This window comes from Numida meleagris, chromosome 2, assembly GCF_002078875.1.
Source record: "Numida meleagris isolate 19003 breed g44 Domestic line chromosome 2, NumMel1.0, whole genome shotgun sequence".
Lineage (NCBI taxonomy): Eukaryota > Metazoa > Chordata > Aves > Galliformes > Numididae > Numida > Numida meleagris.
The window spans coordinates 81,809,201-82,097,558 of record NC_034410.1 but is presented as its reverse complement, the minus strand read 5'-3'; the positions used below and the strand labels follow the sequence as shown (position 1 = coordinate 82,097,558).

Sequence of the window (288,358 nt, the reverse complement as noted above, 5' to 3'; positions counted from 1 at the left end):
ATGCTGCTTCATCCAGATCCCTCCTGAGGTGCTGAGCACTCCACTGCAGTACGGACACACTCCTTTTGTCTTCAAGAGCTTGTGGGAAGCTTACCTGAGCTAAGTCACTGCAGCTCCTGAAAGGGTAAAAATGACATTCTGGCGAGGATTATCAGTTAAACTCTAAGTGCCTTCTTGCTCATCACTTTGTTGCTTTCAGAGATCAGGTCAAGAGGAATGATCAGGTGTGACGAGGGAATAATCCGTTCACTTCTGCTAAAATATGCCTAACAGAGCGAAAGGGAAATGGGCTATTCTATGGATAGGGAAATAGCCTAGCAAAAGAAGGATGGTTTCAGAAATGCTTTTGCTGAGGGAGCAGAAACTGTATTATTAAAAGAATTATTCTTTTGACCTCTAAATAATTCCAAGTCTATAGAAGGCAGATTTTGTCAATAAATGAGTGTCATTAAGACCGATCCATATAGAAAAATGATTGTAAATCAAAAGGAGGAGGAGGACTGCAGTATCACAGCCCAGCTACAAATTGCTGTTCTGCTCATTTCTGCATTGTTAGCAACCTGCTGATAAATATGAAATGTGCACAAAATGTCTGTAGCTATTTCATCAGCAAATGACTTAGCTTTTGAAAATAGCCAGAGCAGGTGGCATCAACTGGATGAAAAGGCATTTGAGGTTGTGATCCCATCTTCCATAAGGACTCTCATAGAGCACTAACTTATTTTCATTGGGCTTATTTTCTTTGCACCTTACTTCTAGGCGTGCCACAGCAAGCACTTGTTAGGGTGAAGTGGCCCTGATTGTGAGGTATGGTGGTGGGGATTAGCTTTAGATGTTGCATCTGGTTAACTCCAGGGTTTCCAGGGACAATCTAGGTGCTCAGGGGCAGAACTAGAATTTAGTATGGGTGGATAAACCACTAAGCAAGAAAAGGGAAACAGATTAATCCTCTTAGCACACATACTGCTTCTATTTAGTTGTTTCCAGATTTTTTAACAAAGGGGGAGGTGGAAAGTCATCCCATTTAACATGCTCTGGCAGCTCCTCCCATCTTATCTGAGGTCTGTTGAATAATATATCATAGCATGTACTCTCAGCTGAGAAAAGGAAAATAATTTTGCTATGGGAAAGTGGGATCTACAAAGCCATCAGCAGAGAAAGGAAGAGAATTAGGGGATGCTGCCAAAAGCAAGAGGAGGCAAGGCAACAGTGTGCAAATCCCATGGAACAGACAAGAAAAATGGAGGAGACCGCTGGTAATGTGGTCAAATTCAAGAGTCCAGTCAAATCTTAGGGGGCACACTGGGTTGGAGTGGTTACAGTATCTTCCATATCTGACAGAGGGAGAAATGCCTTGCAATGTGTCTGATCCTCTCTGGTTTCCAAACCCATGTAACACACTGCATTTGGTGTCCCCCTCCCAAGGGTCGGTGCTGGGGCCCGTCCTCTTCAGTATCTTTATTAATGACCTGGATGAGGGCATTGAGAGCACTCTCAGAAATTTTGCAGATGACATGAAGCTGGCAGGAAGTGTCAATCTGCCTGGGGGTAGCAAGGCCCTACAGAGAGATATGGACAGGCTGGATCTTTGGGCTGAAGCCAATGGGATGAGGTTCAACAAGACCAAGTGCCAGGTCCTGCACTTTGGCCACAATAACCCCAGGCAATGCTACAGGCTTGGGGCAGAGTGGCTGGAAGACTGTGTAGAGAAAACGGACCTGGGGGTATTGGTCAATGCTCGGCTGAGCATGAGCCAGCAGTGTGCCCAGGTGGCCAAGAAGGCCAACAGCATCCTGGCTTGTATTGGAAATAGTGTTGCCAGTAGGAGTAGGGAAGTCATTGTCCCTCTGTACTCAGCCCTGGTGAGGCCGCGCCTCGAGTACTGTGTCCAGTTTTGGGCCCCTCACTACAAGAAAGACATTGAGGCCCTGGAGCGTGTCCAGAGGAGGGTGACGAAGCTGGTGAGGGGTCTGGAGCACAGGCCTTATGAGGAATGGCTGAGGGAGCTGGGATTGTTCAGTCTGGAGAAGAGGAGGTGCAGGGGAGACCTTATCACTCTCTACAACTACCTGAAGGGAGGTTGTAGTGAGCTGGGGTTGGCCTCTTCTCTCTTGTAACTAGTGACAGGACAAGGGAGAATGACCTCAAGTTGCAGCAGGGGAGATTCAGGCTGTACGTTAAGAAATACTACTTTTCTGAAAGAGTGGTCAGGCACTGGAATAGGCTGCCTAGGGATGTGGTTGAGTCACCAACCCTGGAGGTGTTCAAGGAATGTTTAGATGTTGAGAGACATGGTGTAGTGGGGATATATTGGTAGTAGGTGGATGGTTGGACTGGATGATCTTGTAGGTCTTTTCCAACCTTGGTGATTCTATGATTCTATGATTTGGTTCAACTGAGACAGTGAGCAATGCTGCATGGTGACATCCTGACCTCTGCTCCGTCCCAGTTTTTCTGATGGTCTTTGTGTGGAAGGGGTGGCATGGGCATGCTTGCGTGGGACAGAGTGAAAGGAAACACAATCATGGGCAGGGTGATGGGGGAAGAGGTAGGACTATGTTGGTGGGCAGACAGGAAGAAAAAGAGTGAGGATAAGGACAGAAAGGGACAGGCATGACATGGGCATCTGAGTGGCCCTGATATGGCAGGGCATGGGGGCAGAAAAGGAACTCACATGAAGAACAAATGCACTTTGACTTGCAAAAATCTTGGCCTACAGAAAAATACAACCTTCCCCCATCCTGTCAGCCTGCCAGATAACATTTGTTGAATGATTTGAGACCGGAGCACAACAGAAAGATGAAGATATTATCATCTTCCATTATTAAATCCTGATGGAGGATTTCTTAAATGCAGTCGCTTCAGAGGAATGTGTTATTTTTTCTCTTGACATGTGAGATAGTGAAAAAGTAGGACTTTTTCCTCCGAGTTTAGATTGCAGTTTGTCACTGATTAGAGGAACCAGAACTTCTCTGCAATCGGTGGCTCTGAGCCATCTTCATGATGCTGGTGCAGTAAACACACTCTGACAGTAGGAATTAATGTTATAATCATATCAGGACTGTGAACCATAACTTGTTGATGAAGTTGTGAGAAGTGCACTTACCAGATATAGAATGTATGCAGAGCATTTGATGCATTAAATGTCAGATCCCTACAGCCTACATTCCAGAAATAAAAAAGGATAATTAATTTCCATACATCTTGGCACACTCCATTAGAACAGTGACAGCAGAAGCAAATGCTGTTGCAAGTAGTTGCTGAAAAACTCTATTTGATTTGGAGAAAAGAACAGCAATTCAGGGTCAGTCTGAAAGTTCATCTAGCTCAGCATCTTCTCCCCATAATGGCTACCAATAAAGGTTTAGAGAGAACATATGAAGAATGAGGGATTACAGAGTGATGTTTTTCCTGACCTGGTCCTACTTTTGAGTAATCCATGATTCACAGACTTCATGTATTTTCATCACACGTTTAGGAGCCCTTGTTGCACCTATTTTTTGTCCAACTTTTATTTTTAAGCTGGTTGTATTTTTGTCATCCAGTGTCTCAGATGTGTGAATTTCACGACTCGTGCATGTGCTTGTGACACATTCCTTGTGTCTCTTAAAACTGCCACCTGATGTTGTCCTAGGGTTCCTCGGTCTTCTTGCATTCTGATATACTAGGAAATTGAATATCTTGTACAAACTGTTCATCAAGACTCTAAATTAGATTATTTCCAAGCTGAAAAACTCTACTCCATGTGTCAAGTATTCTCCTCTGAACAGACTTCCAGTACTTCAAGCAAGGAACAGCTAAACTTTAAACCTGTTTCTTCTGAGAAGAGTTTATTGTGGTTGGCAGCCATGCCCACTCACACCAGTGCTTCCCTTCCTGCATCCTCACCTCTGAGATAGTTGTCTTGAGCCTATGTGGCATACTTCCACCTCTTAGGAAAAGTCATTTTGCTTGGGATCTCCTTGCCCTTCAGTCAAATTCTTCTTGTGAAAAGGAGGATAGTCCTCATTTTAGAAACTCCTGTAAGCTCTTTTTGAGTGGAAGCAAAGCCACAGCGGTATTTGATAAATGAGATGCTTGCTCTACTTTCTCTTTTCAGTTTCTAGAGAACAAGGGAAGTTGGTCAACACTGCTTTGCTACTATGACTCGTGGGAGAACTCTTCTTTCACAGAGAGGATGGAGGAACTCCAGCAAAGCACTCCAACTTCAGTAAGACACAATGTGATCTAATCACCTGGAAATGCATATGACTTGGGAAATTTCTGAAGTATTTATGGTGTGTGGGAGAGTACTCAGGGGAAGTCCTGAGACTTGTCTTTATAGTCTTCTCTAGGTGACTGCTTTTGGTCGGTGCTGGAGATAGGGTACAAGACTAAGTGGACTTTTGAGCTGGCCCACTGCAGCTATGTTTGTCTTAAGATATGAACAGTTTTGATGAGTCTTACTGATCAGGTCATGTGCACTGGAGTTGATGCAGCCCTGCTTGGAGTACAGAAGGGCTTTTAGGGATGGAGGGTGAGTACCAAGGCCTTTGGTAAACTGTGTTCTCACAGTAAAACACACATCTACATATTAAATGTTCCTTGCTGAGATGTTCACTGAGGTAATACTTGGCCTCCAGTGGGCCCTAGCCTGCTACAAGCTTCCCTAGAGACTTGAACAGTGTCTTTTGTTGTATTTGTGAGTCATCTGAAGGAGAGGGAGGTCTCTCTGAACTTCAGGGTAATGCTACAAGACTCACTGGTGATCTGCTCCTGAAGCATCTTGTCCCCTCTCTCCTTCCCCTCTTAGCGGAAAAAGTATAAGCTCGAAAAACTGAACTCCCATTATATTGCACAAAAATCTCTCTTTTCTGATGCAGTTTGAAAAAAATCAATTCTTAAAGAAAATGGCAATACCCAAATTATGATTAACTGGAACTTTTCAGAAGGTAGATTTTACCCATTAAGGTCAGGGATGTAGAAACACTCCTTAGTTCTTATAATAAATAACTCTGACACCTTCCTAAGTGTTTCCACCACCACAGCCTGTGTTTTTTTGAAGAAGTGCCCGTGTCTCCAATTCAAGTCATGCTAGGATGTGGTTTTCAGTGCACCTTTTATGGAGACTGTTCTTAGAATTCCAGCTGTTTAGATGTGTCGCTGACCAAATGGCAGCATGAAAAATGTTACTGCATGAGAGTAGTTAAATAAACGTCTCATTTGAATTGAACATCAAAGAAATGAGCAAGAGGAACACCTGTCCTTACACACCAAACACAGCATGCATTGAGAAAAGCTAGAAAGCTTGATTATTATTTCAGGGTCAGCTTTGTCTGTTTGTTCTGCATGGGCTAATTACTGCTAATGAAATTACTAGCTCTCACTGTTATTGCAATTTCTGTGTTCTGTACAAGGGTGGTAGGACGAGGGACAGGGAAGCGGGACCATAGGAGTGAATAATTGCAGTGAAGTTAGACTCACTTTACAAGCATTAGCGTTTCAGTGAGTAATCAAATATCTGAACTGGGTCTTGATCTTTGAAGGCTTTTGAACCTGTGTACATTTCTGTGGGTGAGCAATCTACCTGATGTTGTGTTATGATGTAAATTACCTCTACAGATACTGCTCGTGTGCACATTATAGCTTGAAAAGATGTAACCTTTCAGGAATGTACTAGAGCATCAAACACGTCCTGTCCTGCAGCATGCACCTTGTCTGAGGTTTTCCTTGGGTGGCTGCTGATGGAGGCCTTCCTGGTGGTGTCAAAAACATTCTTTTTTTAGTCACGTCTCCGTGGTACAGACTTGAAAGCCACCAACAGAGTAAAATGGGGACCTTGCTCAAATCTGTCCTGGTAACACAAGATGCTTAGAAATGTTAAATTAATCTGCACAAATATTTCCATTTAATTTATATTTAGGGACCTTATTTGTTTTCAGCAGTTGCAGGAACACTTTGCTTTTCTTGACCTTCAGACTTGGTTTTGAAAGGCTTCATGAATTTACCATTCCAGAATTTTATGCTTAGCTTTGGGTTTGTGCACTCTTTCTTTTTTTTTTTTTTAAGCTTACAGGTAGCTTATTCCTAAACTATAGACACATTTGGGGCATTAGAGAAAATGTCAAATTGCTTGAGACACTGTATGTATTATTTTGAACTCTTTCTCAGACTTGCTGTCAAAGCTATTTCTTGCCTTTGCAGAGGGTAGGCAAAGCTATGCCATTCTTTGTTGCTTCAAAACGAGTGGACCAATATTGGAAATGACATTTTCTTTGCATTCCCTCACATCCCTTTTTATTTATGTATGTGGTCCCATTGGAGTTGCTAAGGTGTCTTTTGTGCCAAGAACTGATTCAACAGAGTAGCATATACAACTTGACTGGCATCAGTAGGGCTATGAATTTGATGCATTGCATTTCTTACCATAAGTGATGGACCAAGAGTTTATTCCAGATGTATGCTTAGTAGGTGGAGCAAATAAATCAGCTGCATCCAGCTGTGGCTGCTCTTGCTCTGGCAGGGAGGGACCGTACTTGCACCCAACACACAGGGCTCAGCACCATGCAGAGCTGGCCACAACATGTTTGCCCTGTGGTTCTCCTTAGTATTTGTCCAAAGCTAGGATTATTATTTGCCCTTTACATCTTTCTCTCTTGCAGAAGTTGCCTTGCAACCTTTTCTGCTCAAGGGGCTGGTGTCAGGGGGAAGCCATACAGGTGGATTTCTTCTTAAATGAGCTATTGCACACACTTACTCTGGTAGCAGCTCATGTCAATACTGGTTGTGAGTGGTGGATTAGAGGGCAAAGGGCATGTAAAGACTCCTTCTCTCTCCACTGCCTTCTCATCAGATGATTGATGGAGGATGAGAGATTGATTGGGAAGCCTGTCCACTGAGTTTTTCTTTTATTCCTTGCTTACCTCTCCCTGCTGCCAGCTGCATTTTCATGCCTTTCTCACTGACAGATCAGGCACAGCCATGACCTGCAGTCTTAGGTTTTCAAAAACATCTGGCAGAAAGATGAACTCTCATAAAGAACAGCTGTGGGACAAACAACCATCTGGAAAGGAGCATTGAGTGAGTGGCCTCAGGATTTTTGGTGCTTTTTGCATTTTTTTCTTCCTCCCATTATGCTTGTGCTGTGGCTTCCTACATCTAAAGTGTCCCAAGTGAGATTCCAGCTGATGTTTATCTAACACCCATATGGAACTGAAAGTCATGAGGCACTGATATGTGACTACTGCTGGACCCTGTGACCAGTTGTTGGCTGGCAGGAGGCTTTGGTTCTCCTTTTCCACTCTGTACAGTATACATTTGCATTTATATTTGCTTTTGGATAACATTTGCTCACATGTTCAACAAAATCATTGCACTGTCATAGGCTGCCCCTCACAAAGCTATTCTCCCTTTTTTTTCCAGAAAAGTGGAGGGCTGGATGGCTTGTGCAAATCTAAGTATCCCCTTAGTGCTGGTTTTTTCCCTGGGGAGCTCGATGTGTCATTGCCAATGCTTTTTATGTTTTGCTTCACATGCGTGATCTATGTGATCAACCTCACCGCTTCACTTCTCTGTTACAAGGATTTTTGCTAATTGACTCATTTATAGTCTAACTAGTCCCAAACCTACATGGAGACATTTTGCCATTAGAATATTTTTTAAAGCACTTTTTCAATTATTAGAGATAGTTAACTTTATTGGAACAGATGTAGAGCTGACATGACTGGGGTTCAAAAGTGTACATTTGGCACCAAGTTGGCCTTCCTTTAATTGCAAGTCAGTATAAATCTAGTAAAGCCGCAGAAGCAAGATGATGTCAAAGACCATTACACTGTGGTGTGCTAGATTGGTGCGTGGAACATTCAGTAAAGACTCATCTCAATTATACAAGTGTAATAGACAGCTTGTATTTTTTTAAATCACTGGGAGGGAAGGCAGAGAAGGCAATTGATTTTATTATTAATTATCCCTATCTTCCTGTCCAAATATCTTGTCCCAGTGATAGGAGATATATGTGCTTGTTTGCTCTGGTTCAAACTTTGCTTTGAAGAGCAAAGCAATGTAGTGGTTAAAAAAGTAAATGAAAGTGAAGAGGGGAGGTAAATATGGAGTAACAAGTGAACTTGTGTCTGTATTTATATGTGTCCCATGACTGCTTTGTATTGCTGTTGCCCTAAAATAAATTGCACAGTGCTTTGCAAAAGTGAGCATAGCTGCCTGGTTGTGTCATTATTTTTCTGGAAATACTATGCCACAGTACTGAGCTTAAATCAGATCAGTTAGATATTTACCACCTTCAAAACCTGCTGAAGGTGAGACGGATGGATACAGGTGAGGGTTGGAGGCCATGGTGGTGTTAGAAATGTAATTAACTTATAGATGTGGCAGACTTATTTCAGAGAATTTTTTATTTCACTGATTTGACAAAGTTGTGTATTTGGCCTTTCGGCACACACTTGTTTCTCAACAAAGCTTGCAAAGTTCAGAGATATGGAAGACTGTATCCTTTTTCCTCATTAAATATGCTATTGTTTATGTAAATAATTACTTTTGTCCATGTGATGTGGAGCTTACTCGAAAATTTTCAGATCTCAATACCTTTAATTCTTATCTTCACAGTCATCTTGCAGGTCTCCATGTTACCATACCTGCCAAAAACAACTTTTTCAAGTGTTTAAATGTAGACCTACTTGAAATTTTGTTTTTAAATTCTTCTGATGATGTTTCATTTTAAAACAACGTGGATGTTCTTCAAGATTGAATCTTCCCCCTGCCCTTTCTTTCTTTATTACCTTCTTCTCAAAACCTGCAGATTTCAACAGAAACAGTCATACTGCACCCCACTTTGAAAGCTCCTGGAGGACATTTATGAGGAAATCAGTGTTTCTTATTCATGAGTCAGATTGCGTTAAAAGATACAGAAGAACATTTCAGAACACTCGGTACTGTGCTTCGGACAACAGGTCTAGTTTGATTGCTGATCAGGCAAGGTGTCCTCAGACTGCTACAAAACCAGAGTCAGGGGAAAATGGTGAGTGAAGAACATTTAATACCTCTAAATTGCTTTCACTACTGTATTGTTAACTTGGCAACAAAATGAGCTTGGAATAGATCCTGGAGATTTTAATTGCTTGAAGCAATCATCTTGGCTATTAAGTCACTAGGGAGGATTCACTTAGGGGAAGCATACAGCAAAGAGGCGATTATAACTGATCGTTGGTAGGTGTGAAATAATTCTTGTCTATAAAACATTTATTACCTTCCTTGAGGTGCTAGTACCAAAGTCATCACCATAAATTCAGCGGACACAGGTAGATCTCTTTAATGTGTTACTCCTTGCTTTAAAGAAGTGTATGGGAGGGCCATCAAACTCACAACACGGTATGTCCTTAAGGATGCGCACTATAAATATTTAGGAAGGATGGAAATGAGTGACTAATTAATGAACTGTTGGGTAATCTATCACTAAGAGAAACAAGATCCAGGTGTTTACAATCATTGGATGATCCGTTTCTGAAAGTATGAGAAACTTTGTCAGTACCTGTGTGGGTAAGATAGGGTCTGATCTCCTGTGTTATGGGGCTGGTACAGCTGTAGAACACATTTAGAGAAAAATTTCACCAAGAGACTTGACAAGATGTTTCAAGGACTGAGTTTGGCAGCAGACAACCTTAGATGTATTGTCTGAGAGATAGGACATAAGGCATAAGAAGAGATAGCTAAAAATGTTTACAGTCAGACTCCTAAGCTTTATCATTTTTAAGTGTCTGCCACTTGGCAAGCTGCTGATCTTGATTTTCTTTTTCTTTTTTGAAGAACATAGAAACTGACCTTTGTTTTCACTTGCTGTAAACTGGAGGTGCTCTGTGAAAGCCGGAGGATCTTGAGCAATTTACAACAGCTGAGGCTCTATGTTGGAAAGCAGACAAGCTCACTGTAACCTGAGGTACCCCATGGGGAAAGAATGAAAACTGTCAGCAATTTTCATCTCTTCCTGCAAGGGATGAGTGCTGGCGACCCGAACTCACAGCTGCTTTGGCTCTTCCACAGCCACCTCACATCCAGTATTCCAGCTTCTTTGTTGTTTTTTTTTTTTTTTTTTTTAATACCCCAGGCATTTTACAAGAACTGTCTCGGAGGACATGACAGTCCCAAAGCAACAGCACAACCAGCTGAGCCCTCTCCTGTGTGGTTTGTCTGAGCCAGTGAGCCAGGCTCACTTCACCTGGCAGTCAGTCTTGCAGTAATGGCAATTTATTTTCAGAAAATAAAGTGCATGTTCCAGGCAGCCATCCTAGTATCCTCAGGAGTTAGCCTCCAATCGAATGTGAATAGTCCCAGCTAGAGGAGCCTTACTTAGAACTAAGTTCCCTGTCTATAGGTATCTTGCCAAACACTGCAACTTTTTGTTGCTTTTTTAGAGCAAGTGTCTTATAAAATGCAATATGTATGAGAAAAGGAGAGAGATGAAAGCAGAACTGTAAAGAAGGAGGAGGTCCTCAAAGTCCCCGTGGTGACGTAGAGGGGAATTTACAAGGTCATGTTGAGCCTGCTTAAAAATGTGCTGATGTAGAGAGGATGGTGGGAATTCTGAGAGCCAACTGGGGATTGAGTCACTTGTCCGTGCCTGCTGCTGCCTCTGCCTGTGACTAATGTTTGCAGCTCACCTTTTTCTTCTTTTTAAGCAGCTGATGCGACCGATGCTGACTCAACTCCAGGGGCTAGAAATGTAAGCCAGATTGAAGCCAGAGGTGATCCTGTTTCGATGCATGGGGTTTTATTTTTCATTGTTTGATTAGGATCACAGACCCATCAAAGGCATTGGAGAAAAAAGGCATATTTTTTGCCCTTCACCAAAGGTCTTTGGGAATTTCCGCTCTACTTAGGGCAGGGGGGAAGCAGGGAAGATGGGTGAATTCATTTCCCTCCCCCTCAGCCTTTCTTTCCCCATCCTTTGAGCCTTTCTGTAGGGAAAAGATAGGGGAAGGTGACTGCGACAGATGAAAGTGGTGTTAGTTATGTCAGCTGCTCTTGGAATTGGAGCTGAGGAATCCGCCTACTGAGAAATACAGCCAGAAAATAATCTGTCCCAAAGAGTTACTGCAGTCTCCGCATAGGGCACCTGAAGAATCTTCTGAAGGGCGTCTTTTTTCTTATTACAGTAATATTTTTCAGGTTCACAAGGTGAGCACTGTATATGGGATGCAGCTGGCTACAGTGATTAATGGCCCTTTCTGCTAAGGGTTCCTCCAAGATCCTTTGGCATTTCATGTATTCAGCAAAGCTTATTTCTACTTAACTGCAGTCTCTCTTGGTGGCTTAGTGTCCGTTTGGACCCTTATGATGTATATCTACATGCCAGTTAATCTCTGTTCTTGTCAAGGGATCTGCTTATGTCTCTCTCAAATACTCTTCCTGCAGTCCTTGCTGCTCTGATTGAGATTCCAGGTGCCAGTTCTGGGGAGGACAGGCTCTGTTCAGGACATCAGCACCAACAGAGATGTCTTTTAAAGAAGAAACTGTTGCTGAAGCTGTGGCGGCAGGAGGGTGTCTTGTGGATGAAGAGGACAATCCTGTATGGTGGGTGATGGAGTCAGCAGGTTGGGCATCAATAGTGGCACCTTCCTGCTGCCACAAAGAGTCTCTGTAGCAAGGTAGTTGTCTAGAGGTAACTGAAACTCTGTTGCCTTCACATCATAGAATGGCTTGGGTTGGAAGAGACCTCAAGGATCATCAAGTTCCAACCCCCCCATATCCACACACCGTTGGCCCTGGTCACAGGTTTTTACTTGTTTGGTGGCACAAGAGATGTGACGAAAAACCAGAGCTACAGATTCCCTTTCCTCCCTGTTGGCAACACTGCTATCCCATCACATGGGCATTATTTGCTGTCCTCTTTCCTTTCTGGCTGTTCCCCATAACAGCACTGCCTGCTCTCTCATGCTGTGTTTCCTCCTTTTCAGGACTCTCCATGGGTTGCTCCAGGCCAAGTTCTCTGTCTTGCTTTACTCCTGGCCATCTCGCTCACCTGCCACAGAGCTTGACTCTGGCTGGTGAGTATCTGTCTCTTCTTATCCTCATAGCATCTTGTGTCTGCTGCATGCAAATCTCTGCTGAAACTTATGTTTCCTAACTTGTTTTTTCTCCCCTTGGATATTACTGTTAGGATGCCTGACATACCGCATCTGTTTCAATGTGCGACGCAATTACCAGTTCAGTGTTTGTGGGTGCTCGCAGTGATCTATGCTAATCCTGTGTAACCACAAAAAGGAGTCTCAAATACAGTCTCTGCAAAAGTGCCTGATTGAGAGAGAACGAATTTTGTGCAAAATTGCCTTTGATTTGATGCTGTTAAGACTAAGAAGGAAACTACTGTCTCCGTTACCTGTCTTGCTTTAGCTTTTGACCCCCTGCATAACCTTGAGGATAACATCTGAACTTCTTGCAGTGCAGCCCACTTTGTTTGGAGGTGGCTGCTATGATACTGTCTGAAAAGTTTAAGCTTGTGATGTTGTTGCCTTTGCTTGATGAAACAGAGTGAACTAACTGTAAACTGTTACGAGATATGAGTTTTGCACATTTTTCTGATCTAGGGTTTTATTTGTAGTATATCTAGTGTTTCTGATGATACCTGGGGTATCTCTTCTGGAACTGGGCTTTGCCGTCGTGTTTGCACTAGTGTGTGTCTGGCACAAACACAGCAAGTACACTCGTGTTTGGTATTTGTGTGGAGAGGGAAGCTGGAGGAAGTTAAAGTCAAGTCAGGTCAGAGGAAACTTACAGAAAAGTGGGGAAGTCCCTCTGTCTCCTTCAAATCCCTCCTTACAGACTCCAGCGTTGCTATATTTGTAACTGGTGATGGCAACAAAGCCGGAGGGATGAGGTGCTTCAGAGCTTTTCATCCCACTTCTCTCATTTCTGTTCAGAAAAGGCTGAGACTGAATCAGGCAGAAAAAAAGATGGATTTGCAAACATTTGGCAGCCTTTGAAACCAGAGTGTGATTTTTCTACCTGCATGCACCTTTTCAGAGGTCATTGCTGTGCGACAGGGAGGTATCGCTCATGCAAACTGGGATGGCAATTTCAGCCCAATGGCTGGAATTCACATAACTGTCAAACTAAACAAGTCTGGAGCACAAGCAACAGTGGTTTCAGAAGGTTAAATCAGGAAGTAAACACCACTACGTGCTTTAGGCTTTAAATTGTGAATCATGAATGTCAAACACTTGAAGGTATCAGCACAGCTATTTATCACAAAACAAACAACTTAACTCACTGAATGCATTTACAGAGGTCTTGTTCTTCTCCCACGCTTGGCTTCCTGGCAGACTCAGAAGTAGTTTTGTAAGGAAGGACTCCTCTGCTACAGAATGGCGGGACATGAAATGGCTGACACTGAATGAAGGTATTATTCCAGAGGTGCTCAGTAATGAACACAAGTATGCTCATCTCAAGACTGCATTTATTTCCACAGCCTTCCTGAGAGCCAAGTGCAGGAAAGCATATTAAGGTGAAAAGGAGCTGGGCTGTGCTGGCACACAGCAGAGAGGCTTCATGTGTGCCTGCTGCTATGCCACAGAACAAGAGTGAGGGGACCAGCAACAGGTCCCTGTGTGCCTGTGCCTGTACAAGCTCCCCAGAATCTCATACCATCAAGCCCCCAGGGCTTCCATGTACAAGGTGTGGCTTACAATGTCAGGTAAGTGTATTCATCCAGAGCATGGCAGCAGCCAGCGTGGGCTGCAGGGAATCTTAGGACATTGAGTGTCACCTGTGGTGACACCAGAGATGGCCATCAGCCCCTGCTCTTCTGCAGCATCCCTCATGTGGTTGTGATTTGAAAGTCAGCCTCAAAGACAAGGCTGGGTGATTAGTGCGTCTTTTAAGCCTGAATGTTGTATCTTAATCAGTCTGATTTACTATCTGATTCAGCACATTAGCTGCAGACTGTGCAGCTTCCCAAGCTCCATGGTGTAATGAATATGCATGCATTCAACAGTTGCAATTAGAAAGCAGCCGCTGCTGAGGAAAGCAGACAATCCAGGGTCTAATTCCAACCTTCAGAGACTAGCTTAAATACAAGTCCCTGAATTTGCCCTTCGAAGGAGTGGCTAATAGGCCCTAACATCTCAAAGACCTGTTTAAGTGGCAATGTTTGGGTCAATTCTAATTTTACCTGAACCAGTTTGCCTATTCCTTTGTGGCCCAGAGAAGGAAATCTAAAGTACAGAGCACGTACAGTACAGTACCTATGCCAGTGTTTGCTTCAGGACTGACTGTTTGGGTAAGCTATCTCCTCTCGCTGAAAGGAGAATTAATTATTAAACTTCAACAAAGTAAAAGGGTTAAGCCTTCCCTCTGGGATTCCCAGTGGATAGATTCAGCATTATGCAATTGTCATGAGGATTTATGAGGCAGAAGCTCCTGGAATAACCAGGAAAAATATGCACAATTAAAATTATATTACTTCTCCTGTCCTTCAGCTTAACCCCTTGGTGGACTGTTAGCTGAAATATTTTTTTCAGAAGCTTTTCAAAAATCCTTACACGAGATTGAAGCTGTGATTTCTATGCTTAAACCCTGGGTTTAAGTTTTGCTGATAGACAACACTGATTCGCAAAGAAACAGCATCACACAATTATTTCATATAAAACATTTATATTTAATATAAATCTGTCAAGCATTCAAAACCACGTGAGAAGTAATTTAGAATGCCTATGGAGTGGTAGAACATTGTGCTTTATTGTATTCAGAAACAGAAAGCAAGAGCCTGACCTGCAGCAAATGAAATCTGAGCTCAACCTTCTCCGAATCTGAAAGAGATAAAGGATACATGCTGTTTTGTACCTTCCTCCCTTCATGTCACTTTCCCTCTCTTGTTCTGATGACACCATCCCCATTCTTTGAAGTCCTGCATGAATTGGGATTGCACATACGGACTTCTTCACTAACATAGCTGTAAATGACTGTCCCTGCATCAAAGTAACGTTTGTATTATTTCATCTTGAAGTCAGCCCAAACCAAACCACCAATATACACAGTGTGAGTAGGTCATGACAGCTCACCAGACTGAAGTGGTGACCAGTTATGGACTATCTGAGGTATACCTTCAGAAACATTCCTTGTCACTGGCTCCCAGCAACATACTCATCTACTTCTCCGGGATATTTCTAAAGTTTATACTGGGGTGATGTGTTTATGACACATTAAGCAAACGTGCATTTTGTATGTAGGATATCTGTAATACAGTGAAGCAAAGCGGCACTTGTGTTTTCCTGAACAGGAGCTAACATTTTGGGCTAAGTCAAAATCTCTTTGCAGAATGTGGAACCCGCTCCTTTAACCTTTCCTTTGGAGAGATGCTAGATGTCCCAGGAGAAGGGAGAACAGCTCATCACAGCATGCTTATGTTTCAAAAGAACAACAACAAACATTCACCTATCCTAGATGTCTTGTCCCACCTGCCTTCAGACTTTCCAAGAAAATTACACATTCTCATAAAATCTGGCCACGGAAAATTCAAGCAGCCTGGTTTGGCTTTTGGAAAGCTAAATAGTGGCAGGGAGACAAGATCAGGTTTATAATGACAGAATGTTTTCTTCTTAACTGTGACGAGATTCACTTCCCTACATAATATTTGCTGACTCTGCAGAGGTTTCTGCAGTCACACTGCTTGCATTTATTTATTTATTTTAATAAAAAGGCAATTGCTCTGTCTATTTAAAAATAAAGCAGAATCGGCTTGTTCATGTTCCACCTCAATTGCTTATCATTTTCCTGATGGACAGACGGAGAGATGGAATCTACCAAAGTGCAGTTTGGAAGTAAGAGCAGGACAAGCACTTTCTGCCCAATCCTAACACTCATTATGATGCCTGACTGCTGTTTCTCTGGGTGTACATAGGGGATGAGGAGCAGTCAGCCGCCTGCTGGGATGCCCATGTGGTGAGGTGTGGATCTGGCCATAACACAAGGCACTCCACCTTATCACAAAGCTGGTGGAAAGCTTTTGAGGTTGTGTCCAATCTCAGAAAAGAGCAGGTAGAGAATTGGCCAGTGGGGGAAAAAGAAAACAACAAACAGGGTCAAAAAAGACTGGAAAGCTAGGTTGTAAGGAATAGAAAAATGAAATGGATGTGTGTATGAAAACTGCACTCTACAATTCTGATTCTGTGCTCCACTAATTACAATACCCAGATCTGTATTCATACCTAATGTTTTTTAGATCTACTTGTGCCAGGCTGTTGGTAGGACAGTAGAAGGAGGAGTTGCTTTTCCATCATTTGAGATGCTTGCTTACTTTTAGCTTAAGGAAAATAAATATGTTTTATGGAACAACATATACAGAATTAATTACCAAAAGGGGAAGAGAGAGATGGATGATGAATACAGTACAAGAAGAGAAGTATTTGGCAGATGCATACGGTTGGTCAGTTTGTGCTCTAAAGTAGTTGCTGAGATGTCAACAAAGGAAGGAAAGGAGGGAACTTGCTTCATGATTGTGCATAAAATATTAAGGCTCCCCTGTAACCTTCTTCTATCCATTTCTTCCAAAATGAAAATCTGAGTGGTTTGCAAAATCCTTTCAAATGAGCCTACTCTAGTTGAAAGACTCAAAAGTGCAGTGTGACAGGCTCTGAATAAGCAGTAGGCACCATACATACCAGTTGCTATTCTTTGTGTATGTGCTGTGCATACATACAGTCAGCAATGAAACATATGGATGGTAAATGAATGAAAAGCAGCCCATGAATTTGCTCTTTGTTTGTTTGTTTTCCCAAACAAGGCAAGTGGTTTTATGCAAAACTTGCACATACTTCATGAGTGCAAGAAATAATAACATGGAGCATTTGAAGGCAGTGTGTGTATTGCCTTGATAATTTTTTTTTTTTAAAGGAGAACAATTATTTTGCTTCTTAAAAAAAAAGAGAGAGAGGGAGAAAACCCAGCAAATAATAAATGCAGTTGTTTTCTTAAACAAGCACAACTGCAAATACAATAAATGGGAGGAGACCTCAAAATGAATCTGTATCAGTATTTTTTGAATGTGAATTCTGATGTTGGGTAGAGGATGTTAGGCAGGGACTGAACTGTGGGTAAGGATGGCAGGGTGTTGGGTTTCTTAAATATAGTTGCAGGCTAGTCCTTTGCTGGAGAGCAGAGCAGCTGACATCCTTGGGAGACAGGATCCTGGGGAAGTAGCAGGAACCTTGGGTAGACATCAGTCTATCTGTATTCTGGCCTTCACAAAGTCCCTTCTATTCCTGGGCATTAATTTCACTTCTAAAATGAGAGGGGTCCTCCTCCCCCTTCCTTTCAATCCTGCACAGCAACTCACAGCACTAACCCTAGAGTCACAGAATCATTAAGGCAGGGAAAGTGCACTATGATCATCTCGTTCAACCATAGACCTGTCACTACCATACCCACTAACCACATCCCTCAGTGCCACATCTACACATTTCTTGAACACCTCCAGGGTTGGTGACTCTACCACCTCCCCAGGCAGCCTGTCCCAGTGCCTCACCACTCTTTCTAAGAAGAAATTTTCCCTAATATCCAACCTGAGCCTCTCCTGGCGCAACTTAAGACTGTCACCTCTAGTCCTATTGCTGTTACCTGGGTGAAGAGGCCGACCCCCACCTCACCACAAGCTCCTTTCAGGTTGTTGTAGAGAGTGATAAGGTCTCCCCTGAACATCCTCTACTCCAGACTAAACAACCCCAGTTCCTTCACCTGCTCCTCCTAAGACTTGTGCTACAGACCCCTAAGAAGGAGTTCTCCTACCATCCTCTGCAGGGATTGATTATTCTTATTTTATGGTAAGTAGCTACTTTTTCCTTCTACAGAGCAACTCCCCTGGGAAAGTCAATCATATCATGCATTTCACCCTTTAGGAAAATAGGATTCCAGAGAGGGTGCATGCCTTGCATGGATTACATGAATCCATGGCAGTGGTAAGTGGTTCCAAGAGCTGCACTCTTGGATGTCTTTCCTCAACACCAGCTTGTGTTATCCATCATTGGTGCCTGGCACACCACAACAGGGGAATTGTTACTGAAGCTTGCACGGCTGGCTGCTCCTGGTGCTTCAGCACACTCCCCCTGCATGCACAGCGACTGATGAATGCACACCTTGTTGAGTGTTATTGCTCTCTTAATGCTCTGCAATTTTTCCCCCAATATCCTAATCGAGAATGATCGTTACTGTTGAACATTCTTTCTCCATTTGCTGCAACCCATGTTTATTTACAGGAGTACATTTTGCATCAGCTGTCGCTCTGTTCTGTCTGAAATTGAAGTTTCAAGCTCACAGAACAATAGAAGATATTAAATTAGCTGTTGTAATTAACTGAATGGCATGAGTGAGGTTTCACATTCCTGACTCCGTCAGACCCTAATGACACAATATGCACACAAGAGCTCCATCTTGGCCCTCCTGCTTGTGCTGGGGACTGGGCGCTGCCTCTGTCCCCATCTTACCCCGAAGACAGCAGTTCCTGCCATGGGTGCCAGGTCCTAGCTGGTGCCAGGCCAGCAGTGCAGAAGGGGAGGTTAATGCCCCATGCCCACACTAACCACATTTTATCACGGTCTTGCACCATCCTTGTTGGACCCTATGAGCAGTTCCAGAAGGGGAGGAGGAGAGAGAAATGCTTTTTTCTTGGAAAAAGAATGAAAGAATTAGATTGCCCAACCTGTGCTGCTTTGGAGAGAAATCCTGGCTGCTGCTGAGGTTGTCTGCTGGCCCTTCCTATTGGATTCAGTCAGACCTCATTCTGGTTTCAGAGGGGATGGGGCAGTTTTCTGCCAGAACTCCCTGCAGCCCCCAGCATGAAGCCATTCAACCACCACAGGTGTCCACCAGCACTACACTCAGTATCCTGAGCCTGCTGTGACTGTCATGTCTTACTTCCCTCCGCAGGCTCCAGCAAACCTGGAAGGGATCACATTGGTGTGGAGCATGGGCTGCACAGGTCAGAGGCAGTGCCCAGCCTCCTGCAATCCCTGGTGTGTGGTGCAGCTCTCTGTCCTTCTGACAGGAGGTGATTTGAGGCAGGCCAGGAGGCAGGAACACTGCTTGTGTTTAGGTGAGGGTAGTCAATAAATCTGAGTTAAAGCTAACACTGTGCTCATGTTATAGACTAGAGAAAATCAGAGGGAAGAGACTGGACTGCAGCTACAAAGGGAAAGTTCATAGGACAGGCAATATATATCTCCAGATCAGGAGCTCCCTTGGGGAAGTAGGCTGCACTTAAGGGCTGAAACCTTGAGGCAAGGCTCAACAGGGGTTTGGGCAGCTTGTTAACAAAGAAAAGCAGAGAGAGCAACCTCTTGCAGCCTTGAAAACCCCAGGTGGATATGTAAACTTATTTTTCTGCTCTTTCTTACATCTGTTTTTGGGCTTCGAAATGCTTGATCGGTATTTAAATCTGTGTAACTCAACTCTTCCTTTATTTTTACCTTAACTTCTGTGGGTTTTTTTGTTGCAAGGCAGTGTCATGGCAACAGACCCACAACTAAGATGTCCATGTCTAAATGTCAAGCAACCCTTACAGAAACAAGTTTCTTGACTCTTCCCACAGCTCTCTAGAGAAACAAATACACACTTCCTAGGGTGTCTGTGGTGCTGGAGAGATTTCCTGACAAAGCTTCACAGTGAAAAAGCTGAGAAATGATAATTCACGTTTTCCAGGAGATGAGTGCTCATTAATGCTCGGTGGTGGCTTCTTGGCATGCCGTGTGGAGGTGGCAAGAGAGCATGAGGTTTAGCATGGGCCCAAAAGGTCAGGAAACTGTTCCATCTGTCTAAATCTTTCACAGAATGGCTCTGTTTTGATAAAATTTTGGGTTGAAGAAATTCTGCTGCATTTATTGTATGGCTATTTTCTATGATTCTGTATTATTGTGTTATATTAGTATTTTGTACCTAAATGTTTTGACATTACCAAAACAAGCAATTATTTTCTTACTGGAGAAAATGATTCGCAAAACAAAGTGTTCTGATGGTGCCAAACCATTTTTTTCCAGGTTTTTCATTGCACAGGAAATCTGAGAATGCAACTTCGTTGAAGAAAAATCACACTTTGTATATTGGAATTCATGACCAGGGCTACTGTAAGACTGTAGTACATGAACCCTCAAAAGATTAACAAGCATTTAAATCAAAGCTGACTGAATAAATTGTAATGAATAATTTATTCAATTAAATTCTCTTCTATTTTCTCTTTAGCAGTTTGTCTACTAATAGATTGTGACTAATTTTGTTACCGTTTGAAATATTCTACAAATAATTCCTGTAAATTATTTGATTAGGAAAAATATCAAATTTGTCAGAACTTGTAATCAACATGTAGAATTTCAAAGGGAATTTTACAGTACCATAGGATGTAGATATTCTTGAACTATTTTTCACAAAAAGGAAAATATTATCCAAACTCCAGAGGTGCTTGAAATAATTTCAGAGTTCTAATATCCACTGGTATTTTTGTACATATCCAAGATTAATATCCAAGAGTCTCAGTCCATAGGTGGATGTTCAAAAACAAGTCACTGGATGCATTTGATATTCAAATCTCCTTTAATTTGTTTGCATTCACAAGATGCATAGCGTCTGTATTTTCTCATTGGATGTTCTCGCTTTTCCAGATGATTTTCACGTGACTCACATTTTTAAGTCTCAGTAGCCAACAACATCTTAAAAGTCAGTGTTTCAAGGGAAATATCTGCCCTAAATTCTTCCACAGGCATTTTTGCTGTGAGTAAAAATGAATAAAGGTCTTCTTTTAATGTATCAGGTCTGGAAAGTTTTCATGTTTCAACTTCACTTACAGTAATTCCCGAATGAAGTAGAAGGTGTTTATTTTGGAAAGCTGCACACCTGAAGGTATTCTTCAGTGGTGCAAGATAAAAAGGAGATTTCCTGTGCTTCCTATGTTCTGCTGTGACTAGTAGGTACAGCAGTACGTATTCCTAAAAGCCAGTTGCAATTTTCCTGTGAGCACTAGAGAGTCTCTCCTTGAAGCTCTGTGATACTGATCCTGTAAGTCCTTAATGTGAAAGCTCATCCTGTCCATGAATAATTTGCTGAATATATTCAGATTTCAACATGTATTCTTTGCAAAGCATAATTGGCACCACAGAGAACTGGCTGGGAACTGAGGAGTCTTTCATTTCAGATGCTAATCAGAGATATTTTGAAAATGCTGCCCCCTGCCTTATAATTTTATGATGTTTTCACTAATAGATGAAAATGCTGTCCCTAAATATAAAGCTTTCTAAGGATTTATCTTCCTTCCTAAGTTCAGTTGCATAAAGCAAGATTGCATTTTAACTGTGTACACAGAATTTTGATTAAATGGCTAATTTAGCATTACTTTAAAGTCTAATTTTAATTGGGGCTTTGCTAGAAGCTAGAATAATTTTTCTTCCTTCTTTCCCCATTAACTCTGATGTGGGTTGAAACGCCTTTGTATATTACCATAGCCTATTCCATAGAGCTAAAATAATTAGCATGAGTGAACACAGATAAGCGCAGTGTCCCTCTTCAACACCAGTCCACTATTCCTGCACCTTGGATACCTCCGTGCGACTTTCCATCCTCCTACACAGCTTAACTCAGCTCCCTGAAACAGAAATGCTTCTCAGCAAAGACATCTCTTGGTTTTTGAACAGAAAATTCACCACAACAGTCATGGGATTGTGTCCGGAGAAGGCTCACCCCTTAGGAAGGATAGGAGATGAGCCTTTGAGGTTGAGGCTGACAAGGCCACAGTGATACCAGGTGTAGCAATCAGAAAGATCAACACAATGGAAAAGGTGTTACAAAAACAGATGAAAGCATCAGCACAATAGCAAGGTGCTACAAAAGAAGGGAAGAAGATCACTCACCCATATCAGAAGATGCTGGGTTCACAAGGAAAAGCTTCCACTAAAGAGAGATCTCCAGAAAGAGACTCTTCCCTAGTGGCAGTCAGTCCTTAAATGAGGTCTAAGAGGGGTGGAGTCAGGCTCCACCCCTTCTGGTCGCACAGGTGAATTGTGTTCACCTGTGCTCCCAGGGCTGACTGGGTCTTTCCTCCAGGTGCTCAATCAGTGGTTCAGGCCATGACTCAGCAGTTCCCATGCACCAGGACATTGCAGAGCATCCTGAGGTCTGTGTATAAGGAGTGAGGAGCTCACTCATGCAATTGCTGCAACATCAACATTTCTTCCTCAGAATGTCAAAATTTCCAAATGAAAGTACAGCCAGGTGACGCTATGCCTGAAATGCAGCTTTGCATCTGGTCTCCAGCAGTTCTGGGAAAGTTCAGGTTTGCATGTAGCATTTTTGGAAGTGGGATAACCGCCTTGGGAAAGGCTCTCTTTTTCCAATATGTTTGATAGAAGACAAATACAACTTTCAATAGTGCTTTCTTAGGCAAAGTCACAGATGCTCGTGCAGGTGCTTCAATTGATTTTGAAGGGTCCAAGGCTTCCCTCCTTCCCTGTTTAATCAGTCTCGACAGGGCTCCGTGCACTCTTGGCACTAATTCAATGAGAAATAACAGTGTGCCTTAGTAAAAAAAGGCTTCAGGATTGTCTTGTCAGTGCTGTGAAGCCAATTTAAGCAGTTTTGACTTAAGAAATGTCCAACTACCTTTTCACATACTAGTAGGATGGTTCAAGAGAAGTTAGTGGTTTCAGAGTGATTAATGAAAACTCACCTCTCACTTGGAGTTTAATTAATTCTTCTGTTAAAGGAATTACGGCTTTTGCTGTTAGCTGAAAGTGGGCCAACCTTCAAATAGCATGATACATACCTTAGAAGGCGAAATATTTCAGAGCCATTTGGTCTCGTACCCTCTCAATATGCTCTGCAGGTATTTGCACTGTTTCGAAAAAGACCTTACTCTGAGCAAAATCTGCTCCTTAACAGCAGTGACTTTGCACTGTATTAATGGCGTAGCCCATAGTAGTGGACATGGACTGTTTCCTGCTCATTTAAAATTACAATTTTTGTGAAGAGTTTAGGATTACTACCAGTAATCCTTTCTAGTTTGGGATTGAAAGGCATTTCTTCAAAGCTTTTCAGTTCCTTTAAATTCTCTGCTTTATTAATGTAACAGGACAAATAAAGGAAAACGGGACATTTTTCTAATACTTTCAAAGCATTTAATAAGAAATGAAAGAGGATTTCTATTGTTCCTACAATTGTGGCTATTGAAGCAAACCATGGTGGTGACAATTATTTGGGTTTTGATAATTTTGTTATTTGAGAGCAGCTTAGAATGCTGTGCATACTGTTACGACTTATTATCACTCAGAAACATAAGGCAGCGAACACCACATGAACAGCAAAGTCTTGTACAGGCAGGGAGGAAACAATGATTTTTATGGGTGAGGAACTCAATTAGGATATTAAAAAATCTGTTTTAGGTATGTTTCTCAGCTATAGGCTTCCTGTTGGTCTGTTGTTTAGGGGCAAACATTCAAACACATTTAGGTATGCAGCTCTCATGACGTTAAAGGGACTTCACTGATTATGTTGGCTTTGTCCTTCCGAGTCTTCTTTCCACCAGGCGATGATACTTCTTTTATATTGCATTTATTGCCATTGCAAGCTTTGGAAATAAAGTCTTCATGTGTGACAGTTCATTAACTAGCAGATTGGAGCCAGGGACCAAATACATGGAGACCAAATACAGGTTATTCTGTACTGCATAGGTACGTGTGTGTGTTCGTATCCTTACGCAAGTGCACACTATCATTTCTCTAGTAACCTTTTCTGTCCCTTCCTAGCTTCGTCAATGTCAAGGTAAAAATGTGTTCCCTTTGTTTCTTGTCTTTTCAAGCAGTTTTCCTGACCTGCAGTTCTTTATTTTTTCAGTTGATTTGAATCTAACCTGTGAGGAAGATGAACCTTTCACCTGCCAAAGAACATCACTCTTGTGAATAAGAATCTATATTAAAAGATGTTTAAATTCCCTGCAGAAACGAGTGTTTTAAAGGTAGTTAGATCTATTGCCTTTCAAATTTGACTTCTCATTTTGCATTATATTGCACTATATACTGTATGAAACATGCAAAGTGTACATCAGAGTGCTATGAATGTGCTTCTGACTATGTATAATCTACTATATTATACAACATAAAATTTGTTTTAAAAAAATAAACAACAAATTCTTTCAAAACAGGATGACAAAACAGAATGACTGAAGCATCATTTGAAAATGTGGAAAGGGTATGTCTGCATATTTTAAGTGTCATTTCCACAGCCTGCTTTTAAAATGAAATTCTACAACCCCACTTGGTTTTGACAGAAGCAAAAGTAGCAGAATTTGGTTCCATAAAACTTTTTCAATGAAATCTATATAAGTTCTTAATTAAACACTGTGTCTCTCCCAGTGTTACAGAAAATCAGGTAACAAAGCAATGGTATCCAATATGTTGCTATAAATGGGTAATTTCCTATTTCATTTATTGTCCTAACAAACATTTCACTTTCTCTTCATTAAATCCATATACATCTTTCTTCTTCATGAAGATAACGTAACAGCAGGCACTGCAGGCCATGCTTAAAGCATTGTCATTCATGAGACCATAAAGCGCTTGATGCAGCTCTATAGGAGCTCACCTAATGAAATCAACAAGGGCTCTGGTTTTGCTTGTGAGCATACACAGAACAAGTTGATCCAGCTGCTGGAACCAAATAGCATTTGTTTTGAAATTCAGAGGAGACGCTGCTGAATTCTTCTGGGATTTCATAGCATGACAAAGGAGTCCAGTAGCTTCCATTACTTTATTTTTTCAAAGCAAAAAAAAAAAAAAAAAAAAGTTTTGGTCTGAGTATTTTGATATATAGAGGAAGGAGAAAGAGGCTCTGGCCTACCTAAAATCTAAGTAGAGTGTGTACTGTGGGAAAATGAGAGAAAATCCAGCTAAAGTTTATTAATCTGAAAAATAGTTAGAATCATTTTTCTTTGTGCACGGATCGTGCTTACGCTCAGTGTATTCACATGTGAGTGGAAAGGAGTTTTCCATCAACACTTTATGCAGCATGCCCAGTTTTCCTGCATTCGTGTGTGACCTTTCCTTACCCTGTAGGTACAATTGGTTTCTCAGTGACGCACATTTTATTAACTTTTTCATGCTGGGATTGTATTGAAGTAAAGCTACTTTTGCCCTCCAGAGTCGCATCAGGTGATGGCCTTTCCAATTGCAATTTATGGAAATGGTCTCCTGCAGACTTCCTGGGGAGGATGGAGATCTCTCACTGGGTGGAGAAACTAACTGTGTCACTTGCAGAGGTGGTCCCTCATGACTCATGAGCAATTTCAGTCTAGTGGGCCCTTTAAAGTTATTTCCATTTTTATAAATCCTTCACTGCTCTCCTCTTGATTGTACATTTCAGTGGCTCTGCATGGCTCTGAGATCCAGGGATTTCTTTTTCTGTCTCAGCCATTTGGCTTCATTGCTTCCCTGTAAAACATCCATCTCTTCTCCTGGGAGTCAGTGAGAACAGTGTAGGGCAACCAGGAATAGCAGCAGGGAAAATTGAGAGAGGATGTAAAAGACAGCATGACCAGAGCAGGCAAGGAGCCAGCATTTTTGTCCAGGCTGGTCAGCGGGCCAACTTCAAGACAAGTGAGAAACGCAGTGGTCTAGCAGCCTACAGCGAAAAGCAACTAAACAGCAGCAACATCATTTTCCTTAACTGGGGATCTGATCAAAAGCCTGCTTAGGTCAGTGGAAAAAGACTTCCGCTGAGATCAGTAGACTTTGGATCTGTCCTCCAAATGTGCTCCACCTCTGATAATTAGAATAACCTTTTCTGCTGCTTGTTCTTGTTATCATTAAATCCCACATTTCTGTTACGGAGGAGGTGGATGTGCATATGAATAACAGGTGGGGTGCTTGCAAGGAAGCAGTCCTCCAGAGTCTAGCCTATAAAACATTTGTTACTGGTAAAGATGTGAGGGGAAAAAACAACCTCAGACTGGTTCTCAATCTCTTGGTGAATTTCCAGAGCAGCATGAGGCAGGAAATCCCCAGGTTAGTGGCTGCAAAACAAGTACTGTTCATTTGAAAATGCCATGGAACAGAAGCCCAGAGCTTGGTTATTGCTGTTTTGGAAGTCAAAATGACTGACAAACTGCTTGCTTTCATCATTGTTCCAACAATGAGTTTCTACAAAAGCCTTTGTTAAGGAAATGGGAATATAGCATCCAAGCCTCTGAGATATTATGAGATGTTGTTGACATTAAGAAAATGATTGCAGAATTGTAATTATTCATTGCTGTTTCTTTGGTCTAAAATTCACCAGGATATATTTTTTTAAAGAGAGACTGCTTGAGATATGGTGTCTACATCTGGTTCTAGGGTTCAGTTGCAGGGCCCAGAGCAGCCCACGTCATCCATCAAAATCCACTGGATGCTGCACAGTGTCCCAGGTGATGCTCACCTGGGGCTGGAGCTGTGCTTCTGCTTCTCACTGTCCAGCACCCAGGAGGTTCTGAAGGCAGTAACAGTGCTTCCAATCAATCAGTAAAACCAAAAGAAAGTGTCAAGAGTGCCTATTAAGAATCTCCATCCTTTACTGGATGTGGTGGGGTTAGGGTTAGGGTTAGGGTTACGTGACCAACTGAGGATAATGAAAAGGATGAGGTTCTCAATGCCTTCTTTACGTCTGTCTTTAAAAGACAGGCCAGTTATCCTTGGGATACTCTACCCCCTGATCTGGAAGTCTCAGATGGGGAGCAGAATAAACCCCCCACAATTCAGGTGGAAACAGTCAGAGACCTGCTACTCCACCTGGACCGCCACAAGTCCATGAGGCTAAATGGGATGCACCCGAAGGTGCTGAGGGTGCTGGTGGAGGTGATTGCCAAGCTGCTTTCCACCATCTGTCAGTGTTCCTGGTCAATCAGAGAGATCCCAGAGGATTGGAGACTTGCCAGTGTGACTCCCATCCACAAGAAGGATTGGAAGGAAGATCCAGGGAACTACAGGCCTGTCAGCCTGACCTCAGTGCCAGGAAAGGTTATGGAACAGATCATCTGAGGGAGATTACACAGCATGTGTGGGACAACCGGGGTATCAGGCCTAGCCAGCATGGGCTCATGAAAGGCAGGTCCTACTTGACCACCCTGATCCCCTTCTATAATCAAGTGACTCACCTGGTGGATGAGGTAAAGGCTGTTGACATAGTCTACCTGGACTTCTGCAAAGCCTTTGACACTGTCTCCCACAGTACTCTCCTGGAGAAGCTGGCAGCCCGTGGCTTGGATGCTCTTTTCTGGGTAAAGAACTGTCTGGATGGCCAGGCCCAGAGAGTGGTGGTGAATGGAATTAAATCCAACTGGTGACCAGTCATGAGTGTGGCCTGTCCTGTTCAGTATCTTTATTGATTACCTGGATGAGGGCACTGAGTACACCCTCAGCCAGTTTGCAGATGACAGCAAGTTGGCAGGAAGTGTCAATCTGGCTGAGGGTTGGAAGGCCCTTCAGAAGGATCTGGGCAGGCTGGATCAATGGGCTGAGGCCAGTGGGATGAAGTTCAACAAGACCAAGTGCTGAATCTTGCACTTAGGCCACAACAACCCCAGGCAATGCTACAGGCTTAGGGCAAAGTGGCTGGAAGACTGTGTAGAGGAAACGGACCTGGAGGTATTTGTAGACACTTGGCTGAACATGAGCCAGCAGTGTGCCCAGGTGGCCAAGAAGGCCAATTTCATCCTGGCTTATATCAGAAATAGTGTTGCCAGCAGGAGCAAGGAAATGATCATCCCTCTGTATTCAGCCCTAGTGAGGCCACACCCTGAGTGCTGTGTTCAGTTCTGGGCCCCTCATTACAAGAAAGACATTGAGGCCCTGGAACATGTTCAGAGAAGGGCAATTAAATTGACGAGGGGTCTGAAGCACAAGTCTCATGAGGAGCGGCTTAGGGAATTGGGATTATTTAGTCTGGAGAAGAGGAGGCTCAGGGGAGACCTTATTGCTCTCTGCAACTAACTGAAGGGAGGTTGTGGCGAGGTGGGGATTGGCCTCTTCTCCCATGTAACTAACGATAGGACTAGAGAGAATGGCCTTGAGTTGTGCCAGGGGAGATTCAGGTTGGACATTAGGAAAAACAACTTCTCAGAAAGAGTGGTCAGGTGCTGGAACGGGCTGCCCAGGGAGGTGGTGGAGTCATGGACCCTAGAGGTGTCCAAGAAACATTTAGATGTTGTACTGATGGACATGGTTTAGTGTGAAATATTGGTGACAGGTGGATAGTTGGACTGGATGATCTTGGAGGTCTTTTCCAACCTTGGTGATTCTGTGATTCTATGATCCAGAGGTTTTATACAGGTGTTGTCAGAAGGCTGAAGGAAACTAGGAGACCTTTTTCTACAAAGTTAGAAATTGGAGAGGACTGATCTGAGAAAATATTATAAAAAAGCATTCAAAAAATATTAAAGAACCTATAATGAACGCAATGCTGCACAACTTTGCCCTGGCCATAGAGAAGTCAGAACCAAATCTGCCTTTCATCTTCCAGCCATACATGTTTTGCACACAACCTACTGCTAACTGCACCATGCTCCGGGTTACAGCTAGGCTTGGAAGAGCTGGAGAAACACAGGAGACTGTCACCACATCCCTGCAGGATCTCCTGCTGAGGAGAGCACTGCAGCAGTCAAGCTTGCAATGGGCAGGCTGGTCAGCTGGTCAGCTTTGAAGGGAGATCTCTGAGTGCAAGGGCAAGCACTGCACCTCTGGAAGGAAAACTGCTGCTTACTTGCAAGTGAATAGGCATTGTCACCTGTCACGTTACTGCGGTGGTTGTAATGAAGAAAGCAATGAGGCTGTGATTTAGGTATGTACTTCTATCTATATTTATTTGTATTTTGCATGGTTTTTCTCTGTGCCCCCTCGCTCATCTAGCCCTGCCTCCTGGTAAAAGTGCTGCTGCTTGGTGTTTCCTGGAGGGAGTAGTCTGTTTCAATTACTGTGGCAGCAACAGCACACCATTGCTGATAAAAAATAGCCATTTTGCTCCTGGCCAGAGGAAAAGGCACCATGGGGAATGTGCCTCCAGTTTGCAGCCAATAGTCCAATTACTTATGCTATTTTTGAAATTTGAAAAGTTCATCCTTTCCTTCTCAGTCTACTCCCCCATCTACCACCTCAAAGAGAAATGTTGTGATCCTGCCCATCCCATACTCACAGATTTGCAGAGGGTAAAATGGGACTTCACAACTTCCCAAATGGGCATGATCACCAAAAATCTAACACTCTTTCACATTTCTCAAAGCAGATGCTAGCAACCATTCACAGAGATGTCTTCAGCACAAGGTCTTGGTTGCTTCATGTGCGTTGATGAGTGAAGCTTTGCCATGGCCTGCAAAGGAGAGAGAGGTCCCCTGTGCCCAGGTAGGAAAAGAAGCAGTGAGGTGGCCTGCCTAGAGCAGAGGCAGCTGGTGACAGAGCTGGAGCCAGACAGCCCCTTTCCTGACCTCCATGCTGACATACTTCTGCTTCCAGACCTTCCTTCTCTCACTGCAGATTAGATGGCTGAGTGCTATGGCTCAGTGCGAATGGAAGTATAAAATTACACAAGCAGATGGCCCTGTTGGTTTGCACAATAGTTTCATCGGCTTAATGATGTATGCTTGGATTCATATTTACCAAGCATCTTGTGTTAGGATTGCCCCGGAGTCACTGGCCATACTCCTCTAGGCACCAGTCTATAATTTGTGAAAACATTGCTTTTGCTTCTATTTTTGAGACGTGTTTCCTATCATTTCCTTCATGGTTATCAGGGCTGGGTAGTTCTACAAGAGCTCATTCAGCATGAGAGGAACCAGCAGTATATGGGGAAAATGACAGTAATGGCAAACTTCAAAAGGTTCAGAGGTTCAGACAGAGGCGTAGGCTTATCTGAACCTCTTTGGTGTGGAAATTGAGATGGAGACTCATGAAAAAAACAACTTGCTTGTAAGACATCTGGCAGATCAGGGTTTCAGCTGGGTTTGAAGTAACTTGGGTGTGACCTTTCCTATGCTGCTTCCACATTTCTCCTTCCTGTCCACTGCGTGTGATAAGTTACAGAATCTCCTGATGATTTCAGTACACGGGAGCAGGCTGCCTACTCCTCTGTCTTTTGTCTTAAGGATTGGAGCTGTGAGCAGCAAAAATCCCAGCCAGCCAAAGTGTTTTTTTTAAGCCTTATGAGAATGTTTTGAGTGTTTTTTTGAGTTTGAAAGAGGGAGTGTACAGAAGGTGAATGATTATTTTACGCAAACAGGCTTATTTGTGAAGGGGCAGCCAGATCGAATGGCAACCTCATAATTTGGAGGTGATGTAAGGGTAAAAATAACATAAAGCTGCACAGGATAAATTCCACCTGACTTACACCCCATGCCACTTTGGAGAAATTGATGGCCTGGCCTGCATGGGTTGTAAAAAAAGTACAGATTTTGGCCTTTTGTTTTTATTCAGGACTACAAATTCTCAATGCTGCGATTGTTGCCCTTGATATGAAAGTCGCATGCTATGATTCAGTGGTTTTAGCTCTCCTCAAAAAGCTCAGTAATCACTGATTGTACATGTGTATAATTATTCTGCTGGAAATCTCAATCCATTTTTTTTGATGAGTGAGTCAATAGTTAGAGGTCTGTCAGGTCTATTCATTATAAAACCCTGTTGTCAGGAGTTTATATCTGGGCTGTAAACATTTGTTCTAATCTAAACAATTGCTTGGAAAGAGTCTGCTAAGGGAGGTAAATTTAAAAAAAAAAGAAAAAAAAGAGAAGAAATCCATGTAGCTGCTTTTAGATACGTGTCTTTTCATGAGAGGGCGGTACGAGGCATCCTGCTCTGCAGGCTCAGGATGAGCACTGAGCTATGATATTTCTCTTCTTTCTGCCAGCAGAGGGAAAAGACAGGCTATCATTCTTTCCTCCTTCTGATATTTCAAACCTATAAAGATACAGAAAATGCTGGGAAAATGCATTTGAGACCCTCTTGCTGTCACAGAGGTTTTGCTGATGAGACCCGCAGTATCATCATGCCTGCAGTGCTTGGCTCTGCCAGCGCTCACCTGTGTGTCCAGGGACTGGGTTTGATCAGAGCCTGGCACTGCTGCCCCAGCTCTGGGGCACACAGCTGGTGATTCTGCCCAGCCTATCCTATACTTATACCTGGTATAGCTGTTATACCAAGAGTGGAAGCTTGGTATAATGGGACAAGGTGTTCAAGCATTTGAGTCCCATCCACCAGAGGGGCATATGGGGGAGGTAAATCTCTAAGCCCTGAGCGCTGCCACCTCCACTTTCTATTACAGCAGAGTAGTCGTGCTGAAAATAACTTTTTCAATTTGATATGAGACGCCTCTGATGTTTCCCTTTCTTCTCTGAAAGCAGGTGTAATAGGAATGAGTCAATCAGGAGGAAATCTCTGGCTTTTCAGTATGCTGTTTCATGCAGGTGTGGTGCTGTGTCCGCTTTGTAACCACAGAAATGATTTGTGTGCATCATTAGACATTGCAGTGTAAAATTATTATGGCTGGAGAAGCATCTTTTCCAAAACTTGATCAGTGCATAAGTGAATCCTTGTAATAACAGTATTCTTAAATGATCCATGGTTCCAAACAGAGCAATGAAGTACATCAACTAATAGTTGTACCCACGAACCCCAGCTGCACTTCCCCACGGGACACTGTGCCACTGAGTGTGCAGGCTAAGAAGGCTGTGTAAATGGAAAGGAGGATAAAGCTGCTTGCTGCAGCGAGGACCTGGACTGAAAGGAAAAAAAATATCTGCTTCTTTTTGTTGGTATTCCTGCTTGCAAAACAGAATCTGAGGACCAAAGAGATTCAGACTCTCCCAGGATATCCTTAAGAGCACTAGAGATTGAATGCATTGAAACCCTCAAAGGTACAGCAAAGAAAAGATAAACTCTCTGTTCTCCCACACCCCCAGCACCACCACCCCCACCCTCTGTTCTTATGATCCTCCAGGATAAACCACTGTATATGGTCACCACATGCAGTACCCACAACGCCTGCCAATTAGCAGAGCACAGCACCCACAAAAAAAGCCCCACAGAACCACACCATCTGGAAGGGAAGGTCTCCAGTTCAGCATCCTGATCCAAGCAATCACTACTGAGCCCAGACCTGGTTCCCCAAGGAGGGATAAAATCCAGACAGGTCTTTGAAACCTACAGGGATGGAGACTGTACAACATTTCTGGGGGATCTGCTCCAAAATCTAACAGTCCTCATGATGCAAAGCTTTTCCTAATAACCTGTCTTAACATCCCCTATTTCTATGCATGACCATTATATTGTTCTGCCACCACACACCCTGGCTTCATTTTCTCAATAACCTCCTCTAGGTACTGATAGATCCCCCAAAGCCTGCTTTCCTCCTCGCAAGGCTGAACAAGCCTTCTTCCCTCAACCTCTACTCACAAGGCAAGTGCTGCTGCCCTAAACGACTCAGTGGCCCCTTGCTCATTCACCGTGTTGATCAATGTTCTCCTTCATTGTGTTGGTCATTGTCTTTATAGATGGGGACACAAAACCAGACATATTATTCTCCATGCAGCCTGACAAGCACCAAGTAAAGAGAAAGGAAAGGACATTATTATTCACCATTCTCAATATAAAGAAGCACTGGAAGGAAATATTTTTAGTCTTTTGTGATAAAACACATAGCCCAGCCCTAAAATCAGAGTGAAGCCCAAAGGAATCCATGAACTATTTTTTTTCAAGTGTTCCTTACAGCAGTGCTAATAAAATATTTCTGCAGGATTCAAAACTATAATAGCTCAGTGAATGCAATTAAGAATTTCTCATCCTTCATTTTGACCCTGCTGGTTTGTTCACCCAACCTGGCTGGGATGGGCATGTGTCACGGGAGCGGATGTTGCTCCAAGCTGTCTGATGGAGTTGGTGCGCTTGCCTCAGAGCTGCCATTTTGGACAGGCACGATGAATGAGAATGGCCTAAGGATTTCCTATGGCTTTGAAGGTGCTCCTGAGTGTTACGTTGCAAACAGAAGCACTGTTTCCCAGTGGGGATGTAGAACACCATGCTGCTGGGCTTTGGAAGTCTGAAGCTCTCCCTGTGTTATTGGCATCTGAGACGGCTTCTTCAAGAATAACACTGTGGCAGAATCAGTAGTGCCTCATGGACCTGTAGAAATATTAAAGCATTAAAATATATGTGTGTTTGAAAAATGCCCCGGACGAAAAGCCAAAGCTGAAAGACTCTGAATTTATTACTCAGGCTTTTGGTGAGATCTTTTTCTTATAATCCTTCAGGCAATGCTTTCCCCATCTCTTGCTCTCCAAATCAGATTTCATTTCCTCAGATTTTAATTTTTTTTTGAGAATAAACTGCCGTGAATCTTTGGAGAGTTCTCACAAATGTGATGGCTGCTGTGTCAGGCATTTAGGTTGAAGAAATGCTGCAGCTGAGATGGTGGAAAATAACCTCCGCTTGCTTTTATTAACTAATGCCTGATTGTTTTTTTCTAAAATCACAGAACTATAACTGGTCACAAGCTTGTGCTTCATCTCAGCAGAGAATAAGTCAAAAAGTGTCAGATGTAAATAGCTATCCCACTGGGATAATACTACCTTAAAAGTGCGGAGAGATTTGAATATATTCTGTGAGATGGCATTTTTGGACTTCTTCCCATTTTCACTCCTTTGTTTTGAATACGGATAGGTTGCATGAGCATCACTTCTGCTCACAAAAGCCTTCTGAATTCAAAATGAAGCATTTCAAAATTAAAAAGACAAGGTCAGGAAGATGGAAAGAGCCAGCAGCCCTCTCTCAGAGACAGTGGCATCACTCGAGAGCCATTGCTGAGGCAGCAGAGCCTCTGCACAAAATGCCCCTCATCACTAAATACCATTTTAAAAACCTCCCAAAATCTGCCATACACGCTACCGTCCTGTCAAACATTTTTGCAGTTGCTCTCCTTGCTGCTGAAACTAGAAAGAAAGCTCAAACAAAGTTGCAACTCTTTTTTGCTATTAAAAAATGCATCACCTTTTTCTTTTAGCCTCTTTGTTCTAAAAATGTGGCTGTTTGATCAAATGCTACTCTTTCAAAAAAAACAGAACCCAAAATTCTCCCTCAGGCTTAGAGCAGTCTTGGGAAATTTTGGCTTAAGACACAATATCTGTAAGAAAATGAAAACAAGCTCTCAGAAACAGAATTTTGCAGCAGCCATAGCTGCACGTTGTTGCTGTGGATTTAATTATTACATGGGAAAAGGCAGTTGGATGTTTAGGAAAGCTGGGGATTGTTAGTGTTGCTGAAAGAGGGAAATGGGGATGGCAGCCATGATAAGGACAGGGCAGCCTGCAGAAGCACAGTGCTCAGCTGCATGTCCAGATGTGGCCATGCAGTGGCAAGCAGGCAAAGAGATGCTTTTGTGTTTTGTGTAGCCTCCCTGGTAAGTCCTTTTCCTAAGGGAAATGCAGGAGCCAGCATGCTCTTTCTCCTCATCATTCAGATGCAGGTCTCGGTCCCAGATTGGCAGACGATTAGCCATCAAAACGATATCTCCTATCTGACTTGACCTGTTTAGGTGCCGGTGATCAGACAGTCTGCTGCTCTGTGCATGTCTGTGAGCACACATCTCTTCTGGGTGGTTACCCACTAATATTCAGAGCTGCACTTGTAGAATAGAGGTTGTTAGCAGGTGTTAAGATTTCAGTCAACTCTGACCTGTGTCTGATTTAAATCAGGGGGTCAGAAATGACAGCTGACTGCCTCTGTGACCTGCCCGGCAGTTATATCAGCATTTAATATATCAGATATTTCCAGATACGTATCTTCCCTCACTTCTGTGTTCTTCTGTGAATATTTCTTCACCTTTATCTACCTATAATTTTCTTCAGTATCCTGGCAAGATTACTTTCTCACTCATTTTCATGGCTGGAGTAAGCATTCTTTAAACAGATGTTAAGCATTAAAAATAGCAAAGACTAATGATGAATAATTGGGATGATCTGAGAGAGACATGACATGAAATGAAAGAAATAATTTAAGTAGAAAAAAATCCATTACCATGCATAACACAAAGTAAAGCAAGAATATAATTGCAGTGGTGTCTGACCTACCTGTTGTAGCATGGCTGGGCTTTGCACACTCCAGGTCATGCTAGGAGTGTCTGTTTGCAGCTACTTCGAGGTCTGTCCCTTGGGCAATCCACCTTGAGCCTTGATATACAAGGGACAAATCTGAGGTGTCTTGTGCCTGACTTAAATCTGTGTTACTCCCCTTTTCTCTAACCTGTGAAGTCTTTCCTTTTTCAGGAAGCAGAGCTCAGTCTCGCTGTCTACCTTTTTTGATTTCCAAAGAATGTATTTGGGCTGTAGTAAAATCATAATTTTTGTTTGAGAGTTGTCTCTGTGCCAGTAATGGAGCTACAGCATCAGAAGAAGTGAGTGTATTTGGCCAGTCCCCAGCCTCCGTTCCACAGTTTTCTCCATGTAGGACACACAATAGATGGCAGGATTGAAGTCTTATCATAACACAGCCAAGCTATATAATGAAACTTTAATGTTGGACTCTCTTCAAATACAGTACCTCAACACCTTAATCATTTTTGCCTTTTGTTCTTTGAATCCTCTCCAATTTTTCTAATTAGGTTGTCTGGCAACTAACACACATTTTCAGTGTGGGCCCCCCCCAGCACTAAGCAGGCAACGAAGTCCATCACCCCACTTCACTATGATCTACTGGCTTCACAGTGGGTTCTTATCTGTCATTTGCAAGTAGTAAACAGTTTGCTGTTCAGTTTTGTCCTTCCTAAATGTCTGACATCTATTCTGGGCCTCTCCTTCTCCTTGGATGACTCCAGTTTGTGTTGTTTTCCCCAGGATGTCCTAGTAGAATGCAGGGTCTGTATTACACTGAATTTCCTTTTATGTCTTGCCTCTAATTCTCCAGATACACGGTTTGCTTTGCTTTTGCCCTTTCTCTTCTGTGCCTCATAGTGCAATTATTACTCAGTGCCAAAACAAAGGGAACCTTCCAAACCTTTTGGTCTTTCTTTCTCATTGCTCTCTTTCTCTTTGAAGATTTGCACAGGGTCATTTATCAGCCTACACTCTGCTGTTGCTCTGCATGTGGGTCCCGATTAAGCAAATAATTTCTGCTTATCGTTGAACTTTGAGATTGCAAACAGGTCTGTCCTTTTACTCATTGGCTGCTCAAAACTAATTTGGAGGGATTTAAGCATGTGCTTAAGTGCTCTGCTGAAAGGAGGCTTCTGTTTCGATTTCATTACTTTTATCCTGTACCTTTTGATTCTAGTCTTATACGTATAAAACATCAATAATTCCCTCCAGAATGGATTCTTTCTTTATCCCATGTCACTTGTTGCTCTTGTTTCCAATGCCCTTTTGCAGTTTTCTAATGGCTCTTTTTGTACTGCTTGGCCCATTATTTCACTGGAGATTGAAGATAAAAGTGCTGGGCAGTAATTGCCAAGATCATTCTTCCTTCTGTGTAAATCAATACTATATTTGCTTTATTCCCAGCCTTTGAGATTTCCACAGTTCTCCATGACTTTCAAAAATAATTGCCAATGGTTCAGTAAATTAACTGGCTAATTCCCTCATCACATTAGGATGAGTGCAACCAGACCAGCTGACTGATCTGTATGGTGGATATTCAAAATTTCCTTTAAGCTCCACTACATTAATGGTTATTTATATAGGATTTTCATTATTTCCCCATTGCCACATTTTTTTCCTTTTTTTTTTTTTCTTGTAAAAACATTGTAGGGATGGTAATTTAGACTTTGAAGAAATACTTATGGGTTTATCTTCCTCTTGCTCATTAATGAAACTGCTTTCTGTTCAGCTTTCCTTTCCTCTACAATACATTTACAAAAGCCATTCTTATTCTCCACTGCTGCTTGGGTTAAGTTAAATTCAGCTAGGTTTCTACCATTCTTGCCCTTTCTCTATTCTTCCGTTTCTCTTCTACTTCCTGCTGCTCATTCTTGATTTGTCTTACCTCTAAATGAAGCAGCTTGCACCACTGTCTCTAACCTATTCCTACAAATAATTAGAAGTGGAGGGCCAGAAGGATCCAGTACATCACCAAGTTCTGTCCCACATCTCCCACACATCGCTGATGTGGTATCCTCTCACGTCTAGAGTTTTTCACTTTTATTTATTGTGAAAAATAATTCATGGTGAAAAAGGAATAGCTGTAATGTTGATATTTAAAACCGACTTTCGAACATATTTTTCTCTTTCCAAAAGAGACACAATGGGGAGGTGCCAAGATAAAGAAAACCCTGTGCTGCCTGTTCCCTTGAGGTCAAGCAGATGCCCTCTCTGGAAGTGGCTGCTGTTTTCTCTTTAATTTGTAACTGTGACCTTGACCGATGTACGATGTTAGAGCCCAGGGCTCTTTTGTTGTTGTCTTTCTCTCTTACCCTCAAAAGGGCACTGACCTACATGATCTAGCAGGACCTTTCCATCTTTAATATCTTTGAAATGGTTTTCCTTTTACAGAAGCTCTCCTTGACACTTTCATTTCTTGGTCATTTCTTTCTGCCAAAGGCTCAGTTTTGTACTTTCCAGCTCTCAGAATGCCCTCACATTAATAAACGATGGCAGTTCACAAGCTGTGCTTCGGTTGCTCTTCTTGTTGTTCTTGAAGTATTTCTGAATAGATAATTGCCGCAAACTCCTTCCAGATTTATCAGCTGCAAGCCGAAGAGGTCTCCTGGCGACTTTTGGTCACTCCAAGGCACTTTTTTCTGTCCCACTCCTAGTGGTACTGCCTCTCAGACCGGCCTGTGCAGCTTATAGAGGTGGTCACTATGTTGCCCTTAGAGTAGTCTAATGTAGTGCGCTGGGCAGATGGCACAACTTGTTTGGAGCCACTGCTGTCCTAAATCTGTGAGTATAAGGAGGAACTTTTTATAAGGGCATGTAGAGACAGGACGAGGAGAAATGGTTTTAAACTGGAACAGGGTAGATTTAGATGAGATGTCAGGAAGAAATTCTTTACTGTGAGGGTGGTGAGACACTGGAACAGGTTGCCCAGCGAGATTGTGAATGCCCCTTCCCTGGAAGCATTCAAGGCCAGGCTGAATGGGGCTGTAAGCAACCTGGTCTAGAGGGAGGTGTCCCTGCCTATAGCAGGGGGGTTGGAAGTGCATGATCCTAAAGGTCCCTTCCAACCCAAACCATTCTATGATTTTATGATAAGGAGGGAATATATTTTATTCTATTTTTTTTATGTTGTTTCATGTTCATATGCCTCTATTTTTCTTATTTTCTTTATGGTGGAGGTTGTTCTCCTTGCTCCCCTGATCATATACTTGGCTGGAAACACAAGTCCTAGGGGGAGGGGAGTGGTGGAAAGAAGATGGGAGAAGGACTGTTATTTTCTTTCTCCTTCTCTTTAAGATCCTTTGATCAGCTGTTCTGCCATACATTTTTATTACCATTTTCCTGTTTTCCCACTGATTACCTCTGATACATTTTTATGAAAACAAACAGGTAAGACTTTAGAAATGCATTATGAAAAATATTAAAAGTATTAAATTATTACTAAATTCATAGTTTCTCTTCTTTTGAGAGTGCCATAAAGAGACCAAATATGATACTCCAGAGGGTGTAGTTGGAAACCAAGTGTTAATCTAAAAGAAAAAAAATGAGAAAGATAAAAAAAAAAACCTTCTATTTTGTGTATTGTCTTCATTCTTTTGGGTAGCTTCTTTCACCATGCTGCTCTAGAAGCCTCATGGTCCCCTCGTCATAATTCTGTTTAATGCATGCTGGGCGTCTTCCCCTGACAGAAGCAGTTCATGTCCCCAGAGAAACCTGCTTATACTCTGAGACATTTCATCTTGCATTGCTCAAATTCCAGTATTACCCAGAACAAGAAGCCTGTCAGTACATTGATAGAGGGGTCCCTGTGACAGTCCCTGGTCATACTGCCCAGCTTTTGCTATTCAGGGCTTTTTTGTGTGAGCAGGGCACCATTCACACACAGTAGGCAGGCATGTGCATGGCCTTGCAAAATAGTGGATGAACTTGGAAATCTTCTTTCTTGTATGACTGAAAATATTTTTTATACATGGAAGAAATTCCCGATGAACCCTAAAAAAATGAAACAACAAAATAAAAATCCAGCATGTTAACACAGTAGGTGGTTTGCCATAGTCAGTGGTAGTATGTTTTGCTTCCAGGCAATTTGCCTATTCTGACTTTGTTCTTTATTCCCCGCTGTCTCATATGCTCAGGAATAGACTCCCGATTAATATTTGCCAAGTTGCTTCATACTCAGCCATCAGCTGTGTTTGAAAAATTACCTGTTTGTTAGGCACTCCCACCTGAAATGAATGAGATGCTGTGAAAGATGACCAAGTGAAGGGAAGGTCCCAAGAAGCTAATGGGGCTCAGAGAACAGGCAAACATGGTCTTTGGGTAAATACTCAGGAGGATGCTTATCAGACTGGGAGGCTTGAATTTACCTCTTTATGAAGTGCTGCTGAAGACAGCCCGCAACATTTCTTTCTAGTTCTTGTGTCCTTGCTGCTGAAGGGATGAAAAGCTGTAATTAAATAAATAATAATTAAAAAAAAAAAAAACCAACCTACAAAGAAAAGAGAACAATATCAATCTCAGAGACATCATCCTCCTGGAGAATAGCTATCAAAGAGAAGGTTAAGGGGTTACTTGAACATGGTCTGTTAATATCTACTTGAGGAGAAGACTGCTGATAGCAGAGGGCTCTTAAATCCAGCAGACAGAATCACTCAGCGGCCCTGTCTGCTGAAACTCCAGCACTGGGGCTGTGAAACTGTGTGACTTCACATTCTAAATAAATACATTGCTGGCAATGAGGAAAGTAAACAAGTTGAACTCCCTACGTGTGTGGTTAGCTCCCTGTTGCTTGCACTCTTACGTCTGGATTAAAGCACTTCTAATAATGCATCCTCTGGCACTGCTGGTTTCACTATATACGTCATGGATGTATTTCCAGGCTGCAATTTACCTTCACCTTGGCTGTGCCATGGGAGCTCAGCGGTCCCCTCAGGCACAGGCAATGTTTGACTGAATCCTGTGTCCTAGTCCCAGCTTGGCCGATTGTTTCACAGTGACGTGGGGGCCACCGGGAGAAACACATTGTCCCAGAGACTGCTTGTGTTTAAATGGAACCTAATGGAGAGAGGCACCCTTCTGTAGGTCACCCTGCAGCCCAGGGTGGGTGACTGACTGCCACAGCAGTGCCAAGCTGGTTGTTGGCTGTTCTCCCTTTATGGATTACCACCTGTTTGGGAGTTCCTGCACAACCAACCTGCAGCTGAGGTGTGATGCATTCACACATCATTTTCTCACTGATAGTGGGTCCTCCTCATCCTTTTTATACAACCTCTGTGTGTAACACACAGACATGTCTTGTATTTCATTTTGTCGCATGGGTGCCTACCTTCCCCATCCTCTTTTTAGCAGTACTCTGCCTGAAACATAAGAACTCCATGCCAAATACAGGTGGCGTTGCCAAGATAAAGGCTAAGGCAAAGTGTATAAAGCTGCAGAAAGGCAGGCAAACTCACTGCAAACTTTTCTCTAATCCTCTCATTTAATGAGAACGTTCCTCTTTATTGTGTCCAAAATTGTTCTCTGTTGTACCACTGTTCAGAAAATAATTTCTAATCCCTTCTGTCTCACAGCAGGTCATACTGCCACATTTGCTTTCAGTCTTGGTCTGATTTCAAAATCTTCTATAATTTGATTCTTTAATCTTTTTAAACAAATAAAAAAAACCCATACAGTCTGAATCTGAAGAAAATGAACTGTCTTCTTTTTAAAGATAGTTTTGAGAGATTTTAAAGTACTTGAACTATGTAGATATATTATAAGTGTAAAGTTCCTTTTGTACTGACTCTATAACCTTGGCAGGAGATTGGAGCTCCTATTATTCTAGGAAATGAGCAATAATAATAATGATAATGACACTTTCGGATGTTGAAAAGAGATTTGGTGAGAAAGCTTTGGTCCAATGTGAGATAATCTTAAGTCTAGTATGGCTGTGAATCACAAGCTATACAAAAATCCGATTTTGAGATGACGTGCCATTTTAAAACAACCTTCTCAGCATAACAAGTCAGGGTATTTAGACCTTTCTAAATACCAGCTACTGAACATAGAATTTTATCCAAGAATTTGGACACATCAGAAGAGTAATGAACAAGAATGCTGTCAAGAGCCCACTACCTGCTGGCATGCGATTCAAGGTGCTAGTTTCACCAGCTGTTACGGATGCAGCATCACATACATGAATTTTAATATTTTTTTAATCTCCCCAAATTGCTTGGACTAGAGCTGGGATCATCCCTAAACAACCAAAACATGTACAGCTCAGCAGAGAACTGTCTTGCAAGCTGTGTATTTTTGTTTAAAAACCACAACCTCTTCTAGCTTGGGACTGCCAAGGATCCCAATGACTGAGAAGTGCCAGTTATGCTGTTTCTTGGCCTAGGAGTTTCAGATATGCCCAACAGAGACCTCTTTGTCTCAAAAACTCCCTGTTTCTAAGGAATATGCCCCAGCTAACTTTAGCACAAGAAAAGCGCACATCTGGAAAGGCAAACTATGCTGTAGTGATGTCACAGGTCTGATTTAGGCCAGCAAAAAGAAACACTTGCTGAGTTTGGATGCTCCCACCTTGTTTGCAGTCTAATCCCCATTCTGATGACAATTAGGAATTTGGACAAGCAAGGGTCACTGCGTGGCACGAGAAGTTGAACCACCACACCAACCACACACAGCGCTGAGGGAAACAGCCAACCAGCGCCACTTCAATTTACCTCTGTATTTCTCTCTTCCTTTCCTCTTCAGAACAACTACATTCTCCCTCCGGAGCAGGCGTAAGCACATCTCTCTCTTCTATTGCTTGGAATCCGCAAGGGGCTGCTGCTATCACCAGCAGTGCCACTGCACATGGCTTGGGCAGTGCTGGGAATCCAGGCATGGGGACGCCCTCCCCGTGCATAGCCAAGACAGTGAGTGTTGCACAGTGTAGATTAAGGGATAATACATACAGTCAGCCAAAATCAGTGTATATCAAATGCTTTCCTAGTCTTAATAGCTTTTGCTTTTTTTTTTTTTTTTTTAAAGACTCCTGCAGGACTCAGGCTTTGCTAACTCACATTTATAAGTAAACCCTCATCTTATTTAGAGGAACACATTCTGAGGAAGCCCTCAGATGCACGCTGCAGGGATTCTCTACAAGCTGCCAATACAAAGCTGCAGGTGATGAAAAGATTGTAGCTAAATTTTCTATAAAAATGAAATGAAAGGCAAATATTTAAGTTCCAGAATTTTATATGTAAGATACAGTGCTAATCTGAAAACTGTTTCCTCTTCCATGCCACCCTGGCTTCTGCATTTATAATTTCTCCATAATTCCTGGATTTAATTTGTTCAGTTTGCAAGAAGAAAAAAAAAAAGAGGTTTCCCTCTCCCTGCATGACTGCATCAGGTTTGTTTAAATATTTATGCAAATAATGATGAATTATTCACTTCTCTCTTTTTTTTTTTTTTTTTGTGAGTTATGCACAGAACTATTATTACAAATTTGTTTCTAGTCTCTTGCCATCTCTAATCTCTCCTTGCTGGGAAGCCTGATGGAGTCTCCCAACCAGTTTTCATCAGACTTCATTGATTTGCTTCTGTCCGTGCTGTGACTGGTCCTCTGAGCTTCAGCGTCTGGTCTCAGATTGATAAATGAACAGTGTCTGGTTTTGGTTGAGATAAGTCCCAATGCTACAATGAATGATATTTCCCATACACAAATATTCTGGCTCCTGCACAAGTGCAGGTTTTGCAGAGACAAACCCAAACCTCTCTTAATGTCCTTATTGCACTCAGCTGAAAGCTGTTATGGAAGAGAGTGGAATGTGCAAAAAGGTGGGAAAGAAGAAGACTGCTTTGGCACCAAGTGTAAGCTTCTGAGAGGACTTCTGCTCTCCCACATTGTTCCAGTCCTTCTCATTTGACCTCTCTGTAATGAAAACTTGATCTTGGCCATAGTCTTGGCTTGAAGGCTGCGGTTCACTCCTAGAGCTACCAGTTTGGTTCTGTGGTTAACTGAGATAGTTCATAAGCTGGTTTCAGCTTTTCTGTGCATGTATCTTTCTCTGGGATGGAGAAGCATCCAGATTTCAGATGCCCCAGTGACAACATGACCACTACAACTCTACTGGCCGTCCTTGCTGTGATGCTTCTCCACGTATGTGAGTTGGCTGCTGAAAACATCAGCTTTATCATTACCACTTCTTGATCCCATCCAAACCTTCCAAGCTCTTGGAGACTCTGGCAAATGTTTCTCTGCATATGGGTGAATGCTGAGCTCCCCGTACCCATCCCTGAAGTTCTCTGGTGCCAAGGAGTGCATGCTCCCACGTCAGGCAGGTGTGTGCCGTGGGTCTGACATGAAGGTCCCGTGCCTGGCTGAAGAGCAGCACGAGGTGTGCACACTCACTGCAGCTGCAGGCTGCTGACAGGTGCTGGTGCATTTGTGGTGCAACTGAGAACAACCTGTAGTTAGCAAAGTCTTTTCAAGCCTGCGAATTTGCTCAGTAACCAAGTTTGATCCCTGCCAGCAAAGACAAAATCCACCCAGCATTAGCGTGGCATACAATTAATGCCTCTGAAGTCCCTAATAATACCAGAACATATTCATAAACTCATCCTCAGTGATTTTTGTGTGCGCATCTCAATGTATCTAACTCATCCTCCTGTAGTCCTCTCTTAGGCAGACTTCTCCCCTGCAACTGGGGAATGTATCTTGCAGAGGGCCACAACCCCCTTTACAGTGGAGCAGCTACAATGGGCAGTGAAGGTATCCAGAAGGGAAAATAACATTTGTAAAGGTGCATATTCCAATCCCTGATTCCATGGTCTAGTCTGAAGGTTGTATTATCTATTCTTCCTGAGTGGCAGCTGTTTGTAAGCCTTGAGGGAAAAGTAATGAATATCACTTTCTCTTTCACATGGAAGAAGATCTTATTCACTTGAATTGAGTTTTATGCTGTTCTTTTTACATGCCCTAAAGCACCAAACATTATTTTGGCACTGCAGAAATGTTCTGCCCGTTGTCTTTGTATCAGTCAGCCCTGCCTAACTTGGCATGTGTGTTCAACATTTCAATAATATTTTGTACTTAAATGATAATTTAGAACATCAGAATCCCATACAGAACATGGCCCAGCTTCATCCCCTGTAAAAGTGATTGACTACTCCAGGTGATCCCCTGGCTACTCTTCATTATATTCCTGCGAGAGACATAATATTCCTATGGAGCGGATCAGAAAAGATTTAATGTATAAAACTTCAATATGTTTTTGTTTCATGCATTCAAGCTGACCCCAATTTTTCATTGTTTCAAAGCTATTTCATGAGTTCTTTCCATTTTTCTCAAAAAAAAAAAAGACTGAGATGAGAAATAAAACATCACTGCTTTATTCACTGTCATGCACTTATTCGGGTAAAACTTGCAGTGAAAACAGTCTTCCAGAGAATGGCATAGTCCAGAAAGAAACCAGAACAAAAAGTTTTGGATCTACATTCTGAAGGTGTCCGCTTTGATGACTATCCTTACCGTTCAAATACATTTGGTTTGTTCTGGTTCCCAGTCCTGTCACCAGCTGAGAGAACTCGGAATCGGAGTTGTCAGCAAGCCCTGGGCCACCCAGCAGATCAATAAATGAGCTAAGATGAGAATATAGTTCTTACCTCCCGGGCTGCAGTTGGACATGACTGCGTCTTCTGTGTTATCAGAAAAGCCCATTAAGAGCAACCCATTTATCCCAAGAAAAACAGATTTAATTTCTTTTTTTGCTTTTCTTTTTTTAAAGTTTTAGTTCTCTGTTACCAAACATTGATGTAAAAGCGGACATTTATCTTCCTTGGACAGCACACATTCAGATACTTGCAGTCCTCTGAACTTTTCCTCTAACACTGGAAGTGATAGCACTACGAATTGAAGCCTGCTATACACTTTTTATAGGCAAATAATAGCACAGATTTACCTGCTGAAAACAGATATGATGTTAATGGAAGAGAGGGTATGACCTAAGGGGAACTTCAGGTCTTTTAATGCTAAAAGCCTGCAGTGTGTAGATTTCTAATTTACAAGCTCCACTTACCATCTACTTGTTGTCAGGAGCCTGAGGCTTGCAAGTGGGTAAAAATGGATAAAGCAGTTAAAGAGATGCTGAGGTATTACGAGATGTGGAGTTCTGAGTCCAAATACTTAGCGCAAATGCCCCAGTAGCTGGTCATGAAGATGCAGGCTTCAGGTCACTGCCAATACATTTTGGGGGGGGCACCTGCATCTATTGGAGTGTATCACAGAATCATGGAATCATTTAGGTTGGAAAGGACCACTAAGATCATCTAATCCAACTATCAACCCACCCCCACCATGCCCACTAACCACGTCGCTCAGTGCCACATTTACATGTTTTTTGAACACACCTAGTGATAGTGACTCCACCACCTCCCTGGGCAGCCTGTGTCAGTGCCTCATCACTCTCTCTGAGAAGAAATTTATCCTAATATCCAACCTGAACCTCTCCTGGCGCAACTTGAGTCCATTCCCTCTTATCCTGTCACTGTTACCTGGGAGAGGAGACCAGCCCCCACCTCACCACAAGCTCCTTTCAGGTTGTTGTAGAGAGCAATAAGGCCTCCCCTGAGCCTCCTCTTCTCCAGACTAAACAATCCCATTTCCCTCAGCTGCTCCCTTTAAGACTTGTGCTCCAGACGCCTCGCAGCTTAATTGCTCTTCTCTGGACACAGTACAGGGCCTTGATATCTTTCTTGTTGTGAGGGTCTCAGAACAGAACACAGTATTTGAGATGCAGCCTCACCAGTGCAGTGCAGTGTTTATGGGAAACAGAGAATGGAAGCCTTAAGCTTAGCTGCATGGCAAGTGAAATGGGTAGCAGTCAGCAAGCCATTATTAACAAGAGGTGTGAAAGGAAAAGAGAGATCATAGTAAGTATTTAAATTAACAAGAAATATTTGGCTCCTATTATGAAGGACACATCCTAAAACAGGCATGTCAAAGCAACAGGGAAGGCAATTTGAAGAGAGGGAAGCACTTAAAATAATGGGATTGCTTCATGGTGAATGATGAGGTCAGGGTTATGAAGAAGTCCAAACTGGGTCAGAGCTCCTCATTTCAAACTAATGAACCCCTTGATGACAGCAGCTGGACTTTCTTGACAAAGGGGTTGTGCTGTTTGCAGCAAAGTGGTGATGTCAGTGTCAGTAGAGGCACCGAGAGGTTAAAGACGGTAATTTAATTCATTTGGGCGAGCATCTGCCACCTTTCTTGTGAGGAGGTCTGCACAAATTCCTCTTCTGGGTTCAAGTTCATCACTTTATCTTCAAAATATCAAGGCCAAACAGAGTTCAGTTTTCCATGCTTGCGTAGAAGCTCACCTTTAATTCACCAGAAACATCTTGTTTCATGGCTCATAAATATTAAACTAATATAAATGTAACCTCTTTGCTCTCACAGATTATAATGAGTGAGTGAATTTAGGAACTCAAATTTCTCAGCTGCAGCCTCTTTCTCTGTTGTTAGCAATCTCTGCTAGAGGCTGAAAGAAAGCACAAGCACTTGTGCTCATCTCTCACTCTGGTGGTTTCCACCTCTCCTCCCCTGGCTCCCCAGTTCAGCAACAATGAATGTCCCAGCCTGACTTGTGAGCTTTAAAAACAATAATAAAAACCCATCCCCAAAATCTGTGCCCCATATAGTGCAAGGACAGCACTGGTTTCTGTGGCACTGTGGCTTCAGAGCAGCCAACACCAGCTCTGCCTCGACCTTCCTCAGTAGGAAGGTGTTGCTATTCAGCAATACACTTCTTGGTGTATTGCTGAAAAGCAGCACAGCCTACAACTCACTGGTAACAGAAATGCCCAAGTGATTTTTGTGCTGCAACGTCTGAGATGAAAAGTTTGGCTTAGGAAAAAAAAAAAACAGAAGTCATAATTCTATTTGCCTCACCTACTTAGTGTGTGCTTATCTGGAACAGCTTGTGAAATTCTGTGGAAACATAACATTTTTAGTGGATATGGACCAAGACTCTCCATGAGCTCACGAAAAGCAAACTTTAATTCACAGCCTTGATATCACAGGAGAGCTACACTTCAAGTGGTCTGATGTAGAGTTTTCTGACATTTATATGGCAAAATGCAGCTCAGTTCCAGTACTTATAGGGAAAGAAAGAGGTAAATAGAAAAAGAAAACCTTTCAGGTAAGCTTTGTTGCTGTTGATCAGCATTTAAAAGTCACCGTCATTTCTCCTACAGGTATCTGAGAGAACTCCCTGGATTCCCCTTTGGTGCAAACAAAGATATACACAGTTGGCTTTGAAACTCAAAGAATTGATTTTTTTCCAGATACTGAATGCCATTAGCTACTCCAATTTCTGTTTGCTCAAATATAGTACAGTATCTAAAGAACAGTAGATGGACCTGCTTGTGCCTGAAACCAAACATGCCACCCTATCTATTCAAACTAGAAAGCCTATACTAACTCCAAGGCACTTCTTACTTTTCCTGTGTTCTTACTCATGGCGTATCCAAAGAAGGGCTGGTGAAGGGTATGGATCACAATACTTAGATGAGGAGCAGCTGAGGGAACTGGGATTGTTTAGTCTGGAGAAGAGGAGGCTCAGGGGAGACCGTATTGCTCTCTACAATGACCTGAAAGGAGCTTGTGGTGAGGTGGAGGTTGGCGTCTTCTCCCAGGTAACAGCAATAGGATGAGAGGGAATGGCCTTACATTGTGCCAGGTGAGGTTCAGGTTGGGTATTAGGAAAAAAATTTTCTCCAAGAAGGTACTGAGGTATTGGAACAGGCTGCTCAGGGAGGTGGTGGAGTCACTGTCCCTGGAAGTTTTCAAGAAAAGGGTAGATGTGGCTCTGAGGGACATGATTTAGTGGGCCTGGTGATGATGGGTTGGTTAATAGTTGGACTAGATGATCTTAGTGGTCTTTCCAACCTTTATGATTCTATGATTCTGTATTCTGCTTTGCCTCTCATGCTGAAGCCCTACCTCAGCCTCATCTGGTATTGATAGAGATGGGACCTGGAGCCTGCTACCTGCTTCAGGTTTCCAAAGCGGTGCTCACCTCATAATGTAGTGACAACTGAATAGATGAGCAGGGTGATGGAAAGTGAAATTAACAACTAAAAGAAAAAAAAAAGAGTAAAAGGCCTTCCTGTAAATCTGTAGTGGTAAAAAGGCCTGACAAAGGCTGATGATATCCTTCACTGCAGATGATGCCTAGGATGTTGCTGCTCTCATGGTGATGATGACAGGTGTACCAAACCAGAAAGTAACAAGAGGAGAGTTCAGTCTGTCAGCTGAGCCACTGAACCTCAGTGGTTGGCAGAGATTTTGCATTACAGTTATGACTCATATAGAATATGTCCAGTGAAACTTGTTATCTCCTCTCAGAGAAGGTAAGTGGGGTTGAGTATCTCTCCTGAGTGGGTTGTCCTGATGAGGGTAGCACGGAAATGGGCTCAAAGGGAAAAGCTGGTGTCCTAGAGAGCACATAGGTGGGTATTTTGCTACATGAGTCACCAGCGATTTGATCTTTACGTAGGGGGTAATCTTCAGTTTTATGCGGAGTACCTACGCTATCAAAAGCAGATTAGAGCCTCTCCCTGTGCTCCCTTGACAAGCCTTTCAGTCTGCTTGGATGAGCATGGCATTAGGAGGCTGACGCTGCTGGAGGGTCTGTTTTTCTGATGAGGCAGGAGATGAAGTCCTGACTACCTGTTGTTATTCAAGAGCTGATAGCACTTTCTGTGCAGGGAAAGCCAATGACTCTTGCCCTGTGTGAATGCATTATATTCCACTTCAGTTTCCATGGCATTTTGCTGTTCTTGGCCCAAATAATTGTTTAGTCCTTGTGAGTGCCACAGAACTGAAAAGGAAAGTGTTTCAGCCCATACATAATATTGTGGCAGGACTGGTGATGAAACTTAACTTAGAGCTGATTTTACAGAGTACTTTTGTCTGTGAAAAGTCACAGAGGCTGTTGTTTGTATTCAAAGCCTCTCAGTGTGCTGAGAAAAGCTTCATCAGGCCAGACCCAAAAAGGCACCAGTTTGCCTAAAAGTCAGTGGCCTCAGCACACAATGTTCAGATGAGAAATCTGGGACCTGGAGGCCTGCGTTTGGCACCTGTGTGCGAGAGAAGTCCCGTGCTCCTCTGCCTTTGCTTGGCCTACACTGACCAGAAGGGTAGCTGAACGTAGGGGTGGGCCTCGGGGAGCAGGGATGCACCTCTGTCCCTTGGGAGTGGTGGTGTTCCTATGGGCCAGGAGCCACTTCTCTGGCTTTTCCTCCGAACAAAATGAACATCTGGAGAAATCAAAACTCTGAAGTTAGCTGTCTGAGTGCCTACTGGCTGAATAAGGATTCTTCTAATGATGGTTTTGGATCTGGTGAGAGCTCATGCTTACCAAGACCTACAAGATTATTTTTATAACAGCAAGAAATTTTCTGGTATCTTTGGGACTGTTCAGCCTGGAGGAGACTTGGGGAATTTAATCAATGTCTATAAGTATCTGAAGGGAGGAAGCACAGCGGACATAGCCAGGCTTTTTGTGGCGATGCTGAATGCCAGGACAAGAGGTGATATGCACAAACTGGAATGCAGGAGGTTCTGTCTGAACATCAGGCAGCACTCCTAACCTATGTGGGTGACAGAGCACTGGCACAGGCTACTCGGAGCCTGTGGAGTCTTCTTCTTGGAGATCTTCAGAAGCCACTTAGACATGGGCCTGTACACCCCGCTCTGGGTGTTCCTGCTGGAGCACAGCTGGGACCAGATGGACCCAGAGGGCTCTACCAGCCTCAGCCATGCTGTGAGTCTCTAGTTCTGCGATTCTGTCTTTTAAAACATTCACCTCTTCTTTGTCATAAAAAGTGATATTTGATGGAAGTGATATCCCAAATGCTCCTTTCAATCAAAGTAGCACGCATTTCTGTTTAACGAAGCTTGTGACTCAAGGTTCTATAAAATATGCTTAGATTCTGCAATAATAGATCCATTAATAGAGGAATTAGCTTACTGTGTACACAGGAGAAAAGCTTCACTTTGGGACAACTGATAGAGGTTCTGGGAGACAATTGGATAGAATTTTGCTCTGAAATGAGACAGCTGCTTGTAGAGCAATTTTTAGTGGAAAATACATCCCCAAATGTGTTGTTTTATCATTATTTTCCTATTATTCACACTGAAAAAATATCATCATAAAAATATTGCTTGTTCCAGTATGTTACTCGGTTACTAAGGTTACTAGATGAGATCTGTTTGGAATGATTTACAGCTCCTAAATACACTTTTCTCCCTCAACAAGCTGACTGAGAAGAAGAATCTGCCCTAATAAATTAACCATGGTAAATGTGGACTGACCTACAAATTAGGAAATGCAAGGTTAAATACAAACATCGATCAAAAGCAATAGCTATAAATAGATAATGAACTGAAGAAACAATGCCTGCAAAGCAAAAGGCTCCTGGAGCATTCACATTTGCTGGCAAATGCTACTTAAGTACCCTGCTCACCAAAAGAGGAGGATACCGCTTGCATGCACTCAGAGGAAATGTTTCTGTGTGGCAGGAAGCCTTGCCACTTTTACCTAGAGTAAGTCAAGAAGAAACAACTTCCTCCATGAAACTTTGCAGGGAAGTTAGGCACAGATCGTCCAGAGCCAGTGCTGTGATCTGACACATTGTCACTGCCCGCCCACAGATGAGAAATTGCTGCTTCGGCTATGCATTTTCTGTTACTAGGGACCGTGACTGTTCTGCAGTGTGATGGAAAGGGTGCTGTGTCCAGAAAGAACACACACTGTTTCGGGAAAAACAGGCAGTCAAATCTGAGCTTCCTCCCGCTCCATGAGGAAGAGATCCTTTTAACCAGTAACTATGTTTTGTACAGTTCTTCATTATTTTGGCTTTATGTTGTTGGGTAAGTCAGAAGCTCTATTTTACAAAGGGGCATCATCTTAGCCTTCAGCTTGCAGGTGAAATGGAAGTTGCTAAAAATGGGTGCAGACATTTTCACTGAAAAAAATTATACGGGCAAACAAGCAGATCTTTGTGTACCATCACAAGTCTGTTGCCTGCAGAGCAATCACACTAAAGCATAGTGAGTAAGTATCCAGCCTCACAGGAATGGAACCTTCCAGACACAGGTTTTGCTTTTGCAAGGTTGGCATCTCTGTTTTGAAAGGCAGGCCCTAAAGCTCTCAAATCGCCTGAAGTGTGATCCTTTCTTCAGAGCCTTGTAATATGCCATCAAAGGTTTTGAGAACACCCTACTTCACTTAAAGCATGATCCCCACTGGAGGTCTCTGAGCCTGCATGGTTGTAAATAATGGATAGAGAGGGCCCCTTAGAGATGCAGGACAAGCGCTAGGGAAATGAGGAGCCTAGGAAAATTTATCTATTAATTAAAATCTTGTTTTCAAGTAGCTGCCTCTGGCAACAGGGAATATCGTATACAGGACTGGAAGGGATTTAGGAGCAGGTTTAGAACTGGAATGGTGCTACTTGGATGAAAGCACTGTCTTTTATAACGACAAAGGAAGAAAAACAAGAAGGCTGTGGTTTAATTAGCCCACCAGTGTAATAACCCAGATGGGAATGCTACTTTTTTCCTTAAGCCTCTCTCCTCTTTGGAGGACTGTGTCAACCTTCGCTCTTCCAGTGCGCTGAGGATACAGGATCAGAGAGGCCGAGGTTGGAAGGGGCCCCAGGAGACCATCCAAGTACAACTCCCCACTCAAAGCAGCATCCACTAGAGCAGATATCACAGGAGCAGGACTGTGAGCAGGTTGATCAAGACTGTGTCCAACTGGGTTTTGAGTATCCCCATGGAAGAAGACTCCAGAAACTCTCTTGGCGACTTGTCCCAGTGTTTGATCAGTCTCACAGTAAAGATGTTGTTGTTGTGTCTTTTTTCTTATGCTTAAATGGAATTTTCTTCATTTCAGTTTGTGCTCATTGCCTCTTGTCCTGTCACCAGGCAACACTAAGAGCCTGACTCCATCTTTATCTTCCCATTGGATATTTATAAGATCACTCTGAGCCTTGTCTTCTCCATGCTGAATAGTCCCACCTCTCTCTGCTTCCCCTCATATGTAAAATATTCTGAGCCCTTCACTAGTTTTCTGGCCATTAACTGGACCCACTCCGGTTTATCTAAGTCTCTCTGTACAGGGGAGCCCAGTATCCACAATCATTTTATCAGTGCTGAGCACAGGGGAAAGATTATTTCCCTTCCCCTACTGCCAGCACTCAGCTTCACACAAAAACTAGGATGCTGTTGGCCTTCTTTGCCAAGGGGTGCCTCCCTTGGTTCTGGTTAGCTTGATGTCCACCAGAACTCCAGAGTATTTCTCTGTAGAGTTGCTTTCCAGTCTGTTGGGCCACACCCATACTCATACAAAGGGGTTGCTCTTTTTCAGTACAAGATTTTGCATTTCTCCTTGTTGAACTTTGTGAGATCCCCACTGGCCCATTTCTCCAACCTATCAACATAATTCTGAATAGCAGGACATCTATCTGGTGCTACTACTTGGACTTCAGTGTACATTCAATGTCTTTAGGTGCGAATTTGATAAGGTTGTCCTCACTTCCAGGACATTAATGTAGAAGTTAAATAGTATTGGCCCAGTAGTGTTGAGACCTGGGGTACACCACTAGCTACTGGTATCCACCTGGACTTCATGCTGCTGATCACAGTCTGTTGAGAAAATCAGCCTATTTTCAGTCCATGTATTTGATCTGTGCCTTGTCAATGCATCAATGAGAATGCTATGGGAGACAATGATAAAAGTTTTACTAAAGACAAGGTGACCATCCCGTGCTCTCTTCTCAAATCACTGCATCATAGAAGGTGATCAAGTTAGATAAGCATGATTTCCTCTTCGTAAATCATTTCTGACAACTTCTGATCACCTTCTTGTCTTTCATGTCTTTGGATTTGATTCACAGAAATATTTGCTCCATCATCTTCCCAGAGATTTTAAGCAAGGCTGACTAGCCCATATTTTTGTAGATCATCCTTGTTTTTCTTGAAGATAGAAGTGATGTTTATCATTTTCCAGTCTACAGGAACCCCTCCTGGACATGATGACCTATCAAAGACAGTTAAGGGTGGCCTCACAATGACAACAGGTGTGTAAATTGTTAAGTCCCAAGGACTTATTGTATATTTACTTCATTTATGTAAGTCCTTGCTAACCAGGTCCTCCTCCACCAAGGGTGAGTCTTCTTTGCTCCAGACTTTCCTACTGGTCTCAGAGGCCTGGGAAGACAAATGTAAAGGCCAGTGTGAAGAAGACATTGAGTACCTTGACCTTTCTCATCTATTTTCTATTCTTCCTTGTCTGTTTCTATCCTGGATGGACCCTGGACTTTTTGTTGGGGATAACCTCATCCCCAGCCTTATCTCCTGGATAAACTTTGGGTCTGCATAACGGGTAGATTGTAACTATTTTTGTCCCTAGTCCTGCGCCTGGTCCTCTTTCCTGATTCAGCGCCCTAACCTGTCTCATGGTTACTAAATGATTAGAAAAATGCCAGTTTCACCTACTTACTCTGCTAGGAGACAGAAACACTGCACCCCATGGGGCTGAGTGTACTGCTCGTGTTAGGTTTCAGCTTGTTCTCCCTTGAGGCACGGTCCTATTCTCAATGCTCTCTAGCACAGTCAACCAACCCTCTGGTTTCCTCCATACAGCTTCAGCCCTTTTCCTCCCTTTGTGAGGTTTCAGAAGAGATCTCTAACCATACATGTGTATATTTTGGGGAGATCATTCTTTCATCCTTGTACATAGGTAAGCATAGTATAAAAATGCACACTAATTCATGGAAGACTTTAGGTCTCACATGGGCTTCTCCCAGACGCTACTTTAAGTTCCTGGCAGCTGAATCCATTTCTGAAATTTCTGGCTTTTCCCTAGAGTTTTGCCACAAGACATTGCTGTTAGTTAATTCTCTTGCTCCTCCACCATCCTCCCTCGTTGAGGTCTTAGAGACTTAATTTCCTTGCTGTTATCAACTAAATACACATCTGCTTTCTGATTCACTTAAGATGATTACTAAATCAAGCTGGCGCTGCACATGACTTTCTAATTGGTACAATCTGACTTGTCACCTTGGAGAGATCTTAGCCATGTCCTAAATCCTGGTGGCTAAGTCAGCATCTTAATAATGTCCCAAATCAATTCTATGCAGGTGCACTATAATCATTTTATGAGGTAGCTTCTTGGCTCCAAAAAGGTGTAGGGAAGGTGTGAGTATGTTTCAGAACATATAGGTCTTTTAACACCAAGAGCCGTCTTGTCATTGGAATATTATCCTATGGCCCCCTAGGGATCTGTCTGTCTATCTGCCCCTTCCCAGCTACTAAAACATCTTCTTTCTTTTCACTCCATCCTAGCCAATTGATCAACCTTCCTTGGGAAATTAGCTGCCAAGTTGTGCACTGGATGCCCCACATTGTGCTTGCTTACCTGGGCGTGGCTGTCTTTGCTCATTCTCATTGTCTTGAAGGGGGATTTGGAAAATCACTGAGCCTCCTGTTCCACATTGCCTCTTTATACAAGGAGATAGTGGCACCTCTAAGAGGTTTTTTCTCTCCTTGATTTGTCACGGTTGTGGGTGACAGTCCTTAAAAAAAAAAGGGTTTCCCTTTTATTAAGGGAACACAGTGAGCTCTCTCCCTTGCAGGCTGCCATAGCGGAGTTCACCTTTGAGACAATGCTGTGCCCTGTGAGGAGAGGCTGATGCCCAGACCAGGCACATGAAACGTTATGCCCGTGTGGCATTGTCCATCCTGACTCACCACCTCAGCGTGGAGCATTTTATCACTTTTGTGCACGGGGTGGGGAGGAGAGGAAGGATAGGTGAAGATTTTCTGACTATCCTTTTCTCTTCCCTATTGCAAATCCTGTGGCACAAATCTCCATTTAAACGTCTCCTTACTAAATTCCACCCAGAAACTGAGGCACTGCCTGCCACAGCCTGCAGGTCAAGTTGTTCTCTATCAGAACAGCTTTTCTTGAGATGCAGCTGCAAGGAGCACAAAGAAACAACCACATGCTCTGAGACAGAGAAACCCTAGTCTCAACTGCCTTAAGCACTGTGAAATGTTCCGCCTCTTCTGCTTCTGCCCCAGAGCAGTGGTTCTGCTGCAGCAAGCTGAAGAAGACATGTAATAAACATGCACACACATACACACACAGAGCTGAGATGAGAAATGGCTGCTGGGATGTGCTCTCTGCTGAGCTGCTGCTGAGGTAAAGCTGGGGGAAGCTGTGAGAGCTACGAGCAAGCAGTGCTTTCAGATCACGCAGTTTAGGGCCTGATTTGGTGCCATCTCACAGAGGCTTTGCTTTCTCCTAATGGGAGATGTTTTGAAGGCGCTCAATCCCTCTCTTCACCAGTCCCACTCACTTTATAAATTCCTGACAGGCATCTTTTGTTCTGAAGATTTTTGTCCTCAGATCACTTCTTCTTCACCCACATGCCCTTTGGTTTTAAACTGCATTAACCAGCAGCGTTACTTGCCTGTATATTAGTCAGCTGTTATGTGTTTTAAGTAAGGAACAGCACAGTTGAGTTCACACATTTGTTAAGTGATTTATGAAATTATAGAAAGATTTGTTCAGATAAGCTTAATGGATTTTATTAGCACAGCACTAATAATTTAGGGCTTTGACAGAGAGAAAAGAGTGAGCTCCTTCAGGCATCTTCAGCCTAATTTCTCATGGATCATAGGAGAGAGTTCAGCAACCCATACACTCTGCTCGGACCTCACCTTGAAGAAGAGATTGACAGCATGGTAGGAAATCCACGCCCAGATTTCAGTGTGGCTATGCTAGTATTGGCTTTACCCTCAACCCAGGTCTAGGTAATGGGTCAATCAAGAAATACCTATTTATTTCCATCTCTACATTTTCATTAACTATCTGCAACATTTTAGTTGGAAGTTCGATGGATTTATAACTTAAAATGTGTTTTTAATGCAGAGTTTACATTTTCTGATCAGCAACCAAAAGGGAAGGCCATGTCCGTCTGAGAATGACATTGTTCATCACAACATCAGGACAAGGTCAGCATGGCAAAAGTGCGTGCTTCGCTGTCAAAGCAAGGGACACTGGGTCCCCTTCCTTATCCAGTTCCTTTCTCTTCTCTTATCATGATACAAGCACTGTTGTAACATCTGCTCCTCTAAAAATGTTTCAAAAAGAGGAGATGTGGAGATATCCACCACTCATATCAGAGTGAGCTGCAGTTTTCTCACCATTATAGGTGGGATTGCAAACAAAAACTCTGCAATGCTTTAGGTTTAACAAACACAATTGCATGGTGATGTTTAAAGAACAAATGTTCTGGGGCTACCAGATTTAGTTTCCGGTCAGACATGATGAACACAACAAGAAAGCTCTGTATTAAAGGAAAATCCTCTTAGCTGAATGATCAGACAGTAACTCACCTTGTATAGTCTATAAAAGTAGGTTTACATACAGGGAAAAACTCTACAAAGTGTAAACAAGATCAAAATGCAACCTCATTACTGGTTACCCTTGGCAAGAGCTGAGCAGTGCAGAGCTCTTCGGGAGACTTTCTGAGGATAAAAAAATACGCAGCCAAAAGACCATCTCCTAGGCTCGTAGCACACTGCTGCCTGTCATTGAAGAGATAAATTCTTCCTCAGGATGGCTGCTTTTGCCAAAGGGAGCACAGCGCTGCTGTCTGAGATATGTAGTTTCAGAAATGCAGGTTCCTGCTTCTTGGATCAAGCTGTAGTTGGATTTTTGTCCCATCACTTGGGTTCTTGTGTCTAGCGGCTGGATTATGGGGGCAAATCAGGTGCCAGAGGAGAGTTGAATTTGGTTTAAAGCTGTAATTAATTTTGTAGGACTTAATATGACAGTATCTTCCGTCTGTGAGCAGTGACGTTGAGTTGCAGCAAGGATAAAAATATACCATGTTTAGTAAAGTATAAAGCTATGGATTAATTTTCAAGCACATTATGAACAGACGGAAGCCTATATCAAAGAGAAAAGATATAGCTTGTGTCTGAATGCCTATGTCCTGCTGAAGTCCCTCAGACTCTGAGAAGTAGAGCCAAGTAGGCAAATCGGCACCAATCATTTAGTTGTTTGGTGTCCTGCCTGCAAGTAATGTGATGGCTTTTTTGCCAGTGTGCCTACAGGGCCTGGTAGGAGCTATGTTCTTGTTATGTGGTAAAATACCAAGGCATGGGGATGGGACAGAGCACCTCTGAATAATGGGAAGCACTGCATGTGCATTTCAGTTGAATGATTTTGAGGAGAAAGGGAGGATGATGGGAAAAGGCAAAAAATAAAAATAAAAAAGGCTGGAAGTGGCATATATGCAAATTCTAGCTTGTTATTCTCAAATTACTTTATCATGAGCAACAAGCAAAAAAAGGAAATTGCTTTGCCAACTTTGCCTAAGCTTTGGGCAACTGGGCTTTGTAAGAGTAATGTACAGCTGAGAAGGGACAATTCATGCTGTGGGTTGCTGTTTTTACAGCTGCTCTTCCAGTCATGAGCCAAGAATTGGGGATTGCGTGTCCTTTACTTATATATTGCCAACATTGGGTCTGTTCTGCTGTTGGCTTCGCTGCCTGTTTGAGTTAATCAAAGCTGAAACAGAAGAAGGTGTAGAGTTTCTCTGCAGATCTGCTCTCAGATCTGAGTTTCCTCACCAGTGAAATGGGGATCGTTCACAGCCTTGAAGCAGGGCTGATACCAACGAGAGTCATATTTCTGCCCCAGCCTTCAGCTCCTCAAGCTCTGTGGACCAGGCCCTGAAAGCAGAGGGAGCCTATTGCAGAACTGGCAGACTGATACTGCTGCAGTATGTACCATCCACTGGAAAGGGTGTTCACAGTACTGCCACAACTCTCCTCAGGATGTTCAGTAAAGTAGAAATACTCAGTGTAAAATAAAATAAATAGTAGCAGTGGTTGTCAGTCACCTACTGGGTGGAGAATTGCTTGTGATGGAGTTCAATCCCTGCAACTTTGTTTTTAAAAAGCTAGAAATAGTTTTCCTTAACTCCAGGTGTTTTTGTTGTTGTTGTTTTTTCTGCTGTATCCTGGGCTGCATGTGACCAGTAGGCTGACGCAGGTGATTCTTCCCCTCTACTCTGCTTTTATGGGACCCCATCTAGAGTATTACATTCAGCTCCAGGCCCCAAATATAAGAAGGACATGGACTCGTTGGAGTGAGTTCAAAGGAGGTCACAAGGATGATCAGAGGACTGGAGCACTTCTCCTATGAAGAAAGGCTGAGGGAGGTGGGCTTGTTTGATCTGGAGAAATTATAGCAGCCTCCAGAACCTAAAGAAGCCTACAGTAAAGTTGGAGAGGGACTCTTTACAAAAGCATAGGACAATGGGTGATGGGTTTAAACTAAAAAAGGTGACATTTAGATTAGATATAGAAAGAAATTTTTTACTCAGGGGGTGGTGAGGTACTGGTGCAGGCTGCCCAGAGAAGCTCTGGATGCTCCATCCCTGGAGGTGTTCAAGGCCAGGTTGGATGGGGCCCTGGGCAGCTGGAGGTGGTTGGGGGCAGCCCTGCCCATGGCATGGGTTAGAACTAAATCATCTCTAAGGTCCCTCCCAATACAAGCCATTTTATGATTCTATTATTCTATGAATGATGTAATGCAATCCATGGGTTGCCATGATAGCTTTGACATGAAAAATTCATGGCTGCCTTTCTCAAGAGAGATGACAATCTATATATTTATCACTGTAAAGATACTGATATATGAATTGTTTTATTTTAGATTTGTGATACTTCAGGCACTTCACATGAAAACAGAAGAGAACCAGTGTAGGAGGGAAGCTATTCAGCATCAAGATTTGGATGCTTTTCTGGAATGACATACTTGACTTCAGTGGCATCAACAACAGCTAAAATTCAGGTATGTGCAGCTTAATTATTTTCCCTGAGGGTTTGGATTTAGAGGCATTCTTATGGCTTTATGAAAGACAGTAGAGGGAAAAAAAGAGGGGTTGTTGAGCCATCTTGTGCAAAAAAATGTACTAACAATTCAAATTGGTTTACACATTTGTTTCTTACCAGATTCTCTTTTCTTTTCAACTCAAAAGATGTAGTCATTAAACATCACTTTGCAACACTTCATTTCCATTTCCTTGCTTGAAACTTTTTCTGTTTTTAACTACTATGTGCCTTTTTCACTGCTTTGCCACTTCTTTGCATCCCTTCTTTTCTGTGGATTTTGTCTCTACTTCATAAGAAGAGAACTGGAATATCTATAAAATTGCAAATTCAGCACTGACAGACACAGATCCTCCACTTTATTTGGGTTCTTCTGTAATTTGTTACCTATTTCCCCCAAGTATATCTGGATGAGGATAACAGCTGTAAGCATGTAATGCATGGCAGCCTCTTTCTCCTCCAACCCTGTCCTCATACCTGTGACATTGCTTATGGTCCAACCTTGCTCCCCTCATACTGTTTCAATTTTATCTGCTCCCTTTCACTGCTGTCTCTTGCTCTCTGTGGCAGCTGAGCTGGATATTCTCTGCTGTCACGCAAAATCGCAGGGCCCAGCACTGGTGACACCATCCTCCTCTGACCATGAGCTTTGCCTGTTTTCAAGGTGCCCAGTTCCCTTCTTGCTCTGGTCTTCCTGAAATAGCATTAAAGCCATATCCCCTCCCCCTGCTGTTGCTGCATGATGCATTCCTTCTTTGAAAGAGAATTCTGAACTCAAAACTCCTGTACGTCTTTCAGCTCAGTGGTGCCAAAACTCAGCCAGCAACTGGAGGCAGGGAGCACCTCAAAGGGGCTGAAAATTGAGTTCTTTTTTTCTTTCATAGAGTCATAGAATCATAGGGGTTAGAAAGGACCTCTGGAGATCATCAAGTCCAACCCCCTGCTAAAGCAGGTTCCCTACAGCAGGTTGTGCCGGAAAGCGTCCAGGCAGATCTTGAGTATCTCCAGGGAAGGAGACTCTGTAACCTCCCTGAGCAGCCTGTTCCAGGGTTCTGTCACTCTCTTATAATCTGTTGCCTTATAATCTTTCCTCTGCTGAGAAGTATCTTTGTATTTTTTATTTTGCCTGTAAATAACGGCATAAATACATTTTTTCTCTGTGGCCTTTAGTGCCTAGCAGAGAGGCTCAGGCTTCTCAAAGGCATCTTGATATGTGTTAGCAGAGTTGTGTTTGGCTCTGGTGCACTGTGGTTTTTCAGAAAAGGTGTAAAATATAGCCTTAGTGTAACATCCCATGAAATCTTTCTACCCAGAACAGAGTTGAATTTCTTCCTTTCACTAGGATGAACCTCATAACCCCTCCTAGTAAGAGGGTTGTGAAGTCAATGTGGAGTGGGAACAAAATAGCAGTGGTGCTTTATTTTACTCAGAGAACTCTGCCAGCTCTGCCAGTGCTGGACCTACCCCCAGACTGCCTCATTCCGACTTGAAAGTTGCCACCTACCACATTGCTCTTGGGAGCATGCTCCTGGACCTCATCTTTCTGCTCCCCATGTCCTTCGTCTCTTTAACAGGAGAGTCACATCCTGTCCAGCACCTTCTCTTTGCATCATGTCTTACTTCTATTCTCCTAGCGTATCTTCAGATCTTCCCACGCTCTCCTCCTCCTCTGTGCTATTTACCCACATCTTTGGATACTCATGCGTCCAATGCTGCATCCTTCCTTTATATGTTTTAATTAGGATGTCCGGCACAGCTTTAGTTCCTTTAATTTAATCATCCTTTATCTTGCTTTTCATTTCTCTTTCTCAGAACCTCATTTCTTGCTGTATTAAGTTCATTTCTCTTGTTGGTTCTTCAGCTGTTAAGAAAATGAGGTATAATGAGCATCTATCAAGATCCATTTTCCATTTACCCATGAAACTGTTATGATCATTTTTGATTAAAATACAGATGGGCCTGAATGGAGTCAAGGAATAATTAAAATTAAAGAAAACTCACCTCAGGAGTTGTTTAAAAATTCATACGACTCCAAAATTGTATTTCTGTAACTTTACCCTATGTCTACATTCTATGTTCTTCTATCATCCACAAATCTCTTTTGTATTAGGAATTCACAGACCATTGGTCTTACATTACCTGTACTGCTGGGACGAAGCTGAAATATCTAAGTCTTAATTTACCTCCCTTGAACTGAAAGATTAGCCATCCACAAGCAGTCAATTGTGCTTGTTATAGTGATCGCTAAAGCAGCCGCATCCTCATCTTGCCTGCTCAGTTTCAGAATGGGAAATGATTGCATCAGCATCATTTCTGCTGCATATTCTCACTTTTGTCTCTCCCTCTCTTTTTTTCATCTAATTTCTGCTTATTTTGAACTGAAAACGAAGAATCATAGATTGTCTATAAAATACAGTTACTAAACAAGAGGTACAACCCTTACAGAAACAGCCACTTGGCGGAACACAGAGTTTCTCCTCTCCATTAGAGTAACCAAACCAAAGAGACTCATTTTAGCTCCACGACTGGTAGGTTGAAATCATCCTCCATTTGCCCATTTTTCTTCTGATTATTCTGCCCACGCCAGACACAGCAGCAATCATCCAGTACATCCCAGGCAGACACCAGACCATCAGGTTTCAAGGATGACATTCACATCACACTTAGTGACAGCTGAAGCTGTTTTCTTGCAGCCATGCATCTGGGAAGCAGAGGAGCAGGAAGGGATCCAGGTGTTTCAAACTGCAGAGATTTCTTTATGTGTCAGAGGTAAGAATGTAGTGCATTTGCTGACTGCTGATGTTAATGCCAGCATGGATCCTCTTTGGAAATTCCTTATTAAATTGCCTTTCAAAGGTGTAATGAGGAGCTGGATGCTGCTTCTGAAAAAGGGCAAGGTTTCTTTTTCTCTTGTGGCATCCATATAACACCATTGGAAATTACTCTAAAATATGAACAAAAAAGAGCTAGACATGCTTAACACCTTCTTCCTTCTCTTACTCTCAATTTTCACACACAAAAAAGTATCTATTTTCCCTATTTAAACTGCAGCTGCAAATACATATCGGATATTCGAACAAAAGAAATCCATGATTCTAGCATTTCCATTTCCCAGTGCACGTCTGGCTGTCAAAGCTGCGAAGCATGAACTGTGGTTGAACCTTCCAGACTTTGCTTCTGACTTTCCTCATAGAGATTGCCAACATTCTTTGCTTGAAGTCCTATGCTGCAGGGATTCTGATCCATTACCTGCCCCAGATGGAACACTCATTTTCTCTCTTACATAGCATTATGTAGAATAGCTCTTCAAAAGACATTCTTTAATATTTTTCCCTACATTATACTTAACTGTTAAGTGATTGTTCCCCAAATATTCGCTGAGCTGACAAGAACACTGGATAACAGGACCATGTCCCCATGCTGCTGAACCCTTGGGACAGGGCACTTTGGCTGTGTCTGTGGAGCTCTGTACGTTATCTCTGTCATCTTGCTGCAGTGAGGTTCATCTGGCTGATGGTATGTGTGAGAAGGCTGTGGATGCACTTGACAGGCAATCCCAGAGCTGGTATGTTTGGATGTTCCCATAGCAAAGAAAGAACTTGGCTACTGTAGGCTATGAAGAAATCTTTATTGGGAAAGGTGCTATCCTGGGTAGAGGAGCAAGTCTTCGGAGCTGTTAAAGCTATAGGACCGAAGGTCCAAGATCTGCTTTGATGCCAATGGCACAAACTTGTCCAGTCCTTGCATGAAGCGTGACAACTCCTGCAGTTCATGAAGCACTAGATGGGCTGTTTGCATGGATGGAGAACAGCAAGGTGTTCCGAAGGTTGCTGCAGGAGTCATTCTGCCCTTCAGCTGCTTTGGCACATGTGCAGGATGAGAGCAGGCAGCCTGGGTTTGCCTGCATCGAATATTACTACATGGTATAGGCAGCTCATAACATCTTGTTGGTGCACCGGCAGGCAGCCCTGTTCCCTGCCCTGCATGAAGGAGAGCACTGTCACCACCAACTGACAGAGAGCTGATGCTGCAGTGTCCTTCTGCACCTGTACCTTCTGGCAGTGTGGGACAGGGCAGGGCAGGAATGGTAACAGCATTGCTGATGGGATATATTGGTGTGGAATGCAATTTTTCTACGCTCATCAGGCACAGCTTAGGACTTAAGGCCTTCATTGTTAAGGAAGAAAGGAAGGAGAAGAGAAGGCTTTGGGGAGACCTACCTGTGGCCTTCCAGTAAGGAGCTTGTAAGCAGGATGGAGACCTACATTTTACATGGTCTGATAGTGAAAGAACAAGGGGGAATAGCTTTAAACTAAAACAGGGGAGATTTGGGTGAGATATTCAGAAGAAATTTTATACTCAAAGGGCGGTGAGGCACTGAAATGGGCTGCCCAGAGAAGCTGTGGATGCCTCATCCCTGAAGGTGTTCAGGGCCTGGTTGGATGGGGCCCTGGGCAACCCAGCAGAGGGGCTGGGGCTCAATGAGATTTAAGGTCCCTTCCAACCCAAGCCATTCTATGGTTCTATGAAAAGACTGCAGTGACAAACCCAAACTAGCATCATCACTTTGCAGGTACAGGCAAAACCAGCTATACCACTGTGCTAGCATTCAGCTAAGCAGGGTCCTTTCAGAATGATTGTGGTGTGACTGAGCAGCAAGTTCAGCATTTAAAATGAAAATCAACACTTTCCAGAAGCAAGGTAGTTCATTAAACATTTTGTTGCATGAGCCAGCATCGCTTTTCTGAAAAAAGGTGTCAGGATATTCAGCCAAATGAGCAATTCAGTTGGCTTAACTTTCCTGACCGCTTTCTAATTTGGTTTTAATGAAGATATAATTAAGAGGTAATGTCAGTAGAGCAGAACATTGTTACAGGATAATGGTCTTCTGCTGACGCATAAATGATAAATGCAGTAAATACAGAAGGAAAGATGGACTGTTTATTTTCAAAGCAGGAGGCATTGATCCTGGGATGCTCTTTTGCGTAGATACCTCTATTCCCATTTTGTCAGGAGAATGAGAGGCAGCACATCCAAGGGTTTGGGCCCACTCCCGCTTTGTAGGAGGCAGAGGAAGGCTCTTGGCGTGGCTCTGCTGTGACAGGAACGCAGTGCCGCTAATGGCGGCTCAGGGGTTCCATTCACAATCGCTCGCTTTAACCTGATTGTCCAGCAGCACTCGTGCTGCCATAGCAAATGTGGCAATTGAGCGCCTCGGTGTATCAGTGCTACGGCATAACTTAGCCACCACAGCACTGCTTATGAAAGCGAACCTCCTTTCAGAAATCATCCTTTTTACTTTTTGACTCGCCAGAGCTTACCTTGTTCATATTTTCTGGTGAACTTCCAGCACTGCGATAGCAGTAATCAGGATTTTATGTTCCAGCAAATATTGTTCACCTCCACTGCAATTCAGGCTGAAAAAATATTTCCATTCTAAACTTCACTTTCCATTTTTAAGTTTTACAAAACTTATCTGGGGAGAAATTCTCTTCCCAGGCTCTTAAGCCAAGTAATAACTTTAACTGTTTTTTGCATTATGAAGGATGACAAGATATAGTATCTCCTAAAGCTAAGACTGTTTTTTCAAGCAGAAAAGTGCCTGAAATAACTGCAAATGAGACTTTTGCTAAAATACGGAGAAATCCGAGAAGTTAAAACTTCCTGTGAAATTAGTACTTACTGAAGAGAACTGTCTTTGTTCTGTCTCAAATACTTTGGGATTTGAATTTGCAAACTAATGACAATTTAAAGCCCACAGTGTAAGTCTTAAATCTTCCAGGATGCCCAAGGAATAATAGTACCTCTTTCTCATGTAGTGATCTTCATCAATGACTCGCAAAGCATTTTATGCTGATCAGCATGAGGGCTAGCCAGACATGGCTTCATTAAAAAAAAATCCAGGCTTTTACCTTTCTGTTCTGGAGTGGAAGCAAATCCAGCCTTTCAAAAATGCTAATAAAACCCAAGAGACTGTTAGCACACCGTATGTTAAACTGATCCAAGCTGAGGGGGATTTGCCTTCAAGCCCAGAGCAGGTCTGTTTAAATGTGCGCTAACTACTGCGCTGCATGCAGTCTTTTTGATCTTGCCTGGGAGATGCACACACTGACTGGGACAAGGTGAGTCATTGCCTGTGACATGAGAGCTGCACTTCTGAACGTCCCTTTTGGGTCACGTAGGTTTGGGCACAGTCAGTCATCTTCTGCAAGAGGCTGTACTGCCTCTCTATCTGTGCCAGTGACACTGCAGAGTGTAGATGCTCTTTCACCTCTGTTCTCCTTCGTGAACTGCGATGTTTACCAGCGGCCTCTCTTTTTGTGTGGAGCACCAAGCTGTTCTCCACTTACACCTCCACAGCTGAGGTGGAGCACCCTCTGATGAAAAGGGACATCTCCTTCCAGACCGGAGAAATGTGCCCACCACACAGAAGTTGCTGTGACAGGTGCATTGATAAGAAAGCCACAATTTTGTCAAATTACCGTCTTACAGTGAGAGGAAATTGTTTTACCAGCCAGCCCATAAGTCAGCATTTTAGCAACATCTTACGAAAGCCAAGATACCGTAAGCTCAAGCGATGTGCCTGTTGTTAGAAACCACTGGCTGAGCTTGGCGTGGGACACAAGTGCTCAGTCTCTCAGCACATTGACTATGGAGAGAAATTGCAATATTAAAAGTGGTGATTGTTTTCAGAGATAATTCTGTGGATTGGAAAACTCCATGAACTCCATGGAGTCAGGGGGCTGCATTTACATCATGGGCACTTGGTCAGAACTTGGCTTATGGCATATGGTGCAGTTTTGCACCTCCATTCCCCTTGGATTCCTTCTCATTTAGCTGTTAATATGATCAAAGGAAGCTGGAAAAGCACATGCAGGAGCTGTGTTTCTGTGAAGTTGTTCTTACACAGCCAAAAGAAATGATAGAAATCATGTGGGATCCAGAGTAACAGCACCGCTTCATCCTGAACTGGCTCCTGCTGAGGCACAGTGCTCCCCCAAACTGAACCACTCCTTCAACAGGTCAATTTTAAAGTTCCTGGGCACGGCAGGAAGCTTGTCATCCAACTGGAAGCAGATGGTGGTGTCCACCTTTTTCCTTCCAAAAAAAAATCTCTGCAGCTTATCAATGGTGTCAGAGGCTGAATTAAATAACATAGGACTTTCCTGTGCTTTCTGGAGCGAGAGCACCGTGCTCTCAGGTTGAAGAAGCCTCGGTAAGTTTGCAGATTGCACCAACCTGAGAGGAAGCGTCGATCTGCCTGAAGGTAGGAAGGCCCTTCAGAGGGATCTGGACAGTCTGGATCAATGGGCTGAGGCCAATTGTATATAATTTAACAAGACCGAGTTGCAGGTCCTGCACTTTGGTCACAACAACCCCACGCATCACTGCAGGCTTGGGGCAGAATGGCTGGCAAGCTGTGCAGAGGAAAAGGATCTGGAGGTGTTAGTTGACAGCCGGCTGAACATGAGCCAGCAGTGTGCCCAGGTGGCTAAGAAGGCCAATGGCATCCTGGCTTGTATCAGAAGTAGAGCTGCCAGCAGGAGCAGGGAAATGATCATCCCTCTGTACTCTGTAGATCCTGCCTGACAACCTTATTTTCTTCTATGGCATGGGACCTGCTTAGTGGATGAAGGTAAGGCTGTCGATGTGGTCTACCTGGACTTCAGTAGAGCATTTGACACTGTCCCCCACAACATCCTCATGGAGAAGCTGGCTGCCCATGGTTTGGATGGGCACACGCTCTGCTGAGTGAAACATTGGCTGGATGGCCAGGCCCAAAGAGTTGTGGTCAGTGGAGTTAAATCCAGTTGGTGGCCAGTCACGAGCGGTGTCCCCCAGGGACTGGTACTGGGGCCATTCCTATTCAACATCTTTATCAATGATCTTGATGAGGGAATTGAGTGCACCCTCAGTAAGTTTGCAGACAACACCAAGTTGGGAGGGAGTGTTGATCTGCCAGAGGGTAGAAAGGCTCTACAGAGGGACCTGGATAGACTGGATCAATGGGCCAAGGTAAGCCGTATGAGTTTCAATAGGGCCAAGTGTTGGGTCCTGCATTTTGGTCACAACAACCCCAGGCAACTGTACAGGCTTGGGGAGGAGTGTCTGGAAAGCTGCCTGATGGAAAGGGACCTTGGTGTGCTGATGGACAGTCAGCTGAATATGAGCCAGCAGTGTGCCCAGGTGGCCAAGAAGGCCAGTGGCATCCTGGCTTGTATCAGGAATGGTGTGGTGAGCAGGACTAGGGAAGTCATCCTGCCCCTGTACTCGGCATTGGTGAGGCCCCACCTCAAGTACTGTGTTCAGTTTTGGGTGCCTCAGTACAGAAAGGACATGGAGGTGCTGGAGCAGGTCCAAAGAAGGGCAACAAGGCTTGTGAAGGGCTTGGAGAACATGCCCTACGAGGAGCGACTAAAGGAACTGTGGCTGTTTAGTCTGGGGAAGAGGAGGCTGAGGGGAGACCTTATTGCTCTCCTTAAATACCTGAAAGGTGATTGCAGTGAGAGCGGGGTTGGTCTCTTCTCACTGGTGACAGGTGGCAGGACAAGGGGAAATGGCCTCAAGCTGCGCCAGGGGAGATTTAGGTTGGATATCAGGAAAAACTTACAGAAAGGGTTGTTAAGCACTGGAATAGGCTCCCCAGGGAGGTGGTTGAGTCATCATCCCTGAATGTGTTTAAAAAGTGTTTGGATGTGGTGCTCAGGGACATGATTTAGTGGTGGGTTGTTAGAGTTAGGGTAGTATAGTTGGGTTGCGGTTGGACTTGATGGTCTTTAAGGTCTTTTCCAACCTGAGCAATTCTTTGATTCTATGAATCTATGATTCTGTGATTCTGTGATTCTATGATTCTATGACACGTGTACTCTTGCTCTGTTGGGCACTCACTGTTGTCTGTAGGACAGGAGGAGGGCAGTGGATCCAGAGGTTCAGCAACTCTGAGAAGTGTGGAAATGGTTGGAGGGGCCACCTGGGCCATTCTCAGCCTCTTGGCAAACTCGGAGGCTCTGGCAGGGACAAGAGTAGCCCTGCAGTGCTGACTACATCGTGAGGAGCAAGGGACATGCTCCCCTGCTTCGCCTCTGAATACTGTGCCTGCAGGATGTGCTCTGGGCTTCAGTGCATCACCAAAGGGCTGCCACCCAGATAGATTTATGGGGCTGTCTGCTGCAAAATAAAGCTGGGGAGGGAAGAAGAGTAAGGAGTAATACAGTTCCCTTTAAATGAATAGGAACCTCTCCAGAATTCCCCTCACCCTGTGGGAGCATTTTACTTTCCATTGAGCAGTGCCATAAATTTCACCTATTGGTAGAAGTAAAGATGTTTTATGGCTACCTGGACTGCACTATGATTGACTTACCGTCCCACAAATCACTCCTTTGCTCTCCTCCCGCTGGCATCCTAACCATGAGACAACCAGAGTGGGAGGGGACCGCTGTCACAAGCCCCAGATGAATGAGGAGAAAGCCATCCCATGCTCTTCCTCTTCTTGGCTGTGAGAAGGCAAAAGGAAGCTGGGGCTGTGCTTTGCCTCTAAGCTCTGCTCCCACTCAAGAGAATGCTGAAGGGGCAGTTCCCCAGAGAGAGGGACATGGGGAGACGGAGCCAGCAGGAGCTGTGTCACGGAGGGCCTGCTCATGACAAGGTGTCATGCTGCAGTGTTTCCAGAGCCAGAGATGGAACGTCTGTAACAAATCATGCACACCAATGGCTCTGTTGGAGTATTGTTGTCGTCCTTTATTACATTAAAGGGGAACATCTTTATCTCATGGTGATTTGGATGGGGTGTGACATTGCCTGGTGTAAAAGGGACCTGTAATATTGAGGAGACAGCCATGAAATAATGTGTTACGCACTGAATTGAACAGCAGGCTCATTTACACTGCTTTAATTTGGAAATACGAACATTCAGAAATTCTTCACTCGCATTTCCTTATTTGGGAAACATGTAAATTACGCTTATGATAATCTAGTATTTAACTGGTACAAGCATTACAAATTCCAGAAGCAAATGTTTCAAAATAGGCAGGAGCTGTGCCAGCTTCTTTGAAAATGCACATGGCAATAACCCACCTCTGCAGCATCTTCAGCTCCTGGGCCCACTCCTGTGAATGCTTGTAGAGCAGATGGGATGCAGGGGTGAGGCTTGTAGGGCTACACCTCTTGTCCCATTCACCGTGTAGTCTTACTGAGAGTGGCAGATGGATTTCATTAATAAACTGGACATATCGTCTCTTTTATTGTGCGCAGCCTTTGAGATCCCAGAACTGTAGATGAAAATGACAGCAAAGGACCTTTGTGTTAGCCATGCTCATGCTGAGAAGCCTCTTCTGCAGTAATCCCACTGGCACTTTTTCCAGTCTCACCCCAGAAACCTTCTATCGACACTGCCTTGTGTTCAGCTGCTCACCAGACAGCTTACTCCGTTGCCCGTGTAACAGCCCTCAGTATTAAGTCATTTCTCTTGTATCTAAATGGAGTTGTTCCATTTTTAATTTGAGACCCTTTTACCATTGCTGCTGCAGGGAAAGTCCATTCACGTGGCATGCAGACAGGAGGGCTGGTGCTGCTCCCTCCTGCTGAATGAATTACTTTCTGTGGCACCGTCACACGCGATGCCCGCAGCTCTCTTTGTCATTTCTGCTACCCGTCTTTTAGTTCACTGCCACTTTCCTGTGTCTTTTTAAAAAGGTGAGGCTGAAAAATTCATACCCCACTCTGATTCCAGTCTTACCCAGGCTGAGTGATGCCGCACATACCCCTCACTTTGCTGCACGGCAGATCCCTTTTTACGCTGCGCGCCCTGGAACACCAATTGCCTGTTTTGCAATGTGAGCTCTTATGTACTTCATTATCCGCTTCAACCCCAAGGTCTTTTTCTATATTAATGTCTCCTAAATATCTGTGTTGATTGCTGTTATTTCTCCCTAGGTGCATTACTGTCCCATTCATCAATATTAAATAAATTTCACTTTGTTGATATCTTCCCATGACTCAGAAACTGCCAGATAATTCCTCAATGGGGATTTACTATCCCTTTCCACCTATTCATTTTATATTTTATTGCTTTCAGTACAAGCAAGGTTAAACAGAGCATTGCCTCACATAGATCAGATGTTCAGAATACAGTGGGGAATAGAAATATATTTGGATAAATAACTGAAAGTTGAAAGTATGGTATTTTTAGAAAAGCAAGGAAAATACACTCATTTCCTGAGAAATATAAAACTTGTGTTCAAAATGTGCCCCTTACCAAAACTTGAATGATCAGGGAGAAGGAAAAGAAACAAAAACCATTACCTTCTTTAAAAAAAGTCCGAAATCTTTGACAAAGCTCAACTTTCACATAAGCATTTTTATTTGAGCCATATAACTTTGGGGAGCAAAAGTATGCTGGGCATTTCAGTTAGAGGCAGTGGGAAGGCAATACCTGCCCATTTTCTGTCCATTTCACAGAAGGAACAGTGCAGAAGTGGTTGCTCTGATTAACAACTCATCCTTTTTCAGGAGAGCTCTGAAACATGTGCCTGAAGTTAATCATGTGCCACGGTTCAGTGGGCTTCCATGTGTTTTTGCTGTGCAGAACAAGGGCTGAAGGAAGCATATGCTGCAGAGTCTGGGTGAACAGCAATCCCTTGAGCAAAATTTTCAGCCTATGGAATTTAGGCACCTGGGTACCTGGCTGCACTTGCTGAAAGCATGGCAAAGGTATGGGGAAGAGGTGGAAACCGAATCTGGAATGCCAGCTGTAACTCTCATCTCATAGAAATCAAAGGGAATCGTGCAGCTGACTTCACTTGACCTCGTGTTCCAGCGCCTGGCTTCTAACTGCAAGATCCTGCTGTCAATTTTACTAAAATGAAACACGCCACACACACAAAACAAAAACAAACAACACACAAACCCATGTATGATTAAACAAGAATATTAGCATACCCATTTCTTGGCATTGTCAATAGCCTTTGATATATTAATATGTAATTGCCTACAGAAACTCACGCAGATCAAAGAGAACGGATGAATTGTGGGGGATAAATTCTCTATTATGAGCAGAAAGGCACAATTGCAGAGAGGTCTAGTTAATGGAAGAAAGATCTTGTTGCTCTGAAACCCAAGGCACTGGGATGGGCTCCGAGGAGTCCACTATAAGGCCACGCTCACCTTACAAATCATCTGTGATGCACTGTGCACTGAAACGCTGTCAACCCCCTGTCAAAACAAACACCCCCAAGTGCATCAAGGTGCAGAAACACCGGGTATATGCTGTCTGTCAGGGGCTGCTGGTGTTCCGAAATGGCACCCAAATAAAATAATCCTGACATTTTTTGTGGAGAGCCAAAAATAACGTTGTTTGATGTTCCCTGTGGATGGCTGGCTCCCAGGTACCAATTACCAGCTCATGGCTAACACTTTGAAGTTTCACTAACCTTCTTAGTCAGTCTGCCTTGTGCCTGTGCTGCTTGTTCCCACTGGGTTTGTGAAGCATTGGCTTAGGTTATCCCTGAGGCAAAGATGGCTTCAGGAGGAGAGCCCAAACAGGACTCCTTGTTTACATGATATTTCTCTGACAGATTCATTTTCAGTAATTGCATCTGCACAGTCAAGTTAAGGCTCTTCAACAGACTGTAGTGGAAGCTGACGTCTTTGAAAGTAAATATCCAGCAGTCAAGACTTTAACATTTTACAGAAGGGACTAGTAATTCACTTCGCTGTGTCTCAAAAAGAAGTCTTTTCTCTACATTTCTACTCAATGTTCTCTTGGGAAGTCACCAGACCTGCTAAATTTGTGGTTCTCATTTAATTCCGTGACATGTTCTTATTTTTTAAAGCTTTATATTCATCTGTTGAGATACAAGAGGCTTTTGGCCTCAAGCCTTCCTTTCCAGAGACGCAGTGTGAGCCTCCATTCCTGGTTAACTTAAAGGGAATGCCTCCCACTTTGTTGAGAGCAGCTCAGAGACTGTTTCTGAACCCACCTGTGCTTTTCCATGCCAAACCATGCTGCCTGTGGATGCAAACCTTTTCCCAACTCTGCCAGTGGAGGACACAGTGCTCAGACCCAAAGCCCATGCCATGAAGTGGCAGTTTCCTATGAGGGATGTGGACCTGTTGGAGCATGTCCAGAGGAGGGCCACAAAAATTATCCAAGGGATGGATGTTCCTACAAGGACAGGCTGAGAAAGCTGGGGCTGTTCAGCCTGGAGAAGACTCTGGGGAGAGCTGATAACCAGCCAGCAGTTAGTTACAGCATGGGTAAATATCCTGCTAGAAAGGAGGGGAACCAACCCAGGAACCCATCCCCTCTGGTCACAAGGAGAGGAGGATCTGTGCTAACAACAAGCCCCCAGAACATCTGGCAGCTGCTTAGGGGGGAGGCATGACGGTGAGGGGTGCATAGGCAGCAGGTAGCACTCTGTCAAGGGTTGGCCCCATGCCACAACACGGTGTTGACACATTCTGTGGGCTGTCACCTGGCTGTTGGTCAAGAATGACATCTCTCCAGGTTTGGGAACTGCTCCTCCATTTGTCTTTGGGTCTTACAGCAGGGGCTCCCATTGGTCAGAACATCAAGCTGCAGGGTCAGGGAGGGAACAGCCCTAGCAGAGGTGACCCAGCCAAGCAGATGGCGGCCATCCATTGCTCTGGTTGAAATCCAAGTGCACCCCTTGGTGGGGGGATACATATGCTTGTGGAAAGGCATGCACAAGTAGTGATTGCTTCTCATGGCATTACCTCAGAAATGTTACTGAAATCATTACAAATTATGTCTGCTGTATAATCTTTTTTTCTTTACCTAGTCTATAATTACAGCACCACCAAAAAAAAAAAAAAGGTATATTGGATTTGTCTATCATGATCTATATTTAGGGCTTGGCAGGATTCAATTTTAATCTCAACTTCAATGATAACGTTTTATTACCTGTGTTCTTTATTTATAGTTACACACTGCTTATTTATATTGATGTAAATATTTTTCGACCTGCATCCTGGAAAGTGCTATCATCATTGCCTGAAAGAAAAGCAGCCTTCCTCTTCTGAGCAGCTAATGTGCTTTCAGAGAGATGGGGTCTACAAATTCATCAACCATCACGGGATTTTGTCCTTAATATAGATACAAGAGAAATGACACATCCATTACAAAACCCTTCCTGACAGAGCCTGTCCATGGTCTGTTTTCCTGGAGTATTGCACAAGGTAACAGCATGAATCACAAGTAACATTCAACAGTGTGAAGTTTGGAGAAGCTAGGAAAATGTTCTTTTTTTTTGGAAGGTGGAGGGGGGGAAGACAGAGGGGAGAAGATACTGTGCTATTAAAAACAGAGTTGAGCTGCGAAAAAAAAAAGAAAAAGAAACAAAAAAGTTGTTTTTAGTATTTTGTGCATTTAGATAACCCAAGAAGATCCCATATGGCATATGAGCAAGTGTTAACAGAAAGATCATTAATCAAGTAATACGCCTACTGGAAACAAAACCCACAGCAGCTTAGAGAAAACAGACAAAAAGTCAGCCTGTGGTTGTATAAATAAGCGAATGTCAGAGCTGGAGCATTATTTCAGAGAGGAAGCAGCACGAGATTGTGGACAGCCAGGGTTTGGGCATTTCATCATCCACATCTCCAGTGCCCCATTACCAGTGGGCTGTCACCTAACCAGTGGAAAAGGCTGCCTGAATTCAGTCTATTTGCTGGAGGAAGAGAGCATGGAAATGCCCAACAGGAGGAAGCCTCCATATTTATCCAGCAGAATTAAACCACAAGCCTACATTGTGATCTGTGTGGTCACAGAGATCGCTGACTCCTCTCAAGATGAGGGATTTACCTGCATGGGAAAGTGGTGGAACACTGGGCAGGTCTTCTCCATACCCCTTCCTCCCCAGGGCCCCTTCACCACGTTCTGCCCACGCGTGTGAATGTCCAAAATGATGTTGCTGGGAGCTCCTGTTCCTACTTAGTAGTGCTGAAAACTGAGAAATACCATGCTGAAACTTTCATACACGAGAGGTTTAGATGTGTTTGGAGGTTTGTTTTCGTTTTGCTTTAGGGCTTAATTTTGAAAGAATGTATAATAACATAAAATAATTGGTCCCAACTTGCAGGCAACACAGGGATTATTGGTTCAGAAATGCAAAGCGGTGAAATGGGAGACGACTGCTTCCATGTCAATGCAGATATTTTTTTGCTAAATCATTTTTATGGAGCAAATCAGAAAAGCCGCGGCTGTAACTGTTTTCTGTTGCCACCCTAATGATCCTAAGTGCTCTGAGGAAATTGCCACTAAGCATTTTATCCTAAATATTTGTGTAGTGGGCCTTAAGAATTATTGATAGTAAGAAAATAACAGATACTAATGAGCGTTTTTCCACAAGTAAGCTTATCACCAGAGAATTTATAAGTCCTACATGCACTAAATTTGAAAAGTACAATTTTAATTCCATCCTGGAGAGTACTTAAATCTTTAAGAATATTACCAACTTACTAAGTAGGGAATCTAACGCACAATTATCAGCAATGAAACGTCCTTTACCTCCCCACACAAAACCAACCTCATCCATCAATCTCAAAGTTTTTGTTCAATACTCCATTGCCAGGAACTGTTTTCAAATTCAGATGAGGGGAAAAAACAACAACAACCATACTAAATAAATGATTCAGTACTTTACTTCATAAATAAGAAAGACATTCGATCAGTGTAGGGTCCTTGATTTGTGCCAGAAATGCAGCTGTACAGCAGTACAAGAGGGCAGAGTGCATCGGGACCTGTCTGGCAGGGTGTTGTGTTCCTCCACGTGCACTGAATAGTCAGATATCAGGGTAGAGGAGATTATTATGACAGGAAAGGTTTGACTGGGGTGGCTTTTTGATCAAGTTCCCTGCTAGGACAGGTGCAAAATAAGAGCTTCATTTGGTCTGCCAAATAAATAACAGTGGCTCTTTTCAGAGTGGCGAATGCGGTTGAATAGGTGCAGATGTGTGTGAAGGTCCAGGGCAACAAACTGTGGCTTTCCTCTCAGCTCAGTACATACTCAGTAGTGTTTTGACATCATTTCACCCTTGGTGATGCAACATTGGCAGCGATCCTCAGGGGAGCATCTGGTAACCCTGGTAGGTAAATGAGTAGCAGCTGGGAAAAAATGGAGTTCGTGCAGGGACAAAGACATTGAAGGGTTTTCTGAGCTATTGATTTTCACACGTGTTCAAAGGAGCACAACAGGGGAAAAGATTTTGGGTCAGCTCAGGTTACCCAGAAATTTCAGTAATATGCCATCCAGCCCAGCTGCTAGATTGACTGAACCTGGTTAACACCGCTTAGTAACCTGCACTAAAAGTCTGCGAAGCCAATTATTACATGTTTGAAGAAAACAGCTCCAAACCCTCATTAAAGGGATTTTTATCTAAACTGGCCGCATGAAGCATTTAATGTGAATGCTGTCGTGTGTATATCAAGCTGCATAGCAAGAAGAATCCAGCAGTGGCTGTCAGTTGGGACAGCAATGCCCCAGCTGTGTGGCCCTTTCTGCAGGTGGGTGTCATGTGCCAGTGGGGTGCTGGGGTTGCTGTCAGCCAGCTTTCCTCCCTGATGCCTGTGGATCAAAGATCCTCTCACAATATTTAATGCAGAGATGGCAGCACAAGTTGGGAGCTGATAGCCCTTTTCACACCAGTCTCCAAGAAACATTTGCATCCAGGGCCAGTTCAGAACCTGGCTCTGTCTCTCCTTGAGTAACTCTATCTGCTGCTCACTCAGCTCTGATCATCAGGATCTGATAGCTTCAGGAAAGATGAATGCATTAATGGTTTGTTTGGTTTTTTTTTTTTTTTTTTTTTTTTTTGTGTCCTGTTGTTCATGAATCATTGTTCTTGTCCCACAATAACTGTAATCATTAATTTTCTGGACCTTTGGCTGATTGTCTTAGCAGCAGAGAAAACAGGCAGTAGGAGAGGGAGGTGCAAAATCAGATCCATCTAGGAAGTAGAAGTAAACTCTTGCCTCTTTCTATCCGAATTGGTTCCTCTGGGTCAGAGCCCATATGCATGCACACATGCATGCTCTGCTTCCTCTGCTCTATGGAGCCTGGGGTAGCGTGTCTGGTTTTAAATTGGCTAAAGTAGATGAAGGATGGCAGAAGGTTATTTTTAATCTGCTAATGTGTTATGGGAGAATGTTGCTGCAATGGAGCATAGAAGATGGGGAAAAGCGGGGGGAAAATGTAAAATAAGTTTGTTTGAACTAAAAGAACGGAGTGTGAGAATTTCAAAACTCCAGGTACAAGATTGACACAGCAGTGAAAAAGAATCCTGTAAATTTTGTTTTTTCCTTTATTTATTCCCTGAGAGGATATTTCCCTACGTAGATCACTGGAGTCTTGGCTTGACTGGATCTGTGGTAAAGACATAAGGGAGATTCTCATTACTGGACTTTTCTGGAGAGATCTTGGCTGGTTACACTGCTCAAGACAACGAGAAGTGTCACCACTGGTATTCTCAGGAGCTATGGATTTTGCTCCACAGTGTCAGCTTGGCTGGCCCTGAGAGGTTGTGTGATCTGAGCAGATGGAAATTAGAGGCCATTCCCAAAGTACCAGTTTCTGTTTCTCATGCCTACTATGTCTTTTTTTTCCCTTTTTCATCACTTAAGCTAAGAGCGTCCTTAGCAATTCCAGACAGGTCCAGCTGTGGTTAATTTGTCATGAAGAAAATAATATCAAACAGTGCAGCACTGGGTAAACAAACAACAAGGTGCAAAGCCTGCCCCTAATTGACTGATGAAAAGAAAATTAGGGCTGCCTCGAGAAACAATTTCTGTAGCAATGGAGATAGAGAGGAGGCTGTGCTGCAAAGCACAGATGACCCACCACGGCTCTCTGGCATTTGAATCGCAGGGCCCACCAATGTGGGGCACAGCATGGGCTGGGGTCAAGCCCAGCACTGTGCTGTGGGATGGAGGTGAGCTTCCTTCTTCCCCAAAGATATGCTATAATTTGTAGCATTTTCTACAAATGAGCCTTGCATGGCTTTTCTTTTAGTTACGAAACAAGATCACACGTCAGGCTAAGAATTGATTGCTGTAACTTCAGACTGGTCAATTTTTTCTAGATATATTTCCATAGCAAAATCATACAGGAGACTTCCAAGAAAGAGTTTCTGCCCTGCAGAAAAGCTTCTGTGGGTGCTGTGGGTAATACGGGCGTGGCAGCAATTACTAAGACCACGTTTTTTCCTTTTTGATGTTTAAAGCTGCTAGTTTCAAAAGTGACTAATGATATAGGGTGTGTTTAAAATTTTATATGATTGATTAGAGATGCCTTAAGGAAAGCTTGTTTTTGTCAAAAGAAGCCCACTACAGGAGTCTTGGGGTGGGAGACTACAGACTCCCAAGCTGCTAGCTGCTTTTGACAACCTCGTTCATGTACGTGAGTGTATGGCAGATCTCTTTCGTCTGCTTGTTAGGACGGCCACAAAAAGCAAAATCAAATTCCTGGCAGCTAAATCATGAACAAATGTTACTCTTAATTTGGTGTAGCACAAAATTAACAGTTTACAGATTTTAATAGCCCTTAGAGGGAAAAAAAAAAAAGAAGAAGAAAACAACCCAAGGAGGAAGAACATACACACACACAAAAACCCAGCAAAAGCAAAAAAAGCCTCAAACCCCTCACTCTGGGCTTGAAGCTTGAAAAAAGCCATCCATTTTCATAGCTATCATTTGGACACACGTTCCCTAAGCTGCACAGCCACCATGGCTTAATTATTGCTCCATGATGGCCCAGTGCTGACAGGAATTCAGCAGTCAGATAGGAGCCCCTTCTCTCGCAGCACACGGGACTGTGGCTGCCTTCATTTCAGTGTTTTAGACTGATAGCTCTTTTGAAAGGCAAAGCACGCATCCCTGCTTTTGGCAAAGTTTTGATCACCAGCTATGAACAAGTCTGACTCAGACTAAAGGCAGGACTGACAAGATTTCCTTCACACTGCCTGTCTCACTCACCTTTTTCAACAGACATTCCTGAAGCAAGTGGAAAGACCAGTCCCTAAGCAGCCTGTATCATAATGAGTGGCCTCTTCATCATTTTCACTGGTTTATTTTACCATCAGTCTGGAGAACTGGAATATAGAAGTTGCCTTAAGGGTAAGAGAAATACAGTCGTGACGTGTAAGACACCAATTGACCCAAAGATGAATTTGTCTCAAGGCAACATGGCATATTTTTATATGCCTGAACTTTTGGAAATAAATTTTACAGCACTACTTTTGGAGAGGACAAAAGTTAGGAGGCTCTGTGGAGAGTACATATTTCAGGAATTTGGAAGTTAAAGAGGCATTGTATCAGAGACATGACAGGGGACAAAATAAACTGGAAGGAAAAGCAGTGCATGGAAAACATGAGGCTGAGCATAAGCTGGTCACTCTGCTGCTTGGCAATAATAATATTCTTTCTTTTCTTTCTTTCATTCTGGGGAAGTCTGGAGCATTCTATTGAAAACTACTGAAGCGTTGCTATGTTTGGAGCATTTTCTGATACTCAGCTTTCTACTGTAGAAATTAAAATTTGCCAGGGAGGGAAAACATCCTCTGTTGTTGCTGTTGTTGACAGGTTTTGGTAGGAAATCTCTCTTTCCCTACTTTCACTGGGGAATGAAAAGCTTGCACTTCACATAGAACTAGAGCAAAAGACAAACAAGGAGAATGACAAAATCAGACAAGTCAAAGTATCCTGATTTGTTTGTTTTCTACTCTTTGGTGCTTCTTCTTAGCCTCTTGTCATTTATTTCAATACTTGTCAGGGCTCTTCTTTCAGGCTATCAGCTTTTCGCCCAGGGATTGCTGTTGAGTTTTCACAAAGGTTATCATGATGTGGGCTTGATTGGCAGAAGGTTAAGGGTTACAGCACATGCCAGTCACTGCAGTCAGACAACCAGAAGGCAAGGTCATGTGGGCAACTCTTTGCTGTGGCAAACGGCAGGGGAGCCGAAGCAGGAAGGATCACATATTCAGTGTAAAAGCAGAGCCCATGATGGGAGACACAGGTACACAACCAGCTTGAAAATCCTCGTGGTTACCACTCCTACTACCTCACTGCAGTTGGAGACTTCTTGAAGGTCCTGGCAAGTGTTGTTGCTGAAAGCTGTGTGCCATCTTACAGTGGTACGTGCCACCAGCCTAGACAAGACTAGATAACTGCAAGATAAACCTGGCCTGTCCTCCGCAGCTTAACCTCAAAGGCATGCTTTATGGCCTGACTAGGTCTGGATTAGCAAAGCCTGTTGCCCAGGCACACGTACTCATGCAGAAGGCAGTGCGCTCAGATGGAGGCAGTGTTGTTTCTAGAGAAAATAGCTGGGCTCAGTCCGATAAGGACAGATCTGATGTGACAGTGTCAGAGAGGCAGGGACTGACACCACCAGGGTGACATTTTAAATATACTCTTAGATGGTTTATTTGCAAAGAATGAGCATAACAGTGCTCCCAGAGATGAAGAACTCCACCTGCTCCAGAGATGTAGCTATAGCAACCTCCACAAGATTACATTGCTAATCTGCAGGTGTTGAAGAGGCATAGATAGATGTTGTTGAGTAATTTGGCTCCAAATAGATACTTTGATCTGCATAACAGCCTGCATTTATATTCCAAATATGGATCATTTCCAGGTCTACAGTTCTATCTTATAAAAGCAACACTCCTGTTCTTTACTTTTTAAAACTTGCCTGTGCTATCTAATAAGCCTGACAGCTGCATTACTTTTGGGTGGGATAGGAGTGGGAGAAAAGGGAAACCATTTCATTGCCAAAAATTCCCAAAATATTTCTTGTATGTTTTATCCATGTGACTCCTCAATGGCAACAAAACCAAACAGAAGAGAATAGGTGTTCCAATTTCCTATACTCGTAGTGCACTTGATGAATCAATTGCAGAGACAGCAGAGACTGTCTATTCCACCACATGCTGGTGACAGTCTCCAGGCATGTACCAAATCAGATCGTGCTTCATTAGCAGCCACAACACTGTTAAAGACATCAAGCTAACGTCTGCCTTGCTTTATTCTCCATGAGACGTCATTGAACTTGGTGGGGATGCCTGGGATGGAAGTCAAGGCAGAATATGGCTCATCATCAAACAGCACTAAAGGACTTTTGATAAGCAAAATCTGCAATGTACTGATTCAATGAAAGGAAGGAATTCAATAGCTCCAAGAGAAAAAATGACCCTTCATTGTATTCCTGTTAATCTGCTGGAGCACTCCTTTAGGAGGGGAGTTCAGTCACACACTCATCTTTTCATGAAAGCTGGTTAAGGACATTTTACGTAGCCTCTAAAACCTGTATTGCTTGCCCCTTTCCTTCTCTTCTCTTTATCCTCTATTTCTTTGCCAGCTGAACATCCCACAGCCTCATTGCTCCCCTCGCTTCCTGAAACAACCTATCCTGCCTTGTTTCCTGCCGCTGCTTCATTTATATCTTTGCAAGCTGCTTCATAATCACATAATTTATTTACCTGAATGATTTTTCTGTATTAAAGAACTGCAAGTCAAAAGTCAGAAGCTTGCCTTTTGCACAAACTGCATGCATGTGACAGTGCAGTTGTCCATGGAAGTCACCTGCTGCCTTTCCCATGGGACCCTACCCTGTCTCTCTTCTCGGGATGCAGCCCTTCCTGCAGCCTTACCTTATCACTGAAATCAGAAGTTCCTCCTTCTGCCCCCCAGTTTTGAACAGATTGCTCCTGGTTACTCCCTATCAACTATGCTTCCCAGTCTGAATTCGCAATCCCCTTGTCAGTAAGGTTGCGTTAATTACAATCTTATCTTTAAATGCTTTATTAATTAGATCTTCCACCAATTTCTCCGTTACTTTACCCGAGATTGGTACCAAGTAAACTGGACTGTATTTACCTGAGTGATTTCATTTGTCTTGGAATTTTTACACAATGTTGTCAATGACCTTTGCAGATTTCCACACTGTTTTGTGATCTATTAAAAATGTACATAAGGAAGCTAAAAATATCCTATCTCAACTCTTCCATGACTCTTGGGGGCCGCTTTTTTGGATCTTATGATTTCAAAAATGTTTAACCTTGGTACAAGTTGTTCAATCTCTTTCTTAATTATTAATATGTCCAAAAATACATTATTCTAAAGAGAGTACAGAAATAATTGTTGAACTATTTTGCCTCTTTCTTCATTGTTACTAATGACTCGCTGTCTCCAGTTAGTAATGAGTCTGTGACACTGATAGTTTTTTCTGCTATTACTAATAAGCTTTCAAGAGCCACTTCTTCCAAAACATAGCCAGATCAGCCATGGATTTTATTCTGATATCTTTAGTATCCTTTATCAATTTTCTACACTTCATAAGCTCTTATTTATATGGATCTTTATTACCTCTTTCTTTTTCCCATATGTTGCATATTGCTTTTTAATTTGTTATTCCTGCCTTCATTCTTCCACTGAAAGAGAATAGGCTTTTCACCAATATCGTTCAGCTCCTTCACTGTGAAGTAATGTCTTTTTGGCCATTTGATATGCGCTCCTTCCTCATATTTTTTTTTTCCCCCTCATTTACATTTCTAGGTTTGCTTCTGCCATTATGTTTCTCTTCTCTTTGTAACGTTCTCCAGTTTGGAAGATCAATGCTTTTAACTACCAAGTGTGTATGGTGTTTTAAGTCACATTTCTTGTCAGGCAATGACAACTGTCCCAAGGCAGCCTATGCTTTCTGTACCAGCAGTTTTCCTTGCTATACAGTCACTGCCTGAGGAGGACATCTGTCTGCACCTGGGCTGGGGCAGCAAAATATCTGAGGAACACATTTGGACTCAGTAGGCCATTTATATCAGATTTCTTCCCGTCAGTGAATATTTTCAACTCCTCCTGCTTTCTGCCATAAAATGGCCTGGGTTGAAAAGGACCTCAAAGATCATCGAGTTTCAACTCCCCTGCTGAGTGCAGGTTCGCCAACCACTAGACCAGGCTGCCCAGAGATCCCCCCATGATCTTGCTATCATGTTGGTCCTATGGAAAGCAAGGACTCTTGGCAGCCTGTGTCACACTGGTTCTTGGCACTATTGCACTCTGAGGTTGGAGAAGGTCTCTGGTCAAGGGAACCCCTGGTCCACCTTACCCCATGGGACCCTAGGGGTAAGAGGCTGGCTCAGAGGGCAGGACAATCAGAACCACAATGAACACTCAGTCCTTTGCCACAGCTGCAAAACCTACCTTTCCTCCCAAATTGCTTTTGAGCTGTATTGCCTGCAGACATGCAAAAGTGCTTTTCGTGAAGCCAAATAGCATCTTGGTTATCTAGTTGAGTGGGTGATATCACATATTGCTGAAGGAAAATCTTAACTTTCTCTCTGTATGTGCATGCCAGCCCATAACAGAAATAGTTCTAGCTAGAAAAATATTACTCTAGGAATCAAAATCAGCAATTTTTCACGTTTGGGTATGTTGTTTTTCACCTTGCTTAGCACTTCAAGTGCAAGGTCATATGGCAAATCATTATACCAGCAATGTTTATCCCCCTTTGAAGAACTCCATCAAGAATTGATTTGAAAAAGATCTGGGCAGTGCGTATTTCTTTTTCTTGACAACAACTCCATTATTCAAAATCTATTTATGCAAAATCATTTACTGTGAGAAATCTTCATTTTAATTGCAGACAGCAACAATTTTGAGGAAAAAGCCAATATTCTTAAAGGAGGAACAACCTTTTAAAATGATAATATTAGCACCCCCACTCCTATGAATTTGTATCAGGGAAATATTGTGTAGAAAGGGCCTCTGGAGACACCCAGGCAAAGCTCTCTCTTGAAGGTGGAACAGCATCAATACTGGCTCAGGCCACGCTGTGCACTCACTCACACACAGACTTCTGTCTATCTTTCTGGATGCATGCACACATAGAACACATTACAACTTCTATTAGCCTTCACTATTTTTAGCTGTTTTTAAAACCTTATGCAGGTGCTGTATCTTAAAAATACAGCCTTTAACACCAGCTGTTTTCACTCAGCTAAGTGTTTTATCTAGAAGATTAGATTACAAACCCTGGGGAAGAAAGCGACTTAAATACATTGTACAGCAGGTAAAGTGCTTTGGGCTCTGCATTGTGTCATTAGGACCAATATGAGAAAGCAGCAAGACTTATCTTAATCTTGCTGATCGTCTCAATTAACACAGTCCCCACAGTGTCCTCCTTAATATCTAATCCCCATGGTTTCTTGTTCTATGTATTTTGCGCTGATAATGTTCTTTATCAGATCGTTGCTGAGGGTACAAAAGTACGTATTAAGCGAGTGAGGATGTGGCAGTTACTGAGAGGAGTCACGTGCCTAATTAACATGGAAATTAGGCGATGGACTATTAAGTCTTTCATGCAAAGGAAAGCAATGTACTAGATACAGACTCTAAAAATAAAATAAAAAAAGAAAATAAATAAATAAAGGAAAAAGGAAAAAGCACACAGGGAAGGAGTCTAATTATAAACAGAATTCAAAAGCAATGCCATTCAAAACAACCTGTCTACTCCTGGCAAACACTTTCATCATACAGAAATAACTTTCCATACACAGCAACATAAGTAAGTAATGAAGAAGAGGGGGGCTGTCTTCCCACAGCTCACGCATCCAAGAAGTAGTGAAATTATCTCTATATTCATGGGACTTATCCAGGAGGGCAGTCTTAGTTCCCAAGTGCCTTTCTCAGTCACATGAGGAAAAGTAAAGACAAAGATTCAGGTCCAAGGATTCTGACGAAATGATGATCTTTATCTTTCCAGCCAATTCCACAAATTCTGCCTAGAATAAAGACTGCTGCAGTTGAAAAATAAAATAAAATTACCAAGGGAGAGAGTATCAGAGAGTTTGGGATGTTGACAGCCTTCAAATACTGATGAGCTCTGCCAGCAGAAGTAATCTCCCATCCATAATTTCTTACTGTTCTCTGATGTGCCATCTGAAGTTCTGGGTGCCCTTTGACAGGTGTCCCAGAGCCAGGCTGCTACTGTCAGCAAATGCAGCTGTCACAGACGAGAGCAGTGGCTGGCCACGCTGCCTCCTCAGTGCACACGCTGCCACCAATCTTCATCTCGAGGATCTCATCCCTGTAGGTATGGATTTTCTCTTAAGTCTCATGATGAGAGCTGACAACTTGGTGACTGCTTCGGTTTAGGGGTTTTCCTTCTCTCTTTCATTGCTGTTTCCACCACCCCAGCCTACCTCCAACATGCAACGCGTGGGATTGTGTTTTGGAGAAGAAGAGTGGAGAGTGAAATGCTCATTTTGAATGCATTTTAATTAAAGATTCACATGAGTCCTTAAATGTTTTGTCTGGATCCGTTTTTCAAACCAGTTGAGCTCTTGCACTTCACTGGTAACTGCAGTGAGGCAGAACAGCTGAGGCTTTGATAGTGAATGGCTGCCACAAAGAGTTTTTCCTCTCCTATATCCTCTACCAAAATATTAAGTGATGTACACTTGTTTCTGAGCTGGGAAACCCACTCTGCCTTTTATATTACCTTTCCTGACTGAATTCCTGACTATATGTTACAGTAACATGCCAGAACAGTACAGGAAGGAAATATTCATGGAGGAGGAATGTCCTTTATGAGTGAAGATGCAAATGTACGTAGCAATATCCCATCCTTACTGCTTACTATGCAAAGGAAGCTTCATTTGCATTGCTGTGGTTTAAATGTAGATGGTCAAAGATAAGTCATTGTCTGATGTCCGTAAATATTGATGAGCACTTTGGGATCCTGTATAGAACCATCTGTTTCTTTTCTGTCATCATCTGAGAGCTGTGTGTTAGCAGAGATGTCAGTGGAGTTACTTGGAGGGAAACACATACCTTTGCTTAGCAAGTGATAGCAAAAGGAAAGAAGGAAGTTAGGGAAGAGAATTTCAAGCTGAATAATGAATCAAGCTGGATTAATGGCTGGTGAATCTTCACTAGAGATCTGACTTATGGGCGGCCTCCCATCCTCGTGCTCCCTGAGCTCAAAGGATGCTTTGCAGCAGCTGCATCTCCATGCAGTGCCTGCCTGCTGGTGCCCATGCTGGTGCTCACTCCAGCCACGGAGTCCCCTGGTGGAGCAGGGTGGGCAGCAGCTACCTAGGCTGGTGAGCTGCTCCTCTCCTGCAGGCCACGTGGCAGAGAATGCACCAGCAAAAATGATGGGGAAGGGTAGATTGGTGGCCACCTCCTGCCTCCAGCGAACGTCAGCAAGTCTAATGAATTGTGTTCATTTCATATATTGTGAAAAGATCTTGTCACTTCTCTCCATTTTTATTTTTTCCCCCTAATGGGAGTTTCAACACTCCTATTTTAGATGCCTCAGTGAAGTGCCTGAAGTCACAAGGAAGGGAGCTAGAACATCAGTCTGCATCTGTTGTCTCCTGCAGAGAGTTGTCATCAGACATCTTGTCTACAGTAGTTAGTAAGGGACAGTACCACCCAAAATGCAGCCTCAGAACAAGGAGTGAGGAGAAGGTGTCCCAGACTGCACTATGACAAGGTCACCTCCTTGAGACCCAGTTTCTCCAACTCTAAAATGAGAAAAACATTTATTGCTCCAATTTATTTTCTCTTTTAAAGTATTCCATAAGTGCTATGGTTTATTATTCTAATGTGACTGTAAAATCACGATGTCTTTATTGCAAAATGATCTTTAAAACATGAAGCATTAGGATGGTGACTGAAATCATTAGTATCAAATTGTTCTGCTTTTGCCCTGTCACACTGATACTTCAAAGCAAAATTGTCTCGTGGGCGTTTATAAGATTTCGTAAGGATAACTTGTCTTTTCAAACCTTCTTCAGGGGAGGGGGGAAGAAGCCCCCAGACATTTTCTTAATGAATAAGGACTAGAGAGTTCTGCCTATTTAATTCTGAGGCTCTCTTTTAATATTTAAATTCTGAACCTGCTAACAATCAGCTTGATGAAAACGAGCCTCTGGTTGTTTGGAAGTGGTGCAGGCAGATGTCCTCGCTCCTCAGCCCCACCCGAGGCTGTTGCACTCACTGAGATGCTGTGAGATGGAGACTGTGGGGTCCCATCGCTCCCACCGCCTACAGAAGCAGAGCAGAGGTCTCCCTATCTATCCTATCTTCTCTGATTTACAGACTATAACCTACCAGGTTAACAAGGGTTGGAGTTCTCCTCCTCCACCCTCTTTCAGATTGGGCTCCATCTCAAAATCACGTTTCCTCTTCTGGCAGAAAGTCCAGGTGAAACTTCAGCAGATGCAGTGAGTGCACTTTGCTATGAGGAGGCACAGCATGAGCAACTTTCCTCCATCAACAGCTCCATAGGGTAAGCCTTGTCACTCTCCTTCAACTTGTCATCCATGGATCTTCCCTTCCCTCTTGTACACGTTTTGCAGTTTGTGCATGTGCTTATGGTTGCCTGGTTTTGACCCAACGTATGTGCAAGGAGGAAAGCTTTCTGTTCCTGCTCTCTACATCCTGGTTTCTGGAAGGTGTCTTTTTACTATACTGTGGTATGTAGGTCTGGGAGACACAAGAACATTTGTGAATTTGTGTATATAATGTCACAAGTGAAGGCTGACAAATGAAAAACTAATACTGTTTCTCTTTTACTCTGATTGAGTATAACTACTAGCTAGTTTTATGGCAAACCAGTTCATTAGCATTTAAATCGATTCTTAAATATTTTCCTTGAAATTTGGAGCAATATAAGCCTTAAATCCAGGACTGGTAATGTTGTGATTTTTATGTCTAATTTTAGATTTAATTTTTGGTCTGATAAATTGCGATTATATAGCCATGCAATTTCAGAGAGCTGCTTCTAAATGCACGAATTTGTGTTTAGCCTTTAATGAGTAAAATAATAAAATAAAAAGGAAGAAGGCATTACCTTATGTCCATATGCAAAATGACAGCGAACCCTGAAATTCTTGGACTTAAAACCCTCACGTACACCAGTTACACAGCTTACAAATTAAAAGCCTAGACAGAAGATGTAACTGTGTACAGGCCATAAAATATCAATAGAAAAATGACCAAGATAAACTTGTAAATTGAATGCCATAGGCTTCAGCCTGCAAATACCTATGTTGTTCCAAACTTTACAAGTGCAAGGGGTCGGATGACCTCCATCCAGTCTCTGCCCACATCTAATGACATTCAGTGGTCACAGCAATCTCTCTCTGACAGCACCTGCTCTACCAGTGCCTCTGGCTGGAGACGAGCGGTGGTGGGAACTTGCAGGGAATGAGTCACACTCATGCAGTTACAGTGTATGAACATTAAAAAATGCACCTTGTCTATCTCCGCTGTATACTTTGAGCCGTTATTTTCTCTGCTAAATTTGACCACCTACCCCTCAGAACGTAAAAGAAAAAAGTTTCATACTGCTACAAAAACGCAAAACTCACCATAAGGCAGATTTATTTGGCTTTTAAGTGACATGCTTGAATGGAGCATGTTTTCACTGCATTTATATTATTCTGTTAGTTAATCTCACCCCATGGATTGTAAAATCCTCACGAGTTTTGTGGTTGCAAGAGTTGGAGATTTTTTTCATCTGCGATTTCTACAGCTGAGTAATCTGGTGCCTCTTCAATCACAACTAGAACTGGAAATCCTTCAGAGACTGACATGTTAACAAATGGACACTAGCAATATTGTATTGCTCATCTGCCTGATGTTGTATTTTAATTAGATTGAGGAAGATAAAAAGGCTGCTTCTTCAGGTATAAGTTACTACAAGACCCTTGGGGGATAAAAAGAAACTGTTTAAGGGAAGGGACTGCTTATGCTATTAGTCACAGAAGGCTGACTTCTTTCAGGCCTGCCCTGTTGACAGATATTGCTAATGCTGTAAAAGAATCACCCCTTCACTCTGGAGAGTGCACTGTTTTAGATGATGGAGTTCCACAACATTGACAATTGCACATCTTCTGTATTGCGTTACAGATGAAAGAAAAGTTGCTTGAGAACATCCTCGTTGAGTATTAGTCTGCAAAGACATTGGTCTTTGGTGTGAGAAAGGCTATCTCTAGGTCTGCATGTTTCCTATCTCTTTTAACAAGTACTGCTGCAGGAAATATAGAGATAGAGAAAAATTACTGTCACTGAATTTTATTTTATTAAACTAAATTTTCAATATGAAGAGTGTGACTGCAATTTCTTTTTAGCAATAAAAGCTTGACTATGAACCTAATGTCACCAGTTCAGTAGAGCAATTTCACTAAGTGCTAAATTCACTTCTTTGCCAGGAATATATTTCTGTTCATCAAAACATTAGGCTACTTACACTGTTTTTGTACTGTATCAAACGGGACACTGAGCAGCCTAGGGATTCACATTTGCTCTTCCACATTTCTTTTACAAGGCTCATTGTATTTGTAAAAATCACATTTCAAAAAACTCAGAAAGTTATGTGAAGAGACGAGGTTAAATCAAAAGCTTACAAGTAAATCCTTTTGATGCCATTTGAATTCAAGGTTACATCCAGATGTCCCAGATCATTCAAATCTAATCCATTTGTCTGAACGTTTGAAAAAGATCTGATCCCAGTGGGACTGTGAACTTTGCATCTTCTACCTACCTACGTTATTTATTATGAAAGATCTTCATGAACCGAGCCCAAACCTTGGTACAGTCAACAAGAACTGCAACAGCGACTTCAGTTAGACTTTGGACCAAATCTTGTCACACACTACAAAAAAAAAAAAAAAGCACCAAAATTATTGAATAAATGATGGGATGTTCCGGCTCCAGAGAGTACAAAGTGGCTTCTATTTTATGCTCACACTTCTATCTTTCCTCTTAAAACGTCTTTTGAGAATATTTTCCTTATTCTCATTGTCTATCTCTTCAGTGACTGAAAGACCAGTGAAACTTGATTGGGCTTCAGGTTTTGTGAACTGCGTGGAATGTCTTATTTTTTCATTTTTTTTTTTTTAAAGGGTGCCATCTGAATAAGGTTAAAAAGAACCCTGCAAAGGCAAAGCTGTGCTTACACTAACACCATAATTCTGGGTGATGCTGACTGGTGTGGGGGCCAAAAGGATTGCTCCTTCCTTGGTTTTAACCAGATGGGATTAGGCTCTTTAAATATCTTTGTCAAATGGTTCTCAGATATGAGCAACTGATTTCTTTCTGTGCTAATGTTTCCCTTGTCCAGAAATGTCTGACACTGCTTGAGAGATGCTTACTTTGCTGACAGCCCCAGGCAGAGAGCTGGGAAACAATTAAATGGGTCAAAGGAAAACTTGCCAAAGTGCCTTGCACATCTCAATCTGAGAGATTGAGATCCCTCACTGAATGTGAGGGAAAGCAGATCCCTCACTGAATGTAGCCAGAGGATTAGACTGTGAAAGGACTGTTACTACCTACCTAGATGATCTTGCTCAGTGACTTATCTCAGTGACTATATCCTTTTTTATCTTATACAGCTGGTGTCCCAAATGCATAAACCTTTTCTCCTGATAGCACATTAGATATGCACTTGAGGTACAACATCAGTAATGACTTTCCTCCAATATAATTATATTTTAATTATGGATTTAAGACCAAATTCTTTTGTGGTCTATCCCAACTTACACTCTTTGAAACCTTAATAATTTTAATTAAGTAGGAGTTGGTGTAAAATTTCTAGCTGTTGAATTTTGCATTAAAAAATTTAAATCCCTTTAAACGTGGATTTAATTTTCGCAAGCACTTCAATTAGTAGCGTGCTCTCTCATTTAGTCTTTCAGAGCAATAACACGGACTTTATGGAACATCGAGTCCTTTCCAACAGACGATATTAGGACAGAGCCCACCTTTAAAAGCTTCCCATTTGCCGTCAGTAAGTGAGGAATGTGTGCTGCAGGCCCTCACAGAACTTCCCTCTCATTAACATCAGTGCCATTAGTGCTCCATTAGGGATGGCTGAATTTGCTTTTAAGCGGTTTAACCCAAATGTTTCTGCACTGAGTTCTGAACAGAGGGGACTCAGGCTGGTGGGGGTCTGGCAGCTGGTTCCATGTCTCCATGTGAGCATGGCTTCGCAGAGGGAAGAAGTGAATCAGTATGGGCCGTGATAGGCAGTGCAAAAAAGTGGGATTAAGACTTGTTACTGTCTAAACAAGGAACTGACTGCACAAGGAGGGCAAAAAGTGATCTGTAAGAGAGAGTATTTTCAAAACAGTGCTTGGAACAATTGAACCATTGAGAAAGTTACTGGAAGATTGACCTAGACAGAATAAGACTGTAAAGGGACACAGTAATTGTGCTCCAAACCAAGAAGAAAAATAGGGGGTAATAGAGACTTATGCTTCAGACGTAAGATCTCTGACAAAATGTGCATCTTAGGAGATATTACAGAGCCCCTAATTAAAAACGGTGCTGCTTGTGGGACTCCAGCTTGCAAGTGAAATTGTTGAGAGAAACAGATCCAGCCCTGGAGAAATCAGGCAGTGCCATGAGGAAGCCCCTGCTGAGCGCTCGCTGGAAGCTCAACATCTGGCACGGGGACCTGTGCATCCCCAGCAAGGAGCAAGCCCTACCTGGCCCTGGCACCACGCTCGGCAGGCCCTATCTTGAGCAATGCATTTGGCAGGCCTCCTCTTGGGCAGCAGTCCTCAGGCCATGTTTTGAGCAGTGTGCTCTAAAGGCCATAAAGCACCACTCCAGTGCCTGCCTGCAAAGACTTTATGGCCCAGGAGGGGGGCTCCAGCGGTAGCTGTAAGTTGCTGCACATGATGAGCACTGCAGGAGACACCTGTCCTCTCTTCCACCATTTTTCTTTAACAGACAGCTAGTGTTTGCAGCACAGACCTGCCGTTGTTTATCCAACACAGGCTGAACATGAGACAGACAGGCTTGCCAGAGCAAAGCCGTGGAGCATATCCTTAGGCCAAGCTAAAGTGCCCGTAGCAAACTGTCAGACCAGAAAAAAGAAAAAAAAGAGGTTGGCAATGTAGCAACCCAGATCCGCTTGGTTTGCTCTTACCAACAGGACAGTGCCGCAGGCACAGCAGCTCGCTGCCTCAGCTGCACAGGGATGGGCAGAGCTGCAATAGGAGCAGCTTTCTAACTTTTTAGGGAGCCAGGGGTGCAATGGGAAGGAAAATGCAGCTTTGATCTGGGACAGAACAGTGAGAAAACACGGTAGGAGCTTGAGAAATGAATCAAAGGTCTGTCTGACAGACACCCCTGGGAGAAGAGTGCTGGATTGGAGGGAGACAGAAGACAGATTACAGACATGTTAGACTTGATACACTGCATGAAATAGTACGTGCAAACAGTTTAAAAGGCAAAAGCTTTGGCAGCATGACTTGAAGTTTAGGGCAAGTTTGTGATTACCAGCTGTGCACAAAGATGCATGGCACAAAGATGAAGGCCAGATTACGTATGTGTCTGCCTGACCCTTCTAAAACCTCTCAGTTTTCAGTCCAAATGCGGAGAGCACATGATGATCCCAAGCCCCACAAGGTCAGAGCAGCCTCTCATCAGAACCTGTACCAGTCTCGCAGGAATCCTCTGCACCAGTATCACCAGGATGGTCATTTATAAGGTGTCACAGACAGGCACAGAAAGTCTGAAAATCATTTAGAGGTTGAAAAGTCCAAGAACAACCCTGGAGATATCTGTTATAAAAGGTATCCTTTACCCTTATCACCTGGGGCATTGGCCAGATGGTACCAGCCTTGTGTGAAGGAGCCTGAGCAGCTTATGCCACCTCCAACTCCCAGAGGAGAATGGGGCAAAAAGATTCAACTGTGAAGGTCCTGAGCACAGGAGCCTCTTCCATATGAGACATTTTAGCTGAGATAATATAGCAATTACTTATAATACCAGCTCACCACAACCTTGAAAAATCCATACTTTCCCTCATGAGAGGTTAGTCAGCTGCAGCCCAAGCAGGAGATAACAGCATGGAAAAAAAAATTAATGATAAACCAGCAGAAAACAACAGAGTGGCTGAGGAGCCGATGGAGAACTGTAGGTCAAAACAGCACAGGGTGACCCAGAGGCTGTATTTTGATAAAGCTTGTTTCATGTCAGTGCTTGTTGTTTGGGTAACTGAGATGCAAGGCAAGGTAGCCCCAGGGAGCTCTGGCACAAGGCGACTGGAGCTGCCTCTTCAGGACTGCAGAGGTCCATGTTCCACACGTATTGGCTGACGCTGCTTAAAGCTGGCCTCTGTGGAAGTGTGCCTACAGTTGCCTGCAGAGTTTCTGAAAACTACTTTTCTCAGTAGAGCTTGTTTCATTTCCACAGGAAACAGGGTACCTTTCGGTTATTGCTCAGCATCTGGTGCACAGCATAGCAGGTGCTCCTGACAGCCTGGAGGGGAGAGAGGCGGTAAGGAGCTGCACTGGGCACAGAGCTGAGCTCACCTTATTGTTTTGCCAAGTTTCATCAGACTGGCAAATTTTAAAAGGTGATACTTGCCTTTAAATGCAACATGTAACTCATTTTATTGCAGTCTATCCATCTAACATGATGTGCTTACAGGGACAAGGGATTGCCATTTCACTAAACTGAGAATTAGCAAGGAAATTTGTTTTTCTATCAGAAAGAGTGGCCGGAGGTATTCCAAGGTATTGTGCAGTTTTGTAGAAGTTTGAAGCTGTATATTTCTCACCTGCTTGAATGATGCTTATGATATATTCTTGCATAACTGAAAATGAACAGAGAGAGACAGAGAGAGAGAGCTATTTGGAAGCAGTTTTCTCATATGTGCAAGTCACTTGAGCTTGGCGGGCAGAATTCACCATTTTGAGCCATTTAGGCACTTTGGAAAATGTGTTCTGGTTATTAAGCTTGGGCAGCCATGAGCCTGGTCAATACTCTGTGCTGCAGCCGCCTCCAGGGTGGCCTCAAGTGCCCACCTCCTTCCAGCTGCGCATGCAGGCATGGCGAGGTACAAAGGGCTGGTGGCTATGCCCAAAGGCTGGTGCTGCAAGGAGGAGCGTGTGGGGAGCCAAGTATGAGCAGTATTTCTCCTCTCCTCTGTGCGTCCATTTGTGGCCCATGCGAGCCCCAGGTTGGGCTGGCTTACTGTGTATTTGGCAGATCTCAGTGGATGTCCTCTCCCAAACTCTCCCAGTCAATCAATGCTTTCTGAGCAGCCAGCCACGATGAGGAGGCAGGGAATCAATGCGCACTTTGGACCTGCTCGCCATGGGTCCCTCTGCTAACAACCCCAAGCAAGGTACAGGGCTCTGATCTGCTGAGTTCAGCACCTGTCAGCAGGGCCCTGTGCCAGAGAGATTTCCAAATAATATTTGTTCTTTGTCTCTTAAAGACACAGGGTGCAGCCAAGGCTTCTGTCCTGTTATGGCATCTTTTTCTGGGCATACAATGTGTTTAGCAAACAGATGCTAAAGTAAATGCTAAGAGAAAAACTTAAAATCAACATCCACAGAAGAAACCAGGAAGGCAAATAAATACAAAAAGTACATTTCTGAGGTTTTGTTTCATATGAACACATTCATAAATGTTAGTAATTTATAGAAGTTGTGATGTGACTTAATCCTTCTGCAACGTTATCTTAGTGTCCCTTTTCACAAAATAAAATCATCAGTGGAGGGAGAATGGTATAAAAGAACTAAGACTCATAATGTGAAGAAGGTCAGTATTATTGGCATTTTCCTTTTCATATTTTAATTTGACAGAATTAGATAAACACATTTCCTAAAAGAATGAACCCAGATTGAATTCATTTGAGTTACTGAGTGAAAGAATGAATTATTTTCTTAATTTCCCTCAGGAAAGAAAGGTTTTCTCATTACTCGTATGTGCCATCAAACTCAAATGGTATGAAGAAGTACTGAGTCACTTAGCAATGAAACTATTGTGGAGTAAGTGGGAGGCGATCATTAAAAGCCCTCACCTGAGCAGAGAAGGAGAAAATTCCTTCATGATACACATAGGTGATGTGTTGGGAACAATCTACCGGCAGGTGTGCATCTTCTTTGCAGATGGTCCCCAGGAGAAGTCTGCACATCATTTTCCAGCGTAGCTGTAGGCTTTTGTCTTTATTTTCATAGAAACATGAAAAAAGTGTATATTCATTGATTTTCAAGCAAGAATTAAACATTATAAGAACATTGCACATCAGACTTACCATAGACATATAAGTTCTTTCCTCATCCTCATGTTTGCTAGCTGAATTCTATTTTCTGAACAAAAATAATAATTATTATATCCAGCCTTGATTTAAAGGCATCAGGTGTTAGAAGGCCATTAGGCAGGATCTGCCTCTTGGTGTGAATCATCTCATGGCTTTCATCATGTGCTGCATTGGTCCCTGGGCATCTGCAGACTACCTCTAATATGGTAATGAAATGTGATTGAGGAAATAAGTTTTTGGTCTCTACATTGCAAGTGACCTGTGTAAAATGTCCTTGACAGCTACTGAAAGAAACTGAAGGATCTATAAATTTTAAAAAATCACTTACCTAGTATTTAAGGGTGTCAGCACTAGACCCATCAGAGAAAGATACAAGCAGCTCCATAATCTGTAATTATAAAGTAATGTGTCAGAAAGGGATATCATTCCTATTGCAGCCTTTTACAAAGCCTGTTAATGCCCTGAATCACAAGTTTATTTCATTTTTTTTAAAAACAACTTTTATTCCATCTTGTAACTCAAGGTGGCTTTATTGAGTAACAGCATTGGATGACTGGCCAGTTTTCTATGCCACAGCAAGTATCCGACCGCTTTCTTCAGTGTTATCTTTCAATAAACTACTCATTCCAGCTCAGAGACCTGTATAATCTGAAAACACTACCCTAAATAGTTTTGCCACAGATGTTTGAATATGGTGGCTTTCATGGAAAAAAAAAAAGTACAAAAATAAAAGGCAGAATGGCAAGAATAGCAAGTAAATATTTGTGGAAAGTAAATAAAAACTGGCCAGTTCTCAGTCTGAAATCCCAGCCTTACCTGGATAATCAAAGATGGGATGTGTTGTGGTTAAAGCTGCATCCTCAGGAGTGAGGGAGACTTGGTGGGACTGGTGTTGGATGCCTGTGGAGATCTCAGCAGTTTTCCCTACTTTGTCTGAAATCTGACCTGTCTTGCTTTTGAGCCTTGCACCACCATCTTTTCACTGTCAGACACTTGAGGCCCCGTCCTTCTCACACCCTTAGTTCTGATGATTTTAATGAGTATGTGGATGAGGGAGGCAGACAAGCCTGGATCTAAGTTTGGGGAAAAGAAAAAAAAATAGAAGCGAAACAGATTTTGAAGTAGGCAGTACTTTTCCTATGATGAAGATTCACAACTGTTCCAAACTAAAAAGGCATATTTTAATGATTAGTTGCAGTCAATCTTAACAGTGCTTTAGGCCTGGTAACATACCAAACACAATATCCTCTTCTCCACGGAAGAGTAAAGTATGGAGCTTCTGAGTGGAAGAGCAGAAGTGTTACAAAAGTGATATTTGCAATAGTTCTTCCACAACAGCCATTCACACAACGTAATGTTTCTCCCAACACAGAAATCTGCCTTTAATAAGTGGAAGAAACATACCGTGTGTGAGAGAAGTCATATCTGCAATCTACTTGTAAATCAGAAGTTCGTTAGGGAAGCATGCAAAGAAGCTTTTGGAAGGTAATTTTGCTACAAACTAGTTTTCACAGGAATGAAGTAAAGCTTTCAAAAGCATGATTGCTCTAAGTAATTCAAATTATCTACTCTACCTGATACTAAGTCTTCCCATTGAGACTACAAAGCACTTAAATTTTTTACCCACGTTGTTCAGAAATCCCTGAGGAAGGTTTCAATCCATTTGCAAGTGCTGCTGTGAAAGAGAAAGAAAAGACTCAAGAAGTTTTCTAAACTATCTCCAGCACAGCTAGAGTTAAATGCTTTTTATAGGATTGCCACTATATCATAAAGGTCTTTGTTCAGAAATTTACTACTGAGTCACACAAAAAATCTGCTCTGGACTGAAACTTGGTCTACAAGAGTTTAGCCAAGAAACAATATTTCCTGGCACTTTGTCCCTTTCCTTTTTCTAGCACTGAAATTGAAAAAGAAGCTAAGTGCTCTATCGTTTCCAAATGCGAATGTGCTCCTATTACTCAGAAAATGACTTTAATTTTAAAATGAAATGGTGCGGGCTTACAACCTTGAATGTTGATCATGTTTTAAATGCCAGACATGCAGCACAGTGCTCGCTGATAGTCAGCAAGAGCTGTTCCACGGTTTCTTGAAGACATGCAAGCTTCCCGGGCCACCTCCATTTTTTGTAGTGGTCCCAAGTCTAGCTCTTACTTGTGCATACCTCCCATTGAGGTATTTTGAAGTAAGAGTCATTGGAGAAAGGCATTTCTCACTGGTGCTGGGACTGCTGTTTCTATCCTTGTCCTGTAGCAAGCGAGACCCACGTTTTGCAGGTAGAGCCACTTGCTCTGTGGTGACACAAAACCACTCAGACATTTTAACCTTCTGGCACCCTAGTAGCAGCACCCAGCAGTGTGGCTGTGGTTTTGCCAACCCGACTTGCCAAGACAAGCCCCACCAGATGCTATTAGCTACAGGATGTTACTACAGGACAGGGTTATAGGTTGGGACGGATGAAAGCTGGCTGTGTCCTCTCTAGCTGCATCTTGCCTTCCTGAAAGTATAGCAAAATCAAGATTTGCTACACAAATTATCAACGTTGGACCAGCAGATAATGTGGCATAAATAAAGGTCTCCTAGTGCTCTTCCTTTGGAGAAGATGGCACTCCTCAAGGATACGATAGGATATTGCTAACCAGCTTCTCTGGGGCTGGCTCAAATTCTAGCACGGCCTCGAGGCAGATATGGAGCTTCAGAAAAAGTTTGGGCGTGGTTAATAATGGGTAGCAGTGAGAGTGCTGCTAAAGAGAGTGTTGAAATTGAGGGAACCACAGAACTAAAGGGTCAAATACCCTCAGATATGGCATCCATTTCCTCTTGCAGAAGTAGGGTTGTATTCAGAGAGCAAGCAAAACACATAGTTTTTTTTTCCCACCATTGCCTCTTGCATTTACTCCAGCACACTATATTTCGTATGGTTCCTCCTGTGGCAGAGCTACTCTCTAAGAACTGTCAAGAGGCTTAGAAGAAACGAGCCTCTTGGGAGCTGAAGGCAGCTTTTTTTAGACCCACATTTTGTTGTTATACCAAGTTTGGCCTCAGCCATACTGTATAACAAGAATTCCAGTGTCTGCAGCTGTTTGCACATTTCAGGTCCAGCTTTCTTTGGTTTCACTGCATTTAACAGCATCACTGCCCCTTCACAGATACGCTCCTGTTGACCCAAAACTTTGCAATAGCTCAGATGAGTGAGTGAGAGTGGTCACAAAGATGGTGTGCAGTATACGTGGATGAGGACAAGAAACATTATGTAGCTGTCGGCACAGAGAAAGGGGGGCTGGTCTTGGAGCAGCAGTGTTCAGGATGGGAGGCAGGAAGATCAATTTTATTTCTTTGATGTCCAGTATCTTCCTAGTAATGGTTTAAATGCTATTTCTAGCTCCTGCAATGATACTCGTTACCACGAGACCACTTTCTGAGGATTTTCTCTCTGGGTAAGCTCCAATTTTTTTTAGCTATACCTTAAATTGCAACATAGAGAAACGTGCCAACTCATACTATCCAGAGGAGAGTTCTGTATGGTATTGTGAAATTTTGCTTTTCCATCACAGCAACTTTTGTATTACGGAATTGCTTAAAGAAACATAAGAAAGAAAGAGAAGAACTCACCCACTCTTTAAGTACAGCACCCTGAGTTGTGCTGTTTGTTCATCTCTTCAGAGAGAGTTTGGGAGACAGACCTTTGAATCTGCCCCCTCAGAAATGCTGACAACTCAGAACATTGTAGATTCTCCATTATTATTTGAAAATATCAGCTTGCATGCTCCAGGACTGCTTAAGAAATCCTGAATTGATAGTTCTCCCCCACATTTTGCAACTGTCATATTTTAATGTGAATTTTAGTCTGCTGAGTGGAACAATGCTTGCGTTCACTGCTGCATAGAACAATCTTTTTCCTCTTAAATTCCAGGAACAGCTTCTTTCTGCTGCTCTAGCTGTTTCACATAATAAATAAGCTTTGCAACAGATGAGTTTGGCTCATCATGCAGATTTGTGTTCTTAGTGGGAAAAAAGAGCAGTTTTTTTCCCTGTCTGTCAGTGCTGTTATCCCAGTCAAGACTGACACAATTATTTATTTAGGAGAAAAGCACAAATTAACCTGCGTAAGAAATCCGTCCACTGCTCCTGAGCGCAAACATTGGGATGTTATTCTGGTGTAGTACAGTCACTGTGCAGAGAAGTACCCACATGAGTCCAGCACGGGGTTGGCCGTGGCATAGGCCTACATGAGGGCTGGGGCCGCACTCTTCATCCTCTGCTGCAGTGACAGAGGGAGGTGATAGCATGTCCAGAGCAGAGGAGACACATCCTGTTATTGTGCCTTTTGGTGACAGTCAGTTCAGGTCTGTGAATCATTTTGTGCAGGTTAGAGTAAGCCAGGAACTGGTCTAAATAAGACCAGCAGGACAAATCAGCTATAGTGTGGCTGTGGGGTTTCAAAATTGGCCTTTAAGCTTCTCCTTCATGAGAATAAATGAGCGTGTAGGAATGCACCCAGGCACCCATGCACACTACGCATGTGCACACTTCCCTTAGGCTTTGGTGAAGATTTGGATTTTGGCTGTGAGCTTGGTAGGGGACAAAAGGGTGGAAGTTCTTACAACTGAGATGATAACCATGCAGCTGAAAGAGCTGTTTGGAGTAGTGCTCCCAGAAAATAATAGTTCCTTTCATATAGCTGCAAGCAACACTCCAAGCACCAAGGAGCTTATTTTTTAAGTTTGGGCCTAAGGTGAGGTAGGGGGAACACTAGGACACTACAGCCCGTGGACGGCTGGCAGACAACAGGCAGGCATTCATTTAAAGAACAAACCTACTGACCTCTGAAAGGTTTGCAGCACAGAGCCTTAGCAATCTCATCCTTTTCTCCAGAGCAGGCGAGGAACATGGTGACAGTACGATTCTAGTGCTTTTAGGAATAAAGAAACAGCACAGCACCTAAGATTACAAGTTTCTATGAAATCATATTTCCTAATGACACAATAATAAACACAAACCTGTCTTGAAATTTATGAAATTTATGAAATAACTAGACTCTCTTTATTGGGCTGAAGGGCTGCAGTTCCTCCAGCATAACCCCATGCCTCAGCTACAGGGTAGCATATGGAAACCTCCATACTGTGGCAGCACCCCTTTGCAGTGATGTCTCTGTATTGTACTCTAAAGAAAAGTCCCCAGCCATTAGCATTCCCTCACATGGCTATTTGTTTCATATATTCATAGGAATGTAATGCCCCTTGAATCCTTTTCAACAGGGATTATTTTGGTGGCTTCAAGGATCTTCCCAAGTTCCCATGCAGACTCTGGTGAGCACAGTTCAGCACATCCCAGCTCTTTTGTGGAAAGAAAGGGACGACCTTGTGGTTAGACTCTGGCATTTAGATTTTTTAGGCATCAGACACTTCCCTACCCTCTAGACCCTCGGTTCCCCAGCCTGCAGCTCTGGGTTTCCCTGCTGTCCTGGTAGTGTGCAGAAAGTACAATCCAATTACTTCTTCCATGTGGAGAAGTCGCAGAGAGTCAGCAGTGATAGATAGATCCCTGCAGGGCAGAAAGACTTGGCTTCTGCAAAATAATGAAGCCTGTAGCAAAAAAAAAAAAAAAAAAAGCTTGAAAAAACACAGCTTCACAGCTGAAGAGCCCACAGCCCTGAGTGAGCTCAAGTTGAAAGTTCATGTTGTTTTGAATCATTGCTTCGGGCTTTCTTCAAATTCAAACAGATCTCAGTTTACACATTGGTCATATGTTTAATTTTGGGTTAGCAGCTGCAATCAAGTCAAAAGTTTTTACTGTATGGGAGGTTTTCTGAGTGAAAGCTGATGCTGTGAGTGGGGAGAGAGATCTTTCTTCAATTCCATAGACCTGAAATAATCAGTGCCCTGATGTGAGCTTCACTTTGTTCTGATGCACTGTAGGCCAAAACATATTTCCTAGTCTTGGACTACTGTTCTAGACATTCTTCACAGACATGTGAGCATGGACATTTCTGTAGCAAGTTCTGGCATTATCAATCACAGCATCCCCTGAGCAAGTGATCTGATTTTCAAAGTGATGAAATGCAAGCCACTGGTGCTCTTTCACCTCTGAACATCAGACAGTGTGCTCTCAGCCTCCTCTGGATGGAGGCATTGGTTATTAGCCACTGTGCCGAAAATTGTCCCCTCTTCTTTTTTATGTTATATAGAAGGATGCAAAATCCTGAACGCTGTCATCCTTTTCAACAGCATGCAGTGAATATCCACTTACCACTGCTATGCCATAATAACATCGCTTATAAACACAGGTATTGGCTCTCTTTGATATCCTTCCATTCATTGGTATGTATTTCTTTGCCTGCTGCAGAAATTAGCATATATGTGGGTCTTCTTAATAGAAAAAGTGTCACTGTGATACATATACAACTGTAGATCTTGAAAAACAGTTCAAGAACCCATTCAACTGGTGTAATTTGGAAGAAGCCATGCACACAGTGAGAGCTGGATGGAGAACAGTGTTGCCCATGACCCAGGTGAGTGACTAGCTTGTCAAGCCCTGGGCAGGATGACGGCAGCCTGTCTTCGATGGAGGGGCAGCTGCATCTGCACTTAGTTTCAGAGAAACCAGTGGGTGACAGAACTGGACCTCATGACTTCTCCTAGGCACCTCTTTCCAGGTGACCAGACATAAGTAATGTCTAGGGTTGATTTTTTTTTCTGAAGAAGCTGATGAATACACTGAAATATGCACAGAGATTTTTGTCAGACTGGCAAGAGTCAGCGTAAACCATGGAGAGGAGCTTCTGTGGGCTGCAGAACATGTGCATATGGGTTTCAGACGCCCATGTCCTCTTCTGATAGCCTGATGCCTAACAACGAGTGAGTTTATGAGCCTTTCCACCCATGAGACATAAGCATCTGTTTCCATCAAAAATGGAAGCAGTCAGTTGCTTCCACCCCTACCAGAAGCCATTGACAATAGGTCAGCAGGATCAAACTCTGGTGTGGGCTGTGTGGAGGGAACATCCTGTCGCAGGCATCCTCACCAAGACAAGCAGGATTGCATAAACCTCATTTATTTAGGAATTCAGGCTCAAAAATATTCAATTTTTGTCCTCTTCATAGTATACATTTCATTCAGCTCTGCTTCAATCACCACTTGCCAGCCTTCATCCTCTTGCAGGGCTGGAGAAGTCATAAATACGGCAGCTCTCTTTGAGCGTTAGTGCTGGATGCTGTCCATGACTGCTGAGCTGCAATATGCAAGCCAGTGATACCACGAAGGGAGAGTTTATACTCCTTCCCTTTTGCATATTTTCAGTCTGTAAATCCACAGAGCAGAAAAAATTTAGAGGGGAGTTAGTGGTCATGGGGAAAGTAATCCGCATATAAAGCAGCGGCAGATACCTCTTTCAGCCCAGGACTCATTTTGTTGGGTAGTTTCACACCAGGCTGAATGACACCTTCCACCACTGGTGGTTTTTTCTTGTGCTTGAGTTAAGGGAAGGGAGGGTCACTGACACTGCTTATGCATTATTCATTTAGCAATGGCTCCAGGGAACAACTTAATGTCATGAGTTTTTCACTTACACGAATTGCAATAGACTCTTTTCTTCTTCAAGCCTGCCTGCGCCAGGGAAATTTTGTAAGTCATTTTACCATTGGCATAGCTTAAACTGTTTGGGGACGGCAGCAAAGACCTGGTTATAGACAGCTTGAGGTGAGTGATCTGTTTTTACTGTTGTGGTTTCAGACTGTGGGCATCTGACTATATCTACTAAAAATTGAATTATTAAAATCAGGTAATCCAGAAATATTTTGGATTTGTTGAGATACACAGTATCTATCTCCCACAAACTGAAAATGTTTGCATTCCACACAGTGCTCATTTCCTCTTGAGAATACAGGCTTTCACTCAGAGACTTAAATTCTTCTTGCTTTGTTTTCCTTGCCTTCTTTACATTGGACATTTTTAATCAATATATCACAGCCAAGCCCAGATGACATTTTCCGTGGAGACTTTACTGACAGAATCAAAATTACATGAAGTATTGCATTTTTAAGGCAGTGATATGTGTGCAGTCAAAAAGAGGTACATTCTGCTCTGGCTGGGTAAAATGCTTCCATTTAAATCCCATCACTTGTAAGGCTCTGTGCAACAAACATACTTGTGCACTGATAAAACTGAGGAGTTGGAAAGCAACAATGACATTTTCTCGAACTAAGAAGAAAGACGTGATTAAAACCACAGCTGAAAACATGGAGCAGAAAACCTAGGTTGATGCCCAAGAGACAGCGATGGTAGATCCTTTGCTGAATGAAGGAAGGAGTGGAGGAGTGTTACATGGGAGGGAACATCCATGTCTGCACTCAAGATCTGCCCGTCCGGAGAGGTTTCTGGGTGTAGTGGATTAAAACAGATACAATAGGCAGATTTGCCAGATTTCACACGGAGCTAGATGTACATGCTTCCTTTAGTCAGCATTCAAAAAGAGTTGAAGGAATGTGGCAGTCCAGGTCCCTACCATATCTGTGCTTGCTTACTTCCATTCTGTGAACATTGTTCTCACTCCTTGCAACAGTGAAGAACAAGAAACCATATGCCAGCTCTCTTCTTAGTCACCCAGAGGCTTTTTTAGAATTAAATAAAAGCAAGGTCCAAAAGCATTTGCAGTTTTCCTGTTGCAACTCAGACTCATGCTCACTAGACTTAACCAGATTCACCACATTTTTGAGGAGCTGTTACCTAAAACAAGTCTAACCAGGATCCTGCTTCTGCACCATAGCAGGCACATCAGATCCCAGCTGACCCTATGCTAAATTTTGTCTCATTAGGGTGCAGAGGACTCTGCAGAATGTCCAGGGCTAACTCTGCCAGCCTGGTGACCCCAGGACAAACAAACCACGCCAAGAACTGGGGAAGGTCCTCTGCACCTTGAAGGGACTGCCCCAGTGGTGGTGACCCAGGTAACCATCCATTTCTGCCAGTCAACTTGTTAGCAGTGACTCTGTCCAGGACTGTGGATTGTTATTGGGATGGGTTTGGGGAGGGACTGTCACAGGACTAGGTAGCGCTGGACCCTAACGCACATCACTGAGAGCACATGGAACCTTTTCATCACATCAGAATTAGCTTTTGTGTAAACAGTTCTGTACTTGAAGAGACCAGAGGGTGTTAACGTACTTCCTTCTCTTGCTCCCAAGAAGATACAAACCTCACGAAAAATCTGGGATAAGATGTTTTTGGCTTTATAACCAGTAAAACCTGTGCTGAGTGATGAGACAGCAAACCCCTTGTGTGTTCTGGGAAATGACTGCATGAGGTCCTTGATGCTAAACTATCCAGATTGCCCTCTGTCTAACCAACTCTCATCTTTGCAGCTACTGGATATTTCATGAAGCTCCGGTCTTTATACATTAACTTTAGTTTATTCTTTTTGCATGTGACGCTGTGTGATGGAGAACTACCCTTACTAGTTTTCCCGATACATTTTTGGTGGCTGTCCATGTTGCTGTATGTCCCATGGTGTGGCTACGTGGATCCATCCAGAACTGGGATTGAAACACCACCCCCGCCGTGTCTTCCTATGCCCTCTTATGCCCTTCCTCAGTTGTACCGGGAGCTGGGGGCTGAAGGGAATACAGTGACCATGGTGGTGGTCAGCAGATACCTCTGATCCTTGTACAACCTTTGTTCCTGTTCAGATCTGAGTAAGTTCAGCTCTCCTCATGCAGTCAGTCAGCCTGGAAGCAGCATGGTGTGGATCACGACCTGTGTCACAAAACTTCACTCATTCTCCTCAAGCCCAAGCAGTGTAGGGCTTCTTTAATTTTTTTTATATCAGAAGCCTGCAGCCCGATGATTCATCAGCACAAAGTTTGAGGACTCCAAGCCTCCAGCATTGTTTTCTCTTTTAAAGTTACACTGACTGATCATGGTATCCATGTGGTGAGCTAAAGAGGAAATTTCTAGAAAGATGGTGTGCTGGAGCTGGAACAGTCTTCTCCAGTCTCACAGTGAGTAAGGAAGCATATGTCTGGTGGGTCGTCCAGCTTTAATATGGTCAGGTGTCCCCTTGGAGACCACGAGTATCCCACAGATTACATGCCATGCAGTAGATATCCCTGCAGAAGGATACGAGTACAAGAGCCTTTTGAGGCTTTACTGGCAGATGTTGTGAGCATTTTCCTGTCCTGGCAACAGAGAAATGTTCAGTGTAACCAAAGATCAGCCCTTTACATCCGGGCTGGGCTGTACTGCATCATAGCTACACCATCCTCTGGCTTGGAGTGTCCTACAGGATGGTACAACTTGGTGTTTCCCTTACACTGTCCTGTGAGAAAAGGGCTGCAGGTAACTGCTCTGCCCCAGGCAGGAATCTGTTGAGGTAAAGCAGGGAGTGGCAGCAGCATACCAATGTTGGCAAAAAAAAAATCCACGAAAACAAAAAACAAAAACACACACACACAAAAACCCAAAAGCCAGGCATGTCTTAGCCAAATAGAGGATAGATCTCAGAGGTCCTTAAGCAGAAACCTGAAGCACACAGTGCTCATACATATGAAAACAGCTATGGACCACCAAAGAGCAAAGAGTAAGTTTTCTTTCCTGCAAATGCAAAGTTAATACTTCCTATCCTATTTATTAGCCATGCTTAATTTACTTTGTCTTCCACTTGGCTGTGAAAGCACTGCCGTAAGACCACAGACTACACTTAAATATCTGTACTTAATTTCATTCTTCCCCTTCCAATGAAAGTTTCAGTGGAGATAAATTTCTGATGGATAGGTTGTATGGGCATTGACTATCTGTATTTGTTATAATTTATTGCTGGATATTGTCTTAATGGCATACGTGCTAACCAAGGAAAGCTAATGTACAGACTCGGCTTTATTTAGTAGCTTGAACTTGAGTTTCACTGAGTGGTTTGTAGACAAAATGTTACATTGCGAGGTTTTTTCCCCTCTCCCTATAATATTTTACTTTGATTAAAGCTGTACTGAGGTAAAATTGCACATCTCACACAAAAAGCAATTTACCTCTGCTCTTATTGAAGTTAACCATACTTATTTGTCCTAGCATAATGCATTTTTCCAGCTGCATTCTAACTGCAGTGCTATATTATATGAGTCGAGTTAGATTTAATCAGATTTAGTTTATGTTGTGAATTTTAAGACGTTCGTTCAATTAGTTGGAATAAAAGTAGAACATTTGGAAGAAAGATTAAAGTTGGAAAATGCCGGTGTTGAGCTGAGCATTCGGTGCTCCTTCTGCACCTTTCTCACCCCAAGGCGTATCTCAGGCTTGAAAAGGCTCCCTGCTTTTGAATTTTTCCTCTTTATGTTTCTCCAGTTGCTGATGATATTCACAAGATGGGGATAGCTAGTGCCATTTTATCAGGTTGTCGCACCCAGGTGGACGCAAGACCTCATGTACTTTTTCTGGGCACTGATGGAAAATAATGGGATTACATTCGAGTTTGGGCTTCCTAGTTATAATTACTCCAGTCTTATCGGCACCCCTTGATTGCTTTCCCTGGTTGCTTTCCTACTACTCTCCTCGTTGCCACCTGGTGGCAAAGTTGTCACTGCCACCTGTCTCACTAAGCAGTTTGAAGCAAAGCAAACTTGTGCCGGCATTTTGGACTAGGGTGTGCAGCACAGAGACACTAAAAAGGTCTGAGGGACACCAGGAAGGTTGGTCAGCCCCTAACGTGTAATTTCACTCACAAGTCTCTGCTCCCACCTGGAGGGAGAGCAGCTGAAGGAAAGGGTTAAAGCAGAGCACATGCTTTACCTTCAGTCTGCTCATATAACCAGCCTGTGAGGAGACTACACTGAGGGACTCAGCAGGATCCAAAGTCTTTTAAATATTACTATGACTAATAAAGATATGCTTACCCATATTATCATGGCTGGTTATAAAACATATGAAATCCCAGTTTTTACAACAACTCCCACCATGCTGGTACCGTAGATTTCTTAAGGTTGGAGAGAGACATCCCTGCTGCTGCTATTTACTATTTCTTCAGCTGTCACTGAGACTGTACTTATTCCTCCAAAGTGGCTTTGCAGAGATGCTGCTGCCCAGAGAGGACAGCAGGCTGGACAGGCTGCATAAATGTCCCCTCAGGACCACGGTAAGTCCCCAGATCTTGGTACTGAAAAGCCTTTAGGCACATAGCTCCCTCTCCTCACATTCAGTTTCTCTCTCTCTCGGTGTTTTAACAACCATGGAAGTCTTGTTTTCCCCAAGATAATATATCCAGAGTTGTCTCTAAAGGACATCTGTTTCTTTCCAATACTTTTCATTCTCCTGTCCCCTTTTCTATTGCTCTTCTCTGAAATAGCTTATTTGCACACCAGCCGAGAGTTTTGAGGGTATGGGGATGTTTTTAATGTGTTGTCTCCTGTGCTGAATGTAGCATCTGTTATTATAAGCATATTACCTTTATTAAGAAAAAATGTAATGCCTGTTGTTACTATGTGTTATGGCTGTAATTTTTGTCATCAGAGAATTCTTGATTAACTTTGCTTGGGTTCACCAGCCTGAGTGATTTGAAAAGGCCATTGTAAAATAGAAGAGAGAAATAAAAATGTCTTGGTGCAGCCAGACTCCACTCTCTCAACTGAAAAATGTGGTGTTTTTACATTTTGAGACAGTTTCTCCGACAGCCAGACAAGGTGACATTAAACAAATCACGTTAATTACAACACAATTTATGTAGAGAGATTTTACCGGCCTCCTAATACTTGGCAGGAGCTGCCAATTACAAATATTTTAAAAAGGCACATTTTCAGCATTAACTTTTTGTTAGGACAATGGAAAGTTTGAGCCCATTGAGCTCCATATTTGTGCCACAGAAAGCAGAAGGTAATGCTGATGTCCCTAAAGGTCCATACAAGACCCTGTCATTCTGTTCTGGAGACACGTTACTTGTTTGATGGTGTATTTTACAACAGAGGGGAAGATAACACTCCTTTTAGCTACATTCTCTCATTAACAGAATGAGAATTGAAAACCTACCTACAAAATTTGCCAGCAGCATCCTGAAATTTGTTTCCCAAAGGTTGTAAAGTGCTTTAAGCTTCAGTCTCAGAGACACGTAGGGCTTTGCCTGCTGCTCCCTTATCTTAAGGGCATGGTAATTTAAGACGCTATTTTCCCCTGCTCATCCACTCTGCTGAAGATCACCTCCACCTTCGCAGAAATGACAGAACAGAATGGGGCACTCACTCCTCACCCACATTCGTGCTTAGCATAGCTTAACTGCCGTGGTTTACAAGAAGCCCCTTGGACCTGGGATGTGTTCAAATGCATGATGTGGGTCTGTGTCCCTTGGAAATGCCTGTAAGCTTGGGAACACCCCTGCAGAATTTGAGGACCTTTGTCCTGGGCTTCTTGCATTTTGCTCCAAAGTAGATCTGCAAACAGCTCTGCATCTGTGTTTCAGGAGCCAAGTGTTGCCCACTGGAAATGAAGATCTCTATGAGTCCTGGATGCTCATGGAAATGGCCCAGAAGGCAAGCTGCATTTTTGAGAGGGTCACAAGTACTTTAAATGGTTGATTTAGGTTCAGGTAGAGATAAGAAGGCCTTACTGGTCTTCAGTGACCCTTTTTGCACACAAAAAAGAAATGTAAACTCCTCTTCTGTATAATAGCCCAATTAAGTCCTGCAGCACCCGTGTGTCCACTGGTACAGCTGTTGCTTTGGGCTTAGAGTGATTTGCAAAAGCTGCACAGGAGAGGTTTGGGAGGCAGTGGTAGGGGAGATTTAGCATACCACAAGGGGTAAATTTCCTATGGAGAACCAAGCCTCTGGGTCTCACCAGCCATAGAAACTCCTGGAATCCTGGAAGAAGGCCAGCATCTTGCCTCAGTGACATCCCAGCATTCAACCTGAGTGCCAGCAGGGCTCTCCTACACTGGCGGCATACAGAGTTCCTTCTGCTTTATAGCTGTACCTGATCGTATACGTGCTTGTTGTTTACTTGTGCACATTTTCATGCTCAGCTCACAGTTAGCCCAGTGCCACAAGCTGACACTGCCCATGGTTACATGAAATTCCAATAGGAATGGCAACACAGTACAGGGGAGAAAAACAGGCCGTAAGAGTTATTTCAAGCAGATGCTGGTGATAGCTGCTGGTAGCAAAAGTAAGTCATCAAAAGCAAATACATATATATATCTTTAGAGAAATAAACAACATCTGCACCTGACGAGGGTTTGGTAATTTCTCAGCAGTTCTATAAGCAGGATAAGAACTTTATGGACAGAAGGTTCTGCATAAAGCAGTTGTTGTTTACACCTGAAACTGGTGTACAAATAAAGCTGTCACTCTTTGCTGCCAATCCTCCTTCACTCTGAGCCAAAAGAGCCCGTAGAGCTGTACAACAGCATTCCCTGCAATTGTTCCACCCAGGTGTAGCTTTTTATACTCATTTGTCAGCAGTTGTCCAGGTCAACTCCCACACTGAGCCACATATAATCCAACAAAGAAATATGTTAAGAAAAGCAAGGAGGGGATTATCCAGAAAGAGGAACTTTGGCTTTGTCCTAACTCGCCTTGGGTGAAGCTCCTTTTCTGCTTTGAATTGCCTTCCAAGGGAGTTCGGCTTTTTCCATTGACTTCAGCCATGGTAGCTGCAAGTTGGCTCTTGCTCTGGTAGAACCACCTGACTGTGGCTGTCGTCTCCAGTCACATTATTTCATCTTTCTCATTAAGCTGCACTCAAGTAGAAAATTTCTCCACCAGGAGAATGGGATGAGAAAGTGACATGCCAATGGAGGGGACATGATGAGGGGACCAAGGGATGAAAGCCTTGCAGATGTTGATGCTGGTGGGGAGCTCAGGGGGCTGGAAGGAGAGGGGGTGAGAAGGGGGGAAAACGTGAGAGAGGCCAGACAGATGGAGGCTGGAATGACTCAAGGAGGAAGGAGATGAAAAGAAGAAAGGAAAGCGATGGTTGTAGGAAGTATCATTATGCTGTGCTGCATAACTGTAATGCATTGTTGTCATCGCTACTCCTCAAAAATCACATTCTAGATCTCAGAAAATCTCAATCTTAGCTTAAATACCTGGAGACTGCTTAAAGACAATAACTTCGACCCCTTTTCTTTTTGCTTCTCATTATAAAATTAGGATTCTGGTCATGTCTTCAGGCTTTTTAAATAGAAATTAACATTTGAGAAAACAATTCTCAGCAAACTGTATGACTCAGAGAACTAGGGCTTTAGGGAAAAATCACACATCACAAACCTCACCAAAAAAATGGAAAGCACTAGAAAGTGAGGATTGGGCTTTCTCTGGAGATGCCCCTTGAGGTTCCTGGTAGCCTGTCTTCCACAGAGAGCTTTGATTTTGCAGAAGAGAACAACAGTGGGAAAGACAGAAGACATATTTCCTCTTGGATATTTTTTGTGATTTCACAGGATGTTGTGATGTAATTCTTGATAGAAATGGGACTGGATGGTTTCCTCTTCTGAAGCATGTGTGGACATTTCCTATGCAGGTACCCAGAGCTGTCTATATATTTGAGAGAGGAGGGAAGGTACAATTCCAGTACATGCTAAGGTGGCTTAAAGAGACAGATCCTCAAATCAGCTCAGGTTTTGCTTAATCCAAAGATTAACTTGATCTTCAGAGCCTGGACATGGACATGGCAGCCAACTGAAGGGCCACTGGGGTTCTCGGGGCCAGGAGGTGTGGTACGGGAGCTGCACCACTTGCAGGGAGCCGGGTCAGTGGCAGCAGGGTAGTGGCAGATCTCTGACACTCCAGAAACACTGCTGCTACCATCTTGTGGTCCATGGACTCCAAACATGGGATGAAGAGGAGGAAGGAGGACAGGGCACAGGAGCAGAGGTGGAGGGCTGTCCTTGTGCCCTATGGGCAGCCTTCTTCTGTGGCAAGCCAAATGGCATGGAGGGGCCATTCTGGGAAAAGGGCCCTCAGCCCCTCCAACCATATTCCTCCTTCCACAAAGGGCATCTTTCAGGTCACCCAACACCACTCCCACCACCACAGTGGCCATCACAGAAGCTTCCTAATATCACAATGACCACCACTGCCCCACTCTTTGTTCTGGGCCTATAAACCCCCCCTGCGTCCAGCCTACCACTTGCAAAGCTTCCAGGCCTCTGACGATTGCCAGCCATGGTTGAAAGAAAGAGGACCTGGAGTGCCTGTTGCCCATCTTTACATGGGAAAAGAGAGAATAGGTTCTCAGAATCAAAGAGGCGGAGAAGTTCCACAAAGAAGAAGTGGAGGAGGAAGAGTGCCTGTGGCTTTCATGCAACATCTTGCAGGCTTGCCTGGAGGATGACCATCTCCTTTCCCTGCCCCTTGGGGAGATGTGGCATTCCTTCTGCATGGATTCCCAAGGAATTAAGGAAAGGTGGACTTGGCTTCTTTTCAGCTGCTGCATCGAGATGACAACAAGCCTCCTTCAGAGAGCCACTCTAGCCTCTGGGTCCTAGAGTCAAGCATATCTCAGCCTGAAGATGAGAAGTCTACCCAACAGGTGCTGGAAGACAAACACAGATCCTCCACTGCAGCACAAAAAGAACAGCAACAGATCAATCCATGAAGGCTGATGGTTGGACTAGGTGATCTTAATGGTCTTCTCCAACCTCAACAGTTCTATGATTCTATGATTCTAAGAGAGAGTTGCTCCTTTGGAGAAGCAGAAGACTTCAGGTCTGCCAGGAAGAAATGCTGGAGTACAGCATTAAGGTCCATTCAAGATGCTTAATTAGGAGTTCTTCCCAAGACTGGGCAATAAATAGCAATAATAATAATAATAATTTTAAAATAATTTTAATAAAAATAAATTTTAAAAAAAGCAGTAAAAACATTTTCCTGTCTTATTTGGCACTTTTGTGACTACGTATGGGCTCCTGTATCCACTTCTGGTCTCCCCAGTACAAGAAAGATACTGATGTACGTAGTGTGGGCCCTGCCCAGGGTGCTTAAGACAGTGGTATGAAAGGGTGGGCTGAGGGAACTCCTGTGGTCAGCATTAAGGAGAGAAGGCTCAGGGGTGGGTCTAATTCCTGACGACAGCCGCCTACTGAGAGAGTGTAGAGAAGATGAAGCCTGAGTCTTCTCAGAGTTGTTTCTTGGCATGTCAGCCCTCCCTTCCCATTAACCACTGTGAATGATATTTCCCAAATCCTCTCTGCAGCCCCACAAGCCATCTGTAGAACACCACAACATAGCATTTTCCCTCTGGTGGGCTTTATTTATGTAGCACTCAGAAAATTCTGAGAAACAGCCAAAGCCTCCAAATGCTGCCTGTAAAGGTTTTCAGATGAAAAATAATAGTTTATGTCTATAGAAATATGGTCTGTATCCAAAGTCAGAAACATTCATCTTCCCAGTTAAACACCAAGCTGTAGCTGGCCCCAGACTTCATGACTGCAAATGAAAACCCCATACCTCTCTGTCCCTCCAGACAGTGTCAAAGTTAATTTGGTCATTTACAGAAAATCCTAATAAAACCAACCTCACCTTAATCTTTCATTCAAGGAGACATTTGATAGTTTTGAAAGTTTGTGTCATCTCTGAAAATCACCTGTGGCTTCCTTTTAAAGTCTTCTATCATCACACCTATAACAAATCTCTCTTAGGAACTTCTGCTTCAAAATAGAGTAGAATAGGGGGTGGCTGTGTCAAATAAATCCACAGAATAAAACCAGCAGTGTAGCTTGGAAATACTACAGCAGTCCACCATAAAATCATATCTTCTCTAGTGTAGAATGCATTAAATAATAATTTTAATGTTTTTTTTTTCACTACCAGTAAGAAAAAGCAATTTGTCTAGATACCTCACTTGCCTAAACTAATCTCCTGTGTATGTAGTGTCATCTGTGTCACAGCAAATATTTCTGCAACAGATGAGGGTGGTAGAGGGGAAAGAGTGAGAGAAGAATAGGTTTTTCCAAGGATCCTTCCTCCTAATGAAAGTGATCACAAAAACAAGAAAGGGGTTCATTTTATTTCATTCCTTAAATGTTTTCTTTCCTTTGAAATAAATATTGTAACTAGGTTAAATATGAACTAGACAAAGTAATATTTAAATTCCTAAACATATGTTTAAAACAATTAGTCCTGTGCCAGAGTTGGCTACATGGCTTTCCTGTAAATGTAAAGCTTTCCTTTTCCATTTTATATCTCATGTTTCTTTGTTTGTTTGTTTTACTAGTACATTTTCCAAGATGAGATTGATCACTCAAATTCACAGATAGCTTTACAGATCTTCAAGTAACTCTCCAATAAGGCCTCCTAATTCCCTGGGAGTCTGTTATTCTCAGGAGATAAAACAGCAGTTTTTATTAACTATGTTCTATTAATGTTTAGACTACTGGTTAATCTAGAGTTTTAGATAGCTAGAACTCCACTGCCTGTAAAGCAGCTCCTGATCACACCAGGTGCCGCTGTCTATAGAATCATAGAACCATAGAATCATTAAGGTTGGCAAAGACCTCCAAGATCATCAAGTCCAACCATCAACCTCTCCTCACCATGCCCACTAAACATGCCATAGAACCATACAATCGTCAAGGCTGGAAAAGACTTCCAAGAACACCAAGTCAACCCACCAACCCAAACACAAGATCCCAGCACAGAACCAACCCAACCCCACAGCACCGGGTGCAGCCCCTGTCCCCAGCCCCCTGCATGGCCACAGTGGAGAACAGATCCAGAACTGTGCTGATTCCTCTCACCTCTTTATTCCAGGAAGAAAGAGGAAAATCCTACAAGAGGCACTTTTTTATGATGAAAAATTCCCCTTCAGACAAAGATAATGGAGACTTAGTGGGACCTGAGAAGAGCTCTTGGATTTGTGTTTGAGGCAGAGCCTTTGAGAAGCACTCCCATGGCCTGGGCCTCAACTCCTTGGGCACCACCTCCTGCTGAGCCAGTCCACCAGGTGACACTCGTAGTTTTCTGGTTTCTCCCACCCAGGCTGCTATCCAACATATCTTGAGAGCTTTTTTTTTTTTCTCCTGACTGAGCTTCACCTGTACATCCATGGGAGATTCATCCATGCTTCTGTGCAGCTTGCCGCTGTTGCCAGCTTTAGTTCCCCATTCTGCGGCAACTTTTGCTGGACTGTGGACACGTGGATGGCAAGAGAAGCAAGTCAGTAAGTCCTTTCTCTTTTCAGCTTTTTCCCAATGAAAGAAATATTAGCATGTCTGATATTAGCATGTCAGATTGCCAGACACCACACCACAGCGTTCTCCCACACATTAGTCCTTTTCTTCCTTTTTCATGTCCAGAGGTAAGGAGGTGGGTGACAGCTTTTCAGTGAGGGGGATTTATGCTGAGCACTGCTCTTGCAGCCTCTCTTGTCTTTTACACTTGAACAGGAAGGGACCCAGAAGCAAGGCACTCAAGCCAACAGATTATTCACAAAGCCCCTGGCAAATTAGTCATACAAAAAAAATAATAAAAAAAAATTAAAAGGATTGCAGTCTGTCAAGAGGGAAAGAGGAGTTTAAAAGGATATTCCTTTATAGTTATAAATGGCTACAATTCAATCACGAAGAAAGAGAATTACAGGATAATGTGCAAAGGGTCGATTTGATAAAAGGAGGGAAAAAGACACCTGAGTTTCCTTCAACTCTATAGGGAGGAAGTTGTGTTCACTGTGCTTGCTATACATGCATGTGGCTGGATAATTGCTAGGTTAGGAACTGAAACAGCAGCATGTGGGCATGATCCGATGGAGAAAGTGGATAGATGGGAAAAAAAACTCGGCCTTGGGCAAAGCGTTGCTGCATATAGAGTAGTTCAGCTATTCATTTTTGAAATTTACACTTTGTAGAGCATAAATAAGCAGGGAGGATCATCTGGCTTCACCAGCAATGTACGTGCCCTCTGATGGACTGCTGTGCATAGCTCCATCTAATACAGCCCCAAAAAGGAGATTAGAGCCCTACAGGAATTGTGTGCTCTTGCATCGCATTTTTTAGAAAGTAGCACAATTAATCTGAGGGTTAATTTGAGTAAAGCTCACCTCCTTATCAGACTCTCCTAGCCTTTCACGTCACACCAGCTACTGCAGAGCCAGTCCCTAGGCCTCACAATGTCCTTCTCAGCCAGGTAAATATTTACTGATTGCATTTTGCAGCTGGCTGCGACAAAGGAAGAATAGTTAAGCTCAAAGATTTGAAAATCTGCCCTTGCAGGGGTTGTGTAGAGACACAAAGGGATATCTGGGACTTTGGAAAGAAACCCATAGCAAACGTGGCACCTCGAGGGCTAGATGAACGAGAAAAGATGAAGGGGATGCACAGCTGCCAAACCCACTGGTCTATGTCTGCTAATCCCCAAACAGTGTGCAGTGTGCTTGGCTGGAAGCAGGGGTGTGTTCATGTATGTGTGCTGGAGACTGGAGAAACTCGATTCACATGACAGAGAAGGAATTTTTCCTGCTGTCCTGCGGTCATGTGTATCGCAGCAGAAGAAACCTGAAGGAACTGGTCAAGGTCACAAGGAGAGACAAAAAACAATCTGAAAGATGTTTTCAAGACACTCTGACTTGATTCAGTGTCTCCGTTGCAGTTTTCCTGCCTGATTTTGCGCACCCAAGTTATAATTCCCTATCCTCAAGTTTTCTTTTCTTATAAAAGCGCAAAATGGATGTCATGTTTATTGCCAGAAGAAGCACAATGCCATAATTCAGGTTATGAAAACAACTTGCTGAATGCTGATGTGTATTACTGAATGAAACGTGAACCTGAAAAGCTTCACTTGCTTGTTAAACTTGCTTGTCTTGTTTACAATGTCATTTCTATTATAAGTGTTTTTAGAAACAGATGCTTCCAAGAATGAGACCAGCCTGATGGTCTTGTGAAATTGCCATGCAAATTTACCAGGCAAGTTCAGAATCATAGAATCATAGAATGGCCTGGGTTGAAAAGGACCTCAAAGATCATCGAGTTTCAACCCCCCAGCTGAGTGCAGGGTCACTAACCACTAGACCAGGCTGCCCAGAGCTACATCCAGCCTGGCCTTGAATGCCTTCAGGGATGGGGCATCCACAACATCCTTGAGCAATCTGTTCCAGTGCATCACCACCCTCTGAGTGAAAAAATTCCTCCTAATATCTAACCTAAATCTCCCCTGTCTCAGTTTAAAACCATTCCCCCTTGTCCTATCACATCCACCCTTGTGAACAATCGTTCCCCCTCCTGTTTATATGCTCCCTTCAAGTATTGGAAGACCACAATGAGGTCTCCCCGGAGCCTTCTCCAAGCTAAACAAGCCCAATTCCCTCAAGCTTTCTTCATAGGAGAGGTGCTCCAGCCCTCTGATAATCTTAGTGGCCCTCCTCTGGAGCTCTGCATCTTTCTTTTACTGGGGGCCCCAGGCCTGGACACAGTAAAGTAAGTAAGTTCAACATTTGTTGCCTCACCTATCCGCATTAATAAGAAGAATATCTATGTTCTTTATTTGAAAGAAGGGGCGGGGAAAAAAAAGGGAGAAAAAGGAGAGAAGAGAGATGAAAATAGGAGAACATACATAGAATTGGAGCTGCAGTTAGTGGCAGAGCTCTGCTACTGAAGAACTTTACATACTTCAGCAGCACATTGTCCTGTCAGTGTTAGCACTCCACAAGCTCTATAGCAGCCTTGAAAACAAGTTCCTTCACGATACTTAATTGCTCCATAGTCTGAAGTTTCAAAGAGAAATTCATCTCCAAATAAGCATATTTTATCTTGTCTTGTTCTTGGAATTTTCAAAAATATACCACATACCACCCCAGGCTCAACCAGTCATATTCACCATTTCTGGTCTTATCTCAGTGTCCTCATCATTTTTAAAACCTATTTTCATGAATCAAAGTGGTCACTTTGGAGATAGTTGTTTTTTCTTTTCCGCAAAACTTGCTGTTTTGAAGATAGCAGCCTCAGTAGTTGATCAGAGAGCTTCTCTAGGTTACCACTCCTCTACTAGAAGAGAGTGCATGTTTTAAGAACATATTTTGGTCACCTTTAAGTTCATGTCCTTCTCATTTAAAACAAGCACATTTTTTTTTTCTTTTTATTTAATGAAATGCAGCCTTAACCACCCAAAACTTCTCAAGAGGAACAGATAATACACATCAACGCTGAAGATCAGCTGCTGATAACTCCATGGAACTGAGTGTGTATCTGCTGCTTTACCTGGATGGATCTTGGGAACACATGGATTTACGACTTTAAGGAGGCTCCCAAGTCTGTCATTTTTGAAGGACTTCATAATTTAAACATCTTTTGATTTCCTGTGCTCAAATTACACCACATGTTCTATGAGCAGCCTAACACAGCTAGCACAGCTCTGCACAGTGTGCTATTCTTCTGATGATTATAAAATGTGTCTTCTAAAAATGGAAGGATCCCTTTTATTGGCCAACCACCAGCAGCAAGAGATAACGCTGTGAATAATGGATATGATAAATGTATAAATATATTTTTCCCTCCTTGATCCCTTTATTATATTTTCTGGTGTAAAAGCAATAGCCTGTTCTCCACTAGGTTCCTGATTTTTAGTAGATTTACAGTTCCCTTGAGGTTCAGGAGGTTGAATCCGCAATGAAGAGCTGCATGAGTTTGTGCAGAACTCTCCATATTCACTGGAAGCCTCAGGAGGAGCACCTGGGGTGGCATGCCTCCAAGCTGGAGTTGGGGAATAGAGGCTGAGACAGTCTGGTAAAGCAAAGCAAAGCAGAGGGCTAGAGTTGAAGACTCTGTGTTGGAGGAAGCAAAAGTGGAAATTTTTGCCAAGTAGTGTCTGGGAACTTACCTGTGGGTCTGGCAAGCCACGGTTTGAGACAGTTAATAGCTTGGAAAATTTAGTCCATTATAAGAGCTACCCATACTTGTAAGAGCCCGTAGGTTAGCCTAAAAGTCAGGCTGAGTAATTTATACACAGACTAGGACTGGGAGTAACATTGAGGTGGGAGCAACAGAACAGAATTGGGAAAAAAAAGTAAGGCACCAAAAGAAAAAAAACTTTGAGCTCTCTGGTGGCAGAGATAGTGGGTACTATTAGCAGTTGGTAGGGTTAATGATGGAGCTGCTCAATATGCGTAGAAAAGGCAGAAGATAAAGAGAAGCAGCATTAAGAACAAATCAAGGGGCAGGAAGAATTTACTGCTGTCTCTGCTAAGAGTCCATGGATTGAAAACATGGGAAGAGATGGTGAAAATGCTAAAAGAGGCCAAACAAACAATTTTCACTAGAACCAGCAGAGTGTTTTTAAAACATGTCCTTTTATAATCTACTGTTTGCATTACCATAAGACAGCATTGCATTATTCGGGCATGCAAACAATTGTTGAGTTCCCAACTTCTGCCACTGGAAAAAAGCAATGACCTGGGGGAAAGAATTTCTGTAGTAAATACCTCAGCATGAATAATAAGATGAAGTTATTTAAGTGACAGCTCCTTGAAAAATTAGCCTAACTTCCTAATAACTGTACTACACAGCTTAAAGAAATCTAATTTTATCTCAGCCTCCCACACAGTAAATCTCCCTATCGCATTCTTTCCTTGCTTCATTGCTATTTCTTTGCTTAATAATCAGTTACTTAAAAGATTGGGGATAATGTTAATAATGGGCAAATTAGATACACAGGAAAAAAATGTTTTCTGTTCTTTCAGAGGTACCCAGCATGACAGTCATTAAACTAGAGCCCGGGCTTGAAGAGGGAGCACACAGACTCGGGCAGCCTGGAGTGGATCAGGGAAAGGACTCCAGCTAAGGTAGTATCAAGCAGACAATGATAGTCAGTGTGGCAATGGTAAAATACATAGCAACAGGAGCTCCTCTCCCCTTCAGCATTTTTCTCCCATAAACTAATTAAGTTATAATATTACGAGCACTTCCTTTCAGCCTAGGAGTGCCTTTTAGCATGGCTACGGGCAGGCTGGGCAAAGACGGGTTATTGCTCAGATGAAAAAAACTACAGTTTGCCTCATCCTCCTTTATTATTTTGTTTCCAGCTCTACACAAAGCCACTCACATGCCCAGTGGCTCAATCTCACTTCCAATTAAGTCAGTGATAAAACTCACATTGACTTAAATGGGAGCAGGTTTGCATCCCAAAGGCTAATATGCAAGGCTTTTAACAGTAAGACTAATAATAGGGAAGCTAGAAGGAGATAGAAAATGTCTTTTTCTCTTTTCTTAGGAACAGTAATTCAAAGCGAATAGAGTAGGCATGTTTGGATTGAAATTATTTTCAGGGAGTAAAAATACATAGCTAGTCTATTTATACCGCAGTGATTCAGCTCTTTTAATATGTGTGGATGGATCTGAGGCATAGAAGGAGTCAGCACAAAGCACAAGTTACTGACTACCCCTTTAAATTGTTTGCAGGCAATTTCTTAGCCCTGACTGTAGTTGGCCCTTACTATATAAGCTGGCCTGTGAAGCCGTGTACACATGGCTGGGTGTTAAAATGCTCTGCCCTATTACCTTGGTTATAATGGAGCTCACCATTGAATTAAGAGCAAGAGAGCCAGCATGCACCTGGCACTTCTTCAGCGTTGGCCTCCTGCAGTGGACAAAGCCCATACAAGGCCAAGGAAGGAAGAGATTTTATTATTTTTTTTTTTACATAATAGACAGAACCAAGCAAAAGAGAGAGATTAGAACAGCAGTGGCCTCATCGCTGACATTCCGGTAGAGACAGAGTTTAAATTCCCCCCAGACCTTCTGGAGGTAGCTCTTTTCACTAAGCTCAGCCTCCCCAGCATCTGTGCAGCTCCTGCTCCTCGCAGATGGCAGAAGAGCTCCATGGAGAGCAGGGCTTTGGGTGTGGCTGCTGGCAGCTGATCCAATTCCTCCTCTTTCCTCTCTCGCCTCTCACTCCAGCAGAAGAGGTGAGCAGGCCACGGTGGGTGACAGAGCTGTGCTCTGTGGTACGCAGGGAGGACAGGGGGAGGAATGTGCTCCTGCTGATCCTTTGCTTATTACCTAGCTGGGCTGCCATGAGCCGATGCACGGCAGAAAAGGGGTGCAATGAGAGCAGGGATGCAGCTGGAGGGCTGGGTGGGAATCCTGCAGCTTCCTGCCTGGCACAAACCCAGGCAGCACGAAGGGACTCGTGTCCGGGAGGCTGACACCGTGGAAAGTTGGGAGCCTCCTGCCAGCTGGATTGGATGTTTCTGCAGGATGCCATAAGAGTCATCGCTGTAACTACGTGCCACGAGTGAGAACAGGGAAGCCTGCCCTGTCACAGTGTTGAAAGCGATATCCATCTGTTCTGAGTACTGCTCGTTCATCATCTGATGGATTGCACACCACCTCTACTTGTGCCTTTCCTTCTCCTTGCTCCTTCCCTGCTAGTACAGCAGAAGCAGATGCGTTTGTCTTTTACAGTGTTTGTAATCAAGCTCCAACTGAACATGCTGAATCTCAGTGCTGGCTGAACAACCCAGTGTGAAATACCATGCTGCCCATGCCGGAGGGAGAGGGAGCCCAGGTACACTGAGCCAGTTTTATGAATGAATTCAAATTCAGCGTGCAGGTTTGCAACAATTTTGAAAAATGAAGTGGCTCATGTGGCAAAGTTAGGGGACAAAGCTTCACGATCCATTGCTAAAAGGAAGCCTAACAGGAGGCTCAGCAGAAGTTAATGGGGTTGCTCAGGATGAACATGAGGGTAACAGGTCTCCATAGCACCAACTCCCAAACGTGTAGTTCTTCCCCTTCAGTCTGTAATTTGGAGAGTACACCCATGCACACAGGCAGTGCTCTTCTCTCCTTTTCTGCACCACCCTCCTTTCCTAGTTTTCTTGAATTTCATGGCTTCAAAATTCAAAATAATCCCATCACTTTCTCTAATTACAGCAAAGAATGTGGTTTCAAGTTCCTTCATCAGATGTGGAGGACCAGTGGCATATGAAACAATCATAAAGACCATACCAAAAGAGCACCTTGGTAGATGCACAAACTGCAAAGCCTCCTGGAGAAGGTGGCCATGTATGTAGATCTGCGGGCTGTGAATTTGGGACTCCCCTACCCCCTGCCCATCTCTGCACTGCAGTATGTCCTGAGCACTGCTGCCCACTCCTATGCGCTGAATGCCCGAATTCCAGCATGTCTTCCTCCCACTCCAGCCATGTTGCATGACCCACAGTATCCCTTTGGCATTTTACATCCAGTTCTTCTCTGGCACTGAGATGGCAAGGGAAAGATGCACCACTGGCATCACAGAGGAAATCCTTCTCCCTGCTGCTGCTCCCTTTTTCTACAGGGAGAACATCATGGGATGGTACTGCTCACCCAAGGGCCCTGACAGGCACCTATGATCATAGTTCCCCTCTGGCTTGGCTCACTTTGCAGAATCCTCCTTCTTCTAGATACTGGAAGATCACCCAGGGCTCTTAGTGAATGTTTCCCCTGCATTGTGACAACTGAAAGGGGTTCTTCATTAAAGGATAAAATTAATCTGTGCTGAATATATAGAATGCAGCCTGAAGCCTGCCTCAATCTCCATTGACTGCATTGTTCTCACAGCTGAGAGAAATAAAATTTATTTTAGTCAGTATAGTGAACAAACACCACCTGTGATCCTCTCAGGAAGCTGACCTGAGCTAAGAGGTGACATTTTTACTGCTCCTTTCTGACTGTAACCAAGCCTAATGGTGCATGGATTATTATGCTTCCAGCAAATCCATCTTTTCCAGTTGAAAATGAGGTTTTAGTCAATTAAATTCTCAGTGAAAATAAAGACATGTACAACATACATACAGTAATTCAATTTAAAATCACACTGAAAGGAAGGAGCTTTTAAGAATGGTGCTGTGAATGAAAGATAAGGATATTTTTTTGTGGTATGAATAAATTGCCACTCTTATTAGCACGCTCTACGAAGTGATCACAGGACGAATCTGCCTGCAAATATGGCCAACTTCTTTGCTTTCCAAGTGACTCACTGGCTGGAGGAACAAATCCACTGACACTGCTTTATGGATCACCAGGGTAAGTCAGTTCTTCACACTGTCAGTTTGGAACTCTGACAATCAATAAGTTCACTATTTGAAGAATGACAGAGAAACTCTTTCAGTGAACTGTGTGTGACTTGCAAAGCGTAAGTAGAGCTTAAATGAGGACGAGGATACTTCTTTATTATATCTCTTTTTCAAGGTTAATGCAACTCCTGGGAAGTCCAGAGCCCGTAAAAATGAAGGCTTTTTTCCACACGTCACAATTCAGATCTCCTCCAGCAAAGTTAAACAGTATGTGCCTAGCAGATATTGCCTTCCCACTTTGTCCTTCAAGATGTGCTGTGCCTGATTTTCCTCACATGACGTAACAGCGTTAAAAATACAGCCACGATTGATGCATCAGAGCTTGCATTCTGCTCTGTGCTCTCTTCTGGGACTGTCTTATGGTCCAAGCCTTAATTGAGTTCAACAACTTAAGGTTCTGGCATGCTTGGGATAAGCTTTTAGATTTATTGCTCCACATGGTGTGTTCTCCTCTGTCACCATCTGGGAGCATGAGAGGGAATCAGAGCCTCTGCAGGGAGAGCTATGAGGATTGTGTCAACTTCTGCTGAGCCGTGCAAGAAGCCAGACCAGGTGGGAATCCTATGATCTGATTCAGGATACAATGATAGTGTGTATCCCATGTGGACAGGCAGGAAAGAGAAAAGAGCCTTTTAAAGGAATGCCATAGGTCCTTGATGACTAAGCTTCAGTTTGTTGTTTGAGGTGAATCTTGTGAAGCAGGTAACTTATAGGCTGTAAGACTAATGCTGTCATGACCACTACTGTCAAAGGCACCTGATGTCCCTAGATTGCCTTGAAAATCCCCATGTTGCTGTGTGCATTGATGGAGTGGAGTAAGGGCTTTGACTTGCAGAGGCAGAAAAAGTTACTACCATTTTCATGCTTCATCTATGGTTTCCATAGCACATTTGGCAACATCTCAAGCCTTCCTTGGCCCTATACCTATTATCAGTTACGTTAGGTTACAGTGCTGTATTTTAATTGCTGTGTTTTCTGAGACAGAGGGAGCTGAATCTAAATATATCTTAAGCGCCAGCAGTGATATTTAGCACAGCTACCGTAATTAAGTATTCAGCCATTGCCAACAAATAAACTTCTCACTTGAGCAAATGAGTCCTCTGAAAAACACCTGAATGTTTGACAAAATTCCATTTTCTGTTATTTTAATATCCTTAGGAGGCCTAGGCTTTCTTGATTGGCAGGGTCTGCACCTAAACTGTCAAGAAATTACCCATTTTCGATCACAGCTCTTTTACTTTTAAGAATGCAGACACTGACAGCTCTAACAAAGATGCTCAGCTAGGAACCTGTTTTTCCTTTAAGAGAAATGAAATACTGCTGGGTTAAAACCACTAATTATAGTTTATAATAACAATACTTCCTGGAAAAAAAAATTATACTTAACTGCTGTTTTTTTGTTCCTTTAAACTAGGGGTTTGACTACAGTCTGATGGCTAACTGCTTGCAAAAGTCTCCTCCACTAGTACAATTTAGCTGGTAGATACCAGAGGAAAAAAAATCCCCTTTCCCATAGTATCAACATATTTTTCTGACAGACAGTTTGCTTTGTGTTTCTAGTGCAAAGCATCATGTATGCAATAGGAAGGAAAGATTCTGAATACAGAACACTGAACTCCCCCACCTCCAAACTACATCCTTCGATTTGGGTAGTTTAGAAACTCTTGGAATTTTTGCTACCCCATACGGGATACTTTAAAAATGGGAAAATAATGGGTGAAATGCTTAGGCTGGAGTAAGCTGGTGTAGCTCTATGAAACCAGTGGAACTGCAGAGATTTGTAGCCAGACTTCTATCCAAGAGCTTTCTCTTGAAACTTTCTCTGCTCAAAGGCCACCGAGACTGGGAAGTTTTTCTCGCTCCCTTCTCCCTCAGAAAACATCTGACCCTGACTTGTATTTGGGAGTGCTGAAAGGCTGAGCTTCTCTAGTGAGAGTTTTCAAATATCAGTTTTTATGTTCCTGGGATTGAAAGAGATGTGGAGGTTAGGGAGGGGTGACTAATGGGCTTTTCAACCCAGTGGGCAGTGGATAGCACTGGAGCATCTGTGTCCCATGGATTATTTTGTAGATACTTTCCACTGACTGGCACCAAAGATCAGGAGGAGACGCAGAATGTAGTAAATGGCATTGAAACCTAAGTCAGCAGCACTGCATCAGAAGGACGCTTGCTAAATGAAAGTTCTCTCTCTCACTTAAATGATAGCTACACAGACTGTGCAGGAAACAGAGCCTGATCACAGAAGTGAAGGTGAGAATATTTATTTACCTTTCATATAACTTTTTTTTTTAATTTTATTTTGCTCATGGGAAATAGCAATCTATATCTGACTACCAAAACACAATCTTTATCAGGTAGGAGAGTCTTCAAAAACATTCACTCTTGTGATGAGATCCAAGGATCAGCTTCTGCTGGTTTTAATTCTTTGAGAAGAGACTTGTTTTGTGTGTATTGCCAATGAAATGCACGAATACAGAATGGGGCAGCACCTGAAAGTTCATAGACAGTTTGGAAACATAATCTAAACTTTTCAGACCTCATCCCAAAAACTCAACCATGGTTGTTGCCACATGGTGAGACATACATTTTCAGTTTCTACAAGATGTAGAAAATTGGAGGATTAGAACTAGGGCATTTTTAATCACCCATTTTAACAACCCAAAGTCACCTTATAGGCATTTCAGCAGCATACACATTTTTTTTAATGCAGATATTTAAGCTTATGTACTGGTTTATCCAGTCTAATGAAGGAAAAAGGAAGATTTCAGTTGTGTATACTTTAATAATTGATTAGATGGAACAGACTGGCATGCACTGTATTGAGCAAAAGGCAAAGTTAAGCGAAACCAAGGGGTTTGTGCTGCAGCATCTCCTCAAGCTGAGGCTTACCCTGAAGTCAGATCCCGAAGAAGGAAAAATTTGTCCCAGTGAGAAACAAAAAATGTCAGTGTTAATCATAGGCATGTCCTCTGCTCAAAGTACTTGAGGCTGCTTAATTCTATTCCTCCTGAAAGTTCATGCTCACAACTGCTGAAAAACAGGAACAAAAGTGCTGAGTCTCAAACGGACAGATCATTAAATACTTGCAAAGCATCTAGAGTTTAATTCAATGACTCTAGTCAAATTTGCAGAAAGGAAAAGAAAGACCAATGCCAGTGGCATTGTAAGCACAGTAACTTTTACTACCTGATTTAGATCTCTCAATCTGCATGCAAGAGCTGGCAGAAATCTGACATCTCCTCTGGATTTGGGAGCTCCACCAGCTAACGCCATGGATCACATTCCTGAGTCTGCTTCTCTCAGATGTTCAGAGAAGTCCCGCACCCACTTCTCACTCCTTCTTTACACCTCTTTCATGACGGTTTCTTCTACTTGTCTCAGACTCGGTTGAAAAGATGTGCCCCTCTGGCTGCAACACAAGACACGAGGGTTCAGAAAAGCTCCCATGTCCTGTGTTGTAGCCGGAGGTCTCACAATAGTTTAGAGCAAACCCTCTGGAGTGCAGGCTCCTTTTGCAGGCAGAGCTCTTTTCCTGCACTTTTGAATTCAACCTACGTGTCATCTGTGAAACAGAAGCAAAGAAGAATGGAAATCAGGTCCTTGTGGACAGCAAGCAGATAACACTGTGTGCAACTGCTACCGTCAACACTGCAAATGGAAAAACCACCCAAGTAGCTGCCAGCCTGGGGCAGAAAGGTCAAGTTCAGGCCTAGAGTTAAAAGCTGCCATTTAGCTGACCTCCATTAAGCCAAATGAGCACCATGACAAACACCGCTGCCTTCCCAGCACGATCTCCACAACTGAAAAACTGAGAGCGCTTCTTTGGCAACTTTGCCAGCACCTCTTCTTTCAATGATGAAGCTAAGCAAATAATTAGCTACTAATCATGTATAAACAAATTCTGTCTTTTGTTTCTTGTTTGCAAATTGCCCTTACACGGATCACAACATTTCCAAATTTGTTATGCAGAGTTGTATATGAATGCCTTTATAATTAATAATTCCAGGTTTGCAGATCACTTGCAAGGCGTTGTGAATATTTGCAAACCACACTGCATTTCTTAATTATATAAGCCATGTAAAATTTATTCCTGATGAGGTTACTTGTCTAATTAACTAACTGACACTGTGGATATGCAGCTCAAGAAATTACTTTTGGTAAGCATTCAAACTTTTGAATTTTAAATGGGCATTGGAGAGAATAGCTTCTGCTAATAAAGCTCCATGCCAAATATCCACAGAAAACAATTGCCTGAATTGTTTCAAAAACCTGAAATTTGCTTATGAATCCAAGAGAATATTCACAGGAAAGCATGTTTTTTTTTTGTACCGCTTGCTCAAGTCAAGTCATAAATTAATGCTAACGAAAATATTCAGAGCTGTTGTTGAATTTCTTATGAGAACAGTATTTACTTGTGTGTCTTCTTTTCCTTGTGGACTTACAATTCATTCCCAGCTGAAATGCTGTGAGAGGCAGAGCTTGAAAAGACTTTTTTTATAAATGTCAACCCAGTACAGTACATTGCTGTGCATTACAATAAAGATCAGCAATTTGGAGCCAGGTATACAAGACAAGATTATTGCTATCTCTGTTCAAAATATCTTTGGCAGATTTATTGCTTTTTTGTCCCCAACTCTACATATCACTTTTATGCTGTCGCTACTTTGTTTGGTACTTTTGCTTCTCCAAACAAACTAGAAGAAGAAGCAAGAGAGGAAATGAAGTGTACTTAGCTGCTATTTTTATGAAGGTGACCGACAGAATGCCTGTTCAGGCACTCTGATGATAAGTACTCACATTAATAGAATTTAGTAAATTACATAAGCTGTTTGCTCTAAAATGTTGAACTTCTGTTCAAAAGATTTTTAATTTTTTTTTAACATTCCTATCTACTTCAAATAAAACTCTCAGCTATCAGCTTTGTTCATTTACAGACTTATCTTGCATGGCATAAAGTACAGTTCAACCAGTCACAGCTCAGATTAGGCAAATGATAAAGCTATGAATTAAAAGATCTTTCCAGATGAGGGCATCAAAAGGAATGTCGTCAGTATTCTTGACAATAACAAGGCTCTTAAGGCTGTCTAATGACTAATGCAACAACAACAGTTTTCAGCCATTAGAATGCAACTTGAAGAACACCTCCCCCCCCTCAGCTTTTTTTTTCTTGGTGTATTCTAAGAGTTTTACAATTAATGATATAATTTATCTAAAAATTAATTATTTCCAACCACCTGCCTTTCTTATCTCAGCTGCATAGAAGAACAAAAAATATCATTTTTACATTCAGCGTGAAAAAAAAATCATGCCAAGCTCCATCTGTCTAACCAATTCCCTGAGCTGTGCCTATATAGGCACTAAAATGAAATCAAAACATGGAGTACTAGAAACTTGGGACCCAGAATTAATCTGCTTTTTACAGAAAAATTATGTTCAGATGAAGCTAAAAGATTCACTCCATCCCTATTACAGCAAGGAAATTCAAGGTTAGAGCTGAAATTGCATCCTTAAAGATTTGCTGATGCCCTGTGGAAAAAGCATGAAAATCGTTCGGGTTAGAAAAGATTCTGCTTAATTAGTCTATATTTCCTTCTTTTGTGTCTCCTCATTTTTGCTCACTGAAGGCATTTCCAAGAGAAGTTACTCTGAGTTCATAAGCCTCTCTGGAACAATTGTCTGCAATGTGAGACATCTGAAATACAGAGCAGGATGCACAGCAATGCAACCTGTTCTATAGAAAGCATCCTTTCACTTGTTTTATACTACCAACGGGGTAAGTCAATTTATTGATAAATGGGAAACCTGCTCGTTCTTCAGGATTCATTTCTCTGGTTTGACAGGACAATCATCTTTCACATCATGGCTATAAACTCTGAGTCTTGATGAATACTGATGGGATGGAGAGCGAGGGGTAAGTTTGCAAATCGCCTCTCGCATGTTATTTCACTCCCTCTACCCAGAGAAGAATGGAAGGCTGGTGTGGCTTTCTGCCATGAACGATCACTGAACTTTGGCCTCTCCCCTGAGCTGGTCCACGTACTCTTCACAGTGAGCCATTCAAGAACAATCAGTTGAGATACCATTAGCCAGAATGTTGTTACCACTGTGGTTTGCTTAAGGAGCAATAACAGATTTAACTGTTCAAATGGCTACAGGAGTATCTAACTGATCCTTGCCCTGGGGTGAGAGCTGGTGTTCCAGATCCTGCAAACAAATAAAAATCACTTATAGGAGGAGGTCTAAGAGTAACTCTGCCTTCCACCACCAAACCTACCCTTAAAATTTAGTGGAGTGCCTGGACCCAAGATGGGAAAGGGTTTATCTTCCAGTTCCAGAAACACATCACAGTGATGTGGAAGCCACCAAATGTGAATGTGCACTTCAGCCAGAGTGATTTGTCTTCATCTTGAAGCCATTAAATGTAAACTAGCACTTCTCTTTGGATCTGTATACTGCCTTCTCTGCCCATTACTATTATTTGTTAAGGGAGACATTTTTTGCCACTCTTGAAATCAATTTTCTTTCCCAGCCCCAATCTTCGCTGCATTTTTTTTTGGATTTGTGACAAATGCCCTTTTGTTCTTCTAATTAAATTTCACATCTGTTCCACACTAGTTCATCTTACTCTTGGGAGAGGACAGTCTCACCAGGGCACATTAAAAATTTCAGTCATTTTGCAGAAAAATAAATGTGAGTACACACTACAATTTACCTAACCACTGTGAATTAATTTGGTGTTTAAGGTGACACTGTACTAATTACATATTAGCACATTAATGGAGCTGCAGGCTCTAATCATTTCCCTTTGAATGAACAGTGCAAACTTCCAGCAAAGTCCTCAAGACCTGTTTTGAAATGCAAGAAAGCAATAATCAATTCTCTTGTTCCTTCTACTTCAATATAAAGTGAAGAACTGTCTAGCTTTATTTTTAAGAACATAAATCTCTATTATTAGCAAAACATTTTTGACCAGCATGAACACAAGTTCTTGTTGGACTCAATAGGTGTGCATCACCTCAGGTGCAATTCGGCCTTTGGTAACCTTAGCTCTCCATGAGCCCAATCATTTTCTAATTTGTATTGACTGTGGGATTTCCCTCATTCCAGGCACCAAAGCCTTTATAACCATGTAATCTGGGATACGCCGTGCAGAACACGTGGCAACTCTGCTTTCACAGAATCAGAGAACCATGGAATATCCCAAGTTGGAAGGGATCCATAAGGATTGTTGAATACAGCTCCTGGCTCCACACAGGACCGCTCAAAAATCAGACCATATGACTGAAACCATCATCCAGATGCTCCTTGAACTCTGGCAAGCTTAGTGCCATGACCACTTCCCTGGGGAGCTTGTTCCAGTGCCTGACCGCTCTCTGGTGAAGAACCTTTTCTTGATATCTAGCTTGGCTTTGACATAGTTATGCACAACCACTTATCAATGGTGACTCTTAAACTTTAACTAGCATAATTTGAGAGAATGAAAGGAAAGGAATTTACTTTTAAACATGAAGAGCTTTGTAGGGTATTTTCTGAATTAAAGACTGCGATTTAAAACAATCCTGTAAATTGAAAATCTATATCTGATGTGACTGAAGGGGGTACTTCTAGGCCTAACTGTCTTAAATATAGATTTTAAATCAATATGAGTAGTTTTGGATCATTGCTGTTCAAGGATTTTGTGCCACTGCTGTTAAAGCATTATTAATTCATGTTCTTATCTTTCTCATTTCATAAAGTGTAAGGCTTCTTTTTTTTTTTTTTTGGTGCTAGTCTATTAATGTAGGAACTATAATCCATCTTCTTCTATTTTGCCCTGGTATTGTCTCCCCAGATCAAAGTTACATTATAACACAGAGAGAATTTCATAAATTATTTTGAACGATTTTACAGAAAAAAAAAGGGAAAAAAATGCAGGTTAAACTCAGAGGCACATCATATACCACACAATTTACCAAGAAGCAGTCAAGATTGTTTGAGATAATCTGCTAAAACTCTACAATAAAAAGTTTGTTTAATTTCTAAAGATGGCAGATGTCATAAAAAAAAGAGGCTGATGCAAAAATAAAGCCTCCAGAGTCTGGCAGTTCTGTTCTGGTGTCAATAAAAGATAATGTAACCTGTCAAATTTGCAAGCGTGTTTTATCCAACCATCGCATTTTACCTTCACCACTCAAGCATTACCTTCGAGGAAACATCCGCATCTGCCTGATTATCCTAAAGTAATTCTGATGAAGAGAGCAGGTTGCAAATTAAAAGCGTCTTTTTCTTCCCAGTTTTCTCTCCCTCCCCGCCACCTCATTTTTCAATCCTTCATTTTCTGCAGTTCAGCTAATTTTTTCTTGAAAGGTTAAGGAGCTAGCAATTATTTCAATGGCTCTTGCAGCTTTAGGGTAAGTGTCTCATCTGACCTTTATTTTAAGCATCTTCTCTTCAGGTTCATACTCAATGTATCTTGCTGAACACTGAGGTTACTTCAGAGTTGTGGTCCAACAGTAAGTTGGGAGAAACTATGTCTTGCTCCTACTGCAGAATATAAGTCTGGTATGGAAACACCCTGTCCCTGTCATGGATGGGCTGCTATGCTTCACACACTATTAAGCTGGTGGCTAAAGGCTACTGTTATTTTCTATGCTGATTTAGATGTATTCTCCTCTTGTAAATAATTTTTTTTTTCTGTATCCATTGTGAATTTCCAAGCATTCTAATTTTGTCTTCTATGAAGTTAGCCTTCACATTTTTTACCATTGGTTCATGCATCGTGACTTTGCAAATTCTTTCAGGTTGTTTGACTATATTCACTGTACATGCTGAGTTCTGGAACCAGACCCAGAAAAAGCCTACAGTCTCAACAAATCAAATGTTTATTTTGGGCCTTCTACTGACAGCCATCATCACTGAACTGAGAATGTTTGCATCATGTCCTTATGATATCTCTTATTGTTGTTATGCTTGATGGATTCAATCATCCTGGCCACTATGTATCTGGAGAATCTGTCCAAATTCTGCATCATCCTACAAAGTAAGTCTGAATGTCTAAAGATCAGTTGCTTACTCTTCATGTGCACAGCAAATATGCACAAAATGCATTAATCAAACAAAATCATAGCTATTGCAGGAGCACAGAAGGGTGGAATGATGGTTTTTGTGCTATTTTTTTGCTAGCAACATTAAGTAACAGATCTGACCCAGTCCAAGAAGGCCTTCCTTGTGCCATGAGGAAGCTGCAGTATGTTGCTCTTCTGCTTGGATAGCTCATCTCCACAGACAGAACCAAACCTGAGACAGGCATGAACTCCTATGTCAAAGAAATGAAGGGTAAGCTGGCACTGCACTTCAGCAGCCAGGAATTCCCTCCATGCTGCTATGAGTGCCTCAGGACCAGTACCAAATATGGGAGCAGAGCCACTGGCACAAGCTGTGCCTGGCCAGGCCATGCTCTCTCCTCAAGGCCTCACTCCTGGCTGTGAAGCCACGCATATGGGCCTGCTGCCACAGGGTTCACCCGCCCACTAACATAACCGTTGTTTGTGTGGGGTGAGGGCACATAGGGAAGCTGTCACTGTTATGGCAGGCTGCAATTTTGGAGACATTTCTTAAACAGACATGATTTGAGCTTTCTTGCTACAGAAATACACTCATGTACCACCACCTGCTTGCTGCTTGTAGACACTTAACACCTTCCTAACACTGCTTTTAGGCACTAGCTTTCAAAACACAGTTAGGCAGGTGCTGTTAGAACTGACCTAATTAATTAAATGAAATAACACTGAGGGAACACTTGCAGATATACCTGTGGACTGACATAAAAATCTCATCTAGTTATACTCTTTGCTGATTCCGTGACCCTCAGACAAATGTCTCCAAGGGCTGAAGATGTGGTTCTGCATATCGCTTCCTTGAGATCTGGGCAGCAACTGTGGACACATTATGTCTGCAGGTGTTGCTCCTTACTAGCTTCTGTTCTGTTATATACAAAGGGTGGGGCAGAATCCACAAAGAAAATAAGACTATAAAGCCAGAACTGAATGGGTATCTGCTAACGTGTGTTAGCATTCCTCTGCGTGTTTTGAGCTGGTGGTCAGAAGGCAACAGGAGACAGTGTTAGGCACAGCATGCCTGGTGGGCTGCACTGCAGTACAAATCAAGCCTCGGAGGTGCTGTCAGCTATACACAGCTCCTCCCAGCCAGTCTTGGGACCAGGAAAACAAATAAAGCCTGTAGACTCAACCTCCCCAGAAACTGATTCCCAAATCCACTGGTAAGCTCCCATCAGTGATGCCTGTGGTTTGTAATTGAAACATGGTGAATAATGGAGCCAGTGATGGATTTATAGATGCTCTGAATTTGCTGCTCTGTAGGTGGTTTTGTCCACTACTACTTCCTCCCAGTACTACGCACTAACTATTACTTCCAGAATTAAATATTTCTTATGAAAAAATTGTTCCCACTGCACAACTGACAGAAATTTGAAATGATATAATAATAATGTACAGTCCATTTGCTGTCTAATGTATGTGTGGGATTGAATAGCTTTTTTTTGCGATATATTCCTTTCTTGCTAAATTACTCTAACTTTAAACTGAATTAAAGCAGTTAGTTGCCACTACACCGTTGAACTTTGATAGCTGGATTCATTCCAAAACTTGAGACCACAGTCTCTTTTCTTCAAAAAATTCACAAAGAAGGAAGAAAGACGGAGGAAGAAAAAAAAATTACTCCATTCTCTAAGCTCTGTTTTGTTCACCAGCCTGGAAAGTGTGATTAGGAGTGTGAAATGAATATCAGCCGGAAACGTCCTGCCAAGGAGGGGGGTCTGCTGTGTACATGTTCCCAGTCTCTTCTTCCAGTGAAGTAGCACAGCTACATCCCAGGCTGTGGCTGTGTGTTTGCCTGTGTACTGACTGATATATTTAAGAACAACACCCCTGCTGATAATTTTTGCTTACATAATGACGTGCTAGCAACATTATGGCAAACCAGATGTGTCCGGTACCTGTCTGCTCAGCACACGTATCCCTTCTAATTGCATTTCCTTAGTAGTGAAGGACAAAGGAAGATACAGTGTGATGAAACTGGCTGCCAGAGAACCATCCTTTTCTATCCTCCATGTATTTGATTGTTTTATAATTCAGGGAAATTTTTATGCAAAGTCCTTCTGACTCCAAAAGAGCACAAATATGCCCCTTCCAGTTTGGAAGAATGTAAAAGACTGTACTACCATCCTGTCCATCCAAACAACCTTCTATTACCCAGCCCTCTCCAAGAACAAAAGCGTTAACATACAGAAGGAATTACATATAGGGGTTCATTTTTGTTTGTGTGTTTGTTTGTTTGAAGTTCAGACTACTGAAGTGCAGTATTGGAACACCTCATATATGTCAATATAATTCAATATATTTTTTCAATATAATTCAATGATTCTTCAATATAATCCAATATAATTCAATAATTCTTCAATACAATTCTTGCAGATAGCTGCAAAAGAAGTCATGCAGAAATAGTAAGTAACTAGTCCAAGGTCACACAGTCCATGGCTACGATGTCTGGTAAGGACAGCCTCAAAGCTTAAATATTCTCAAAACTAAACATATCTACTCTTCAGGGTGCAAGCTTGAAAGTATGTTCACATACATCTGGGAAATGCCCTCCAGAACATCTGCCCTAGCTAGGCCAGCACATTAGTGTGTGGTTTTCACAGCTTGCTTATGCCCATCGTCCAATGCCTGCCTCTGAGGCAGCTGTGTAAAAGGAGGTGAGAAGGAGGCAAAGGACATCACCCTTGTACGCACTCTGGAAACAATCCTTTCAAAGCAATGTAGATAGATTAAAGACGCCCAACTGGATTTCTTGAATTTTGTTTAATGCTTTTCACATTTTCCTAGGGCTACAGGTGCTTTGGGTGAAAACCTCAAATTCTGGGCAACATTAAGGGCACCGTGTTTTCAATACTGGGAATGAAATGAACAGATAATAAAACAGAAGGTTCCTACAAATAGCAATGTGGGAATGAAGATGGGAAAAAGGAAATGAAAAACAAAGAAATTGAGACTATGCATTCCTTACAGGAATCATTGGCAATATAGTCTTCATTTGCTACAGATGTCGCTAGTTCATCTGCATTGTTGTTAGTAAAGAGCAACAGCAACAGAAAAATCTTTTGGTTGGACTTTGGACACAGGTTAATTAAAAAAGCTTAGATTAATCAGCGTCATGCATTTATACAGACTGGCTATGCCATCTGCATGAAATGTCTCTGAGTAAATCTAGACTAGAGTTGGTCCCATTTTAATTCAAGTGAATTGGAAATTAATTTAAAGACTGCACATGCTGATTAAAGCAGTCTGAAATGCTTGGTTCAGCGTAGGCTGAGCTTTAGATCGAAGGCTGTATGGAGAAAGCACTAACAGCTGAGTTGGATGAGGAACAGCAGAGAAGTTTCTGGTGGGGTGTGACACAAGCTTGAAGCACTGTACGTTTTCTACCTTCAGTCAGATGACAGGACAGAGCTGGTTAAGTTTCACAACTGTCCATGCATGAGAGAAAGGAAGGGAGAGTAACTGCCACTTTTCTGTGAGATGTTCACAGGAGTCTGAGCTGTCTGTGTGTGAAACGTAGCACGTGACAACCAGTGTTGCCTGTAGATTGCGGGTACAGCAGGGGAATACAGTGCTGAAGGCTGGCCCTCGTCAGGGAGCTGGTGATGAGTCATAAATCTTTGGTGCAGCAGGGTTAAGATTCACCAGGCACCAATGTCCAGTCAGCTTCAACAAGAGAATATGTGCTTAAATAACCTTTGAGGATTTGGGTATAAAATGGCATTACTGCAGTCATTTGCCATTCCACCTGGGGAAGTCTTCATATTCAGCCTGGAAAATACTGCTTTATAGAGGTGGGAGAAGTTAGAAGTCCAGGAATTTTGTAAAGCAATGTATTTGTATAAACAACAACAAAAATTACAATAAAGAGAACAGTAGCATTTGGCAAATGAGGACTTGTAGTCCTCCTTAAGAGACTGCAGTCAGGTAAAATTAGATCTTGTAGCTGTTCTAGTATTCAGACAGAAAGATTACCTTTGTAGTTCCACATAAAAGAATGCAGATAAAGGCAACACTAACTATTGAATAAAAAACTTATCTGGGTTTCAAATGTTCAAAAATTCTTCCTCCTGTAAATACTGTTTTTCTAGCTGAAACCTCAGTGAAAAAGAAAAGCAATCTCCATTTCTCAAAATTATGCTCATTTACAAAGCACATACAGAAACATGCTCTACAACAAATCTCCTTGTCTTGTTAGAAGCAGGGAGTTATCGAAAACCATAATAACAGCATTTATAAGAGAAAGATCAATATGGCATCTGGTGCCTCAAAAAGGCAGAAAATGATTCTATTAAATTTCTACTGGTAGAAAATGCACTGGACAAAATACCTAAAACCTGTAGTAGTATCTCTCATACTGTGCCATTGAATAAATCACAAGGAAACCATCACAATTCTTTGTAAAGGATGCACTGGGGCCTGCTTCACCCTCTTCTGGTTGAAAAGACCATTGTTTAAGATAACACTGTGGTTCAAGATGTCATTGACCTTCTCCAGCTCACATCTTAACAGAGCACTTCAGTTATCAAAGACTTGGGGTAAAACTTGAGTTGTTTTTTTGGCCCAGGTGCCACTGTTTTAAAATTGTGTTTGTATCTACTTTAGTTGTGTTACAGGGAAAGCAGAAAAAAAGAGTCACAGAGTGCTAGACACGCTGATTTTGATTCCCATTTTAAATACATAAAAGCATAATGTAAGAGTGATCACAGTGGGTTAGACCAAAGGTCTGCCCACTTGAGTAGAGCAAGAAGGCCTTTGTCTCATCCTGCTTTTATAGAATTGACATTGAGAGATACCTGAACACAGTTTTTACTCCTGTAAATTTTGACAATCTTTTGTTCTAGTGTCAAAAGATAATAAAATTTTAAAAAAAAGCAAAACAACAACAACAGCAACAACAAAACAGAAAGCATGGCCAAAAGTGGATGCTTATGGAGCAGTAAAAACAGGACAACCATAAGTCAAAATTCTTGCTTTTTTGCTTCTCTATCTGCCTTTAATGATTTTATCCCAGGATCTTACTTATTTGAATATGGTTTTTATGTATTTAGTAATGCCCAGTGGATTTATTTATTTTTATGAGCTTCAGTCAGTCCTTTGAAATTTTTTGCATCTATCATGCCTTTTGGCAAGGGGTTTTACAAGTCCACTTCCTCTTGTGAGAAGAACAGAATGAGACAGCTCTAGCCAGTGAGAAGTAACAGTAGTCCACTGGCTATCAATATTGTCCTGTGTACAACTAGTAACTAGTAAGAACTACAGAAGAAAATAATTTTGAAGCGTAATGGTGAAGTAGGCGTTGATGGGTATTTACAAAACGCAGACCCTCAGCATGAGATATATCAGAGGAGAAAGCTTGGAGTGTCTGCTTACAAACTTTTATGTCTGTTAAAGAGAGCCTGTAGTCTGGACCAAACTATTGGGTTGCCATCAAAGAGGTGGCACCGATGACTGCCTCAGACCTTCCAAGGAATGAGTTACTGTGAGACCGTAGCACTAAAGAAAGGCTCGGGAAGGGGAATACAGAGACAAGTTAGATTTCAAATAGAAGAAAATACAGAGAGATACTGCTAGACTAGAAAGAAGGCTAGAAAGTTGTACATTTGTTCCTTACGCTTTATATATGTGATTAACCAACCTGTTCCTTAATTTCTGCAACATTTGGAATGACTGTGCATTCGGAGAGGAGGCTAAACAAAGCAGCAGCTCCCTTTCCCCCCCCTTGAAGACTGTGTAAAGGCACATTTTGCTGCAAAACCTCTGACCCTTTTAGCAGCCAAACAGAAATCCATCTATCTGAGGCACCTGTAAGTGGCCTTATCTTAGAGGAACTCTTGCTACATGAAGCCGAGGTAAGAGACTAGAATTTTACATACACCTCAGATGAAACACAGCAACTGGTATGTGGTTTTGGAAATTTATACATTGGTGGTAATTAATACCAGTCATTAACTTGGGAGCCCCGAGGTCTTTATGTTGTCTAAAGGCCCCCAGTGCACACTAATAAAGCCACACTTTTACACAGGGAACTGAACAGTTATGGGTAAAAGCAGTAGGATAGATGTGACAACCAGCAATTTTAACTTATCACCTTGTAGCTTTATTTTTGAAGGCTTTTACTTCCCACTGATTGCAGGCTTCCAATTCTGTGTCGTCGTGAAATAAATTACAAAATTTATCTTCTTTTTTATTGGCATGGTGCTTCATAGACAAAGTGCCTAAAAAGCTTTTTTTTTTTTTTTTTTTTTTTTACCAGGATGAGTTAAGTATTGCTGCCATGGTGATTATAAGAAGGAATCACTACCCAACAGCAGTCTAGAAAACTGGACATAGATTCACAAAACTCTCAGTAGCCAGAGTATTTGATTTGAGGCTTTTCTAACAGGAAGCTTTTACTGTGTGTATGGAGGGCATGGGAGTGGAAGGCCAGAACAGAGAGGTCATTTTGAAAAGCAGATCTTTAACCCTTTTCCTGAAAGCTAAAGGGCTGTCTGATGTAATAATTTACCTGAAGGAGATCTGAAGGAGATTACTCCTGGTAGGGAGGTGAGCCTTCTCCTCTCAGCAGGAGCATGAAGGAGAAGAGATTGTCATCCCGGAGGTGTATGTAAGGGTAGTACTACTGTGCTGATCATTTAAAGTCTGTCTGCTTTGACCACGAATTTCCCTATTTAGCAGTAAGGTACCCTTAGCTCTTGCACAGACCTAGTACTAGTGGATTTTATTAACATTCACAACCATATTTAGATCCTGTTTGATTTATCTCCTAAGTAGGTACTCAAGACCAAGAGATCTAGTTTGCTGACAGTGCACATGCTTAATCATAACTCTCCTATGGATGCAAAGATAAAACTTACATAAGCCACTGTGAAGTTAGCAAAAATGATTTCAATATTCAATTAATTATCTCCCATGTATCACCCACAACAAAAGGACATTGATGCTGTGGGATAATTAGAGAACTAAAAGCACAAAGGCATAAAAAATGTCTTGCACAAAACCCGCAACTTATATAGAGCAGATGGCTTGAGAAGGAAGCCCAGGGACTGGCAGCTAAACTGACCTCTTACAGAGTGTTGGGTCCTGAAGATGTAGGCGGTCACTTTACACTGCTCTGCTCCCTGCCAGGCAAGGCATTCAAGAATTGCCACATTTTAGTTAGTGACATTAATTTAAACTGTTTTACAATGATCCATGTGCTATAATTTATAATATATTATTTATAATACTTTAATCACCTAAAGTTCAGCACATATTAATTAATGCCTATTTTAATTAGATGTACATCAGACAGAAAGAGAAGATAAAACTGTGCAGTGTTATTAGTGCTACACTCCAGCACCGTAATTAAATCCAGAATACAGAGTGTAATACACTTAAGGACTTAAAGCAGTGGAAGGTTGGTCATCACCATGGCAGCCTCCCACTCCTATACCTTCTTTTTTCCCTAACATCGTTCCTTTTTCCTCCCTGTGTCTTCTCGTGAATGACAGTTTCCATAAGGGAGAATGGGAAAGATCTCTGCTCCTCAGGAGCCAAACTCAGCTTTACTCTTGCAGTAATAGTGTTGTCTTCAGCAGAGTTATTCTACACTCTATTGTACCTGAAAGAATAAATTATTATTCTAAGGAGAAATGCTTTTGTGAAGATATCTTCGCATGCAATTCTTTTTTCTCTTTCTGGCCAAGGTGGATCTGTCTGCAGGCCTAGGAATGCCTATTTTGCTGCCTTCAAGCACTGTTTCAGAACCCTCAAAGATGCTTAATTTGAAATTTCAAAGCTGCTGGTCTCAGGAAGGAAAATAAATCGATTTCACATATTTATTTTCTAACTCTTAACAATAGATTAGCAACGAGAAAGCTGGCTTCCAGTGGAAGCCAGCATGCAAAAGTCACACAGCCGGTCTATGGAAAAGCGCAGCAACAGCACTTAGAAGTTCCAGTTTCCAATGCTTCTTGTCTGCTGAATGACCATGTTAGAAAACTCCAATCCTCGCCATTCAAGCATCTTCTTATGCACATTTCATACAAGGAAAAAACAAACAAAACGCAACAGACTGAAGTGCTGATCCTAAGGCTCTGGAAGTCATAAGCACTTTTCCTATTGACTTCATGGTGTTTAGGGTAGGTCCTTAGGAGCCTAACTGTGATATTAAAAAAAAAATGCCTAACTAGTAGAAGTACTACCATATAGCATTAGTTTTCAGCATTTTTTATTGCAGCTCCTTACAGTTTACTTACAACAGAGTTGATTTTCTAAGCAAAGTTCTACAGATGTCTTAGGAGCAGCGGTTAGCCTCTCAGAGAGCTATGGGCTGCCCACTGAAATCCTCTGTGAAAGGAAAGAAAGGAACATTTCTATTAAAAATAAAAATAATAATTAAAAAAAAAAGCTTGCCTGTATCTAAACACAGGCATGTTCTCTGTTATGTTTTTTCTTTCTTACTCCATGCTAATTACCAAGTTCTTTTAGCTGTAAACTGCAATACATTTTCCTCAGTTTCACTTTCCATGCCCAGTTCCATAAAATTTCTCCAAATAAATAATGAAGTTGAAGAGTTAAGCTTGCAGAAATTGCTATTACTTTATCAATGCCTGAGCCAACAAAAGCATTTTTAATGCACCTGCAGAAAAGGGAAGGAATTGAATAGCTTTTAAGAAATGTGCTACATTTTAATGTGTCCTGGTGACATGTAGCAGCATATCTGAATGGAGTGGAGGCAGAAGAATGGGTGGAGAGGGCTCTGCTGATGACACTATCCAAGCTCAGAGCACTCAGCATTACCAGGAAATTTTGTACATTCATGCTTCTTTGTAATGAATGCACTGATAGTAGAATAAACAATGATGTCGTGCTCCTGAAAGACTTGGAAGCCAATACAATTTGCCTAAACTCCTAAAATCTTAATTCAGCAATTTCTAAAAAACAAACAAATGTAAGATGTTAATGTTTTGGTTTCTTCTACCCTTAAATGTAATATTTTACTTTATTTTTACTTATTTGCATTTTGTATTATTTTGATTTACTGAATTATGCTTTATTATACACTTTGTTTTGTAATTCTACCTCATTATGTGATATATTTAGGCTTTTATTAATTATTATTAAGGCTGATACGTTTTGTAAAGTCAGCTTCACATTTAGTAGACTATGAAGTTTCCTTCCATTACTCAGCATCAAGTGTCTGTAGAAACATCAAGGTATGCCTAAATGAGACTAAGGCAGCAAGTGAGTTTAGACTGTTGTAACCTTCCTTGAAGTTTCAAAGGAGCTCATTAACACTGCTCTGCAAAGGATCTATAGTTTTATAATGGGGCTATTACATGGTACTATTATGATACTTTCTTCCCAAAATCTCAATGCCTTGCAACTAATTGACTTTTTATACCCTGTTATTCTCACTGGTAGTTTTAAAAGTTGCCTCTTCACAATTCATAATTTTCCATTCAAAGCTATAAAGTTTCATGAGGCAATCCTTATATTTTGTATATTTATTAGAAGGATCAGGAAGAAAAGGGGAAAACAAAAGGCCAAAGTGTCATTACTCTTGTTCATATATGTGAATAATGTTTTACTCCGTAACTATCTCATTGAGCTTGTAGCAGAAGGTACAGGTGTTAGCTTGTCACAGTTTAGACTCATACGGATATAACCAGTGTATTCATGAACTCTTGGGGCTGTGAAGAGACTTGCTGAAAACAGCAAAATGAACAAAAATTCAAGAAAACTGTTTAAAAGGAAAAAGGTACATTAGCATTTCAGTAGCTGAACCCTAGCTGAGGACTCAACCTGAGACAAAAGCTTCCCTCAGAACCTCCTGAATTTGGACAGATGCTAAACTGGACTGGGTCCTGGGGACATCTTTCAGTAGAGTTTCCACGTTACTGGGTATGATTGCTACAGCCAAAACTCAGTGAAATCTTCATTTTTTCCTCAACTTTGCTTTCTAATTAATGCATTTCCATGTTTGAATTCTGAAAGCCAGTGAAGATTTTAAAGAGAAAACAGAAAATGAACAGGTTCAGTCCCTCTGCAGAACACTTGCAGAAATTAATGGGTGCCTAACTATAAACATTGAAGTCAAAGTAGTGCAGGAGAATGGGCATAGAGACTGACACTGCAGATTGACTTTCCACTGAAAGCCGACTGTAATTTTAGAAACACACACAATTAAGAAGTCCCTAATTTCTCTCCTCTTTTTAACCCTCAAGGAACTAATTTTTTTAGCCATGAACCCAAATGCTGTGAGGTACCTTAACTTCAATACAATATGCATCAGCTGTTCTTAGAGCCCTATCTTTTAAAATACAGTAATCCACTCTTAAATATTTTATCATTTAATACACTCCATACTTGTATGAATGCTAAGCTGCAAAATGCTGGGCTTGCCTCTCCACGTTTGTGCCTTCGGGTGGCAGAGGCAGAAGTGGAAACCAGATGGAACAAGGCAGATGGGTATTCTGCTGCTGCAAAGAAGTCCCTGGAGCTGTAAAGGTAGCATAGTCCAGCTTCTGAAATTTGTACCTCAGGCAAAATGATTAACTAGAATAATCGCAAAATCAGCAAAAACAAAACAAAACAATAACAACAACAACAAAACCAACCAAAACCAAAAACAAAACCCACCCAAACTTCCAGCTCTAACATGAGAAAAATAGCTTCCTGCAATAAAATGAGAAAGTGATAGAAAGATAGAGACAACTAGCAGTTTGATTTTTGCAATATCTTGTGGTAATGAGCAGTGATCACAATTACAATGGAGAGGGATTCATTCCTGAAAACTGGTCTGCTTCTTCAAATATAGCTGATGATCTAATAAAAGATAATCTCTCCCCTAAAACCTTGCCTCTCTTTTTAATCCATTCTGAATTGGAGAACTACTGCCATTTCGTTTTTCATTCAGAGATTTTAAATAGCTTCACAAAGAAGTTTACAGATGTCCCTGCAATTCTTGATGTAAAAAGTATAATGGCCTACATCCTCAGAAAGCTACACATTCCTTGATACTTTGATGCTTCAGCATCCCTATCCTGAATTGGATACCGATGTGTTATTAGATATTGCATGCGGACAGTTAGGTGCCTCAGAATGTGACATATGGAAGGGCAGCTTGCTGAGGCTGACGAAGTGGTGGTGCTGGAGACAGAGGTGACTTTTTCTCACCCTATTCCCTAGGACAGCTACTATTCTGAGCTGCAGCTGCCATTTCTCTTGCAATTCATAGTTATGAAGCTCTCCTGAAGATGGACACTTAAGCCGTTCCTTTCTCACAAAATACAGACAAGATCCTCTCCAACATACTTGGAGCTCTCACTTGAGATCTAGACTTCCAATCCTTCCAAAGTCTGAAAGTATTTGACATCATGTCCTCCACTCCTTTGTGCAATTCATTCATTCATACTCTTCCTTTCTCTCTCCATCTCTCTTTAATCCAATGAGTGTATAATCACTTTGTAGAAATTGGAACTAAGGGAATGAAAGCCCAAACTTTCTGACCCATTACCTCTCCTCAAAACTTACTCTGTAACTTAGTCTTTAAGCTGCTTCTTGCGCGAGGTAGAAAATGCAAGCAAGTTCATATCTACACATATCTACTGAGACAGAGGTGGGATTTGAAACAGGATCTCCCTACTGGACAAATGCCACTAGATCAAACAGAGAGCGTCAACACCATGCTCAAAGAATGTTTTTTATGTTGTATCCTGCAGATGAGGCATTCATTTCTAAGTTTGAAATCCTAACACACCTGAAGTGCAAGACATGCTGGGCTTGTAGAGAACCAAGACTTAAAGTATACATTGATGTCCTTAAAATTAGAAACTTAAACTACATCTGATGTTCATTTTAGAGACAAGTTGTTCTGCACCTACATGATTGTGAAGACATACTTCTTCACACCTACAACATATCCAAGTACCTTCAGCTTCAGAATCTAGAACACAGAGCAGCTGGCTTTAACAGAAGAGAAATCTAGGATACATTCATTTGGGCTTTGTAAATTAACAGCTAAACTGTTCAATAAGATCCTGGATGCTGCAGGTATGTGGAGAACCTGGTGATGGCATGAAGGTGTGCTAGGAGATAGCAAATGAGGGACTACAGATATGCCTAATTGGAGTCAAACTTTCCAAGTTCTCTCAGCTGAAATTAATTTTTTGATATGGCAGCTTCACGTGCATATGTTACCTGTGCAGCTGAGCACAATTTGGGTATGAATTCGTCTGAATTCCCATTCAATATCAAGCACAAACCCTGTGGACACCATAAATTTTACTATGAATTTTGCACAAATCTCTCTATATAAGTAATTATAGAAAGAAGCTTTTAACATCCCATGCTACACTGCTACTGAAATCTCATGGGTGTATGAGGTGGACACATTTTAAGACCTTTTAACTAATTACTGTGCCATTGCTACCTGTCGTAGTTTCTACATTTGCTGACCCCATACTATACTTACATACCTCTGTTCACATGATTTCAGATTGAATATGACTTTCCTCTCATACCCATTTTCATCTAACTCTGATCTGTCCCTTTTTTGAAATTCTGAGCTGGTTTTCATAAAAATCTTATCTACAATCAAAGTTCTTATTCTCTTTAATGCTCTGGGATATGGCCTTATCTCATGCTATTATTAAAAATGGAAAGCTCTTTTATACAGGTATATTTTTGACCTCTGCTCTTCCCTATTTAGAACAAAATCTGCAGCACTGTGTCCAAGAATAGAAGTGGCATTGCTCAACTCCCAGTTCTATACTTTAACCACTAGATGATGCTTCCTGTGAGTATATAAAATTTCATTTAAATGCAAAACTCACTATGTTTGTTTCCGCTTATGATATGTTTAAATATTATTTTTTACGTCCTGCCTGTCCTTGACTTCCTTTGTCCTCCTTGGTCTTAGCAGATTTTCATTGTCCAGTACAACAGTAAAAGAAGGTTTATGTTGCTACTCATCACTTAGCTTGTACGAGAAAGGTTCCCATCAAACAGCTGGGGATAGTTATTATACCACTGTCATCCCTATTCAAACAAATGGCTTGCATGACTCTGTGTGAACAAAACTTTTTATAATGCAGATATTATAGGAAAGAAGCAGAAACCTTCTGAGGATATTATCACCAGTCAGGTATTTATATTACCCAGGGGTTTAACATTTTCAATATGCAATTACATGTCCAAAAATCATTTTTTTTGCAGCCACAAGTATAAACCAGGATGCATTCCACTTAACCCAAGGGCATTATATTTGTATAAAAAAATGTAAAGCCAGAGACAATCCCAGTCAATTGCCATTAAAGCGACATTAAAACAAACAGTGTGGTTCTGTAGGTAAAGTTAGCAGGCAAAGAGATAAAGATATGTTGGTATATTATAGTCTGCCACGAACTTAAGACTACCAAGAAATTAAGAAATAAGTAGGAGCAAATAAAATAATAAAGAAAAGAAGCTGCATTGCACATCAGTCTAATGCAAAAGCTTTTAGTACTAAAACTATGACTTATTTGTGACTGTATGTCATGAAATCATTTTCTGAGGGCAGGAGGAGGATAAAATAAACATGCTATTTTGTACAAAAGCTTGGATTCTATTTAAAAAACCTTGTCACCAGAAATGAGGAGGAGTGTCTGAGTAAAAGCAACCATAAAAATAGCCATTATCTTCTGAAAAAAAAAAATAAATTGAGACATGGGGCACAATATATTTGACCAGCAGTATGATCATATGTTCATGTCATTTTGATCAAGAATAAAAAGAACAGACTACTAAGCTCCAAATTTGCATAGCATTTTAGTGCACAGCTTTCCACTGCATTGGTAAAAAGATACACTGAGTTAAGAACTGGCTGCATTTAGAGATAGTCAAAAAGAAAATTTGTGTTCTGCAGAAAATCCTGACCCTTCAGAATTTGATTACGCCCCATATCAGAAAGAATTCCACTACTTCAGAATTTCCTATTAAACATATGTCTTGAAGAAAATAGATTCAGGAATCTAAAACAAAAGCATTTTGATAATGATTAGTCAGTTTATTTTTATATGATTGAATGGTTTTAGTTTGATGTAGTAAGAAGCTTTATATGAATTGTATCTAAATGCTACTGAAACCACTTCAGATTACATTTCACGTCAACATAGCAATATAGTTATCATTAATATGTAATGTAAAAGTCAGGGTAAAATATAAAGCTGGCATTACTAAACCAGATGACTTTTACTAAACTGAAATAATTATTTCAGACAGTTCTCCATGGCTACGTGCACCACATCTGTTATAAAATCTTAAAATATGGACTACCCCTCATTCGCTGGAAAGACAACAAATAAACAAATAAACCCAAAACAATTTCCTTCCCCTTCTGCAAAACTGTTCCACTGAAAAAGATGATCAGTTTGGCCTCACTGACGTGAGTGGGAGTTTTAGCACTGACAACAATGGAGTCAGGATTTTACCAACAGGCTTCAGAAGGACTACTTGTGTACCTGAATACATACAAACACAACGTCTCTATTGATCTGGAACCTTAACAACAAAACTTCAAGGAAAATGAGAGTACAGAGCAAGACTCTCAAACATAGTGCACAGACACTCAAACAAGCAAAAGCAACTTCCAGCCAAATTCATTTTCCTTGAATTTACATCATTTGAAACAACAGTAAAAATAGATTATTTCAGAATCCGTATGACCAGTCCACCAATTTTAAAGTATCTTCAACAACAGGGAGAAGTGACACATTATTTTTACCATACATTTAAAAAAATCATCACAGTTATTGCAAGTGGTGCATACCTAAAATCCGCATGATTATAAATAACATATTGATTTCTGACACTAAGGAGAGATTGTTCTCAACAGTTAATATAATAAAACTAAGCTATCTGGTCACATTAACAAAAGGGAGTCCACCAAACGTGGGCAGATATGCCTTAGGCACCATCTATTACGTGCACATCTGCCCGCAGGGCAGAACGCTATCATCTAGTGTTATCAAGGAGCTAAATGTATTTCTCAGGAAACAGGTACAAACACTCCCAACAAATCATGGTGCTAAATATGTTTCTCTGTCAGCAAGGCATTGCCTTTTACTTAGGTTATGCCCAGGAGATAACTTTTTTTTTATTTTATGAGTAGGAGAAAAAAAAAAAGTAGGTTCTCCTCTTCCTTCCTGCCTAATCCCTTCAGCATGTGCTTTACTACAGATTCAAAAAGCTGTGTGGTGTACCTATTTGTCATGAAACAGGCAGAGATTCATTGCCCACATATGGGCTTCTTCGCCCATCTACGTTGCCCACCACTTTTCTGATGGTACTTTGGAGGCTAAAATTCTTTTGGATGTCCCCTGGTCTGGATATAAGCATGCAGCTAAAGATCCTTACAGCATCTTGGGCCAGTGTAGTTTGAAGTGACATCCCCACTGCAGCATATCATAAAAGAGTAAGAATCATCCCTATCTACTTCCAAAACAACAGCCACAGCAACGTAAAAGCATCTTACCTTTAAACAATACAGAAACATATTTAAGAAAAAGTAGGATATAACATTTCAAGTACAAATCATTCAACAGAAATGACTTCAAAATGGCACTGAAATTTTCAGAACAATCACTTAGAAGCTACTTCATTTCCCTTAAGTGAGGATTTATTTTTGGTACATAGACTTGGTAATTTTGCTATCAGTAGGTGGAACGTACTCTCTAATTTCAACTTTATGCAGACGTTAGCCAGATCTTTGCAACTACATTTATCCAAACGGATCACTGTCTTTCATATTGCAGCATAACCTTGCTTAGTCAAAATAAATTTACAAAGGGAGTGGAATACTCTTGGGATTGCTAATGCAACAGGGAGAGGTTTTTTTATCTTGATGTCATTATTTAAAATCAACTTAAATTTGTTACTTTAGGTAACCTGGGATGCCAAATGGAACTGGAGCACTACTTCCTAGGTACAGAAATACAGTAGGAGACAAAGCCGCATCACAAACCAGACTATCCAAGCAGCCAGGGCATATGAGAAAAGCACTGTCAGCCCTTTTATGTCTGGTCCATGAGATGCTCACCCATGTTCAGAGTGCAAATATATAGTAAAGATGGAAAATGATCATGGACATCCCAAGTACCGGTTTCTCCACTCATCCACTGAAATGTTATTCTAAGGAACAAATGCCCATGTTGATAGATATGTTGTACTGTTATGACAATAATGCAACTTCACTGAAGATCTCTGATCTCCATTTAGTATTGGTGAATATTGTTAGTGGATTTGCTGCATTTTTAACTGTACAAAGATTAAAAACCTAGTTCTATGAACACAGATTTTAGCATATGTTCATTAATTATGTGTATGTCATCAAAAGCAAATACGGCATTTAACAGTGATGAGAGTTAATGGCCTGATACGATATGCTAAAGTTTCACTTGAAGAGTGGACAACAATCCATAGTCAGCAGAACCATACACGTAAAATTAGAGTAACTGCAAGGGCAATTCCAGACCAGTTAAGGTTCCATAAACATGCATCACCTGTTGGCTCCTGTTGATTTTTACTGAGACAGAATAGACAGCATGAAAGAGTTAAGTACATCATTCTGTACCTCATTTTCTTTTTCCTTTATTTTTCTCTTTTTTTTTTTCTTTTTTTTTTTTAAAGAAAAGAAAGGAGTCTCCCTGGAGGTCTCCCAAGGTCTGAATCTGTCTCTGCATTTGATCACTTTTGGTGTCTTTCCTTCTTCTTTGCAGCAATTTTGCCTGAGCACTCCTGGGACTGGAGTTGCATTACAAATTCATCAATGATTTGCTGCTTACTCTACATTATCCCGCAAGTGCTGAGGCAAACAGTTCTTTGCCAGGATCAAATGATGTTCTATATTCGCCTGCAGTTTAAAATCTTGTTAATGTTGACACTTCTGATGAAAACTCTGCAGTGAAGCCAGAAGGAGTGAAACCTGCAGGCTTTGGTGACTGCCACATAAATGCGTACCCAGGACATAAAGCTTTTTCCATGCCCTCTACATGGCCACAGGGGCATCATCAACTTAGGCAACAGTTTTCCCAGAAACAATGTGAAACAGAACACTGAATGCACACCTAATGTCTGTGGGTGATGTTCCTGATAGAGGATAGGGCAACTGTTTGCTACCCAATACTGCTAATTCAGTGTGCTTGAGAAAGAACTTTGTTCTAAAGTCAATTAACTTTAATTGAAAGCCTCCAAATTACTTCATTGAACTTTGGATCAAGCTCAATAAGAACTAATTAGGTCTCTACTCCAAAGCCTAGTTGTTGGAATTATCAACGGATTTTTGTTTGTTTGCTTTTGATATTGGATGAGGGGCTCTTTTTTTGAATGATTGAAAGTGACTGACATTGATTTGAAAGTTACAAATACAGAGGCAACTATTAAAAAAATTAATTTCAGGTAATAAGACAAGTAGAAAAATCTTACTCTGCAAACGTGGTCCACTTCATAGGGATGAGAAAAATACAAGCTACAGATTCTGATAACTGTAATTTAATTCTGTGCTATTTACTATAATCCAGAGATTTACCAAGCCTTACAAATGTTTAACATGCCTGTGCTAAGATTCTAGTTCTGCCAGCAAAATCTGGGACTGGAGTTGGACCTTCCAGAACTCACCTCATTCTTACTTTCTAAAAATCCTGACACAGAAAAACTCCTGACACAGAAAATCACACATCTTAAATACTTACCATAATGGAGGAGATACTTGAAGAAAGTTGGTGATACAAGTTCCTTATGTAGGAGTGATATCACAGCAAACGGCTGAGCAGCTTTGGCACTTTCTGAAATTTATTTATTCTGGCAGCAGATCACCACCTGCAAGTCAGATTAAGAAGTGTTCAAGATCTGTCAATCCCAAATTATATCGAAGTGAATTATATGTCACTTTTTCCTGATTATTTTCCTCCTATTTTTTCTTCCTTATAAATTGTTCCAAGTAGACAATGATTTTTTTTCTTTGGACCTTCTCCATTACCCAGAATAAACTGCCAAATCATTTCTACATATAATTCTTGGCCACTAGATTATTATTATTTTTTAAATGATGTCTTCCCAGAAATTGCAGGAAATACTTAAAGTTCAAAGTATAATAAATGTAATAGACTCAATTCGTATTTATAGCGTACAAGAAAGAAAATAGATATGTCATTCTTCTCTGTGAATTGGTAGGACAAAAAAATGGTTTAGCTTGGGCCATAGTCTTAAAAAATACCTAAAATCTGTCTTTGGACACTAGGGTCCAATTCTCTCTGATGCAAATAAAATATCATGTCACATTTTGACAGAACTTGGTCTGCATCCTTGCTCTTGAGCTCTGACAAGCTAGTTATAAGGGAAAGGGATAGCCCGTCTTTGTGGTATAACAGGGAGGGGAATGAGAGGAAAGACATGGTTCACACACTCACTTGGTGCATGCAAAGGAAGAGAGCAAAAAGCTCTTCCTGTGGACAGAAACAGTTACCCCCTTTCTCCCTGACAGGAACTAATGACCCTGAAATACAGGGGGAGAAGGGAGGATCGTATTGCTCCCCTCTTCTCTACCTCCTGCTCCCTGTGCCCACCAAAAGAATAAGCAGTTCTCATGTTTGAGCTTGGGTGAATTCTAGCATCATGGTTTCCCATGGGTTGTGTCTATCTGTCTCTTCGAAAGAAGCCATGTGAGCTGAACTGCTGCTCCATACCCACTCCAAGTCACAGGTCACCATCTTAAAGCAGATGAAACATAAAGGTATGATGGAATGCATTTGGTCACCTCCGTGGCTTAAGCCCTAGCTTCCAGCAAAGGACTTAGATAGAATCGTGATGGGTGTAGGGCACACTCATCCTTTACTCTCTGTGTGGATATGAACAACTGTCAAAGCGATTTGGTCTGAAGCATCGGTGTACAGTGCTGGCTTGTAGTTAACAGCCTCTTGCAGGGCTGTGAGTTAACTGCAGAGCTGTGGTGTACCCTTCGCAAATGTAAGTTTAAGAAGCAGTGACACTGTTGAGCTAAACCCAGTGAAAATGTGGCCTATCTGAAAATCAGCCTCTTAATGTCTTGCAGTTACACTGAGGAAGAGTTATTCAGATTTCCAACTACTATAAGATTATATAGAAGAGTGCAGGTTAATAAAAATAAAAATAGAAGAGCTTACATGCATTAAGTACCTATGCCAGCCCACGCTTAAAGGTTCGGTTATGACATATAAGTACCTTTGCAACATGTGTTAAAAATAACAACAACAGAACTGGCATTAATTTATGGCCAGTCAATCAGAATGATCCATAATGTGGAAGTTTTTAACAAGCTGCTGTCCAACAGTTTTGACATGTTTTAAAACAAGCCATCCTATCAGCCCTGGAGAGGCTTAGACTTCTTCTAAGCTTAATGACTCTCCAAAGAGGAGGAGGCATAAAGATTTAGCAGTTCGGCAGACATGACTGCACAGACCTTTGCAGCCAGACTGGAAATGACAAGCAATTTTTTAATGGAGAAGCTTTATTTTTATATTATTGTATGCCGATGAAGTGAAGTCAGAGCATTGATTAAGCAATCTAAACTGAGAATATTCCATCCAAATTGGAGAGCTTTCAGACGCACTTCTGGTTTCAAGGCTTTGAAATACAACTACTTCGTGTTGTTTGATGCTTGAAGAGACCTATCCTAGAGCCACAGACAGTAATTGATGTCAAGCTGACACTGTAGTTCACAGACGGATTTCAGTTGCACAGGCCATGCCACATATACAACTCGTGTGTAAAAAATGCTTTGTCTCAAATGCTACCAACTGAGAGAAAGGATTAATAAAGCCATCAACAAAAAACTTCTCTGTATTGCTTAAACATACCAACAGCTCCAGTGCGGTTTGAGCACAGCATTGCCCCCCCTCGTCCTACCCGATGAAGTCACTTCTATACAAACCTCAGACTAAGCCTTTCACACACATCGCTAGGTTTATGCACAGATAAAATTCTAAGCTAATTTAACTAAAGTCACCGTATTTATTCAAAAGCAAATGAGATCTATGTGTCTAGAAATAATTAAAAATATTTCTGATTTTTTTTTCCTTAGCAGAGAATTTTCCAGGGGAGCTCTGAATACAAACTTCTGGCCCTCACAGATATTAAAGTTTGAGTGATTCATATTCTCATTCCCTCGTGTAGCTACATTATTAGACTGTATTTTCCTCAGTTCATAAGAGATGAGGTTAAGTCCATAGCCATAAAGCTGAGATAGTGGCAGGTCACAGGAGATTAAGTACAGATAGGAGAACAGGCCCCCGAATAGAACAGGAGCCAGGAGCATCTCAATTGTGCTACTCAGTAGGTATTATGGAGCATTTTGGAATTCAAAAGAATGTGATTTCATGGTTGAATATTTGGGTTTAGAAGGTGTTTTTGTTTCTTATTAAAATAAATCTGTGAAAAGAACATCTTTCACCACAAATCCTCTAATGCACCAACAGAAAACTGCCGCAATGAAAAATTTTCACCTTAATCAGGTCACTTTGTTTGGAGGGACTGCTGAGTAAATACCTATGCCATGTTATTTGTACCGCAGCTCCTTCTCCCCAGCTAAGAAAAATCAACATAGGCATAAGCTGAAAATATGCATTATTTGTAAGAAGTAAACATGGAGGAAAATTATATGGTTCTTCAACTAATGATCTGCACATTTCACATTTTCGAAAATTAAACCAGTTTTCTTTCTCTGGAATTTTAGTCAATATCCATCACCCTAACAGGCTATAAACAGAGGGCGTGTACCTGATGTGGTTGAATTGTTTTCCTGAAAAGCTCTGTGCATGAGTACGTCTCACTGTACAGGCACTGTGAGTGAGACTGCACCTCAAATGCCGTGTTGAGTCTGGGCCCCTCACTGCAAGGAGTGCATACAGAGAAGAATAACAAGCTGGTGAAGGGACTAGAAAATAATAATGAGTGGCTGAGGGAAGTGAGCTTGTTTAGTTAGGAGAAGAGAAGGCTGAGGGGGGGCCTCATTGCTCACTACAACCTAAAAGGAGGTTGCAGTGAGAAGGGTGTTGGTCTCTTTTTCTCAGGTGACAAGCGATAGGAGACAAGCTAACAGCCACAAACTGTGCCACGGGAGGTTTAGATTGGACGTTAGGAAGAATTTCCACACAGAGAGGGTAGTCAAGCATTGGAATAGGCTGCTCAGGGAGGTGGTGGAGTCCCCACTCCAGAAGGGATGTGTGGATGCAGCACTAGGGACAGGTTTTATTGATGGGACTCAGTATGTCAGGCTGATGGTTGAACTTGGTGATCTTGAGAGTCTTTTCCAATTTAGACAATCCTTTGACTTCCGGTGGTAAAATTATTATCATTTTTTTCCTGTGGAGATGAATTACTGAGAACAAAATCTGTGGTGTGAGTAGCTACAACAGAGCCAGTATCTGAAAATTATGTAGGTATTTGTAACCTAAATCTTGACAAAATTTTCTTTGAAATCCTCTAAATACAACACTTATGTGAGCACTTCTATGAGACTTGTTTTTTTATGGTAAATACAATATGTAAATCTTTTTACAGAGTTCCTGGTAGTTTTGCTGCCAGAGAGGTAAGTAATTAATAGCATCGTTAATACACAAGATGACACTCTTCAAAACAAAATTCTATTTCCTTTTCTTTTCTGTGACCCAGGATCCTGCTTTCCTGAGAAGCTGACAATGTGGTAAGCATTGAATCACATACAGATTCTTCACTAATCTTTCTTGATCCTTACTGACACACATAGGAGTGACATTCCAGATAAATTTTCTTGGTCAAACTTACATTCACTGAGATGCTGAGGAAGAAGAAGGATACATTTATACAAGGAAGAGATTTAGAGGCTTTTATTATTATTATTATGACAGCAAAAAATGACACTATTGCAAACAGCTGTGCCCATCACACTTTTGATTTTTTTTTCATTAACTCATGACTTTTAAATGTGAAAGTTTTAAATTTCATAATTTATATGTAGTGGAAAAAGTTTATGAATAGAAACCACAGGAGAGTCATAATTCAGGTCACAGTTGTGAAGCTCACCAGCTAATCTGAAAATGTAAATGTACCGAAACTTCTTAATATCTTCTCAAAATTGTGTGTAATATTACTTATGATCCCATGCTCAATCTAGTAAAAGGAAGCTTTTTATGCAGCAAAAAATATTTTCAGCATTGTCATCTACTTCCTTGTTTGCTTTATACCTGTTGCTCAAAATTTGTAAATTAACAGCCAAATCAGGTTTTTACCCATCTGCTGTCTTTTCCCAGTAACTGATTAATAGCTAATATATGCTCCTCTACAAGAGTGGCTAAATAATGCAATGCATCATCGATAGAGAACGTACCATGCTTTCTCCTTCTACCAACTACTTTGTCACACAGTGACAGATTATTAAAGTAAGTGAAACAGTAGGAAAATAAATGAAATGTTGTCTCTTTTCATTCCCAGAACTATGCTGAAATTTCCTACTCCTGTTAATGGTTATAGTGGACGAAACTGGGAAAAAAACTTCCTGCAATTAAGAGATCGAGAAGGCAAGGAGACAGAGTTCAGCTGCTGGTCATGCCCTAGATGGGTGACTCTAGCTCATTTCCCACATTTTACAGTGACTGCAAAAAATGTTTGCTCTCTTTGGTCCTGAATGTGTTTTAACCATTTCAACTGCAAGATTTTTGGGGCAGAGTCTGCTGCTGATTATGTTTTTCCAGTGTTCGTGAAACTCAGCAATGACATATCTTGAGACTTAACAAAACTCCAAGTAAGAAATTAACCTTATTAATGCCTATATCTAAAGGGAGAATTCAATGAAGACAGTCAGGCTCTTTTCAGTGGTGCCCAGCGCCAGTTCAAGAGGTCATGGGCACAAACTGGAATGCAGGAGACCACCCACTGACATCTGTGCTGTGTGGGTGACAGAGCACTGGCACAAGCTGCCCAGAAGCTGTGGAGTCTCCTCCTTGGAGATCTTCAAAAGCCGTCTGGACGTGAGCCTGGGCACCCTGCTCTGGGTGTTCCCGCTGGAGCAGGGGTTGGCCCAGATGAACTCCAGAGGACTCTTCTCACCCCATCCATGCTGTGATTTTGTGACCTTTCTCCATATAACAGTTTAGTTGTGTTAAAGACCATTTTGCTGAGCACTCAGTGCAGTACTTGTACATTTGGCAATCACCAGAATGCTAAAAGAAAATCTAATAATATAGATATAAAACCCAAGTCAAGTGGCTAAAAGGCTATTAGAGGAATACTAGACACTTGGAAAACTGCCTGCATCCTTCGGCGGAACTGTTTCCAATCAGTCTCACCTTCCAAAATATTCTGCTCTTTTGATACTGCATGTGCACCTCGTAGACAGCTTTTGCAGTTCAGCTAAAAAAGTCATCACTGTGAGAAAATACTGCACCTGGTCAAGGCACTTGAAGGAATGTAGACCTTTTTTTCTCACACAAATAACCTTCACAGTTTTAATTATGACATTAGTAGGATTATTTATGTAAGAGAGAATCAAGGTTGGCATATGAACTTAAGAACTGCACTCACATTGTAAAAGGGCAATAAAAGGGACGTTTAAGATTTCTCATTATGTCTATACTGTAGTAGAGAAAAGAGACAGTAAACTGAACAAGTAGCTTTTACAAAGTGGCAGCTAGCAGCTAGCAGGACCTTACGCGAAAAGATCCCACACATAACCTCCTTGAATAACTGTGTCAAAAAGAAGGTACTGGAAATAAGCAGAGTCCGCACAGAATGCCAAAGGTACTGTCCACAAGCTAAAAACATCTGAGATGTCAGGAAGTACGAAGATAAAGTTTGAACTGCCAAGAACCGAGCTGAGTTAGATCTTGCAAAGGATATGAAAACAAATATTAAAGGGCTCTCAGTAAGATAAATAAAAAAGACAAGGAAAAATGCTGTGCTACCATGGAGGAAAGACGGAGCAGATGCTAAACACTAGATAAGGAAAGGCTCTGAATAAGAATTTTGCCGTAGTTTTCAATAGAAAGGATTAAATTGAATTTAAAGACAAAAATAAGGTGAATAGATGTGGGTATGCAAACAGAAATCACCACAGCTAGCATGGAAACATAAATCAAAAAGTAAAATGCATCAAGCTTGCAGTCTGGTTAATCATTGTCTATGAGTTCTAAACAATACTGACACAGGTAGTGCTGATCCTGTGGCACATATTTTTAATAGCACCATCATGTTAGTAGTGAAACTGAAAAACAGTAAATACAGTTTCTTTACATTAAAAGAGAAATTGTAAGAAAAATAAGAGAAGGCAGCAGATGGAACACGACAAGTTTATTCCATTTGAACTCAGTAGTATGAAAGGCCTTAAAACACATTTTCACAGAATCATGGAATGGCTTGGCTTGGAAGGAACCTTAACAATCATGCAGTTCCAACTCCTCTGCTGTGGGCAGGGTTGCCATCCACTAGATTTGACACAGCTAGATACTATTAAGGGAGGTGAAAACTAAGGAAGAGACCTACTTGATGATTGTAAAACAGCTAAAAGAGAAGAAATAACATGTAAGTGCCATTAAAAAAGGGATACATCAAATAAAATAAATGGGGGTCTGGCAGTGAAGGTCTTCAGGATTCATCTGTGGCTTCTCTGCTGTCCTTTCACAGCTCTCGATCTTTGAGATCCAGATGCTCTTGTACGTGGGTACTCTTGTACTCTCAGTGCAGAGGAGTAGTGAAACTACACAAGTAAAACAGCTTGAAGATGAGAGCCATAGAAATGGGGTAATCAGCAGAGCCATGTGCAGAAAGTTCAATTGCAAGTGAGGAGATGACCAGGTAGAGACAAATGAAGATAATTAAATGGGTAACATGATGCTTCAGTGACAAAAGCAAGTGGGACTTGTAGGCATGAAGAGGGAGACTTCCAGGAGAACCTAGGATTTGGATGATGTCCAAAGTGTGGTCATACCACACCTGGAATCCTATAGACATTCAAGAAAGATGATTTCAGATGGGGAACAATGCAGAAGAGAGCTTCTAAAATGAGTGAGCGAATGGAGATCCTCCATCCAAAGATACTAACAGAACCAAGTTTCTTACTCTATAGTTGTTCAGCAATAGAAGAGCAAAGGAAATAATTACTGCCCAGAAATGCTTTGAGGAGGAGAAATACAGGTGAAAAAGTGCAATTTAATACAGAGAGTAGTGACAGCATGAGAAAAAAAAATACCAGTATACAATCCAAAAATTCGTTAAGGTTGTAAAGAAGGGGCCTAGCAACATGGCTATGAGTTTCTCCAACAGTCTTCAAGCTTGAAGAGCTAGGGCAAAACTACAGCCTTCAATGTGGAGCTTGATCTATTGTTGGAAGTATCACATGCTATGACAATGTCACTATTTATAACTGTCTAGATATATTGTTTGCATCCACGAGTCATGGAACATCCCTTAGCCCTTCCAAGGATAATGTCATGGCAATATGTTTTCTGCCTTGACATGCTGCTGGTGTCATTTTGACATATCTAACAACATTTACTATATTCCATTTTCACGTACTGTCTTCATTAAAAAATCCATGTAAAACTAATTACACAGATAAAGGCTTTTGCAATAATGCAGGCTAGTTGTAAGTGAAATGAATAAATAGAAAAATGCTGGGCCCAAGACTACTTGAGTAGCTAGAGCTCACACCAATTTAATCAACAGGAGTTTTAATTAAGAACAATTAAGCCTTTCGTGAAATAATCCAGGGCAAATTGTGGAATTGTTTTAAAATTGTTATTAGATGCTTTAACAGTTTGTCAGATGGCATTTCAGTGCTCTTAAGCTGAGAAAATTCAAAGAAGTAGTATGTTGCCATACTCCTAGCTATTGTGGAGAAATGCAGCCCTCCTGAAGTCAGGGAATATCTGGTACTTGGTAAGAACAGAGAGAATCTAGCTGAAAAAATTCCTGTTTGTCGATGATGATTTTGCTATATTATTCACTTTGTCATGGCACAGTCAATCAACAGAGGAAGCACAGTGGAAATAACAAAGCCTTTTCTCTGTTTGCTGATAACAATTTTAGCACATTTAAGGAGAAATCTGAAGAACCACAGTAATTTCAGCACCTCAGAAAATGTGTTGAGGACAGAGAAAAGGACAGAGAGGACATAACTGCTTGCAAAATATAGAACAAAGCCTAGCAAAACGTATCTAAAAAGGGGATGGGAACACTTAACCCTTAAAAAGTTGGTTTTTTTTTAACAAAGTGTTTAAAAGAATCCTCCTAGGATATAGTACCTATTTATACCCATTAAATGTATACCTATTTTAACACAGATTAGCAGATTTATACTAAGGATGAATCTAATCAGCGTTCTGTATCCAAAACAATAGGTTCAAGTGATTAGGCAGGGCAACAGCATTTTACTAAATAGAATTCCTTTGTATCCATCCTCACATTACCAGGGACACAGCTAACTCCTAATTAGTGCATCTCCAACTTTAACCTTTTGTCTTGACTGCAATCTCTTAGATTAGTGGTTATATTCTGCCTCCTGAAAACTTCTTCTTTCAGAAATTGACTATTTCCATGGTAACAGCTGCCACTTTCATTCCACAAGCATCAAGAAAATGTGATTTCATTCATATCACTGGGCTAGGCGAGGTGTGGAACTCTGGCTTTTGACAATGCCCTTTTCAGACATCACTGTTTATTCCAGAGGAAGAGGAAACAGGTGAAAGCATGGTTTAGGATGCAGTTGTTGGCTGATCTGTGAAGCAAGATTGGCAACAGTCTGAAAGAGAGCTGTAAGGGTGACCCACCTGCAATGCTGCAAGTTTTGGGACAAGCACATTCAACAGCAGCCACCAGACTTACATCAGTGTTCTCTGGCTTGTTTGGTTGTTGCATTTTGTTGTTGTTTGTTTTTTGTTCTTCCTTTCCTTTTTTCTTGTTTCTTTGGTGCCTCCACAAACAGTAGCAAGACATCAGCTTAATATCCCCACAAGAATAGTTGAGAAACACTTAATGTAAATCAGGGCTCCTTGTTCAAAGAACATTGAACTTAAGCCAAAAAGAACATCAGTTCATTGCTGAGAAGCTGACACAGCTTTAATGATCAGTACCTTCATTTGCAACACTCACACAAGCCTATAACCAAAGCCTTGATCTCAACTGAAGTCAATTCCCAAAGTAGCATCAACTTCATTGGGACCAGCAAACATTCACAACAAAGGTACTTTGTCTTCTGCCAGTTCTGTGGGTTGGTTTTTTGTTTTTTTTTTTTCCTGGAAGTCTATCAAATTGGACGCCTTTTCCAGAAAACCCATCTGCTCCATATGAACTCACTCAGACATATTTACATTCATTGAAACTGAAGATTTCCAAGTCAACCTGTCAGGATGAGGATGGATGAAGTGAGATTCACAACTATTTTTCTAGCAATCCACAAAAATAATGGAGTTTTCTCTTAACCACAAGTGTAAGATGATGTCAGAAATAGAGCTGCAGTTTTCCAAAGCTTGTATTGCATGCTCTAATTCTTAAATTGGTCCTTAAAATATATTTTTATTTTTAACTGAATTTTTTTCGCACTTATGTAGAGGACTGGCAGACAGAAAAGAAACTGGAAAATTAAATGCAACTTCAGCAGTTCTTTCTTAATTCTTTATTAATTCTTAATTATTTCTTAATTCTTTATAGACTCTTTCAGCTCTACACCAGGTTACTGTTTTCCTTTCTTTATCTGTATTTAATTGCAAGTGTATCAATGCCTGTTGTTTACAAGCTATTTGGAAAACTTGAACTCAGTTTGATTTGGGCCTACTGTCTTAATCTGAAACTGCTGTTAGAGGATAGAAAGGTGAATAACAAATCTTTGAACTTGTGCAATCTATATAAACACTTTCTCTGTTCATCACATTGGATAGTTGTATCTGAGCGTTTACTGTGTTTTTCCATCTTCAGATTTTGTCACCATCATATAGTATCAAAGTAACATCAATGGTAAAAATATAGCTTCTCTCTCTGTAGTTAAAAAGGAAAATGCCACTAGTTAGAAATGAATAGCAGGCTGTAAACACATGATGAACACTAAGCTGGCATATTTATATGAATGTCACAGAACCTAGATGTCCTTCTGGTTCAAAACTTAATCCTGTATCTGGATCATAGCCCATTAAGGACCAAATCAAAACTCCTAGCTTCAGGCTTGGGGAAGACTGGATTTGAGTATAGCTCAGCATTCTCAGCTCTGGTTTATTTTCACTTCAGCCCACAAAATAATGGTGATTAACAGAGAACTGTATACCTAGGAAAGATTGCAAAGGCCTGCCAAGTTCCAGATAATAGCCCATGGAAAATATGAGTGCACAGATCTGCTGGCAGGAAGAGACACCTTTATCCGGGCTCAACTTGCAGGTGTTCCTAAAGTGGTTCTCAAAAATGGAACACTTTTGGAAAGGGGAGGATGGAGGAATTGATTGAACTGTACCTGTGAGCATCACTGAATACTCCTCAGATTTGATGCAAAGAAACACCAAAGAAACTACATCAGAATAACGGAAAAGATGTGGGTGGCAGGAAAGAGGGCCTGCATGGCTGGCAATATCACAGCAAGAAAAGTCTTTTAAAGGAAAACTTCTGCTCTGTAGACATTTGTCATCACAATAGCAGTGGTCTGCTGATTCTGATACCACAGCTCAGTTTTGCAATCATACTACAAACACCAGAATTGTTAAGGTGTTATTACTTTGATGCCCTCCAGTATTAACGGGCAACCTCTTTGGTGCCTTCCTGTGTAGTCTGGCCCAATTTTCTACTAGGAGAGGGGAGTGATTCTACCTGCAGGCTCCTAGAGCCTGCAGAAACACAGGCGGCAAGCAATGCTTGTTCTCTGCTTTCCTCTAGGGCTGTTTTTTCTGCACCTGTACAGTTTATAAGGATTGGTGGATCCGTAGAAAGCTGAAGTGTTGTTCCAAGGTGGAAAATTTTAATGCCACAAAAGGATCGAGAAGATACTTCCAACTTCTTCCAAATGAAATCCTTAAGAGGGAAATCCTCGCTGCAGTGACATGACCTTGGACCTTCTAGGAAGAAGGCTAGGGAGGAGACTGCTGACCTGACCCACAAGCCTCACAAACTTCACCATTTGCTCAGAAATGTTAATAGGATTGACATTACTGTAGGTTTTTGGTGTTGGTATCACTAGGATGGTTGACTCAAATGGCGAACCACTTATGTCTCCAACCGTAGGCAAGTAGTGCATCACAGGCTTTTCCTACCTCATGCCAGGCAGACAAACAGAACCAACATCTCTGCCTTACTGTCTGAGTTTTGAGCTTTTCTGTGTGCTTTTGCTAGATATTAATGGAACTCGGCCCACACCAATTGGTGAGCTAATTGCTGACAGAGCAGATGGTAAGATAGGCCTGAACAAAATATTTGGCACTTTTTAATCATGTAAGGGAAATATAGGAGAGAAAGGATGTTTTTCCCATTTCCTGAGAGCTGCAACAAAAATTAAAGCTAGCTTTTATGATCGGTGGAGTCTGAGGAACAATCTCCCAGCTCCAGTTGATGCATCTAGCTCTGGTTCCCTCCTCTGTCACTCAGCCCGTGTGCTGGGCATGTCACGTGCTGGAAGCTCACACACTGCCAGTTCAATCTGCTCCACGCACTAGCATTCAGAGAAAAGCACTGTGAAGCAAATGAGCAAAATACCAGAAGCAGGAGAAAACTCGTACAGTAATCATGATAAAGATGTAAATTTGTTTTTATATTTTATGCAGTTATCTCGGAGGGATGCTAATACATAACGTCCTCAGTAGAAACCTATTGCTCAGTACTAACTTTCCGGTGGTGGCCACCATAAATATTCAAACAGAGCTATAAATAGCATGGCTCTATAAAAAGCAACAGCAGCAACAGAGGTCTGTGTAAGGATTAGACCTGAAAACGTGACACTACAGAAGAGATGCTTCATAGGAGCATTTCAGGCAGAAGGCTTTGTATTTGGAGCAGGAAGAAGAGTTGGCCAGTTGGCATTCCAACAGTTATTTTACTTAGTTGCTGGCCAGGACTTTCAAAGTAGCACTTTATAGCTCTTGTTTCACATAGGTCTCACTAGCTAACTCTTGGGGTTTAATAGACCAAAGATGCTTTTGGATCTTCTTTTAAGGCTCTTTCTCTGATTTGAATACTGATGACAATGGAACAAACATCACAATAGCTACACAGAAGGGCCAGTGCACAAAAGTACTATACTTGACATACGGAAGAAGTCTGAAGCCTTTCAGACTACTTACATTTTCATGGGAAAGCTGTGAATATCAACAGCAGAAAGAAAAGCATAAAATGGGAGCAAGAAGCCTATATCCTAAAATGTTAATCTGTATTGTTAGAGAGGAAAGTAAACTGCAGTGTTTGCTATGCTGAGGATTTTCAGAAGCTGTGTTTATTTTGGGTTTCCTTTCAAAAATAATGTTTTAATGAATATGCCGCATGCTGGGTCTGTGGCACTGGTGTTGTGTCCCTCTCCATGGTACCTGGGCACTCAAGCAAATGATTAACCAGCAGAGCAAACGGAACAGCAGCAGAGAGCCACCAGGCACTGTGACAAGTGGGCCTGTGAGTATATCTCTATCTGGACCTTTACTCCTTTAGGCTTTCCACTGCCTTTTCTTTTACCTATTCTCTCATGATAAGCAGCTTTATTCTTCCAAACAGTTCTAAGGGATACAGAGCTATCAGACTAGCTTAGGAGGAAGAGTGGGACCAATAGAGCAGATATTTTCATCAGGAAAACATTGATTATGCTACTGCATACGCAGTAAGGAAAAAATAATATTCATTTGCACAAACTAAGCATGTTATGAATTGTCAAAATCTGTTATTCCTGCCATGCCATCAGGGAGGTCACTTTAAAGTGACTTTTCAAAAGAGGGAAAACAGATCTTTTCTTCACACAGGGCAAAAATGTCCTTTCAGGAGTCTGATGCAGACTGTATGTGAATACTGCTCTTAGCCTTATCTAATAATAATGAAAAGAACACATGAAAACATATGGCTATGAGCCTTCTGAAAAAGAACTGAGATTGTCTCAGGCCCTCCCCATGCTCCAAGTAAGTGCTAAGTTAATGGGAACTCTGATGGCAGTTTTGATTAACACGTGTGCATAGTGAGCACAGTAAAGATGAGGGCATTGCATGCAGGCCAACTTTAGAAAGGTGAGCTCCCTTCCATGCTTGAGAACTGTACGGCTGCAGTACAAGCCTCTCTGAAAACATTTTCTGTCAGCGGTCAGGACACTAATACTGCAGAGACTGACTGAATCACTACCATGTGGAGTTTTTCCTCTTTAGATGCTTCAGGCTCACAAAGTAGTTACATCCTCCTCACTTTAGTTTTTCCTTTAAGAGAGGAATAAGTTTTGGTGGCGGTGCCACATTAATAGCAAAGACCCATGTGCTGTCTTTCCAATGCAGATAAAATATGCTGTGTTACCACTGAGCCTCAGCAGCAGCTTTGAAAAGGAAATAAGGAGCACTGCATCACCCACTCGCATTTGACTGTGAAACTCCGGTTTAAATTTCGCTCTAAGCATCAGTTTGGTACTTGCTGTTACCTCCCTTGTTTCTAAATTATATCCACCTTTGTCATCTCTAAAGATCCAGGTTTTCTGCATATTTACCACCTTTATGATTGGAGCTAATGGAAGATAGGTTTGTTTAGATTTTGTAAATGGCTTTGAAGATCTCGTCTCAGCTAGGATGATGAATCAAGGATGTCAGCTGGGCAAACAGTTTAAATTTGAATGAATTCAGCCAAAACTGATTACTCTAAAACTGCCAGGAATCTTTCAAGTTCAGATTGCTTCACATACTTTAGCAGTAAATATTCCATCCCTTCTTGCCACCTGACTCTCCAAGAATATAACTGGAAGAATCAGCACTGATGGCAGCTTCTCAGACATAAGACCAACTTTGAACACTATAAATAGGTGTGAGAAGCCACTTTTCTATTGCAGCAGGAAGTGCAGCCTTCTACCTGTTTATCCCTCAGCTGACTAAATTTCTGCGTAAAAACATTCTGTTAATCAGCCTGAACATGATAGTTTTCTGACAAAACGTACAAACACCAAGACCAACAACTGCAAATACATATTCTGTGGCACAGCTATCTATTCAAAGTACCTGGTTTTTGTTATCTCTTGTTCATTTTTAAATAAATAAAATATTACTCAGGAAAAAAAGACCACAAAATACCTTTTTTTTTTCCTCTCCCAGATAACGTGAAGTCAGAAAGAGTCAGAAATTACAGCATGAGTGTTGAAAATTACAGGTTAAGGATGGAAACATCTAGAGGCCGTCTGATCCAGCCTCTTGCTCAAACTTGTGCCACCTTAGAACAGGTGACTCAGAATAAAAAGGAAACAAATCTGAAGTGAAAAGAAATGTAAAAATGAAGACGTCCCCTATTCCCATCCTGCACCAGAAGGAAAAGATAAGAAAGGAAGACCTTTTTTCCTGAAACAGATAGCTCTTCTGTGTTGTTTATCAGTAAATACAGCCAATTTGGAAAACGTCTACAGCCACCCCCTTTGGTTGACCTAGTTCCCTATGTGACTCAAAGCAGGTAGCATTTAGCACAGCATGTGGCAAACTCCAGCTCAGTTGCCAGCACTGCTCTGCCACACTGCAGGCCAGGAATGCTGCACGACCTGCTCCAGTGAGAGAGGAAATGCCCCATATCGCTTGTGAGCAGTCCTGTCCAGATTAATTAAGGAAGGGAGCCAACAGCTGCTGGAGAGGGTGCCATCGATCTCTTGGCCAGGAAAGCGGGGTCTCTAGGGCAGAGGCTGGACTGCACAGCAAGGAAGAACAGGGTGGTGGAATCTTACGGGATCTGAGTGAAACCCAGATGACTCATCAGAAAATGAAGTGTTCCTATTTTGGCAAAAGGCTGAAGTAGCAGCCCTGGGTCGTTCTGCAGCACTGCAGTAAATGACCCTGAGAGTTTGGGACAAACTCTTGTGCACAGCGATGTTCCTAACAGTAGGGACCATTTCACATCTCATTAGGCAAACAGGTTAACATGACAATTAACACATTAATTAGCAGCACCTTTACTTGCAAGTGGAACTTCTGCTTGAAATGTCAACATTTTTAGACAACAATTTTGTAAATGAAGATTAAGAAATAATTTCTTATGCCTCAAGGTAACAAGAACTCACATCCAAAACTGGCACAGGCACATCTTTTACTACATCATGGAAGACACTGCATCCAGACCATGGCCTGTCCCATGACTTCCATACAGCAAGGCTCCTTGCACATCTGCAGCCTGCCATTCAAGGCCTGGCCCTTACTGTGGGCAACGTGCCACTTCATAAGTTGACCAGAAAGAGGCCTAACACATACCACAAAGTCACACAAAAAAGCACTAGCTCTCATTTCTCAGTCCCAGCCACTGATCCATGTGGCTCCCCACTACAAGAATCCCTTTGGTCACACCTGTTATGAAACAACCCAAGAGAAAACTCTACAGCAAACACCACCAAGCAATTGTGTTAATTATGCCAAAAATAGGTATCAGCTGTAAGAGAATGTTTGTTGTCCCAGAGCTTCCCATTTTAGATCAGGAACTAATCACTCCCACCACAGACTGCTTTAAAGAGGAGTTGGTACACAAGTATGGATTTCCTCAAACTGCAGTTATCCCTCTCCCTGGGGTTTTTGTTCAAGACTGTTGCTAATTTCTATTATCTTTTCAGAGAACATATATGCAGGTTTACAAGAAAATCTGGAGCACTGGAAACAGAATGAAAAAAGGAAAAAATGGAGACTGGAGTTGGAACTTGTAGGTTTCAAGACAGAGGGGATTATGATATTCATTGAGTCCCTTCCCTGTCAGATGGATGTTGCCAACCCACAGAAAATAGTGACAAGTTCTATATATGTTATCTTTCGCTTCCCTCAGGCACATGCTCTAAGGAAGCTGTGTTCTAAACAATGAATAAACAAACAATCAACATGTTAATCTTTTACACATTTTGACACACAAAACACAGACAAATCACCATGTCATTTCCTTACCTATCATGCCACTTACAAAATAAATTCCAGTTCAGAAAGAAGATAAGATAGTATTTTCCTTAATTAGCTTTTTGAAGCTGGTCGTATGTTTTTAGAATATGATTTACCTCTTTTATTTATCATCCTGCCTTATTTCAGATGGGTACTGTCTGGCTGACCTCTAGATACCCTTGCACTTGCTCTGTGATATCCCCAGAATGTCAATGCTCCAGTTCTTCATCTTTCATTTCTCAGGTGCTTCTTATTGGTCACTTCTGGTACCAGTGGCAGCAGAAGTGGAAGTTTATCCTCTGATAATCTGCACTGCTTTAATGGCTCCTAGCATCCTGAGGATATTTTCCAAGTGTTATGGTGACACCAGCTGAGATCTTGGCAACAGAAAAGTAATTCATATGCTTAATTCTTAACTTAGTCGTTTGGCTGGTTTTTTTTTTCCTGCTTCCCAAACCTTCCATTAGCCTGCTTATTTTTGTAGCTTAACTCTTTTTGCTACTGCTATAGTATTTGCTACCACTTCTCAGTATCCCTCTGACAATAAAGCCTTTGGAAAATCTGAGACCATTCTCACCATTCATCCAAAATCTCTTAATAAATTTCTCTAAATCTCCAAGTCACGTTTTTTCCAAAAGCTTATTAAAAATCCCCTCTAAAAGGAACAATAGTCTTGTATTCTCTATATATTTTCCTGCAAGCTAGAGTCTAGGAAGTATAGTCCACAAACATTGTAAAATGATAACCATGTTTCAAACAGTGCTAATATAAAATGTTGTACACAGAACAAGTCACCAGTTTAAGCAAAATAACATATGCCCAAAAGTGCTCATCCCTGAAGCATCACTACCTGCTTTTTTCCAAGATAAAATGAGTCTTGCACCAGCGTGCCAGAAAAAGCAAAATTCTCACATAATTTCAACCGCTCCATTTGCTCATGACTTTACGCAGCTGACTGAACACCTATGGTCTCACTCAAAGAGAAGCTGTTAGTTTGCTCACCTCAGTCACTTGCAGGATCTTTGAAATGTCTCCTCTTCTGTTGCAGCCAAAGAGTGCCTTCCTGCATTTCCCATTCCCGGCTCTGCTGACCGTGCAGTCATCAGTAAGTTCTGGCCAAGTTATCCTATGTAACTCTGAGGAAAAAAGGAGAGACTCCAAGATGCTGCAGCAGCTCTTCCTTCCTCCCTTTAAAATGTTTTCCCGATGCTCTGTCACAGTCAGGTCTCCAGTAGTAAACTGAACAACCTATCCTCCCGGCTCTTCTTTTCTTCTTTTTCTTTTTTTTTTTTCCTTTCTTTCTTTCTTTCTTTCTTTCTTTTTTTTTTTTTTGTAAACACATAATCACTGCTTCAAATCCTTTAGGTACCACGAACCGTATTTCTCTATTGCCCTCTACTGACTGCCAGCTACCACCACCTTCCGGGACGAGCGGCGAGCAACAGATAGACGGCACGCTTTTCTCACCGCCTCCCTCCGATCAATAATGATGCACGACGTCCCAGAGCCAACACAAATCATTCTGTTTTTTCCTCTGTAACAGAACACCGGGCAAGATTTACAGCTTGACGGTCAGCCGTGCTAACTACAGAACACCAAACAACAGCAGGAAGCAGTTAGCAGCGTAGGTGAGGAACGCCGTTTCTATCTCATGAGGCATGCACTAGGGCAAGCAACACGGGCTGGCACTGCGAGATGCTGTTTCCTCTGCTTTTACGACAAAGATCATCTATAACGCAGAGAGAACTAGAGTGAGAAGGGGAATGGCTGAACCCAGTTGGAGGAGCAGAAGAATAAAATTTATTTGTGTTTCAGAGAGACTGGAAAAGACTAAGGGGAAGCAAAAAGGAGGGGTAAGAGGAGGGCAAGACCAGGTGCAGGAAAAGACATACAAATTAACCCCTTGTGTTGCATCAGTCTGTGCTGAACTATTGTAGCACAGTGCTTGTTAGCCAAGGCAGGGCGGCACCTTAATCAAGTGATGACATTATTTTTGCTTACCCGAGTTCCAAAAAGACCTTTTTTTTTTTTTTCTTTTTCAGTTTCCCCCCATTACTAATAACGGGGTGTATTTTTTTTATTTTTTTTTTTGCCCAGGATATGTTGGCTGATGAAGGTTGGATTTTACACAGGTGTAACGAGGCTTTCCTGCTCTGTGGCTCAGGAAAGCCAGGATGCCAAACTGTCATTGACTCTGTGACAAAAAAACATGTAATCATAGAATGTCTTGGGTTGGAAGGGACCCTAAGGATCACCAAGTTCCAACCCCCCTGCCACAAGCAGGGCCACCAACCTCCAGATCTGGTAATAGACCAGGTTGCCCAGGGCCCCATTCCAACCTGAACACCTCCAGGGACAAAGCATCCACAGCCTCTCTGGGCAGCCTGTGCCAGCACCTCACCACTCTCTCTGTGTAGAGCTTCCCTCTGACTTCCAATCCAAACCTTATCTCCTTGAGCTTAAAACCATTCCCCCTTGTCCTATCACCATCTACCCGAGTAAAAAGTTGATTCCCCTCCTTTTTATAATACCCTTTTAAATACTGGAGGGGTGCAAATGAGGTCTCTTCTCAGCCTTCTCTTCTCCATGCTGAACAAGTAGTGGAAGTAATGTGGAAAAGTCCATTCCAAAATTTATATTAAATCAAAAATAAAGCCAGCAGGGGCTCTAATTGTCATCATTATGAACGTTTCATCACCAACTCCAGAGTTACTGACTGTACTGTAAAGCTCTCCTTTCAAAGAAAGCACAGAGAATTCTTTTTTCTCTCCTCTTCTGAAGCCCTCAGCTACTCTGTGTTAGAAAATAAGAAATAATTATATTTATTCAAATTCCTCGAACCCTGCTCAGATGAACGCTTCTCCTAAGTGAGCACCATTACCAATAGATCAAAGAAAAAGGATGTCTGGCAAATGAACAGGGCCGAGGGAATTAATAAAACACACATCAAACGTGGAGAAGCCGAAGCGTTTTAATGGGTGCACGTTTACAGAGAGGAGCGTGCAAGCAGGCAGCTCAGCAGCGTGGGACACAGCTGAGGTAGAAGTTTCCACAGTTTCTACAGATAAACCCTGAAACGCAAACGGCCCGCGATACGAGGGCTGCACCCCAGTCCAGGCCTTGCAGCCGGCCCCTTCCCAGCGGCCGCCGGCGGCACGCAGCCCGCCGCACCGGGCCCGGAACCACGGAGCTGCAGCCGCGGTACCCGCCAGGCTCGCCGGAGCGCTGCACACCGCGCCGCCGGAGCTGCCTAGCACCGGCTTCCGGCAGCTGGGCGGCATGGGGCCACGCTTCTTGGAGGCGGCCGCGAGGGAGCTGGCGGGCATCTGCCCGGGCCAGGCGCGGTTCCTGCTGTGAGCGGCAGGGGCGGGGGAGCGTGAGGGGAAGCGGATCGGGTGGGGCCGGCCTAACAGTGTGTGTTTCCCCACAGGTGGACGCTGAGCAGCTGCCGAGGCGAGTGAGGGGCTCGGGGCAGACGGTGATGTGCGGACAGCCGGACAGCACAAGCGTAGCTTTGAGGATGGGGACTGATTTACCCCTTTTCTCCGTATTCCCGTTTCTTCTGCTCTGTCCCCACAGCACATTCAGGGCCTGTGTTAGGAATGATGTGCTTGCTAGGCAGCAGAATCCAGGTGTTTTGTTGGGGGGTGAGGAATGCTGCCTGGGTGCGGTTCTGGCAGCAGGAAATACTGAGGCAGGTGCAGCCACACACCCTTCAGATTTAACATTCTGGGTGGTTTTTTTTTGTCAGTTTTCTTGCCAATCTGAGCTACTATCACCTTCTTGCACTTGAGGCTGTAGGACAAAAGGGACAGACTCTTTAGCACGGTTTGTTGTGATAGGACAAGGGGAAATGGTTTCAAACTAAAAGAAGAGACGTTTAGATTGAATATAAACAGTTATTTACAGTAAGGACAGCGAAGCACTGTAACAGGCTGCCCAGAGAGGTGGTGGGTGCCCCATCCTTGGAGACACTCAAGGTCAGGCTGCACGGGGCTCTGAGCAGTCTGACCTGCTATAGGTGTCCCTGTTCATTGCTGGGGAGTTGGACTAGATGGCCTTTAAAGTTATCTTCCACCTCACATGATTCCATGAAAGAGGCAAAATGCTTCACAGTGCTTTGGTGTCACTGATCAGGGAAAAAAAAAAAAAGGGCTTTCAGGAGCTCCATGTGGTGTTGTGAGCTTCTGTCATTAAACACTTTTAGGAAAGGATTGCATTTTTTGAGTTAAATATACTATTATTTCTTGTGTGAACTGGTGCAATGCACAGACTTAGCATGAATTCATAGAATCATAGAATGGTTTAGGTTGGAAAGGACCTTTAAGATCATTTAGTTCCAACCCCCCTGCTATAGGCAGGGACACCTCCCTCTAGACCAGGTTGCTCACAGCCTCATCCAGCCTGGCCTTGAATATTTCCAAGGAGGGGGCATCCACAACCTCGCTGGGCAACCTGTTCCAGTGTCTCACCACACTCACAGTAAAGAATTTCTTCCTAATATCTGTTGTAAATCTACCCTCTTCCAGTTTAAAGCCATTTCCCCTCACCCTATCACTACCTGCCCTTATAAAAAGTCCCTCCCCAGCTTTCCTGTAGGCCCCCTTCAGGTACTAGAAGGCTGCTGTAAGTACCTCCAGAGACTTTTCTTCTCCAGGCTGAAAAGCCCCAGCTCTCTCAGCCTGTCCTTGTAGGGGAGGTTGTGGTTTAGAACTTTGTTAAAACTTACTCATGCTCAGCATGTCCTCATGTTCCAGCTGAAACATACAGTAAAAACACAACAATTTAGGTACTGTTAAAATGAAAGTGTACCCTTTTTAGTGTTTGCCTACAGAACATAATTACTTCATTTTAAGTTTTACTCTTTTAACTTTGTTTATCTGTAGATGAAGAATTCAGAAAAGAGAGGATATGTCCTTACTGCTTCCAGTTCTTGGTTCCTGACAGCTACCGGGTGCGGCTCAAGCCAAAGATGAAAGTGACCCCACAGATAGAGAAAATTCTTAAACGAGAGGCAAAGAACTACAAACTCAATATGAAACAGATAAAGCTTTTGAAAAAGTACAGGGACTCCAAAAGCGTTCTGGTAAGGGTATTTACTTCAAACTGCCATATATTGGAGATTTCCTTGAAACCTTTTAGTTGCATAAAAAAAAGAAGATATGAGAAATTTTCTCTTAGAAGTGGAGCTCACATGTATTTCTTTTTTCACAAGCATGTAATTTTTTTTTTTCCTTTTGGAATAACTTCTGTTCACATTCACAATCAAAATGTTTGAAATCTACTCTCTACAATAGATCAAGAGCAAAATGATAAAAGTGGAAATCTTTTATTTTCTTCTCTCCCCCATCCTCCTCCCCTTTCATCAAAGAATCTATGCAAACAGCTCTGTATTTCTTGTGATCTCGTTCTCTTTGCACCAGTCTGGGTAAACTGTGCAGATGTCTTGAGATCTTGCTGAAAATTCAATCATTTCTTCCTGCCAGGAAGCTCCAGCATTTTAACTATCAGCTACTGTATCATTTGCATAACTTTGCGAAAGTGACTGATTTTTGACTGTTGGTGTTGTATTTTTTTTCTATTTATATGGTAAAACTGGGACCATACAACTCCAGTAGATGCAGAGCCTTAATTTAGCAGTGCAGATGCTAAGAATCCATTAGAATTCTTACAAATCTATTCCTAGGAGTCCCACAAAACTTACCTGAGAAGAAGAACGTGCCATTGACTGAAGCAAGGCTGGTTTTGCCAGTATGATTAAGCTTGACATTTATTGCCTTTGTTTCAGCTCTGAAGAAGGGCTTGAGTGACAGATGGTCAGGTTTTTCTCAGTTTTACCAGTCATCTAAAAGTGTCTTTACTCAGTGTACAAGCTTGGCTTCATTTATCTCATTTATGTAGCAATCGTGGCTACAAAAGATCATTGTTAACTTTTGAACAAAAAGAATTTTTTAATTTGGCTGGGTGTTAAAATCTGTAAGAGGTCTTTCAAAACTAAACCACATGGGGAATTTAATTAATGTTGCTTGTGGAGCTTCAGTTCTTTTTCCTAAAATGACTGAAGATTATGGTGTAATGCTTTGAAGAACAGTAACGTACATTTAATGTTGCACTACTATGTAAATAATTTCTGCGAATGGATGTCTTAATAAACAAGGCAGCGCGCTACTGTGGCACATTTGGTATTTTCTCTGAAGAGAGCCTGCAGGCTTAGGGAGTAACATTTGTTAAACCAAAAATTATTAAAGAATCAATAACACAAACTGAGGAAGTACCATAGATGTCACCACATCTCACGGCTAAAAGGGCACTTCAGATAGGCACCCTTAGTATTACTCTTTCCAAATTTTACATCATAGTTGACCAGCAAAAAGAGCAAGATAAAGGTTATCTGAGCAGCCAAATGCTTTGCTTTATTTCTTTGCTGCAGGATCACAAATGTTTAGTGTGCAGAACTGTCTCTTTAGACAGCTGATGAACAGTATGCTAAGAAATTACTGTGGGATCTTAGATTTATTCTGTAGCTGGACAGATTCTTAGGATGTGTTGTGCATTCAGATGAGTAGTTTAAGATTCAGTTTTAAATAAGGACAGTTTAAAGTCTGGATAATATTCTAATCTTGGGAGGTAATTACGATTTGCTGCACTTGTGTTCTGCTCAGTTCTGTTTGCATTTGTGCTGTGGATTATGATTTAAGTATTTCTGGTATTAAGTATTTAAAATACTGTCAGAAACTGACAGCTTGCAAAATTAGCAGTGTAGATCCCAGTAGTCTTATACCTGAGCCTTGAGAAAATGAGAATTCAAGTATAACTGAGAATTAATCCAAGCAACAATATCACAGGCTGTGCCCGTGATACCTTTCTGGAGTTAACTGTATATGCTCTTCAGGGAGTGAAAAGTGGCTGTGCAGCTATGGTAGTCCGCTGATTCCTGCACTGTTAGGCATTCACCTCCACTTATATTCCATAGAGCACTAAATGATCGTGTGATGCTGTGTTATTGTTTTTTCCCCTCTGAATTTCAGGAGAGCTAAAAGTACATCAGACCCGAGCTGTATTAGTTGATTGATTAACTCTCTTTTTCAGTTTGTTAGTCTGACAATATAGACATACCCAAAACACTTACCTAAAAACACTTCACTTGGACATTTTTACATTGAATTGTTTCTAAGCGTTCTGAATTGAGCTAAGTTTATGCACATTTAAATGAACACCGATTTGAAATAGATGATTTTAAAATCATGTAGGTTTTCTGGTGACGCTCTTCTGATTTTTTTTTATTTTTAAACCAGAAACGTCTTGTGTTTTTCAGTCAGTGTAACTGTGTGCCTCAAAAACTTGCCTGAATGTATTACTCCCAAGTCCCTTAATAAGAGGGGTTGCCATGGTAGTAAGTAATATTAGGAATGTGTGGCAGTCTCTGAGACTCTCTGATGTTATCTGTTCTGCTGCACCTCTGCAGCACGCTGTGCTTCTGGAGGGTCCTTGCAGACTAGAAGTAAACACACAGAAGATAGATAAAACTTCCTATGTATTGTAGTAAGTATTTTTGCATTGTTAGGAAGCCTCTTCTTGCTGTTCCTAGTTATAGATGGCTATTTTTGAGAGTTTGGTAATTTAAATATTTTATCTCTAGACTCTGGAGATTGTGTAATTGAACTTCAGTGGAGGTAGAACATGCCAGTAAGTTTTGATCAATTTATATATCACATTTTTCAGCAAAATGTGAATACCACGAATATATATTTAAGATAGCACCTGAACTGGATGTATGGCATTTCATTTTTTTCTGTTGTTGTTTTTGACAGGATTGCTTTCTGTGTCAGTGCACTATATTACATTCAGTTAAGGGTCTCCTGAGGGATTGGAGTCATTTCTAGATAAATCCATGGGATGTCTTTGGCTTAGGAAGTCAGAATGAAAACATTAAGTGTAAATACTGTCTTTTAAAAATCTCTGTATTTCAATTAAGCAAGTATGTTCTGATAATTGAAGAACAGTTGGAATAATTCTTACAATGGCTTTGAAAAATAAAAGGGAAAAGACTGTTAGAGTGGTTGATACTTTCTTTATTCTGTCCATAGCTTGTTACTTGTACCTCATGCAACAAAACAACAAGACATTACGGTAAAAGCAGGGATTTTCTGGCTACCAAGACCCACAATTCGGGCACTCCCACTATTAAATCTAGCCTGAAGACACCAGATGTAAAAATCCAGTCTGCAAACAAAGTGACACCTGCAAGCTGCAGTAGGTTGGGATCCAAAGGGAACACTCCCTCATCACTTCCCAGGTACCTGTTTCTCTCTATTTTAACTGGCTCTTGACCGAATAGAATGGAATACATCTTGCTGGGAAGGGAATTCATGTACTGATTGAATGTCTGTCACTTAAACTTTTAGTTGGTAACTAGATGTCTGTTAAGGAGATCCACTCTGACTGTACAGTTCTTAAAGGTTCTAATGAAAAGTGACCACGTGCAAAGAATGCACGGTGATGTTTTTGTCATTAATGTGAAAGGTCCAGCTTAAAATTTGCTTAACAAAATTATACTTCCAACTGCTCACCTTCATATGAAAACACACTATTTACATTCAAAAGTTTAACTTAACGTTACGTTTATCCACTTTCACAGCTACTTAATATAAATCGTGATTTCTCACCTTTTAAGATATTTGTGTCTTTGTTTTTTCAGAACACGCGTATCTGGACAGGCGACAACCAGTTCCATTTCCAAGACTCCCCGAAGCTCCAAATTTCACTTTACTAAGCTAAAACGGATGCTTAACCTAGAAGAAAAAGAGAAAAGCCAGAAGGTGGATTTGAAAACCTTCCTGACTTTACTTTAGTTAGTCATTATCTCAGAGTAATAATGATTACAGCAATAAGTACCGTTCCAATTTTAATAAACGACTGGTGATTTTCTTATGAATGTTCTCTGTGATTTGGACTGTTACCCCTGGGGGGTAACACAGAGCCTGCTAAAACTGCACAGTGCTGCAGCTTGCTCTTGGTACCTACTCCCAGCTCCACACTAAACTGTTACTGCTGTGAGAGTAGCATGCTCATAAGAATGCAGGATGTTTCCTTTCTAACTGCTCTAGTGCTACCAAAATGGGTCGCTTTTGTCTCTTCTAAAAAGAGCTAAGGAGAGACTGTCTTTCAGTTTTGTCAGGCAGCAGGCTTCACAATTACTTGCTTCCTGAACTTTGGTCTGGAAAACTAGGTTTGCCCTGCACAGCAGTCAGCTCCTTGTACTGAACATTATGATGCGAGTAGAAGATTGTCAAGGTTAAAGCGGTCTCCACTGTTTAATTTTACGTGTTCAGTTCTGTATAGAGGGGAGAAAGGACAATAGAATGTCACTATTCAGGAGTGATTTTATGGCCTTATAGCTGTGCTTATGGCTTCCCCTCTGAAAAAAAAAGGCTCAACTAGTTAAGAACATTTCAGTTCTTGGTTTTAAAGATCTGTGGATTTTTTAAATAATTTTCAATAATTGTTTCCTTTAAGTATTTAGGATTCAGGGCATGCTATTTAAGAAACAGGACCAGCAAGTATATTTGCAGACTTAAAAGCAGTTCCTGGCAGGGGAGAATAGCGCGTTGCAAACTCTACTGACAGTCTCAAAGATCACCATGTAACCTTTTTTGTGTTTCCTACGCTCTTACACAGTAGTTTTGAAACGTTCACTCCAGTGGGTTTCTTACTTGTAGGATTAAAGTAACTCAATTCTTGGATCAAAATATGGACTAGTTAGCACCTTTTGCAGCGAAGTGCTTTGCATTAATCCATCCATTGCTGCTATGTTTACAATCCGGTCCTGTGTAAAAACACTTCCATCTTGTTGATGGAGAATTTGTATTACAAAAAAAAAAGTGTTTGTAAGACAGATCTTACAAATAAATTTTTAAGTTGTGCACGTTACTTAATCTACTGTTCTGCTTATGCAAAAACGTGTGGGTATCTATTTATCTGCTCTACTATATGATGCTGGTTTAGGTCAAATGAGGAATATGTCCTTGAAGTGTATCTGCTAAATGTCCCTCCTTACTGTGCATTTTATGCAACATTGAATGGTCCTAGAGTACATAAACCACTATTTTTTTAGATACTACAACAGATTATGAATAAAAACAAGGAAGGCGTGCTCGGATGTTACAGCTAATGTGGTCCTACTAGTAATGGTGATCTGTCCACAGCACCATTTGAATTAGACTGAATTACACCGCCCCAAAAAAGCGTAAGGCGGATGCTAGGCACCGAGCTTTGGGTATTTTTCACAGCAGATGTATTTTTGTATGGTCTGTTCTGCTTACGAAGACACAAAATTGCTTCTGACAGGTTCTTAGGGATACGAGATAAAGCATTTACAGGTAGGCCAACAGTCATATACACAAAGAACAGAACTCACCCAACTGATGGAGCTCTAGCCATGCAGCGTTCCTTCTCAGGAAGCAGTCTAGGCCCTTATATGTGCCCAGGGTGGCTCCACCCCTTCTAGTCTGTACGTGGTGTATATACAAATACATTACCCATATAACACATTCACTGCGTATATATGCATATGTACAAACATATCCATCTGGTGCACGTATCAGTATATTACATTCCTGTACTTGATGAAACACGGAAGGTTAATTGTTGTCTGCAACAGACTATTACTGAGCCTCCCCGTTAAATGCCTGCCATGCAGTGTTACTCATTTATGTGTGCACAGCTAGAAGAACTTCCCTATCGAGAGGAAATGACACTGATTTCAGTGAGGCTTTTTTTTTGAGTGCTTTACCAAGACTTTGTAAAGCAAAACCAAAAAGATTCAGAATTTGGCATACACCTTTGCATACAGTTATTTAATTACAGATTGGAGCTAGTTATTTCCAAGCTCATACGATCCTATTTGTGCAATTATATTGCCTTAGCTTTGATACTAGAAGAGTGATAATACCATTTATTGAAAATGTTACAAAATGTGGCTTGATATAACCACAATTAAAGCTTATTTATTTTGAAACACCATTTTTGAGTCATTTTCCCATTCTTATACATTGGGAATCTCAAACTGCCATAGCACAAGCAGTACCTCACACCCAGTTCCCACTTCAAAGAGACACAAACTTTGACCAAGCTAGATGGTCTATCAGCAATATTTCTTTTTAAAATAATTACCGTTTTAGAAATATGATCCCAGACTTCTTAATGTATTGCTTCTCCTCACTGAAAAGTGTCAGCTTTTGTAGAAAATAAAAATACAGAAAGTAATGAACTTCAAAATTAAAAAATACTAGTTATTTCCTCAGCATCGCTATGTGGCTTTGGTTTCCTCTTAAGTATAGGCAGCAGCTTGCATTAAGACCACTACAGAAAATGAGTTTGAATAAGCAAGAAATAAATAGTGATGTCAAAGATATTTTACAACAATGTTTTATTCTATTAAATATGAAAGAGCATACATACAGGTGTTATTTTGAGGACATAAATTACACAAGGATTACACAATCTGTCAGAAGAGCACAATAATGAAACATCTTTACATTTCAAACTTTTCTGGTTAGCTTTTAACAAATGTGTCTATTTCTGTTGCAGACAAGTAACAAGAGTGCTATTGAACTTCTGCAAATTCCCACAAAAACATCATGCTTAGTAGGATACTTTAAATGTTGTAAAAATGAAATTAGAATTAGATTTCTAAATAACACGATGGAAGAGATTTTCTACTTAATCAAGGTAAATGACACACTGAAATAGGAGCTGAGACAAAATCAGTCATTCGTTAAAAAAAAAAAAAAACAGTTCCACTTCAGACGTTATATTTGAATCTGCTTTCTTTACTTGCAGGAACAGTCGCTGTGATTATATGCATGAGCAATGAGCAGAACTGGCCCTAAATATTTATAAATGTAGCAGCCAAATTTTAGACGTGCTGGTTTCCTATTTCACCAATCTTTCCAAAGGAAAAAAAACCATGAATCTATTTGCTCACGTTTCAGAAGGTTGAAATAGAGCTCCTCTGCAGAGGGCCAATCAAGCCTATGCGTGATCTCCATGTTCATCTGTGCAGGGGACTACTGCATCCTGGACGTGTAATTGGGGCAATCACTAAATTACCAGCCTGAGATGCCACCGGCTAGGGAGAGAATATTAGTCTGCTAAAATCCTAAAACATTATCTTTTAAAACTTCAGGAAAACAGGAATGTCTATTTATTATAATGAAAGATCTCTGTTTGACATTCAGAAGCCTACTCACATAAAATACATAATAAGCATGAAATTTGGCTTGTGTTCATAGAGATTAGCTGAGGTGCTTCAATGTATTACCACAAACATTAACTGAGTGAGACAGACAAGCTAATGTTACCGCAATATATACTTTAATTTTCAAAAGGAGCAATGAAACACGGTTTCTAAGAATCATAATTTTTATAATTAAGGGTTTCACATTTACTTCTAAAACCAGAGAAGCGGGGTAATGTTCTTGGTAGTTTTCAAAACATTTTGCAAAAATACAGCTTGAACCTGCAAACACTAGAATATACAAGCAGTCCCAGTGACCTCCAAGGTAAGCATTCTCATATGGCAAAGAGCTGCAGGATTGTCTTTGCTTTTTTTTTTTTTTCAAAGAATGCTCAATAAAAGTGCAATATAGTGAAGCAAATAGTCTGACTATTAGGATTTATTATTAAATGAAAAATGTCCAGATATTTCATATTTGTGCCTTTTGTAGGGTGGGCATTCTGGTGCGGGTAGAGTCATACCACATTAGAAGAGATGGGCAGGGTACACCCACATATTTTCACGGTGTGGCAACACCCCCAAAGCAGTCCCATTGTAGAATCCCATCTACAGGTCAAAAACATCGCGCCGCTCAGTTTCACGCTGTGATTTCCATTTTGACAAGCACTGACACTTGTTTTGCTTCTCATTCCTACTCAGGCATTTTCTTCCCCTTTTAGCTTCTAGGCACTCACTTTCCCCACCCAGCCTCTTTTCTTCCTGAGATGTCAGAAGTATACACAATAAGCTTTGGAACCTGAGAATTTGGAGGTATCTTCTGATACTACAGGGCTGCATTTGTATCATACCATGTTATCTCCTACTATGCTATTGCAGTTACAATATAAATCTTCTAACTAGTTGATACACAATGCCTTTCCCGTAGAAATAAAACAGAAAACAAACAAGCAAAAACCACTACATACCATTCAGCCACCAATATAAGACACCTGCTGTAACAGTGATGTTTACCTTTGGTAAGCCCTCTTTTTCAAACAAATTTTGAGGGTTAATTTCCAAAAATCCAACTACAAAATACTCCTTGAAGTGAACAATTAACGCAGTAAAATAAAGAAAAAATATGTACATAAAATAACACTCTCAAAATTAAAACATATATACAACAAGAAAAAAGAGATTTTTCCTAATTCTTTTATCAGTTCCGCATTATCTTTAGATAAGCAACATTATTACAAAGATAACGTTATGAACAGGAAAAGCAAACCTAGTGAAGTAAGTGTTGTATCTTTTTAAATTCTCTTGAGAAATCAAGGAAATTCAGCATTCTACTTCATTATTATATTTTAATTAAGGTAGCAAAAGATAGTTTAAGTTTAATAAATTCCCTGTGGTTTTGAGTATCCATGACTTAGATCCTTCAACGGACTCTAGCAAGCCATGGCACTGCACTTGTAATCACCTCTGGGTACAAATTAAGATTTCCACGGATGGGATTCAACAGTGGACTCACTATTTATCCTTCCTGTTCTACGATTTGTTTTATAGTTCTTAACGGGTTGTATTATTTTAATACTTGTAACAAATTCAATGCTATTCTTTAGCAAAGCTGAACTTGAACCACAGCTGTAACACACATACACAGATTTCTAAAATTTACAAGCTCGTTTTTAACATACTACAACAGAAATACTACAAATACATAAATATTATCTGCACGTTCATTTTCTCAGCATAAATGTAACCTGAAAAGATGGCAATAACTGTTACTTAATTTCATATATTAGATCTAAACAAAAGAAACACTCTTCTGGATTAACGATAGTTAACTTACAAATTTTGGGCAGCCAGGTGCTATTTTTAGCATTCCTTCCTGTCAGCAGCTACAATTTTTGATGTCATTAATATTCTACATTGCGTGCTCTGGAATGCTTGGTCAACAGCTCGTTTTTTTTTCTTTATTTTCCTATTTACCTGAGGTCTAATTCATGTCTTAGGTGGGGTGTTTATGTGCAGGTGTAAATATTTTAAAAAGAAATGTTATTCTACACATAGAACATTCTAGGGATTGGCCCTGTGAAAGTCAAACACAAGTGACAAAACACTCTCCAGCTTAATTCCAGGACTATTCTCAATCACTGCAGTTTTTGAAAAGGAAAAAATAGATTATTTTTTTAAAGTTTGCTTTCATGTAAAAAGGAACGAAAAGCCTGTGAACTCTGAACTCCGCTGATGCAAACAAGCATATCTATGAACAAAATGCTGTCAATGAACGCTCAGATGATCCATCAAAGTCAAAGCACTTGCAGACTAGGTTTTTAAGGTCATCTAAATGCCAAAGGATACAGGTAGGCATTTTTTGAATCACTCCTCAACAACTGTCTAATTCCAGTTGACTGAAAAACCTAAGTTTCCTGTCAATTCCCTACATGCCTGTCTAAATCTTTGGGTTTTTGAGTGAAATTAAAAGCTGGTGCATCGTATGGAAACAAGGAATTTTCACAAGCTTGAATACCTGTAGATGAGTATCACATTTGTGGCAAGCAAAGGGTTGTCTGGTTGTGTTTGTTGTTTTAAAAAAAACACTAGGCAATAATTTTCCATAGTTCAACTTATACACTGGCCTGAACCATCTCCTCCCTTCCTCATGAGAAAAGACCATCGAGATGTAGAAATGTTTGCTGGAGAGGTGGAGATAGGAGGCTGGAAGCCTATGCTGACCCCTGGGGTTTCTGAGTGGAAGAGGGTGGCTTGGCTCAGAGCTTCCATACAGCTTACAACTTGGCTGTGCCATGCTACGGCATGCATAAATGGTATATAGCATTGTCAGATTTAGTAATGGGCATTTAATGATTGGGATAGTTCACAGAATGACCTTCCAATTTAATTAAAGCTGTAAAATGGCTTCACATTTCTGGAATTAACCTTTTTAGACTGAGACAGGTGTTCCAGAAAGGGATTAGAGTATAAATGAATGGTTCCTCAATTTAGAAACTAAGCAGCTATAAAAAGAAAAGTTCCAATTTTGAAACCTAATTAAAATGGTCAATTGTATAGTTTTTTATGCTGACTTTTAAATCATACTAACATATTGCAACATTTTGAGTCATTTAAAGATCTACTCAGTGTAACATGATTAATGTTTTCCAATACAAAATTGGTTACTAACATTTACATCAAAATAAACCACCTGACTTAATTTTAAGATTGGATAGTTTAAATATAATGGATAGGAAGATTACTTTCAACTTTGCATTAAACTGCATTAACCTTGCAAACATAAGCTTGTGGTTTCCACGTTTCACTCCCTCACTAGCAACTGAAATGTTTCAAGTTAGAAGTATGCTTTGATTATATGTTGATGTACATTAAATATAGGGTACATAGGAAAAAATCTTAGCATGTTTTTTTTTTTTCTTTTTTTTTTTTTTACAGGGCACCCAACCAAAATCTGTACAAAAGATAAGATAGTTACCCATTCTGTAATATAATAGATGCAGATGCCACTTTCTATAAATGTACCCTTATGTCCACTTGCCAATAAAATAGTAAACAAATCAGCTTTTTAAATCATTTTTTTAAATAAATTATTAGAGTATTTTTACTGACACTCTCCAACAATATACAAAAATAATACTACAAGAGTACCAATCAGTCTGACCTACCCCTCATTTCACAGAAAAGTAGAGGTTACGGAAGGGTATTCTTGCAATCAGTCATCACTGTAGATGTCTCCTGCAAACGGTAGGTGTACGTGGCTGCCCGTGACATTGGGAAGTCGAGAGAGGTCAGGCAGGTTCTGGATGCGTGTCCTGAGTTCTTTCCGTACTTGGGACACTCTGGCTAGCTTGCGTTTGTATTCCTGAAATGTAAAAGAATTCATCAAGAGATTCATTTACAAATACCATCCCTTGTCTTCACTGCATTTGGCATTTTCCAAATTAAAGTATTCCTTAAGCAAGTTAGATGACTGAATATCCTTAAATAGGAGAGAACTCAAAAAACCGGATTATTTTGGATGTAGAGGCATCAGCTCTGACATATTCTCAGCATCTGACTTCGGGAGGGTAACTATGAGGTTTTTTTGCTTTGAATTCTAAGTACATAAACATTAAACAAGGAAAACAACCCTAATTAACACAATTACACACTTTGCCATGCAACTAGTAGAATGTGATTATTCCTAGAAACTCCGTTAAGGATAGCTGAAACACACACATATTCCACTATCGCTCACAGAGTATGGGAGGATAAACTCACTGACGTCAAAGAAGTTACTTTCAGTTTGTAATGACAAAAAAACAAAGCCACCAAATACTGTTTGACCATGATCAGCCCCACCAAGCTGACCAGTCATAAATATTTGGTATTAACGTTCATAATAAACATCATATTGTTCCATCGATTTTATGAATCTAACCTTGATTTTTCAGAAACTTTATGAACTGGGGATTGAGGACTTCACATTGTATTGAAACACAGATCAAACCACTTGTAATTCATACATTTAACGATTTGGAGGCACTTTTTACACGAAAACATTATTCGAGAAAAAGTGTTTAACACTGTAAAGCAGTGCACTTTAATATAGTCAGTGCTTACCTATACTAGACATAATGGAGAAGAATAGCAGCGTGTATAAAATGAAGGCAGTTATTCTAAAATGTAGGAAGATCAGATTACACCTTATAGGATCATTTACACTCAAAAGACCTGGAAACACTTTTCACTGGAGACACTAAGCATTAGCAGGCAAAGCATGAAAATATACTGTATTTCATAACATACGAAATGCAGGTGCTTTCTAATCTGCTTGCAAATTTTGCTGCAGTTAGGGAATAGCTGGAAATAACAGGAAACAGTTAATCTACAACTTGGATAATCAGCCCCTGTATAAGATACCATTATTATAACCACTTTAAAGAATTGGTTGAAAAATTCTGTACCATTTCATAAACATGCGACACATTAAATACTGGAAATTTGCAGCAAGCAGAAAAACACTGAGCAAATGTCTACAGAAGGCCATAGACATGCTATTTACAAGGCCAAAACACAAATTTAAACACTTGTCTACACTGTTAATAGACTGAAGTAAAAAGAAAGGACAATAAAAAGACCTTTTGGTAGTGTAGGATCCCATACAGAAGTACAAATGTTACATAATTGAGCATGCTCAAAATTATTGGACAAGCTCCAATACACATAAATAGAAAGTTTGCTGTTGTAAGTGGCAGTGTGGCCCTCTTCCCAAAGGCAGTAATAGACCCACAAAAAATCTTAAATTCTTAATGAGAATGTAATGCATTTCTTAAAATAAGTAAATGAATTAATTAAAACTCCACATAGAAAGAACATAGTGCCCCTGAACTAGGACAAACTCCTTGATGTCACCAAGGTTTAAAATTTAACTATAACATACAGATCAGTTCTATGAGTTAATAAAGATAATGAAAATAAAGACGCACAGCCTACAGAACTTTAAGCATTCAGTTACTGTATACAAGGCAAAGCAGCATTCTTTGGTGCTTTCATGGTGCAGATGATAAAAAATAACTTATAACCGCAAGTCTGTTGTTCCTAGGAAAACAATTACTCATTCTCATTTATCCAAAACATTCTCTCTGGTATAAGTGATTTCAGAAAGTGGCTGTGGAAATAAAGGACTGTATCCTGACACTGTGTCCTTACAGTCATACCCAAAGGCAATGAATATTTTCCTGGGCTCAGCTGAGAAAGACACCCTGCAGTACAGAGAAGATGAGTGGAACTCTGTGCAGAATCAAAATGCTCAGTAAGCTTAAAATTAGTAAAAAAAACCCAAATAATAATAATAAATTAACTATAAAATCATTCCAGCACTTAATTCCTGTGAGTGCTGTCTGATTCAGCTGAATCTTGACTGAGTACACTCTGTCCGCACAGAACTGTGAAGCAGCAAACTAGCACCCCTTCTTAAGTTCAAAGCATGATGCTTGGCAAATATGCACCAATCAAACTTAGCAGCTATATTCTCTCAAGACTTTACTATAAAACCTGAAACGTGCCTTAAATTAGATTACCGGTTGCTTGACTCCATTAAACTTGCCTTTTGCCAATAATAAATCATTTCCATAGTAACACCACATTTCTGACATCCAGCATTTTCCATATAAATTTCACCTAAGACTTATCGCCTAGTGAATATCAGCTCCATCAATATTCCTGACAGCAGGTTCCCTTCTCAATCTCATCAATTCAGTCCTCCTGTGTACTAACCCAGTCTTCTTCCCTGGCTAACACCTTTAGCAATATACACACACACACAGGGAGCCAAAACACATTTGTCGTGCCTTCCTAGAAATAGAGACCACCAAGAAACTTTGGTCAACGTCACAGCATTACTACAACAGTAGAGAATATAAGAAAATAAGTAGGGCTTTAGATTTCACTATATTACTAATGCACTAAAAGCTAGTAAATGCAATTTTAATACAATTCTGGTCATGCAAACTATATGTCAGTTCTGTGACTACAGATTACACTTATCTGACAATTCCCCCCTGAGGTAGAAATACTATTCACCTCCTCCATGGCACATTTTTTCCTTTCCCTTCCGAACCCATTCTAGAAATCACTGAGTTTTCATGAGTTGAGAGCAGGTTCAATGGAGGGCTAATTTTAAAAGCATGACCTAGTAGTTTTGAGATATTTTTAAAGAGGCTGCTTTGCAGTTAAACTCTGGATAAAATCATTAATCTGTTCCAAAAGAGTTTGCTTATATACTTTGAAGGTTGCTGATACAGTCGTGGTATTACCTAGGTAATCCTGGACAGTGGGAAAGCAAGCATCAAGTACTCAACGTAAGTACTAGTTGCATGTACAAGCTTTATGTTTGTATCACAATATTACACATGTGTATATAAATCCATTTTCCTAAAAATATGTGCTGAGAGCTTATCTTGGCAATTGAAGCAGAAGACCAGGAATGAGAGTACATACGGTTTTTCTGATATTGTTCCACTGGAAATGCGGAATGCTATACAACAGAACAATTTACCCATACTGCTGATACTCCTAGCTACAGAAATCCTTGCGGAGAACGTCATTTTCATTTTCATTATGTTGATTTTAACATATACTTCAAATTACCTCTATGTGAATGAGGCAAGATTCAAGCTATTTACTTCAAGCAGTCAAGGACAGGCAGAAGCAGAATGTTTTCTTCTGCCACAGTGTGCATAATTTCCACTGCTGGCTGTCTATGGACAATTTTATTCCTAGGATATATGGGCAACTTGATGTATAGAATTAAATTCTCTTTAATTTCTTCAGTGGCCTAAGCTAAGACTACTTTCAAGCAATAATTTTTGGTACTTCCAGTCATAAAATAGATTAATGAGATAATGAGAACAGCTTGTTTTGCTAATTAGAATCCCATGGATTCCTACAGTCTCCATTACTTGTCAGTGTTGAATATGGATATTTTGTGAATCTAATGCTAAGAATATATGGATCCCACATCTATACCAACAGCATTTCTCTAATGAGAAAAATAAGCAGGCAAAAAAGTCAAGTAATTTTGGATTGATCAGATACTACTAACATTATGAAAAATAAAAATGTGGGAAGGCCAAATAGGCTGTACATGGCATAGCATAGTTTCCTTTCCAACTGAAATAGGTTGAAACAGATCTTAATATAGGGTTTCTGCAATTATCTTAGAGATGTGGTACAGCTAAAACCACTTGGAACGTAATGGCTATGCTTTCCCTTCTCAACATTAAAATGACCTTGATCTCCTTTCTGATCACTATTGCTACAGCATGCATCAAAATACTGTGTGGCATCAAATGTATAAAAGGAGAAAAGAAAAAAAAAATCCACCATGCCTGATTCCAAAGAAGGAATAAAAGATTCAAAGAAAACACAAATATTTAATCTGCACTCCTGTCAGCCACAGGAAAAAACAAACAAGCAAAAAGAACCCAACAGGTAAGGTGGTAATCAACACTCATAACAAAGGGCAAAAACAAGGCTAAAAAGGCTAAAAAGAGTTATCAAATGTTTTGGGCAAGAATATAAAGATGCATCTGTGGTGGTAGGTACACTGGTTTCAAACTGAGACCTCCAACTTTCTAGGCCGGCTCCAAACTCCCAAGCTCAGGTACAGACATAGGTGCTGCATCGTGGAACAATGGCTGCTCACAGGCTGTGCATCGCTAACAGCCTGCAAAGGTTCAGATAAAGGCAAGTATAATACCCTGATATCTCAGTGTTAAGGTTCAGACACACAGTAGTTATTCATAGGTTAGCCTACATCCAGTCGTGGCTTTTTTGTGCAAGAAAGCCCAACTAGACTTAGAGGTGCCAGGTAAGCCTTGCTATCACTCCAGAAAATGTAAGAGCAGAGCTAAATTCTGTGCTATCCTTAAAAACATGGCATGGCTCACATCATTCACCAGTATGACTAAAAGCTCAGCTTATTTGTTAAGGATGAACAAAATACTAAAATAACATCATTTAAAACACTGAACAGAGCCTGGATAAATCTGCACGCATCACACACAAGCAAAAGATTAAAAAATCACATAGGAAAAGACTGTTCTGGATAATCTTCCATTACTGTTACCATTACCATTTTTGGCTGCTAAAACGGATTTCTGGAAGTAAAGCTTCCACTTGCCAGTTTGCCATCCACATCAGTTTGCCATCAGGCCTTACCACATTTGGTGCAAAATAAACAGCACTGAAACAATGAGCAGCAGTGACTGCTTTGGTTATCTCATGTCATTCTATGCATTGTCTCATGTATGCTATCCAAATTCTGCTCTGTATAGACTTACTAATATTCTTATAGGTTTTCTAAAGGCATACTTCACCCTAACAAAACACTATTTGTTCTTCAGGAAACGGCTTTGAACTGGTAATGAGAGATTAAAATCAAATGCATCCTCTAATTTTGAATATCTAAGGTTTTTTAGTAACTAAAATTGCCAAGAACTTAACACTTCAAAGTAAATTTTAAAAGTTAACTTAAAGTATTATGGACTCCTCAGCTTGGTTGCAAATGAAGCAACAAGAAACAATGAACTCAGAAGTCTGAAACACTCAAACTAAATTAGTGACCATGTTGGGGGCCTGATTAAGCAACTTTCGATGACAAATCACTGCAGATCTTCAAACTGCACATTTTACCAAGACATCTCCCATCTGAAGGATAAATACCAGAAACACTAAGGCCTTCACAGCAGTCACTAACTGTTCTTCCCATTCCTCCAAAATGCAACTTATTTGTTCACCTCCTTCCAGCCAAATCTTGGGTCTCAGACCTCTCTTACTCCAATTTTTACTCCTAGACTCTATCCCCATTCCCCAGGTACTCTTCCCAGAACAAATCTTTGTCCAACAAGGCTGTTCAATGCCTCTCTGACCCAATGCCTGCATTTTTCTCCAACATGTGAATTCTTCCCTCTCCAGTCCTGGTCTGCACTTACCACTTGGTCTGTAGGCTTGGCTGCTTCTGGTTCCAGTTCCATGTATTTCTCCACAACCCTTTATTCAACCTGTCCCTGTTCTCTATCTATATAATACCTACATCAGATGTCTCTGTCATGATGCTTTGTTTTCTTAGTCAGTTACTTCCTCTCTTCTCAGCGATCTGATCTCTTTTTCTTCCATGGCCATGCTTTGTACCCTATTCCATTCTTTACTGTAACATCTAGTCCTGCTTCCTTCTTAATCTCTGTGGTCTCTGGTGCCAAATTCTAGAGGTACTTGTCCAAGTTCTCTGCTCAAACCCATCAGCTTCGCCTCCCTGTTACTTAGACTCACAGGAATCACTGACAATCCACCCAAGGAAGAAGTTCTCTGTTCTCACATCACGTGCTTGGCCTGTGGCCAGCCCAGAGACCAGTTCTCACTGATAAACATACAGTCACTGATAAACAGACTAAAAGAATTTTTTTCTAAAGGCTTGTAATTTCATTAAATTCATGTTGATTTTAATTAGGATAATAAAATGCGTGCCCCTGACAAAAAGAATAGTTTCCCCATTCCATTATACTTTGAGAAAGAACATTAATAACATCATCTCAAAGTAAAGGTCATTTTTTGAAGGTTGTTTCATTACAAACTCATCTTAAGCTTTGTTCTCAAAAACTGAGTTGGCAAAAAGTTTGTAAGAGTTTGGCAAAGTTGAAGAAAAACAAAGGGACTTGTAGGCTTACTTACAAACATTATTACCAGTCTGCTTGGTTTATATTTACATTCACTCAATCATAAAAGGTCCATAGTGATAAAATAAATAACCATTTAGAGACACTGATTAGAGAATCTGTTACAGGATAATGAATTAATTGAAAACATTTGAGAATGACAGATGTTCCTCAGGATGCCTGCTTGAAGTTAAATTTGGTCTTGTGTGTTATCATCCAATACGGGATTTTTTTCCTGGTTAAAAATAAAGCCATTATAATAAACTTGAAGGTACACACTTCCAAGAGATGTTTAAACTACACTGAATTCTTAAGCTTAAGATCTTGTCTAATAGAATGGAGTTCTGAAGAACTTTTGACGACAAGGAATCAGGCACTTCAGTACAATTCAGTGCAACTGAGCTCAAATATTCAAGCTGATACTCTATAAAGACACACAAGAGATAAAACAGAACAGTTCTAAAAATAATAAAAAATGAAGCCTCAGGCTTCAAGATAACTTCGTAGTTTCACCTATTCACAAATGCTCTGAAAGAAATTAAAATTATAGTATATCAGGGTTCAACTTCAAAGGAACCCATGCATGAAATATTTTTACGGTCTACTGGAAAAAAACATGTCCTTAGCAATGTATTTAATGTATTTAGAAACAGCTGCGTGAAGTCTTCAGGCTCAAATATTTACTGTACACAGTGGCTGAATTGTAAAAATTGTGTATCACACACATTCCTCATTTCATGTAGCCATCATGTGCAGGTCATTACAAAGATTTCAACTTCAGATTCCACACATGCACCTCATCTTTCCAAAGCCAGTCCTGTCAGTATCCAACTGCAAATACATGGGCTTTGACATTTGGTCTTTAACAGAGACAAATGGTCATCTGAGAGTATGCAGATAAGTGTTTTGGAGATGAAAAGTGAATCTGAGACAGAAAGTAGCACTTCAGGTCAGTAGGTAGGGATTTTATCTATAGCTGGCCAAGACACAAATGTTTCAGGCCTAACTTTTCTGTTTTCAAAAGCATATATACAAAGTAGAAGTAATGAGATCTAGTTTTATTACAGCATGGCAAAGTAGTAGTAGCAGCCCGACCTGAACAGCAGAAAGCTTAAAGCAAGTCAACGTAAACAGCTTTTCCAACTGCTGCATAAAGCCATTCACCTGTGAACTAGGCAAAAAGAAAAAGAGGGACGAAAAATATTTGAATCAGAAGTGTTCTACTGACTTGAGATGTGGAATTCACTACATTTCAAGTGGAAAGTACAGGTGGAAGACCTCAACATTATGCTACAATTGAGCCAAATACTATTTACCCACCAGTGGAGATCTAGGTAAACTGGTCTAAAGACATTTGGAAAAACATCAAACCACTTATTAACAACTTCAAACCACATATTTTCATCTCCATCTTATTTTCTCATTTTATAAGCTAATCTTTTTCAACCTGACGAGCATGTGTCTATTTCTTAGTGATTTGAAAGAGTGGTTCTCAAACTAAGCCAAGACATACCAGGGGATCACTCAATGGGAGTACACCAGTAAATCTGATCAGCTAGACAGTTTCATATTATACTTGTCAATTCATTGCACAATTTCATTAAGTAGGTCGATATATCCATTTTATAGATATGGATTCTAAGGAAGATTTAGTTGCAGATGAAAGATGAGTATTCCCAAGTCCAATTTACTTTAATGGTAGTAGAAAGTGCTCAGCATCACTTGAGAAATGAAGCTGTAGTTTACATGACTAATAACAATAACTGCCTGTGTAAGACAAACTGCATGGTAATTTTGTCTCTATTTTTATAAGTGTGAAATAGATGCTTCAAATCCAGTGCTCAGTGATGGGTATGAGAGCATGAGAAAGGTAGTTCCAGATTGAAATGGAGTACTACACACCAACAGTAGGTATCCTGACGTTTATATGTTATGTATTGTATAAGAAAGCTGTGCATAAGGGAAGAGATGTCAACTGAGAGCACAGAGCAGTTACAAGAAAAACTCAAAATTTAAACCTCCTATGAAAAAAAAAAAAGAAAATAATCAGGCAGCAAATTTAGCATGTCCATCCTCTCTCTCTTTTTTTTTTTTTTTTGCATTATTTGCCAAATTCTGAATTAGTCAAATAACTATATTTTTATTTTATAATAAAGAGGCTGTAGAAAGAGATTGCCATGGTAGAAATCATAAACAGTCAGAGAAGAAAAAGTATTATCAGAAAGCAGGACAAAGAATAAGCAAACAACATCAAATTGAACAAGGAAAAATATTTACTCTGTTTTCTTTCCCATTATGAACTATTTTCCTCCCCAAAGCCAACAGCCAGAGATAACACCACTAATGCACATCTTTCTGTGATCTACCAATGGAAGTAAACATGTATTGAAGGTTAGCAATCATTTCTACCTCTGCTGTCTTAGTTTGTTAAAACATCTTTCATCCACTCCAACCACCTGTACTTCACTAAAAAGGTCTTTAAAATGATTGCCCTTGTTCATGTAAAAGCTCTAAGATACCTATGGGTTTTGTTTTATAGGTCTGGATTTTTATCCAGGGATAGACAAAGTAACATTTGACAATCAGATCATTAGGAGAAAATAGTTAATTAATTAAGTACTTTATTACTAAGAAACTTGCAAATAAAACTCGAGTAAATCAACAGAGTTTTACAGAGGAAAAATGTAAATATTCGAAAAGATACTTTAGTTCTTTCCATTTACATCCCATTTTTAATAAATGTGTAATTTTGGAATGGAGGGAAACAGGGAAGAATTATTACAAAGTTTCAAATTTCTAACCTTCCTGACAGATTCCAATAATTGCGATTTCTGATTATTCAGTAGGTAGTAATAAAATATCTGAACTCTCAAAACTTTTTTTTATCAGCTCCTTTCCTGTATATCCTTTTGATTTTCATGCTGTTGAAAAAACTGAGTTATAAAAAGTAGTATAGAATAGTAAATAACTTAAATTCTTTGACTTGCCAAGTATTTCTTGCATATCAGTATGCAAGTCATCTAGTATTCCACCCTAGATTTTTTTTTTGCTTGACAGACAATCCAAATTTCTCTCTTATTCATAGAAAATCCAGTCTCACAAACCTGATACTATTTTCATTTGTATTAAATGTTCCAGAAAATCTTTGGCTCTACTTCCATTTCTACATACTAAAATAAAAACTAAAAATTCTCTAAACTGTGTTTTTCCTTACAATAGCTTAGGAAAGTAGGCAAGTATGTGGGTTTTATCAGATTTGAAATTCAGACTACAAAACAAATAATTACATTTGTCTCATTTCTCTGGCAAGCTGCTTCAAATTCCCAGAGGATAAAATAAGAACTGAAACAGCAATGTAGGCCGTACTCTTGCTGCAGAAAGGGCATACCACTCCGGCAAATTGAGTAGAAGACAAACTGAATATATGTGTTGTAGGACAATTTCAGATTCTGTTAAATACTTGTTCATTTCTTCTCTACTTACACTGTAACTAATTAAGACTGATCTGTCCCTAAGAACACGTCCAGATATCCCACGACTATTAACTTAGAAAGAAAAATAAATAAAATAAAAATAATAAACTAAGCCTCACATTTAATGAGTGGGAAACTGTCAGTGGATGATTACTGATGATGAAGAGAACAAAACTAGCAGGTCTGAGCCTGTGGCTACGTTTCAGACAAGAGCTAAAAGGGCTGGCTTCTGTGCCACATGCTGCCCTGGGAGGCTCTAGGGCACAGCAAAACCAGCCTGCCAGAACATGTTCTATCATTTGTGGTCTGCTGGACACGATTAGTTGTGGCACAAAGAAAGTGCTTATGAAGAACAGTATGTATGTGTTCTGGGTATATTTTTCAGCCTGCTCTGAGGTACAGTGCTTGAGTATCAAGCACGGGTATGCCACTTTGCTTTCACTCTGCAATGTAATTGTCATGCAAAGAGCCCTGTGTAGGTGGAGACATACACAATAACAAACAGCTCTAAATCCAAGGTACATTCATGGTAAATGATTTAATCATGATCTACAATAAAATACGAAGTCTTGCACTTAAGCAAGAGATGCAGATTTAAAGAATGACTGTAGAATTCACTATGTATTAAAGAGCAATTCTGGGAGATCTCACCTTGTAAAGCAAAAGGTGATTTCTCTACTGGCACCCCGTGAAGCCACCTGAGAGTGGAAAACTAAGTGAGACAGGCACAGTGAGCTGAGGGGGCTGAGCAGGCCTGGTGAGGCTTGAAGTCACTATGGGGAGCTTGGTTCTGTCCCTGGCACTGCAACAGCACAGTGAGTCCAGCGCGGCCTGAGGGCGCACAGCTGCTGCTGGCACTGAGAGGGCACACTGCCCATCCCTCACAGCTAGAAAGAACCAGCTACAGCTACACAAACATACTTCTGCCACTGTTAAGGGAAAGCAACTTGCTGTTTTTGCAAAAAAGATTCAAGACAACAGGGCTAAAATCAAACCAAACAAAAATACCCTTCCCAATAGTCCTTAATACATATGTTGAAAACTGCAACAGTGCAGAGCTTATTTCTGCTAGATACCAGCATACTGGAAGAAAAAGTGTTGCTGAAACAACATGTGCCATGAAAAAGGAGGCAGTGTACTTTAGTAACAGCTTGAGAGAAATCATTTTTGATGTTGAATATTTTGCAGACAGTGCAGAAATGTCTCATATGGAAACAGTTTTAATGCAAGTTCAGACCTCACAGATCTGTCAAGCACAGTATTGTTCTCACTCATAGCACAATTACGTTTTTTAGAAATTAAGAAAGAGGTACATATTTAAATGCTGAGCCTTTACCAGGTACATCAAATGAAGCTAATGCGGTGTCCGTGCGTTTTATAACTGAAGATAGCTAAAACCTATATCGTATATCTCTGTCTTTATTATGCTTTTTAAGACCAGCTACTGTAAATTTCTGGTATTTTTTAATTATTATCTAAACCAATTGTTAGTTTTTCAGACACAAGAAGATGATGAATCACAGAGAAGACTCACAGGTAACTTCAAAACTGAAGTTCAAGTCATCAGGATTGTTTTACAGCTCACATATGGCAATACCCACGCAAGCCTCAGAATTATTGCTTACTGTTGAACAGAAGCATAAAGTTAAAAGCTACAGCTACTGTTGTGCACTACGCTCTCTGAGCACGTTGCATGAAAAGAACATTAATTTTCACCGACTACAGTGGCTGTTTTCCAGCATAGCTTCAAGGATTTGGGATTAGGATATCTGCCAAGTTATACACGTGTAAGCAGAGAGCACAGAGGACAGGAATGAAATAAATGAGATGCTCCTAGTCAGCACAGTGACAGTAAGCTTCTTTATCTTGAAACTTAAGATTTGAAAAATAATTATTTTGTTTTGCACATCAAAACAATAATTTTCAACTACCTGGCTTGAAAGCAGTTGCATAAGACTTTGGAGTCCAAATCTACAAGCACTGATTAGCCTGATAATAGAGGATTCCTGCAAGACTCAAGAATTAGAATTAGGTAAAACAAATCTAATGGTCTGTGGGCTTGTGAATAAAGGTAGATCTGTGCTCCACAAAATTATCTTTGATGTTTCTCTTAGCATAAGGCAGAAGACATTAATCATCCAGGAGGAAAAAAAAACAATATTATCAAGGCTCTTTGTTTGCAGAGATGCTGAGAACAGAGGGTATAAAATGGCTGTAGAAGAAGCAGCCTGTTGTGTTTTCAGTAGCAGGGGGATGACCTCATACTGTAGCAACAGAATTCACTGCCAGTCCATATCAATTGTAGAAGAGTCAGGAAACAAAAACAAAAAAAAAAGGCATAGAGAGTTAAAGATTACTTTCTGGAAGGTAGCCTGGCCCCACTAAACTTTTTCCTGCCATCTGTGTTCTAAGATAGCACTATAGCACAGTAAGAAGTGCAGAAAACAAGGAAATACAAGTTCTTAAATATAACATGTCTGAAAAAGAAGTGGACATGCACTGGATGGAACTGCAGTAGCTTCTCAGATGGTGGAGCAAGGCCAGTTTGTACAGGTTCCCCAAGAACAACCCAGTATGCACAGTGACTGTACTTTATGCTTTGGGTTTGTACCCACAACAGTGTTCGTGCTTTATTCCTCTGTCTTTCAGCGTAGGGGTAAAAAGGCTTTGAAATAACATGGCTTAGTAAACACCTAGTTTCTTCCACAGATAAGAACATTTTAAACAGGAACTTGCCACTCCTGCATCTTCATATAGTGCAATAGCTGTGTTGTGGTTGAGAGAGCAAATTAATAAGCACACACAAACAGAATTCAGTTATCTCCATAGGAGCTGGACCTAGTATCTTCCTATACTAAATGATGGGTTTCTCTACTGGAAACTGCACTTGTTTCACTACTTGGCCTGAAAGAGCAAGCACAAGAAAGATCTGGCTTTCAAGATGGCACACTAAGGTGTTTTTGCTAAATACTGTATGTAATACTAATGACAGTAGCAGTTTCTATATCAAAACCAAAGGGTGCTTAAATATATTCCTCTAAATACAAATAAAATAAAGCCACCCCCTCTGCCATTAACAATAGAAAGCTTACCCAGGACAGAAAGTAGAAAATGGGGGAAAAGGGAGAGGTGATTTCCTGGCACAAATACATCATCCATTCCTTACATTGGTTATTATGGAATCATAAACAAATGAAAAATTGTAAAGATGTGGCCAGAAGCTTCCCATCAACTATGTGCTTAAATAATTTTTTTTTTTCTGGTATCAAACAATTAATAGAATCTGGCAGGCCAAGCACTCACGAATGATGTTGACATAATGTCACAGCTTGCTTTACTATTAAATATACTGATGTTAGAGATGACCATCACTTTCTGACCACGGATCATTATGGCTGATGGATGTTAATTATCTCCATCTGAAAACAGGCTACTTTAAATGGGAGATTATATGATGTTTCTAAAACTTAAACCAGATTTCACCTTGATCCTATGATCCCTTAGGCAACAAACAGCATCGGATTCAGCTTCACTGTTGAGTCCTGTTATGTAGGAAAGCAACCAAAGCCAAGATGGGAAGGGTGAAGGAAGAGGAGATGCTCAGCATTTTCTTATTGACCCCAGTATGAGGAGAAAGCAAAGTAATGAGAGGAGAAAACAAATAACATAACGGGACAAATTACAAATAGTGAATTAGGATGTGATGTAGGGAACAACTGAATTTCTAACTTTTGTCCTTGCAAAATAATGTGTAAAACTAAGGGAAGTTCTACCATCTGCTATGTCTTCTGCTTTCACCTGTCTTCATAATCTGAAGGGCTTATACCCTTATCCAATTTAGGATAGCTCAAAGGCTCAATTTAAAGGAGTTAGTAGTAGCTCAACACTCAACATACAATTCAAGAACTCATTTATAGGCAGAACTCTTGAACAAAAATTAACCTTTTTTCCTGTCTTGTAAGTATCTGGGCCAGAATAAAATGAATTTTATCCGAAAGCTACTGATTAAAGAGAAAGAAAGGATGAAAAAAAATGTAATTAGGAATGGAGAAGGGTATCAAGAGTCTAACATCTGAAGAACTAGAGTAAAGGAAACATCTACTTGCACCACAACAGACAGATGTAAATCTTGCTTCTCCAACCTTCTTCATGAACCGTTGCTGTTTTTGACATACTGTTAATGTGTCGTTTTCAGAAGTTACTCCAAAAATCTTTTCATGGTGAACTGAAAACTCAAATGCGTACTAGTGGTTTCCAGTTCTGTCTTTGAAAATTTGACATTCTCTCTTACACAATGTAACAACTAACAAAGCAGCCATTACATGTTTCCCGCAGCCAAACACTGCACGCAGCAGAGCTTTAAAACCATTGCACGTGATGGCTGCAAAACTTCAAAACTGTTTCCTCACTTACAAAGCTGCAGGCTGTAGCAAACAAACTCTGCTGTGCAGAGAGAACCAATCGTTTTTGCACCAAGAAACTATTCTGTATTTCTAGCAACAGATAATGTTGCTAACATTATGTATTCAGACTCCTTATTTTGCTTGTAACAAAAATGTAAAATGTATGGCTCCTGTTCTTCAATACATTTTCTGCTTAAGAAGCCAATTACCTTCCTCCTCTGTCCAAGCATCTCAAAAATAACATTCTAATAGTCCTAAAAAGCATTTTTGTGTTTACTTTGGTTTGAGTTTCTGTAGTTTTTGGGGGGAGTGAAAAGGGGTTGGTGGTGTAATAGTGCAAAGAACATGGCATTAAAATTTCCTTATTAATACTTAGATAGTAAAGTGTTTCAGATATTCTCAGCTAAGTATGTAGCAACCCATTTCAAATACTGAAACTCTTCTACATTGGGAAAAAGGAATGACAGCAGATTTTTCTTCATTTTCCTGACAGACCAGTGTACTTGGTAACAACGAAACATTTTTTTAATAGTAGTTTGAATTCATAATTTCCAATAATCCATAATTACCAAAAACACTGAGAACATGCCATGAGGTCAATTTCACAGATGACAAAAATAAATTAGAAAGGTGCTTTTGCAAAAACAACATTTCATCTAATAGTGAAACCAGCTAGCAAAGATAAAGCAGCTAGCAAAGTTGAGCAGAGAAGCTCAAAACAGACTAACAATTTCAGAAGTGTTTTTTTTCACCTCTATTATCACATGCAAATATTTCCACCCTCAAAAGCACTGTTTATTAAAAATGAGACATCACAGGGGTAGAAAGATGTTTAGTGAACGATTATCCTCCCAACCCCATACCAGTTACCTTAGCCTTCCATCTCACTGTAACTCCCAGACAGTGTGCCCCTTCCAACTCTTCCTTCCCCACCCTAATACTCCTTATGTCTTCTACATCCCACAATTGATTGTTCTGGCAAAAAGCAGTGGAGCCTATGGGTGGTTCCAAGCTACGCACAATGACTGGATGGCAGATAGAGGGAGAAACACTACTAGAATAGTTTTCATATCCACTTACAAAAATAAATCCACCAAACCTAAGGAAAGAAGTTATTTTTAAAGATTGGTTCCCAGACCAATAAAAGATGAACTGATGGACTGACAGCATGACTGCTTTAGTCTCATCTCCTGAGAAGTCAGATAAAAACAATACTTACAAGCCTAGTGTAATTGCAACGTGCTCCCTTTTTCCACTAATCACTGCCAGCACCAGCTGGGATGCATTAGAAAAATATTTTGTCCTCTCTACTCAACTTAATGCACTTTTTTTTTTTTTTATCTTGGAGATGCATTTTCATACTACCTACAAGAATGAAACTCCAAGACACCATACAGACTTATATTATTACCATTTACAGAATTTATATGTCATCGTAAGTTGTTTCCCTGCATTCCACTTCTCATTTCCACCATTTTCAGTCTACAGCTTTCCAGATTTTGACAGTGGAAAAACTTTAACAATTCCAAAGCAGACTAATTCAGTATTCTTTTGTCAGAACTGAAAAACATAAGCTGTTTTAGCCTGAATGCAGATCTCATGGGTTTTTTGTTCTTTATTTTGGTCTGGAATTAAAATTTAAGGAAAGCGAAAGGATCACTTCACATCCTTACCAAGTGACAAAGAGCACTCCTATGACAGAACTTCCCACCTCCCCTTCCATAGCTGTCAGGCGGAAACAATAACCTCAGGCAGGCACAACAAATGCAAATTACATTGTTTCCTCATTGCTGCTGAAACTGATCTTTTAACTTTTCCTTACATAGCACAAAGTGTATGGATTCAGCATCCAGAAACAGCCAACAGTGAGTGCTGGAGTTTTTAAACTGTCCTTGACCACGTTTTATAATTTGTATCCTCAAAGTTGTTCTCCTCTCCCCCGTATGGTACACCCTCCTTTCAAACAGGGAAATCTAGGTATGAAGAAGAAAATTCACCTTCTAATCCAATGAAGGTGCCAGGAAGAACGTATATTTATAAACACCATAAAATCTCAGCTTCCAACTACAATTAAAGGAACTATGAACACTGCTGCAAGGTAGCTGCATCATTAAAAGCCCTGAAGCTCTCTTTGTCCTTTCTCCACACTCAGCGTTTTGATTCAGAGTACGCATATTGTGTGCATTTCATTAAGGAGGTAAGCCTTCCAAAACTGACTTTCCAAGGGAAAAAAGGTTATCATTCTTGGAGACTGATTTTCATAATCAAGCCACTCAAACTCCAGTTGCTACTGACAAGCTGAAATGGAAGATTCTTCAAAATGTGATTTCACCTGCATGATTTAACAGGATAGATCCAGATTTTAAGGATTTGACTTCTTTCAACAACAGTTCAGCCAAGAGAACCATCGTCTTCCTTAACGGTTTTCACCTTCTCTCAGCTGGCATTCTTGGCTTACTGCTCCATGAATCAATCCACTTCATGAGTACTACTCTTTGAATTCTCCTTAAGAACCAGAACTGATTTTATTACATGCGTATTTTGTTTAAGTAAAATGTCACAGGTGAAATACACTTAGACATCAGTATAAATGTGATGGTTTTGATCTGTAAAATTCAGTTTATTTGAACCCTAAACAGTATTTATGCCCTCTCCATTTAGCTTCTGCTGAAAAGATAGAGAAGTTACCAACTACACAATCTGTTACTTACACAGTTAGCATAGGTTTCTTAAAAGCACAGTGGAGAGCTACTGGTCTAACAAGACAATCTCACTACCACGATGCAGTTACACTATCTGAACTACCTGTTGGCTAATATCTGTCTAGTTATGGGTAGCTGCTTTTAAAAAACTGCAAATACAGTCTTGGTCATCGTTAATGGAAAAGCTGAAGGTGTTGTCCTTCAGACAATCAGTAACTATCAGAAAAGAGTACACACACCATCAGAGATTGCAATCATAGAACGGTTTGCATTGGAAGGGACCTTAAAGATCATCTGGTTGCAACTCCTTGCCATAAGCAGGGACACTTCCCACTAGATGAGGTTTCTCAAAGCCTCAAGCACAGCTTCTTCAGGCAGGACTTACGAAATGGTCACAAACTAGAAGTACCATTACATATGGTCATGAATTTGAAGTAGGGAAACAATTGTTTTGATGCCTGCTTAAGAACTGCTCAGCTATGAACTCAATTTGTCATCAGAATTATTAAAACTAAAAATGGTCCCTACCTGAGTCATGAGTTTTTTGTTGTTTTTTTTGTTTGTTTGTTTAGTTTTTAATGAGATTTGCAGATCACTGATGAACTGATCTACAATTTCAATTCAAGTTCTGGGTTTTGGAAAACTCATGGGAACTGCAGTCCTTACACACCGCAACATTTAGAAGTATTCCAGAACAAGAATATATCTTTTAAAAAGTCTAGCATGTTTTTTGTCATAAAGACAACACTTACTTATACTTTCAAATTAATTTGTCCTAATCAACATTTCTTCCAGTAAGGACTAAACTGACAATGAAATAGTAAATTATTTCATGTTATTAGACATATTTAATTATGAGCTTTGAAGATGTTCACTGCCACACACAATTAGGGAAGACAATGGATTATTTTCTTATGTGTTTGTGAAGACAGACGTAAGTATTAGCACTATAAACAAGATCCAGAGCAGATGCAAATTTTCTTTAAAATGCTAATATACACCTAGCTGTTGTCCACTAGTAGACTGCACACATTCAAATTCCTCAGAAAACTATTAGCCCCATCCAGAAACATAAGTGCTATCAAGTTCTCCATTAGATTTTATGCAAAACATTTTTTGTACCTGAAGACATACTGTTTTTGAGAGGAAACATCAGAAGTTTGCACCTGAGATTTAATGAAATCTGCTCTGTGTTTTTTCAACAAAGCTGACAAAAGGTATGCTGATGTTCTAACCATTTATCTTCTTCTGTCAGATCTAGCAGTATTTCTCATCAGCCTTTACAAACAACCAGACTGTTATCAGAAGTGCAGTGAAATATAGATATAGGTGATACCAAAGAGTAACTTGAGTACAGTGCTCCTTTTTAACGGAATATAGAAGGTTGTTAGGACAAAGGTTTATTATAAAGTTTCTAGATCTTAATGATAGCAGAACAAAGTTCCAAGCAGAACTTGTGATTATCAGCCTAATGACACAGGCTTTATTTAGGACGCAATTTAGAGGGAACACTTAAGAGCACAGTATTTGAGCGGAAGCTACCGCCAGCTACACAATGACTTATCCTCTCATTAAATGGAAGTACCAAAAGACATTAGCTAAAGAAACACATATAAGCAAGCTGGATAGAAATCTATGTTGTCATCTCAAATTGTGGATTAGTTTTCTCAAAGCTTCCCTTCCTTTTTCCTCTCCATCCAAAGTTCCTTTCTTGAAGCAAGTTTGTAAATACTTTCTTTGCAGCTGACAAATCAAGTGAGAAAGGACACTGTGTAATTACATTTAGCAAAGAGTTCCCCCTCCCCCTCTAACACAGCAAGCTGTCATTCTGACATACTCTAATGCTTCTATTAACTTACAGTTGTTTCAACAATTCCAAAAGCAAATTCCAGCTGGGATGGGAAGGAGTGGGGGAAGAATACAAGCCAGTTTTATAGTTTTGTTGACTGTGTATTCAAAATAAAGAAAAACCCGTTCTTAAAATTTAACAGTTCTACTGATAAAACATCGGGGAAAGAAAAACAAACTCAGTTAAACAGCAACAAAATTAAAACTTCTAGTTAAGACTACATCTTTACTAGAAAAAAAACGACATTGTCAGCACCAACAGAAACAGGTGCTACAGTTTCAATGCTTCTTAAATCCAGATTCTTTTCTTTCAGCAAAGTGCCTCGTCAATGCAAAGAACATCTGCTGAAGAAACCAGCCAAAAGTCACTGACCATTTTCCAGCTGTCCTTCAAAAATTCAAGACGTAGTTCTAGATAAAGCATATTGCACTGATTATTCCATTATCACTTTCCAATTCTCTCAGACGTCTGTTTGCATAAAAAAGGAACCCATTACATACCTGTAAAACTTGTTCTTCTGAAGATGACATAAATAAATTCATTTTGGTTTTGGCTTGCAACAGCCAGGAACATTGTCTAAAGGACTCGTTAACAGCAGCAAGTCCTACCTAGATACAACCATTATCTTTCCTCTGTAGGTTTATAGAGAAGAATTCAAAAGATACCACAGATCATAAGTACCTGTGTACTTGTACTTTATTTTTCTTTATTTAAAGAGTTCAGGGTGAGCTGCAGAGTGAAGTTTAAAAAAAAATCACCCTTCACAAATAGGAAATTGGTTAAATAAAAGTTTTTTGAATACAGAAGTTGTAACATTTTTATCATTTAAGGTGCTTTGGTTTTGGAATAACATGACAAGCAATGCTTTAAACCATGATGAATTGCAGTAAAAGGTTATCCTTATTTTACAGGAATGAGCAAAGTACAATCTAAAACTTGCCCAATCTGTTTGAAAAGCCAGGATTTTTACTCAAATCACTGGTAAATTAACTGAGAAAGTGGAAGTCTTCAAATATCTATGCTGTGCTGAGAATAAAGAACTCTGAAGTGTAACACTCCTTCAAATACAAATTGGGAAATTATGCACCATGCATCTCAGACTCCAGTTGCTAGTCACTATAAAATATTGATACCCACTGGTCAAGCACAGAGCAGTTGTAGGCTTGTTATAAGAAATGATACCAATAAATACTATTCCCATAAAATGGGTAGAGCAACTAAAAAAAACCAGTGACAACTTCACTTTGTTGTGTTTGAGCTGCTGATCTCTACTCCTACTCCAGTCCAGCAAATTACTTCTACAAAACTTCACTTTTTCAACTTTATCCTGTCACTTTTTGCTACAGATATAAAATGCTCACGGAAACATACAAACAACTACACTCAAAAAAGTAGATTAGAAATTTCTAAACATGTCTAGCTAGCCTACTTTTCCACAGATAAGAAAGGTGTCTATCTTCTTTTTAAACCATTCCCTTGAAATACTTCAAGTAAACTTCGGGTACTGCAGTGATTGCTACACTCTTTCCAATCATCTTCTGGTACATAATACAAGCCAATAAGCTCACTGAATGTTATTTTTTCTGAACATTGGTGGCTATATTCAGTAAAGGATTTGCATTGTTCAACTCCACTTTAAGATGACCAGAACTTCAAGACACTCATATTACATGAAGCGTCTCAAAATGTCAAAGTAAACGTATAAGGGCTTTGAACTGGTCTACACAAGTCTCTAAACACAGTGGTCTGTTTCTGAATCCAACTTCATTTTCTACAGCCTATAAGGAGATGTAGAATAAAGTGAATCCATTTGTTAAGAGATCCTTGGTCTACAATCGTCTGATGGATCACAGCTACAAACATTCCTCAAAAAATGAAACAAATTATAGTGAAGATTACTTGATGTTGGCCTACAAAATAAAGAAAATTCTGATGAAGCCTCTCCTTCCTTTTTTTTTTTTTTTTTTTTTTTTTTTGCTACAAAGGTGTCCAAAGTCCCATCCTCCTCAACTCAGAAATACCTTGCCTGACCTGAAAGCATTCACAAGCCAGATTAAATTCCTTAAGCTTTAGCTCTGGATAGAAATGAATATGATTCAAAATGTCAAAACAGACCACACAGAGAGCAGGGTCTAGTTATCACTTCTTACGCAGAAACTTATGTTTCCAAGGAAGTATCAGAAGACCTTAAATACTCAAAACAGTCCTGCTTAGTATGGATGAACCCTCTTGATAAATTCCTAATATTTCCCAACTAACAGCTCTGTAATCATTGCACTATTACTAAAAGTTACAGCACAGCTCGGTTCTAATTCAAGATTAACTTGAGTTACTGCAGTTCCGCCACAGTTAAGGATTTGCAAATCACCTACAATGCTGCAGAGAAAATTCCACCCTAAAACTAAAAGCAGTGTAGAACTCACGCTACAAATCGGTCTTCCTCAATTTCAACCAAAGGACAGCAGAACACTTCATTTGCTCTGCTGCAAGGTTTATGAATTAAACCCAATTATTTCAAGTGGATTTGAAAAGTACGTGACTGAACATGCCATTCTAAGTTCATTTAGCACAGAAAGAAACAAGCTAACATACAAAAGGTACAAGGACAAATTAAAAAAAAAAAAATGAAAGCACAGTACCCTGTGATGCCCCTAATGTTAACTAAGGCCATAGTGGAAGAAATCAGTAGACCAGTCTCGCACTAAGGAAAAAAATTGAAAACCAAAGGTCTGTTATAATACACCACTACTATCCTTAAATTCTTAGCTTTATGTTTTTTGCTGCATTTGAAACCATTAACCTGGAAATGAACAGAGCAAAAAATCCTTTGACTCCAAAGCTACATTTTCCCCATAAAATTCAACAAAATTAAACTTTCTGAGAAGTTATATTGAGCTATAAAGCTCAATCGTGAAACAGAAGTGCACTGAACACGTTATATGCTAAGTAACCACAATTATAACCAACATGTGAGTGTAAGGATGTGAATATTGTTTGTGTAGCTGTATAAAATAAGAAATGTAAGAAAAAAATCAGACATCTTAATTAAATGTAATCTGCCAAAACACAGAAAGCCTCCCAGCAGAGCACTTCCTCCATAAAAATTTGGATTTTGTGAGAAGAATATTTCCACATTTAAGGTATAAATAGTTACAAAAAAACCTGGGTTATCCAGCATATGCTAGGTATAGCAATGTTATGTTTTTAACCAATAAAAGATGAGGGTGTTGTCTTGAATTTTTTTTTTTTTTTTTAGAAAAGTGTTACCTTCTGCCCATGCTTGCTAGTAAGCCATAAGAGATTTTGCACTATCAAAGACCTTATTTGAAATTTAATAAGAGCCTACCTACTCTGTAATCAATGAGACTGTAGAAAAGGCAAAAGCAAAGCAACAGTAAATCAAGTACTCCTCTCGTCATCCTTGTATTTCTAAGACCATGTTATTTCCAAAATGTATATAGGACAGTCTTTGTCACATGGAAATGAGGACACCTAGGTATTAGGTTTGGTGTAGCTCATTCTCTGTTCCTGCTCAACATAAACAGCCCCTTCCCAGGCTTCAGCAAGACCAATGGACTAACCAACACTTCTGTTCAAATGCTAGGGAATGGGGACAGGGGCAGTACAGGGGCTCAACGAGGAGGCAGAAAGGGAGGAGTGAAACAAACAAGTAGAAAATAGGAAATATTAGTCCTCAAAGCTCTGATAAAAAAGTTCTTACAAAATCTTTCTGCAAGAATTTCCATTTTTCAGTTAAGGAAGAATTACACCTGTCTATAAATCCTACACAAATTTCCAGATAAAACTACAGTACCCAGAACCTTCTTTACACTTCTTTAAAATGTACAAAAGTGAGGGAGAAAAAGCTCTTCAGAAGAATCCTTCATTAGAGGGAGTTTCCAGAAGGGGCATAAGACCAACTGTAAAATACTTCTTTTCTGCTATATACAAAATAATTTCCAACAATAAAATCAAAGTTATTTACTGTGCTTGTGAAGCATAAGTTCTATATCCATCACTTATTTCTAATGTTCAACTAGGTCTAGTAAGTATGGTGTAATTTAAAAAGCTGAAGTCTGAAAGGCTAGTTTTCACAGCACTTTGCTTTGGGTAATGGCAACTTCAACACAAGTGACACTCAGATTTCTGCATTTGGAACTTTAAATGATTTAACTAAAATAACTTCCAAATTTTAGGAACAACCATGTGAAAGCTTTAGTCTTCAAGAAAACAGAACGTCACTGATAAATACTTATCCATCTCAGGCATAAATTCAGTATTGTTTGTGATCAGGTATAAATTCAGTAATGTTTGTGAGAAGATAGATGACAATAGCAGAGGTTTAGTATGAGCAGTAAGCAGAATTCCTCCCCTTAAGTTTTCAAAAACAACAGACAATACAAGATTTTGATTCTTAAATTTATTTTTAGCAGGATGTGTATACTAAGGGATGGTGACATCATTAGAAGATAGGTCCATGGCCACCACCTGCAACAGAAGCTAGACAGATATTAAAGAAAATGACTTAAGAGTTAAAAAACAATACTACTTACCCACAGTAGAGTTACGAAATTCACCTATTAAGTAGTATGGTTAACTTTTGATGCAGACATGACAGTCCATGTATTTATCTGTTGTCAGAATTTCCTGTACTCATGCAAAGACTGTTTACTACAAGTTACTTACCTGTAAATTTGCTTCAGAAGGTTAAAAAAATACACCTGCCAATTTAGGTCTAAGAAGTCCCTGTTTAAAGTTTACAGACAGTAAGAGTTCTCTGGAAATTCTAACCCTAATACTGTTAAACCAGGTCAACAGCAGGTGACATTTCTAGAAATCAAAAAGAATACAACCACTTGTTTCTTAACACAGCTGGGTGTTGGGCAGAGCAGTTGGGTAGGATCTCAAAAATACTGACAGCTGGGTAATACTAATTCAGAAAGAAATTAAGTCTTGATATGCTTCTACCCAGAAAGCACGTTATACTCAAAAGACTGTCAATAGTCAGAAGTCTAACAAAGGAACTGTCCTTGTCTAGAACAGATGAATTTCACCAGAAATTAAGCCTGGAAGTCAAAGTCTAGAAACACACAGTTCAGGAAATACGTTCTCAAACAAATAGATGACAAGCTCTTTTTCCAGTGCTATTTCACTTGACAAGCCAAGAAACAAGGCTGAATATGAGGTACGCTGTTCCCAAAGACTGTAAAAATACAGTCCTTGCATGATAAAATGAATGCATCTAGTTGCAGGCAATTGGTAATTACACCAGAAAACATCCGCTCCATAAAAGAACGTAAAAAGAGAAATTCAGTCCACTGACACTATCATGAAGACATGCTGAACTTGCATTTCAAAGCTTTAGAACGTTTATCAGCCTGCTGTTCCCAAACTAAAAGGCACTACTGGTATTGAGTATAAAAGAAGTCATTTCACTTACCTTAACACAAGGTTAGAAGTTTGATTTTTAAGGTTTACTGTGTTTTTCCTATCTCTTGCTTCATAGCTTTTTTATTAGCACCTTGAGTTAACACTACTTTTTCTCACAGTTTTTTTTTTTTTAAATAGTTTATACCATACTGATGAGCCTAAAAACATTCTTAGAGTATAACTCAACATCCTAGCACTTCATTTAAAAAAAAAAAAAAAAGAAAGAAAAAAAGACTACTGCCTCCTCCTTTGTAAAGGAAGGCCACTGAAACTAGTCCAAAACTGGAAGCGTGCTGTATTAGAATAAGATTCTTTAACTATTTAAGTAATTCAGCCAAGCAACTCAGTTTAAGGACCACGACAGCCTAGGTAGTAACTATGAACTACGGCTACTTTTCTTAAAGCTATGAACTCATTGACCTAGCAATATTGGGAAATGAAACCGTTTTATAATTGCTAAAAACTGCCATATGTTCCAAGTGTCACTCCATTTGTAATTCTTGATCAATCAAGCATTGGTTTCCACAGAAGTATAAACTTGTCTGAAGGACTAGAGTCACTATCTTTTGAGCACTTCACTAAACCAGTAGCCTATACCTAAATAGGTGTAATTGCAGGTAACAATCTACAAAAAGAAGACAGTTGATCCCAATGTACTACAGTGGGACTGTGTCCTCCAAACACATTACATACACATACGGAAGACAGGGCAGGTGATGAAAAGCTTAAGGTTTCCTGTTCTTTCAGGTTCCGTTGACCAGTTGGATTATTTGCTACTGCGATCAACACTACCATGCATACCATCTATCTCGCATGAAGTTGGTTGATATTCTTCCCCCAGGTAAGGATAAATACAGTGAAGTTGGCAGGAAAAACCTTCATCAATTGCTTTTCTGTGAGGCACAAGAGCAAAGGTCAGGAAACAACAGTACTCTAGGAAAGACAACTTCAGATGCATCATGAACAGCATTTTCCTGAACCAAGATGCTACAAAACTTGAGTTCAAGTTAAGACATTACAAAACAGTAAAGAAACCAGAGTGAAGAAAATCTTTTATGACAGGCCTGTTAGACATGAAACCTGAAAAGCAATTAATTTGCGCACCACATAAGGACTACATGCATATGCTAGTTACAGGTCACTGCAACTGTACAGATATTTCCCCTTGCAAAATGATGCAGTTTCAATTTTATTGCCATAATATCCAAGTCAGGGCTTGAACCTACATCTCAAATTTGAGATAACGGATTAGGGAAGCAACAGACAAAATTATGACCTATTCTTCAAGAAAGGTGTAAAATTCACCAGGAGTCTTGGCAGTTATTATGCAGTAGGTAAGGAAAACAGATGACTGACAATAGTAAACACTGGAATAACTTAGTAGATCATCCATTCACATTGATCCGTTCAATCTCTACCCCTCTTTTATTAATTATTTGTCCTATCCTACTGTCCCTACTGCTGAAAATGCTGCCAGCCAACTGTAATCAACGCTGCAAAACCTAAGTGTTTTACTAATGTACCCTTGAGTCAGGTTAAAAAGTTATATTGAAACCAGTAATTAAATTCTTATTCTGTAAGCAACTTCACAAACATACGATTATCAGAAAGATCAATCCTTTTCACAAAAAGGAAATTACTAAGTCATATAATACATAGTCAACATCTACAACAATGAATGAAAAGAACAAGAAAAATCTTACTCTGTGAAGAATTACATTTGTACCACTAAGGATAAGACTTTTTATCTGTAGAAGTGAAACAGAACCCTTACTTGTCATGCAGGCTGAACATGCTAAAAAACAAAGACAAACACTGAAATGATCACAATTATACTATTACCTATTGTTCAGCTGATTTAATAGAGTAGGAATGTGAGAACCAAAGAAATCTTGTTAATAATGTGCTGGAGACAAAGATCTAGCTGGTATTTACCTTAGAAGAGAAAAGCTGTTTAGGCAACCTAAAAACATTTGCAAGATCAAACCTTATCAAAGAATGGACTAAAACAAAACAATACGCACTTCCAGCTTATGTTCCTTCTCTGCAAGAAATTCTTTTTGACATCGTAGAAAGTCTGACAACATTCGAGTTAGCTGTTTCCTATCATCTATTTCAGCTGCCAACCTGCCATTGTAATCCGCCAGCAACATACATGCATCGTCTACCATTTTGGAAAGTTGCTCTCCAGACTCCTTATCTAAAAGCAAGCAGAGAGAAACAGGTAAAGCATGACTTCATTCTATGTTGTTGAGTTTGCATAAGAGCATTTCAGTTAATGGACCCCCAACCCTCACCTGTTATCCTGTCTAACAGGGACACATCTTGGACCTCTATAGGCAAAGAAGCTATCCTCTGATGAACTGCTGCATCCCCAGAAGCAGCATTTTCTAGTTCTTGTAATGCTCTAATGAGATCCATGGTCTGAAAAAGCATGCAAGATTGAAGACTAGTTTAAATAAAGAAATCCTAGTATAAAGCAGTATTTCACAACAAGGTTATGGAATTAATTTCATGGTGTTTTTATAAGCATTTATCATATTAGCATTATATCAACACTCTATTCCCTCTCAGACAAAAAGAAAAATCAGATGAATGCTGCAGAGTTCCTTAGTTTTATAGGTCACCTTCCTAAAACAGATTTTTCATTGAAGTTCTTGACATAGGACTACTTACATTTTATTTTTGACAGTAATTATTTTACAGTACCTTTCATTTTACTACACATTTTTGAAACTATTTTCGTGTACTTTTGCTTCACTATTCCAGACTAGATCAGTGCACTTCTTTTGGAAGTTAAGACTGATGTTCAAAGACGTTTAGACATTTCTGTTACGTAGAAACACACTAAATGACGATTATTTCCTTGCTATAACAAAAGCCTTTTGAAATGGGACAGTACCACAAAAAAAATCCAAAAAAATTGTAAAAGTCAGAGCAAGGCAAAATAGAAATTTACGCAAGCATCATGACTGCAACACTGAAAAATATTTTATTGATAAATGCTAGGAATCTTACTCAAACTACATGTGTTATTTGTTACCACCCTGGAAATCAAATGAGAATCTAAAGCGTTATCAAAACTAATGCAAAAATCCTAACATGGGCGAAGTAGGATATATAGTTGGTATATGTTTTGTTTTAGTGTCCTTCTGACTGAAGTTAAAGCACGTTCAATGTCTTAGCTTCAACTTATATCCTGAAGTACTTCAAGGAGGAGTTTCACAAGGCCTGAAGTTAAACAACACAAACTCTATGGATTACACATGTAATTACACAACCTTTGTGGATTACAGCTCACAAAGGGGAAGATGACAGGCTAATTTTTTCATTACTTTTCAGAAACTTCAATGTTAGAAAGTGTTGCAGAACCAATAGTTCCTTTATACTCCTAAAAAAAATAATATCAATGTAAACGTTAAGCTACCTTTTCCACAGAAGAACGAAGATTTCCAGCAAGAGGTATCATCAGGAAACAAACTGATGTAGCTGGTAAGATTCACCTTGCCTTAATATAAGAAGGTTGTGTGGACAGGTAAAAAGCACAGCAGTTTCTCCTTACAAAGCTAATACGGGTCATAAAATAGAACTGAGCACAGTCTGGGGAAATCTCACATCCTATTGGGACACAGTTCAGCTACTCACACTAAAGAAAGGGGCATGGTCATCCCTGCCCATAAAAGTAACTCTTTAAAAAGAAAAGCAGAGGCCATCCAAAAATAAGAGTACCTAAAAATTATTTATAAAAACCACGTGTAAAATCAGAATTTTATAAACATTGTTTTACCTGTGGAGGGTCAGTGGGAGAACTTCGAGGTGAACAGTTATTTTCATCAACTTTTATCTGTTCATACGTACGCTTCTTCACCTTTCTGTCCCCATCTAAATGAAAACAAACTGAAATTTGATTCCTCCGACTCCTCAAACAAGACGATGAATTTTCATACGCAAACAAAATACTTACACAAAGCTTGCCTAAGTTGTTCTAATACATCATTTTCATAAACAGACCTTTCTTCCCAGATAGAGAGCACTCGGCCAAGGTGCTTTTTACAACTTTCATCAGATTCACTGTAACAGGAAAAAAAAAAAATGAACACGAGGTGAAAATGCATCACAATCACATTACAGTATGATTATCTTTCACAGAAGGATCTTGGCATACCTTATCTGAGAAGTTCAATAACCTCAGAAAATATCAGAGCCTCGTTTTACAGAAAAGACCAATTCAGAATGCTTCAGCAAGTGCATCAACAGCAACAAAAACTGAGTGCCCCATCCCGTTTCTATTTGTTTGCTCAATCCATAGTATGTCTGTATTCCTATTATGCAAAGGCTGCAAATTTTTTTTGCATTGTTTTAACAGCTCTAAAGCACTATATGGAAAGAATTCTGTATCAGAATTCTAGCATCATTCTAAGATAACAAGAAGGATAGCCTGCTGGAAAGAAATCATGAACACCAGTAATGAGACATACCAGATTGCTGAAGCATTTAAATGCAGACTGCAAGTCTTAAATTAAGGCACTTCTAACAGTTTTCTGAGGGAAAAATGATTGAACGCAGATGAGTTTACTACATAACTTTATCTAACAGCATTAAGACTACTCAAGATCAAAAGAACGCTGGAAATAATAACAAGACTTCCAGTACAGAACTAGCAGATAAGGAAAGGCACTGCATGCAACAGTGTACTGTACCTTGACACATGCTTAAAAGCCTCCACTATTACCGGAGCAAAGTCTTTTGTAAATTCTGGTCCTTTCCTTTTGCTGTTCTGTATGACATCATTGGCCAAGTACAGGAATGTCAGCTTCCTATTTGGTTTTGCTAATGAAAAAAAGAAGCATAAATAAAACAGAATGTTAGAAATACGTAATTAGAAATACCAGTTTATCCAGAACATCTGTTTTTCTATTTCTATACTAATCATAAAAGCCAAATTAAACAGCATTCTTCCTGTTCTCATTACCACGATATTTCACTTCAATTTTGCATTTAAAAACGCACCGAGATCTTGGTCATACACTGATTTTTCTCTCTTCTGCTGCAACTGTTCGCTCAGATTCTTCCTCCTTTGTGACACAAGTTTCCTCTACATCTATCTCCTGAAGTAACCATATACAAATGTGATATCCCAAAGTGTTCTTCAGGCTTCCAGGTGTTTTCCTGAGACTGATGTATATGCATTATTTGGAAGCCTTCAAGGATTTCTTCCAAGAACTTTGGCTCACCTTCAAGCCAACATGAATTTCTTACTCCCATTGAAGCCCTCTGACAAGGAGCTGTACAGGTCCACTATCATTCACCTGAACAACACCTTCTTGGTTTGAATTTCTCTCAGCCATTTATGACAATTCCTCATTCTCATGTTAGAGCAAACCAAATAGTCAATTTTTAATCACGTTCTCCATGCTACTTTGATACTCCGCTCGTCGCCTAATCACTAAAACATTTATGTGCATGCAGCTGTAACTTCACAAAAACATTTTGAAAAATTGCTTTCTGACTGCTATAGCTCTCTTTCCAAGCATCTCAAGCATTTCACCCAATCTCATCAATCTGCAACAGCTTCCACCTCACGTATTTTCCATTTTTACTCAGTTATTTTAATTTACCATCACACCTCATCTAATTTTCATGAGTTTATGGATTTCCTTAGAGCTGCAACTCTTATTTCAATTCTTCTAATCTTGTGTTACTAACAGAAAAATCTTTAATATCTGTAACTACCATAAACCTCAGTATGCACACTCTCTTTAAAAGGAAGCTTCTCTTGAAGAAAGATTTAATAGTTTCTGCCCTCTCAAGCACAGTTGAGAAAAACAACCTAGGAATTTTTATAATTATTCTTTTGAACTTGCGTTCAGTTCCCAGGATGATTTTACTTTGTTAGTTTCCATTCCAATCTCTCAAGAAAACAGGAGAACCACCTATTTTACACACATACACAAAATCAACGCTGAGATAATTCCACTCTAAGGTAATTTTTCTGAATACAAGTTTGGCACTACAGCAAGACTCCTGTTAGGGATTTCTGCTTGGAATATTGAACGTTTCCTATACTCTTGGACAGACATATCCAACAAGTTAATGGAAATTTGGATAAAGAGAAAAAAACTGTATTAAAAGTACAAACACACCAATCTGGAAATATAGTAACACATCTTCTACCCGTTTCAGGTAAAGCACAGTTCTAACATGTAGAAAGATAAGAATTATTCAAAAAAGGAGTCTTAGAAAACACAGTTTTTCCTCACAGTTGCACCAAAATAAACTGCTTCTTAGCAGAGCTGACTCCACTCCCCTCAGTTTCTCAAAGGAACTAAGAATTAGGACTACAATTCTAATGAAGCACACAGCTCGCCATATACTACAAGCTCTGAACTGCAGGAAGGTTAGGTCCTTGTCTGTCCCTTTCATAGAAAAATTACATTTCAGTCCTTAGTGATGCAACTTATTTGGGACAGATCTCGCTTTTCTTGCCTCCAGCAAGTAACCAAATCATCTGAGTCATGAAAGAAAGACTGGAGATGTACGCAGTGCTTTGAAATCAGGTGGCTGCAATCCTCACAAAGACCATGCTTCGTCTATTCTCTACAATAAACAGACCAAGGCACAGTGCTTACAAAAAGCATGCTAAAACTCCAAGTCACTTTCAAGCTTGTTTCCTCTAGTATTACTTTTTCAGTCTCCTCCTGCTGCTTAACTGTAACAAAGATATATCAAGTAAACCAAGATCCTTAAAACACTGCTACGTCAGCTCTGGCTTCGGTTAGAAACCCAGCCTTTATGAATTCCGCCTTTATGTTCATAAAAAGTATTGCAAAGTAAAATGTAATTCCTCCTGTTGTGAGAATGCTATGCGCAAAATTCAAAGCTTAAAATTTGCGCCTATCTCTAGAAGCATTCCTTTTTACTTCACAAATCTTCAGGAGTTACATACTGACCTACTACCGCTCTGCCTTACCCACAAATATGCAATGCAATCTTTAGCAAATGGGGTTGACAACTCTCAGCTGAGAAAAACAAGGTGTTCTATTGCTACCGTGACAGCAAATTAACTACTGATGCCTGAAATACAAAATTAAATCCCAGACCAGACCTACTCTGAAAAATTCTGTTTAAAGCATCTCTCTTCAGCTGCAGTGATGATAACTTTCCACCCTGGGATTTGACACACCAAGATGGATCACAGAGCAGCTGGCATATTTAAACAAAAAGAAGTGTCCTCAGTGCCAGGCAAGGCTAGAAGAAAAAAACAGTTAGAAGGAAATAGAAGAAAACTGTGTATGATCTCAGGCTAAAGGAGGATCTGTTTGGTATATAATGCTAGAGTACAGTGTTAGAAGTAACTAGCCCATAGAGTCACTGGTATACTAACAACACAGGCTGCAAACATTAAATTATTAAGGATCCATACTGGACTGATTCCAATTTTCAGAAACTCTGAGCAGTGTTCACATAACTCTTCTACTCCTCTCAGATTTAACACCTACCCTCTTCCACAATCAGCAAAGCAGCTCACAGAAGCACCAGATTCTGACATCTTTTAACAGGTTTGTAGTGCTGGCTGGTCTAAGGGCCATATTAAGCAGATTTCTCTTACAGCATTCCTAATGACACTTACAAGGGTCAACACCCAGCAACAGAAATCAAGCCCATTTCAAAAATATACCTTACATTTAAATTGTACCAAATACTCTATGGATACAGTATTTCATTTGCAACTAGGATAATAAGGCAGCCACCATTGACAGACATAGCATCTTCATTACCAAGTCTTAGCTCTGGGTGATCTACGCCTCTTAGGAATGTGTACTTTTTAACCCAGTCCTCCTGGTTCTCTTCCGTCCAACACAGATGCTCTGACATTACATGCTTGAACCCACAGTACTTGGAGAACTGTAATGCCCAAGAGCCACCACTTCAGAGCAAGAAACTCTAGTACTCTGGGAAGGACTTTACCTGGTAAGTCAGTTATTTTCACTAAGGTTAACTCTAGCAATTAAAGCCAGCATAATTACACTTACTTATTCGCCTTCTCCAGGTTTACCTTCTGGCACTGGAAATCAAGCTCCCATGAAGATTACCAGAAACAGACCCACTTGTTTCAAGCTGTTTTACCCCTCCTTCCCTACAACTGAGAGATACTTCACAGACTCACGGAATGGCTAAGATTGGCAGGGCTCTCCGGGTCCATCTGCTCCAACCTCTGCTCCAGCAGGACCATCCAGAGCAGGATGCCCAAGCTCATGTCCAGGCTGCTTCTGAAAATCTCCAAGGAGGAGAATCCACAGCCTCTCTGGGGAACCTGTGCAAGTGCTATGGCACCCACGCAGCACAGAAGTGCCTCCTGCTCAGAGGGAACCTTCTGTGTTTCAGTTTGTGCCCACTGTCTCTTGTCCTGGTGCTGGGCACCACTTAGAAGAGCCTGGCTCCATCTTTCCTGCACCATCTCCTTCAGGCATTTTAGATACTGATGAGACTCCCCCTGAGGCTCCTCTCCTCCATGCTGAACAGTCTCAACTCCCTCACCCTTTGCATTCCACTCCCCTCATCATCTTGATGGCACTTGGCTGGACTCCTTCCTGTACATCTGTGAGTATTTGCCATCCCAGACATATTAAAAGAAACTCCAAAAAAGCATGCAGGCAACACGAAGTTTCACTTAAAACGCAATACAAGTTAATGGACTATTGACCCATCTGAAAATGTTAATGGTTTTGCAATGTCAACTGACCTCAACTGAAAATAATATTTAACAAGAGGTTCTGAGAAAAAGAGCAACAGTTAAAACCCCACATCAATTAACAGCTCTAACCACATTTTTTACTGAAGTCCTCTAATATGGTTTTAAATAAGAATTTCATTCAATTTCTTTTGAATTATGTTAGTCTACAGATAGACAGTAGAGTATAACAACGTCAGCACTTCTCCCCAAATCCTCAGGTCATTTCCTGTGTCACAACATGCTTTATATCTTTGCATGAGAAGTTGAATGACATCTTTCTACATACCTGACAAGCATTCAAGCTTTTTGTACCAGCTTATCTTTTTAAGTTAAACAGCATTGAAATGCGAGTGCAAGCTCACTGAGAACTAACCTGAGTATTTATGCAAGCTGACTAAGGACAGCACTTCCTGGTGACATGACTGAAAGTACATCTGCAAAAAGTAACTCGAAAGGCCACCACCATAAAAGAACATTTAAAGATAAGACAACCCATAAAAGTGCTGTTATACAACCAGCACATAACAAATTGAAAATTCATTAACCTTTTCTACTGTGAAGAAGTTAAAGCAAGTGTTCAAGATTGCCTACTTATCTATATCTCCTGTTGAATTTGATCAAGGTTTGAGAACCATTGTGCTTCCTTTTCAAAGCGGGTTATTACCTACACAATGCACGTCCAAGGTTTGATGGTCCAGGTATCTTGGTGTTGGGCTTGGAGGCTAATAGTGAAAGGAAACAGCCTACAGCCATTGCTGGCAAAGAGGCCACCAGCATCTAATTACCACAGGGATGCAGGGTCACAAAACAAATAAACCATTCCAACACAGTTACTCTGCAGAAACTTCCTGCAGCACTTTGCGTATCTTGAATTGCCTGAATACAAGAACCAAACTAATTCCCTCACTGCCTGGCCTGGGACAATGCCAAACTGGATATGAATCAACAACAGTTTTAGGACAGGGAAGTTTACTTTTTTTTTTTTTTAAATCACTGATATTAGATATTCAGTACCAGAATTATGAAAGCCAGGCAGGTGCAGGTAAGATACAATGATACAAGTGGGACAGTTGTGAATATAAACATTTGTACACATTACATTCTTATGTGCTAATAGTAGATATTCAGCCAGTCAGGTTGGATTATACAACCAAATACGAGAAAGCCTCCTACACTGTCAATCTATTGCACACGAATGCACATCATATTATAAAGCACATATGTAGCAAATACAGTTTTCTAACGTAGCAACATGCATTCACCTTGAATATCTGCTTCTAGTCAACCTCTGATCCCTTTTGTAAAGAAGAGAAGCTTTGTTTGGACCCCCACAAGCATCCCATCTTAAATCTCTTACTAGCCTCCTCAATGACACCTACTAACCAGTAAAATCAGCCATCATGTTTTCTTTTAAGCGAAAGAAAAAAGAAATCTGTTTACTTTCTTAAGGCTGCTACATTAACTGATGACACAATGCCACCATTAAGTAAAACATCTTTACAGCCATCAGAAGTGAAAGATTCCCTCTCCTGGAAGAAGAACTACACTACCTACTATAGAAAATAACAGCTCTAAAATCAGGAACCTGTTTACTGAAGTTTACTTCACATCTGCAAGGCAGTGTATTCTCACCACCTTCAGCTGTGCTCCTGCTCCAACGCAGCTGACTGAGCATCAGAGGAACCCAGATATAGCACAACTTTCAAACATACTGTCAATGCTGTTAGGTCTTCTCAATCTGCATACCACGATCTTCTATCTTAGAATTTCCTGGAGCATTGAGCAACCGCCACAACAGCTTCAAGGTTCAGGAAAATATACTGCATCAATGCCAACAGTTAGAATCAGTGAGGGCCCAAACACAAGCGTATGTCACAGCAGCGGCTGCAGACAAATACAAAACCAAAAAATTAGAAATAAGCAAAAATACTTGCTTCTTATACCACTGAATGACTTCCTAGCACACACACAAAGAAGCTTGAGCGTAACTAACTCGAACAGCAGGTAAAACGGTGGTCAAATGCTAAAAATATAACCCCATGTACTAGCGTAAGAGTACTTACAGCTGCAGCTGTCACAAAGAAGATATACAATGGTTCTGCGAACCTGGATAAGTTTTGCAGTGAAGACAAAGACCAGGTTGTGAAAGAGGTGACAGCCAAAACAAGAAATGAAGTGTTAATGTGGAGTTTCAGCATCTGTTTCCGATACTGATTTATCTATGAGATGCCATGTCAGGCTCTGGGAAAACATATCTGAACGTGAAATGAAAGATAATACATGACAAATCTATTAAGAAATCACTAGGATGTAAATATCAAGTGACAAAAGTGGGCTTGGAAAAGCAAAAGTAAAATGAGTTTACACTAAAGAAGGTATTAAATGCAACTGACTGGAGCATTAAATAAGAAGCACCATATTTACTTCCTCAGAAGTCAAACCTCTAGCAATTTCCACTACGAGCATAAGAGACAACATACTGAACAAGTGCTTACCACTCCCATGAAAGCTGACACTAGATTATGGAAATGAAGCTTCCATTAAAAAAAAAAAAACAACACACAACCAAACAAACACTGACAAAACAGCATCTACAGGTGCCAAGAATCCTGAAATCTGGAAAGAACAGATGGATGCAAGAAAACATACCTGATTTGCAAATACAAAAAAAAGTCTTCATCTCCCTCTCAGAAGAGCCTCATAAAAACGTTCCTAGGTTTTTTTACACCAGCCAAGCAGTAGTTGCAGGTTTAAACAACAGTAGTATATGTGCAGTGCCACTATCCAGTTAAACAACACCCACTAAGACAATCCCTTTAAGGACACATAACATGAAGAGGTTTAACAGGCCCATTACTTGCATTTCAGGATTGGTTGATGTATTCACGTTATGTTTAATTAACTAGTCCTACGTAATTGATAAGCAAGCTCATGACTTAACTAAATTCAAGTGTCAAGACAGTGGCCTTTCAATATCGAAAGGGGAGCTACAGGAAAGAAGGGGACAGACACTTCAGCAGGGTCTGTCGTGACAGAACAAGGGGAAATGGCTTCAAGCTTAAAGAGGGGAGAATTAGGTTGGACATACAGAAAAAGTCTTTTACAGTGAGGGTGGTGAGGCATTGGAACAGGTTGTCCAGGGACTGGTATCCACCACACTTCTGGAGACTTTCAAGGTTAGCCTGGATCAGACCCTGGGCAAACTGATCTAGCTGTGGTGTTCCTGTTCACTGCAGAGGAGTAGGACGAGGGCCTTTAGAGGTCCCTTCCAACTCTAAGGATTCTGTGATTTCATGAAATGGTCCTGTTTCAGCTATATTTCATGTAATGAACATTTACCTCAGTGCAAACTCTTCCAAAGTCTTCACAATCGAATTCATATGCCAAAGGTATCCGTGAAATGATGAGATACTATGGCAACATTATCACTAAAGTTAACTCACACAAGTTACAATGAAAGAACCATGAAGCTGCCATACCCCAAGTACAGGGAAAAAAAAGTAATCTACAATAGAAATCCAAACTGCAGAACAGCTTTTGACACCAGTAAGATGTGCCACAAATGCAGTACTGAAAGAGTATCCTCCTCATCAATATGTTTATTTTATAAATCAACAATGAAATTCAAAATAATGCAGACTCATGATCAGAGTAATCCAGTGCTAACACAGCTGAAAGCCTAAAGTTGCGATACTGTCCTCAGTACTGTTTCTGCAGGCACTAGCTTTACATTAGGGAATTTAGAAATAAATAAATTACTGTTTTTGTTAGATCATGAGCACAGGAAAGCCACACGGTGCATGAAACCGCCAATAAAAATTAAATAAATGAAGTTTAACCACTAGCACAGAAAACAAGCTGTTCTGTTGTCACTGAAGACCTCTGCTTACCTGCCAAAACAGGAAAAACCTTTGTTATAATAGTCATAATTTAAGTTAAACACATTTGCTGCATAGTCATTATTTTATTCGTCAATGAACTAAAGAATCTACCCTCCATTAACCATAGAAATAGACAGTTAATACACTGCTTAACTGGAAAAACAAAAAAAACACTACACACACAAAAATATACATGTCCAACCCACTAGTCTTACGTTTTTGTTGCCCCCTTTTTGTTATCTTTTATTTTTTATATTTCCTATTAAAAGAACTTTTGTTACTTACATACACTAACTATATCATATATTTTATATGCAGCCCAATTCTCTTCAGACAATATATTCTAGGCAAGCAAGAAGGTTGGGCACTCCTGTGCTAAAATGCTCAGTACCCAGAGTGACATCTGAGTGGTTTTGCACAGAGGAAGAATCAGGAATACTTAATATCTCAGGCTGGGCAGCAGCTCTGCCACAGCTCCCTTCTAACTGACACAGCTACTACATAGATCTTTCATTAGCATATATTAGACGTCAGTCATTAAACAGTTTGCCCCTCCCTACATTCAGGCCTTGGAAAGAGAACATTTATTTTATCTGTAATTTGAAGAATTCTTGCAGAAGTTACTAGGAGTCTCTGACAATCCAGAGTTACCAACACTTTTGCAAAACACAGACAGCCAATACTAGAATACGTTACACGAGCTTTTTTTATTATTGTTAAGAATGACCCTATGAATTATACTTTACAGGATTTTAAAGAAGATCTTCACATAAAAGTTAGGGTAGCACTAGGAAGAAGCGTATGCGTAGTCCTTCAGTAATCAGTTGCATCAACTGTCTCAACGTAACACCGGAATTTAGTAACACACATCCAACATTCTGTGACTCCTCCAAGCTATGCCAAAGATGCGCAAGTTCAGGCCATTCTCCAAGTTTCCATCTAAGTGCAAGAATTTACCAGGAGAATTGCTCTAACCTCAAGTACAAAAAACTTCTATAGGAAGGTGTAAAGAACCGAAGATCTGTGAAGACACCCTAGCACGGGGCCTGAAGACTACCAAGTATCCAAGTAAACAGAAGGAAACCACAATTTTATGTTGCCCAACATCTGTGTTGCCTAAGTTACATGCACATTAGGAATGCTGCCTCTTCGCCTCCACTGCAACATGATTATAAAGGCAACAACTATTTTGAAAGCGTAAGAATTAGAACCAAATGTTTAGGAACAAAAGAATTATGAACCTAGAACTTATTTTAACGAATATCTTAAAGTAGTTCAAGCAATCTCGTGTGAAACAAGGGAACTTTTAACCAAAATGAAAGCATCCAGAAAAAATTAAGTACCACATGGTATTCTGTTCAACACAGTCAACTACGCAATGTTGTAGCATAATCTTTTGCTAGCCCAAAAGGAGACAGACTTCAAGGAAAGTCTGGAGAAGGAAGCAATGACTTAAGAAAGGTGATACAACTGAAGGAAATAAAATTCAGAAAAAGCCAAGGTCCAATTTTCCTTTCCAGGACAATACAGGCTAGCAATAGTCACAGACAATTCCAGTCATTCCTGTGTTCATGTTCCCCAAACAGAGCCCGATTTACTCTGTTAGGACAGAAATCATATTTCTACAACTTGAAGAGTGGGCAAGTCAGGAGCATTAAACTTACTCATGGCATCATTGCCAGCACTCAGCATCGAGATGTTTTAGCTATGCCAGCTTCACATGAGATGGTAGAGGAACACATGAAAGAAACACTTTACATACAGCTTAATAGCACAGAAGATGACCAGGACCCTGAAAGGAGCCTTCTCCTGCCAGAGCTAGGTTACGACGTGCTTTTCACATACCCTGGAAGGCTGGCTTCCAAAGAGATCATCAAGAAATTGTGCTCTGAAGCAGCAAAAGCTGGATGACATGTCAACAAATGGAAGATAAAGACAATTATACGTAGGTCGCTCCAAAAGTAATGCCTCTTATTTATTTCTATGGAAACTACAACAGATACATAGAACACAGTAGCAGTAAGTGATGGAGAAAATTCTCAGCTACAAAACACTGTTTTTCAACAGTCATTACCATTAGCTATGCATTTTTGCCAGCAATGAAGAAGAGTCTGTGCGTCACGCTTGTAAAAATCTGCACCAGTGGAGGTGACCCACTGCTAGGGGGTTTCACAGCTGCTATGATGGTATCATTGTTAGGAAAATTTTCTATATGCAGCCCACTTTTCATTAGCCCAAACAGATGCAAGACAGAAGGCACCAAATGATATAGTGGGTGTGACAGGACAGTCCAGCCAAGACTGGCAACATGTTCCCCAGTCTTCAAAATGGCTGCAAGAGAAAGGTCCTCTTCTGCTCCTGCTGGACTCTGGAAGTTGGTGCCTTCTGCTTAGATAGCATCACAACATAGCAGCCAGTTTACAGTTTGTCCAGGTTCCTGGATATCCAGAAGGACCACACCTTTCCTATCCCAAAAGATGGTGCAAATCACTTTACCTGCTATGAGCCTCATCTTGAACTTTTTCTTTGATGGGGAATTCATGTGTCACCATGGATTGCCATTTTGACTCCAGCTTATAGAGGTGACACCACGTCACATCACTGGTAATGATGCGATCTACGAAACTGAGCATTCATGGGACCCACCAGGCACAAACTTCACAATACACCAGCACTGCCACCTCCAACACACTGATGCCGATATTCAGCTTCGTTCACAGTTCTCTGCTTGTAATCTTCAGATTCACATGGATGAGCTGATCAAGATGCTCTTCATTTCATGGCGTGACAGCTGTATATGGCTGTGCAGAACATGGCTTATCTTCCACATCACCGTTGCCACTGCTGAAACGTTCCACCATCTGCCTCTCTGTGCTCACATCCACTGGTTGGTCTCCATCAACATTCAGCAAGCGCCAATGAATGTCAGTAGGTGCAATTTTGTCCACATGGAGGAGTTCAACGATGCACTTCTGCTTCATGTGCACTTCCATGTCAGATGCTATTTTGTCAGACAGTCCCTCTGCTGCCATCTGTCACACAGCAACAAAATGTAATGGAATACTGGTGGGAAGGTTCAATCTTTACTGCCATACCACCAACATCCACCTCTGATGTTGTGGACCAACATCATAAAATAGGAGGCATTATTTTCAGAGCAGCCCTCATGGCAGCTATGCTTCTCCAGAGCTCCTGACCTACATTTTCAAAACAGAATTGGAAGCCAGACATTGAAAGCTGAGAAAAGAACTCACAGAAATGATTTGCTTTATAAAGATCATTATCTTTGCCTCTTAATGACATCTCTAAGCATTTAGCCATGTTTTGAGCATTTCATTTCTCCAATCACACAAATAGTATAACAGGAAAATTATACTAATATTGACGTTGAGAGCATTTTATAAGCTAGTATTGTGCATACTATCAAGACAAGCAACGAGACCTCTAGCTGAATGTCAATTAGTTTAAGGCATCTTTCTGATACCTTTCAGAGCACCAGACATTGAAATTGTTTGTCTAGGCCCCCTGGGAGATGTGAGATGTTTCAGATGGAAATGGAAGATCCATTCATTTGTGCTCAGAACACGAAGAAAATACTTCCAAAGAGCCATACGCTGAAAATGTTTCTTTCTCCTGTAAGATGAAATATGCCAATATGTATTCCTTTTCAGGAATTCATTTGTAACATTGAAATAATTCAATTTATGGATTAAGATATCCAGTAACATGACAATCCTTCTAGAGACAAAAAAATTAACACAGGCGTAAAAATTAAAAAAAAAAAAAATTTCATCAAAAAAACCTATTTTAAATAAAATTATAGTAGCCATTTGAAAACCTACAGAACGGATAGGAATCTATTTCCATACTATATTCCAAAGTTAAGTATTGCTTCATACTCAAGGTATTATTTTAAGGGTAGTTCAGTTAGTTTGCTATGAAGTTACGTGCTCTAACTGAGAAGTAACGATGATCCAGCCACACACTCTTTGTATTCTAATACACATCCATTCTGCAGGTCAATTGGCCCTCTTAGATGCTCAAAAGTAACGCACTGGTTTCTCTTCCATGAGTTCCATAGTGACTTTGCTTTATTTTTCCTCTTCACTTGAAAACCTATTCACCTACTTTTCCCTTTAAAGATCCACACACTAATGGGATCCAAAGGGAGCTACTGGAAGACATTTTCTAGAGCAAGGCAAACTCCATGCAAGTGATTTACTTATATTTAAATGAGTCAAGATCAAGTTATTTTCTAGGAGGGTCAAATAAAGCCTCCCATGCCATTTCTTCCTTTCCATCCCTGAAAGAACTGAAAGCTCTTAACTGTTAAAAGGAAAGCTACATAAGTAACTAAGTGTACACACTGGATATCAAGTATGTATTACAGCTAAATAAACACCTATATAAAGTTAACAATGGTATTATCCACCTGGCAAAAACAGCAAAAGTATCCTTTAGGACAAATTAAATTGCTACTCCCATCCTCAGCTGTCCGACATGAATAGTTGCTGGCATAAGCAGACAAAGAGATAGTAGTTAACAACGTAATTATTGATGAAAGACTACCTGAGACCTGGCATCTTCGAAGAACCTTAACTATTAGTATTTAAATCCCTTGCATACCACCTTCTTTCCCTTTCCTCACTGCCTCCACTCGCTCTGTAAGAGGAGGAAGCCAACCATCGGCCTCCTAAGAAACACCTCGTCGAGGGAGGGAGGAGGAAAGGGAGGGGAGAAAAAAGAGAGGGGCAGCACCTCCCAGCCCACAGCCACCGCACACTGACACCCAGGGGCTCACACCTGCCCCTGCAGCTCCGCTCTCCCCAGGCACCCGAGCCCGCCCTTTCTCTCCCCCTGCCTCCATCCTGTGCTCCAGGGCCCACGCAGCCCGACCCCCCTTCCCCGGGCAGCCGCGCCCCGAGGCCGGCCTGCTCCTTCCACAGCCGCCTCCCCGGGGAAGGCCCCACCCCGCAGCGGAGCCTCACCTTTCCGCAGCTCCCGCTCCCACACGCTGACGATGAGCGCCGAGTGCTTGCGGTGGTGGATGAGCCACAGGCTCAGGGTCTGCACGCTCTGCTGCGAGTTGCTGAGCTCCGACAGCTTCCGCTCCAGCGCCGCCTCCGAGAACGCCGACATTCCGAGCCCCGCTCGGCCCTGACACCCCCACCAGCGCGGCTGCGGCGCGGCGCGGCGCGGCCCGGCCCCGCTCAGTCCCCGCCTCTCCGCCCTAGCGGGGGAGGAGCTGACGGAGCCCCGTCCCTTCCCGCCTCGCCGGCCGCCACTTCCGCACGGTCCGAGGGCCCGGCGCTGCAAAATGGCGGCGGACGAACCTCCCGGAGAGCCGCTCGGCCCCGCCCCCCTTCTCCTTCTTCCCTCACTTCCGGCAGAGGCCCTAGAGGCAGCTGGGGGGCTGGGCGCTGGGTGGCTGGGCGGCTCGGCGGCTCTTGCCTCTCTGAGGGTGGCGGTGGCGGTGGCGGTGGATTCTGGGTTCGCGCTGCTTCAGTGTGTGACCATCGTTCCACCCGAGCGCTCGCTCCCGGCGGCGGAGCTGGGTTTCTTGTGTGGCTGAGTGCTGGAGAGGTCCTCTGACAAGGCCTGAGGGCTGTGACATGTGGGAAGCAAAGAAGAAAAATCAGAGTTAGGGGTCTTCTTTTGGTTCTGGGAAATAACATAAAAAACTGCCACAAATAAGACCCGAGGCAACAGAAACTCAATCCAAACCAAATCCGTTGGACTTGATGATCTTGAAGGTCCTTTCCAACCTGAGCAATTCTATGATTCAATGCAGGTGTACCGGCTTCTTTCACTTTGCAGGTTAAGAAGCTCCCTGTGATGCAGGGCGCATAGCACTACATGTTTGCAATACAGCCTTCACAAATCAGTCTGGCCTCATATTTAAAAAGTTTCATTTTTTTTTTTCTCTATGTGTGCGCGTGTTGTTTTGTTTTTATAAATCTTTGGCATTAGCTATCTTCTGATGGAATTCCACTATCTAAATCCAGCTGGGGACCAGTCACTGGTGGTGTTCCACAGGCGGGTTGGTATCAGGGCCAGTCCTGTTTGATATCTGTATTGTTGGCATGGAGAAGGGGATTGAGTGCACCTGCAGACAGTTTGTGGGAGGACGCCAGGTTGGGAAGAAGCATTGATTTGCCTGATGGGACAAAGGCCCTACAGGGGGATCTGGACAGGCTGGATCAATGGGCTGAGTCCAAATGTATGAGTTTTAACAAGACCAAGTGCTGAGTTCTGCACTTTGGCCACGATGACCCTATGCATTGCAACAGGCTTGGGGCAGAGCAGTTGGAAAACTGCATGGGAGAAAAGGATCTGGGGTGTTAGGTGGCAGCTGGCTGAACATGAGCCAGCAGTGTGCGCAGGTGGCCAAGAAAGTCAATGGCATCCTGGCTTGTATCAGAAGTAGTGCAACCAGCAGGAGCAGGGTGGTAATCATCCCTCTGTACTTGGCACTGGTGAGGCCGCACCTTGAGTACTGTGTGCAGTTTTGGGCCCCTCACTACATGAAAGACACTGAGGCCCTAGAGCATGTCCAGAGAAGGGCAACAAAGCTGTGAAGGGTCTGGAGCACAAGTCTTATGGGGAGCTGCTGAAGGAACTGGGATTGTTCAGTCTGGAGATGAGAAGAGATGAGAAGGCTCAGGGGAGATGTTGCCACTCTCTACAATGACCTGATAGGAGATTGTGGTGAGGTGGGAATTAGCCTTTCCTCCCAGGTAACAGTGACAAGACAGGCGGTAATGGCCTGAAGTTACACCAGGGGAGGTTCAGGTTGGATATTAGGAAAAATTTCTTCTCAGAAAGAGCGGTAATCCACTTAAACTCATACATGCCTAACATGCATATACATTACTATTGAGACATCCACTCTTTAAACAGGATGTTCCTTTCTCACATCCAGTTTGTCATCACTAAACAGCAGAAAGCTAGTTACGAAAAAAAAAAAAACACCCTATATTTTAAAACTTAACAAAATTTTCTCCCTATTTCATGTCTGACATTCAGACAAGATGGCCCAGAGGATTATTTTCGGGTAATTTTCCTGATACTGGTTCTTGGGGAGATATTTACAGATTTACCTGTGGCATGGATGACATTTGAGGATCTAGAAGGGATTTTAAAGAAGTGCACTTGAGAGAGAAAGTTAAGTGATGATCTTTAGAGATCTCCAAGTAGCCTCATATTCTCTCAATTCACTGCATTTTGATCACCAATTGAAGAAACTGTAATACATTGCTATTTTTGCTATGTACAGCAGAGGACACTCTGGTCAAGTAGAACTGGCCAGTGAAGTAAAATTAATATCAGAGCTAACAGAGATGCATGCATTAGAAAAATGAAATATGAATGGTAATTTAGTACCTACAATTCAAATATGGCTTTTGAGAGGCATGTATTCTGACATTAATGGGGAAACTTTTGGATGACTATGGAACAAGAAGCATTTCTCTCACCTACAAGACTAATTTAAAAAGTACTTGGCAACTAACTTTAAAATTTAGAAGTTAAAGCAGAAAAGATAAGGAAAAACAAACAGGAATGAATCCCCTGAGATAGGTATTTATTCTGTGAATGAATATATTTAAATGCTAAGGGAGTGATTTATAATCTGTGCATGATATAATTTATACTATAAAGCAAAACTGAGATTTTAGTTTCCCCATAAATCTTTATAGCACATATTAAATTTGTAATCATAAATGCTTGCATCAGTAATCTAATTTTAAAAGCTATGCTTATCCAGTCAGTGCATGGAAATTTACCATGAGTCTTACACAAAGTGAAGTAAATCTCAGTCAGGCAGTATTCACAATGGAGTGTTGGTTTGCTGTGGAGTTGTGAAAATCTCTGCTTTAATTTAGAAACAATGCATGAATTATTCACTTGCCTTTAGAAAGTTGTCCCATGTCTACAGGGGCAGACATGCAAATAGATGTTTTCTCTCACCCATTCCTGTGTTCAAACTGTAAAACCACCTTTCCTCTGTTCCTATGAATAAAATTATGCTGAGCTTCCCTTTTGTCTGATGGCTATGGATTGGTGGTAATCAGCTGTGTTCTCCTGCTCCTAATGGGGCGAGCTCAATGCAAGTTTAAGATGATGGCTGTGGAGAAATTACTTAGTTGATGTTTCTGTAGAACAAGGAACCCAAAATCTCTAGATGTTCAAAAGCTGCAGTTACATTTCAGACTGAAGCTACCTAGAGGCTCTACAGCATACTCACAATACATGTGCTATTTTTATTTATAAATAAATCTTATTCATACTAAGATACAGATACTTTATTATAAATATTTATTCATAATAACATAACTATTGTTAATAGTAGTTTTATTTATAGATAAATAAAGTAGATTTTATGTTTCTCCTTTTCCCTCATCCAAGGACATCCCCATAAAACCTTTCTTAAGAGGGGAATTTTACCCCAGTAGCAATTGAAAGTTTTGAGTTCTGTTACTTTGAGAGAGTCACAGGAAGTGTTTAAGCACTAGGAGGGCTGATGGTGCATTGTGGAAAAAAAATAAAAAGGATCAAAAAAGTGCCAGTCCACATCACTGCATCTTGGTTTCTGTTTGTTTGTTTGTTTTTCAAATACCTGAGCATTGCTGTCATCCAGTCAGTTCAAAGAAAAGAGTTTTGCCAAGATGCTGGGACACAGTGTCTTGACTCTGCTACAGTACTCTCCCAAAAGCAATTATTCCCAGGCACAAGCCTGTATTTATTATTGTAATTTATTATTGTCATCTGCCCAAACCTCCTTAGTTTATCGTCAGAGCACTGAACCCTGTTCCTTGGATTTGCCCTTCAGGAAGTTTGCTCTTAGCTCCCAGTGCTCTTGGAGCCATGATCAAAATGAAACTGCCCCAAGATTTGAGCATGATTTTTTATCACCAAGTATTTTTAAAGGTAGAAAACTAAAAGATAAGGTAATATGTGTCAAAGTATTTTTCTCTGAAACTGACAAGAAAAGGAAAAATTAGATTGCAGCATGAAGATGGGCAAGCCAGACGAGGCTGAAGGACTGGGCAAAGAATGCAGTTTGCATTGGTTGAAAGAGTAGTGCCCAGGGCAACAAAATGGTCATAACTCAGTTGCCTGCAGTACTTCTACCACTGACACAAAAATAGCCTGCCCTTGAGTGTGTTGAGGTACTGCTGAAGAAGCAGAGGGCCCCTCACAAAAGCAGCAGGCACCACTTCTTCCATTGTTTCAGCAGTGGGAGTTAACAGATTTGTTTCTGCAGGCTCTCTGTCTCTGCTGTCTTTTCACTTCCTCCCTTCTTTCCCATGGCAGAGAGGGCCTGGCACCCCTCGTGCACTCAGTTTGCACATATTACTCAGCATAGTACTTTGCCTACACCTGGGGCTAGGCTACTCTGTTTGCCTTTGTTCATAGGTTGTCTTTTGAATTTTATAATCTGCGTGCACATCCTTTTCTCGAGATTTTCTTTAGTGCTATTTAGCTGATCCAAATCAGTTTATGCTAGATAAATAAATAAATAATCGTCTTCTTTTAGAAGGTGTAGCTGAAGTCATTGAGCCCCAGTTAAGACTGGAGGCTTCAATGAGATTGCTCTATAGAGCAGCACTGTACCTCCGCAGTCCAGAAATATATGCTATATAAAAAAAAATGTAGACACCACCTGACTACTTTGGTGTTCACAGAGCCGAAGTATCTCATTTCATGGTTTGATGATATGAACATGTCTTAGTTTCAGAGTCAATTTTAACTTTGATTGCTTCCTTGAGGGCACTCAGGTATTCCCCCCAGAGAGCTCTCACCTTTATAAGCCATTTTATCTTGAAGTCCAGAGATGTAGCTGGATGATTTATTTAGCTTTGGGAATATTCTGTGCTTCACTGGAATTATTTAGGAACTCTTATTTGACTTCATTACATAGAGCAGTAAAACAGTCTATGTATATAGTGGTTTACCAGACGTAGTTCATCAGCCATGTACAAATTTAAGATGGTACAGACACTCATTCAACACTTTCCTCTTCTGCCTGGTGACTCCTTATTATAAACATAAACTGAAACCTGATGTTGCTTCAGAACAGAATATATCTTGCCCTGTATGAGGCTTTTTGTCATTTTTATCTTTGTTTTGTAGCTTTTTCTTTTTTCTCAAATTGTCCCATCCTGGAGATGTGATAGTGATAAGGGAGGAATGGGCTTTCTCTAATCTTGTTTCCTGCCTGAGAATTTGTGTCAGCCAGCACCCCAGTTGCTGCTACCTGGATCTCAAAAATATATCACAGACTTACCAGTTCTTTTTTATTGTGAACATTCAGAACATCCAGGGTCTCTAATATATCTCAGTATAACACTTTCTGAAGTTTCACACTTTAAATACTTTTCTGGCTGTTACAGTATGCTTGTGCACCTCACATCCCAAATCTGTGGAAACAATCCTGGTTGCATATCCCAGTAAGGACAGACAAAGGAACACAAAGTGAAGACTCTGAAACATAGCTGTAAAGTGATTCCTGACTGAGTGATGGTAATTCATCTGAGTAATTCCTTCAGAAACATCAAACACATTTGTTAACTGTATAACAAGAAGGCAAATCCCTGACAGAAATTGGAAAAAAAAAAAAAGAGGGGGGGAGAGAATCAACTTGAAGTCCTGCAGGCAGAGAACAAAAGAAAGCTTAAATAGAAGGAAGAAGCCCATTCAAGTCAGCTACAGGAGCTGCTTACTGGAGCCAAAAACCTTGGGGTGAATAATGAGTTCCTGCCACAAAGCACTTCACCTTTTAATGTAATTTATGAAAGGCAGCAGTTATTTGTTGCTGAGGAGATTAACAACAACCACTTACGGAGATATGTATATATGGTCCAGCAAGGGATTCCCATTTTTCATACAGCAAGATAGATCGTACTATCAAAAAATTTATCCCTAGCATTTCTGTGATTTCTTTAGCCCTCTGTGGTGGAGATGTAAAGACATCTGCAGAAAACCTTCCCTGTTTCCTGTGTCAGGCATTCAGGCAGAACAGCTATGTACATCCAGCGTCTTCATCATTACACTTCTAACTGAAGTCATACTATGAAAACATACACTGTGATTAATATATGGGTGCAATCAAGTCCCGGTTTTCCTTAGTAAAGGGAGTGCTGTAGCTCAGCAAGGAAGCACTCCAGGGTATGTATTAACTCAGGTGTGCAGAAAGGCATGAAACATTAGGCTGAGTAATTTTAAACATCTGAGCAATATATTAATGGATCATTAATATGTGCCCTAGAGTGTATATAGCTCTTAGTCACAGCAATAAAGCACATTCCTAACAATAAATAATGCTGTCTTTGCAAACAAAAGGAAAATTCTGTGATGTATTGAGATGTTAGGTGTAGAACGTTCTTTGAAATTTTGGAAAATGCAAATTTAAGTTTTATTTTAAATAAAAGGAAATTGGCTGGTTCACGTTTGTGATCTAGCAGAGGACACACTGCCCTGAGATCATTCAACTGTAGGGAGTAGACACTGCATTTTTTTTCAGTTATTCTGTATGCTCAGCTCATGGTTTTTGGAGCTGGTGGCTGCCAGCATACTGTAGCCAGAGCGTTGAGAGAAGAGCTTGTTCACCTTTACTTGGCACTCATCAAACAACATCTAGAATAATGCATTCAGTTTTGATCTCCCCTAGTTCAGGAAAAAATGCTTGTAAACGCAAGCAAGTCCAGCAGAAGGCTACCATGATGGCTGGAGCACAGAACCCAAAAGGAGAGACTGAGGGAACTAGACTATTTTTTAACTTGGATAAGGCTTTGGGGGAACCTAATGGCAACTTTCCAATAGTTACAAGGAGATTACTGAGAAAATGGACCAAGGCTTTTCATGGATATGCATGATGAGAGGCTGTCAGACAATCGTCATAAGCTGAAATGGAAGATTCCAACTAGAAGTGCATAGAAAAGCGTTTTTCTTTTTTTCCCCTCACCACAGTCAAGTCAGTAGATCTGGTTGCCCAGTAAGGTTATGTGGTTTCTGTTCTTGCAGATTTTCAAGACTCAGATGGATAAAGCCCGGACCAGACTGGTCTGACCTCATAAAGTGACTCTGCTTTGAGCAGGAGGACTGTGGAGTAGTACTCTGGGCTTTGTCTACATACTATGCTATTCACATATGCTGAGTGATGTACAGCTTGATTTGTACTTTCACAAACTCAAGTGAAAATAAACACTGCAGAGTTTAGGTTGCTTGTCTTAGTTCATTTGTATCAAATTAGCATGAGAGGTTGTCCAGCTATGCAGCATTACTCTCATGTCATTTAAGCATCTCAAATTAACTTGTGTGTCAGTGTGGTCCTTCAGTATTCACTGTAAATGAGAACCTGTTTATCCTAGATGATCAGTGACCACACAGAGCCAATTCCACAAAATACAGCTTGCTGAGAAGGTCAGTGATACTTTGAACAATAGGCTCTGGATCCACCTGCCAACAAGCTGCGTCTTCTGTAATAGGTAAAGGTGTACCAGCTGGCAGAGGGCTAAACATTTTTTTCCAATCTCATCATACCAAAAAGAGAACACAAGTAACAGTTGATCTTCCACACCCAAAAAAGCCAGTGCTGGTAGATGAATTTAGGAGGAAAGTGACATCTGAAACAACCTGTGCTGTGAACCTGCATCTGCTTTACCATTTTAGCAGGCAGTCTTGAAGACCCTTATTGCTTAGGAGTGTATCTGTTTTCTTCTGGAGGGTGCTTAACCCCAACTTTGTACTGACCAGTGAGCAGGCAGAGTAAGATGGTAAAGTCTGCTACGAGAGTCTGCTATATATATGTGAAGGGCCATCACCCATATATTCTACATGCCAGTCATCGGTTGCACTGCCAAAAATATCAATGACTTCAGTAGTCAGTTTCCCCGAATGCATGGGGGTCCATAAATAAAATCCATGTGTTTTCTGATGCCTGCCAACTCTTCTGTCTTCCTCACAATAAAATCACACCTGTGGTTGCTAGATGGCTGTTTCCTAGGAATATTTATCTGTTCACCCTAAAACAGTCTTTCTGAGCCTGCTCTCTGAGCAAAGAACAATAAACAAGGAAAGGGTATGCAGAGAGGAAGCCTGTGCAAGAAATAGAGTTCTTCGGTTGCTTTTGCAGTATCCTCAGGAGCATGACTCTAACGTGTCTCAGTTTTACTAATAGTTGTTAGTGATGTGGTCCTCTGCTGTACTCGTTCTCTGTGGTATCATTTTGTCATATATGACTCAAAACATTGTCTCAGAGAGGTAATGGAAAAACAGTTCTGTGTGGGAGTCAGCTATAAATGCAATAAAAAGTCCGTGTTTATTCAGACCTGTACAGCTTATAATGTGGTGAACACTCATGCTGACATTACCTGGTGGTGGTCCAGGCCACAAAGTGCTTCATCACTGGATTGTTCTCCCAGCCTGTCACATCTGACCACAGCTGCTGCCCATTTAGAGAAAACGCCCCTCATTTCTATGGAAGTGGGACTCTTATTTTTCTTGTGAAATGATGAGCAGGAGGCAGAAAAGTTTGAAAGCAGGGTAAGAAAGGGAGGGTGCTGTAGCAATTCTGGTAAACTGGCTGCCTGAAGGCATCTGACATTTCCCATTTTCTGGCTGTCAGAGACAGTGTGCTGTGTCATATCTTCCTTAGCACTGATGTCAGGTCAGAACTGGAGCCAGTGTGAGGCTCAAAGCCTTTGTAGCACTCCAGCATCTTTGGAATAATGCAAAGCAGAGCAGCTCAAGCTGGCTGATGACACCAAGCCTAGTGGTGCAGTTGATACAATAGAAAGAAGAGATGCCATCCAGAGGGACCTGGACAGGCTTGAAAAGTGGGCCTACAAGAAACTAATGAGGTTCAGCAAGTTCAGGTACAAGAGGTTGCACTTGGGTCAAAGCAATCCCAGATGTGAGAGTACTGACTGGGAGAAGAACTCACTGAGAGCAGCCCTGCAGAGAAGGACTTGGGGGTCTTGATGGACAAAAAGCTGGACATGAGCCAGCAGTGTGCTCTTGCAGCCCAGAAAGCCAACAGTATCCTGGGCTGCATCAAAAGAAGGGTGGCCAGCAGGGAGAGGGAAGTCATTATCCCCCTCTACTCTGCCCTTGTGAGGCCTTATCTGGAGTACCGCGTCCAGGCTTGAGACCCCCAGTACAAGAAAGACATGGAGCTGTTGGAGCAGATCCAGAGCTGGGCCCTGAAGATGAAGATGATCAAAGGGCTGAGCACTACACCTATAAAGAAAGGCTGAGGTAGTGGGGCTTTTTTAGGTTGGAGGAGGGAAGGCTCCAAGGAGGCCTTATTGCAGCCTTGAAGAGAGCTTTTAAACAGGAGGGAGACAAACTTTTTACATAATCTGATAGTGATAGGACAAGGGTGAGTGGCTTTAAACTAAAAGGGTGAAATTTTTTACTCAGTAGGTGGTGAGGCACGGGAACGGCATGCCCAGAGATGCTGTAGATGCCCCAGCCCTGGAGGTGTTCAAGACTGCACTGGCTGGGCCCCTGGGCAGCCTGATCTAGTGGGCAGCAACCCTGCCCACAGCAGGGGTTTTGGAACCAGATGATCATTAAAGTTCCTTCCAACCCAAGCCATTCTATGATTCTATGAAGTCAGACCAATTACATATCACTTGTCTGAGAGAGTAAGACTTACACACGAGTCAGCACCTGCCAAATCAACTCCACGATTTCCTATTTAAGGAGCCAGTACCTATAAGGTCACGTCACTGCATGTCAATATGCTTGGACAATCAGAAAGTCAGCCCTTAACGAGCAATTCATGATTTAGCCTGACAGCACAGACACAGCAGTAGAAATGTCTGAGATGACATGGTGTCAGTGCTTTCCGCTGAGAAGACACATTCCCAAATTTCATGTCCTTTATTAGAGCAGGATTAAATGCACATATTTTTATTACCAAGATCTATGGATTTGGGACTATTCTATCCAGATCATACAAATAACTGAATTTCTAGCACTGTAACCAGTCTGATCTATTTTCTACGTTGCAGTACTAACACGACTGCTGATATTTTTGTTGGAAACTAGATGTCAGTAGTGGTTTAGAAATGGCAGATAAATTTTCATTCCTATCTTGTTCTTTTAGCTACAACTCATTTACAACCTTTCAATCAGTCCCTGTGCACCTTCAAAAAAAGCCTACAACTTGTCTACTTTGTAACTGAAGACTGAAATTAGATCCTTCTGTAACCTTCTTTTCATCAAGCCAAATAAACCCAATTCCCTTGGCTTTGTTTGCATTTCACCTGAACCACTCTCTTGTCTCTTCCTGAGATTTTCTCTGACTTTTGCTTTTCTCTCAGTACAGAAGAAGACAAAGCCAGACACATCTCCAGGCATGGTCTCACAAGTGCCAGGCAAAGGGCACTAATCACTTCCCTTGACCCATGGTGCAGTAACGCTGCCTAGTAGGGGATGATCCTCTATAATTGCATGGGCTCACCATGCATTCCTGTTTCACTTGCTGATTCACAAGTCCTTTTTCACAGAGCTCCTTTTCAGCCAGGCAACCTCCAGCCCCAAGTCTCTGCATTTTTCTCTCCTGAGCTTCTTGACATTTCTAACAGTCTGTTTCTCCAGCCTGTTGAGGCCCATCTGAACGGCTGCCCTGCCTGCCAGCACGCTGACTGCTTTCCTTCCACCTCTTTATTGGCTCGCCAATACACTGTTGGCTGCAAACTTGCTGAAGGTGCATGCTGTCATCTTGCCTAGGTCTTTAGAAGACATAAACCAATCTCAGTGTCGGCCTCTGGTCCTTCCTGAGGGATGTACCTAATTACTACACATCAGTTGGATTTTGTACCACTGATCACAGAACGCAGAGCCTCATGATCCTGCCATTTGTTGCACCCACTCAGTAATCAACTTCTCTAGTCTACCTCTATGAGTTCCTACAGAGATACTGTGAGTACCATCTCGTAAGTCCTTTGTGTGCCTGGATGTGGTTTCCAGGAGGATTTGCTCCATAAATTTCCTGGAGGCTGAGGTTAGGCTGACTAGCAGGTAGCTCCACAGTTTCATGCTTCTTGCTCATCTTGAAGGGGTCTCAGATTCATGGTATTCTCTCATGGTAACCACAGCTAAGATCGTTAATGACTCTCACATCTTCAATGAATACTTCCTTATCCACTAGTGTGGAACCCAGCAGAGCACCTCCAATGGTTGACCCATCAAGCACCTTCAGTAAAGAACTGTATCTAAGCTCCAGAAAACTCCTGGATTCTTGCACCTTGCTGTGTTACACTTTTCAGATATCCAACAATAATAGCACTGTATGGTGTTTAAACTAAAAAATGTTTTATAACACATTCTTATTTTCAAGGTGGGTACCAAAGATCACTAAAAGTAAGAATGTGGGAGAAATCCAAGACCCACACAGCCCTTTTAAGTCAGGAACTTGTCATGTAATCATTATGTATGAAAATTCCTTCAGTGAGTATTGTAGTGTAGGTAGAAAATCATTTTTTGAGGCTCTTCAAGGAAAGATTCAAGAGAGCATACATAGCAGTGACATGTACTACGATATTATGCTGTGTGATCAAGGGATAAGCGTGTACTAAAGATTCACACTGTTAAAATAAATATAACTTTTCTGTGCAGAAAATAACTCCACTGCTATGAAGTGTCTGAGTTAGATTTCTATACCTCAAAACTTTCTCTATCAATTGGCTGCAGTAATATGGTTCTCACTGAAGTCCAGGCAGAAATAGCAGAAGGAGTGTGGCCCCAGAGGAAAATTAAATCTGGTGTTGCCTTACATTTTCAGCTTTCAGAGTCATTTTACTGATCATCATCAATTCAGAACTAGTCTCAACAAAATCCTCCCACCTTTGTTCTGGCCTGAGGTGAAAGATATTTAATGCATATTTAAATAATATAAAAGCAATTATATGTTATAGTCTTTGGATACTGCATGATATTTTTAATCAGACTTATTTAGCTGTGATCAAAGTCATTTTTGTTTCATGAAGAAATTAATGAAATAATTTAGCTGTCTGCTCTAGGAATCACTCAAAACATTAAGAAAGAAGTATGATCAAATGTATGTTTGAACACAGTCATCATGCCATGGGTAGTTAAGATTTAATGCAGATAAACATAGTAAGATGAAACTAAACTTTAGGGGCATATTGTTCTCAAAACAAAAATTCGTCACGTAAAGTAGATAGCTTCTCTGTGTTAGGACAGATCTCAGTATGCTTGTACTCAGCAAACAATCTTTTCAGCATCCCTTCCAACTATGGATATTCCAAAAAGATCAGGAAAATCATCTGGGCATTGTGAATATGAAATGGCCTTGTAAGATCTTGGCAAGATAGGGAGTTATTGATTGCCAGAACTGCCTGTTTTGCTTCTTTTATAAGGAAGGATCTCCAGCAGCCTCAAGCTGCATCAGTTCCACTGGTCACATAAAGTACCAGGACTATGCCAGCAGACTTCATATGATATCATCAAGAAATTTGGCTCGTCCTGAGCATATGATGCTTGCTTCCAGTTACTATATGATTTGTACAGAAAATGACCTGAAATCCCCTCCTCCCCCCCCCCCCCCCCCCATTGACTGAAATCTTTATTTTGGAAACCTGAAACTTGCTATGTGAAATGAGGGTAACCACACACCATAGACAATTGTCCTGAGTTGACATCTCCCATGTCTACATGCAAAGCACATCATTTTACCATGTAACACCTCTCAAAATCCAGTGCATGGCTGACAAATGTCCTCATTCTGATGTATCTGTCTTTGCTATCTGCAGTTGTGGCATTTACTCCTTAAATTAATCCACCTGACACATGTACACCAGCAGAGCTTCAAGAATAGAGCTTAAAAAGCTCTGCTAAAAATTCCTAAAAAAATTCCTAAGGGTCATCTCACATTCAGCATGAAAAATAAGAGAATGTAGACGCTGTCCTCTCTACTCTCAAACTTTGACCTTTTCTTTTAGTGCTGGAAATTGACCAGCCTCATACAAATTTCCTGCTTGGAGTGGGAATCATACACGCACTGGAGCATGGCCTGCTGGTCTCACTGCTATCAGTGTTCAGTCCCTCACTGGCAATTTATATCCTTGCCCACCAGATTTTAGACAAAATGGGATTCCACTACACTGAAAATTATTACTCTTGTCTGGATGTGAATAGGTGTGTGTTGCCCTGTATAGTGCAATGAACTGCACGTTGAGGTGCACTGGTTCTGCTTTTGCTTTTGTTAATGCCCATGCCTTGCAAGGGAGAAAGCACAAACTTTTCAAATGAGCCCTTAGGTTCAAGTGATTATCTTTTCTATTTTGCAATTGCATTGTACATAATCTAAGAAATACTTTCCAAAGTATCAAATCAACAATCAACATTCCCTTTTTTTTTTTAAATTACCTTTGGTCTTGACTGCAAACTAAATTATGCTCTGGGTTAACGTATAGACTTAAGTATTACAGTACATATATTGTTGGAGTTAACATTGCAAGCTATGTAATTCTTCCAGACTGCTGTAAAAAGATTCACTTAGCTCCATGTTATCTCTGTAAAATATTAAAAAACATAAAGAAGTCAACATACCATTAACTGTACTGATGCCACAGGATGGACTTTAAGCATCAACTTTGAAACTGAAGGGATGTAGAGATAGCTGCCAGTGAAAGGATTTCTGAAAGAAATAGACTGTGAAACAAATGGAAGACCTGCACAGAAGTCAAAGCTGGTATCATCTTAAAAATGAAAAGAAAGAGAATGTATTGCCAGCCAGGCAAAACAAAATTATATTTTCCAATTGTTTTCCCAGCTGATAAGAGTAAAATCTGCTTTCCTGTTAGGCTTTCAATGGTCGCCAGAATAAATCTTCCCATTCCTACACTTATTTGTTTAATGACTCCTTTTTACTCCATGTATGTGTGTGGTAAATGAGAGTTTCTGATGCACACTTCAGTTAAATGCTTTGTGCAGCCTGTTTCTAGCCAGGTAGAATCTCTGGTTGCAGCTGTGAGTTATCATTTGATAATTAAGATGTGTCCACTGGATTTTATTTTCAGAGGGGTGTGCTGAATGGAAAGTTGATCTCTATCAAGACTGGTTGGTATTTCACTTTTTCTGCAAAAGCTCCCTTATAGATTGTAAATTTTGCCTTTTTATCAATTATTTACCTTTTTCCATTAATAAAAAATGGATATTTTCTGAGCTGTAAGTGCTTTTCTATACTGCTGTAGAAAAACAGCAAAGAAAAAAGCCATCTGCTCTGTTCTCTCACAAACCAATAAGCTTGAGATGAAATCAGTCTCAAACTGTAATTACCTTCAATAGCAAATTCCAGACCTTACCATGGCCCTCCCAAGGCTTAGGCAGATCTTGCAGCATGCCTGGAAAGTCAATCCAGAAGTTCCATCCAGTCCAAGAGAAAAGTAGGTGCCAAAACAAAGCATCAACCTCAGAGAATCAGGGAAGTGAGAAACTCCCTGTGACTGTACTGAGAGATCATCTCTACTGCCTGCAGCAATCTGTGGTTACAGTTTTGCTAGGGTTACAGCAAAGCTTACAGCCTTTTCATTAATACCATCCTCTAAGATGAGCATTTGGTGACACTGTCTGGTACAGCTGCACCATCACCTGGTTTCCCCCACCCAATTCCAGCAGAATGACTGCCGTGTCTATGATAGAGCTCGAGGTCTCTGTTTACCTCTGTGTTTTGGGAAAAACAGTGCAGAATTACATTTTAAGAAAGGGAAAAAATATTCTAGAGAAGAACTGTCAGGGTGGAATGTTAGAACAGGGAGCATCAAAGCAGTTTTGGGGCAAAATAACCCAGAAGAGAATCTAGAGCATCTTTATACTTCAACTAGGGCTGTAACAGCTGAAGATATGAATAAATAACCATGCAGTTAAAAGCTTAAGTTACCAACTATTCCCCATCTAGATTGTTTTCACAATAATGTTTTCGGGCTTTCTATGTTAAATGTCTTCACTGAAATTGCACCTTGCTATGGCAGGCACTCCATGAGCTAGACAAGTGAAAGGTGAACGTGGGTCCCAATCTGAGGGCCATGTGTTAACCCAGCAGGTTATTCCTCCAAAACGTAATGCCTAAACATTCTAGGGAGGTAGCCATGCTGTCAAGGAACATAACAGGAAAATGACAAAGTTCTTTTTCTGCGACAAACATCAACTATCAATAGGCTCAGTGACACATGACTGTCAAAAGGACAGCAGAAGTGCAAGTTTGTTTAATGTTTTCGGGAAGGGTGGATGCCAGCGTAAAACTAAGCATTTATTTGCTTCTTGCCAACTTCGGGGAAGCAAAGTAGACCTTGACTCAGACCCAACAACATAACAGGGATGTGAATTGATAGCAGAGGATTCGATACCATCATTCTACTTGCTAAAGATTGGGAGAACTGCCACTTCTGGCCTTATCCTTCCTGCTTGCCCCTGTCTTTGTTCCAGATTGACCTTTCTCCTCTATCCCTTCTTCAACATTTCACTGCTAAGCTCACACTTGTCTGGGTAAGTGGTATACCAGGAATTTTTATATAAAATGATTTTCAGAAAAACAGCTATGTGCCATATGCCAAGACAACAATTAAGGAATCATTGTTTGACTGCAGCAGATGTTGATGCCGTGAACATGGAATGCATTTTCTTTTGCATGCCTGCAGAACATCATTAATCACTGTGTTTCTGGCTCCCTCGGCCCTGTTCTTGTCGTGTTCCTCCTCAGCCTCTTCTGAGCAATCCATTTACTAATGATTAGCTACAGTGAGAGAGGTTTAAAGGCCAAGAGGCTGAGATCAGGACCCTGTCAAGCCACAGACTTTTATCATCGTCTTCAGAGATTCCTTTTTTTTGACCGTCTGTCTCTCCTCTCCTTTTCTGTCAACATCTGTGTGGGTGATGATTCAGGCATTGCTCTTCCTGCTACAGTTAGGAATGGTCCACTAGGACTTTTCCCTGACATCTGTATCACCTCTGTTTCTTTGCTTGTGGCAGACAAAAAAAAAAAAACAAACAAACCAAAATCAGTGGGAAGAAAGATCAAGAAATATTCTTTAAAGTCAGTATAAAAAAATAATAAAAAAGAAATAAGAAAAAACATGTCCTCAGTGTCAATTTTAAGAAATAATTTCAATTAAAATTAAAAACAGCCATCTATAAAAATATATGATACAAAATGCCTAAAAAACATTCTGAAGCAGTTTTATAAGCATCTATATTTTAGCAAAAAAATAGAAAATGTATTTCTAGTATTAAAATAGTATATGCAAATGCTAGTTTGGTAACAAAATGTTTCCTTCCTCAATCTGAAGTTAAATCTTAGTGTTTGATGGATTTTCTTTCTTGAATTTTTCTAATTCCTTTCTAAATACAGGTTTGCTTTGTTATCCACAATTATCGTATAACAATAGATTCTACTGTTGAAGTTTACTATCTGTTAAAAACTACTACTTTTTGTTTGTAAGTTGCTGATAAATTCAGTTAATTCCTCCTTTTTTTTTTAATATGGCAAGAAACCATAAAAAATCACTTCCTACTCACTTTCTCCATTTTCACTAATGCTTACAGACTTATGCTATCACCAGTCTGTCATCACTTTTCCAGACTGGCAAATCCTGGTTAATATGCATCCAGTACAGAAGTTTTTGTCATAAAAACTGAAATGATACTAAACCTCTGTAACCTAAATAACTCACACTGCACAAGCCACCTGGCAGACCCATTCCAGCTCATTTACAGTTGAGACCCTAAGCTATTTTAATTAAGCCACTCAGTCCCTTTAGCAACTGCAGTTATTTATCCTCTCAGAATATGACAAAAAAAAATGTCTGATGCCAAGATTACCCAAGACCTGTAGTTCATTCCCGAACTATAACATCATTTTAGATGCTCACATTTGCACCTGTGTTGCTACTGCAAGCACTCAAGCTTGGTGTGAAGTACACTACAAATATATCTGCCAGCTTGAAGCCTGGAGACACAGAGTGTACTCTAAAGTTATTCCAGACTAGTCAATTTGAGAGAGAAATCCTGTCCTCAATCCTAAGGCTTTGCATACCTGAGTGGCTAAAAAGTGCGACACAAAGAGCTTTTGCAGGACTGCTATCACTAGGGAAATTATGTTATTATTGATAAACAAACTCTGTATTACCTAGCTGAAAATGTGAGTATATCATTTGGTAACAACATATACTGAGTAATCATTCTTGTAAATATCGCAAGCTAGAGTTTTCTCTAGAAAAGCAAAAAAAGTGTCATAGTTACAAATAAACAAGAAAAATATTATACGTACCTTAAAAATGCTGACTGCTTTTTTGTGTTTTGTCTAGGAGAGTTAAACCCTCTCTCATTCACAAGACATTCCTCTCTGTGTTGCTGTAGTCAAAATAGTCTATCATTTGCTTATGTGCAATTTCCACTAATCTCAGTGAGATTACATGGATGCAAGAAAGAACTGTCATTTATGGGGGCAATTTTGTACTGTGCTCTGCTTTCAATGAGCACATTTCATCTTTGTCAGTAGCAAACTGATGCACAGAGTAATGACAGAATATATTCTGCTGAATCACACCACTCACAGATGAATTTGCTTTTACCTGGATAGAAGAATGGGTGCCATAGCCTGGTAAGGTTTCTTATGTGAATTGTACAATTGATAGCTGTGCAAAGAAATCTTGGTTTATCCCATTGTCCTTTTTATAAACAACGTCAACAAAAACCTCAACAACATATTTTTCGATTCCCTGCTGATTTAATCTCAGTATAAGAACATACAATCTAAAAAGAATTAATTTCCAAAAGTGTGAAAGAACAGATAGTTTTAGCTATATTTTTGTGACAAGTGTTTCTTCAATATTTAAAGAACAATAATAAAAAAGTCCTTTTCATTCCGCATATCACACTGTCTGTTTATCAGGATTAAACAGATATGGTAAGTTTCAAACAACAGCATTTCATCACAAAGCTTAAGATGATCCAAGGTATCAAATTCAAGGAATAGAATCTCATCTTAAGAAATCAGTGATTGATTGACTGCAGATCTGTGAAATTTAAAAAGGCAAAAGTATAAAATTTGGTGTTGCAGCAGTTACCTCTCTGTAATAAATCTGATGTTGCAGTTATCTTCAGAGGAAAATAGCTGAAAACAGCAATATTGATAAATACATTAACGTGAATGGGGAACTTTATCCCAGGTGGATACATTCTGAAGAGAAACGAGTAAGAACTTTTTTAAATCCTGAAAAAGACGAAGACAGAGCAAGCCTGAGCTACCTGTTTTCCTGAGGCTGCAGGCACTAACCACGGCAGCACAAGATGACTGAATCCCAGGCTTTGGTTCTGAAGGCAACACAAGCTGAGGAAATTACAGACACCTGCCATACATTCCAAGGGAGATTCAGAGAGCCACATTAGAAGACCAATCTGAACATAAAAAAATTAAATTCACAGTTTCACCAGGGTTGTTGTCCATGTCTTGTCTGTCAGCTTAGCTTCCAAGCCTCGCAGTTCTACCTTGGGCTCAGTCATCTACTTGTACTGAATGTCTGTAAATCCCCTTCCCTTCACTATTTTTTTCTTTCTAACCATTGTCATAAGGCACCAGGGACTGCACTGATCACAGAGCTTCAGGGCAGTCTCTTTGGCTTTCTCCATATATGGAGGAAACCCATGGTCACCACATGAGTTATTGTTGCTTTCTGACTTCTCCCCCAGAACTTATTGCATGGATGGAAAGTTGTTAACATCTCATCTGTGCTTCTTTGGTTCTCTCAGCACAGGAGACTATCAACAGACATGGTTCGTGTCTTACTTAGGAGAATTTTCAGGCATGACCTCTCATGTAGTAACCATCAATGCTTCCTTTTTTTTCCAGTGTCAGGCAGAACTATCCAATCAGTTAGAGCTGGACAGATAAAGTCATTTTTTGGCCTTTTTGGTAGAGACCACCCTATGACACAGATCCACATCAGCACACTAACCGAGTTGGTGTGCTGTCACACACCAACACCTGGAGTTCTGCACAGTGTTAATACTGGTTGTTCACAGTCCTGTTAAGCTAGGTAAATAGGAAAATCAACATGTTCCTGAAAAGGCTCTGGCTGAAGTCAGTCGCAGCCAGCTGACTTACACTAAAGTCACGTTACCACGAAATGCTGTTAATTGTATACTCAGACAGCTTTAAGCTCTCTGTCAGGTTCACTGGCTCTGACTGATTTCAAAACATCACAGTGATTAGCATTTACAAAGCAATTTGCAAAAGGAATTACTCAAAATAAACACGAATGTGTCAAAATTACTGAGACATGTAATGCTCTTTATATAGTATAGCATTTAAAAATAAACACGCTTTCAGCTTATCTGCCTTCCAATAGCTCCAATGTATTATAATTATTCTTGGATGGTTTAGTGCAGGAATTTGGCCCATAAACCATTTAAAACAACTTTTGTCTTTAAAAGAATCACATTATTTTCATGCCTTGGCACGATTTCTCACACAATGACTGAGCCAGGTATTTCCAGTATAAAGGTCCAACTGATGAGCTGACAGAATATTATCATGTCTTATTGGAGTCACACATGGCTTGCTGTTACAGCTCTACAGGAATCCAAAGACTACAAGTGTTAGAAATACATTTATTATTTACAAGAAAGAAAGACTACAGACAAAGTTATTTGCACCAAAAGCCAGACACAGTTTGTTTTGATTTCTAGACTGTTCTTGCCACATTTTTCCGTGGATTTTTGTATTGCACACTGTAATCAAAATTGTTTTGCTGTGAATTCCTAACAGGAATAGTGATAAGTAATGGCTAATGCATTATAATAATTCCGTTACATGAGTTTTCAGTTTGTCCTTACAGGATACTGCCTGGTGACCCTTCTGAAACAGCAGAACTCCAAAATCCTTTTAAAAATGAAAATGTGTGATAAGAGGCATTCCTGCCATCACATATTCATGTAGCTGTCTGAAATTTAGCCTGATTTAATCCTGGTGTTCATTCATCTAGAAAAGCCTGAGTGTAACAGATGTAATCCACATACATTTTCCTTGGACTTCAATGGCAGAGTTAATAGGACCTTTCATTCTTCATCCATTTCTCTGATTGCGGACCAATTCACAGTCATGCACAGTTACATTTTTGCATAACTTTAATACAACGAGACTCAACGATTCCAAGTGCAGTTTGGAGTGAAATTCTTTCTGCATTGGAGCACATAATAAAACTTTCACTCATTTCCGTAAGGTCCAAGGACTTCACCTGTATATTTTATTAAATTTGAACTGTATCGATCAGATCTGGTTCTGGATTTCAAACATCACAAAATTTGAGGAAACGTGAACCACAAGTTTGACAATAGCACATCTCACACAAATCTTTTCTTGTAAAAAATAGACATTTTGTGGCTGAACACACACAATGCTGCTTTTTCATTCATATCTGGTCAGGCATTTGGTTTTTGTTTGTTTGTTTGTTTGTTTTTCTTGGGTAGGGACTATAAAGCTTACCGCTGTATCTCTCTGATTTAGTAAGGCTATTTTAACACATCCTCCAAACTGTGTAAGTCCCACTGGAAGCTACATGGAGGGTATCATACCAGATCCCTGACAACTGCTGTGGCATCCTATTAGCACCTCTGCACCTAATAAGGTGTAAATCATAGTATGATTCATACAATGTCTCCAACCATTGAACTTTACTACAGTGGTTGATGTGAGCCTTGTCCAGAATTGAACATTTAGTCCTGAGCTGGTTCAAATAACGGAAAAATAATTTTGAAAAATGTATAGCCATTCCGAAGTTTGTTTGATTAAGAACGCTTAATGGTAGAGACTTTAGTTTTTCCACCAACATATTTGTGACCTTTCAGAAAAGACTATTCAGATACTCATTTTTTTCCCATTTCTACTTCTTTTTTCCCATCAAATATAGAAAAATGAACAATGTTCAGGGTGTTTTTTTTTTCCCAATTACTTTTCATCTTTGCTCATCTCCCACTATTCCAACCTGCTCCAATTCTGAAAGAGTTATCAGATCTTCACTCATGTTTTTCCAAAGATTTGGAAGTGCTAAAAAATTCCTACCACAGCAAATAAACATGTGAAAGTAAAGGAACAGAGTGATAGGAAACAGATGATAGGAAAAAATGTATTGTTTAAGGAGGCAAAAAAGAGGGTGAAATGGTGAAATACACGTTTAACATTTATGTTAAGCTTATTTATCTGAAAATGAAAAAAAAGGAAATAAATTATTTGTTAAAAAGACTTTGTAATGAGATGTTTGATAGCTTTACTCTTGAGACTGATGACTCAGTCTCATTACTAGAACCAAAACCCAAGCTTTACAACAACTATCTTAGCTAATTTGCATAAGGCAAAACAAATTGTAATTGTTCGGGTTTGGGATAAAGTCTTTTATACTAAACCAAGGGGAAAATTGGCAGCTACAGGAAGATAAAGTACTCAGAAATTATTGCCTTATTCGGAAACAGAAGATATTTTACCACACCATTATGTCAGGATTTCTTGTCCCTTAGGAAAGAAATGAAAGTAGGAGGGTAAGCCACACTTGCTTCCTAGAGGCACCTGTTCTACTCTGATTGCCACAATGGGGCTTTGTGAGCACAGGGGATTTTGTTTCCGTGTTTAGTGGTTGTACAGGGAATCAGGAAATCTCACATCTCTTTTGTCTACATATCAACCTCTCTGCATCTTGGATTTCCTATTTATAAGACAAGTTCAATAAAATTTACCTCTTTTTTTTTTTTAAAGATAAACAAGAAATTAAGCTCTTATTATTTTGTAAATATAGACAGATGTTGCCAGTAACAACAATTTTCGAAGTACTATTATTCAGATGGTTTATGCATTCTTATCTGATTGCACAGGAAGGATTAATCAATGAAACATTTGTATTCATCACTCCTCACAGCTCTCTGGATAACCTCTTTCCAGGTGTGCCTTTCAGTAATTTTTTCCAGATCTACCTGGATACACTGAGGGAGTTCAGCTTCTACTCCTGCTTTAGAACATCATCCTGGATATGAGTCATTTATCATTTAGACAATAGTGAAGAATGATTTATGAAATTCAGTCAGCAGCATTGAAGTTAGTACAGAGTAATGCATGGCTTGTCATGCCAGCTGAATAAAGCTATTAAAGCTGGATAAGTCCAGTCACTGAGTTGCCTAATGACACATTTATAACAGAAGCTGTCCCAGATGTCTGTTTTAAAAATTATGCTCAAATATCAGATTTAAGAGGGTTTTTTTTTTTTTAAATGCAAGAATAAATGGTATTAAGAAAAGATAGCAACTGGTGATGTAGTGGTCTTTAAAGTCTTAATTTAGCAAGATATTCAAGCGTGTGCTCAGCATAAGCATAAATAGCTCTCTCAAAATCAATGGGACTTAAGAATCATTGCAGAACTGCATCTTGTGACAGTGTTGTCAGAATTCAAAAAGGAGTAAGACTGGGAACAAATTATCGTGGGATGAGATACATCAATGAGCAATAAATAAACCCTACTACTTAGCAAACAGAAAGCAAGCTGTTTGTAAGAACATACAAATCCTGAATCAAATAAGACGGTTTATTGTCTCAGATGCCCTCAGGGATATTATGGGAGATAATTGTTTCTGTTGCATGCCGATGATTGTCTTGAACTAAAAATATAAATGCTTTATGATGGAATATTAATGCATCTTAGTTAGGCTGTTTCAGAGCCCATGAAGGGAAGGAAAGAAAAGAACAGATTACAAAGGTTGATGGTTAAATTGCTCTACGTCCATCCTTCATAGTTAGGCTCTTCTGAAGTTTATTTAAATCAGAAAGAAAACTCTTTCTCCAAATTTCTAAGATTATAAAAGGATGATCTTGTTTCTGAAAATAAATTAGCAGTGAAATTCTTTCTTGATTACAATCTGAACAGGAGCAGTCCCTAAAATGGCCTTCGTGGTCTTTTAGCAGACAGTTCTGTTCTACATCTATTTTTTAGAGATAGTCTCGAGTCACAGCTTTCAGATTCTTTTCTGCTGACCCCGGAAGCTGGCACTGTATACAAAATTGCTGTTACAAAGTAGTGATACCAGCCAGAAAGGGCATTAAAGGGCTTTCAGACAAACAAGGAAAGGACCAAAAGGTAAAATCAGATATCAATCCCAGAGAAATAAAACTCACAATAATATCTGGATTCCGCATCTGCCCAGCATATGTAATTTCTGGCAGTGAGTAACTACTGTTGGAGAAGTAAATAAAGAAGGATGACAAAAGAATCAAGCTCAGCACCATGGCTGTAAAAATCAGGCAGGGCCAAGTTAATAATGAAATAACACTGATGGTCAAAACTATAACCATTTTTTGAACTCTCCCCGTTTTTTAGAAAAAGATTCAGTCCTACACATGCTGCAGACAGGGAAATGCTAATAAACTATAGTACAAAAGGAGAACTGTGATTTAGTCAACCAGAGCTAATTTTGCATAGATAGTGATGTGTCAAAATAATACAGATGGTGATCTCTTTCATGCTGCTTAGCAAGTTGACATTTTAGGTTGCTCTTTCATTCCATACGAAGAAAAAATGCACTCCAGACTAAAAGGCATATGGAGGCCAGACAGTGTTTGCATTTAACATGGAAATGCAGTTTTTGTCACGAGTGAATCATAAACATTCAGTTCAAGACAAAATGAAGTCGAGAAATGCTCTCCTCATCATTTATCTTTTATGATTTTTTTTTAGGCTCATTGTACCTAAAATATTTTTTTTCAGAGTATGTCTTCTATTCTTTCAAGAAGCATTGTGGGCTACTGTAGAACTGCCATATGATAGTTGTCTCATGACAGAGGGGCATTTTTGTTGTTCCATACAAAGTCTCATGTTTTGAGAAAATAAGTAATTGCTTCATCCTAGTGGAAGAGCATCTGCTGTAAAGCCCAGCCCTAACTCAGAAACCATGGGAAGAGTGCTCCATTCTTTTCTGAGACACTTCCAGGTGCTCCAACTGAAATCCTTCCTGAGAGAAAGTCAAAAGAGTGAGGGTGTTCTAGTGCAGATTAGAATGACTTATTTTTCTTATTCTTTGTGGGAATAAAATCCATAAGGTAGGTTCAGTACTTACTTTCCAAATCACAAGATTGGCCTTATAATTCCAGGACAAAACAACCCCCTCAAAGAGTGATTATCAAGGAGAGAGAGTGCCCTGAGCATCTATATCTCAGCTGTCAGGAAACTTAAATTGGTGAGGACAGACAGCTTAAATGTGAGCCCGTTACACTGGAGGATTTCTATAGTAGAAAGCAGTAATTTGATACTTCCCCAGCAATTTGTTCCGCTAGGAAGTTGGCTGCCATATTTTATATAATATAGAGGTCTTCCTGAATTTCTTCATAGAAAGTGTGCATCACTGTGGCTTCTTCTGAGCCCATTAGCAAATGGTACAATCTCTGTCTCTTCATAAATTATCACCATTATTATTGCCTCTCCACGTGGCATGTTCCCATCTGACAGTCATAGGAGACCAGCAGGTCAAAAGTCTGTAAATGATCTAAAGACCAGTGCTGGGTATAGAGAAGGTGTTTTTTGAGGCACATTCCTTTTTTGATCAGCCTCAAGCCCAGGGAGCTAAACCCCAAGCAGGGAGGTGTGCTCAGGTCTGAGAGCATGCAACTAATGAAAGGAAGTTTGATAGTATCAGTTGCTGGAAATTTAAAAAACAAACAAACAAAAAACTTTAAAAGACAAACAAAATAAAACACAGTGAAAACACTACCATTTTAAGTAATTTCAGATCATTTTAGTGTGTTTTTCTAAGCACTGGAAATATCATGTAGATAGCTGCAGCAAGTTTGGAGAGGGTGTGCTATCTTCTTCTCGTTCAGTTTTACTTTCAGTATAGATACAACAAAACATTCTCATTTACAAAACCACTCTAATGACCTGAGTCTTAGAGCAATTCACTGCCAAGTGTCTGGTAGCTTTTCATATCTATATACAAGCTGCTACCTGCTTGCTTTGACATGTATTAAAGAGGCTAAGTTCTAGAATACGCTAAGTAATGGAGTGACAGTACAGTAATAGAAGTCACTAGCACCTCAGGATGAGGTCCACTTACACTTGCAGCTGTTCTTCTACTCCAGGTCTTCACTGGAGGTTGAGGTACGTACGCACTGTACCAGGATGTTGACAAGCAGTCACGTCTGGGTGAGGCATCTGATAGATTCATCTTCTCAGATGAGACATAAATTGCATAGCAAGGATGCCAAATGATCATCTGTGTTATTTTGTGGTCATATTTCAAGATATTAATATTTTTCTACGATGACATAGTGAACATTTTCAGATGCCTGAATGACATAAAAAAAATGAGAGTAGCTAGCCAGGCACTTCTTAGTGTTATAAGCCTTCCTCCATTTCCCCAACCAGGCTCAGGAATCCCTGGAAAAAAAAAAACAAAACATCAAACTTTAGATAGATTTGCTATCAAATTTCTCCAGTATGGTTCTGAAACTTGTTTTCACCTTTACACACTATATTGACAAAGACTAACAGGTACTAAAAACAAAAAGTCTGATACTGTCCTAAACATGTAACAGTTTAGAGAAACACTAACTTTTGTCATGTGAAAACTGTAGGATGTGTTTCTAGGCTACAAGAAGTCCATATCATCCCAAGAAGTTCTCGTCTTTATTCCACTCCTCCTACCCACCATCTTGCCCTTACTGTGTCTTTGTGAATCCTAACATGCCAGACACCTGGGAGTGCGGCCAACTTAGAGCGTACTTGGGAATTTGCCACCTATCCAACTGAGAAAGGCTCATTAAATGCCTGGAAATTAAGAAAGAAGATGAAAAGATAATGCAATGCTATCTTTCAAAAGTCTTTTGATTTTAAACCCATCTTCTGGCTTTTTTTAAGTGGTGTGGGGAGAAAGAGGTCTGACCTATGATTTTTGGAACCTTCTATTCTAAACAAAACCAATGCTAAAGCAAGGAAAAGACTGTTAAATCAAGTAGGCAGGAAATGTAGAATGAAGTCTGAAAACTCTGCATTAATTTGAACCTTTGTGTTTATGTCTTCAAGTAAATCTATATTTTATGTATTTTAAAATTATTTATCAAATAATAAGATTCAGAATTCAGTGTGACCTGTAACTGTTTATAGAATCTCTCACAAACAGCACTTCTGAGTCCTCTGGGCAACAGCTGCACTCAGCTGTGAGCAAAATCTCTTCAGTCTGAAAAAGTGACACTTTGAGAAATCTCTGCATTTCCCATCCCAGGGTCTGCAAAGGAAGGTGTTAAGTCAGGACAGTCTGTTAGAAGAAAAGCATTTATATGCTCTTCTTAAAAAAAAAGAAAGAAAGAAAGAGAAAAAGCTTTCCAGAGGCCCCTTGAGAAAGTAGGGAACAGGGAGTGAAGAAGGTGTTAAGTGTGTGGAAATACTTATGAAACTACATATTGATCTCATTCTCTCAGGTGGAATTTCTGTTACTCTTCTTTGTATAGAAGTGAAGTTTGTCTAAGCTCACTAGAAAATAATCAACTCATCATCTACGACTCTTTTGTCAACAGAAAAACTAAAAAGGTCTTCTGGACAAGGCAGTGGAGGAGCTCATTTTACTTGCTCTGAGAAGCTCTCTTTCCTCATCAGCTGTAGACACCTGGGAGGTCCCTAGCCTAGTAATTCGGGCACGTACGGTGAATACCTGAAGTGGGAAGGTGCAATAATCACTGCAGAATGTTTTCTCTAGTGGACATTGGGAAAGGTCACGAGGGCTGGGTCTTCTTCTTGTGTACAATGTGACATCTTTCTTGCTGTGTTTCTGAGAATCATAAAATCTTAGAATGGTTTGAGTTGGAAGGGATGTTAAAGACCACCCAGTTCCAACAACTCTGCTGTGGGCAGGGCTGCCAGCCACTGGATCAGGCTGCCCAGGGCTCCATCCAACCTGGCCTTGAACACCTGAAATCAGCTTTTACTCTAAGTCTTATCTGAAAACTCCTGAACATCAAGAAAGAAGGAATTTGAGGTGTTTCATTGTTTCTGATTACAGCTGACATTTGGGAATCACTTTTTATCTCATTTTCATTTCATTCTACCAAGGGCTAATGATGACTTTGGACATCTCCAGTGTCTGTAGAGTTACCTGCCTCCACTGGACAGCTTTGCTGGGGAGAAAAGAACACTCTTCATTTTAGAAGGCTGCCTTTGTATCATAGAATGGTTTAGGTTGGAAGGGACCTTTAAGATCATGTAATTCCAACCGCCCTGCTATAGGCAGGGACACCTCCCTCTAGACCAGGTTGCTCACAGCCCCATCCAGCCTGGCTTTGAATGCTTCCAGGGAGGAGGCATTCACAACCTCGCTGGACAACCTGTTCCAGTGCGTTACCACCCTCAGAGTAAAGAGTTTCTTCCTAATACCTAGTCTAAATGTACCCTCTTCCAGTTTAAAACCATTTCCCCTTGTCCTGTCTCTACATGCCCTTATAAAATGTCCAGCTTTCTTGTAGGCCCCCTTCAGGTACTGGAAGGTCGCTATAAGGTCCCCTTGGAGCCCTCTCTTCTCTAGGCTGAAGAGCCCCAGCTGTCCCAGCCTGTCCTTGTAGGGGAGGTGCTCCGGCCCTCTGATAAGCTTCATGGCCATCCCCTGGACCTGCTCCAACAGCTCCATGTCCTTCTTGTGTTGGGGCCCCAGAACTGGAATATGTCTTCTGTCTTTTCAATTTATTGTGGAGAGAGGGAGTTGCTGGGAAAGGCTCAGCAGAACATTTGCCTTTGGAGTTTCCTTAAAAAATACTGTAGCAAATTTACTGTGAGATTGAGAAATACAGTGCTTCATCTGTACAAGTTATCGTCTGAGCAAATTCACTAACTCAGTGTGCAGCAGTTTGCCTTGGTGCAGGTCCTGTCTGGGAAATTCTCTAAGACTCCTCAAAGACCTTTTAGCAGGTTGAATTCCACTGAATGTATGTTCTTTGCAATCCCTTACGCTATGTTGATTACATTCCATATATGGAGGCACCATAATGAAGCCAACCAGCTGCCAGGCTTTAGGGCTTGCAATGATTAGAGCCAACAGCACTCTGATTTTTCTTTTTGTAGAATTCATCCATAGAAAAAAAAAGCTGCAAAAGAACAGTCATAGGTAATAAAAAATAATCTTCTGTATTCAGTATTTTCGTAGCCTTTTTGCTGTTGTTGGGGAAGGCTTGCATTGATCTTCTGCAGTCTTTGAGATCTTTCTGGCAAAGCAGTCACTATGGAGATGAGACTGAAGGTAAATCATTCCTGATTTTTATGCCTGCCCCCTTCTTAGTTTGAAATCTTGTTTCATGAGAGTATTTTTCCTCCAGATAAAAGCCTCATCTGAGATTCAGACGTATTTGGGTTTGAATTCCAGACACTGTCTTGGAAAACCTTGCATTGCAAATGGAAAATGTGATACCTGATTCTAATGGTTCGCTGTAGCTTTAGTATGCTCTCATCTAGTGGCAATGCTTTCTTAGCACACTGTGCTAAACAAAGTTCTCTTTAATGAGGGCCTGCAAATGATCTGTAAGTCTTGTAAGGAGGAGAACTCAGAAGTCTGCTTTACATAGTTGCTATCAGCGTTGAATTCTAATGTGTTGCACTATGAAAAACTTTTTTGTGCATATGTATATGTCTGTGTATGTCTGAGTATAAAGACATTGCTTCTGATAATCTGGAGGTAATTCCAAGCAAGGCTGCTGCCAAGCCAGACTGCACTTTGTACAAATTTAAGCTATCTACCTTACCACCTCTATGCTTTTTATCACTCATCTACCCATCTACTGCCTGCTTGGATGTTGAATTTCTAGTCTGGTTTCTATCATGCGTAGGCTTGCAGCCAGTCAGCCATCTTCAGTATGGACAAAAGAGCTTGGAATCTGATGTATTTGCAGAAAATCACTTGGCAAAATTAACGGTCCTTTTAGTTTCTTTACCATGTGTGTCTTTCTATTTTTCTCTGTCCAAGCCAAGTATATGAAAAGGATTTTAAAATCTTCTTAGAAATTGCTTAAAAATATAAAGGATGGAGGTCATTTAGAATGGCACCTGAAGGACAGAAGAAGTCATTAAATGAATTCAAGCCTAAATTTTCAGTCACAGAGGCCTTTTCCTCTGACTTGTATTTTTTGCCAAATCAAATTTCTGTTAAAAACATAAACAAGAATGTCAGGACTTCACCCTTTGGATGATCTATTTCAGGAGCAAGTCAGGTTCTACCAATATCTCTTGCATCATTATGGATATTTAAAGCAACATGTTCAATCTAGAAGAGGATGTTTTTCCTTTCCAATGACAGTTTCAACAGATCAAAAATCTCCTTACTACATTCAGTTTGGTCCTGTTTAAAAGGATAAACCTGTAAACTTTATTTACAGTTTTTCATTTCAATCAGTCTCTTCCTGAGAGAAGAGGATAGGTGTTACCTTGCCTAATCAGGCATCAAATGCTGAAGCCAAATGAGATTAAGGAAGTTAATATTACTTTGCATGTCCCAGAGTAGTTCATGGTTTATGATAACTGTTGAATAACCAGGGTCAAATCAGTGCTGTGCTGCTAGAAATTTACTGAAGAGTGGCTACAGATAACTGTTGCCTCAGCCTGTTATAAGCCATGTGTCTCAGGGGACAGCACTGCTGGTGACGAAAGCTAGAACAACCTGTCTGCCACTGAGTTACTCGCATTGGTCAAGTGGGAACAATAATGTGGGGTTTTTTTTCCTTTTCAAGTTTAATTAGCAGGTAACGCTGAACTATTAAAAATAATAAGAACTGTAGAGCCTTTCTATTATTGTGACTCACACCTGATGATAGTTTTCTTGACTTTTTACCGGCGACTATTCTTCCTATAACCAGCTGTTTTGCTGTGGTTTTTTTTTTCTGTACTGCTGTATGCAGTAAATTCAGCTGTATGTACCTTTGGCATCTTTTTGAGTTTCATGTTGTTTGATTATGGAACCAAGTGCAACTTCAAAGTGAACAGAATCATAGATTTATTTTCACTTTGGAAAGAACACTTGCTATTTTGCCTTCTTGTCTTCAGAATGTCCAACAATATCTGAGGCAAAACTGTTTACAACAAAGTTCTGCCAAGGCTGTATTACCTATTTCTGTCTCTGCTTGATCTCTTCAGCATGGCCTGGAGATTTCTTTGAACTTCAGGTCTTCCTTACATTTCATTTCTAAGCTGCTGGTACTGACTCACTGATTGCTTTTCATTGATTTGAACTACGTTCCAGTTCAAGATATGATTGGAATTGCTAAATATTGCTCGCTTACAGATCAACTTAACATTTTCTAGCTGTGAGTTATTAATCCAGGCATGCAAATTCTCAATCTTCTAAATGTGGTTATTACTCTTTTCACCATTCTCATGTAGGCTCTTATTGGATGGTTGCAAGCAGCCAAGAATGTCTGCAGTATTTTTAGAAAACCTCTCCAAAACTACATCATTATCCTTACTCCCAGTGGTCTTTGCTCGCATGCCCATTCACTTGGCTCTTTAAATGTCTTCATAGGTTATTCCTTCTTAATTTTTTGGCCAACATTGTTTGATAATTGTTTGCCTGCTAAGACAAAGGGAAGCAAAGCTGAGCTCTGCGTTCAATGTAAATATTTTCTTTCTTCATTTTCAGATTAGTCTAGCAAAGTGCTCAACTCCAACAAGCCACCAGACCCTTGTTGACAGCACACTGTAGGATCAATCATTACGTCTTACAGTTTGGATGGCTGTTCATTTAGCAGTTTTCAGGTCCTGTATTTAAGTCAAGATCCAAAAAGTCAAGATTAAAGTCTTGAAAGGAAAATAACAGCTCTATTAATATCAATGTAAGATATTTTTTTTTTTGGAGAATTTCACCACTGGCACCTGTTCTTATAGATGCTTTTGCTTTTGATGTTCTTGTTTTAAAGCATCCAAGAGGCAAGGTGGGGACTGGGGAGAGGCTACGCACTGGTGTGTTCACATTGTGAATCATAATTGAGGAATAATTTAGAACAAATGCATCTAATCAGCATCTTCTAATTTTCTGCTGTAATACAGCAGTGGTCTGTTCAGTTAAGTAATTGTCAGCTCACCCACTCTTCTCACTAGAAATTTTGTTTAATGCTTTATGAAAAATAAAGAAGAAGTAAAATACCTCTATGTGGTAGGAAAACGGTCCCTTAGGTTTATCTGTGGGTAGATACAGGCAAGCTTGCTAGACATATTTTCCAAGATAGCAAGGTGCTTAGAAATTCAGAAAGGCACAGACGCTGAGGCATTTAGCTCCCCAAAAGGCAGGTGGGTGTGGAGACTTGAGCCCATTAAAGAACACAGGCACTATGGAGCCTGATATCAGAGCACCATCAAGCAGGTCCCATTCTCCAAGCTAGATGCTCTTCACACATTGCACAGAGTTGGAAGCTAATGAAGCTCATCAACAAAATGGCATTTTGGCAGAAGCAAGGCTTACTACCTTCTTTTGATGGGCTGTTATTTTCTACTTTGGATTCATTATTCAGCAGTCTCTTGAAGACTGGCACATGAAGCCATACTTTTGAAAACCAGAGAGCCACTCCTGTTGAGAACTTTTATTAATCCAGCAGGTGGCTTTCCAGGCACCTGTGCAGCTTTTGTATCAAAAGCCTAAGCACCGACAGACTTTTACACATAAACACCTACAGAAGATTTTGAGAATCTGCACTTTAGACTTGAATGCCTAAGCCAATCTTTACATATCTAAGTCCTTTAAGGAGGTAAATTTAAGTAGTATCATGTGAAATTTCTCAAAACTTTGAAGTTCTTATTAGGTGCTTATGTACACCTTGGGATAACAAAAGACCTTTGCAATTCTGGGTTTAGTTAGCCTGCAAAAACAGAAACTGAGCTGGAGCGGGGATGTGAACCAAAGGTCTGTCTGATCTGAATAGTTACATATACAGTCTAGCTTTCACGGATGCTAATATGTTAATAGATATGACCTCAAAAATTTGTTCCCACAAACGTAAGTGCTGCTAAAACTCAATCGCTTTTATGTTTCCAAAGAAATGAATGTAAAAGGAGTGTGAGATTGACCCGTGCACCGTTTAAAACTTTATACAGTTATTTACATTAAAAATGTGCAGTATTTGTCCAACCGTAACTTTAAGTGTAGCTTTTAAAGTATTTGAGATGTTGGACTAGTTATTTATTGTTCTAGGAAATTAATTTTATGGGAGCAGCACAGAAACTAGAGACTTTTGATTCGAAGTCTAGACTGAAGCTCAGCAAGTAGTCCAGAGACAGTGACTTTCTGACTTATCACCCAGTGTTGGGGACCAACTTAAATGACAAAAAGGGTTACCTCAGATGAGAGCTCTTGCCAGCAATGCTGTGAGATCTATTCTTAGAGGCTGTGCATGTACTGTTACGTCAGGCAAATTTGTCTGAAGGGACTCGTGCCAAATCTCCTGATTTGGTGGCCACTGTGTGCAGTAACATTGGAGAACTCCTTGCCAGAAATATTGCTTTCATCTCACTTTTCAGACATTTTGCATGCTGAATTTACAGCATCACAAAGATGCAACTAATCCACAAACAGACAACTTGGATTGTTTCTCTAGTCCTTGAAAGAAATAGGATAGGATACAATGTTTGTTTGTTTGTTTTAAAAGGGGAAACAAAATTGAACATAGAAGACAAAGTATGCTACTGGTGACACAACAAAAGAGCAAGTCATTGCTCTCTCTAGCTCTGTACCTGTTCTGGAGCAGGAGCAAGTGATCTGTTTACAGTAGCACCCTTCAGTCATTTCTGATTCGCAGACCCTTACACATTTTCCAGTAAATAACAAATATAATCCTACCAATAATAAACTTATTGTACTTAATTAAAGATTGTGGCTTCCTTACCAACAATCTGTGGATCCCCAGAAGTCTATTAACCATTGCTCCAGGATCTTCCTTAGGGGAAGAAAAAAAAAGCTTATTAGTCTACCGTATGATTAAAGGAATTCAAGGAGACTTCCTGTCACTGTATCACTGAGCCTTTAAGCTGAAACTATTCACATTTCCAAAAGACATACCAACTGTGTAATAAATATATTATTACTATTTACCATTAGCACCAAGTGAAAACATTAATTATTCTTGGAAAAAAAATTAATTACCTTAAGAGTACTTACAAATTTTCCAAGTCAACCTTTAAACAGGAAGAACTGAAAAAGTCATTAGATGAAGCTAGAGAACCCAGAATATTTTTTCTATTCTATAACACCAAAAGAACTGAATTGTTCCTTTAAGTCTCAGTTTCATCAGTAACTCTTATTTGGAAAGAATTTTGAAATATATGAGCAAAAAGTCATATAAAAGACTGAATACTGTTCTGCTACTTGGTAAAGGCATAGTGCAAAGGTATATCAAAACACAGAAATAGAAGGCTTTCTATGGCAGGCTGAATCATAGCATAAAACAAGTGTCTTCAGGAGGCTCCTACCAAATACTTCAGATGAAGTAAATTTCAAATGCAGTGAGTAGAAAAGCCCTCTTAATTCTCCATTGCTGTTTCATGAAGTACAAAGTATTTTTCTTCTAGTATATGCCTGGCTATCATACTGAAACCATCCTTTCTTGAAGCCTCAGTAGGATCTTGCAATAGGGACTGATCAGACATTGGGAAGAAGTAGTGGTTTTTGTCAACAGTAAATGTGTTACCTTCTGATTCATTGCCTTTCTTTATGTTCCCTTGAAGTGATGGAAAGCTGAAAGCATCCAATGTACAAATAACATCATTCATAATTTCCAGAACTATTTGCAGTAATTACCTACTGGAGTTCTTTTGTCTTCATACTTGTTTGCAGAGAGAAGCCAAAGCAAATATCTCGACTAGCAGTAAGATGTTCAGTTCAGTTCTATAGCTGAAACAATTTGTGCTTATGATCTAAAGCTATGTGTAACATTGCCTGGACAGTGGCATAAACATCACACTGTTCACATAAATGTGCTGAGAGCTTTACCAGAAAGGGTTACTTTCTGATCCTGAACGATCTCTACACTGTTCTGGTATCAGCCACAGTTTAATGCTTGAGAAAGTCATCCCCAGTGAGGGGATGACTGTGCCCTCATGAGCAAATGAGGGACAGTAAAAATGGAATAAAAGAAAAAATGTACTAAACAAATGACTCAAAATCACATCACTAGTTGGAAAGCCCTCTTCATTTCTACAGGCACATACACAGGCCAGCTAAAATTTTCAGCTGAGGTAAATCAGTACATCCTTCCATTAACATGCATGACCTAATGATGGTTTAATCTATCTGAGGACCTGGCCCTGAACTGAGGTTAGATCTGTTTTTGTCAGTTTTTCAAGCTAATTTTACTGCCTAGACTGTTGGAATGAATCTCCCCCAAGCACATGGTGCTGTCTGTGTCACGACTTTGAACCAGCCAGCAAGTTCTGTATAGCACCAACACTTGTACTGGAACGAGGTGCAAGCCAGAGATCCCTGCTCAGACAAGAAAATGCTTCTGAACTCACGAGCTCATAGTCCAAAGTTTGTGCTAAAGAACAAGCCTAGAGCACCTGCCAAAAATCACAAGATATTTGTACAGCTAGCGAGAAAAAATAAATGAAGAGAAAAAAAAAAAAGGAATAAAAAGAAAGAAAGGGGAAAAAAAGGAGAAAAAATCAAGAAAAAAAGGAAGAAATGAGAAAAAAAAGATAAAAGAAGGAGGGAAAAAAATACAAAATCTCAAATCTTTAAACTATGCTGAAAACATTAAATAAAGTCATGCCGTGTCTATGCAATGAATAAAGGATATTTTAGCCAATAAAGCAGCTAGTTAAAACACACCAACCCTCAATAATGCTGCCTTCCATTATGACCATTCTCCTTTTTGGGGCTAAGGAACTTGAAGAAAGTCATCAAATCAGATGACTCAGGCCTGGGTGGGTTCCAAAATGAAAGCTCAAGCGTATGTCATGATTATAAGTTCTTTTCCTCTTACACACAGGCAGGGTTAGAGTTTGTGTGACAGCAAAACCATTCTTATCTCGGGCTCTTTTCTCACCACAAGTACTGTCATTTCAAGTGTATTTATTTTAAAACAGTCCAAGGACTGCTGTGACAGTGCAAGCCACACCACAGTGGCACCACATTGAAGGCACAAGTTTAGAAAGGGTGGAAGAGTGACCTAGATTGGCTTCTCCCACCACATGTGGGGAGGATGTGTTGCACAAGAACTGTATGGACAGATTCCTGCGTCACATGTTTTTGTCTTTATAGGTACAGTGACTGTGCAACCCTTGGTGCTTTGTTTTGTCCTGCAAATAAAGGGTGGTTTGGGGCAGAACATGACAGACAGCAGGCACTTGGCCCTTGGTCATACATCACAAGCTCTTGTTGGGTGTTATAATTCTTAAGTGTTCCATTAGGAGGTACTATAGCATGACACTAGATAGGAAAGAGAGCCTTTTTCCACAAAGGATTCTGGGCACTGTGACTCCACAAATTGCAACACCTAATCCAATGTTTCTCACATATTTAAATGTATTATTCCCTTTTGAGTAATCTCTTTTTGTGCAGTCCCTCTCAACAGTGCCATTGCTGCAGGGAAGAGAAGCTGTAATCTCTCCCTGCAAGTGCTAACACTTCTAGGTGAGAGAATGGAACTGTGAATAATTAAGGACAATTTGTGGCACTCTGTGCAGTGTAAAAATCTGCAGCCGCTAATTGCTTGCTTCTATACTACTGTATACTACAGCTGTTCCTCATACTAAAAGCCCCAGTGAACAACTCACAAGTTGAGAAACCTTAACTTTCTGCTTCCTGCTCCCACCAGAGAATTCATAGCCTTGACCTAGGCACTACCTTCTCTCACAATACATAGGGAAAATACACCACCTCAGAAAAGAAAGTGAGATAAATCAACCCCAAGGAAAGTGAAGATTAGAGCCTTGAAAGAGGCAAGATATACACTTCTTCTCAAACTCAGAATTAATGGCATTGAATGGTCTGATAGCAAGCACTTAAGTCCTTCCTTAGCATGGAGTGATTCATCTAGAATTCATCAATAAGCACATGGAAAGCATGAAATCACAAAATCTGACCGGAACCTTTCAAGCAGAAGAAACAATATGAAGAAAAAGAGGTGGTAAACCAGTAAGAGAGCATCTTTTAGAAGTCGCTGCTGATTGTCCTAAACACCTCCGCTGTGTTCTACAGAAGTGACAATGATCATAGAATCACCAAGGTTGGAAAAGACCTCTATGATCATCCAGTCCAGCCGTCCCCCAACCAGCAATATTCCCCCATTAAACCATGTCCCTTAGTACAACATCTAAACATTTATTGAACACAAGCTTCTTAATTGAAGCACCACTGACTACACAGGTAACTACCAGTAAGGAAATCCAAGCTTGCAAGTAAGCCATACCAAATCAAAGCTGCTGGAGCAGGTCCAGAGAAGGGTCGCAAAGATCATCAGAGGGCTGGAACAACCAAGAAAGGTTGAGAGAGTTAGGTTTGTTTAGCTTGGAGGACAGAAAGCTCTGGGGAGACCTCATTGCAGCCTTCCAGTACTGATAGGACAAGGGGGAATGGCTTTAAGCTAAATGAGGGGAGATTTAGATTAGATTTTAGGAGGAATTTTTTTTACTCAGAGGTTTGTGAGGCACTGGCACAAGCTACTCAGAGAATCTGTGGATGCCCCATCTATGGAGGCGTTCAAGGCCAGGTTGGATGAGGCCCTGGGCAGCCTGACTGGGTGGATGGCAGCCTTGCCAACAGCAGTGGGCTGGAACTGGATGGGCTATAAGGTGCCCTCCAACCTAAACCATTCCATGATTCTGATTCTATGAATTGAGTAGAAAAAACTTGAGCTGTAGAAGAACTACAGAGCATCAGGCATTTTGAAAAGTCATGAGAAAATGAAAGTGGAATTGACTTCCATTTATGGTCAATTAGTTAAAATCTAACTGTAGAAAAGTTCAGAGAATTTACTCCTGACCCTGAAGAGAGTAAATATAGGAAATAGCTGTTTTGGACCAAGAAAAGACCTCGCTAAGGAATAGGACTTTTTGCAGCCTATTTTTGCTTTGTGGAAAAAAAACAAAAACTAAATGTTGAGTCGCTTGGTAAACTTTAGTTCTGGTTGCGTAAAATTAGATCCCTTCACAACAAATATGTATGTTTATACATGGCCACTGACATTCTGCCTGTGAAGAAGGTCCCAGGTAGATTAGTTCCTTTGCTGGGTTGTCTCAAAGATGCTTCACAGAGTGAAAGCTGGTGGGTTCAATGAGAGACTGATGCATGTTGTTTTTCTTGTTGCTCTACCTCTTTTCTTGGTTTCATATGAACTGTTATCCTCTCTCCTGCTTCCTCTGGAGGTCCCATTCACTCCCTAGGTCCTTGATCCTGGCAAGCTTTACTTGCTGTAACATTGTTCTTGCTCACCAGCACAGATTTTCCCAGACCCTTTGCTCTAGTCAAAATATTTGCAGAAAAGCTGACCAGACTTCACTTCTGGCTCCTTTTTACCTCACATGACCTTAATTATTACCTAATTACACTCTTCTTAGTGGCACAGTGTGATGAAGGTAATTTGTGTGCCATTTTTCATGTTTGTTTTCCATTAGAGAAACTCAGAAATACTACAAGGCCTCCAAATAAAACCATATAATTTTAGCAGGGAAAAAAGACCAAGAATCCTTTAAATCACATATGTACATGTAAGCTGTTGCATATGGATGCATTTAAGATTCTAGAGGGCTAGGCACTTCTTTTCAATTCAAGTGTTACTATGGCAACAACAGTACTTAGTCTGGTCTGGTTTGTCATTTCGACATTCTTGCTTTGATAGATTAAAGCCTTTAATTTTTTTTTTAAATGGTTTTATTCCATGTATCAGTTTACTTTGTTAATAGCAGCAAAAATTGAGTATTGAGCCAGATTCTGTCCAGGTTTAGAGAGAGGCGCAAGCTTGTTCTCAATTGAAACACTGCACAATGTTATCAGTATCAAAATTTAGTCTTTCTACACTGTAGTGGGAAACTTTTCTTTTGAAGATTAGCTCTTATCCTGAAAAGAGCAGCATCAGAGAGACAAAAATAAATTGATTCATTGGGTTTTCTAGAAAATAGGCTTATCTCAGTAAAGCTCAGTCCTGTTCCCAGTTCTCTGCAGAATAGAAAATATTTTCTGAAGACTCAATTGAAAATACTATTTGCTGTCACAACTAGATGCTATCACATGTTCACTTCTTCCTAAATTAGAGCTTACAGATATTCAGATATCTGACTAAACAATCTGGGAAACAAACAGAACTGCTTGGCAGAACTTGGTGATTAACCTAGAGAATAACAATTTGACATGGAAATGATGTTGATGAAAACACTAAAAACTGATGAATTGCCTAAAATACTTGGATTTTACCTGTCTTTTAAAGAGCTAATTTTATACAAAATAAAGTTGTGCAATCAGATCTCAAAGGAATGGAGTAAAGTAATTTGTAATATATAAACTCTGCTCAATTAATTACAGAATTTTATAAAGTTGCCTGTGGTGACTATAATAAGCAACCTCCCATTCTGTTATGGCTTAGCTTTCTCTTGGAATACAGACTGGGCTATGGAGAAATACTAGAAGCTTTTGTACAGTTCAGCTGATTGTAGCTAACAGTTCTGTGCAGATGTATCGCTCTTAACAGTTTACCAAATAAAAAAATGTCTCTAATAATGATATAGGGAGAGGCACTTGTAAACACATCAAAATAATACTTGTATACGCTATGTAATGCAATTTCCAAACCTCTTATTCATGATGTGGTAAATCTGTTCATGTTTATGGCAAGAGCATTTGAAGTACATAATACAGTATAGGAAACAGGTGGGACAGTAATTTAATATGCTTAGTGGAATACTTCAAGATCAGAAGACGCCACTGAGAGTCTTCAACCATATACTGAGCTTGTGAATAGTATCTAATGTGTTTTAAATTGAAGGATGTTTTTAAAGACTGCTATAAAAGAGGCAAAAAAGACTGCTTTTATTGGGAGATCTATCTATACAAAGGAAAAAAAATGTACCATCATTGTATGATCTTGGCAGTACTGAGGAAACGTTCAAAGATTTGGGTTAAATTTATAGAATGGTAGGCAGAATTATTAGTAGCCATGTAGTTCACATTAACACCGATGGGCACTGAGTGGTGCAGCCACCTTCCAACTTAATGGAAAGTTAACGCTTTAATTGGAAAAATTATATTGATGTCTTTCGACAGCAAATGGTAAATTATTAAATGGATAGTTGAGGAGCTGTATGCCTAATTCCTGTTTAAAAACAATAAAACAGTGGGAGTTGTAAGTTCAATTCCCTGCTGCTGTAGCTATGCCTTTGTAACAATGATGGAATCTAAGTTTTTTGTTTGACAAAATAATATATTTATAGGCTATAAAACACAGAGAGAAACAAACAAAACAAAACCAACCAACCAACTAAACAGAAAAAGAAATACTTTTAGCCTTTCATATGTGGTTGCAGGGGATAACAACTACTGGATAAGTACCATGAATGAGATCTTGTTGGTAACCTGGCAGCTTTCTTTGCCTTCAAAAGGCAGTGCTACTTCTGCCTTCCAAGGCCACATGCTTCCTTTCCCACCAGATAGTTTCCTTCACTCTCGGTCTATATCCCCATACCAGTGTTCCTACACTAATGAAGGCCAGATTAAGATCTCATTTAGAGAGAAATGTGGTGTCTTTAATGTAAGAAATACATTGACTTTTTTTTTATTTTGAAGAGTTTCCTTCATTTGCAGTTATGCTGTTAGAAGCTGCCTACATAAAGATGACGTGGGATTCCTTTTTAATTGCCGTTCATTTCCTTCTAATTCAAACTCTTTCTGTTTGTTTACCCAAAGCTCCAATTAACATCCTAACCATCAGCTACAAAATATAGCAGCCCAACAAACATCCCCCATTTAAAGGAAACAGGTCTGTCACAAGCCCAATAATGGGAGAACTATTTCTGTGGTCGGTGCCAGTTACTGACCCTCTCTCTGATAAATTGTCATTTATCTCGTTTATGTACTGTGTAACATTGGAGCAACACAGCAATCCCTCAAGTCTTCTGTTATTATGCAACAAATACATGTTTCTTTTCCAGAGGAGCTTAAACACAGTCGTGGGTCACTAAGGCTAGAAGTTGAGCTTAGGTTGCTGTGATCCCTGAGTTTCTAGGCTAGGTAGTAGTCAGCCCTACCCATTTCTTCACTGAACACTGATTGCTGGACAGGACAATGCTGACTTTTCATTTCCTTGTCTGCTAAGAAGCTTTTATTAGGGCAGTTTGGACTCTTTCCATTAAAATGAGAGGTCATCAGACTGCCTTTGAAGATCATGTGCGTTTGCTCAATTGCCAGTCAGTGGTAAGGCTGCATATCTTGAAGTTTTGTTAGTTTGTTTTTACAAAGTAGTCTGTTTCTCAGGCAAGTCATATAAATACATGTATCGTCTATGTCCAAAATACTGTGAGCAGGCCTAACTATCGTCAGCTGGGATACAGTCCACTCACACACCAATGTACCAAGAGAACTGGAGAAATATTAAGAAAGTGTCTTTCAAACACCATTAGTGATGATGCTGTTGAGCCATCTAAGTGGCTACCCTCATTTAATTAAGCTGTGCAAGACTGGAGTTTTTCCAGATCAGTAATACTGGAGATATTCTTCCCAAGTGCAGTAATTATACTAGGAGATCACTTGCAAAGTCTATAAAAATCTGTGAAAAACTTCCAATGTGCAGCTGAACATCCTATCCACCTTTGTAAAAAGCAGTTTTTGTCATCTTACAATGGTTGCGATCTTTAAAAAACAATCAAAAAACATTTGGAATTCTGCATTTGAATAAGGTTATTTTCCATATACAAGTAGTCCCCAGCAAGCTAAGACCAAAATACCTGAGCTGACTTGCAAATGGAATTATAGAATCATAGAATGGCTTGGGTTGGATGGGACCTCAAGGATCATCAGGCTCCAACCCCCCCCGCCACAGGCAGGGCCTCCAACCTCCATATCTAATACTAGATCAGGCTGCCCAGGGCCCCATCCAACCTGGCCTTGAACACCTCCAGGGATGGGGCATCCAAAACCTCTCTGGGCAGCCTGTTCCAACACCTCACCACTCTCATAGTAAAGAACTTCCCCCGATATCCAACCTAAATCTCCCCTCCTGTTTGTAGGGTCCCTTTAGGCACTGGAAGGCTGCAATGAGGTCACCCTGCAGCCTTCTCTTCTACAGGCTTAACAAGCCCAGATCCCTCTTTGTAGGGGAGGTGCTCCAGCCCTCTGATTATCTTTGTGGCCCTCCTCTGGCCCCTCTCTAACAGCTCTGTATTCATTATAGCCACTACTGGATGTTTCCATAAGAATTATCTTCTGCCAGTATATAGCATTAATACCTTGAATCAGCAAATTTTTCTGCAGGTATTAATGGCCAATCAACATAAAATACAGCTGATATAGATTCTACATTGAATAATCAGGGAAAATACAAACAAACAGCATGGAATTCCATTACTTTTGCCAGTGTTGAGCTAATCAGCAAAGTCAACTGAGTAGAAGTTTCTTGTTTCCTGTCAGGCATGCAAAGGATCTTTATAATGTAATCTGCTCTATGAAAGAGTAGCTGGTGTGTAGATGTTGTAATGCAGTCACTACCCCACCACAAGGCAGAAACCTCGAAGGATGGCAGCCAGCCAGGCCCCTATATCTACCCCACTCATAGCAGTATCACTTGTAGGCTTAACGTGAGCTTTCCCAGAGCTTGCCCATCACCATGAACTGATGGGCATGGAGCAAAGCCACACAACCTACACACAGTATATCTAGAGTTACCTTGACTTTTCTCACCTTATATTTGTAGCTGCAATTCAGATATGTCCTTCTGTGACAGAAAAAGAGTTCCTGGTCTAACTCTGCATTAAATTCTTAGAATTGCCTCCTGATCTTCAATGACCTCCATTAGACAGGGTCCTTTGCCAATGCTGTATTATACAAACCACTTACAGTACTTTGGAAATGCCCGCACGTCCCCACCTGGATGTTTAAGTGCATCTTGCTCCATCTCACATGCATTTGCATGGTATCTGCTAACTGTGTCAAGCAGATCCACAGCTGCATACATCAAGGTTGTGCTAGCTTACACTAGCTCAGAATCTGTTGAATAGTTGTCATTTTTATGGCATTCACAATACAATAACCATTTGTTGTGAACTCTCTCAGCACAAATGATCAAATGATCTGGATAGGGCTGTGGGAAGCTGGAGACCAACCGTGCTGTGGAAAGTCTGGTCCATCTGAAGCCAGCCTGATGCACACACCTCAGTTTCTGGAGTTTCATATTTAGACTGAAAATAAAGAGCAAAAAGGGGGGGAAAAAACCAAACAACCACAACATTTTAGATCTGAGGAAAAGGTTCATTTTCAAAATGACATATCCTATTGCCAAACAGGATATTCTAATGCTGCGCTTGTACTGAACACTGTGAAACATCAAGCAAATAGCTTTAAAATAACATAGGTGGATCTAATTCTCCCCATATGCACATTTTTAAAGCATCATTATTCAATTAATACTTCATCATGTGAAAAAGTAAAGAAAGTATTTCATCTAGTAGTATGTCAAAGATCAGTTACTTGCTCTTGAGCGCTGAGAATGTGTATACTGTAAGATGTAAGTCAGCCTCTAGTTCCAAATGTCTTCTGGTTTAATACTTTGGAAGTTTTGTACTTTTCATTGTGAAGACTATACAAAATTCCAGGGGAGAGGAAATATATATATATATACACATAAAATCACCCTGATATACAACAAAGAGGGAGGGAAATAAAAGAAAATCATATTGCAGGATTGTTCTGAGCTTCAGAAATGAAATGAGCACGATGTCATATTGAATAATTCATTGGGTTAGTGTAGTAAACTGATTTTAAAGGACAAACTCCATGTTTTCTTGACTTTGAGCTGTTAAAATATGCCTTCTCATAGCAAGCGTAATCAAAACTGTAATAAGCCCATATATTAGAAACATGAAAAGGAATTAACATGAATTTTCAACTAGTTACGTCAATGATGCAAGATTTACAGATCACAGCAAATATATTTACAAATCACAGAAAAATAACTTCTTGTAGCATTTCTTATTCTATGCAACATTTCAGATATACTCCAAGTAACATTCAGCTACGCTAGCGAATGATAAAGGTTATGGCTGTCTGTAATTCCCAGCAGAACTGCAGCATAGACAGTACTGGCTCTGTGGTCTCCTTTCAAGCGCAATAAAGACCTTGTGGGTTAAAAACTGCCCTGGGATTGCAGATTTCTGCATACAGTGCTTGGCTCTGCCATCAGTGTAACGTGTTACACAGAGCCAATATACTCCCTGTTTTCTAACCATTATTTGAAAAATAGTATAAATATTTCTCTATGTCACTGTGGCAAGATTAAAAACAAAACATTATCCCTTTGGAAAATGATGAGTAGAGATACAGACAAAAAGTAACAGAACCGTAACTGAGCCCAAAGTCTGTATTCATCTTGGATAGAAACAGACACAGGTTCCCTGCAGCCTTTCTTACAGCTGTGGCCTCTAAAGCAGATCCCTACCTGGGCAAATGCATTTGTGCACCTTGCCCCAAAGTTCACACATGCAGCTGCCAGCTGTGCAGCTGAGAAGCACCAACAGCCTGCACCTCTTACTCCCACCTTTGCTTCTGGGAAAGGCCTGAGGGTCCACCCAAATGACAACTTAGGACAGAAGCTGTTGGGGTTGGCATGTCAGAGCAGCCTCTGAGACCTGACCATCACCCCACTGCTTCACTATTCACAAGCAGAGAGCAGAATTTCTAGAGGGCAATCCACTCCATGGTTTCAACAGATGCAGGCATCTCCCTTGATTTCAATTGGTTTCCTTTAGAGGGAGACAAAACCACGTTTGAAATAGAAAAGTATGTAATCTTTCAGCTTCATTTTTCCCCAGCAATCCACACAGAGAGAAGAGAGGTCATAGGTTCAACAAGGTTGAGATCAACAAAGCAAAAAGAAAAAAAAAAAAGATTTATTCTTAAGTCTCACTAAGATGAACATGAATCAAGCAAATTAATGCTGAAAATAATAATAATTAAAAAAAAAAAAAGCAAAAAAAAATCCAAACCACTCCACAACCAACAAATATAAATCTAACTTGCTTCCCCATGTGAAGGAATAAGCATCTTTAAATATACATACACATGCAGTACATCACTACCTCTTGTCCTACTTGGTGTCTGTCCCTAAGGAAGATTTATGTTTCTCAGAACTTTTGTTTTCTGCTCTGTGGTCTTATAATTTTTAGCTTTGCACTTTTGGGGGTTTCATTTAATTCCCATTTATTTTTCTTAAGTCACAACTCTGAATTCCTTGTAACAAGAAGTGTTTTTTTGATAAGTTATCAAAAATGTAATGGGAAAAGTTTTATGTTCTAACCACAAGCAAGAAGCCAGACTTTCGTCTCTGTGGACAAAAAGTATGGGTCTAAACAGACCTGAAGAAACATTTATTTTCTTATTCTAGACAGTCTAATGTCAACAGTGTAAAAATTAGCTGATGTTTCAGGGACATATTTTCATGTTTCTCTCTGTCACGCAATTGCACCATGCCCTCATCAAAACTATAAACTAAAGACATATATGCTAACTGTCCATCAAACTAGTAGATTTGAGTTTTAGATTTTGAAATGTCTGAATCTGCAGATGTGCCAATCCACACACAATTTCTGTCCTTCCGTTGACTGTAGCAGCATGAATTCAGCTGTGTATCGCCAAAGGCAATAGAATCACAGAATCAGAATCATTTGAGTTGGAAGGGACCTTTAAAGGTTATCTAGTCCTACTCTTCTGCAGTGAACAGGGACAATCGAGTCTAAGGTACCTGGGAAAAAGTCCATTTCATGACATGTCATGTTCAGTACAGAGACTACGATAAGCAATTACTAAGTTATTTTATTGTGCTCCATTTTGTCCAAGCTTGAGACATTTCTAACTCTGAACAAAGGTCAGGGTGTCTGTGTTCAGGATTTTTTGTTTCACCCCAAAGAGACTCATGCACCACAAGGAGAACAGTGCTCTTTGGTTTCACAACCCATGATGAGCTCAAAGGAGAGGCAGAAAAAAATATTTTATATTATTCTTGTACGAAGAACCAGAATATATTTGGTTATATTTTGAACACTTCCTAATTCAACACTCCTCTTGTATATTTCAGTTTAAATTGAAAATTTATCCTTTAACCCCAAACCTCCATGGTATGGACAACTTACAACATGTGCCGTGCACACTCCTCAACACATTTCAAAATGGAAACTCTATTTTTGGTACAAGCTGTCTGGCATACAAATCTGTATTGCACCTGAGCAGACAGTTTCCTCCTGGAGATGTCTGTCTGCATCTCTGTTGCAGTAAAGCTGGTACTGTAAATCATGTAAACACATGTCAAGAACTCAATCTGCTTTTCAGCTGTGCATCTTCCACCACATAATGAATAGAAAGGCCATAGTGAGGAAGTGGCAGGCAAGCTTGGGATGATGGGAAGGTTATACAGCAACACAACAGGCAATATACTAGTAGCAACAGGTTAAAACAGCCCTTTTAGATGTACCCAGGAAGTGGCAGCAGGTACGTGAAAATGAAGGACCTGCTGTGAAGTCAGCATCGTGCCAGCTTTCCTCACCCCTTTAACAGAGTTAGAGCTTACACCTCAAACTTTAAGTTTGAAAGCTTTAACTATTAAAACATCTCTGAATTCAGCTAACGCTTGGAAATTTGCTGTTTATGTCATGCTGGTCTTTTCATTTCGGAGAAGAAGGAGAAATTAGAAGAATAATTTAAGTTTTGTTACTTTAAAGGAATAAATATACTATTTTTTTTTGTGCTATCACTGAATATAATATCAAGTATCTTGTAGAAATTTATGAGAGTGGCACCTGATGTGACTCACGGTGAATGGTGACTTTGGATTGCTATCTCTAATGACAGAGAATTTCGAGTTTCTTTGATAAAGACTGTTAAACTCTTTTAAAATACACTATATAATAATTACAGAAGAAAACAGTCCTGAAAACAAATGCAATTCTAAAGAAAATGTGTTGATAAAAAATAAGTCATTCTCATAAGACTTATATGACTGCTTAGAAAAAAATAAAAACAGAATTATTGCCATTATGTCAAGTTCTTGAAGATAACAGTATGCACTAGAATGGTGGAGAGCAGCTGGTCCACTATGTCTCTTTGGTCACAGAAGGTTCTCTTTCATTGTGACACTTGAGGAACATAGGCCTTTATTAACATTAATTTAACTGCTTATTAGAATCACCCACTACTGTCTATCTCCTCAAATTATTCCTAACATTTAAAATCAGGATTTGTATGTGGATGTTTTCTATATACTTTAAAAAGGGGACTCCTTACATAGTGATGGCACAGAACATCCGGTGATGGCCATTACACTTGGGATGGCAGCAAAGAAAGCAGAGCTGCCCTATGGCCTGAAGGCTGATCAAAGTTCTGAAAGGAGCTGTCTTGCGGATGAATGCTTCTTACAAACACTCCCCTTGTTACGTTGCTGTGCAACCCAGTTTCCAGATGGGGTGTGTCATAGCAGCAAAAATATGTGGCTGTGGACTCCAAATGTTGACATTCTAGTTCTTGTGCTAATGAGATTGCTAGGGACAGAGTACATACATATGGTTGAGTTCCAAAGCAAGCTACTGTGTTTGAAAAATTTTGTTTCCGCAGAATGAAAATGTTGCTCTGTTGTACGGTCATAATTCATCCTGCAGTAATTACAATTCTTCAGCACCAAGCTGGACATCACTAGGGTCTTTCTTCTTGGCCTAGCAGCCTACTAAGGTGGTATCTAGTACTGACTGACTTTGCGTATTTACTTTGGAGAAAAGTACACTGATTGTCTCTGAAAATATTTTCAATGTTACATCCACTCTGAGTTACAGTAAAGGAGTAACATTCTAAAAAAGTGAAATTTCTTGTGTACTATCCCACATTACTTACTTTCATATCTCTTCAGCTACAGCCTGTATTATAGAAGGGAAGACTTATTTATCTTTTTCACTCAAATGCACTCTGGCATGTCTTAGTTCTCAGGAATCCATCATTGGAGAGAAAATAAGGGGAATTTAAACTACTGGAAGAAAATTAAAAAAAAAAAAGACACTGTTGTGTTACTATGGAATTCTGACTCCTAACAGAAGCAAGGAAGTTAGAGGTTAGACTTTAAATCAGTTCTTTAACCTTAAGTACATCAAAGGAAATAGGGACCAATGTCAACTGCGATTTGGCACTAATAACATTCTGCAGAATCTACCTTTATTCTTCCACATGCAGTTTGTCCTTTAGGATGAATGTGTTCTCATTTGAAGTACTGTCTAGGAGCTAGTCAATTTGGAAGGTGATTTTTGTGTGTGCATTTCACAGCCTTTCAATTATTCGACTGTTTCTTCTATTGCCTAATTGCCTTAATATCATACAGTAGCATTCAAAAGAGAAAAGTTTTAAAACAATTGAATCTGATGTTCTTTTGCACATATCATCACACCACTACATACGTAAAGTCTCAGCGCTAGAATATGGCACAGAATCAATGAAACATTTACAGCACTTGCTCTATCTTTGGAGGTTTGAGACATGTACAGAGCCATATGTGCTCCATTTTTCTTTTTTTTTTTTGGATAAGCATAAGTCTGCCTTTTTTCTTACCATATTCTAATAAAATCTCCTGTAGACATAAAGCTTATCTGTATACCAGGATATAAGCATGTTTAAAAACATTTATATACAGAAGCAATGCGTACCAGATATTATGTGAGACAGACTTCAAATGAGTCTTCACCTCATCAAGTGCAACATATGGCTGATTTTCAGCACAAAACAGCAGGTCCAAATTTGGGAAGTTTAGCTTTCCAGAACTTGCACCAACTCTGCCACTTACATGCTTTTCCTTGATGACACAGTCCACAGGAAAAAATATTACGCTTTCTTAGCCTGAGGAGAATAGTCTTCAAATACTTATGGTGTAATACATCATCTTCATCTCTGCAGTAAATAATAAAGTATTTCATTTGTAGGAATCAAGGTAATTTAGTTATCAGGACAACACTGCAAGCAATGCCAACAAAGCTCTGGGAAAACCTTTTTAGAAGGCTCTGAAATATGTGGGGACATGAGAACAGGTTAGAAGGTGCTGTTCCTGGAATGGTTTAGAAAATTTGGTCGAGCTTTGGGGATCTGGTGTCTACAGTTCTAGAGAATAGTGTTTCAATTACATCTCCATCTTTTTTTCTCCCCACTAAGTATCAGTTACAAGTAACTAGTGCTTCTCTCATCTGTAATGAAAGTGTCAACAAAATGAGAGATTGCCAAGTATTTATGTCTGCTTTCTCAAGGTTTTCTAGGAAAAATAACCTTGCCCTGTCTTCAAACTCAGTACAGAGCTTACAGGAGGTTTAAATGGGAAAGATATTTCTCTTCTACAGAATTTCATTCATTTTGAAGAAATGGAGCAAATGACTGAGAGAATAGGTTTGCTGAGGTATGTCTGGTCACCCCCCACCCCAAAAGCCTCCCTCATAGCTTTGAAGATGTGATGTGCAAGTGCAGAGCAAGGTTCCAGAAAATGTTGGCAACAGGCTGTGGTGTATTTATTTCTTTTACATGGGCTTATTACAAATTTTGCACATAACTTGTGACCTGCTGTTTCCCTTCATGGCAAGCAACCAAGGGAAATGTAGGCCCTTAATGAGAAACAACCCATTTTGCAAATGGATTTCAGAGCAACTTCAACAGGCAGCAGGATTCTAAGTGTTAATGCTGTGAAGATGCCCAGGAAACATACCCTGCTACATATTTTTGGGTGTTAAGTACTTTAAAAAAAGGAGACATTTTGGCTATCATTAGGTATGAACCATAATGAGGTCGTTCCTGCTATTTGTTGCTAGACAGCGCACTAAAGCTGTTCAGAGAGATTATCTGAATAACTGTGTCATTAGAAAGCAGCTGTTGACCAGATGTTCTACAGCCCTTACAGCATACTTACAGGTAGTTAGTTATACTCCTTTATTTTTCAGCCACAAAAAGACAGAATACAGATAAGTTTGAAATCTGGATTCAGCTAGCCTCTTACAATTGCCTTTTATAACAACAAAAAAAAAAAAAGAAAAAGATCTACATCATAGTATTTGTAAGTGGTCACATTCAAACTTGTATACCTGCTAATTACTTTTGAATATGTTATGAAGATACCTCTCATGATGTACTTGCCACTGTGAATATAGAGCTGCTTATCCTACGATCACTCCCCTGTGATTTCAGAAATATCTGACTCCAACACTAGGATTCATTCTCTTTATTCTGTGGAAAAAAAGAGCACAAAAGAACAAGCAAGTTAAATCAAAACCAAACAAAAACTCTAGAAAAATATTGAAGACATACCTGGAACAGATTGCCCAGATATGTGGTTGATGCACCGTCCCTGAAGACTTCCAAGGCGAGGCTGCACCCTGCTCTAGCTGTGTTGTCCCTGTTCTTTGCAGAGGAGCTGGCCCTCAGAGGTCCCTTTCAACCCTAAGTATTCTATAATTCTATGATACAAGTTATCTTGATAAAGTCCAAAGAAAGGCCAAAGTCAATGTAAGGGCAGGTTCCTCAGGGCATCATTGAGTTGAGTTTTGAACATCCCCAGTGGTGGAGATTTTACAGTCTCTTTGGGCAACCTTTTTAACCATGTGATCATTCTCATAATCATTATCTTTCCTAATATCTAATCAGAATTTCCCATGTTGTGACTTGTGTTTCTTGCCTCATGTCCTGCCAGTGTTCCTTTCCAAGAACAGCTTGGCTCCATCATCCACATATCCTCCCTTTAGGCAGCTGAAGACAGTATCAAACCTCTGTGGAGAAACCTCTTCTGAAAGACAAACAAAAACAGTTCTCTCAGGCTCCTCTTGGAGCAATGCTTTGAGCATGGGAGAACTTGTGTGACCAGTGAAATACTGCATCAAATCCAAACAGCTATAGGCTTTACAAGCATCTGGTTCAGAAACACAGTTAGATCAAGAACACTAGATACAACAGAACTAACATTAGGAAATTACTGTTACCTCTTTATCCTTGCAGAAGCCTAGAAATACAAAATTAATGCTCAGATTGGGAAGTTCCAGAAAACTGTGAAAAGATTTTTAAAAATCTATTTCAGAAGTAACTCCCTCTACTCAGTATGAAAAAGAAAAATAGCTAGAAGGGTAAGAATTTTTCCTGAGAAACACTTTTGAAGGCTCACTGTGGTGTCCCTCTGCAACTGTTGCACCAGAAATGGGTCAGCATCCACGGGCTCCTCTTTGCCTAGGGGTCGATCCACTTCCATGAGCTTGACATCTTAGTAGGGAGGGTTACCCCCACCGTCTTCTTCTGGTGGACCAGTCTCTGGCAGTTCCTGGTAATCAGTGGCCTGGCTTGTGAAAATAAATGACAGCAAGGCCCCTTTGCATGCAGGAAGGCTTTAGAATAAGATGGAAGTAAATGAAGTGTAGAAACATCTTATTTTGGGTCAAGGTGGAGAATCTCCTCGCAGGAGAATTAGAGGAAGGCATTTGGGATCAGGCATGCGCAGATATGAAGATACACAGGCTCATGGTTTTCTTTGAGATAGCTTAATAAGCTGAAGAAGCTTCATCTTTTTGGTGAAGAAGAAACATACTGGACATACAGAATTTTCACAGAAAATACATGCATTGGTAAATAATATTAACACCGTTTTCATACTGCCAGGAGAAAAGAAAACAACATAAAGTGAATGAACTATAAAATGTAATGGGAAATCATAGCTCTACATACACATTTTGGTTCCATACAAGTCTGTTTTGCTACTAGTCATGGAGTAAGGATGTGCCCTTCTGCTGCCAAAGTTTTATTCCAGTTAGAAAAAACAACTTCAAAAAAGCAGCAATCTTTATGCAATGTATTAATTTTCTCTCAAATTGTTTTAAGTAGGTAGGATTATCTGTGGATCTGCCTCAGCTGCCTTGTCTTCTTCAATGGCTCATGTGTACTTTCTTGCAAAGCTTTAGCCTGCAATCAGTGTTTGTACATTAACATAAATACGAGCCTGTCTGTGAGCTAACACAAAAATCAGCTCATGTGTCTGTCACTGGTTCCTGCCATCCAAAGAGAAAGTAACATTAGACATCGGCACCATGGACAATCCCAGCTAGAAGTAAGCACTTCAGTTTCAAAGCTGTCAGATTACAGCAGAATACCTAAGAGGACGTGTATCTATTTACATGCTGAGGAGACTTCATGGAGAACATCCATCTGTTCACTGGGGAAAATACAAGGACATCTTTCAAAGCAGTTACACAAATGTTGGAAAGCTACATCAAATTTTTTACCTTCGTTTTCTTACATTGCTGACAAAATAATAGAAGAACATCATGTGTTCTTCTGTTAAATATATCTTCTGTTATATGTATTATGTATACGTACATTTGGAAGTGCACATGCATACTCTGAATTTCAGCATTCTTTTCCTCAGTACTTATACTGCTCTCAGTGAGAGTTTTAATAACAGATTAGAAAGACACAACAGAGTTTTCTGAAGATCAACAATCCCCAGTCAGAGACTATCATAACACAACTGTAATTAAAAAAGATTCCTGAATAGCTCCCAGACACGTGCTAGGCCCCATAATTCAGGAACCTGAGGTTTCCTATATACCTAGCACAAAAACAGGAGACAGTGGAAGGACTTGTTCTCTGCTCTGAATAGCATCAGATTAAAAAAAAAAAATCCTTCTAAGTCCCTGCTTACTTTCACAGTGATTGCTGTTGCAGAAGTGCTTGTTATGTTCCTCTCCAGCTGGCCTGGGGTGCAAACTGAGTTATTTTATTCTTCTGCATTGTTACTAATGGAATGGGTATATTGCATTGCAGGAGAAATTCTGCAGATGACAAAATTGAGACAAGTCTATGAACAGGTGCATGGTGTCGGTTAGGGACGAGTGACTGTCTTTTCTCCCAGAAATGAGCAAAAGCAGCAACTCCAGTTAAGCCTGATCAGAAATTGTCAAAGCAGTGCAGATGGAGGGTGTACCTTTAGAATCTCTTTAGACATTACCATGAGCATGATAAAGTCTCCCTCACAACTTGTAAAGAGTACATATCTGTATTAAGGGGGGCTATTGGGCGTCAAGCTTTAATGCAAGGAGCACATATACTCAAAATGTCTTTATACCACGTGTAACTAACAGCAAAAGTTAATTTATTGCTTGTGTTACCTGAACAGGTTTTCAGTGGTAACTACAGAAAATTGTCAGAGGAATTATCATATAAAAAGTGGAGTAAGTATAATAATGCAAATTCAAAATCTTTAATAGAAATTGTCTTTTAGGTGGACTCTGGTAGGAATTTGAGGTGAGTGCTTCCAAGGCTGCGAAGGCAAAAATGCATCCTCCTGATAGCGTTTTTCAAGGAGAAAACTTATGTCACTAAATACTGATGCAAACAAGCTCAGTGGACAACCTCATGTTTCTGGGCTATGGTTAACCTAACTTTGGAGTTAGGTACCCTAATACTTGAGAAACTTCCGTTTACAAGTAATGTATGTAGGCGATTTTAAGTTGTATAGCTGAGCAACTGTGACAGCAAGGTTACAGATTTCCTGGGAAGCACCTTCAGTAACAGAAGAGGAAGTGAATCACACAACTAGTGTGGCCAGAACTCACCAAGTGGAAGTCACATCACAGCACTGTTCCAGAAACTCCTTCCCTTTCTTGGTATACTGCAGGTAGTAACACCAGTGGCTTCATTACAGACAAGGTTTTCTAAAGGGATAGCAAAAGATATTAAAACAAAGTATCTGCTTAGATGTCACATTAATTTAGAGATTTGTAAGAAGCTCCCTTACCTATGACAGAATAAAAAGAAACCCAGCAAGCTCCTTTATAAACATCAAAAAGGGGATGCGCATTTATGTTCAACATTAAGCTAGTTCTCACTATGTTTATGTTTACCTTATCATCTGCTTGTGACAGTCCTCTTTTCTACATATGGGCCCCTGTGGGTCTTGAAATCAGTATGATTTCCCACTCCAACAACCAGCTCCTCTCTGGAACAAGGGAGTCCTTTTGTTTTTGTCAGTTCTTGGGCTTTTGCCCTTCTAGACAAAACCAGTCCAACAGTCTCAGCAGGAAACTATGCCAGTACTCTCTGAGCCAGTTGGTCTTCTATTATCCTATTTCTGTGGAACGGCTTATCTTGAGTCATTGTTTCCCTATAGCCCCTTTATAGACTAAATCAATGTACTCATACAAGTGACTACCCTATAACAAAGTCACTAGTGTGTTTGTACATTTATGATGGCCCACTCAATATCCACCACAATCGTTAACAGCTTGTCTGATTTCTGTCATTGTAGTAATGACAGAAGTCCATTTAATGGTTTTTGCCTTAGGCTCATAACTTCTTGGCTGAACTAAAAAATTTCTTTTATAGATATTAAAGAAAGCTTAAAAAAATTTGGAAAGTATGATCAAATACTTCATAAAAGCAACATGTAATGAGACAAAAAAATGCAACTAGAAGAAGATGAAAGACTGGGCAGCTTTTCTCTTCAAGAGAAGGGAACATGACATTTGAGACAATAAATAATATCAGAAAACAATTTCAACAACAAAGTAATAAAAAGGATCAGGAAGAATACCCTGGAGATTATCTTGGTCCTATCCAGTTTCAACATCAATTAGTGAATGCACTGATATTACACACTGCTGTCTTAAAGCTGCCCCCTCCAAATAATACACAGTTCTGTGTAACTCAGTAACCTACCACATCCCCGTCTGCCCATTAAACAGCTTAAAGTAGTTTATTTAGTCTCTTAAGCCTTCAAGATAAAAGGACTTTTCCTCAAATACTCAAAGCTTTTAGATGCTAAAGGTCCAAGTGTTGTCCATGTACTAGGCCTGAAATATTCTTGGTCAAGGACACCCTCAGAATAGAGTTAGAGCAATAGGAAGTTTTAGAAGGACAGGATGAGGCTGCTTATATTGTACCGAAGTGTCTCTAGTTCAGGTCACTGTGTGTTGTTCTTGCAATACAGGCCTGCAAGATAATGAAAAAAGTTGAGAGAAAGGCAAAAGAGAGCAACCTTCTGCTTGGTGTACCAACTTCATTCAGAGTGAATAAATAAAGAATGTTTGTGGGCAGACTCCATTCTCAGGTATAGTTAAATGTACTAAGCATCAGAGTTAGTCAGAAGTTCAGTAAAATTAAGATAATATTGATCCAAGAACCAATGAAGATCTTAAAGATAGGAAACATTCATTGTTGTGCTGGATATTTCCCCAGCCTTATGCTTTCTGGAGAGCTGTTTTTTGTCTTTAACAGCAGTTAGATGGCTTTCAATCTATGGTGGCAACACAGTGAGAAGCAGCAGCCTCCTACCTGAGAAATGTTCCTTAAGTCATATGAAGGAGGTGGTTGCCACATCTGAGAGCCACGAGCTGAAAAGAACAATCATAAACGTCTTAATGGACATCAAGACAGTTTAAAAGCAGGTTATAATCAACAGAATAAGTATGTTTGGGGCAGTCAAGAGTAAGTGAGACACTGTCAGGATTCCCTGCCTGGTGGTCAGAGGTGCTGATTTTCTGTTGAGATCATTTTAAGCGAGTGGGCAGATTGAATGGAAGATACTAAAGCAATTAGCTTAATGAGCCAATTTATTAAATCCTGTTCTGAATCCAGATTCAGATCAGGTTGCCTTAGCTGCTCATGATCCACTTTCCCTCAAGCATGTCAAACTGCAGAGGTGTTCATTTGCAAGATTCAGAAATGAAAGGGTTTTCAAATCAAGCAACAGTCAAGGGACAGCAGGTAACCAGAATACATACCATACTCACCCTCTTCCCTCCCCAGAGGAGTCTTCATTCAGATTTCTTGTCTCGGGGCTTTCTCACTCCATGGACACAAAACAGAGCTGGTCAGGAAGAGAGGAGGCAGCCACTACTGACCATGGCAAGGGCAGGTCACCAGCTGGGGCAGGATTCCCAGCCACCATTTCACATTTTCTGGACATTTCAGGGTACATTAAAATATTTTCTTAAGGTTTTCTTAAATGGTTGGAAAAGTAGGACACCCAAAGTGTTTCCTAGATCACTAGGAAAAGAATTTATAGGGGAAAGAGACTTTGCTATACTTACTTAGCCTACTCAAAATGGCAAATTCTCTATGTCACGAGAAAAAGCCTTCCAAAAGGCTTGTCTCATCCCTTTTGTAGATTCTTTACAAATAAAGAGATTGCCAATGAAATAAGAATATTAACAAGGACTATTATTGAAGTACTGCTATGAACAAACAATAAAAACAGTGTGCATTCAATGTGAAATATTGGAAGATAGACCCTAGTAGTTGAATCAGGGAAGTATGGAGTTTAAACATAAGGACTTCAAGAGCAAGTTTCCTAGGCAGAAGAATCAGATCAGGGCCTTTGCTAGAACTGTGCACATGTCAAGTGCTTTTTTCTAATTGGCATTCTTAAAATTAATTTTTTGTAGTGGGTTTCTGGATGGAAAAACCTCCTACTGCAACAAGTTAGAACCAGGATGCATCTAACTATGCTATCTCATTCCTCGTGGGGAAGCAAAAGCTCTAGCTCAGTGATAAGCTCTGCAACAGCATTTTCAGGCCAAGAGAGTAAAGTTTTAGTTGGCTCCATCACCATTGTGCAGCTCTAACTGATACAAGACTGGTAAGCAGAAACAGAAACATGCTTTCTGCATGTGAGATTTTAACCCTGCCTTTTACTGTTAGCAAGCCATTGCCATTAAATTAATTCTGCAGTTATGAGGACACTCCAATACTCCATGTATCTTTTAAGATTTTACTTCTGTCTCTAATTTATGTCCTCCTCAAGAAAGCAAAGTCACAAAACACATAAATTTAACTGGCAAGCTTGCAAACTGAGTGGACTGAAGAACAGGTAGTGATAGTGTTTATGATAAATGGTATGTATGTGGAACCATATTTGGAAGAAATACACTGTGACTGCTGACGTCTTTACAATTTTACATTTTGTCCCATAAATCTCCTAGCAGGAAAGTTCAAAGAATTTAAAACCTTGCTGTGTTCATTATTTACAACCATGATGTTTTTTTTTTTAGTAATCTCTGTAACTGAATCCCTATTTGCTCCTGTTATTCTCTAACACTTTCCAATGTTTGATTTAAACTCTGAACATTTTAATGGCAGATAAAAATATGTGAAGTCGCTATGATCACAACCAAATTATATATGCAGGGATAAGAGTTCCATGTAATACTATTTTTGGTATTTAAGTCTGAAAAATTTGAAAGAGAAAAAACAGTCAATGAAAGCTTGGAGATCTGTGAGAGCAGTTGGTTAGATAGTCAGGTTTCCCAATTTTCCAGTGAGAAAAGAGCAAAACTTGGATAAAAACCCATTTTTTTTTTTAAACTGGTTAAGTGAAATCTTGTAAGGTGATGCACGGCAAATGAGGAAAAACTGATGGAAGAAACAGAAAGGATGACTGGCAGAGCTATGGTCAATAAGAAATTTGTATATACCAGGCATTAATCAGGTTAGCTCATTAGCAGTAAAACTGTTAGTGCAGGAGTTCTCATGGAGGAAAGACAGAAGCAAGTCACTAACATATATTTTCTGCTTTGGGGAAGAAGCAGAATAAGATATTCTGTTACGGAGTATTCAGTAAGAGAGAAACCAGGAAAAAAAAATCAGCAGGTCAGAATATCTTGTACACAGAAATCCTGTCAGTTTTGCTGGGGGATCTCTAGTCCAAGGGAACAAACTTTTAATAACACTTCGAATACTCGCAGGAATGCAAACGTGCTGGAGTCAGGGAGGGCGAGGCGGATAACATAGGGGAATGCTGCAGGCTCCTGGTAATCCCTTACAAAATAAATGGAAAAAATTAATATGGTATGGCCCCAGCTGGAGTTATTCAAGGACAGTGGTATAATTAATTTGCTATTATTCCCTCCTAGGAAATAAGTTCATTTAAACAAACTTGATGAGAAAACAAAATTGGATTATTCAAGTAACTAAATAGATGCATTAGGCACTAGAAGCTGTTTAACTCTTTAAAATACATTCAATTTCATTTTAATATAAATGGATGCTATAGAGAAATAGTAGAGCACTTAATACTCATTAAGAACTTCTTTTCTGATAGGCTGTATTCCAACAGATTAAGATATCAATGCAGCAATGACTGCCATGTTAATGGCAAAGCGAACTAAGTACTCTTCTGTAACAACAGTAGATAATGCAGTGGCTCAGTTTCCATCTTACCGTGCAAAGCAAATGCTTTATCACACTACTTTTACTTTTATTTTTTTTTTTTAATCCAGAAGTTATACCCTTCCTTCAAAAACATTTTCTGCTTTCCTTAAGTTTTCCTTTTTTCCTTAAGTTTTTGGAGCCACAGCAAAATTTAGTCACCTGCTTGTTCCTGGCCAAAACATGATCTACAGCACAAACAGAGGTGGTACTACTGGAAGTTGGATGATTCTCAGCTTCATAAAACCTTGCCTAAGCCCTCCATCTTATTTCTACTGGGTGCTCCAAGAAATGGGGATGATCTGATTTGTCCTGCTTTTCAGAAGCCTCTTTAATCAGAGGTTAATCAAAAGTGCAGCATACTACAGCATCAAATCACTTCTTTTTACGCTGTTGGGTCAGGTTGGATTTGGATTTTTTTTTTCCTCCATTTCAGCTTTGCTGTATAAACATCTGGGCAATCAGGTATTTGCTCAAGCAATCACAGGCACAGTGTATTGAGATGCAAACGGTATACAAGTAAGTGCTAAAACTCTTGTTTATGTGCCTAATAAAATTATGGCAGTTGTGACTATTGACAGGCCAGTGGTAAAAAGCCCTTTGTAATCTAAAAGACACGCATTTAAAAAGGCAGAGATATTCACAGACTCATATGCAAACTTTAAAATTTCAGAGATGACAGAGAACACTATCATCATCATATTAAAAAAAAGAGTCTAAAGTACCGTGGTCTACTTCAACTCCAACTACCCTCTGGGCATAAATATATTCATGAGGTTGATCATAGCCAGAAACTTCAGCCAAAAGTTCTTTCCAGAGTTGTGGATAATGTCTCTTCTGCCAAGTTTAAGACTTTGAAAACCTATGCCACAAGGCAATTATCCTACCTCAATTAAGGGATCTATATTGGTAAGTTGCAACATTTGAGATGTTGACAGAGCTGTTCTTAAGGATCATGTCTTTCTTAAGAAGTCATCCGCTATGCCAAAACATTTCAGAAAAGGATCTTTAGTGGAAAATCCTCTTAAGAATAATGTAGGCCTTTAGGACAGACAGAGTGTACTGACACTCGTGCAGATTGCATTCCCATTTTATAGGAGCAAGCAGAGGTCTTTTCCTTAATGATGTAGCAAAGTACCATTTTATACTGTAGTCATCTTGAGCACAAGCATCCTTTGGTCTGATTCAACACTGGGCTCTAGGTAAGTAACTGGGACTAAGTGTTACATAAACAGCTGTGTATCAGTAATGGTAATACAGCCTACTCTGAAGTGTATCTAATTCTCCAATACCTAAACTGCAATGAAGTCCTGTGCGATTCAAAGCAGAAGGAAGACATTTTATTCCTCATCAGTTTGTGCCGTGAGGTCAGTTTTCAACCTAAACGTGTAGGTCATGAAAGTTCAAGAAAATCTTAAGATACCGAAACAAAGAAGTTGTAATTGAGACTGAAATTCTGTTTTCTGCTTATCTGCCAAGTCAACAGAGCTGAGTAGATATAATTGCCTACAAAATATAATCCATCAACTATTCAAAAATTATACATCCATTTATGTTATCCAAAAACCTGTCAAAAACAATCTGATTTAAACTCACTTTCTGAAAGACTTCTTGAACTCTTACCACGAGCATGGCTATTAGTGGCGGTATCTTACACTCCTTTTGAAGTTCTACCGTTACCTATAATTTTCCATATCGTAGCAGTCTAAATGAAGAGATCATTTATGACAGTGTTTGGCTCACTTAATTTAGCTGCTGGGTTTCAACAGCTGTAGTCTATAGAAACATAGACTTTTACATTTCACTTCTTTTTCTTCCAAGTTCAGTTTTTCTGGGTCATAAATTCCCGGTGAAGATATGTCAATAAGCATAATGTATATAAGTAACTATTAAAAAATAATACAGTAAACATGAGAAATTCACATTTTATAGAATTGCAGAATCATAGAATCACCAGGGTTGGAAAAGACCTTCAGGAACATCCAGTTCAGCCATCCACCTACTACCAATATAACCCCACTAAACCATGTCCCTTAGTACCACATCTACCCTTTTCTCGAAAACCTCCAGTGACCGTGACTCAACCACCTCCCTGGGCAGCCCATTCTAGAGCCTGACCACTCTTTAGGAGAATAAATTTTTCCTGATATTCCTAGTATGTTCTTACCTCAAGATTGGCCTGGCTTTCCAGGTCTGTTACCTCTGTAATCTGACACAAAATGAATTTTCTGTCCCAGACATGCTTCAGGGTTTCAATAAAGAAAAAGAAAATAAAAAATTCCAAATGATTTGAAAACAAAAATCTCAAATTTGATTTTTTTCCTGTTCCTCAAAATTTTCTTCTGTATTAATCAGAATTTTAAAACAAATGTATGTTTTAAACGTCAAATATATTTGAAAACAGAAATGGATTTTTTTAAAAAAAGGTTTGTTTCTTTTTTCCCAGGACTTTAGTAAACAATGCTCATTTTAGTTTTCTCCTGAAAAAGCACCAAATCAGTCCCGGTTACTTCAGGTTCTGAAACGTGATGCCATAACGAACTGTCCTCAAAATTATTTTCTGCTTTTTTATATTCTGAGTTTTCTAAAGGCAAAAGATTATTTTACCATCAAGTTCCCCTTTTCATTCATCTGTGTTAGTAACCATAGAGCCTCATCTGAAAATTTTCAGTGTGAAATAGAAAAGCACAACAGCTTCTTCATCTTACTCACTAGCTAGCTGTAATCTCTGTACTGGACAATAAGTTGACATTAGAAAATTGATATTTCAGCCCAATATGCCTGTATACAGCTACTCATTTGTGGAACCCAGAGAGTGGTACGTGTTAGGGAGTTGTGTCTCATTTGAGTCCAGTACTAATGACCCCATGCTCACTACTGGGTCAGCACTCGCACATCACGGACCACAAAAGGAAATATATCAACCACAATCAATGATTTCCTGGCATCCACTACCAAAAAATTAATGGAAACATAGGACAGACAATAACTAGAACCTTTACCATGGTCAAAGAGAAAATTTGTAAGAAGGATTTTAAAAACTCATCTTCAGATAAGCCAGCCATTAACTACTTGGAATTAGTTGTTTCTCTAAAGAACATTTTTTTTCTCTTTGTGTTCTGATTTTGCAAGAAAGGTGGCCCAGAACACACACATAAGGATGGCAGTGTTGTCAGGAACAATACATCCTCTGTAAAACTCTTCAGAGTTTCTTGTAAATTGTTATATTTAAGTGCAGAAAACACATACATTTTCTGCACTGCAGCAAGCCAGATTTCCCTCCAAAATTACACCCCTTTCACTGCCAAAGAGAAAGTTAAGCTAACCGTCTGACTGTAAGACCACAGCACTATTTCACCCTCATCTTCCTATTATTTCCTCTGATCAATTTTGGCAGTTGGAGGTGAGTGGCATTAAACTTAGCCTGGACCTGCTGATACAAACAGATTAGTAAGGGAGAATAACTTCATTGGAGTGCATAAGGAGTGACTGAAAAAAAACAGAAAACAATCTCAAGTTTAACCAAAGTGATTTTTGTGAGACACGGGACTATGAAGGAAGTGACCAACACTACACTTCTTCGAGAATTTGGGATGACCAACAAAGTTCTACTCCAATTTCTACTTGCTTAGTGGAGATACACTCCTTATCAGAGGCACAGATTTGCAAACTTCCCAGCTGATAACAGAAATACTTCTTACCAAGGTCTTGCACAACATAAAACACAGCACAGCCATCTCCATAACATTCAACACCCCTTGAGTAGAGAAGACTTTCTGCAAACACCCCAAACCTGACAGTCCTCCCCCTAGCAGGAGTTCTACGAGCTGGTCCCAGAGGCCAAGGAATACAGGCTCCTTCAGCTCAGAACAATGGCACAAGAGCAGCTGAACCACAGGTTTGCTGCTAGTTGGGACTTCATCACAGCCCAGCTGAAGGTGATCCCCCGCTGCCACAGACATTTGTGATTACCTGAAGGCAGCAAAGCAGAGAAGAGCCATGAAATAATGCTCCAGAAATACTTGATGTCTCCCTTCTTATCCTCTTCCATCGTGTATGCTACCCTTCTTTTCTTATTGTCACATAGCTCATAATCCATCCCTTTATAGTTTTCTCCTACACAAGTTCCCTAAAAGTTATCCTTTCTACCCTGCACATTCACTCCTTCAAGCCTTCTACCTTACTATTGCACCTGGACTTCATTGAGTCATTTGAAGTGCAGCTGTTAAAAAGACCTTTTGCACACCTAACTGTGATTACCTCCAAATATCTTTTTTTTTTTTTTTTTTTTTTTTTTTTTTTGGGGGGGGGGTGGGAAGGTGCTTTTTCTCCCTTATTCTTACCCTGTGCTGCTGATTTGGGATACTGCTTTCCCTTAAACAGCATTTTTTTTTCCCTGTGTTACCCAAATTAGTTCCTTCCTTCTCCTCTGTGACAGAGTCTGACTTTTCACACTTGCCTCAGCTTTCCCCTTATATTTTACTTTGTGAGTTTATAATGCCTAAACATGTAAAAAGCTGTGTTTGTAGAAGTGGGGTCTAAGAACGTACAAGAAACAGCAACTTCCTTCTTAGGATCTGTATCCTGGTGTTCTCAGTCTTCCACCTCATCACTGGTTGCAGAGCTCACAGTCTGAAAGACAGCCAGAGCAATAGGTGTTGCTGTTCAGATACTATCCATAATCTTTACCAATAAATGCTTTGCACAAGTTAAATAACTTACATAGCCATCGTTGCCTTTCCCCTTGCAAAAATAAACTCAGAAGGCAAAATAACACTTGACAACAGAATCCAGTGGCGTATTCAAAACTCCACTTGCAATGTGCCTGAAGCACAAACACATAAACAAATGCATTCCCTATGAACAATATATGTAATATTGCTGAGAGGAAACTGAATTATTATTAGATTTTACCTACATTAACATACATCCCACCATCAGATTACCTAATACCAAGTAACTACAAGTTCAAGAATGCCCTCATTACATTTAGAAAGAGGTATAACATATTGAATAATAAGCAATTAAGACACATTTTGTGTGCCAATCAGCCCATTTCCACTATAGAAAAAAATACCTACAGGTGGTGTAATTTAATATTGCATGGCAATTATAGGTTTGGATGTGACCTTCTTACTTCAACTACAAGAAGTATCCCACTCACAGGCTCTCACCCTCATGGAAGATTTCAGCCACCCAGGTGACTGCTGGGAAAGCAACACAGTGAGCTGCAAGCGATCCAGGAACCTCCTGGAGTGCATTGAGAATAACTTCTTGATCCAATTATTAGACAAACTGATCAGAGGAGAAGCGTTACTGGACGTGGTGCTCACCAGTGCAGATGAGCCTACTAAAGAGGTTAAGATTGGAAGCACTTTGGGCTGTAGCAACCATGTTCTTGTTGAGTTTGTGGACTCAAGGAATATGGGCATGGCAAAGTGCAAAGTCAGGACCCTGAACTTCAGGAGAGTGAACTTCAGGCTGTTTAAGGAATTGTTGGATGATATCCCCTGAGAACCTGTCCTTAGGTTCAAATGAATGGTACAGAGCTGGCAGCACTTTAAGAATCCTGTTCTAAGAGCGCAAGAACTCTCTGTCCCCCAGTGTAAGAAATCAGGCAGATGAGGCAGGAAAGCAGCATGGCTGAACAAGGACCAGCTGGTCAAACAGGGAAAAGAAGGAAAAGCACAGGCAGAGGAAGTAGGGACGTGTGGCCTGGGCAGAATACAGAGATGTCATCCAGACATGCAGAGATGGAATCAGGAAAGCTAAGGCGCAGGTGGAACTGCACTTCACGAGGGATTTGAAAAACAACAGGAAAATAACAAGAAGGGATTCTACAGGTACATTGGTCAGAAGAGTCAAAGGGAGCATGCTCCCACTGATAAATGAGGGGAATTGGCAGCAACAGATATGGAGAAGGCTGAGGTACTCAATAAGTTCTTTGCCTCAGTCTTCAATGGCAGTCAGGCATCCTACTTTTCTTACATCTCTGAACCTCTGCATGGGGATTGGGGAGAGAAGTCCCTGCCACTGCAAGAGAAGAGCAAGACTGAAGTTGCCTCATGAAACTGAACATGTGCAAGTCTATGGGGCTCAATGGCATGTATCCCAAGGTCCTGAAGGAACTGGCTGATGTGGTTGCCAAGCCACTCTCCCTCATATTCAAGAAGTCATGACTGTCAGGTGAAGTCCCCAGTGACTAGAAAAAGGGAAAGATCATTCCCATTTTTAAGAAAGGTAGAAAGGAAGAAGGTATTGGGACAGGATGATCTTTAAGGTCCCTCACAACCCAAGCCATTATATGATTCTGTGAAGGAACTAGTACATTACGCAAAATTGCATGGCAGGAAACTTGTATCAGTAGTTCTTCAGACTGGCCTCTTACTAGCTTCTAGTAAACCATCTACCGCTTAACCATTGTTTGTCTGTAAAGATGTGGCAAAGAATTTTGTCACAGTACTGGTGTTCCCATTAAAATGTTGTCAAAAACCAAAGATTGCAATTGACTGCTTCACGTTATTCTCTATGCAGACATTACAACTTTTTTGTTTCTAAGAATATGTAGAATTTCCAGATTATATACTTTTGGATGCTAACTGTATTTCATCCTCCATGCTTGTAATCTGAATACATTTGCAACAATTTTTCTGAAAACAAGGATTTGTCGTTATTTTTCAGGCTATATGGTATGCTGTCCATTTTTGAAGGGGAATTCCCCAAAGAAACTGGTGAGGTTAAAAAGATTTAGGGCCTTCCTGTCAGCGAAACAATTCAATTTTTCCATCAAGTTTTATGTTCTAATACTTATCTTTGGGGCCTTGATTCAACATCACTGAAGTCAATCAGGCTCTTTCCATTGTTCACAGAGCCAATGGCATCAAATTTTCATTTGGCTTTGGTCACTACTGCCTGACATTCAATATACCTTCTTTATCATTACACTCCCAGCTAGCTTTATACAGGTCATAACTGTGGACATTTTTATCATTTAGATTTTTATTTATTAACCTGCTCAGCTATTGTTCCCTATAATAATACTGCATACTTTTGAGGTGTTCCAGACAAGCCTATATGAAGGTAGTCTAGTTCCTAGTCAAATATTGATAGGTATCTTAGCATTCTGCAAGAAGAGGTTTCTTTCTTTCTTGACTCTGGTATGAGGTCAATAATTTTCCATAAGTTTACATGGGGAAAAAGTTTGTTGAAACGATATCCAGGGCCTCTTTTTAACAATAATTTTCCTTTGCTGTATCTCGCCAAGATTATTTAAGCCTCCCAGTGCATATTTATAGGAAGTTTGGACAAGGATGGAAGGAGGATTCATTTTCTGAGCTCTCGTTCGTGAGTCTGAGTATTTCATTACTTTATTAAAAAGAGAATTTTCACCCTGCTGTAGCTTTTGGATACCTGCATGAAATGTGTTTTCACAGGTTACTGCAAGGGTTTTATTGCAAACATTTATACCCAACGTGTAGTCACAGCACATGCCAGACAAATTCCTGTGCCTTTGTGGTGATGGATGAACTCCAGATCCTTTCCCACCTGTTAGGCACAGACCCACGCCGCCCGGCTCTTCATGCCTCTGAGCACCCTGTACCAGGCAGATGACTCTGGTGCACTGCTGGTGAGCAGATATGGAGCTCTTCAAGGCAGGCTTGGGAACGTGGCCTTGAGTCAGGCCCTGCATGCTGCTTACTGGAGGCTGTGAAATGGCTTTCACCTCACCTTTGTCTGTCCAGTTTCAACTGCCACTGGATTTAACTTCTTTGAAACTGCTGCTCTTAGAATCACAGAATCATAAAATGGCTTGGGTTGGAAGGGACCTTTAAGATCATCTAGTTCCAACCCCCCTGCTACAGACAGGGATGCCTCCCTCTAGACCAGGTTGCTCTTGCATTACCTTAAGTATGGGTCAAATGGAGGAAAATATATAGAACTTGTGCCTGGTCATTTTTTCTGTTGTCTAGGCAGAGGGATCTGAACACACACCAGTGGAGGGCTATAAACGTACTTATTGGATTTTAACATACACTTAAAGGATTTTTGATCATTGTTACAGATCATAGAATGACTTGGGTTTGAAGGGACCTTATAGCCCACCCAGTTCAACCCCCCTGCTATGGGTGGGGCTGCCACCTACCAGCTCAGGCTGCCCAGGGCCCCATCTAAACTGGCCTTGAATACCTTCAGGGATGGGGTATCCACAGCTTTTCCAGACAACCTGTGCCAGTGCCTCACTGCTCTCTGAGTAAAGAATTTCTGCATATCATCTAACTTAAATCTCCCTTCTTTTAAAGCCATTCCCCCTGTCCTATCACTATCCGACCACGTAAGAAGTCGGTCTTTCTCCTGTTTATAAGCTCCCCTCAAGTACTGGAAGGCTGCCATGAGGTCTCCAGAGCTGGTGATACTGAGACATAACATCATAGGATGTGCTTAGTGGTCCTGAAAAGTTCTTGCCCTTCACAGTGCTGGTATTTATCATCTAGAAATGGAAATGCTCCATGGTGTTTTCCAGATAGACCTAGATAAATAAATGAAAAGCTCTTGACTCAGCCCAAGCAGCAAAGTGAGAGGTTGGTGGAATAGCAGGAAGAGAGGTGCGCCCTGAATCCCGGGAAAAGAGAAGCACTGCTCAGTACAACACCTCCACTGATGGACGTGATCTCTCAAAACTTATTGGTGAGGAGCACAGGCCTTGGCTGGCATGGCACCTCATGCAGCCTGTGTT

General features: G+C 40.7%; 2 protein-coding genes and 3 long non-coding RNA genes across 28 annotated transcripts; 2 read left to right on the top strand and 3 right to left on the bottom strand.

Annotated features, from left to right (window-relative positions):
* Positions 67,866-165,611, bottom strand: LOC110395181. Of its 22 annotated transcripts, XR_002436234.1 has the most exons (11): positions 165,318-165,609; positions 147,969-148,095; positions 124,049-124,568; positions 98,969-99,056; positions 95,722-95,822; positions 94,964-95,220; positions 94,476-94,535; positions 93,908-94,050; positions 92,657-92,692; positions 88,628-88,738; positions 68,922-69,328 (listed from the first exon to the last, which is right to left on the bottom strand). It is a non-coding gene; the product is annotated as an uncharacterized LOC110395181 (long non-coding RNA). The 22 variants fall into 22 exon arrangements; XR_002436219.1 differs by lacking the exon at positions 92,657-92,692 and adding an exon at positions 67,866-68,874 and having other exon boundaries at positions 69,135-88,738; positions 165,318-165,611; XR_002436228.1 differs by having other exon boundaries at positions 68,922-88,738.
* On the top strand, positions 164,433-166,392 carry LOC110395183. 2 transcript variants are annotated; one of them, XR_002436239.1, is made up of 3 exons: positions 164,433-164,707; positions 165,364-165,420; positions 165,859-166,392. It is a non-coding gene; the product is annotated as an uncharacterized LOC110395183 (long non-coding RNA). The 2 variants fall into 2 exon arrangements; XR_002436240.1 differs by lacking the exon at positions 165,859-166,392 and adding an exon at positions 165,681-165,841.
* C2H18orf21 (chromosome 2 C18orf21 homolog) lies at positions 167,516-174,245 on the top strand. The gene is made up of 5 exons (XM_021389346.1): positions 167,516-167,668; positions 167,746-167,768; positions 169,202-169,401; positions 172,403-172,611; positions 173,014-174,245. Exons 1-5 carry the CDS (start codon positions 167,595-167,597, stop codon positions 173,165-173,167), a joined length of 660 nt encoding a protein of 219 aa, XP_021245021.1. The 5' UTR covers positions 167,516-167,594; the 3' UTR covers positions 173,168-174,245.
* On the bottom strand, positions 175,727-222,597 carry RPRD1A (regulation of nuclear pre-mRNA domain containing 1A). Of its 2 annotated transcripts, XM_021389345.1 has the most exons (8): positions 222,207-222,345; positions 219,715-220,250; positions 209,304-209,433; positions 208,568-208,674; positions 208,391-208,485; positions 206,901-207,027; positions 206,628-206,803; positions 175,727-180,412 (listed from the first exon to the last, which is right to left on the bottom strand). In XM_021389345.1, the coding sequence occupies exons 2-8, from the start codon at positions 219,758-219,760 to the stop codon at positions 180,263-180,265; spliced, it is 831 nt and encodes a 276-aa protein (XP_021245020.1). In that variant the 5' UTR covers positions 219,761-220,250; positions 222,207-222,345; the 3' UTR covers positions 175,727-180,262. The 2 variants fall into 2 exon arrangements, with proteins under 2 accessions (XP_021245020.1, XP_021245019.1); XM_021389344.1 differs by lacking the exon at positions 219,715-220,250 and having other exon boundaries at positions 222,207-222,597.
* LOC110393152 lies at positions 275,052-283,510 on the bottom strand. Its single transcript, XR_002434820.1, has 4 exons — positions 283,326-283,510; positions 277,209-277,285; positions 276,751-276,809; positions 275,052-275,132 (listed from the first exon to the last, which is right to left on the bottom strand). It is a non-coding gene; the product is annotated as an uncharacterized LOC110393152 (long non-coding RNA).

Bases quoted from the DNA above. Each gene is read 5' to 3' on its own strand.
- C2H18orf21 (XM_021389346.1), top strand. From the start codon at position 167,595: ATGGGGCCACGCTTCTTGGAGGCGGCCGCGAGGGAGCTGGCGGGCATC. The intron at 167,669-167,745 runs GTGAGCGGCAGG...GTTTCCCCACAG, and splicing joins GGCCAGGCGCGGTTCCTGCT to GTGGACGCTGAGCAGCTGCC. The intron at 169,402-172,402 runs GTAAGGGTATTT...TTCTGTCCATAG, and splicing joins GGGACTCCAAAAGCGTTCTG to CTTGTTACTTGTACCTCATG.
- RPRD1A (XM_021389344.1), bottom strand. From the start codon at position 222,357: ATGTCGGCGTTCTCGGAGGCGGCGCTGGAGCGGAAGCTGTCGGAGCTC. The intron at 209,434-222,206 runs GTGAGGCTCCGC...TTTTTTCATTAG, and splicing joins GGAGCGGGAGCTGCGGAAAG to CAAAACCAAATAGGAAGCTG. The intron at 208,675-209,303 runs GTACAGTACACT...TTCCTGTTACAG, and splicing joins GCTTTTAAGCATGTGTCAAG to TGAATCTGATGAAAGTTGTA.